Here is a 288358-nt window from a genome sequence, read left to right as displayed (position 1 = left end):
TTCACAGTCTCCCTATTTATAATCTCAGTATTAGCCTTGACTTCTCATTCCCCCTAACCCAGAAATCCAGTCAGTTGTGAAATTTTGCTGTTTCTCTGTCCATAATATCATTCTTCCAATCCCCTTTCCCTGCTCAGATAGTTCATCTTAGTTCAGGCTCTCCTTACCTCTCACGCACACTATTGAAATGGTCTCCTTGTTGGTGGTCCTATCTCAAGTCTTTAGCCATTTCAAACCATCCTCCACATATCCCCCCAAATGGTCATATCACTTCCCTACTCAAGTTTGAGAGGTTCCTTCTTATCTTTAGGAGAAAATATAAATTCCTCTGTTTACCTGAAAAGATATTTATAACTTGGCCCCAAGCCCTCTTTTCGACCTTATTATACTTTACTCCCTTCCCAGCACTCTGTGATCCAACCAAACTAGCTTTTCTGTTCCTGTCCTCATGCTTTTGCGTTAGTGGTGCCCCGTACTTGGAAGGTGCGTTCTTCTTACCTGCACCTCCTAGGAACCCTCTCTTCCTTCAAGAAGAAGTTCAAGCACCACTCTCTTTATGAAACCTTCTCTTGATCTCCCCAACTGCTAATGGTCTCTCTTCCAAACTACCTTGTATTGAACTACCGTTTGTATGGTGTTTGCGTGCTGCCCATGTAAGATATGTATGTTGACCTGAGTTATCTAAATGCTACTTTCTAGGAGGCATGGATGGATATCTCTGGAATTTTACTCAAATTTTACCTCATTCTACAAGGAAAACTTAAGTTCTTGCCTAGAGGGGAGCAAGAGAAAAGGCCACAAGGCTGGGTACTTTGTTTTCTGAGAAAATGAGATTTTTATTTGTTTTATATCTATCCAGGTGAGAATCATCTCTATTTGCTCACTGGTCCCCAAATATTGCTGGTCTAGGGGCATTTTTTTTTGTTTCCAAAGTTACAAAACCACCAGCTTCCCTGGTTCGTAGCTCACTAAATGTTTGTTATACAAAAAACCAAGACAAATAGTGAATAACATGTAAAGCCATTTGTCTAAGCAGATAGCAAAAACAAATCAGAATAATTCCACAGATTTGAATATATCAGACAATGCACAGGGGTGAATGGACTTTTTAGAGCAAGCTGAAATCCCAATGGAGAGAGGTAGGAGAATTCCCATAAGCCTCTAGGGAGAGAAGTTGGGAATCAAGGACTTATGGATGAGCTGGCTTCCCCTATACTTTTGTAAGAGATTCTTTCTCCTTCCAGGATTTGGTCTTAAAAAGAGATGGGAACTAAATGTATCTCTTTCTTAAAGTTAGAATGAAAGATTCCTTTCCTCTCCAAATCTCTTACATCATATCTGCCTCCTTCATCCAGGCTTGAGTCATTAATTCTCTCCACTGATCCAGAATCACACCTAACCAGTATCATGCAAGGTATCCTAGAGTTGAAACCTGGGTCTAACTTGCATTTATTCAGTTCTTAACATTTTATGTATACCTACTTGTCTTCCCTGTTAGAATGTAAGGTCTCTGAAAGTGGGGCTTGTTCCATTCCTTAGCACCTAACATGGTGCCTGATACAAGAGTAAACATGTAATAAATGATTGTTGATTTTTTTTGAAGCAAACAGGGTTAAGTGACTCGCCCAGGATCTAAGCAAGTGTTTGAAGCCAAATTTGAACTCAGGTCCTTCTGACTCCAGGGCTGGTACTCTATCTGCTGCACAACTTAGCTGCCCCATGATTATTGATTGTTGATAAGCTGGCTTTTTCTTTACTATTCTCCACTATCTCTGATGTGATTCATTACATATTAAAATAAGAAGAAATTATCTTCCAGTTTTCCTTTCTGAACTGTCTTTCTCTCTTAGCAGCACCCTTTTCCTCTTTTCTCTCCTGAAGATGAGAGGAAAAAAAACCCCAAGGCCATACTGCCAGCTCTTTTCTCTTTCCCCCCATTTCTGTCAGGGCCCCAGGAGAATGGGGCTGGCCTAGATATGCTTCAAATGTTCCTAAGAATACAGCTATTACTCCTGCCCCAGTCCTTTCGTTGGCCTCCTCCTTCCTGTGTTCATCCTTCTAATCGGTTTTCCTTCTTATGACTATTCTTTCTTGTTCTATTTCTTCTTTTATCCCTTTTTCTTCTTTCTTTCCTCTTTCTCCTATTTTCCTTTTCCTCCTCCTCCCTTCTCCTTTTTTCCATCATCCTCTCTTTTTCTCCCTTCCTGTTTTCTTTCCTCTCCTTTCACATAAGGGGATAGGCTAGATTTGCAGCATACCCTGGCTCTAGCATTAACACTGGTCCTTTCCCTGCCCTGTAGGACCCCAGGATCTACGCACATTTAATACCTTTAATATCTGGAGCAATTGGGGGCAGGGCATGGCCCAAGTCAGGTTTGTAAGAGGGATGGATACAGAAAGAAGTTTTAGTCTTGGATCCGACATTCCTATTAAGCCAGTTCCTCTCCCTGGACCTCAGTCTTCTCAGCTATAAAATCAAGAATGAACTAGATAAGGGGTTCTCAAACTTTTGGGAAGCAGGTAAATGGTGCAATCGATTGAGTACTGAGTTTGGAGTCAGGAAGACCTGAGTTCAAATCTGGCCTCAGATACTTCCTAGATATGTAACCCTGGGCAAGTCACTCAACCACCGTCTGCTGCAGTTTCCTCAACTGTAAAATGCGGATAATAGCACCTACCTTCCAGGGCTGTTGTGAGGTACAAATGAGATAATATTTATAATACACTCAACCCAGTACCTGGCACGTAATAGGCACTATATAAATGCTACCTATTATCATTATTTTAGGCTCAGGACTCCTTTATACCCTTAAAAATTATTGAGGACTCCCACAATTTTCTGTTTATAAAAGTTATGTCTATTAATATTTGTCATATGAGAAATTAAAGTGTTTTGGTATTCTTATGAAAATGGTTTTGACCTCAAAAACTTCCTGAAAGTATCTCAGGGATTCTCAGATGGCATTTTGAGAACCACTGAACTAGATAATCTCTAAAGTTTCTTCTAGCTCTGATATTCTCTGGTTATGACTTGTCATACCTCAGGTTCCACCTCCCCCCCAAAGGCCAGGTCACAGGACGGAGTACCTAGAGGCTCAGGCTTCTATTATTTATTCCCTGGAGAGTGGATAACTAAGGCAAATAGGGCAATTGCTTCCACCTTCCCACTCCTACTCTCCTGGCTTCCCTAAGTCAATTAATACTTCTAGGTCTCAGTTTCCTCATCTGTAAAATGGAACACCTATTTCACAGAGTTGTGAAAAACAAATAAAATCATGTATGTAAAACATTTTGCAACTCATAATGAAATATCAAAAAATGCCAGCTTCTTCTTCTTCTTCTTCTTCTTCTTCTTCTTCTTCTTGCTGTTATCATCATTACTATGGGTAAAGTCCATGACACTCATCAATGGAAGGGACCAGAAACCTGGAAGAGGAAGGGAGGAAGCGAGTATCTATTTAGCGCTAAGAGCCTTAATAAGCACTTTACAAATATGATTTCATTTGATCTTGATATTATTATTATCCCCATTTTACAGTTGAAGAAACTGAGGTGGACAGAGGTTAAGTGACTTGCCCAGGGTCTCACAGCTAGTAAGTGTCTGAGGCTAGGTTTGAATTAGGTCTTCCAGACTCCAGGTCCAGCACTCTATCCTCTGCACCACCTAGCTGCCCCATGATTAACTCCATTTGATTATTATTCTACTATATGGGATTCTGAGTGCAGGAAATTTTCTTCCCCTTAGAGTGTTTTGGCACTGAGAACTATAATCCCTTCTTTAGTTCCTCCTTCAGTACTAAACATCAACTGTATTTAATGGAACCCTCTCTTACCTTTCCAGTCTTCTTACATCTTACCTTTGCTACACACTCTTCTATCCAATGGCTGACTTCTTTGAGGTTCCCCAACAAGATGCTCCATCATTTGGCTCTGGATATTTTCTCTGGCTGTCCTCACGCTTCAAACGCTCTCCCTCCTCATCTCTGTGACCTGGCTTCCCTGGTTTCCTTTCCATCCCAGCTAATATCCCATTTTCTTCAGAAAGCCTCTTCCCCTCTCTTAATTACTTCCTATTTATCCTTTATATAACTCACTTGTATGTGTTTATTTGCTTATTGTCTCCCCATCAGATTGTGAACTCCTATAGGGCAGAGATAGTCTTTTGCCTCTTTTTGCCCTCGTACTTAGTGCAGTTATTGGCACATAGTAAGTGTTATTTAACTCTAGTTCTTCCTGGAGGGGTCCAGGTCTCCTATTGCATCCTGGGTCATCTCCAGTCATCCTGATGAATATCTGGTCACTGGATTCAGATGACTCTGGAGGAGAAGTGAGGTTGGTGACCTGCACAGCCCTCCCTCACTCAAAACAGTCAGGTGCAAGTCATGTCATCATTTCTCTGATAGTATAGTCTCCTTCGGCAATGAAGGACGACCACAACAACAGCATCCCTGGAAAGAATGAATGGTGCTCGTTACACAGATGGGAAAATTGATGCCAAAGAAGAGGAATTGACTCAGGGTTAATCCTTACTATGGAATGTATCATTCCTCACCTTCCTTGATTTATTTTTTTGTTAAATAAAAAAGAATTTTTCTTTTGCTTTTACATCAGTCCTGTCTTGCAAACAAATTTTTCCCCATTGCCTAACATGAATTGAATCTTCCCTTGTAATGAACAAAACCAGTAGACAAAAAAATATTCTATATTTTTGTGATGTTGCTTATGTTTGAATGTTGTGATCTATGCAGTCTAGTTCCTGGTAGTCCTTTACCTCAGTCAAGAGGGTCTTCCTCTATCTTCTTAGTAGAGAATATAAGGAATTTGTAATATTAGGATCAGAAAATAGTAGGAAGAAGGAAAACATAAAATGACTTGTTGACTTTGTACTCCAGTTTTGAAGCCTTGAGCACATATCTCTCCGACTTTTCCCTGGATCTACCTCCTAGGCTAATCTAGTCCAAGATGAGAATCTTTTAAAAAAAAAAAAAACATTTTTCTTTTTTATTATAAACTTAACAGCCAACAACCAAACACTCCCATTTCCATTTACAAAATGAAATGAAGATGGTTGAACCATGAACATATGTACAAGTTTTTAAAGTGTACAAAGACTTTAATGAAGTGGTACCAAAACTGCCTGCTTTTTGTTCCCTTTTGGCTTTTTTTCCTCTGTGTATTTTTTATTTTTTTATGATCTTTTCTTTTTTCTTTTTAAAATTTTTATCTTGACTCACTAACTTGCCTTTTCCCCCACCCACCCCAAGTATCTCCTTATAACAAATAAAGTCAAGTGACACAAATCAACACAGTGACCATGTCTGAAAATCTGTCTCATTCTACACTTCTAGCCCATCAAGTCTCCACCAAGAGAAGGGAGGCACATTTCAACTTCAGTCTTCTGGAGCCCTGATTGGTCATTGCATGAATCAGAGTTCTAAAACCTTTCAAAATTTTTTTCCTTTGCATAATTTTGGTCATCTTGTAAACAGTGGTAAGTTGCTTTTCTGGTTCTGAATAAGGATCATTTTAAAAGGTACCCAGAGAAAGGGAGAGACTCCCTAATCTATCCCCAGGAAGGGCAACTGAGACCAGAATGAAAAATGAAGGTAGAAATGAGGGAAAATATTGGGGATGGGGTAAGGGGACACATGCAGTAAAGTAGAAAGAGTGCTGGCCTGGTTTCTAGTCTTAGCTTTGTCTGACTTTTTAACTTTCCTTCTCTGGATTCCAGTTTTCTCATCTGGAAAGCTGAGGGAGTGATCTTAAACCTGTACTTCACCATTCCCTTCTCATGTACAAGAAGCAAACGCTAACACATTCCAAGACAGAGCTCTGATTTACCTCCCTTATATTGAATCGAACATTTGGGGTGGAGTTGGGGAGGGGAGAAATACTTATTTAGCAATCCCATCTGGGGAGCAGTACAGAGTGGGAGGCCTTTAACCTAACTCACTTCCCCAGCCCCCTAACCAATCCCTTTACCACTCCCCCCCTCTCCCCAACTAGTGAGCTTTAATTACTGGAATGAAAATGCTAATGAACCCACTAAGGACCTTGGAAGGGTCTCTAATGGTGTTGAAGGGTTTCCTAGAGGCAGCTTAAAAGTCCCTGATAGGCAATGAAGGCTCCATTAGCACCGGGATTAATTACCAAGCAGATTCCCTACTCTCCCCTCACCTCAGGTCTCTCAGCATGGGGTAGCTCTGACTCTCTGGCTAAACCAGCACGCACACAGAAATGAGGGAGCTGAGACAGAATGAGTAGTGTTAGAAGTAGGAATTTGGCTTCAAGGATGGCAAAGTCAGGGGACAGAAACTATGGGTCAGAGAAGGGCACTGATGAGACCTGTAGACAGGGCATCTTTTGCCCAGTAGATAAATAAGGGGTTGAGAGGTTCTGCTTATTTAAAGAAGAGATGGGGAAGGAAGAGCCCAACTCAGATTTTCCAGGCAGGTCTACAGCTGACCCTATCTGATACACTCAGGTTTTGGGGAAGGTCATAGGGACAAAGTAGAGGATTCTGGGGGCAAACTGGAGAGAGGAAGTTGTGAGACAGAGGGAGAGGAAGATCACTAGAAGAGGTTGTAGGGTAAGCATAAGGAGGAAGGATTGGGGAGAGAAGGGAGGAGTTTTGAATTGAGGTGGGGAGGAGGCTTAGGAAAGAGGACAGAGGCTAGAGGACACTAGAGGAGAGATTTGGAGTTTGGGGGAGCACTTGAGGAAGAAGAGAGGGTGCTAGAGAATACTGGGGAGAGGTAGGAAGAAATTGAGAGGGAGGAAAGGGGGTGGTGGATTCTGGGGGAGATGGATGGAGGCCAGGGAACACAAGGACAGGAACTGAGAAAAAGTGATGTGGGGAAGGAGCGACCACTGGGGAAAAAAGAAAGGAGCTGGGGGGATTATTGGGGGAGAAGAGGAGGGCCACTGGGGGGAGATTTCAGCAGACTGAACATAAAACGAGTAGCATACAAATGATATGCAAAATATACAAGTCATTAATCATTAGCTTTGGGTCAACAGCTTGGGTCATTTTGATAATAAGTCAATAATTCTGCTCCTACATTGCTGATTGGTCCTCTCAGGAATAGGAGAGTTACTTCCCTCTCCCTCTCCCTCCTTCTTTCTCCTGTACTTCCCCTCCTCCCTTTCCCCCTTTTTTCCTCTTCCCCTCCCGCCTGACCCAAGTCCGAGGGGAAGGTCAGACAGAAGTGCCATGGGAAGAAGAAGAACTAGGGTCCTCCCACCTCTATCAGCATCACATATATGGGCATGGCCAACTCTTCCACCCAAGGAGCCAGGTGGGCACACCCCAAACTGGTTGGGCATCTTCCTACATGCCAGGTCACTTGGCAGAATGTCTGGGGACTCATTTAGCTGAGGGATGAAAATAAATCCTCACTCTCATTTTAAAAGCATCCAGCCCCACCCTTGACCCTGTGCTTGAACTTTGCACAGGACTTGGCCACAGAGGGCACACCCACAAGACAACCTGGAAAATCAGATTTTCCTGAACTGGAATTTTCCTAAGATTCTCTGCTACTCCTCTATTCCCTTCTCTTCCTCTTCCCTCCCCTCCTCTTGCCCTATTCCTTCCCCTGACCATCCCCCTTCCTTCCCTCTCTTCTCTCTTCATTCCCTTCCCTCTCCTTATTTCTTTTTTCCATCCTTATCTCAGCCCAGCCTCCACCCCAGTTCCCCTTCCATTTAAAAGCTCCTGGCCTTCCTGATAACCTCCTGACAATCTCTGGCTGGGTGAGGGCTTCTGGTCACCATCACTCCTCTGCTTTGGCAAGACTGTATCCATGTCCTTATTCTCACAACTCCATAGCTCATAAATGGAGCTGATAATACTCCATGGACATTAAATATACAGCCATAGTTACACAAAAGCCCTAAACAGCTAAGGAAAAGTCAGTTTTTCCTGTTGTTATTCAAAAGGATATTATTTGGCCCCATATCCGATGAACACAAGTAGTCAGTTAGAGGTTTCTCCTTTCCATAATGCACAATCTCTGTAGAAGAAGGCTCTAGAACCTCCTGGAGATGTCCCAGACTAGCACCTCAAACCTGAAAAGTTCCTGTATCTTTCCTGCTACAAGTTAAGTCTTAGCTGGTTTGGTCTTTATACCCCAAGGAAGACAAAGACAGAAAAAGGTCTCAAATTCTTATAACAGTACTTTTTATGGTGAAGAAGAACTGGAAACAAGTAAATCCCCATCAATTGGGGAATGATTAAACGAATAGTAGTGGTGTTGTAAATGTGATAGATTACTACTACCCTATAAGGCATGATGAATATAATGGATGAACAAATGGAAAAAGCATCTATTAGTCCTTACTATGTTAAAAAAAAAAAAGCAATGGGGCTACAAATAGAAAGTGAGGGACAGTCCTTTCCCTCAAGAAACTCACCTAATGGAAGAGATAACACAGAAAGGAGTTTTCGCAAGTCAAATGGAAAAACTTCATGGGTGCTTGGGGTGTAGCAACACAGCAGATGATAATGTCTCTTCTTTTATATCATTTTCATTGAGAAAATCTCAAGAGTTTTTGATGATGAATCGTTTGAGACTGCCAAGGACTGTGGCATTGAGGACTTTCTTATTTTGGGTTTTTAAATAGCTGTGGTTATTGAGGAAGCTTCAGACTCTACAGAAGTCACCTGGGCAAATCTTTCTATTAGCCTGAGATGATGGCTATGGGGGCTGGGCTGGAAACAGGACCAGCAAGTGTATGGAGTAGGGCATTATCATTCTTAGGGTTTTGGGGCTTATCTGCCCTTCAGTGGCAATTGGTCAGTGGTGGGGGTTGAGGAAGGTAGGGGGTCCTTCTTTCTCAACAAGGATTGTTTCCTTCACTGATGACCAGAGGATCCATGCTAGAAGCCGGATTAGCGCTGTCCCCAAGGCCCTTGAGCTCAGGTCCTGAGCTATCTCTGGGATCTGAAGAGAGATAGTGGAGTTACTTTCTCTAGTCTGGGAGTTATGAGGATGTGAACTGGTGTGAAGTGAAATAAAGAAGGCCAGGAAGAAAATGCAAACTCATGGGCTTGGGCGCATGTGCGCGCACACACACACATGCACACACACACACACATACACTGATCATATCAATGTAAAGTGAAAGAACTGTAACAGTAACAACAATTGAAACAATTCTGTGTAAATAGAATGAACTAACTCGACTTAACAGAGATGAAAATGCACCTCTTTCCCTCTTTTGAACAGATGGGGGCCCAAGAATATGGAATACTGGATTCTTGGACTAGATAACGTGTATTAGTTAATTTTGTAGAACTATTTTTTCCCTCCTTCCTTCCTTTTATTGTCTTTTTAAAATAAAAGACGGTTTTCTGAATGAGTAAGAGGAGAGGGGAAATAAAGGTGATATAAACATAGAAGATACCAATAAATATTAAGAAGAAAAAGCAATAATGTTTGGGGTCTTAAAGTTTAACATGAGCTGAGGGTGAAAAGGAAAGCTAAGGACAATTTTTTTTAAAGGAAAAAATACGCATCTAGTAACTTAAAGCGACGTCTTGGAAAGGTAATCCTTATGAGGATGAATAATTCTAGACCAGAAATTGTAGGAGCCTAGACCCTCATTCTAGCTCTGATGTTAACAAGCTGTATGACCTTAGGCAAGTCACTTTTTTTCCTGAGATTTAGTTTCTTCCTCTAAAAAATGAGGAAAATATTCTCTGCCTTGCCTACCTCCCAGGGTAAGAATCAGATGAGAAAATGGATGTGAAAGTGCTTTGGGAACTGTAAAGCTCACTGTATAAATGTGAAGAACAAGTTAACTACTTTGGCTTAAAACAAAACCTTTAAACAAACAACTTGCTGTTTCAGGATGCTGTGGATAAATTGCTGGGCCTAGAATCAAGAATACAGAGTTCTAAATCTGAACTCAGACATTTATCAGCAATGTTACCCTTGGCAAGTCACTTAACCTCTGTCTGTCTCAGTTTTCCCAGTTGTGTCGTTGTCCATTCATTCAGTTGTGTCCAACTCTTCCTGACTTCATGGACCAAACCGTCAATGGGATTTTCTTGGCAAAGATTTGCCATTTCCTTCTTCAGTGGATTAAAGGCAAAGAGAGGTTAATTGACTTGCCCAAGGTCACACAGCTAGTCTGTGTCTGAGGCCAAATTTGAACTCAGATCCTCCCAACTCCAGACCCAGTATTCTATCCACTAAGCCATCTGGCTGTCCTCCTCAACTGCAAAATGGGGATTATAATAGCACCCACCTCCCTGGTTTTGAGAGGATCAAGTGAGATAATATTTGTCAAGTGTCTAGTCCAGTGTCTAGCACATAGTAGGTGCTACATAAATCTTAATTATTATTATTAGCCACTGCTGGTTTTCATGTTCTAGGACTTCCCAGATTTTCACCAAATACTTCTCAGACTCATGACTGTGATAAATAAAATAAAGGATAAAATGAGACAATATTTGTAAAGTGCTTTGTAAACCCTAAAGCATTATATCAATGCTAGCTATTATAACGATTTTTCTATCACTCTCCTGCCTTCTGACACACCTTAGGCAAAGAAACCTGCCTACCTGGAGTTACTGGGCTATGCTGCTGTCTCTTTTTCCACAAGAGCAGCTGAAGTGTCAGCAGGAAATCACACTTATTGGCTATGGGTTTTTGTAAATAGACTCAGATTATTGCCACTTTGAGCTAGTTGGTGCCATAGTGCACAGAGGGCTGGGCCTGAAGACTCATGTTCCTGAGTTCAAATCTGACCTCAGATGCTTATTAGCTGTATTACCCTGGGCAAGTCACTTTACCCTGTTTGCCTCAGTTTCCTCATCTGTAAAGTGAACTGGAGATGAAAATGGCAAATCACTCCAGTATCTTTGCCTAGAAAACTCCAAATGGGATCATGAAGAGTCAGACACTTGCTTGCTGCTTCATTCTCCATTCCTTGAGTCCCTCTCCCACCTCCATGGCTGACTTGGCTTCTTTTCTCCCACCATTCTACTCCACTCCACCCCTCCCCCAAACTTTCTCCTATTTGACATTGCTTTAATGGCTGGTAATCAGACTCCCACCCCAGACCAGCTCTGGGCCCTTCTCCAAGCATTGGAAAAGCATCTGCTTTCCCTATTGCCTTCTCAGGCCCAGACACTCACTTCAGATGACCTTCAGGCAGCAGTAGTATCCCCTTACAATACTCCCTTCCCCCTCAGGCCTTGTCACTTCTGGGGGGGTGGGGTAGGTGAGAGGAGATGGCTATTTCTGCTGCCCTGAGTGGGGATCGGGTGTATATGAGCTGAAGCCTCACCCCCCCCCCCCCCCGGGGCCTACGGAAAGGCAGAATTGAGTTTCCTGGAGCCTTTCTCCCCTCCCCTCCATCACACATTTAAGGGAGCCCCCACTCTTCAACAGGAGCCTTCTTGCATGGAAGTGGGGGCATTAAAGAGATGACCTCTCCAGGACCCCAGCAACCCAAGGCACTAGGACTCTGCCTGGTGAGGGAGGACACTGATCTTTATCATCAAGGCTAGTTTGTGTTCGGTCAAGAAGAGCCAGGTCCAGAAATGGTGGACTTGTGGAGGAAGGAGAGGTGGTGATATGGAGATGAAGGCCGTCCCTTTCTCTTCTGTGAGTTCGAGGTCATCCTCTATCAAGTGATCCAAGCCTTGCTGGGAATCTCTGCCACAGAGGGGTGATCAATGATGAGGGAGGAGATGGTAACGAACAAAGGGACAGAGGAGGGTGTGGAGAGCTGCAGTTGTCTTTGGGATTGATGACTTGTGAAAAAAAATTCCTGGGCCTGGGGGTGGGGAAAATAGGGAAAGAGTTTGGGAAAGATTAAGACAAATAGGTCCCTACTAATCCCTTCTTCAAAAAAATTAAAAAAACCTGAGGCTGGTTGAATTGGAGGGAATTGGGTATGGGACTACAGGCTAGGGAGATGGGGAATGGAGTTTTCATAGCATAGGTTAAACTCCTGGTTCTGAGGTTTATATAGTGAGATCATGAACAAACCTGGCAGCCAGACTAGAAGACCTACTTTGGTACAGTTATTATACAGGGTTCTCACCTTGCTACAATTAATTTTATTATTGTTGTTGTAGTATGCCATCATGATGGCACAGGTGACATTTACATGGCACTTTAAGATTCACAAAGTACTTTACAATCCTTACAAGAGTCCTTTAACGTAGGTGCTAGAGGTGTACCTATTTTAGAAATTAGAAAATTGAGGCTCTGGTTGGTTGAGACTTGTACATAGCTAGTAAGGGTGAGAGGCATGATTTAAATTCACCCTTCTCCTGACTCTGATGGAATCAGGCTCTTGCAAATGCACAATGCTGTCTCATGTTTCATGTATTTGCATCGTTCAGAAGGACATTCTATTATAGCTTTATTCGATTCATTTAAATTAATTTATTACTGAGTGTGCAAGAGCCTGAACACCGGAGACGGGCAGGAGGAGTGAGGGAAACAGAAACAGCTAAACCTCAAGAAGCTTACATTTTACTTTATTGTAACCAACGGGGCCCTGGTGAGGGAGGGCGATGATCTTTATCACCAAGGCTAGTTTGTCAATGGTCAAGGAGAAGAGCCAGGCCTAGAAAGGGTGGACTTGTGGAGGGAGGAGAGGTGGTGATAAAGGCCATCCCTTTCTCTTCTATGGGTTCAAGGTCTTCCTCTATCAAGTGATCCAAGCCTTGCTGGGAGTCTCTGCCACCGAGGGGTGATCAATGACGAGATCATGATAATGATCTACAGTATGTTCCAAAAGTCTCAGTGCAGTTTTAATAAAGCTGCACTGAGACTTTTGAGATACCCTATATTGTTGGGCAAAAGGAATGACTACTGAGTTGGGGTATCTAGGTGATGCAGTGGATAGAATGTCAGATCTGAAGTCAGGAAGATTCATCTTCCTGAGTTCAAATCAGGCCTCAGACACTTCCTAGCTATGTGATCTTGGGCAAGTCACTTTACCCTGTTCGCCTCAGTTTCCTCATCTGTAAAATGAGCTAGAAAAGGAAATGGCAAAGGAAATGGCACTCCAGTTTATTTGCCAAAAAAACCAAATCCATTGTGTCCAGTTGGACACAACTGAAAAATGACTGAACAACAAAAAAAGTGAGTTTGTGGAAGTTCCCAGACAAGAACCCAGATCTTAGGAGTTTTGGGTTATTTTTGGATCCTGGCATTAACCCACTATATGTCTTCCTAAGCCTGTTTCCTCATCTATAAAATTACAAGTTTGAACTAGATGTTTTCTAAGGTCTTGTTCTCATTTTCTATGGGACCATTGCTCATTCCTTGAGAATAGGAATTGTTTCATTCTTTGTTTTCATATCTGTAGTGGTGCCTGGTACTTAGTGGGCAATCATTCCAGTAAAATTTGGTAAACCGATTATTTACTCAAAAAGCAATGCTTCTAGATATCTGTCATATCTTTCAGAGCTATCTCAGAATCAGACAATCAACAAGCACCTACTATGTACTAAGTACCATGTGAGGCACAATATGAAGACAAAAGTGATGTAGACTCTGCCCTAAAGGAGCTTCATTCTTTCAGGGGGAAAATGGGTAGTTGAAGACCAAGTTTAAGAAATCTTCTTGGTAGTAATTTGAGGGTGATGGGTAATTCATATCTGGGATCTCTCTGCTCAGTGAAGGAGAGTGAGCTTCTTCCTGTCTAGAATTCACCTGGTGGCTATGCAGATGGAGCCATTCCATTCTTATCTCTTATTTTGGAAGTGATGGTGGTGCTTTTGGATCTTTCCCCATCTTTCATACTCACTCAGTTACCAACCACTGAAATACCTCTCAAATTTGTTTCTTATTGACACCCACTTGAACTATTCAATAGCCTCCTTAAAGATCTTTCTAACTTTTTTATTTCCCTCCCCAATACTGAAAGGGCTTATCTTCCTTGTCATTCACTCCAATTCAACAAAGACCTAATAAACACCTAAAGTAAGGCACGGGGATAGTAGGGAAGATGCACGTTTAGATTAAGACACAGTCTCTGCTCTTATGGACACTTCAGTTCAGGAGCAGAGTGTGACACAAATATAACCTAAGTATCATTTGGGCTTCCGCTCATGACAATTTTCCTAGTTATGATTTGAGGGGAAAAAGTCTCTCACAAATTCTCTTTTGCTCTTGTCCCCAACCAGATTTTCCTTTGGGAACATTGAAATCTGACTTATCTCTTTCACTTGAAAGGCTTTCTGATTCCCTGCAAGCACCCAAGTTTTTAAAGGATAAAATATATGATACATGTTATTTTACCCAACAGAAGATAGAGAATGAATTCTTACTCAAACATATCAAGAATCAGGAAAACTCTCTCCCTCTTTCTTTTTTTTTTTCCATTTATTTATTTATTTGACATTCATTTTAACAAAATTTTGGGTTCCAAATTTTCTCCCCTTTTATCCCTCCCCCCCCCAAACACCAAGCATTCTAATTGCCCCTATGACCAATCTGCTCTCTCTTCTATCATCCCTCTCTGCCCTTGTCTCCATCTTCTCTTTTGTCCTGTAGGGCCAGATAACTTTCTACACCCCTTTACCTGTATTTCTTATTTCCTAGTGGCAAGAACATTACTCGACAGTTGTTCCTAACACTTTGAGTTCCAACTTCTTTACCTCCCTCCCTCCTCACCCCTTCCCTTTGGAAGGTAAGCAATTCAATATAGGCTAAATCTGTGTAGTTTTGCAAATGACTTCCATAATAGTTGTGTTTTATAAGACTAACTATATTTCCCTCCATCTTATCCTGTCCCCCATTACTTCTATTCTCTTTTGATCCTGTCCCTCCCCATGAGTGTCGACCTCGAATTGCACTCTCCTCCCCATGCCCTCCCTTCCATCATCCCCCCCACCCTGCTTATCCTCTTATCCCCCACTTTCCTGTATTGTAAGATAGGTTTTCATACCAAAATGAGTGTGCATTTTATTCCTTCCTTTAGTGGAATGTGATGAGAGTAAACTTCATGTTTTTCTCTCACCTCCCCTCTTTATCCCTCCACTAATAAGTCTTTTGCTTGCCTCTTTTATGAGATAATTTGCCCCATTCCATTTCTCCCTTTCTCCTCACAATATATTTCTCTCTCACTGCTTGATTTCATTTTTTTAAGATATGATCCCATCCTCTTCAATTCACTCTGTGCACTCTATGTGTGTGTGTGTGTGTAATCCCACCCAGTACCCAGATACTGAAAAGTTTCAAGAGTTACAAATATTGTCTTTCCATGTAGGAATATAAACAGTTCAACTTTAGTAAGTCCTTTATGACTTCTCTTTGCTGTTCACCTTTTCATGCTTCTCTTCATTCTTGTGTTTGAAAGTCAAATTTTCTTTTCAGCTCTGGTCTTTTCATCAAGAATGCTTGAAAGTCCTCAATTTCATTGAAAGACCAATTTTTCCCCTGAAGTACTATACTCAGTTTTGCTGGGTAGGTGATTCTTGGTTTTAGTCCTAGTTCCTTTGACTTCTGGAATATCCTATTCCATGCCCTTCGATCCCTTAATGTAGAGGGTGCTAGATCTTGTGTTATCCTGATTGTATTTCCACAATACTTGAATTGTTTCTTTCTAGCTGCTTGCAATATTTTCTCCTTGACCTGGGAACTCTGGAATTTGTCCACAATGTTCCTAGGAGTTTCTCTTTTTGGATCTCTTTCAGGCGGTGTTCTGTGGATTCCTCTCTCCCTCTTTCTGAAAGGTATCAAGCAATACTCTGCTCTGCTGTACCACAGCTAGAATCCAAATGGCTTATTGGTGAAGGGAGAGGACTAAGATATTTCTTAGTGTATATGATTTCTTACTGTGTGGATCCTTCCTCTCCTTTGGCACCATGGTCTTGGTTCAGCCTACAGGTGACCCTCTAGGTCACAGTGAAACTGGATATTTCTGTCTCTTCCTCTACCTTTTTTCACTGAGGCTCAGTTTCCACACTAGCTCCTCTATGCATTTGGGTCCTTGTAGAAGCCACTCTTTGTTTTAAAAAATTAAAAACAAATTTATTTTAGACTCAAGGGCCAGAACACAAATATAGAACAGAGAAAAGAAACAAACACATATCATAAACTTAAATATTGGAACTTAAATACAAAGAAAGAAAAAAAAGCATGTTGTGTGCATAACAACAGGAGAGGATTCAAAATATGCCAAAGCCACTCTCTTGATCAATATTGTCAAACTCAAATAGGAGTGGGGCTGTTAACCCTACATAAGGATCCTTGCAGGCTACATATTGACTTAGAAAATTTCATGTTAACCTTATCTAGGTTTTATTATATTTTTATTTCTTTTGTTAAATATTTCCCAATTACATTTTAACTTAGTTTGGGCCTTGTGTTCAACACCTCTGCTCCGGATGCATATGGAGCTCATGTTCTCTTTATGTACCTGGATGTGTGTCTCTGGATGTATCACCATCTGTCTTTGAGTTTGTGTCAATGTCATCTTTTTTTAAAGGTCAGGTAGCTCAGGTATTTAAACTCTATTTTTCCTGAAGTAGCAGCTCAGTGATCTTTACTGAGGCTCTCACTGCTGTGAACTTGACTCAATAGGGACCTAAGACTCATACTGGGTCATTTTGGACCAGGACAAAGAGACTTTTGTCCAGGAGACTTTGGGGAGGGGGGAAGGAAGAAGCTTATTTGACTCTGCTTGACTCCTGCTATAACTTTATTAGTTTTTTCATATATATTATATTTATATATATATATTTTTCAACATTCCCTTTTATAAGATTTTGAGTTCCAAATTTTTCCTCCCTCTCTCTCCTCCCTCCTCCCCAAGACGACAAGCAATCTGATTTAGACTGTACATGTACAACCATATTAAAAATATTTCCACATTATTCATGTTATAAAAGAAGAATCAGAACAAAAGGAAAAAACTATGAGAAAGAAAAATTTTAAAAAAGTGAAAATAGTATGCTTCTATGTGCATTCAGACTTCATAGTTCTTTCTCTGGATGTGGATAACATTTTCCATCATGAGTCTTTTGAAATTGTCTTAGATCATTGTATTGCTGAGATGAGACAAGTTTCTCAAAGATGATCATTGCACAATGTTGCTGTTACTGTGCACAACGTTCTCCCGGTTCTGCTCATTTCACTCAGCATCAGTTTATGTAAGTCTTTCCAGGTTTTTCTGAAATCTACCTGCTCCTCATTTCTTATAGTACAATAGTGTTCCATTACATTCATATACCACAACTTGTTCAGCCATTCCCCAATTGATGGGCATCCCCACAGTTTCCAATTCTTTGTCACCACAAAAAAAACTGGTATAAATTTAGTACAAAATCAAGCAGCAATAAGGACAGGACTTATGATTTCATTGGTATAGGAGACTCCCAGAAGAGGAAACTCCCTCCACCAGTGCAGGTCAACACTTCATCTGCAGTTAGAGGATTGAGAAGTTGGATTACTTGCTCAGGATAATGCAGCCACAATGTCAGAGACAGCACTTGAACTCAGATCTTCCAGGATCTAACATTATATCCACTATAGATGTCTCTTAATAATATAAAGTAATATATGATAAGTGAATTAGAGAGGTTACAAAGCAGTGCTTTTGTGAGGTTCAAGGGCAATAAGGATACTAATGACTAGAGTATCAGATAGTAGGAATTCTTGAACCCAAAGTAAATTCACTTGGAGGCAGGAATGAAGAGACAGTCCATTCAGTGGGGAAGGTGGGCAAGTCCTGAAAAAGGGACAACATTGGGACAGGACTTTGACTGCGGTGGCCTGGGGCAGTTGAAGGAGTGGAAGTGGTTGTACTACATGGCCTGCAGGGAACCATTCAACTGGAGGATCACATGAGGAAAAGGTTTTGTTAGTTCTTTTGGTAATTGTACCATAGGCAAAGAGCTAGTGAACCATCCTCGTTTTAACTCTGGGATTAGGGAAGTCTTAATGGAGGAAGCAGAATTTGAATTAGGCTCTAAAATATGGTTAAGTCACTTTTTGCCTAAAAGAGTTAGGAGTCTGGTAATGACCTTTCCCTTCACAGACCTGATATAGAGATTGGGTTATACCTCTCTGATGCCATTAGCATCATTTTTTTTGGTATTATAGGTATTCATATATGAATCCTAGCCCCTTATTACATGGACTGTGAGTTCCAGTGTTTGGCACATACTAAGTGCTTCGTAAATGCTTTTCATTTAATAATAATAATAACATTAGCTCAACATTTCCACAATGCTTTAAGGTTGGTAAAGTGCTTTCTTTATTATAATCCCTAGAAATTGATAGTTTAATGATTAGTATTCTCTTTACAGACAAGGAAACTGAGGCCTTGAGATGGTGACTTGCCCCATGGTCCCACAGTTAAGAAGCAGGGGATTCAAAGTGTTCTCTACTTTGCCATGCTTTAAAGTTTGAACTGTGTCTTCCCTGTTGCCTGGCGCAGGGTTCTACATAGGCTGCACTCTTAATAGATGTATGTTAAATGGAATTTTATTCAGCAAACACTTATTAAGTTCTTTTTTTGTGCACATTACTGCACAGACAATGATTCCTCTCCTGGATGGAGAACTTGGTGAGGGTCCGTGACACAGAAGGAGCTCACACTGCTGGATCAGCTTATCTCTTTCTGACTAGGTCTCAGGGTGATGCTGAAGGGCTGATGAAAGATGAGAAATGAAAAAAGAACTTCAGCATTTCCAGATGAGGAACAGTTGCAGATTTGGATGAAGGCAGGACCTTCTCTCTCTCCCACTTTGCCAATGAACCACGTTCCTTTCCTCCTCTTTGTATCCCTGCCTTAAGACAGCATGACCTTCCCAGAGTACCTGAGCACATGTCTCCAACAACTCTTCCCTACAGGAGGCAAAGCCATGGGGTAGAATGGTCAGGAGTTTAGGTCATTGCTCCCTGCCTAACACTTAGGGAAGGTACAGGTGGAACAAATCCATCTACCCCTCCCCAAACCTATACAAATACATCCTGATTTCTCTGTCACATTTGGGCCCCATCTTCTATCCCACAAGGGGGCCCTTTCTATAGCAAAGGGATTTGAAAGGGAGCCTGAGTTTGACATATCTCTCCTGTCTATCCTTCCTTCTCTTCTCACCTCCTTATTCACCTCCTCTTTCCTGGTCTCACCCTCTCCTTGCCCTCTCCCTTATCCCTTCTGCCCTCCTCCTCCTCCCCATTGTTCCCTCCCTCTTCCTTTTCTTCCTGGCTCTCCCCCTCTACTCTCCCTGGTGCCCTCCCCTTTCTTTTACTGTCCCCCAGGAAGCAGTAGGCATAATCAGTGACTTCATTTTATTTTTTAAGAAAAAGGCACTTTAGGACTCTTATCAAAGAGGTCGAGTCCCATTAAGAAACAAATTAAGTCTTTGTGGGAGCAGCCTGAGTGCAGATTGCTTGTGTGCAGAAGCTTCCTCAGCAGCCCCCCTCTGCTTTATCCCCTCCACACTGGGTCACGGGGCTGCTCCTCTGTCACAATACCCCGTGCCTCCCCAGGATTAAAGTGATTCTTGGTTGCTGTAGGGAAAATTAATCAGTCTTTGCTCTTTTGCCTAAAATAGGTCAGAGGGAGAGGAGAGGAGGGAAGGGAAAGCAGAGAAGGGGAGAGATAAAGAAGAGAAAGAGGGAGAAGGGGGAGGAGGAAAAGGGGGAGAAGACAAGAGAGGGGAATGGAGAAAAGGGGGACAGGGGAAGGAAGGGGATGAAAAGATGAAATGGAAGAGGAGAATGTGGAGAGGAAGAAAAAATAGTGAGTAGAGAAGGTAGAGGGGAAAAGGTATAAGGGAAAGAAGAGAGAAAGAGGAAGTGGGAGAGAACACAAAGGGAGGAGAGACCAGTCCTATGTGTGGTTGGAGCAGGAATAAATAACTAGTATTTATTTAGGGATGCCCTTCACCTCTATAATCTCATGTGATTGTCACAACAACCCTGAGAGGCAGGTGCTATTATTATTCCCAATTTACTGATAAGAAAACTGAGGCCCAGAGAGATTGTGACTTGTCTAGACTCACTTAACTATTAAGTGTCTGAGGCAGGATTTGAACTCTAGTCTTCTTGAATCCAAGTGGAGCACTTTATTTAAATGCATAAGCAAAACACGTAGGAATAAAAAAGAAGTGACATTGAAATAGTTATTAAAGTATTAAAAAAGAAAAGTCTATGGACTCCATGTTCAGAACCCTTGGAACTGTCAAGGGAACCAGTTAATTGGGAGGGAAAGTACCGGGTTTGTTAGCTGACAAGTCAGCAGAGATTAGTTTATTTAATCCACTCATTAGCACCCAGAGTTACCTGCTCAGAGCAGGGCCTCAGGCCATAGAAATCTAGAAAGAAGAAAAACTTTGGAGTTCAATGACTCTCTAAAGTAGGAGACCTTGGATGCCCGAGGAGGAGAGAGAATCACTGACAGGAAAGGAGGAAGCAGGGCTCTCTAAGCAAACTGCAGCTTTAGAGTTCAAGTGACTATACCCAAGTTAGAAAGACGGGAATTCAAATCCAGCCTCAAACACTTACTAGGTGCATGATCCTGGGGCAGGTTACAACCTCTACCTGCCTCAGTTTCCTCACATGTAAAATAGAGATAATAAGAGTACCTATGTTCCAAGGTTGTTGTAAAGATAAAATGAGCTCATATTTGTAAATTTTAAGGTGTTATATCAATTCTAACTATTATTATTAATTATTATTGGGTCAGCTAGGTGACACAGTACGTAGAACACTAGGCCTGGAGTCAGGAAGGTCTGAGTTTAAATCTGGGCTCAGACACTTACTAGCTATGTGATCTTGGGTAACTCATTTAACCTTATTTGCCTCAGTTTCCTTATTTGTAAAATGAGTTGGAGAAGGAAATGATAAAACCACTCCAATATCTTTGCCAAGAATATCCCAAATAGTGCTATAAAGAGTTGGATACAGCTGAGCAATGACATTATTATTTTTGCTGGAGACTGACCTAATGAGATATGCACTTAAAGGCACTTAAATCTGGAAATACCCACACCCAGTGACCTGAGAAAACCTCTGTGCCCATGCTGATTATGTTTCTCTTCTAGTCAGCCTTATCCATCTTAGTCTCTTCCCACATATCCTCCATTCTCCCTAAGCAATGCAAGTCATAGAACTCTGTCATTCATTCCTATATCACGTCTCCTCATAACTGTGAGATGCTCTCCCCAGCACCATGGACAGAGACAGGAGAAGGCAAGGTGTTGAGGGTCTAATCCAGTCATTTAAAGAGAGAAGTGGTTAAGGATAGATATAGAGATGAAAAGAATCTGAGAGAGAAAGAGAAAAATTTAGTGCATGTGTCTATTGAAATAGAGAAAGAAGGGAGATAATAGAGTCTCTCAGTTACATATTGAGCAAATCAGCAAGCATTTATGGAGCATCACCTGTGTTCTAAGTGCTATGCTAGTCAACGAGGATACCAAAACAAAACAAACCCCTCCCCACAAAACCCCATTTCTTACCTTTGTGGAGTTTACATTACATAGAAGTGGAGGGAAGGAAGAACATGTACATTTAATAAGTAAACACAAAATGTTGCAAAGTAAATAAAAGAAACAAGTAGGAGAAGCATTAGCAGCTGAGGGAATCAGCCTGAGCTGAGCTTTGGAGTTAGAGTTGGAGGGGACCTTATGTACAAAGTCATAGATACAGGAGATAGAATGCTATGTAGGGAAATAATGGGCAAGCCAGTTTGGAATGCTAGAGCTACATTGTGAAGAACTTAAAATGACAAGAGAGTTTGTATCTTATCCTAGATGCAAGAGGAAGACACTGTTGATTCATGACCAGGAGAGTGGCAGACTCTCAAGAAAGAGGTCAGACCATAGGATTGTCACTCTGGTGGTTGTTTCAAGGATGGATAATTTGGAGGGAAGATATGAGATAGTGGATCAGTGAATTAAAGGTATCTCTCCATTCTCCCTATCACTGGGAGCTATACTTTAGAGTGGAAAACTGAATAATTCTCAGTCTGGCCTGAATTTTCTGAGCCCTTGGGTCCTTCTCCAACTATAAAGATCCTGAGGGCAGTATGTAAGCTCACCCTTGTTTGTGAGTTGTTTCAGTCACGTCTGACTCTTTGTGACCCTACTTGGGGTTTTCTTGGTAAAGACATTGGAGTGGTTTGCCATTTCCATCTCCAGCTGATTTGGCAGATGAGAAAACTGAGGCAAACAGAGTGAATTGACTTGCTTAGGATCACATAGTTAGTGAGCATCTGAGGCTTAATTTGAACTCAGATCTCCCTCACTCCAGGCCAGACTTTCCACTCTGTAAACTGAGAACAAACATGCCTGGATAACAGGGATTAGAGTGTTGTTTGTTGAGGTCATAGATGGTGATATGCTTAGAAAATCAAGATTCTCTTTGCAATATATCTGAACCCCTTTGCTGTCATTCTCTCTTTAATATCTTCTCTTTCTCAGTCACTGCCTGCCACCTTCCTTTTCCTGTCCTCTGTCCCTCTTCTGTTTTATCTCCTTCCCTGTCCCCTCTCCCTCTTTTTTCAAACTAGGAGAAATTATAGAGGTTGTTGAGGCATTGTTGAACTAGCAGTTTTCATGGATCATTTTCAACTCAAGTTTCTCTGATTCTTTCCCTTTTTTGGATGGAGGTAGCTATGTGGTACAGTAAATGGAGCTGGACCTGAAATCAGGACATTTGTTGTTATTGTTTTTGTTTAGTTACGTCTGACTTTTCATGACCCCTTTTGGAGTTTTCTTTGCAAAGATACTGGAGTGTTTTGCCATTTCCTTCTCCAGCTGATCTGAATGATGAGGAAACTGAGGCAAACAGGGTGAATTGACTTACCCAGGGTCACATAGTTAGTAAGTATCTGAGGTCAGATTTGAACTCACAAAGAGGAGTTTTCTAATTCCAGACTCAGTGCTCTATCCAGTATGAAACCTAACTCAGGAAGACCAGAGTTCAAAGTGTGACCTCAGACACTTACTGGCCATGTGACCGTTGGTGAGTCATTTTACCTCTGTCTACCTCAGTTTTCTCATTTAAAAAATAGAGAGAAAAATAGCACCTGCCTTCCAGGATTGTTGTGAAGATCAAATGAGATCATATTTGTAAAGCACTTTGCAAATCTTAAAGCACTCTAATTGTTAGTTATTATAATTATTGTCTCATGTCTTTCCTTGTCTCTTCTCTCTCTTCAAAATTTTATTTTTTATAATTCTGTACTTAAACACCAAAAAATATCATTTCCATACACATGGCAGAACATAAAGAAGATTCTTTATGAAACCATCAATCTCCATTTCACATTGCTTGTTTTTAAAATTTTTACAAATATAGGGCATCTAGGTGGTGCAGAGGATAGAGTACCAGCCCTGGAGTCAGCAGGGTCTGACTTCAAATTTGACCTCAGATACTTACTAGCTGTATAACCCTGGGCAAGCACTGAACCCTGATTGCCATATGTATACACAAATGAAAAAATAAATTCTGCCCGTTGTTGTCAATATTGTCTGTGCTTCTGTCTCAATTTTACTCTTGTTTGTGTACTTTAAAAAATGTTCCAATGGATAGTTTTTATTTTTTATTTTTTAGCGTCACTATTTCCAAACTTCCTTTTTTTTCCTGACATCTCCCCCAGTTAACCAAGAGTAAGAAAGGGGGGATACACCCTTATAAGGATAGTTAAGCAAAATGAATCTACATGGTGATCATGTATGTCTCTGTAACTGTGTCCATTACCTCTGTGTCAGGAGACGGCTAATGTTCTTCATCACAGGTCCTCCGGAACTTGTCACTTCTCTTTTGCTCCAGCCCTCCTCTCTTTCCCTGTCTTCTCTCTAGCCTCCGTTTCTTCCCCAAATCTATGTCTCCACTATGTGATTCTGGAATGAAGTCCTCACCTGCCAAACAGAGCTGGGCATCAAGCTTCTGGTCCTGCCAAGAGCCCCAAGCTGTCAAGCTTCACTGCCTTCTCCTCTGGCAGTGCTTGTTGTAATTAATTAATCACTCCATCCCAGGAGCTGGAGCAGTAGCAGTGTCTCATGGTGGAGCTAAATTGGGAAGCAGAGTTCCTTAAACAGAGTTAAACCTAAGAAGGTGGGAAGTTTCTGGGAATGGAGGTGTGGAGCTGGTGACTGGGGCAGCTGACTCCTCTGAAGGCAGGAGGATGGGCTGATGAATGGAGGGAGGGCAGTGTGGTATGTACAAGAAAGAACTTGCATCCTCAAGTTGTTGTACGTGTGCAAGCAGAGAGGTTTTCAGTCTATGGATCAAAGATTTAGAATGGACCTTAGAGGCCATTGAATCGAACTATTTCCTTTTTACAGATAAGGAAACTGAGGCACAGAGAAGTTAAGTGACTTGCCTCGGGTCATGTCTGGGGCAGGATTTGAGCCTAAATCTTGCTTACTGTAAGTCTCGTGTACTATGCTGCATCTCTGTAGCTAGTTAGAGTTCTTGATCAAATCAATCAGTAGAGTTCCCACTCATGTCACAGCCAGCTTTCTGTCATTGTAGACATCTCTCTTTTCATGACCCACAGGCCCCTTGGGAGAAGGAGTGACCTGAGCCCCTCTATACTTTGCCCTTTGATCTGGCTTCCTTGGAGGATGGGGAGGGGGATTTGCAATCTGAGAGGCAGTGATTTGAGTATTCTTGATTTGGCCTCCAGGGTAGGGGTGATGGGTGTATGTGGATATATATGTACAATCATCAGCCCTGGGCCTCCGAGGATCCATTAGTGACTGGATCCTGGCCCCAGGGCTTTCCTCATGCCCTGGCCTGGCAGCCTGCTCAGAGCCTCAGAGTTCTCAGTAATGAGTCTGCTGCGTAGCTGGACAGAGACTTATGGCTTATAGTTGCCCAACCACCTTCTTCAGCTTGTCCTCCATGGTTATTTATCACATTTGTCCCAGCTCAGCGGCAGAACCATCGCTTACACAGCTCGGAGCAGGGAAGGCAATAAAGCTGGCTGGACAGGCGGCCCTGAGCCCTGTCACCTTCTCTGAGGAGCCAGAAAGAAGTAGCGAGTCTTGTAGTGGGGGTGGGGGTGGTGAGGCTAGGACTGGGATCGGGCAGTAAAATTACCACCGGCAACCAGGAGGCAGCTCCTAGAAAGACTCATAGTGAACAGTGGTTGCTATCCACACCCTTCCCCAGGTCCCTTCCAGCTTTAACATCCTGTTCTTCTTCAACCACACAATGTCCTGCAAATGGAGAGAACGCTGGTCTTGGAGCCAGATGTGAGTTTGAGCCGGCACTTTGAAATGGATTCGCTGTACAATCTCTGGCAAATTGCTTAATTTTTCTGTGCCTCATCTGTAAAATGAGTGATAATACTTGCATGATCTATCTCATAGAATTGTTGTGAGAAAGAGCTTTATAAAACTTAAAGCGTTAAAGTTCTATGAGTTCTTTTATTAAATGTAGCCACCGTTACTTGTTTTGCTTTTGTTTTGGCCCTGTGGTTTCACTGAGGTAGGAAATTGTGTAGAAGCTTCCTCTTTCAATTTATAGTCCCAGTGAATAGCTTCAGGGCACCAAGAGGTTATGAGAGGTATTGATGAGGGTCACACAATCAGTATGTGTTAGAGTGGAATGGGACTTGAACGAAGCTTATCTATCCTCTACCCATACTGCCTGTCTTGGGCAGCCACTGTTAATGATTGATTAATGTCACATTTCTTTTTTTTTTTAATTAATTAATTTAACTTTTAACATTCATTTTCACAAAATTTTGGGTTCCAAATTTTCTCCCCATTTCTCCGCTCCCCCACCCCAAAACTCCAAGCATTCTAATTGCCCCTGTTACCAATCTGCCCTTTCTTCTATCATCCCTCCCTTCCCTTGTCCCCATCTTTTCTTTTGTCCTCTAGGGCCAGATAACTTTCTATACCCCATTACCTGTATTTATTTCCTAGTAGCAAGAACAGTATTCGACAGTTGGTCCTAAAACTTTGAGTTCCAACTTCTCTTCATCCCTCCCTCCCCACCCATTCCCTTTGGGAAGGCAAGCAATTCAATATAGGCCATATCTGTGTAGTTTTGCAAATGACTTCCATAATAGTAGTGTTGTGTAAGACTAACTATATTTCCCTCCATCCTATCCTGCCCCACAATTGCTTCTATTCTCTCTTTGGATCCTGTCCCTCCCCAAGAGTGTTGACTTCAAATTGCTCCCTCTTCCCAATGCCCTCCCTTCCATCATCCCCCCCACCCTGCTTATCCTCTTATCCCCCACTTTCCTGTATTGTAAGATAGGTTTTCATACCAAAATGAGTGTGCATTTTATTCCTTCCTTTAGTGGAATGTGATGAGAGTAAACTTCATGTTTTTCTCTCACCTTCCTTCTTTTTCCCTCCACTAAAAAGTCTTTTACTTGCCTCTTTTATGAGAGATAATTTGCCCCATTCCATTTCTCCCTTTCTCCTCCCAATATATTTCTCTCTCACTGCTCAATTTCATTTTTTTAGGATATGATCCCATCCTCTTCAATTCACTCTGTGCTGTGTGTGTGCGTGTGTGTGTGTGTGTGTGTGTGTGTGTGTGTGTAATCCCACCCAGTGCCCAGATACTGAAAAGTTCCAAGAGTTACAAATACTGTCTTTCCATGTAGGAATGTAAACAGTTCAACTTTAGTAAGTCCCTTATGACTTCTCTTGCTGTTTACCTTTTCATACTTCTCTTCATTCTTGTGTTTGAAAGTCAAATTTTCTTTTCAGCTCTGGTCTTTTCATCAAGAATGCTTGAAAGTCCTCTATTTCATTGAAAGACCAATTTTTCCCCTGAAGTATTATACTCAGTTTTGCTGGGTAGGTGATTCTTGGTTTTAGTCCTAGTTCCTTTGACTTCTGGAATATCTTATTCCTTGCCCTTCGATCCCTTAATGTAGAGGGTGCTAGATCTTGTGTTATCCTGATTGTATTTCCACAATACTTGAATTGTTTCTTTCTAGCTGCTTGCAATATTTTCTCCTTGACCTGGGAACTCTGAAATTTGGCCACAGTGTTCCTAGGAGTTTCTCTTTTCGGATGTCTTTCAGGTGGTGATCGGTGGATTCCTTGAATACTTATTTTGCCCTCTGGTTCTAGAATCTCAGAGCAGTTTTCCTTGATAATTTCATGAAAGATGATGTCTAGGCTCTTTTTTTGATTATGGCTTTCAGGTAGTCCCATAATTTTTAAATTGTCTCTCCTGGATCTATTTTCCAGGTCAGTTGTTTTTCCAATGAAATATTTCACATTATCTTCCATTTTTTCATTCTTTTGGTTTTGTTTTGTGATTTCTTGGTTTCTCATAAAGTCATTAGCCTCCATCTGTTCCATTCCAATTTTGAAAGAACTATTTTCTTCAGTGAGCTTTTGAACCTCCTTTTCCATTTGGTTAATTCTGCTTTTTAAAGCATTCTTCTCCTTATTGGCTTTTTGAACCTCTTTTGCCGATTGAGTTAGCCTATTTTTCAAGGTGTTATTTTCTTCAGCATTTTTTTGGGTCTCCTTTAGCAAGGTGTTGACCTGCTTTTCATGCTTTTCTTCCATCTCTCTCATTTCTCTTCCCAGTTTTTCCTCCACCTCTCTTACTTGATTTTCAAAATCCTTTTTGAGCTCTTCCATGGCCTGAGCCCATGGAATATTTATTTTGGATGTTTGAGATACAGAAGCCCTGATGTTTATGTCTTTCCCTGATGGTGAGCATTGTTCTTCCTCATCTGAAAGGATCTGAGGAGATATCTGTTCACCAAGAAAGTAACCTTCTATGGTCTTATTTTTTTTCCCTTTTCTGGGCATTTTCCCAGCCAGTTACTTGACTTCTGAGTATCCTCTCCACCCCCACCTTGCCTCCAGATCCTCCCAGCCAGTGCTTGGGGTCTGAGATTCAAATGCTGCTTCCCAGCCTCAGGGCTTTGGGCAGGGGCAGGGCTGCTATACAGTGTGACATTAAGTTCAGGCGCTCAGGTAGGGGCAGGGCTGCCACACAGGGGCTTAGTTCCCTCAGGGGGTTTATGCTGATACCTTCAACAATGGACCCGAGCTCCTGCCTGCCTGGAGACCCTGGTGCACTGCCTCATGAGGAACCCTGAGCCATGCAGACACCCAGCTCCCCTCTCGGCAAGCCAAAGAGACTCTCTCACTCACCCCCGGAGCCCGTGGGTGGAGGGACCTGCATGGCTGCTGGAGAGTCTGTCCCTGAAGCCTGCTCGGATCTGCTCCCCTCAGTGCTGCTCGGCCAAGGCAGGGCTGGGCTCTGCTCCTGGTCCGGGCGCGACGGACCTTTCACTTGGGTTTTTCAGGGCTCTCTGAAACAGAAATCTGGTGCGCTCCATCGTTCTGTGGCTTCTGCTGCTCCAGAATTTGTTGGGAGTTGTTTTTTACAGGTAATTTATGGGCTGTGGGTTCGGAGCTAGCATATGTGAATCTTCCTACTCCGCCATCTTGGCTCCCCCCTCACCCCCAATCCTCTCCTTTCACAGATGGGTAAAAAGGCCTGGAAAGGGTAAGTAACTTGTTTAAGTCATGCAAACAGTAAGCAGTGCTAGGATGCAAACCCAGAACTTCAATCTTCAAATCCAGCACAGTCCCCTACTTTCAACACCTGACATGTCAATGATTTATACTTGAAAACACTCCTCCCCATCTTATCTTATTCCACCATCAGGCATTGAAATTTAGGTATCATCTTTGAATACTCTCTCTTCACCACCGTCCAATCTGTTTCCAAGTCCTGCTGACTTTACCTTCACAATATTCCTCAGAGTAGCAGCCAGGTGGCACAGTGGATAGAACATCAGCTGTGGAGTCAAGAGGACGTTATTTAAAGCTGGGCCTCAGACACTTACTAGCTATGTGACCCTGGGCAAGTCACTTAACTTCTAATGAACTAACTAAATGAATAAAAAGCCCCAACAACCTCCTTCATGTATGCTCCTCATCTCTTTACTGACACTGCTACCACTCTGGTTCAGGCTGTCATCTCACCCCTGGACTGTTGGAAAAACCTGCTGATTGATCTCCCTACACCATCTCTCCTCATTGCAGTTCATCCTCTACGCAGCTGTCAACCTGAGCACAGGTCTGACCATGTCATCTCCCCTCTTCAATAAACTTCAGTGACTCTCTATCACTTCCCTAATCAAAGACAAACTCTCCTGTTTGGTGTTTCAAGCCCTTCATGACTTGACTCCCTTTTACCTTTCCAGTTTTTTTATACCTTACTCATTCCTAGGTACTTTGCAACTCAGTAACACTGGTCTCCTAGCTATTTCTCATATAAAACACCACGTCTCTTGGCTCTGGACATTTTCACTGTCTCCCATTTCTGGAATTCTCTCCCTCCTCATCTTTGCCTCCTGGCTTCCCTGGGTTCCTTCAAGTCCCAGCTAACCACTCCCCCTTCTACAAGAAGCCTTTTTTGGATCCCTTTTGATACTAGAGTTTTCTTTCTATTGATTATCTCCAGTTTATCCTGCGTATAGCTTGTTTGTACACAGTTTGAAAGTTGTCTCCCTGTTAGACTCCCTAAGATCAGAAACTGGGGTGTGTGCGTGTGCGTGTGCGTGTGTGTGTATGTGTATGCTTTTTCTCTGAATCCTTATCACTGAGAACACAGTGGGATATAATATAATATGATTTAATATAATGAATGCAAATTGACTGACCACCAGAATACCACATCTCTCCCAGCATAGGACACAATATGAATCAACTTGAAGTTTTCATAAAATCTGTGGGTTCAGGAGAAAAAGAAGAAAAGGGATTGTAAGAGCTGATAACACTAGCAAGGAGCTAACTCAGGGAACACTATACTTGAATGGTACAAATTGCTTAGGTATTATTGGCTTCTTGGCCCTAAAACATCTTTCTGCTACACTGCCTGAATTTCCACCAATTAGAGATTTATTTGGTGTTAAAATGTTTACTTTAAAATAAAATCCACCCTGTCCCACTCCCTAAAGTAAGGGGCACTGTTGTTCATTCAACAAATATTTGTTAAACACCTACTGTGTGCAAAGCATAGAGAAGACACAAAGCTAAGCAAGGCTTGGTTCCTATTTTCAAAGCCCTTATGATTTATAATGATTGATAGAACATAGTCCAATAACCCAGCTGGGAGAGAAATCACTACCAGCTGTAAGAATCAGGAAAGTGTTGACTCAGGAGGTGTCATAATGGAAAAAGCATTGGATCTGAAGTCAGAAGAACTGGGGTCTAATCTATGTGACTTTGGGCAAGTCACATCTGTAAAATGAATGAGTTAGACTAAATCTCTAAATTTCTAAGGTGCCTTCTACCTATGCTCCTATGAGGTTACATTTGAGCTGGGCCTTATATGTTAACAAGCAGAGATGGACATTCCAGGAGTAGGGCTCAGCATAAACAAAGGTAAGGAGGTAGGAAAATATGAGATGTTTTCAAGGGGGCTTATAATAGCATAAGAGCACTGGGGGCTAGGAAAAGGAGACAGTAGGAGATGTAGTAGGAGAGAGGTAAAAAAGAAAAGTGCAAGAAGAATGAAATCAGTCTTCCACCCGTTTTCAAATTTTGCCCAAGGCTGGCCCTACATCTTCCCCTGTCCACGCTTCCCCCCGAACCGTATGACCCTCCTGGGAGGGTCCTGGGATCCAGAATTGGGGTTGCTGCTGCTAGCATCCTAGTTTAGCTGCATTATAGATTTTTTTAGTGGATTCATTCATTTTTTTCATAAAATATTTACTAAGTGCTTACAATCCGCAGGTGCTAGGGGAAATACCAAGTTCAGAGAAGACATCTCCTCATTCCCCCTACAATGTTACTTTTATCCCTTCCATTAGGCAGAAACCTCTATTTCTTACGTCACTGCTGCTCGTGACCGTATTTACCTCCCAGAAAAAAAAAACATTAAAAAAGGAAAGATCCTTCTTCCTTGACCTCCACTGATTATTCTGTCTTCTGGTTCTCCTTTCTCTTTATTCTTTTTTCTGTTGCTTTTGGTGGTTCATTTACTCACTCATTCATTCATTCATTCATTCATTCATCCAACAAACTCACCAAGCAACGACTGCATGCAGAGAACTATACTAGGCACTGGGATAGAGAATAGTTTAGATAAGACAAGACCCCTGATCCTTCTGGAGAGAGCAAGAAAAGTGTTTTTTGATTTCTGGAGAGAGGGAGTGAGAAAGCTCATTACTAACTGGGGATCAAGAAAAACTTCATGGGGGACAGCAAAGGGGTGCAATGGATAGAATATCAGCCTGTGATTCAGGAGTACCTGAGTTCAAATATAGTCTCAGACACTTACTAGATGTGTAACCTTGGACAAGTCACAATGCCAAATGCCTCTAAAAGAAATGAAAAGCTTAATGGTGGAGGTAGCATTTTTTGTTCACTTTGAGGGTTGGACTTGCAGTTAGGAAGACCTGAGTTCAAATGTGACTTCAGATGCTTACTAGTTGTGTAGCCCTGGGCAAGTCATTTAACTTCCCTTTGCCTCAGTTTCCTAATCTGCAAAATGAATATGATAATAATAGCACCTCCAGCCTAGGGTTGTTGTGAGGATCAAATGAGATAATATTTGGAAAGAGTACTTAGCACAGTCTGGCAAATGGCAGGCACTATATAAATGTTGGCTATCATTACTATTATTATTTTTTAAGGGTAAGCAGAAGTTGAGCCAGCAGAGACTCAGTTAGGAGAAGGGCACATTGTGAGCAGAGGTGGGATAGCACAGGGCTTACTACAGGAGCTAGTTGTGCTTTCTCAACATGACTAACGTAGAAATATATTTAACATGACTATATAAGCTATATCGGATTGTTTGCTGTCTTGGGGGGAGGGGAAAATTTGGAGTTCAAAGTCTTACAAAAATAAATATTGAAAGCTATCTTTGCATGTAATTACAAAAAATAAAATACTATTAAGTGCAAAAAAAAAAAGAAGAAGAAGAAACTAGCCTTGTGTGTTTAGCACATGGTGGAGAGTAGTGTGAGAAACAGCTATAGAGGTAAAGGTGACTCTTGATTTTGGAGGGCCTTGAATGCCAAACAAAAAAGTCTGAAATTTTCTAAGTGTGCATTAGAGAAATACCAAAGATTTGTGGATGGTGACAGGCCCTGATCTATTCAGAAGGATGTAGGCTAGTCTTGGAACCTAATAACCACTTAAGATATTGCTTCTATGGAAAGACAAAATTTGAGGCACTCGATCTGTTGGTCTTGTGGGGGTTGCTTGAATTAGAAATGTAATTACAAGTTTAGTCTTGTTATTTTGTTGTTCTTTTATTGTTTATTTTTCTTATTATTTTACAGGTTCACATTGTATTCAGATTTTAAAATGGCTCTTAAGATTTTCTACTTTGTAGATCACTCTTATGTTCAACTATAATTCAAACATGAACTTTTCTTGCAAGTCCTACTTTTACAGCATGGCAGGTCTAGAAGGGATCCTAGAGGTCACCCAGTCCAGACCTCTCATTTTACAGATGAAGAAATTGAGGTATAGAGAGGTTGAATGACTTGCCCAAGGTCATATAGGTAGTAAGTGTCAAAAATGAGATTTGAACCCAGGCCCTCTGATTCTAGTGACAGTATATTCTTTCCACTGTACCTTTGCAACTTTGGTTCTATATCAACACTGCTTTAAGACCTGTAGAACTATAAGATCCTTAACTCAGAAACTTTTCTATCTTTCATCTACACAATTTCCCTTAACCGGCATTCACCTTTCATGGCCATGCTCATAACCTAGGACTCCCAAAGAAGCTTCTCATCCAACTCACTTCATGCTTTCTGACCCAGTTTGCCTAATAGCCACTCAAATTTCTCCCTACCTCTGATTTCCTCAGTCACTGTCCACCTGCATGAGAGAGACCAGGTCTTCATTAACAGGTCTTATTGTCTTCTCAGTACAATTATGAGTGTAAATATTGCCATATAAAAAACTCAATTACATTTTGATTACTCTTGCTCAGCCTAGATCAAGGTTTCTTTCAAACTACATTTTTTTTTCTTCTGCAGGATTTGGGGAGGAGTCCAACTTTCCTAAGGAGAGGCTACCTACCTCTACTGCCCTCAAAGATGCTCCCAGGGATAACTGAGCCTGAGGCAGAACCCACTCAATAGAATAGGGGAAAAGTAGAATTAGAAGGAACTTAAAAGTCATTTGGTTCTGCCTAGTTCTGGAATCTTCTCATTCACAGATCTGGAAGGGATCTCAGAAGTTACCTAATCCAACTCTTCCATTTTACAGATGAGAAAACTGAGGCTTAAGGACTTTAAATGACTTGACCAAATCATTTACAGGTGATAAACATCAAAGGCCAGATTCTTTGCCTCTAGAGAAGATTCCTTTTTCTGTTTTACCACATTCCCTTCATCTTTAGGCTCTTATTTTCCCAAGATAATTTTCTCTCATTCACAGACACTACTTAAATTATTTGCTCCCAGTTCTTCAGGAGACATAAGGCAATTGGCCAACCTGACATTTCTTCCAGCCCAGAGTTACTCATGAGGAATATGAGTATGGTATAAAAGATAAAATGCTAGACTTAGAATCAGGAAGACCTAGGTATTTGAATTTGAATTTTGAATTCTGCCTCTGACATTACTAATATGTTACCATGAGCAATCAGTTGGCAAACATTTATCGTAAGCATGATGATAATGATGATGGCTAGCATTTATGCAGTACTTTGAGGTCTGCAGAGTGTTTTACACATTTAATATCATTTTATCCTCACAACCATCCTGGGAGGTAGATGCTACTATTATGCCCATTTTATAGGTAAGGAAACTGAGGCAGAAAGAGGTTAAGCGGCATGTTCCAAGGTCATACAGCTAATAAATGTCTGAGGCTGGATTTGAACTTAGATCTTACTGACTCCAGGTCCAGCACCATATCCACTGTGCTGCCTAACTTCCTCTAACAAGCACTATTAATTAAATCTTGAAGTTGGCTTCAGTACCCTCCCCCCCAATCAGTCAACAAGTAACAATCAAGAATCTGTTATGTTCTAGGCTCTGCATTCAATGCCAAGACAAAGACAAGCAGTAAGGGAATTCTACAAGGAGGATAGAGTATAAGTAAACATCAGATCAATACATAATATATTATTGTTGAGTTGTTTCAGTCATGTCTAACTCTTCATGAACCCATTTGGGGTTTTCTTGGCAAGATACTAGAGTGGTTTGCTATTTCCTTTTCTTGCTTATTTTATAGTTGAGGAAACTGAGGCAAACAGGGGTAAGTGACTTACACAACTAGTAAGAGTCTGAGTCCAGATTCAAATTCAAATCCTGACACTCTACCCACTGAACCACCTAATTGCCCCCTACAAAGGGAGGTGGGAAGTAGAAGGGAATACTAGAAACTGGGGAAATCAGAAAAGAATCAGTGGAGCTGGAGCTGAATCTTGAATAGACTGAGAGAAGAAGGAAAGACTTCCAGGCATAGGGAACAGTTTGTGAAAAGACATGGAGGTGAGAGATGGAATGCGCTCTATGGAAAGCAACAAGTAGGCTGGTCCATTTTTTTTTTTAATTTCCCCCCAGAGAACTATAAAGCATTTATTTCCAAATGATATATAAATTTCTCTGCGGCTCTGAGGTCTCAACCCTTCCACATTCCCCCAGCTAGGAAATAACATATAGTTCACATTTTTCTACCTCAGCAATCTTTATTATCTCCTGAAATTTTGGAAAGTTTTGGTCTGAGGTCTAAGAAAAACAATCCAGGGTAACCAGCCTATGTTCTTTTCCACTTCTTGACTTTTTCAGGGCCTTGTCATGTAGCTATTTTATCCTGATGGTCCACAGCTGTCATTTAGTCCTAGGGCAATCTGGTAACAGTCATTTCATCCCAACTACCATTTTCTATACTGATGAATCTTGTGCCTTCTAAATCATAGACTGGGCATCATAGAATCCACTGCTGCTCATCTTCTAAGGCAGGCTCCTTGGATCTACCTACCAGCTCAGCTACCAAATGGTGTACAAGGAAGGAAACATGCATGCGAGACTGGGATGGCGTGATTCAGGCACTGCCAGCCTGGCAGAGCACCATTGCCCCTTGGTCACAATGTACTCTTCCTCCTTGTCCCTATCTTCCTTATCACCAGACACCCTGTTCTGTAGGAGTAACCTACTACAGGGCTGGAGACGCAACCACTTAGACCTTTGGAATTGAGGGCTTTAAGGGTGATGTGGAGGGATATCCCAGACAGACAGAGGGCAAATACCACCCAGCCCAGTAAGATGATCTGGTCTCCCAGCAGATGAACTGCCAGCAGCAAAGTACTGATGTCCTTAAAAATCCCAGAAATAGAGAGGCTCCAGTTGGAGGTTATATAGTAAAATAGGGGAACGCAGAGAGCCATAGACAAAGGCAAGAATCCCACAGAGAAAGATCATCCCAAGTATGCCCTGGAGGTGCCTTGTGGCTTGGAAACAGAAGGTTTTCTCAGATGTAGACAAATGTAAATCTTCAAAAACAGCAAAAAGAGTAAAGAAATTCAAAAACATGAGTGGTTGGAGATAGTACATACTATTAATGGGATTTTGGAGGCTTCAATACCTTTCAAGGAGAAACTAATCTAGGGGCAGCTAGGTGGTACAGTGGATAGAGCACCAGCCTTGGAGTTAGGAGTTCAAATCTGATCTTTGACCTTAGCAAGTCATTTAACACCAATTGTCTGGCCAAAAAAAAAAAATAAGAGAAACTAGCCTGAGTAGATATTGTTCTCAATAGAAATATAATTACAGAGAAGTAGATACAATACACGCACACACACACACACACACATATGTATACTTGAACTTGTGTCTCAATTTTCCCATCTATAAAGTGGGAATAATAATGATAGTATCTACTTCACAGAGTTGTTGTGATAATGAGACAATGTATGCAAATCATTTTGGGCAGCTAGGTGGCACAGTGGATAGAACACTGGCCCTGGAGTCAGGAAGATTCCTTTTCCTGAGTTCAAATCTGACCTTAGACTCTTACTAGCTGAGCAAGTCCCTTAACCCTGTTTGTCTCAGTTTCCTCATATATAAAAATGAGAAGAAAATGGCAAACCACTCCAGTATTTTTTGCCAAGAAAATCTCCAACTGAACAAAAACAACAAGTAAAGTATTATGTGTCAGTTATTACTGAGGCAGGGGATGCTGGGGAAACTTTAATTAAAGGTTAGTTTAACTTCCAAGTCAAGCCTGGAAAGCATCTTTCATCTTTTATAGGTAATCAAAATGATTACCTGCAATCAAAATATCTTATTATTTCTTTATATCACTCTTTTCTCATGTGGATAAACCTGGGAAAACACATGCTGATTTAGCAGCAGTGGGGGGAAAGGGAAAGAGGGAGCATGTGCTAGCACCATACAGGGAGATTTAGGGTGATGACCATAGGAGAAGGAAAGGTCCTTTGGTAGGGAGAAGCAACAGCAGCAATGGCTCTTAAACCCTGGGAATCAAGTGGACCCATAGACTAAGAAGGTCAAGATGCCTCCAGCTGAAGGTTAGAGATCAATGAATGTGGGAGGAAAAGTAGTAAAAGGAGAAATCCTTGGGCCAAGGTCAAGTTCCCTTGAATCTGCCCTAAGAAGTAGCTTCTGCCAGTTTCAAGTTTAGATATTGAGTAAGTTTCAAGGTCAAAAGCTGGGTCCTTCATAAAGCTTCCACCAGTACCATCATGGGGAGGGTAGATCTGTTGGTGTGTTGTTTCGAGCGTATGTGGCTGAGGTTAAAAAGACTAATCCAACATGAAGCAACATCTGAAGAAGAGGAAAAACCACTGGGATCTGGTATGAGTGAGTTTTGGCATGTCAAAGGATAGAAATGAATCAGAGATAACTCTGAAGGTTCAGGTACATGTGCGTGGATCTGATGAGTGGGTAGATGTGAGTCAGCTCACCAATGGTCAATGGTGATGATGATGATGATGATGATAGCTACCATTTACATAACACTTTAAATTACACAAAAAGTTTTGCCAATATTGCTTCATTTTTACCCTCACAAGTACCCTGGGAAGTAAGTGCAATTATTATCTTCATTTTACAGGAAACTGAGGCAGAGATTAGGAGACTTGCCTGGGGTCATTGTTTAGTTGTTTTTCAGTCATGCCTGACTCTTAATGATCCCATTTGAGATTTTCTTGGCAAAGATACTGGCGTGATTTGCCATTTCCTTCTCCAGCTCATTTTACAGTTGAGGAAATTAAGGCAGATAGGGTTAAATGACTTGCCCTGAGTCACATAGCAAGTAAGTGTCTGAGGCCAGATTTGAACTAGCCTGGCACTCTATGCACTGCGCCACCTAGCTGCCACACAGCTAGCAAATGTCTGAGATAGATTTGAACTCATGTCTTCCTGATTCCAAGTTTATTCCTATATCCATTGCACCACCTACCTGGTAGAAGTCTGGGACACAAAATGACTCCCTAAGACTTATCAGCTAAGTCATAAGGTTGAAACTTCTCTGTTAGACATTTAGAACTTTATACAACCCGGCCTCTTCCTAACTTTCCTGCCTTCTTGGATTTTACTCCCTTTCACACATGTTATGTATGGTCTGATCATACTGATTTTATTGTCATTCTTTACACGTAGTGCTCCTTCTCTTGTCTCTGGACCTTTGCACTGTCTGTCCCTTTTAGAATACACTCCTTCATCACTTCTGTTTCTTAGAATCATTGGTTTCCTTCAAGACTCAAACCAAATGCCCCCTTCTTTAGTTTCCTGAGTTGTTAGTACTCTGAGTATTATTTTGTATCTGCCTTTGTATACATTTGGTGTATGTGTATATATGTATATATATGCATCAGTATACATATACTGATGCATATACTTATATACATATACACACATGATATATATACATATATTATATATAAATATATATAGAGAGAGAGAGAGAGAAAGAGAGAGAGAGAGAGAGAGAGAGAGAGAGAGAGAGAGAGAGAGAGAGAGAGAGAGAGAGAGAATCTCTGTCACTAGAATGCAATGAATAAAGGTGGGAATTACCTAATTTCCCTCTTTATATCCCTAGCACCTAGCACAGTGCCTAGAGAATAGTAGGAGCTTTATAACTACTTGTTGCTTGGTAACTGATCAGTTGATGGGAAGGCTGGAGAAATCTGTGACAAGCAAGGGAGGTTCTCCTCCAGTTGAAGTAAATGAAGTTGGGGAATAGACGATGTGACTTCTCAGTGACCTGAGCTAGAATCTCTACACAATTCATCCTGTGCAGGACTCCAAGGGGAGTGAGGCACTTGAGTGAACAAGAGGGTTGGCTTCTTCTACCCTAACACCATTGAGATGCACCTTCCCAAACAAGTCATTGTGGGAATTACCCGTGGTAATGGAGAAATAGTGCATTTGTTCCAGGAGTAATTGGTAGTAACTGATGGTAATTTCTAGTAATTAAATACTAATTAATTCAATGAGTGAGTAATGTACTTATTTATGATTTTCTCGGTTGTTTCCTTATAAATACTGTATTACTTTTGTCAGGCAATTAAATCCTGGGAAAGCCTTAAAGACACGGGAAGGTGAGGGAACTTTTGCTTAGGTAGGGTTGGGTTGAGGTGGGGGCTTAGTGCAGGAACTGAATTAATGAACGTCTCCCAACCTTCATCTTTTCCAAACTTTCCTTTTTCTGCCAAAGCCATTACTACCATTCTTCCAGTCTCCCAGGTTCTTAATCCTTTTAATCTTGAATCCTCACTCTCCTTCACTCCATGTAGGCAATCAATTGCCAAACCTTGCCATTTCCTACTTCCCCTAGCATCTCTCACATCTGACTCCTCTCTCCTCACGCAGCTACCCTCTCAGGGCAGGCCCTTTTACCTTCTCACCTGGATGACTGCAGCAGCTTCCTAACTGGTCTGCCTGCTTTCAAGTCTTCAGTCAGAATTAGACACTGCTACCGAAGTGATTTTTCTTAAATGCAGATCAGACCACATCAAGCTCTTTAATCAAATCCACTGACTTCCTATTGCCTTGGGGTAGGGATGGGGAACCATAAACTCTCTTATTTAGCATTTAAAATCCTTCCCACCCAATTCCCAAGCTCTCTTTCTAGTCCTATTGGATATGACTCCCTCCTCTGCTATTTGTAGTTTGGCCAAAATGTCCATCTCTTTGTTTTTCCCACAGTGCACTCCATCTCTCATCCGTGTGACTTTGCACTGGTTTTTCTTTTTCTTTTAATTAACAAAATAGGTATTTATTTTTTCTTACTTTGTATTTACTTATCTCTGTACTTTTATACTCAGTAGAATATAAGCTTCTTGAGGACAAGAACTGTCGCATCTTTGCATTGTCAACAACTAGGTGGCCCAGGAGATAAAACATCGAGCCTGGATTTCAAATTTGAGTGATAGTTGCAATAGACTTACAAGTGTCCACAAAAAGAAAACACATAAAGCAGTTGAAATAATTTCCCTTGGGTAGAACTGAACTCAAGTTTACAAGCAGAATAACAGTCTGATATTTTTAGTGAATTTGTAGGTACTTCCATGGAATCCTGCACAGTCCATCCCACAGTCATAGTTCTCTCTGTATTTTGGACTTCTCCTAGAAGCATGCTTTTGGGGCAGCTATTAAGCAACATCTTGATAGCCTGGTGAGTTCTTTATAGATCCAGAGATGTATTCAACCTTATGATACCACTAAGAGAGCTTGAACTTCCCCAGAAGGGAAACACACTTTGGAGTTGTTAAACAGGCAGCTCCCTATATATGGGAACTTAACTCTCTGAATAACCCAGTATAATTGCAGGGGGTGAGAGGTCCCAACCTCTTTCCCCTTCATGGCTTCTTCTAGTAATAAGAGTCAGGTCTGGGATCCTTTTTGTTTAAAAGACATATGACTCCTTTCTCTAAAAGATCTGATCCCCAAAACTCTTTAAAAAAATTATTTTCAGTTCCAAATTCTTTCTCTTCCCCTTCCCCTTCCCATTGGGAAGGGAAGAAAAATAAACCCATCATAAATAAGTATAGACATGCTTCCCCCAAACTCTTGAACTTGGGGTTACTCTCAATCCTGTCAGATTTGTACTGCCCAAGAAATCCTCCTCTGTTTAGAAGTCTAGATTCTGGGATCATTCTGCTGAGGGAACCAAAGTTCCCCCTTCTTCTACACAGAAGGTTGGGGTTCAAGGAGATTATCCACGACAATTTGGAATTGATTTGTGATATGATATCCGTTATACATGTGAAGTCATGCAAAACATATTTCTTATTTGCCGTAGAATAAAAAAAGCAAGAAAAATAAAGAAAGTAAAATAAAACAAGCTTCAATCTGTTCTCAGAGTTCATCAGTTCCTACTCTGGTGGTAGATAGCATTTTTCATCATGAGCTCTTTAATCAGTCTGACAACTGATGATTGTCGCAATATTGTTGTTACTGTGTACAAGTTCTGTTCTAAGTTCTGTTCACTTCACTTTGCATCAGTTTATAAAAGTCTTTCGAGGTTTTTCTGAAGTCATCCTGCTCATCATTTCTTATAGCATGATAGTATTTCATCACAATCATATACAACTGCTCGTTCAGCTATTCTCTGATTGATGGGTATCTCTTCAATTTCTAATTCTTTGCCACAAAAAGAACTGCAATAAATATTTCATATATATATGTGTGTATATATCTATATCCTTTTTCATTAATCTCTTTGGGATACAGACCTAATAGTGCCATTGCTGGAATCCACATATTTCTGACTCCAAGGCTAGTACTTAATCTACTATTCCATATTCCTTGCAGTTGCTGGGGATTGGAGTTTTCACCATTTTCACCGCTCTCTAGTCTGTTCTCTAAAGAAGAAAAAAGGCAAAAGAAAAGAATGCAAAACATTCTGTTGCTCTCTTGCATAGGTTCCTGGGGGCCATTGCCAGTCTTCCTGACCTACGTCTTGCCATTGGACTTTGATGACTCTGGAGAAGAGAATGAGGTTGATGACTCCGCACAGCTCTGCCTCACTTAAATTCAATTCACTTGCAAGTCAAGACATCACCCTCCTGATGTCATCAGTCATCTTTGAAAACTCTGGGTTACTAAAAAATGGGTAGCTCCTCTGACTAAAGTCTATCCTCCTGAATCTCACACTGGTAATTATCTTAAAGCTTGCTTCAGTACTGAATACCCAATCAGGATCTTCCCTTGTCTTTCCAACAATGTACATTGTACACTGGGCATGGCCATGCAGACCATAGGGGGATACTTTCTTGACCCCAGACAAAATTGTTCACATCTTGTAAACTTATCTCATTAATCAAAGGTGCTCCTGATCAATTTCCCTTATACTTATTTAGATGTTGCTGTTAAGTCATTTCAGTCATGCCTGATTCTTCATGACCCCATTTGTAGTTTTCTTGGCAAAGATACTCACATATTTTCCTATTTCCTTCTGCAGCTCATTTTACAAATGAGGAAACTGAGGGAAACTGTTATGTGACTTGCACAGAGTCACACAGCTAGTAAGTGTTTGAGGCCAGATTTGAACTGGAGTCAGATCCCAGTGCTCTATCCACTGTATCAACTAGGCGGGCTTAGGCAAATCACTTTCCCTCTCTGGGTCTCTAGTTCCCTGTCCTCAAAATAAGTAAATTCATAGTTTCTAATTACTCTTTCAACGTTAAATTCTATAAGCTCATTTTGTCTGAGAAACATAGGAGAAAACTGACCTAGGCACGTTGGAAGGGGATTTTCTTCATAAAATTGGAGAGGACAGGGTAAAAAGGGAGGGGGACTGAAGAAGGACTCATTATTTTCAAAGCCTTTCATGACAAAGGTTTAAAAGGGGGCTTCTGATCTTGACTGTCAGCTTTTCGGCCATTTAAGATCTACTCCTGCTCTGGGCCTCTAGCTTTCCTTCGCTGCCTTGTGTGCTATTGTTATTTGTTCTTCGCTCTAGAGGAGGATAATGACATCGGAAGATGATGCCATGACATGCAAGTGAATTGGATTTAAGAGGGAGGGCTATGCATTTTCTTCTCTGGAGCCATCTGGGTCCAGTGACAAGATTATAGATCAGGGAGATAACCCCGGATGTAGTAGGAGACCTTGGCCTTTTTAAGCTAAGGTCTTTTTTAATTTTTTTTGACTAGGTAAAAAGAAACTATACTTTGCTTCATTCCTTACCTAGACTTAATCCCTGAATGAGTTTTGCCTCAGTCAAACTGAGACCAGCGAAAGACCTTAGCGTAAAAAGGCCAAGTTCTTCCACTGCTTCTGGGGCCATCTCCAGTTGTCTTGATCTACATCATGGTATCACCTCCTTGATGTCATGGTCTTCTTCAAGAACAAAGTACAAACAGCAACCTCTGTGAGTAGTAGTAGGAGCTGCCGCACTGGGGACCCAGTTGGAACTAGTCAGTTGGGCAACACAGCTCTCTCTCTCTTCCTTCCTTCCTTCCTTCCTTCCTTCCTTCCTTCCTTCCTTCCTTCCTTCCTTCCTTCCTTCCTTCCTTCCTTCTTTCCTTTCTCCCTCCCTCCCTCTCTCCCTCCCTCTCTTCATCCCTCCCTCCCTTCCTTCTTTCATTTCCTTCTGTCCACATAGGATATCATACCCTCATACAGTTACCTGAAGGTGCTCGGCCCAAAGGAATGTAAATTTTTATCACTGAAACCTCTTGGGGTTTATCGGCTAGATTTCCTTCTTAAGGACCATGCCTTAAACCCAAATCACTCTGGCTCTCACCGATTAGTTAACAATAGGTCCCAGGCCAAGCCCCACTTGGTCACTGCTTGGGTCCTGATTAGTTCAGAGTGAATGTAAATAGCAATTGTTTCTAAGGGTCTTTCTTTCCCCTGCCTTGCCTAGAATAGGGTCAGAAGAAGTAGTTGTCCCTCCATGGTCTCACGCCTTTCATGGTCCCCTCTGGCAGGTTGTTTCTCTCTTGTCTTCATCGGTCTGTTTTTCTGCTCTCTTGCTTTTATTTCTTTTCTCCACTCTGTTTATCTCCCTTAATTATCCATAATATAGAACTGATGTGTTTTTTATTATTTGTTTTACTTATTGAATAAAGTTTTATGTTTCCTGTCTTAATTTTAAAATAAGATTAGTGGAGTGTTTTACATTTTTTCCCCCTCTAAAACAAATTAAGAGGGAATAGTGGGAAATCATATGAGATTTGGAATTAAAGGAACTGGGTTGGAATATCAGTTTCACTGCTCATTAGCTGTGTGATTGTGGGCACATCACTTAACCTCTCAGAACCTCAGTTTCTTCTTCTGTAAAATTAGAATGGGGATTGAGCTATATGATATCTAAATTCTGAAGATTCTATGATCCCAACATGTCACCTTGGGACAGATAGGTGACATGTGTCAGGCAAGTCAGTCCTTTGCCAATTCCTCCCTTCAGACCTTGATATACTTACCCAGGAACTGAACCTTGCAAATAACAGGGCCTTCCAGACCCCCAGTTCTTGCTTCCAACCTGGGTCTCACAGCTATCAAAGAAGGGAGCACAATCACTGTGGGGAAAGGGGCCCACCTTTCTCCCCTCTCCCTCACCCAATTGCTGATCTGACCCTGGAGTGGTCTGTAGCCCAGGCTCCATAGCCATTGTCTGGGAATTGATCCCCATGAAGACATGGCCTGGTGTCTGTTTAGTCAGGTGCAGCACCCATAGCTACCAGAGACCCATAAAGGAAAATTCTTATCACCAAAGTCCTTGGCACTGCCAAAAGGTTCAACACCAGAAGCTGACATGTTTTCATCAGTGTGTGTGTATGTTTGTCCTTTGTTGCTGAAGACCATGCCATCGGAGAAATAATGACATGACTTGCACTTGACTTTTTTTTTTATCAGTGGAAGTGACATGAAAGAAGAAGCATTAACAACTCCTTTGCCAGACCCCCTAAGAATCATGGGAACTTTCCATGTGACTTGCAACTGAAACCTTCTATATGTGTCATTTCTTCCCTTAGAATGTAAGTTCCTTGAGGTCAGGGGCTACCTTACTTTCCATTTGTACTCCTCAGTGCACATAGTAAGTGCTTAATACATGCTTTTTAATTAATTCATTATTTCATGTTTTCTCTTAATCTTGATGCCCCTCTCTAAAATTATATAAATGACAGAGCAGCCACAGGCATGCATTGGTAGAATGAATTTCCTTACTGGAAGTGGCCTAATGCCAATTAAATCATAAGTCCAATCCCTCTCCAAAAAATTAGTGCTTAATCTTCTCCCTGTGAACCAAAGGACCCTTGATAGAGAAATGTTTTCTTGTTGTTGACCTACTAATGAGAATGTATGAAGATCCAGGAGATGTAAGTTGTCATCTTGACTTTACTCTTTTTCAGCTCTGTGACAGTGGGTACATGCCTCAGTTTCCTGATTGATAAAATGGGAGTAATAATACCTCATCTGCCTAACTCACAGGGCTGTTGAAGACAAAATCAGATAATGGTTATGAAAGTACTTTGAAAAATATACAAATGTTGGGGATTATTATGATGATGATCATTATTATTGGTTCCCAACCTAGACAATTTCCCATTTGAATGCAGAATTTTCATTATGCTCCCACCCCTTCATCATGTCAGGTCTCTCCCCCAGCCCCAGAGGCACTCAGCTCAAACAGCTATTTATGATGCATTGTCGATATCCGTCTTTACGGTGAAGGAGCGTGTAGGGGGACGAATGGAACCTTGGGTCCCATTCATCAGCCACTTTGCAGCAAACTCTAAACAGTTTTTAATTGGGAGCCCAGATTTACTCCCACCGTGGGCAGCAGCAGCCTGATTCCATCTAGGGGAGGGAAAGAAGTTAAAGCCTTGCTGCTGTTTGCCTAACGTTCGGATTGTATCAATGCTGAGAAAATATTAGTTGCCGCAGAACAATAAGGCCAGTCCCTGGAGCTGCTGCCGGCAAAAAGCAATTCCTATAAATCCCCTTTGACAGAGTGCCTGCTTTCTCCCGGGACTCTGCCGTTGCAATTCCCAGCTCTCCTGGAGCTGTTTCTGACTAACCCCAGCTGCTGGCTCAGAAGAGACAAGGATAGTGATCGCCTATGAACTGTGGGGGAAATGGAGGCACAGAGTAATGGAATGTCACATCCCTTTGGGGACAAGCCTAAGATTCCTAGGCAAAGTGTCCATGGATTCAGACCCTGCTCAGATAGGGATGATAGTACAGGGTCCCCCCTGATTATAGACCCTATTGACTTGTAGGTATATGTCAATCAACAAACATTTATTAATGTTTACCTACTGTGTGCTGTACATTGTGCTAGGTATTGGGAGTCGAGTTAAAAATATGGTTAAGAAGTAGAGGCAGAGAAGGAGAACATTCCATACTATACATACATGATAACCTGTACATAGATACAGAAAAGAGAAGTGGTGTACCCTGTGTAAGGAACAATGTGAAGATCAGTTTGGCTGGATCACAGAGTATAGAGGAAAATAATGTGTCATGATCTTGGAAAAGTAGACAGGATTCAGGTTATAAGGGTTTTAAATGCCACACTGAGGCATCTGTCGTTGGTCCCAGAGGTAATAGAAAGCTTTATTGAGTTTATTGAGCAGGAGAATGACATATTTAGACCTGGGTTATAGGAGAGTTACCTTTGTTTGGAGACTGTACTGGAACAGGGGGTGTGTGTGTGGGGGTGGGGGTGGGAGATTTCATAGACTCACTGAGTTTGAGGATTAGAAGGTAACTTAGTGAACATCTAATATATCCCCATATACAAAAGGAATACCCACTACAATATACCCAATAGATATCCAATCCAGTCTTTTCTTGGTGACCTCCAAGGAGAGAAAATCCTTGACTTTTTTGAGGCACGCTGTTTGAACCTCCAGAGTTGTTAGGAAGTTTTCCCCAATATTGGGTCTAAACTAGTCTCTTTTCAGCTTCCACACATCACTCCTGGTTCTGCCCTTTGGGGCCAAACAGAATGAATTAAATTGCTCCTTCACAAGACAGACCTAAGAATACCTGAAGGGAGTTATCATGGCTCCTCTCTCCACCCCCACCCCAGTATCTTTTTTTTTCTAGACTAAATATGAGACTAATTTCATTAATCAATCCTCATATGAAATAGGCTCAAGGCTTCTCATTATCCTGGTCGTCCTCCTTTGGACAGTTTCCAGCTTATCAATGTCCTCCTTTTAATTGTCATCTAGAAAGAGACAGTATTCCAGAGGAAGTCTGATGAGAGAGTACAGTGGGACTCTTGCTTCTCTATTCCTAGAAAATTTATCTCCTTCTAACACAGCTGAGATCATGACACTTTATTTAACTGCCATATCCTACTACTGATTTATAGGGAGCTGGTGGCTCACCAAAACCCCTAGATCTCTTTCCAGAACAAATGGTATCTATCCACACCTCTCCCATTTGATCCTTGAAAGGTTGATGCTTCTTGTACCCAAGTGTAAGATTTTACATTGATTCCTATAGAATTATGTTTTATTAGACCCAACCCAATGCTCTACCCTGTCAAAATTCTTTAGAATCCTGTCATCCAGTGTGTTAACTATTTCTCTTAGCTTGGTGTCAGTTGCAAATCTAATGAGCATACCATCTATGCTTTTGTCTAAGTCATTTATAAAAACATTAAACATCACAAGATTAAGAACAGATTCCCATCAGGTACTCCGGGGGTCTCCTGTCATGTTGAAATTGAACTATTAACACTTATTCTTTGAGTCTGGACATACAACTTATTCTGAATCTCTATGATTACATTACTGTCGAATCCATTTCTTTCTGTCTCTTTATTTGTATGTAAATGTATGCATATACATAAATATGCATAAATATAGATACGCACATATATACAGCTGGCAAATACATTTTTACTTTGTTAGACTTTGTCAGGTATATTCCATCACTGACCAGAATCCATCATCTCTTTATTTTAGATCATGATCCAGAATTCTCAGACTTCTAGCCAGTCACCTACTTCCCAATATTTTTTTTAAATTAATTTGTTTGTTTTCAGTTTTCTGTAATTACTTCTATGAGTCTTAGATTTTCTCCCCCTCCCTCCTCCCACCCTTCCCTCTCCTTCCCTGAGATGGCGTGCAGTCTTTTATGGGTTCTACAATACATTCCTATTACGTACATTTTCACACTGGTCATGTTGCATAGAAGAATTAAAATGAATGGAAGAAACCACATGAAAAACCAAAACGAAAGCAAACATAACACAAGAGAAAATAGTCTGCTTCATTCTGTGATTCCATAGTTCTTTCTCTGGATGTGGATGGCATTTTGCCTTGAGTCCATTGGGAGTTTTTTAGGTCCCTGAACTGCTGTGAAGGGTTAAGTCTACCAGAAAAATTCCTTGCACACTATGGTTGTTACTGTGTGCAAAGTTCTCCTGGTTCTGCTCCTTTCACTTGCATCATTTCATATAAGTCCTTCCAGGCCTCTCTGAAGTCTTCCTGTTCATTGTTTCTCATAGCACAATAGTATTCCATTACATTCATATACCACAACTTGTTCAGCCATTCCCCAATTGATGAGCATCCCCTCAGTTTCCAGTTCTGACCAACACAAAAAGAGCTGCTATAAATATTTTTGTACATGTGGGACCTTTTCCAATTTTTATGATCTCTTTGGGATACAGTCCTAGAAGTGATATTGCTGGGTCAAAGGTATGAGCATTTTTGTAACTTTTTGGGCATAGTTCCAAATTGCTCTCCAGAATGGTTGGATCAGCTCATAGCTCCACCAACAATGAATTAATGTTCCAGTTCTCCCACATCTTCTCCAACATTTATTATCTTCCTGTTTTGTCATGTTAGCCAATCTGATGGGTGTGATGTGGTACCTCAGAGTTGTTTTGATTTGCATCTCTCTAATCAATAGTGATTTAGAGCATTTTTTCATATGACTATAGATAGCTTTAATTTCTTCTTCCTGTTCATATCCTTTGACTTTATTAATTGGGGAATGACTTGTATTCTTGTAAATTTGACTCAGTTCTCTATATATTTTAGAAACGAAGCCTTTATCACAGACAGTAGTTGCAAAAATTCTTTCTCAGTTTTCTGCTTCCCTCCTAATCTTGGTTGCATTGGGTTTGTTTGTGCAAAAACTTTTCAATTTAATCCAATAATTTTTTTCTTTCTATTCTTTATCCCTTAAGGAATCAGGAAGACTAATTAAGAAGGATCTAGGTATCTATAGGACAACCACTTGGTGTTATGGGACTGGAGCTCAAGATAAAGACTAAGTAAGCCTAGATATATAAATTTGAGAGTTACCTTCATAGAGATGATCATTTAATCCATAGGAACTGATGAGGTTGTTGCAAGAGAGACAAGAGTGCTAAGAACAGAGTGAACAGAACCTGGAAATCAGGGTGGAACTTGTAAAGCCTTACCTACCCCAGCAGGTAGGGAGCAGTAGGATTTTGGATGCTGGATACTCTACCCAGTGTCCTGGCCCCCTAGACCTATGGGCTATACTCATAGTTAGAGGGCATGATATGGATGGTGAGACAGCAAAAGACTGAGCAAGAATAATCAAACAGGTAGGAACAGTGTCATGAAAATTTAGAAAGAAGAGAATATGCAGGAGGAGAGGGGCTCCATTCTTTGTGAAGAAAAGTCAAGAAGGTTGAGTTGGTAGGGGAGAATCTCCTTTTATGTCTCTTTGGTTGGGATCTCCTTCTACCCAGTCCATTAATGTATGGTCACTGATGGCAGAAGAATGAAAACACATCTTAGACCATGCGTAGTGTGTATGTTTGTGTGTATGTTGCCACATGGAGGGTATCTATATGTATGAGGAGACACACTATGTATGCATCCTCCCACCAAGGGATTATCAGTGCCCCTGATAAAAGAGAAGATCACTCCTGAGATAACCCAGAAGACATCCCCAGTCTGATCAGAGACATATGAATGCAGAAAGAGCTGAGAGGGAGGCTGGCCTTCTCTTCTTTTCAGCATATAGCAAAGAAAACTATGGATAATCTGACCAGCACTAAAAAGGTGAAAGGGGGTGGGGTGCCACTCTAAATTGATAAGACACAAACTACTATGGTACTGTTTTGGTGAAGTTTGTATTAGTCTCCCCTTTCTATGTGTGGTGGGGGGCACAGGGTGCTGGGGGTTGGGCAGAGAGATGGGGAGTGGGGAGGGGATCATCTATTGTCCATCATGCTCAGGGCTGACATTCATGGTTTCAGGTTACCACATGAAAACTGGGAGGGTGGGTACCCCCTGCAACATATACCTTTGTCTTTCCAGATGATATCCCCATCCAATGACCCTCCTCCTCATCAGATTTTCAGTGAAACAAAAGAAAATCAAAAAAAGCCCAACCCCACAACAAAAAACCCCGAACCAACCATCCAAGAAAAGTTCTGCTATCAATCATTTTACATATTAGTGGGAATTTAGCCTATTTCTGACTCCCAGGAGTATATGTATTTCAAGACATTTCTCACTGTAGAATGACACATTGGTAGAGTGTAAGGAAATCCAGACTAGGAGACCTAGTTTCTAGTATCTTACTGCCTGAGACACTAATGAGGTACTGTGACTTAAGGCAATCCACTGATCATTTATAGACTTCTCTTTTCCTCTTCAGTACAATGAGGGATTTGGACAAGGTGGTCTCTAAGCCATTTCTCCACCTACCAAAATAATTTTAGGCATCAGGGAGCAAAGTGGCAGGCATTTCATTTGGGTAGATAGTGTGTTGATGTGTTGGTAAATATTTAACAACCACCTCTCTGGGAAGAAAAAAGTATATGTACACATTTCAAAATTTAATCTGCAATATTGAAACTTTTTTTAAGTCTAGACAATTAGTGAGGCAATAAATCAAGCCCAATTTATAGTGACTGCTCATTTTTGAGGTGTAAATGGTGACACCAGAAATTTAACAATGGTCTCTTTAAAGAAGTTAGAGCCAGCTCCTGCACACTCCTGCCTGAAAAAAATTACAACAGTAATGTTTTTTAAAAAATTTATTTAATTGTTTTTAGTTTTCAACATTCATTTCCACAAGATTTCAAGTTCCAAATTTTCTCCCCATCTCTACCCTTCCCCCACCCTAAGACATCCTGCATTCTGATTACCTCTTTCCTCAATCTGACCTCCCTTCTATCACACCTCTCCCTTCCCTTACTCTCATCTCCTCTATTTTCTTGTAGGGCAAGATGGATTTCTATATACCCCATTACCTGTATTTCTTATTTCCCAGTTGCGTGTAAAAATAATTTTAAACACTCATTTTTAAAACTTTGAGTTCCAATTTAACTTAAGTAAGTCACAGGGGTGGAGTCAAGATGGCAGAGTAGAGGGACAGACCTGTAGAAGCTCCCCTCCATAGCCCATAAAATACCTGTAAAAAAATGACTCTAAAAAATTTCTAGAGCAGCAGAAGCCACAAAACTACAGAGTGAAAGAGATTTCCAGGCCAAGAGAGCCTGGAAGGCTGACAGGAAAGGTCTGTGGCACTGGGGGCAGAATGGAGCCTAACCCTGGGTGTGGCATGGTAGGTACAGGACTGGAACAGGTTTCAGGGGGCAGAATTTCCAACAGCAGCTGTGGCTCCCAGATTGCTCAACCCACAAATGCCAAAGACAGCTTCAAAGGTTAGTGAGAAAGTCCTTTCACTTGGGAGAGACAGGAATGCAGTCTGATCCCTCCTGCAGCAGCAACTGCAGTGGCAGTGTCCATTTTTGGAGTCCTTAGCCTAGAGCCCTTAGGGGAATTGAGTGACTGATCTGGATTTCAGCCCTGAGTGGCTCTCCTGGGTTGAGGAAGAGTGCTGACTTGGTGGAGCTGGAGGCAGTTGTGGAGAAGGAATCGTACTCGCAAATCCTGGGCAGAACAGAGTGCTTGTGTTTGCTTATAGACAAGAGTGTAGGCCAGGAGTGGAGTAAACTCCTCTCCCTTGATTATGCCACCTTGGAGGAACTGAGAACTTAGAGGTTCCCAGAGTATACCCTCCTCTTGACAAAGGACTCAAAAGTCAAATAATTGGCTGGGAAAATGCCCAAAAAAAGGGAAAAAATAAGACTACAGAAGGCTACTTTCTTGGTGAAAAGATACTTTCTCCCATCATTTGGGATGAGAAAGAACAATGCATACCATCAGAGGAAGACCTTAAAAGTCAAGGCTTCTGCATCCAAAACCTTCAAAATAAATATGCAATTGTCTTGGGCCATGGAAGAGCTCAAAAAGGATTTTGAAAATCAAGTAAGAGAGGTAGAAGAAAAATTGGGAAGAGAAATGACAGTGATACAAGAAAATCATGAAAAGCAAGTCAATAGTTTCCCAAAGGAGACCCGAAAAATGCTGAAGAAAATAACACCTTTAAAAATAGACTACCTCAACTGGCAAAAGAGGTCCAAAAAGCCAATGAGAAGAATACCCTAAAAAGCAGAATCGGCTAGATTGAAAAGGAGATTGAAAAACTCACTGAAGAGTATAATTCCTTAAAGATTAGAATGGAGCAGATGGAAGCTAATGACTTTACGAGAAACCAAGAAATTATAAAACAAAACCAAAAGAATGAAAAAATAGAAGATAATGTAAAATATCTCATTGGAAAAACAACTGAACTGGAAAATATATCCAAGAGAGACAATTTAAAAATTATGGGACTATTGGAAAGCCGTGATCAAAAAAAGAGCTTAGACATCATCTTTTATGAAATTAACAAGGAAATCTGCCCTGATATTCTAGAACCAGAGGGTAAAATAAATGTTGAAACAATCCACTGATCACCTCCTGAAGGAGATCTGAAAAGAGAAACTCCTAGGAATATTGGAGCCAAATTCCAGAGTTCCCAAGTCAAGGAGAAAATATTGCAAGCAGCAAGAAAGAAACAGCTCAAGTATTGTAGAAATACAATCAGGGTAACACAAGATCTAGCAGCTTCTACATTAAGGGATTGAAGGGCTTGGAATATGATATTCCAGAAGTCAAAGGGACTAGGATTAAAACCAAGACTCACCTACTCAGCAAAACTGAGTATAATACTTCAGGTGAAAAAAATGGTCATTCAATGAAATAGAGGATTTTCAAGCATTCTTGATGAAAAGACCAGAACTGAATAGAAAATTTCAGTTTCAAACACAAGAATCAAGAGAAGCATGAAAAGGTAAACAGGAAAGAGAAATCACAAGGGACTTACTAAAGTTGAACTGTTTACATTCCTACATGGAAAGACAATATTTGTAACTCTTGAAACTTTTCTCGGTATTTGTGTAGTTGGAGGGATTATACACACACACACACACACACACACACACACACACACACATATAGACAGAGAGCACAGGATGAGTTGAATAGGAAGGCATGATACCTAAAAAAAATAAAATCAAAGGGTGAGAGGAATATATTGGGAGGAGAAAGGGAGAAATGAATGGGGGCAAGTTATCTCTCATGAAAGAGGCAAAAAAAAGCTTTTTCAGTGGAGAAGAAAGGGAGGAGGTGAGAGGGAAAAAGTGAAGCTTACTCTCATCATATTAAGCTTAAGGAAGGAATAACATGCACACTGAATTTGGTATGAAAATCTGTCTTACACTACAGGAAAGTAGGGGAGAAGGGGATAAGTAGGGAGGGGGAATGATAGAAGGGAGGGCAAATTGGAAGAGGGAGTAATTAGCAGTAAACACTTGTGGGGAGGGACAAGATCAAAAGAGAGAATAGAATTAATGGGGGTCAGGATAGGATGGAAGGAAATACAGTTAGTCTTACACAACATGACGATTATGGAAGTCTTTTGCAAAGCTACACATATAGAGCCAATATTGAATTGCTTGCCTTCTCAGTGGGGATGAGTGGGGAGGGAGGAAGGGAGAGAAGTTGGAACTCAGAGTTTTAGGAATGAATATTGAGAATTGTTTTTGCATGCAACCTGGAAATAAGAAAGAGAGGTAATGGATAGAGAAATCTTTCTTGCCCTACAAGAAAAGAGAGAAGATGGGGATAAGGGAAAGGAGGGGTATGATAGAAGGGAGGGCAGTTTAGGGGAAGGGGTAATCAAGTATGCATGGCATACTTCAGCATTTTTTGGGGTCTCCTTTAGGAAGTTGTTGACTTGCTTTTCATGATTTTCTTGTGTCACTGTCATCTCTCTTCCCAATTTTGCTCTACTTCTCTTGATTTTCAAAATCCATTTTGAGCTCTTTCATGACCTGAGGCCAATTCATATTTGTCTTGGAGGCTTTATATGGAGGAACTTTGACTCTGTTTTTCTTCTGTTTGCAAGCTTTGGTCTTCCTTGTCACTAAAGTAACATTCTATAATCTGATTCTTTCCTGGTTTTTGTTCATTTCCCCAGCTGTTTACTTGACTTTTGAGCTCTTTGTCAAGGTAGTTCTCTGCTTCCAGTGGGGTGAGGAGGTGCACTGTCAGCTACTTGACCCCCCACAATCTGTGGGCCTAGAGCTCCAGAAGCAGTGTCTGCAGCTGCCCCTGCTGTGTCCCTTACTCCCTCTACTGGGCTGGTAGTGGCTGGGACCACTCCACTCTCCTGCACTGGTCCCAGAGCCTTTTCCTACTGACTTTCCAATTTATCCTCAGTGTTTTGGGGTCATGAAGTCTGGAAAACACTACAGGTATGAGAGATTCAGTCTCTCTAAGGCCTGCTCAGGTCCCCTCTGTGCACTGGCAGCCCACACTGGACTGTGCTCTGCTTCCAGCGTGGCACGATAGACATTTACTTCCTGGTGACCTACCATGTTGTCTCAGGCTGGAGATTTGCTTCACTCTGTTGTTCTGTGGGTTCTGCAGCTCTGGAATTTGTTCAGAGTCATTTTTTGCAGATATTTGTCTGAGTTTGAGGGGAGCACTCTAGAAAGTCTGTGCTGTTATTCTGCCATCTTCCATAACAGTAATTTTTTTAAAAATTAATTTGTTTAACTTTTAACATTCATTTTCACAAAATTTTGGGTTCCAAATTTTCTCCCCATTTCTCCCCTCCCCCCACCCCAAAACACTGAGCATTCTAATTGCCCCCATCACCAATCTGCCCTCTCTTCTATCCTCCCTCCCTTCCCTTGTCCCCATCTTCTCTTTTGTCCTGTAGGGCCAGATAACTTTCTATACCCCATTACCTGTATTTATTTCCTAGTAGCAAGAACAGTATTCGACAGTTGGTCCTAAAACTTTGAGTTCCAACTTCTCTTCATCCCTCTCTCCCCACCCATTCCCTTTGGAAGGCAAGCAATTCAATATAGGCCATATCTGTGTAGTTTGCAAATGACTTCCATAATAGTAGTGTTGTGTAAGACTAACTATATTTCCCTCCATCCTATCCTGCCCCCCATTGCTTCTATTCTCTCTTTTGATCCTGTCACTCCCTAAGAGTATTGACTTCAAATTGCTCCCTCCTCCCATTGCCCTCCCTTCCATCATCCCCCCCACCCTGCTTATCCCCTTCTCCCCCACTTTCCTGTATTGTAAGATAGGTTTTCATACCAAAATGAGTGTGCATTTTATTCCTTCCTTTAGTGGAATGTGATGAGAGTAAACTTCATGTTTTTCTTTCACCTCCCTTCTTTTCCCCTCCACTAACAAGTCTTTTGCTTGCCTCTTTTATGAGAGACAATTTGCCCCATTCCATTTCTCCCTTTCTCCTCCCAATATATTTCTCTCTCACTGCTTAATTTCATTTTTTTAAAGATATGATCCCATCCTATTCCATTCACTGTGCTCTGTGTGTGTGTGTGTGTGTGTGTGTGTGTGTGTGTGTAATCCCACCCACTACCCAGATACTGAAAAATTTCAAGAGTTACAAATATTGTCTTTCCATGTAGGAATGCAAATAGTTCAACTTTAGTAAGTCCCTTATGACTTGTCTTTGCTGTTTACCTTTTCATGCTTCTCTTCATTCTTGTGTTTGAAAGTCAAATTTTCTTTTCAGCTCTGGGCTTTTCATCAAGAATGCTTGAAAGTCCTCCATTTCATTGAAAGACCAATTTTCCCCCTGAAGTATTATACTCAGTTTTGCTGGGTAGGTGATTCTTGGTTTTAGTCCTAGTTCCTTTGACTTCTGGAATATCATGTTCCATGCCTTTCAATCCCTTAATGTAGAAGCTGCTAGATCTTGTGTTATCCTGATTGTATTTCCACAATACTTGAATTGATTCTTTCTAGCTGCTTGCAATATTTTCTCCTTGACCTGGGAACTCTGGAATTTGGCCACAATGTTCCTAGGAGTTTCTCTTTTTGGATGTCTTTCAGGCGATGTTCTGTGGATTTCTTAAAGACTTATTTTGCCCTCTGGTTCTAGAATCTCAGGGCAGTTTTCCTTGATAATTTCATGAAAGATGATGTCTAGGCTCTTTTTTTGATTATGGCTTTCAGGTAGTCCCATAATTTTTAAATTGTCTCTCCTGGATCTATTTTCCAGGTCAGTTGTTTTTCCAATGAAATATTTCACATTATCTTCCATTTTTTCATTCTTTTGGTTTTGTTTTGTGATTTCTTGGTTTCTCATAAAGTTATCAGCCTCCATCTGTTCCATTCTAATTTTGAAAGAACTATTTTCTTCAGTGAGCTTTTGAACCTCCTTTTCCATTTGGCTAATTCTGCTTTTTAAAGCATTCTTCTCCTTATTGGCTTTTTGAACCTCTTTTGCCGATTGAGTTAGCCTATTTTTCAAGGTGTTATTTTCTTCAGCATTTTTTTGGGTCTCCTTTAGCAAGGTGTTGACCTGCTTTTCATGCTTTTCTTCCATCTCTCTCATTTCTCTTCCCAGTTTTTCCTCCACCTCTCTTACTTGATTTTCAAAATCCTTTTTGAGCTCTTCCATGTCCTGAGCCCATGGTATATTTATTTTGGATGTGCGGGATACAGAAGCCCTGACGTTTATGTCTTTCCCTGATGGTAAGCATTGTTCACCTCATCTGAAAGGATCTGAGGAGATATCTGTTCACCAAGAAAGTAACCTTCCATGGTCTTATTTTTTTTCCCTTTTCTGGGCATTTTCCCAGACAGTACTTGACTTCTGAGGGTCCTCTCCACACCCACCACACCTCCAGATCTGCCCAGCTAGTGCTTGGAGTCTGAGATTCAAATGCTGCTTCCCAGCCTCAGGGCTTTGGGCGGGGGTGGAGCTGCTATTCAGTGTGAGATTAAGTTCAGCTGCTCAGGTGGGGGCAGGGCTACCTCGAGGGGCCACCTCAGTTCCCTCAGGGGGTTTATGCAGAGACCTTCAACAACGGATCTGAGCTCCTGCTTGGGGAGCCCCTGTCTGCTGCCACCCCCTCCCCCTCCTCCCCCCGCTGCCTCCCGAGGGGGCCTGAGTTATGAGGACACCCTACTCCCCTCTCGAACAGCCAAAGAGACCCTCTCACTGACCCTTGTCACCTGTGGGTGGAGGGACCTGCACGGCTGCTGGAGATTCTGTCCCTGAAGCCTGCTCGGATCTGCTCCTCTCGGTGCCCCAAGGCCAAGGCAGGGCTGGGCTCTGCTCTGGGTCTGGTGCACAAGGGACCTTTCGAGTCAGGTTTTCAGGGCTCTGTGGAACAGAAATCTCATCCACTCCATTGTTCTGTGGCTTCTGCTGCTCCAGAATTTGTTGGGAGTTCTTTACAGATATGTTATGGGCTGTGGGTTCAGAGCTAGCATATGTGTGTCTTTCTACTCTGCCATTTTGTCTCCTCCCCCCATAACAGTAAATTTTTAAGCTATTACTATGTATTGGTCCTTGGGGATACAAAAGAAAAACAAAAACAAAAACAGGCCCCAAAAAACCAATCTGTGCTTTCAAGAATCCCAAAGTCTAACGGGGGAGACAATATACAAACAGCTATGTACAAATAAGATACATACAGGATAAATTAGAGATACTTATAGAGGTAAGTCACTAGAATGAAGGGAAAGTACAAAGAGGGTGAGATTTTACCTGAAACTTGAAGGAATCTAGGAAAGCCAGGAGATGGAGATGAGGAGAGAGAATGTTCCAGGAATAGAGGACAGCCAATGAAAATGCTCAAAGTCTGGAAATAGAGTGACTTGTATGAGAAACAGGAGGGAGGTCAGTGTTACCAGACTGCAGAATATGTAGGCGGATTAAAGTATAAGAAGACTGGAAAGATAGGAAGGGGCCACAGGTGAGAGGTAAATCAGACATTAGGAGGGAGGTCATTCTAGGACTAGGGAAAAGAACATTCATTGCTTTGTAGGCTAGCAGACCTGGTTTCTAGTCTCAGATGTACTATCGTTGTAGAGTGGTCTAGTGAAAGACGCTTAAACTCTTTGGTCTTGTGACAACAGGATAGAGTTATTTGACCTATATCTTAGAAATACTTCATGAATCAGTTAGATTTATCTTTTTGCTTCCCAGAGGAGAGAAAGTAATATCCTCTCCTTGGAGTGAAAATTAAAGTTGACTCATGGGGTTCCAATAGTGTGGGTGTGGGTGACCAGAGGTAAAAGACAGAGCCCCAAGGCTGGAACTCAGAAAAAAACCCAGAGAGAGAGGATTAAGAAAGAGCAAGAAGCCTGCAGCATGTTAGTGTTGTCAGCAGTACTGGGCCTGGAGTCAGGAATGCTTATCTCCCTGAGTTCAAATCTGACCTCAGACATTGATTAGCTGTGTGACCCTGGGCAAGTCAGTCAACTCTGTTTACCTCAGTTTCTCATCTGTAAAATGAACTGGAGAAGAAAATGCCAGTATCTTTGCCAAGAAAACCCCAAATGGAGTCCTGAAGAGTTGGACACAACTGAACAACAACAACAAAGGAGGTCCAGAGGTTCAGAAGACTATGACTCTGGTCCCACCCCAGAAAGACACAACTCTCCTACAGGGAAGTCTCCCAGGATATAGATCCCATCATTCTTGGAGATGTCTTAATTTAAGAATAATGAAGCACTCATAACTGAAAGGGGCAAGTGTGGTAGGAGGGATGAGAGGATGGGTAGAGACAGAGAGACTGTAGAAAACACGAATATATGGGGGAGAGAGAAACAAACAAGTAGGAGGAGAGACAGGGAGAGATAGAGACAGATGGGAAGAGAGACAGAGGGGGCAACAGAGAGACAGAGGGGGAGAGAGATAGAAATAGGGTGGGAGAGACAAAGAGACAGAGGGTGAAAGAGACAGAGAGAGGAAGAGAGAGGAAGAGAGACAGATAAGGAGGAAAGACAAATGGGGAGCGAAATAGAATGGGACAGGCAGGCAGGGAGGGAGAAGGGAAGGACAGGCGCAGACAAATTAGGGAGAGACAGACAGAGGGGGAAAGAGAGAGGTGGGAAGAGAAATACACAGAGAAAGATAGAGAGGGAGAGAGAGACAGAGACACAGATACACAGGAGAGTCATAGATGAAGGAGAGGAATTAAAGCTGTTACATAGAGAGATTCATATTAGGAGAAAGGGAGTTATCCCAGGGGAAGGCAGGAATACAGAGGTGCTATGAGAGAGACAGAGAGACAGACACAGAAAAAGACAGAGAGAGGGAAGGAGTGAGAGAGGGGGAGAGAGGCAGAGAGAGGGAGAGGGAGAGGGAGAGAGAGAGAGAGAGGGAGAGAAGGAAAGAAAGGGAAAGGGGGAGAAGGGGAGAGGGGGGGAGGACAGGGAGAGAGAGAGGGACAGGGAGAGAGAGACGGACAGGGAGAGAGGGAGGGGGAGAGAGAGAGACACTTAACGTTCTTTGCTATTCTCTTGGGCCGCTTCTTATTGAGGGGAGGGATTTGGGCCACTAAAGCACTCTGTGCCTTGCAATTCCTTCTGGTTCCTCCCTGTCTCCTTCATCCCCTTCGCTTGTTCTGTGAAATTCAGCAACCCTCAAGGCCCCTTAAGATCTTAAAGGCACCTTAGAAGTCATCTTGTCTACTCTTCTAGAGAATCCAGCTGAGATCAAAATTCACACCCACTCTGCTCTCTATCAAATCCTATCTTATTTCCAATTCTTTCCATCCATTGTGGGGGAACTCGCACCTTTCGTTTCCTCAGTTTAGGGACATCCAGGTGTGAAGCCTCTCCTGTCAAGGTAATTTAGCATCTAATAGCCTTACAGAGCCACTTCTGGGGCACTGAGAGATACTCTTGTCCAGAGTTGTGTGGATAATATGTGTTCAAGGCAGGCCTTCCTGACTCCAAAGTTGGACCTTTTTCCACTATTGCACACTGTCCTTTGGGATTGATATTTTAGGACTGAGCCCCTTATGAGGTATCTGGGAGCCCATGAAGGGTAAAGAGTGTCTGCAAGGGAATGATGAAGAAAAAGACCCTCATAAAGATTGCTCTGCCTCCTTCCCTCCCCCACCTCATCTCTACCTGTTCACCTCAGAAGGTCACCAGCTGTATGTGTTGTTTTCCTCCTAGTCTCCAATTCTCTTTTTATTGATCAGAAGGGAAATTCTACCCTGAGGACCTGAAGTCACCTCTGTCTTGGAGGGGTTGGGAGGGGTAAAGAGGGGGAGGAAGGAATTTGGACCAGCAGAGCCAGATCTCTAGAAACCTACAGAGAACAATTCTCAGGAGAGGCACCCCATACCCCCCCCCCCCACCCTAATGTACTCTCCATCAATTCACAGTCTTCTCAGATTGAAGAACAGAGACCTCCTGAACTGTTTTCTAATTATTGCTTGGCAGCTGGTCCCTGATAACCTCTAGGTTCATTGACCATTAACATTATTTATTCTTTCTCTACTTTTACCTTGCATGGAGAGTACTTCAGGAAAAGAAGGCATAATCTGGACAGGTTTGCCTCTCTGGTGATATGAGAGTATTATTTCAGTACCCAGTGAGGCTATTGTTGAATAATATTTGAACCTGGCCAGCTCACAACCTCCTTTCCTCAACTACTCTGATCCTAGATACAAGGACAAATAGTGGGAGTAAGCTATTTCATCCCTCCTTCACTGAAATAGCTTTGATTATAACTCAACACATATTTATTAAGCCCCTACTATGGCATGCTTGGGCAGCTAAGTGATGTAATGGATAGAGTGCTAGGCCAGGAATCAGAAAGACTCATCTTCCTGAGTTCAAATCCAGCCTCAGATATTTATTAGCTGTGTGACTGTGGGCAAGTCACTTAACCCTATTTGCCTCAGTTTTCTCATCTGTAAAATGAACTAGAGAAGGAATTGGCAAATTGCTCCTACATCTTTGCCAAGAAAACCCCAAATGGGGTCACAAAGAGTCTGACATGAGTGAAAAAATAACTTCAACAAGAAAAAGCCATGATGGAAAGAAAGAGTTCTGTATTTGGAATCAGAGGACCAGGTTCAAATATGAATGTACCACTAGTGTGATACTAGTCCAGTCATAATTTCTTCAGACCTCAGTTTTCTCCCCAATAAAATAAGGAGGTTGCATTCCATTGACCATAAGGCCTCCGCCATATTTAAATCCATTACCCTAGGTACAGAGGTAGGTCCCACATAGATCCTGTGGTAAGGGATTACAATCTAATAGGGAGGAAAAGAATGAGGACTTCACTGCTATTGGAGTATTTGGGTTTTCTCTGGAACCTGTATGATTCACAGATGCCTAGAGTTCCCAGGCATGCTAGGTAATGAGCTGAGCAGAGAAGGCTAGAGTCCAGCTCTAGATTCCTGGAACAGCAACCACATAGTTCGTGACCTACCCTGGCCCTGTTCTTCAGGGACAATCTCCAGTCAATCTCTAAATAAATATAAGGCCTTTGAGAGCAGGGATTTGTGTCTTCATTTGTGTCTTCATATCCAGAGTGCCTTGCACCTAATAGATGCTTAATGAGTGTTTATTGAATTTAGGTCCCATGAGAGATCTTAGCATCATAGACTTAAGAGTGACCTTAGAGACCATTAAATCTCTTTCCTTTTGCAGATGAGAAAACTTAGGAAAGTTAGGTGACTTGCCTAGGATTACACAACTAGTATTTGAGAGAGGATTCAAACCCAGGTCTTCCTGACTCCAAGTCCTACACTCATATGCACTATGCCAAACTGCCCTAGAGGAGAGGGGTGACAAAAATGTCCCTCCTTCTCTTAAGTCCATGTTGTGTAGAAAATAACTACTCTACACTCTCCCAGTGTTCCTACAACTGTTGAAGAACAGTTCTTCAACATAAGATTTTATTCCCCTCTGTGTTGGATCAGAAGGTAACCCCAAAATGCCCCATTAGTTCCTTGCCTTTACCCTTAAACCCTCATGGCTAGCCACTACTGCTCCTACCCTAATCCCCAGGCCCTGTTCCTAAGAACAGTTGGCCCAGGAACTGCATCACTAACACCCTAAGATAACTCAATTATAGGTCTTCAGTTGCAAGGGACGTTAGAGACCTTGTGGTCCAACCTCCTCATTCTTTACATAAGGAAGTGAAGCTCAGAGAGGTCGTTCAATAATCAAAAAACATTTGTTAAATGTCTAATATGTTCTAGTCACTGTGCTAAGTTCTGGGGATGCAAAAAGAGGCAAAAGACAGTTCTTACCCAAGCTCCTGAAGGACAGGGACTCTGCCACTTAGATTGGAAGCTCCCTGAAGACAAGTCTCTCCCTCATCTGACCAAAAGCTCCCAAAAAGAAGATGCCTCTTTGGTCAGATGAGAAGCATAGAGTTCTGTCCACAGGGGGCACTAGAGTAGGGCAGGGATGTGAAAGGCTTAGGGATGTGGGGTCAAGGACCAGTGTCTCACACCCCTTCCTCCCCTGGCCTAGCCTCGCTCTCCTCCCCTTTCCAAATTGTTCCCTTCACCTTTCCATGTTGTATTTTACTTGGCCTGCCCCTCACGCCTGTGCTCAGAGCCGATCTGATTGCAGTAATTAGTTAATCAGTAACTGACATAATTTCCCCCTGATTAATGCAGGAATAATCACCCACCAGAGCTGCCAGCAATTTGCTTATCAGAGTCACTTTGAAACAGCTTTGAAAATAAGCGATTTGTACCTTGCTCCAGGTTAAAATTAGAGCTGTCAGAGAGGCTGCCCTCTGCTGTAAGAAATTGGGTATGTTGGCCTGGGGAGGGCCTGGGAGACTGACCTGCTAAGAAGGCTACCTTAACCCAGAGCACCCTCTCTCCTTCCTTGTCCCCTGGTCCCAGGAGAGATGGTGCTTGGAAGGCATTCTTTAGGTTATCGCACTGGATTAGGAGAAGCATTGAATCTGTCCTCTAAGCACTGAGTGTAAAGTGGGGCATTGACTAGGTCAGGGGCAGGGAACCTGCAGAAACAATAACAGAATGTCAAAGGGCTGCACTTGAGGACTTCGAGGGCCACCTGTGGCCTCAAGGCTGCAGGTTCCCCACCGTGGCCTGAGAGGTGTTGGATATGGGCTTCCTCAGTGTTTGGGGCAAAGAAAATCACAGGAAACTTTGAGCCTTATTACAACAAGGTCTTTTACATAGTAAGTGCTTAGTACATGTTTCACCAGGTGAATTTTCCTCTCTCCCGTTTATTGGATTATTACAGGGACTGTCTAACTTTTTTGTGCCTTGGACCCTTTTGGCAGTCTGGTGAAGCCTATGGACCCCCCAAAATAATGTTTTTAATGCATAAAATAAAATACATAGGATTACAAAGGAAATGAGGAATATTGAACAGAGATGTAATTTTTTCCCATCCAAGACCCCAGACTCCATGCAACCTAACTTAATCATGAACTCCTAATATGCACCTCAGCTTAAGAACTCCTGAATCAGGACATTTGCTCTGGCTTCTTGCTATGTAAGTGCTGTCAGTAGTTATGCACTTAATCCCAGTGTAATGTGAGTGTTAGGAACTACACAGAGCATTTATCCAGGGGTGTTTGTGTGTGTGTGTGTGTGTGTGTGTGTAATGGCAGGCAACATTCATGATTGCAATGCTAGTTTACAGAATGATGGAGAAAAATGATGAATGGATCAGGGTACGCTTTCTGGGAAAGGAACGTTGTACTGTAAAGGAGGGGAGGGTTTAGGGTTTGGGGACTGAGAAAATCTGTTTTAAGTCAAAGGAAACTTGGAACAGAGGCTTGGAGGTATTGTTGAGGAGTAGGTAGGGGCAGGGGTTATGAGTATATATGGCTTTACTTGGATAGATGGAAAGTGTTGTGGATGAACAGGTTGGGGGATGTTGCCTAGGAGCAGTCTGGTAAGCACATCACCTATCCTGGCTAGGCTTACATATGTATGCTTCTGTTATATAAAACTTCAAAGGGTCTTTGATTCCATTTGACAAAAATTTATTAAAGTACTTTCTATTTTGAAAGGCACTGTGCTAGGTGCCTAGTGATGCAAAGTTCCTACAGGTCCTCAAGGACCTTATAGTTTCTAGGAGGTATCTAGGGTCACTGTGTACTCTCATGGTGAGTCCTTCAGAGATGGTTGCTTCAGGTCCAAGGTATTCTGTGGGTCTGTATTCACTGATGAGCCCTCACCAATGGGTTTACCTTAAATAGTCAGCCAGTAGATACAATTAGTTTGGAACAAAGGTATTTAATAAAATGGCAGAGCATAGAAAAGCAGTAACAAAAACAATTTCACCCATAAACCCCGGGGGGTATTCTACCACAAAAACAGACATCAGTGGGGAGAGTGGATACATGTAAAGGGTGTTGCTAGGGTACATGTGTTATTTCTGAAGGCTAATTTCTGAAAGGCTTTGATTACTACTCACATAAAGTTTATAAATTAAATGGGTACCAAATGACCTGTAGATTCCCCAATTTTATCAACTCCAATCCTCCTTTTCTCTGCTAAGTAGATGAGGAAACACATAGAGTTCATGCTAAGGTTAAAGTCAAGATCACCATCCTTTCATATCTATGCATATTTCATTGGTTCAGTTGCTTTTCAGTCATGTCTGATCCTTCGTGCCCCATTTGGGGTTTTCTTTGCAAAGATACTGAAATGGTTTACTGTTTCCTTCTCCAGCTCATTTTACAGACAATGAAACTGAGGCATAGTGAAATAATTTGCTGTGTGATCAGAGTCACATGCATCTGAGGTCAGATTTGGAAGATGAGTCTTCCTGACTCCAGGTCTGGTACCCTATCCACTTCATCACCTAGCTGCATTTATGGCCAGTCAAAGTCTAAAGGGGCTTGCATTTCATCCTTAGAACCATGGTGTATTAACAAATGAATGAGAATTCTTTCTGGAGAAGTCTCTCTCTGTCTCTCTCTCTGTCTCTGTCTCTCTCTGTCTCTCTTTTTTTATTCCTAGTCTAGTGACCCCTAACCTCCTTAGCTAGTTGTTGAGAGTACAAGAGGATGTGTGTACAGGGGGAGAGCTGGAGGCAAGGGGGAGCACCTGGGATTATAGGTACTCATGGTACTTATGTTGTTCAGCCTTGTGTAGATCAGGAGCCTCAGTCTTAATATAGGAATTTTCTCAGTTCTTTATCCCCTATGTCAAATTCCCCAATCTTTTTTTTTTACTATAGTTTCTGAAGGAGTCTGGTTTCTCTTCCTAGTCCCCAGGTCCCCACACTCCCCCAATGCTATGCCATACCCAGCTAGAGCCTCATCCCTGCCACCCCTCTTTCCTTTCTCTCTGGTTTATTGGGAAAGCAAGATATGATTCTCTACCTGTTCAAGTATCAAGAAGTCCCATATGATAACGTTTCCTCTCCAGGTCCTTATTTATTCCCCAAACTAGCATTTCTCAGGCTTTGTACACCTCTGAATTTTCATGTCCTGCTTCTTTCTGGTCTTTGACTCCCTCTCCTCTCTCATCTCTCATTCCTCAGTCTTCTTTCTATTCCCCCCATCTGGTTTCTGGCTGTCTTTCTCAGATTGTTCTGCTTCCTTTCAGCTAGTCTCCTGACTGATAAATTAACATTCATAAATGTACACATTTCCATTGAACCTGGGTAAGATGGCTTCTTCTTTCTTCCAAAGGGTACACAGAACATTCCTCTCTAGGGAGAAGGGGTAGTCATCACAAGGGGCTCCAGGGAGGATCAGGGCATGTGGAAACCTTATGGTACAGGTGGGAGCTCAGTGAAGTCCCCAGGAGAGCAGACATGCAGGGGGAGGTGAGGTCTGGATTGCCTTTCATTAATATTTCTTCTTCGTGTGTCTCCTTTGCAGTCTCCATTCAGATACGGAAGGAATAATTATAGATGATGCAGCCCCTTGACTAAGCATTAAATATTGATCTGCTTTAATGTTTCATTCTGTTTATTTTAAATATACACCCTTGCCTCCTGCATCCTCCTTTAGTGGAGGTGAGGTGGAGAAGAAGAAACCAGTAACTATGGAGAGAAATGAAGAGGGACAGTTTTCTCGTATGGAGAGACCTTGTTCTGAATTTTGTCAAAGAGGACCCCAATGAATGAAATGGGGAGAAAAGTTTCTCTTTTCTCCTTATCTTTAGATGGGGTGGAGATAGATTTGGACCTGATTTCAATCTATTCTGTTCATTTCAACCAAGTCACCAAGCATTTAAGGGCTAAGCATTAGGGATACAAAGGACAAAACAGCTCCTGCTCTTAGGGAACTCACAATCTAACACTGCAAACATATCTGTACAAATAAGATACACACAGGATAAGTTGGAGATAAACCATGGAGGGAAGGTAATAAATAATGGCCCAGGGCCATGTCTGTTTTCAGAACCTTATCTGAGGCTGTGGGGGATACAGAAGTAGGAAATATAGTGACTGCCTTCAAGGAGCTTGTAGTTGGGATGAGTAGAGAGAAGGGGCTAGATACCCACATAGGAACATAAAAGAAAAATTTAATCAGCGACAGAGATAAACAGACAACATCAGAGAAGAATATGGGAAATGTTACAATGCACTATTTTTTCAATTGCAATATGAGTTCCTGTGCCTGACTTTTTAATGTCTTTGACTGTATGTGTGTATGTGTGAGAGAGACAGACAGACAGACAGTAACAGACACAGAGACACAGAGAGAGATAGAGACAGAGAGAAATAGACAGAGAGACAGAGAAAGATAAAGATATACAGAGACAAAGAGACAGAGGCAGAAACAGAGATAGAGACAGATACAGAGAGACAGAGGCATAGTAACAGATAAATAGTGAGAGTGAAACAGAGGCAGAGAATCAGAATATTATGGCTCAGTCTGCAAATGGGCTAGCCCACATGAAAATTGTCAAGTAACAAATGCAAAGAAAACGATGTCAGGATTGAATTCAACAAACATTTATTAAGTACTTGCTACGTGCAAGTCATTGTGCTTGAAACCATAACATTAATTTTTAAAGTTCCTATTGGATTTTTAAAAAGTGATACTATTTGCTAACTTTCCTTTTGAACTCCAGAAAGTCCCCCCACTTATGAATTTCATTGTATCCCGAGCCCCAAATCCTGCTTTTCTACTGGAAGCCTTTCCCAGCCCCTCCTGATGCTTGTGTCTTCCCTCTCACTTATTTCCTGTTTCTCCAGTCTGTATCTTGCTTCTGCATAGTTGTTTGCATGTTTTCTCCCTATTAGATGAGGGCAGCAAATTTTTGTTTTGTTTGTCTGATTTTCCTCTCATCCCCAATATTAAGCATTGGGCCTGGCACATGGTAGAAACCAGATAAATCCTTACTGATCAATTGACTATTCTCCGTGTTGGGGAAGTTCTTATTTGCTAGTTTGCAAATGGACCTTAACAAAAATGAATGCTTTTCATTCATGTACAGATGAATCTCTTGTCTCATTGTCACTGTCATAGCCAAGACTCTTTGAATAATGGAGGCCATGGGGAAGAAATAAAAAAGCAGTTAGGGTTAGGTTGGGTTATGGGGTATTGGGGTATTCTTGAATGAAAGGGTTAGACCAACTAGATTATCTCTAAAGCCTCTCTATCTACCTATATCTATAGGTCTTTTTTTTTAAAAAAAATTATTTTAAACTTAAATACACAAGATGAAAAGAAAAATAAGCATATTATAAACTTATATATTAGGTTGTCTCTGGAGCTGGAAGACTTGTGGTCAAATTCTGCCTTTGACAACTAATTTGGGCAAGTCACTTACAGGATTATAGAGAGCTGGAAGGGACTTTGCTCGTCCGTTTTCAATCAAGTCCAACTCTTTGTGACATCATTGGGGGTTTTCATGGCAAAGATACTGAGTGGTTTGCCATCCCCTTCTCCAGCTCATTTTACAAGATGAGGAAACTGAGGCAAAGAAGGTTAAAGGACTTGCCCAGGGTCATATAGTGAGTAAGTGTCAGAGGCTGGAGTAGAACTCAGGTCTTTCTGACTCCAGGTTCATTGCTTTATCTGGAATACCCCATGTGGCTTCCACTTAAGTTCTTTAGATCTCAGTTTTTTATCTGGGAAATAAATGAGTTTGATTAGGTGATCCCTGAAGCCCATTCTTGCATATATGATACAATGATAAGTTAGGGTTGAGCTATCCACACTCTGTGGCCTTGTGCCCCTTGTGACTGAGGATAGCACTGCTCAGTCTGGTTGGGGACCAGAGCTTTTGGTTAAAGCTTGATTGATCCAGATGTGCCTTCACCATGATCTCACTGACATGATAACCATAGGATTAAGTAGTAGCCAGGATGGTATAGGCAGATCAGAATCTATGGGAAGAGAAGACTGATGGGGGAAAGAACATGGCGTCAGGGGAAGAGGGAGAAGTCTTCATAAGAAAATACAGGCAAACGGGTATCATTGGTATTACTACACTGAATTAATATGTATAGTTATTCCTTTCACATGCCAACTTTCCCCATTGTGGTTTTGATATACTGCAGGTTGGCATAAGAAATTAAATGGGAATTTTTTGGGAGTTTTGTGGAAGTCACAGATGACATGTGAAGGCCAATAGACAACACAGAAAAAAAGATTAGAAACTCAGAAATGCACAGAATGTATGCATGGTATTGTATAATATCAACCCAAATTTTACAGTGAGGCAATATAAACACTCTATAGAAGAAAAAGAAAAAATTCAGACTTCTCTGGTGTGAAGGGAGGGTGAAAAATTTTTACTCAGATTTTTCAAATTGTAGGGGTGCCCTAACACCCTCAATGTGGAAGACCTCACTGTACCTTTACAAGTACAGAATATAGGTTTAGAGTTTCATATATGTCTCTTTTCATATTATCTGCATTTAGATATGTTCCTGTTGTCAAATTCATAATAAAAAAAAAAGGAGAAAAGTCATTTCCTCCCTCCCCTTAGGGCAGTGAGGGAATTACTGCAACAAACTGGGGATGAAGCCGGGGTCTGGAATTTATCCACTTGGGTGGCTCTGGAAGGAGGGAGTAATCTGGTTACGGAACAGAGGGCCAAGCACCTTATCAGGCTTGGGGAGGTGGAGAAGTTTCTCCCTCCAGGGTCCTAGGTTTGGTATAAATGTGGATGACACAGCTCTGGGACAAGCAAGACTTTGCTGTGCCCTTTCTAGATAGGGATTGGGAGATGGATAAGCTATGGGTAAAATGATCCAATATGTTTATAGAAGTGAAATTGGGTTACACCGTATACCAAGAACAGCCTTGAAGACAGTGTTGACAACAACAGTAATGAAAGCTAGGAGTTGTATCGTGCTTTAAGATTTGCACAATGATTTACATTTATCATTTTGTTTGATCCTCACAATAACCCCGGAAGGAAGGTGCTATTATTATTTTGCAGATGAGGCAATTGAAGTGAAGGGAGGCTAAATGATTTCCCTAGGTCCACACAACTAGCAAGTTTGAATCAGGATTCAAACTCTGGTCTTCCTGACTCCTTGTCCAACATTGTTCTGCTTAGCTGTCTAGGTAATAATAATAATTAATAATAATAATAAACAACAGCTCTAATGACAGTTAACCTTTATATAGCATTTTGAGGTTTGCAAAGTACTTCAATGATATTATCTTATTAGAGTCTCACAACAAGCCTGTGAAGTAGGTGCTTTTGTTATCCCTATTTTACAGATGAGAAAACTGAGTTACAAAAGTGCATCTTCAGGGGTGGGTATGAAATCTGGGAGTACCAGGGCCATCTCTGTAGCCTTTACACAGGTGGAGAGAGAAAGGATGAAGTGGATTGAATGTTTACCTCCCGGACTCAAATCCTCATTTGAGGATGCTTCATCTTAGTGGGGATGTGACTCTGGGTTTTCCAAAGTGATTCTGTGAGCTGGAGTAGGTCTTCCCAAGCTGGAAAACTTTAGGCACAAACTAGGTTGGTCGGTCATCTTCAGATGATCTATCTGTCAGAAAGATTCATCACAGGAAAGTATTTGTAGATCCTATATAGAATTGTATGCCATCTTGGGGAGAGAGGGAGGTGGTGGGGGGTTAAAATCTAAATTTTATGGTAGTGACTGTAGAACATTAAAAAAATAAATTAAATTAAATTTAAAAAATAAAAATAAAAACAAAATATAAGAGTAAAAAAAAAAATTCATCATGAAGAATGGCCAGGGGTAGCTAGGTCATGCATTAGATGGAATACTGGCCCCAGAGTCAGGAGGACCTGAGTTCAAATTCAACCTCAGACATTTGACCCTTATTAGCTGTGTGACCCTGGACAAGTCACTTAATCCAGCAAAAAATAAATAGAAGAATGGCCATCAGGTGATAATGATTTTTTTTTTGTCCTAGCCACTCACAAAGCCTGTCTATTAAAGCATGGAAGCATCACAATTCAAGTCCGTGGAGGTAGCATCCACTGAAGAAATCACAGATCCTCAAAGCATGGAAGTTGGGTATGTACCTCTAGGAGCTGGCAATGCCATGAAGTGGAAAGAGCATTAGATTGTAATCAAAGGATGTGGATCTGAATACTAACTCTGCCACTTACTACCCTAGTAACTTTGGGCAGATATTTGACTTTTGGGGGCCTCCTTTTCCTCATCTTTTCAATGGAGGGTTGGGTTAGATGATCTTTATGGTACTTTCCAGCTCTGTGTCACCCAGTGATCCTACCTATGGGACGTTGGGAAGCTCACTGAAGCTACTGAGCCTCAGTTTCTTCACTTCTAGAATGAAAGGGTTAGACTGACTAGATTATCTCTAAAGTCTCTCTAGCTGTATCTTTAGGTCTTTTCAAAAATATGTATTTTAAACTTAAATACACAACAAGAAAAGAAAAAGAAGCATATTATAAACATATATTAAAACTTAAGCACAAAAGAAAAAAGAAATAAAAGCATTGTCATGTGTACAGTAGAATGTAAGAGATTAAAAATATACAATACATTTCCATTTCAAGAAAGCCATATGATAAATACTATGCATTGTGTTGAGAGCTGTCCATCTTTTCTCTGCTTCCTTCTAAGTTTTCTTTTGTTCTCTGCTATGCACTTTTTACTTTGTTCTTTTTTCTCCCTTCTTCCTCTCCATCTTTGCCCCCAAGAAGGTACAATTAAGTGTGGATATGTTTATATATACATACACATATATATATGTATATATACACACACATATATGTATATATACACACATAAAAACATACATACATCTATACACAAAAATATATACATGCATAAATATGCATTTATATATACATATATATACCTAGATATCTCTATATAGACTGATACATACATCTATATATGACTCTACTATACTTATTTATCCTCTGTTTCTCTGAAGGAGGATAACCTCTTCCTTTATAAGTCTAAGTCTTTCCATGTTTTTCTAAGTCCAAGATTGTTTTTTTTAAAGCACCATGGTGGGGCTTCTACTTTTTTATTGTTATGTTTCCTTTGGAGACAATTTTGATGATGGGGAAGAGAGATAAAGACAGGGAGAACCTTTCCTGTGACAGGTGAGCGTGGGAGGGAGGAGAGAGAAACATCAATGTCCTGAAATCTTGGATGTTCTGTTATGTGGTTTGGTCTCCTGTGGGGATACCTGGATTATTTTAGCTCAGGTAAGGGAGATATTTCATTCCAGAGAAGGGGTAGGGAGTCATATCAGAGCAGGAGATGAAGCTGGGGTCCCAGGTGAAAGAAGGAAAGTGATCTTGAGGACATCTTTTTTTTTTTTAATGTTTGGTTGATTTTTTTTTATCCTAGGGATGGAATTCACCTCAATAGAAGCCTCTCTTGAAACACAAAAGTGTAGCTAGACAAATAAGTCAACACATCGACCATGTCCTAACAACATTTTCATCATTTCCCCACTACAGTCCAATACTTCTCTGGCAACAAGAGTGGAGCAAGTTTCACTGTTAGTACTTCAGAGTTAGTATCGACCTTGTTATTGATCAGAATTCTGTTGTTTTGCAATATTCCTAAAATTATTGTGGTCACTGTGTAGACTTGTTCTCCTGGTTTGTTTATTTTGCTCTGCATCTGTTCTTTCACACCTTCCCAATTTTTTCTGAATTCTTCATGCTCATGATTTCTTATGCCACAGTGGTAGTCCACTACATTCATAAATTGCAGCATGTTCAGTTATTCCCCAGTCTATGGGCATCCAGTTTTCCTTCAGTTCTTTGATGCTTCAAAAGTGCTGATATAAATATTTTTGTATGGATGGAACTATTTCCTCTGTCTTTGACCTCCTTGGATGAGTCGGGGAATGATAGTGCCTAATAGTATCATGGCATCAAAGGGCATATACAATTTAATGACTTTTATAGTTTCATTCCATACTGGTTTCCAGAGTTGTTGGGTCAATTAGCAGCTCCATCATCAGTACAGTAATATGTCTATCTTCTCACAAACCCTGTAATAATTACTATTTTTGTCTTTTGTCAACTTTGCTAATCTGATAGGTGCAAGGTAAAACCTCAGAGTTATTTTAATTTTAATTTATTTAATTTAAATGATTTGGGCATAATTTCATATGATTGTTGATAGATTGAATTTTGTCTTTTGAAAATTGCCTCAATATCTGTATAGAATGAATTGTAAAACATTACTTAAAAAATAAAGAACAACTTAACTAGAGAAATATCCGGTACTCATGGATGGACTGTGCCAATAAAAATGATGATCCTATCAAGGTTAATTTATAGAGCCAGGGCTACACTAATTAAACCATTCAAGTGATAATTTACAGAGCTGGATAAAATAATAACAAAATTAATTTGGAGGAACAAAAGATCTAGACTAACAAGAGAAAAATAATGATAATAAGTGGGAATGAAAGAAGAGTAATACTTTCACACCACAAACTACATTATAAAGCAGAAATCATTTAAACCCTTTGGCACACTTTAAAAAAATAGAAAAATAGATCAATGGAACAGATTAGTCAAGGGAGAATAAAATTGAACTCAACAACCCAGTCTTTAATCAATTTGAAAATATAAATTACCAAGGAAAGAACTTCTGATTTGATAAGAATAGCTGATAAAACTGAAAAGCAGTCTAGCAGAAATTGGGTTTGGACTAAAAACCTTACACACGTTTCGAAATAAATTTAAAATGGATAATTGACCTGAATATTAAAGATCATTCCATTAAAAAATCAGTAGAGAAACAAACCATATGCCTTTCACAGGTATGGGTAAGGGTGAATTCTTAACCAAACAAGAGAAGTAAGTACAAAAGGCAATACAGATAACTTTGATTACATGAGATTGAAAACCTTTTGCACAAATAAAATGGATGCTTCTAGAATCAGAGGGGAAGTAGTCAACTGGGGGAAAAAATCTTTGTGTTAAATATCTCTAATAAGGACTTGATGACCAAGATACATAGACAACTAACAGAACCATTTAGGACCAGAAACAATTACCCCAAAGAGAAATGGTCAAAGGATACAACCAGTTAATTCTCCAAAGAATTGCAATATGTTAAAAATCATCTGAAAGAACACCCCAAATGGCTGATAATAAATCAAAACAACCTGAGGCTTCACTTCACATCTGGAAATTGACAAAGATGTCAAAAGATGGAAAGAGTCAATATTGGAAGAGTTGTAGTAAGACTTAGTAATGTATTATTGGTGGAGCTATGACTTGGTACAACCATTCTGGAATGCAAATTATAATTATGCAAATTAAATGACTAAAATGTTTACATCCTTGGACATAGAGATTCCATTATTGGACTTGAATACCAAGGAGAGTCACTGACAAAAAGAAAAAACTTACACTTACACCAAAAAAATTTATTGCAGCACTTTTGGTACTAGTAAAGAACTAGAAATAAAGAGGATATCCATTGATTAGAGAACTGTTAAATGAATTGTGGTATATGAATGTAATGAAAGGATATATAGTGTATATAAGAAAGGATAAACATGAATGCAAAGACACATGAAAAGACTTTTATGAACTATAAGTGAAATAAACTTTTATGAATTATAAGGGAAATTTTCTGAAAAGATTCAGAAAATAACACACAAGGATTGTAACAATGTTAAAAGAAAGAACAACAAAAAAGCAATTGAATTTTCTTTTATATTGAGTATCCTTATCTCATCCAGGCTGGTAGTTCAGTGTCCAGTCACAGGCTCTACCCTACTTTTGATTATCAAGGAAGTTTTTAATTGCTCTGTTTTTGACCTGGGCTGGTTTACCCCTCTCTAGGCAGCGTGGGGGCCAGCCCCCTGATCCTGTGGGATTTCTATATTTTCTTGTGCAGACACTGGATCAGCATAGCCCATTGTGGCTTAAAATTCCTGAACTCAAGCAATCCACTAGTTTCAGCAACCCCAGGAGCAGGGATATAATAATAGGCATGAACCAACATGGCCAACTGAAACTGAATATTGTGAAGTTAAAATGACAAAGCTTGGTCCCAAAGAAGAGACATGAGAAGATATCTCCTCCCTCCTTTGCATAGATGGATCATTTTAATAATATCAAATTTTTTTACCCTGTTGATTGATTTTGTCAATTTTTTCCTCTTCTTCCTCTTTAAAAAAATTCTTTGCTATAGTGGATAGATCTCTGAGAAGGAGGAGAGGGAAGGATAAAAAGGAAATGTTAAGAGAAAACACATCAATAAAAATCTATTTAAATTAAAAAAAACTTGTCTATTCACACCCTTTGGTTCCTTATATCTTGGATCCCATTTTCCAAGAAGCGATCTGTTAATTTTTTTAGCTTAAAAATTACTTTAATCATATTTTATTGTTTCCAATTATATGTAAAGACAATTTTTAGCATTTTTAAAAATTATTTTATTTGTTTTCAGTGTTCTACAATCACTTCCATATATCTTAGATTTTTTTCTCCTCTCTCCCCTCTTCCCCTCTCTCTCTCCATAGCATTTGTTTTTACAAAATTTTGAGTTCCAAAATTTTCTCCTTCCTTCTCTTTCCTCTTCCTAAAACAGTAAGCAATTTGATGTAGATTATATATGTACAGTCAGGTAACACATTAATGTTCCCAGCTGTCAGAGAATAGTCCATGTCAGGATATGTGCGTGGGGCTTCTCCACCTCTGGAAGAAACAGTTCCCCTGCCTTTTCACAAATAAGTTTTTCAAATAAGTAAGAAGGAGATGTCATCATGAAAGTGAAGGAACAGATACCTCAAGACCTGAGAGCAGGAATAGAGGCTCCTGGGAAGGGCTTGTATAGTCCCTCAATTCTCACTGCAACTTCTGAAAACTCTGAGCCAGCTGATCATGCCCCAGGAGTATTCAAGGGCTAAGACTTCTTTTCCACTTTCCCCCTTCCCACCCTAAAAGAGAACAGGCAGGACAGGCTGGCCTGGTACACAGTAAAGTTGCCAAAACTTGTCTTTGCTACCCTCTTCCATACCTCCTAACTTCAGATCTTTCCCCATCACTACTGCACACTACTCTTCTCCTGAAATGTTCACTTCCTTCCATTTCTTCCAGTTCCAAAGTTATATGATTTTATGGTATTGTTTCCTCCACTAAGTCCTCCTCTGATGCCTCATCTTGGCATGGAGGTTGCCCCGGAATTTCAAATGCCATCAGAGTCTCAACTGCCAGCAAGCCTCAACTGCCTTCTCACTCTGTAGCTTCCTTCTCCCATTGCTGAATTCCTTTAGGAATCTATTTTTTTGAAAATTTAATAGTATTTTTTCCAAATTATATGTAAAGACAATTTTTAGTATTCATTTTTACAAGATTTTGAGTTTCAAATTTTTCTCCCTCCCTCTTCTCTCCTGTTCCTAAAATGGTAAACAATTTGACAGAGGCTATATAAGTTTAATTGTGTAAGATATATTTCCATTTCACAATTGTGAAAGAAGAAACAGACCAAAAGAAAAAAAAAAACTTGAAAAAAATAAAGTGAAAATGGTATGCTTTGATCTGCATTTAGAGTCTATAAATTCTTTATCTGAATGTAAATAACATTTTTCATCATGAATCCTTTGCAATTGTCTTGGATCATTGTATTACTAAGAAGAGCTAAATCATTCATAGTTGATCATCACACAATGTTGTTGTTACTATGTACGATGTTTTCCCGGTTCTGGTCATTTCACTTTGCATCAGCAGGAACCTCTATTTTGAAAAGTCTAAGCCAGGGGGTAGAACCTGCCTTGAGGCCACATGCAGTGCTCTAGGTCCTCAATTCTGGTATTTGAATCCAAACTTCACAGAACAAATCCCCTTAATAAAAGGATTTGTTCTGTAAGACTTGAACTCAATCAAAAGGCTGCACCCAAAGACCCAGGGGGCTACATGTGGCCTTAAGGCCACAGATTCTCCACTCCTGGTCTAGGCCATCCATCTTTCATTCCTCTCCTAGCTCTACTTACAACTCTCAGGCTTTCCACACCATGCCACTATTTGGGCACCTGACCCCACTCCACTTTTCATCCCTCTTTGAATTTTCTTCTTGCTTCTTTTTGTACTATAGATCAATGTCTGATATACAGTAAGCCCTGAATAAATGCTTGTTGACAAATTACTGAGAGCAATTCTGACAAGTTTTGTTCATAAAGTTTCAAGTATGGCTAGCTAACTATGAAGAGGTACATCACCAGTAGGCTGACCACCAACTGATGAATATTTTTAGCCATCCATGAAAGTCATGGCTTTCAGTACCATCTGGCCCTGCCTGTCTTTGCAATGATGTTGTCAGTAACAGAAAAGAGGGCAGAAGGTGTTAAGAATCATCCTGTTTTAGACTATTGAGAAATTTTCATTTGACTCCTGTTACCCTTTGTTCAGTGACCAGTGACTAGACTCATTGCTGGAGGTGCTGGCTTATCAGTGCTGACATTCATGCTAAGAATGCAAGAACAAGGAGGGAAACTGAAGCTAAAATAAAAGGATGGCTTACAGATACTTCTTGGAGAGATAAAGAAAGGAGTTGGCAGATTGGGCTTGGTCATTTACCCAGAGACAACAAGAAACATGGTTATTTCATGGCATTTGGTCATCATGTATTGCAGTCTTAATGATCAGTATTGGGACAAAAATAAAAGAAAGAGAGAAAGAAAGAAAATAGAAAAACCACCATGTGATTAATGTGTATGCAACAAACAGTGGTTGCTGAGAATGAAGTGGTAGAGAAATTCTATAGGAACTTGCTAAAACCCTTCAAACCAAATCAACATATATTCTGTTACTTCAGGACTCCAATACAAAGAAGGGAAAAGGTGAGTATGGGGAGAAATAGTTGAGAAAGTATAGATCAGGAAGAAGAAATGAGAAAACCCAAACATTTGTGGGTTTCACAGGTGCTTCACAACTCTATCATGAATACTTTCTTTGTGAAAATAATTGCTAAATTCTGAACTTGTTAAGCACCGCATAACATGATGAAATTGACTATATTTTGACGCAAAGGAAAAGACTTGTTATTGATTAGGAAATTCTATTTGAGTCAGATGTCAGTGCACAATCACACTGCAGTTTTGTTAGAGCTAAGATCCAAATTAGTTTATAAAAAAGGAAGAAGAATAATGAGAAAAAGGTATGGCATAGAAGTGAAACAAAAATTCAAAATGGACATAAAAATGACATAGACACTGAGTTTAATGATTTTATCTACTTTAACCACTATAAATTAATTGGCACAACAAAGGGACCAAAAGAACTTGTAGAGGAAGAAAATGTCTAATTTTCTCACTAAGTGGAGAGGGCAGTCAAAGACAACCCTGGATTAAAATATTAAATTACTTTGAAAGAACTTTTGAAGAAAGATGGTGAAGTGTGGACAGTATCATTCCATAAAGCAGAGAAGCAGGGGAGACTAAAATCACTTTGAAGAAATCTTGACAAGATAATCAACTAAGCAAACTCATTCCAAAAACATTCAAGGATGGTAACAAAAGCAAGACCATGAAGAGATGAAAGATGGAAATGATTTTTAAAAAATCATTATAACTTTTTAACAGATTTTTCTTCATCAAAGACAGTGGAACCACCACCCTTAGATGCTAACATTGTAGTTCCAGATGTGTTTCTAGAGGAGGTAGAAATGGCACTAAAGAGAACAAAGAAGAGAAAATCATTTGGGTTGAATCAAGTGTACGTAGAGAAGATCCATGCTGTAGGCAACACAGTCATAAGGGCATTGAAAGACTAATACACAAGCTATCTGAAAGAGGGGGAGATGCCAAAGACATGGAAGAATATCGGATCTCATTAATATCAGAAAAATGGCTTGGAGAAGATCAATAACTACTGACCTATATGCCCATCCTCTCATTAATACAAAATCTTTATGAGGGCCATCTATACACAGATTGAGGGCATCCTCCATGAGGGTATTAATAGGGAGCAAAAAAGCTTTCAAAATCAATTTTAACAAAGGACCACATCTTACCATTTCACAATTAACTGAAAGATGCAAAGAACATAAAACTCCATATTGCTTATTGCTTGTTGATTACAAAAGAACAAAACCCCAATAATGCCCAGAAAACCAACCACACACATTTGACTTGGTAGAACAGAATACTGCTTTACACGGTCTTTTTACAAGATCATTCAAGATTCTTTTTAAGTGATAGTAATAGAAACAACCTTGTTCAATGACCCTCTGATAATAAATATCAGGTGAGACATAGAATAGAGAGATGGATGTTCACTTATGTTACTGTGATGGAGATCCAGTGCAGAGTCCAGGTTGAAGAGGGATTCTGAGGTTCCCTTAGATGTTCCTGTTAGCCAATGCTATTATATTAATTACATCCCAAACTTTCCAGAGCCTCCTGGAGGAGATTTGTAAGCAACAAGACCATAGATTGAGAGCTAGAAGGGAACCTTTAGAGGCCATGATGTCCAAACTCCTTATTTTATAGATGAGAAAACTTAAGTCTGAGACAGGTTAGATTACTTGACCAGAGTCATTTGATGGAGTTTGGCCTGTCCATCCACGTAAAGAATTACTTAAAGAATGTCTATGAACCGGAATTCGAAGGTATTTGGATGAATACTTTATAGAGCTTGTCCATCAACATTATGTATCTGGGACAGATAATACAGATGGACAAGGCTCTGGATTCAGAGTGGAACAGGCAGAAGAGTGAACTTGACTGCTTTGCAGAAATGGAAGACTTCCTTTCTTGACCCCAAACCTCCCATAAAAGCAAATGCTTATCTTTCAAATATATTTTTTAATTAATTAATTAATTTGTTTTCAGTTTTCTATGATCACTTCTATACATCCAAGCCATCTTTTTAATATGAACCTTCTATAGAGGCTGCTATCTGTTAGTTAAATGGGAAACACTGGCACTCCTGAAGAAGTAAAAATGAGAATCATTCAGAAGCCATGGAAAGGTTCATGGTGGGTATGACCAATGACAAACTCTGAAGAGCAGAACTGGCAGATTGCATCAAAGATTTGTTGTTATTTGTCCTTCATTTTCAAAGAGGACCAATGACATCTTGAGGGTAATTAGGTGGCACAGTGGACACAGTGCCAGGCATGGGGTCAGGAAGCCTCATCTCCCTGAGTTCAAATCTGGCCTCAGATACTTACTATCTGTGTGAGCCTGGACAAGTCATTTAACCCTGTTTGCCTCTGTTTCCTCATCTGAAAAAAAAATGAGCTGGAGAAGGAAATAGGCAAACCACTCCAGCATCATAGCCGAGAAAACCCAAATGCAGTCACAAACTGGACATAACTGAAGAAGACTCACCAACAAACATATTTCAAAGATTTGTATTGTAGGAAGAGAAAATGGGCAAGAACTCATGGCAAAAACAAAGAAGACAGCTGAATAGCCTGAATGTTCCAATGGTGCCCTGGTATCACTAGGAGAAGTGAAAGGGAGAGGAGGAGGGCACTTATGCCCTCCTATCACCTGGGCTGAGGTTTTAGGCAGAGCTGTTTGCTTTTCATCCTAGGTTGGTTTAGGGGTTTTTATTTGGGATATTCTATGGTCACTTTTCTGAGAATCTTTAGCAAGCATACAGTAGCCTTTGTTACAATGAAAGGATCTCATGATTGGAGAGTAGAGTGCAAAGAGATCAGATATAGGATGACCTGGCTTCTAGACCTTTTATTCCCCTTCCCTTTTATTTTTTGTAAGATATATGAAATACTGTTGTTCTTACAGAGACACAGCTTGAAATGGTTCCTTTTGTAGAAATAAATTTGTAGACTCTCATGTAAAAAATATATGTATCAAAGAAGGCCTCCAGGACATTGTGTAGACCTCTTGTATTGATCTTACCGGAGCACACAGAGAACGGTAGCACAGGACAGGTAGGGATGGACAGTGGTGAGAGAAATAACCTAAGTCCCTCCCCAATACAAATTAGACTGGTTTTTTTCCTTAAAAGAAATTGAAACTAGCCATGAAATTTTAATTGGCTCAGGAGGTTCAGCCTCAGGCCATTTCCAAGGCTTCCTGGTTCCTGAGTACAAAAAACCACAAGAAATTCCAGCCAGTTCCAAATGCTTGACCAGCAGACCACTGTGGGGGATAAAGAAGCAAGGAAGCTGTGTGTAGCTAAATAACTGTGGTGTCTTCCATGAATATTCTTTTTGAATACTCTTCCCTTGCAATGGCTAAATGAATAGATTTTTGTTAATTGTCAGATCTACAAATATTTCAATTTATTACAATATTGAACCTAAATGATGAGAGGACTATCCTGAGTCAGACCTGGCTTTCAGAAGATGGGGCCTGATTGGCATCATTGAAAGAAACTTCTAAACTGACGAGAACATGGCTTCATTTGAGCATATATTTCCTCCTGGTTGCCTGAGGATCAAATCTAGCCTCAGATACTTCTCAACTGTGTGACTCTGAGCAAGTCACTTAATCTCTTATTGCCTGACCAAATGGATCCACTGCAGAAGGAAATGGCAAACCACTCCAGTATCTTTGCCAAGAAAACTCAAAATGGGGTCATGAAGGGTCAGACATGATTGAAATGACTGAACAACCACAAAAATTCCTCCTGTCTGCCTGCAGGTCCCATTGTGATGTTCCACCTTCCTTAGGCAAAATCTTGGGTTCTGGACCTATCTATCTCTTTCCCCTACTTGCTGAGATATCTTTTGTGTAACTCGTATTAGGGATCTGCTCTCAGCTCCTGATCTTTTTGGAAAGTGATATAATAAACTTATTCCTATTGTGCTGTCAATGACTTATAATGTGATTCCTCTCAGGGACCTTCTGGAGACAATGCTTCTTCTCAAAGGAGCACCTATAATAGAGAGCATTTTAGGCCTTAGGACAATGTTGGAAGAATGGATTGAGATATTTAGTTGTAGGTGGTCCACTTGCTACCAATGAACATGCTTTTCTGCTGCCCCATTGCCCTTCCTCTACAAGCCTTCTCTTAGGCACAAATAATGACAATGGCCTCTCTTTACATAGTACTCTACAACTCTCTTTACAAAAATCTTGTGAAATAAAAGCTACAAGTATTATCTTTCCCATTTTCTATTTAAGAAAGTATCTCCCTCCTAGTTTTCCAGTCTTTTCAGGCCTGATTCCCTGATTCATACTCTTCGATTCAGTGACATTGGTCTCCAGACTATTCTACAAACAATACATTCCATTTTTCAATACTGGGCATTCTCTCTAGCTGTCTGCATGCCTCTAATGCTTTCTCTCCTCTGCTTTGACTACTGATCTCCTTGGCTTCCTTTAAGTCCCAATTAAAATCCTTTCTTCTTCAGGAAGCCTTCCTCAATTCCCCACCTCAATTCAAACACCTCCTCTCTGCTGATTATCTCCTATTTATCATATATTTGTTTGTATGTTGTCTTCTCCATTAGATTTCAAGCTCCTTGAGTACAGGGACTGTCTTTTGCCTCTCTGTATCCCCAGTGCTTAGCACAATGCCTGGCATAGAGTATAAGCTTAGTAAATATCAATTGATTTTAAAAAAGGCTTATTATTATTATTAAAGTAAATCGAGACATCTGGCTGAAAAATCATGGAGTACATGTCACCATGAGTGACAGTACTAGAAATTCAGTCCTTCCAAGTTACCAATTGACTCCATTGTCCCACAACTAGTGTAAAAAGAGGAAAGTCAGAACTTGAACACAAGTCATTTTGACCCAAGTCAAGTGTTCTTTGCATTGTATCTTACTGCCTTTTATACATTCCATTGGTTCCTGTGGGAGCCTCTGCTTTTTCATCTGCTCCTCCTTACTCATTACATACACATATCTCAGAAACCTAACTGATATGTCTAGACTGTAGAGTAATAAACAGATTATTTACTTCCCTTCTTTGCCATGTGAACAGTTTCATAGGAAACCCATCCAGTTGGAGAATATAGAGAAGAGGTAATATATTAAACTCCCTCCACAACCCTTTTTTTTTTCCCACCATGCCACCATGAAGAGAAGTTCCAGCTCTGGACTCTAGAAAGATACTGATACTCAGAGCTCTGTAGAGAACTAACTAACTACACCTTAGGGGAACTTTATGAGGACTCCTTAAAAAGAGAAGAGGACTACCAGTGATGAGGAGTTAGGAGCTTACCTGTTAGACATATTTATGCCCTACAAATATATCTTACTACTATACTACTCAATTTTGAGCCCACTCTCCTTAGAAACTTTGGGTTTGCCAGGGGAGAGTAAGCCCTTGATTTGGGGTGATGGTTTTTTTGCTAACACCATTCTTGCTGTGCCTTTTCAGTAAATATCTTTCCTCTTTTTTTGTATATAATATTTTATTTTTTCCAACTAAAAGAAAAAGCAATTTTAACATTCTTTTTTCAAAATTTGAGTTCCAAATTCTCTCCCTCCAGCCCTCCCTCCTCTCCAGCCCTACCTCTTCTCCATCCCTCATTGAGAGGCAAGCAATTTGACTAATTACTTATACATGTGTAGTCATGCAAAACACATTTCCATATAAGTCATGCTGTGAAAGAAAACACAAAGCAAAAAAAAAAAAAAACCAAGAAAAATAAAGAAAGTGAAGAAAACGCATCTCTGATCTGTATGCAGACTCCACCAGTTCTTTCTCTGGAGATGGACAGCATCTTTCATTCTAAGTCCTTCAGAATTGTCTGTGATAATTGCTGAGAATAGCTAAGTTATTCACAAAAGATCATCATACAGTCTTGCTGTTACTATGTACAATGTTCTCCTGGATACCCTTTCCTTAAAAGCAAATAGGTAGTACAGTGGATAGAGCTCTTGGCCTTGAGTCAGGAAGACCTGAGTTCAGTTCCAGCTCAGACACTCACTAGCTGTATGAACCTGGGCAAGCCATTTAATCTGTTTGCCTCAGTTTCCTTATTTGTAAAATGGGGATAATGATAATACCTACCGTCCAGGCATATTGAAAGGATGGAATGAGATAATTATAAATTATATTAATTATTATATATAATCATATATTATGTTGTATATAATATATATTATATAAAATATTATACATTATAATTACACTTATCGCAGTGCCTGTCACATAGTAAGCATTATATGAATGTTAGCTATTGTTATTATTATTATTAAAGTTAATCGAGGCAGCTGGCTGATAAATCAGGGAGCACATGTCACCCTGAGTAACAGTACTAGAAATCCAGTCCTTCAAAGTTACTCCCACAACCCTGAAGTGGTATCACCTTCTGGTGGCCTGTTCCTGTCAATTCAAGTGGAAGTTGGGGAATTAGTCCTTCAAGAGGTGCTGCAAAATAAAGATTTCTGAGAAGAAGGAGAAGTAAACGAAAAAGCAAGAGATGATAATGATAGTGACTCACATTTATAAAGCATTTTAAAGTTTACCAAGCATTTAGAATCCTTCGTTTCCCTCAAGATTCACATCAAGCACCATCTTCTACATGAAGCCTTTCTTGATCCCCACCCCAACTGCTGATGTCCCTCAAGTACCTTGTATTCATTTTACATATGTTAGTGTTCCAATCCTATGAGTAGACGCAGCTGGCTGAATGGGGACCCAGCTAGCTGGGTAACTCAGCTCCTCCTCTCCAGTCTGCCTCCCCCTCCCCTTCCTCCTCCTCTCCAAAGGAAGGTAAATTTGCATGGTCAAAAGATGCCCAGTTGACTTGGGTTTTACTGACTTCTTCCCCTCCCCTCCCCTCCCCTCTCCTTTTCTTTCTTCTGTCCTGTCCGTTAAACCTAATGCACTATGAAGCGGGGACACCAATGGGCCCCTGCCTCAGGGCTCTTCTGAACCCTCCTAGCTTTACAGTGATTATCAGTACTAACTATGGCTGTTTCCCTCCCAGCTTGATGTCTTAAGGGGCCATGCCCTGCCTACTTCTTAAACAGGCCTATTCAATGAATGGGAGTTACCTCACCCTAAGTGAGTACCTGCAAAGACCTTGACCTAAAGGACCCAAGGTCTCCTATTGTATCCTGGACCATCTCCATTCAACCTGATGAATATCTGGTCACTGGATTCAGATGACTCTGGAGGAGAAGAGAGGCTGGTGACCTGCACAGCCCTCTCTCACTCAAAACAAAGTCAAGTGCAAGTCAGGTCATCACTTCTCTCATAGCATGGTCTTCTTCTTCGGCAATGAAGGACGAGCACAATTATTGTTGTTTAGTTGTTCAGTTATGTCTGAGTCTTCCTGACTCCATTTGGGGTTTTCTTGGCAAAGATACTGGAGTGGTTTGCTATTTCCTTCTCTAGATCATTTTATGGATGAGGAAACTGAGGAAAAATATGATTAAGTGACATGCCCAAGGTCACATAGTTAATAAATATCTAAGGCTAGATTTGAACTCAGGTCTTCCTGACTCCTGGTCAGATACTCTATCTACTGCATCACCTGCTGCCTTTTTACATATATTAGGTATATATTTATCTGTTTACATGCTGTCTCACTCATTAGAGTACAAGCTCCTTCAGGGCAAGGATTATTTAATTTTTGTCTTTATGTTCTTAGCACTTAGCACGGTGCCTGACATCATTTAGACATCTAATATAAATGTTTATTGATTGATTCTTCATAACAACACTGTAGGTAGGAAGAGAGGAAACAAACATTTAAGTTCCTACTACGTACCAGGCACTGTTTCAAGAACTTGATGACTATTTTCCCATTTAATCCTCACCACAACTCTGGGTTTTGTTGTTTACTTGTTTCAGCCAGGTCTGACTCTTTGTTTGTTTTTTTTGTTTTTTTTTTTTTAAATTAATTTTTTTATTTTTTTAATGTTTAACAATCACTGCCATACAATTGCGATTTTATCCCTCCCCACCCACCCCCCACTACCTCCCTCCCTCCCCACGACTGCATACAATTCTGTATAGATTCTACATATACTTTCCTATTGAGTATATTTTCACTATAGTCATGCTATGTAGTCAGACTAAGATAAATGAAAGAATCCGTATAACAAATCAGAACATGATACACAAACAGATACACATACACAAACATGATCTGCTACATTACGTGAGTGACTTCCATATTTCTCTCTCTGAGTGTGGAAGGCATTTTGCCTTGAGGTCCACCATTGGGATTTTTTTTTTTTTTTTCAGAAGTTCTTGTGTTATTACAAAAATCTAAGTCTACCAGAAAAAACTCTCACACACTGTGGTTGTTGCTGTGCATAAAGTTCTCCTGGTTCTGCTCCTTTCACTCAGCATCAGGTCATATAAGTCCTTCCAGGCCTCTCTGAAGTCTTCTTGTTCATCATTTCTTATGGCACAATAGTACTCCATTACATTCATATACCATAATTTATTCAGCCATTCCCCAATTGATGGACATCCCCTTGACTTCCAGTTTTTGGCAACTACACAGGTCTGACTCTTTGTGACCGCATTTGGGGTTTTCTTTTTTACAATTCGGTTTTTTTTTTTTTTGGAGGGGGGAAGGCAAGGCAATTGAAGTTAAATGACTTGCCTAAGGTCACATAGCTAGTAAATGTCAAGTGTCTGAGGCCAGAGTTGAACTCAGGAAGATGAGCCTTCCTGACTTGTATTGATAATGCAGTTTTGCTTATTGTTATTATAATTTTGCTTCTTAATGAGTTCTTTCCCACCCCTTGCCTATTAAGGGGAGTTTGAATAGGAAAGATTTGTAGGAAGGTGCGCACCTTTTGTCAATGAAGCACTGGTTCTCAAGGGTTGTGATGCCCTCTGGCTCTGAAAAATGTGTAAGTACTCTGAGGAGAGATTTTACTTTGGGTCTTACTCATTGAAAATGTTTGTTTGGCCAAATGAGACTCTGGGCAGCCACTAAGGAGCCCCTGGCTTTGAAAACCCAGATGTCTCTGGTAATTATGTATGTATGATCAGGCAGTTGGATCTGTCTGTTGATGTGTGATATATGTATTGCTTATGGTCAGATAGTTAGTTGGAAGCCATGTCTGTTGGTTTTTATTTCTCTGTATTTTCTCTGACTTTTCCCCCTGTACTAAGTGAATGATACATATGCTTGATTAAAGTGATTGTTGACCCCTCAAAAACTGCTTTCCTTTTAGAAAAGCAGATCTAAGAACCTGAGATCGCAGGCTGTCCTGTGTATGTCGGGGTGCTTACTGTTACATGACCCCAAGCCCAGCGTTCTATCCAACCCTATCCAATCCACCTAGTGTTATTATATATAGTACTCAAAATTTTTATTAATGATTTAAGTTCTGTAAAACACATTTCTTATAACAACTCTGTGTACAGGTACTATTACCTCTGTTTTACAGATAAGGAAACTGAGGCCCTGAGAGGTTAAATAATACACAGCTGATAAATGTCTGAAGCGGGCTCCGGATGCTGTTTCCTGACTATAGGTCCGCTGTTTTAGCCATGACACCACACTACCTGGGATGATATACAGTGTATGTTGGGGATTATGTGTATAAAGTCTAGCTAGGCAATCAGGCAGCACATGGATAATGAATGGGAAGGGAGTAGGTAACATGTAGATAGTATGTAGGTAGCATGTAGGAAGCATATTATGTAGAAGGAATGTGGCTAGCAAGTAAACAGTTGACTGGAAGCCTAGGGGATCCCGAATTAGAAGCTGGGTGCTTGTTGGGCTGCCTGGGGCTCTGTGGCGTGTAATGATTTATCTGATTTCCCATCCCCAATGCCTCCCCTCCTGGAGGCTGCTGACTGCATCTCATACATACCAAGACTCTCATCACATCAAGAATTCATAATCATCCCAAAATATTCAATGGGGATATGAAATATTTACACACGAGGCACCAACTGATGAAATGAAAAGAACCCATTGCTGGCCCTTGTTGGAGACAGCTCTCATTTGGGGGGGTGGGGTTAGGGCCACAGGGAATGGGGGTGGTCATGGGGTCAGGAATCTATCCTCCCTTCTGGGATCTGTGCTTGTCTTTCCCCAAAGCATTCTAGGGGAGATATTGATGTTCTCCCACTGATTAGGAAAGGCAGGATTCTCAGGATTATCCCCCCCAGTAAGCTACCCCAGGTGGACCATGTACCTGTGCCTCTGAAACAGATTTTGTAGTATCTGGTCATTTGAATTTCCCTGGTGTGTGTGTGTGAGTGTGTGTGTGTGTGTGTGTGTGTGTGTGTGTGTATACAAATGTGGTTTCCATGTGAAAAACAGGTTTTTAAGCTTGTGAGATCTTATCTATAATCTGTTGGATACATGAATATTCTGTGGTGTCTCCTGGGTCAAGGGAGGGAGCGATGACATAGTTATTACTGAGGTAGGGAACACATGGTTTGGAGTGGAGTGGGGATGGGGGAGTTGCCAGAGAACAACAAAGTGTCTGTATGTTTTACTGATAGGCTGAGATTGTGGCTTGGAATCCTAAACAAACTTGTAGGCTATGTAGGAGACTGTGAGGCGTTTTTTCAGCTGGTCAGTACCAGGGGGTTTGCTACTGACAGATATACATAATAAAGGCAAATATGTGTGCTGAGAGGGTGGAAGACTATGACCTTGCTTCCTTCCTTAGCTTTGCTTTTGTTGTAAGCAAATTCATCTGTATGCTAAACAGGAGAGGATCCTGGAAACAAAGTGGGCTTTTGTAGTCCAGATTCCATTCAGCTATTGTGAGGTATCTTTGGCAGAACCCAGGAGCGCAGAATTTCGGGAGGTTAAATAGGAGATGTGAGGAATTTCTAATCCTAAATTAGATAGTCTTCTGGTTCAATGGACTGCAACTCCATGCCAGAAACAGGGAGTTAAAAGGGCTTAGTCTTAGCCTTTTTTTTTTTTTTTTGGCAGGGGAGAAGCACCCTACCTGGCTTTTGTTCCATATGTCCATTGCTGCATGCTCATTGCCTCTCAAGAGCTATCAGTCTACCTTCATCAGGAAGAGGCTTTCTACTTACTGCTGACATGGCCAGCATATGACCTTGAAGTGACAAAGCCCAGAAGGCAGCAACAGAGAGAGCTTTGGCAACCAAAGGCTCAATGTGTCTATCCAACTGCAACCAATAAAGCAACACCCATTGGAGACAAGCAAGAATATGTTCCCTATGTATAGCTTCATTCCCAGTGCAGAATGATGTTCAAATCATTCCAGCTCTAAGTACAGATGGAAAATGGATACCTTGTGGACTGTGAGGGCCTCCAGATATTCCTATTTGAGGATGCTATTGTGCTAATTACTACACTTACTAACTGTGTGACCCTGGGCAAGGTACTTAACCTCTGTTTGCTTTAATCCACCAGAAAAGGAAATTTCAAACCACTTCAGCATCTTTGCTAAGAAAGCCTCATGGACAGTATTGGCATGCTATGGTCCACAAGGTCACAAAGAGTCAGACATGACTAAACAACTAAACAACAACAACTGTGCTAATTACTTTCACCAAACCCTGGAACACTGGAGAGTGACTCTTAAAGGAGATTTATAATTACTCAGAAGAGTTTGGTCTAACCAACAATATAGGAAAACTAAGTGGGTAAAGAGACATAAAAAGATATCTAGACAATGATATGCAGATGGGATGATAACATAGATTCTGATCCATCAGAAACATAAACCCAAGACAGATACTACTAACGGACAATGAGCCAGGACCAGAATGGAAAAGGAGAAAGAGAGTGGGATGGACTGCCACTGAAAAACTGTATAACATATTTAATAGCAGAAAGTTTCTTCCTGCAACAAAGACCTATCTTTTGAATGATGGTGGGGTTTTTTTTGTTTTTTTTTTTTGGTGATGCTCTATGGCATCATGGAATTACCACAATCCTTGAACAACTAAACGTTAGGTCATCCAAAGGACCACAATGGAGATGGTCATGGTGAACATGAGTAGGCTACACCATATTACTAAGGAACAATGCATAAAGCATACTATCAGAAAGATGTAGAACTGAAGAATGGGAGCTATTTATGTAGGGAGAGGCTGTTCATGAAACCAATCAACCAAAATACATTGATTAAGTGCTTGCTATGGGTCAGGTAGGGGCAGCTAGGTGGCATAGTGGACAGAGTGCTGGGCCTGGGAATCCCAAAGACTCAACTTCCTGAATTCAAATCCAGCCTCAGAATTTACTAGATCTGTGACCCTGGGCAAGTCACTTAACCCTGTTTGCCTTGGTTTCCTCACCTGTAAAATCAGCTGGAGGGTGATCTTAAAAAGAAAGTGTTAGCAGTGGGGGCCCAGGGAAAGATCTCTTGCAGAAATATTAGGACAACTAGAGGAAATCACTCAACATGTGGGATGAATTTATGGGAATACATGAACAAGGCCCACATGGGATAGGATGAGAAATGTGGATAGGCTATATTATTGGGGGTTGGGGAGGGAGCACCAGTGGCTGCTGTACATGTTTGCACGTGATTGGTTTTGGGCTGGGGTCCCATTCTAATGCTCCCAATTTAGTCCCTTCTACTTTCAAGCTTCAGCTATCCTAACATCCAACCCCTTGTCTCCTTTGATCTTCTACACTTGTCCTCCCCATCCCTACCACATATCTGGACAAATGGATGGGGCTCTTAGGCTTCTCTAATGTGTCCCTTTGTTTAATTAACATGCAATTGGCCTGATTAATATTTTAATATCATGCCTAGGTTTCTCATTTGTCATCTGGTGGTAGGGACATGGACAGACAGATAACCCTTTGGAGATCCTAAGATGGAATACAGTTTATCAGAACACATGCAACTCATAGATAATAATTTTAGCTGAGAAATGGGTCAGATGTCACCTTGAAAATTAGGAGGCTCATCTCCAAGCCCCAGACCACCTCTCCCTACTGTGTCAGTTTTAGAGGTTCAGTAAATGTATGTCTCCCTGAGTACAATAAAGGTTACTCCTCTATGTTTATTGGATCTGAAACTTAGAGTTGGAAGGATCTTAGAGGTCATCTAGTCCAATCCTTGCATTTTATAGATAAGGAAAATGAGTTCCACAGAAAGGAAGTGACTCATCTCAAGTTTAATAGCTAGTAAAAGGAAGAACAGGAGTTTGAACTCGGCCCCTGATTCCTGGTCTAGCATTTTTTTCCACCGTACCATGCTGCTTCTTTTCCAGGGTCATTCATTCATTCAGTAGCAAGTAGAGCACCGGAATGGTGGAATACAGGACTGTTCCTGGGGACAAGAAGACCTGAGTTCATATCCAGCTTCTGCCATTTAGTAGTAGTCTGATGCTGGGCAAACCACTTAGCCACTGTTTAGCTTTGTTTTCTCAATTGTAAAATGGAGATAATGATGCCCCTTACCTATCATGGTTGATTTAAGGATCAAATGAGATGATATTTGTAAAGCACCTGTAAAGATGATATTTGTAAAGATGATATTTGCCAGGCACATAGTAGGTACATGATAAATGCTTGTTCCTTTCCCCTTCCCCCTCAAAAGACTTAGATTAAAATTTTTGTTCTGAAACTTATTATTTGTGTGAGCTGAGATTGGTCACATGTTTCTGCAATTCAGTTTTCTCATATGTAAACTCTTCCATTTTGGTCTTTGCATCTAGCCCTTAGGACAATGCCTATCACACAGTAGGCACTTAATAAATTCTTGGTAATTGCTTGATTGAGAGGATTGAATGAGATTATCTCTAAAGCCCTTTCCAGATCTAACATAAAATTCAATTCAATGAGTACATATTGGACAACCACTGTGTTTGAGGCACTATGCTAGGCACTGGGGACCGAAATACAGAAATTAAAAACCTGTTCTCAAGGAGTTTAAATTCTACTGGGGAACACAAACAAATAAAGAGATAAGTAAAGACAAGATAATTTGAGGAGGGAGAGAACAGTGACAACTAAGTGGATCAGGAAACCTTCCCTTAGGAAGTGGTGCATGAGCTGAGTCCTGAAGGAAGCATGGAAATTGATGAGACAGAAATGAGGAGGGAGTGCTTTCTGTTTTAAAAATTCTGTTAAAAAATACACAAAAAAACAGTGAGGGAGTATTTATGATTCCCTTGAGCTTACTATAGTAGACTCTGAGGGGGGAAAAGGTGTATATAATAAGAGTGAAGAGAACAGAATATGAAATGATAGTGGCCTCCAAGGTACTGGCCATCATAAGGTCTTCTCTGAGTCTATCCTTGAATATCTCAGATCCCACAGCAAGGAATTATTGATTTAAGACACTTCCCCTACTTCTCTTCTCTCCCTTCTTGAGTCCCTCCTCTACACAGGTGCCAAAATTATCTTCCTGAGCCACAGCTCTGACCATTATGCTCCCCTGTTCAGGAGCTTTCCTGCCTATTCATTACCTATAGGCTAAAATACAGACAAATTTCATAGCTTACTATTGATATAAAAAAGGATGACATGATCTGGTTCTCCTCACCTACATTTCTAGTTTTATTTTATACCACCTCCCATAGTAAACTCTCATTCCAGACAAAATGACCTGTTAGTTGTTCTCTAGATTTAATACTCCAAATCTTTTACCTCTATGTATTTAAAAAAAGGCATTTCCTAGTATGCAACAGTAGAGTTGTTCCCATTCTTTTGCTCCTAGTATAGACCAGGCCCCAGAATGACAGTAACTAGAATGTACTGCCTCTTTATCTCTGCCTCTTGTAGACCTTGTCTTTCTTCAAGATTCAATTCAGGTGTCATCTCCTCTGTGAAGGCTTCCTTGATCCCCTTTCTCAGTTTTTCTGAGGTCCTTGGGTGGTACAGTAGTAGATGGAGGATTGGGCCTGGAGTCAGGAAGACCTGAATACAAATCTGACCTCAGACACTTGCTAGCTTTGAGACTTTGGGCAAGTCACTTAACCTTTGCTTCAGTTTCCTCAACTATAAAATGGTAATAGTAATAGCCCCTACATCCCAGAGTTGTTGTGAGAATCAAATAAGATAATATTTTTTAAAATGTTTAGTATGGTGCCTGGCACCATACTAAGGAACAGTATTTATTAAGCACCTGTCATGTGCTGGACTTGGAACATAGTAGGCACCTGTTCCTTTCCTTGTACTCTGTTGTTGTTGAGGCATTTCAGGCATGTCTGATTCTCTGTGACTCAAACACTTGAGATTTTCTTGGCAAAGATGCTTGAGTGGTTTTCCATTTTCTTCTCTAGTTCATTAAACAGATGAGGAACTGATGCAAATAGGATTAAGTGACTTGCCCAGGGTCACACAGCTAGTAAGTGTCTAAGGCTGAATTTGAACTCAGGTCTTCCTGACTCCAGGGTTTGTACTCTATCCATTGTGACACCTAGCTTCCCCTTGTATTATAGTTGAGTACATGTTATGAAGGGACTATTTTTTTTTTTAACTTTGTACACACTTAATTGAATTGAATCAGTTCTGGCCTCAACTAAAGTTGGAGCAGGATATCTGTTCTGTTTTCTCTGCTAACCAGTTTAAACATGGCTAGGCGCCAAGTCTCGACCATCAGAGAACTCTCTGAGGGCAGGGAAAAAGTATTTCTTTCTCTTTGGATCTCTTGGCACCCTTGTCTGACTCCTCCCTGAATCCGAGCCTTAGACTGTCCATGGTGCTGAAGGAAATGAAGTCAATTCCTTAGAGACAATAGACTAGATATATATCTATTGTTGAGAAGTCTGGAGCTGACTAGGAATAAAAGGAATTTGGGCTGAGAAGAGAGACCCTTGGACCTGAGTAAGTAAAGGGGATGGGGAACTGAAGTGGGGAGAGATGGAGTCCCTGAAAAACACATCTTCCATAGGGAAGAGATATAATATGAGACAATCATTGTCAGGCACTGAACTGCAGAACACGGAGAAGCCTAAATATTTCATGGTCAAATTCATCAATAATGGAGACAGAGACTAAATTACATAACTGTCACCTTTCTGTTAAATAATATTTTCTGCAGGGGGCTGGGATGGGAGGTGGTACAGAGGCTTTTATTACAAGTCATGAATGATTTAGGGCAGTGAATAAAAGGGGGTTAGGAAGGAGAAGGAAGAAGGCTTTCCCCTTCCAAGATCACCTACTGCTCCAGCCAGGGGACCCTGGAAAGCATTTTTGGTGGACTTCTCAAGGGAGGGGTTCCAGACAATAAAATCCTAGGATTCAGACCTGGGAAGGCTCCCAGAGATCATTTTGTATAACTCTGGCATTTGTAGATGAGATTACTGATACCCAGAGAAGTTAAGCAACCTGTCCAAGGTCACACAGGTAGTAAGCATCAGAGCTGGGATCTGAACTGAGATCGATTGCTCTTTTTATTACACCATAAGAAAGTGACAGATACAATGGAAATTGAGAGACAAATATCTCTGCCATTCCCTTCCAAATCATATTGATTAGCATATTCATTTGCATTTTATTTTCATGTTCATTTTGCATCTAGATGAGTAGAAATATGTCCAGGAACTCCCTCAGGAAGGGGCCAGCATTTCCTTCATCAGAATGGGAGGGAGGTCCTTGGGGACAGGGACAATGCCCCCCTCATCAGACTAAAGTTCTCTGAGGGCAAGGGACCATTTACTGGAAGCTTCCTACCGATGATGGCTATGCCTTTTTTTTTTTTCCCACCCCTTCTTCTTTTGCTTAGCACCGGGCTCCACACCCTGTGGATGCCCAGAACAACAGGGTGACAGATGGATTGGCCCATTGGCTCATCTCAGCACCACATTTCCTGCTGCCTCCTTCTCTCCTGCCACCCCCAGCTGTTGTGTTTTGAGAATGGGATTCTGTTCTTCCCTCCCTCCCTGGACTGGATGGTGTGGGCGCGTGTGCAAACTCACCCTGCCTTGCGTGCAGCACTGCGTGGGAAGGGCGAGGGCTGGGGAGCGCCGCGCCCGCTAAGTGTATAATTACACAGTACTTGGGGTAATTTTCCTCTTCCTTGAGAAGTACACGTTGGCCCTGATTTTCCTATCTGCAGATTGTAAGCTCGTAATTAGCAGCAAATTACCCACACAAGTGACAAATTTTTGTGCTTTCAAGTAAACAGACAAAATACCCACGGTTCCTAAATTGCCTCTTGGTGCAGCAGGCACCTGGTTCCTCCCGATGCCCAACCAACCCACATGCGGTGAGAAAGGGAGCCGAAGAGGGAGGGGCAATGGTCTTAAAATGCAGCCGGAGGGACTGAGGTTAAACTCAACCTGATGTAATGTGGTGAATGATGGACTGAGCATTAGACAGGTTCTAGTGCTCACTCTGTTGCTTAATGGTTGTGTGACTTTGGACAAGTCACTTAACTCTCCATGCTGCGGTTTTCTCCTTTGTAAAATAGACTAGGTTTATTCCAGTTATCCAGCTATGACCTGCAGAAACTCTAGGACTGACTTCTCAAAGTTCAATGAGTTTACTTCTGGATCTATAAAGTAGGACTTCCTCTTACTTGATCTAAAATTACTTTTTTGGAATTTCAAGGAGGTGAAGGGTGAGGGAAGGAAAAGACATTCTTGTATTTAGTAATGATGTTTTCCTATCCCCATTTTCTTTATGATATTATTACAAAATCATAGGACAAGATCTCTTCAGGTCTGACTATTTCAGTCTGGTGTTCAGTTATTTAAGTCATGTCCAACTCTTCATGGCCCCATTTGGAGTTTTCTTGGCAGAGATACTAGAGTGGTTGACCATTTCCTTTTCTAGCTCATTTTATAGATCAGGAACAGATACAAACAGGGTTAAGTGACTTGCTCAGGGTCAAACTGCCAGTAAGTATCTGAGGTCAGGTTTGAACTCAGGTTTGACTCCAGTCCTGGCCCTCTATGTACTGTGCTACCTAGCTGCCCCAGGTTCCCCTATCCCCATTGTTTGCATGGTTTTATCACAGAATCATAGAACAGGGTCCCTCTGGGTCTGATATTTTAGTTTGTTTCCCTTCTTTTACAGAGGAAACAGGGGTCTAGAAAAAAGGAAATGACTCATCCAAAGTCATTATTCAGTAGCTCAGCAACAAATCAAAACTTCATGGTGCCAAGTTCTGTAAGCACTCCTTGATCCTTACCCTCAAGGAGCTTACTGTCTAGTTGGGGGAGAGAAAACTAATTCCTACAGAACAGCTGAGTGACAATGCAAGATCAGAATATAATTAACCAGTAAAATGTAAGATAAGATTTAAATTTTTGTGGTATGGAGAGCTCTCTGGAATATGATTCCATGATCCATTCCTGGTCACCATCTCTCAGCCTAAATTCTACCCAACATTCAAATTGGTGACTTTGATTTCTCTTTAAGGGTTACCTTTGGTGTTCATCATAACATGATTTTGAAGGATCAGAACTGGAAGAGACTTTAAAGATGATCTAGTCCAGGAATGTCCTGGTAAATGTTTAACAATTGGCTCTCAAATAAAAAATGTATGCAGGATGCACTTTTAAGTTTAATTTTCATTATTAACATTTTCTCTGTCACATTCTTAAGTATAGACAGTCAACAAAACAATTAACCACATGTTGATTTGCAATGTTTTCTGATATCTGAAGTGTAAATACCCACACTGAAAATTTAACAATCAATTTTCAGCTCCATCATACCCCTGATCTGTTTCTCTCCTTTACCCTTTGTCAATGAAGACCCTGGGCTTCATGGAGAGTAAGGGACTTATTCAAGCTCACACTATGAGAAAGGGGTAGGTTCTCTAACTTAAAAAGCAGTTCTCTCCTCAATACAATATAACTGCTCCATTTTATTGGCTGAAAAGTAAGAGGTGGGCACATAATATATTTTCTCTTTCCAACCTTCTAATCTGTTGAACTCTCCTATGCCTAGGCCATCTGAATCATAAAACCATAGGATTTAGAGCTGTGAGGACTGTAGGTTAATAGAGTTGTGGATTTCTATTTCAACCTCTTCATTTTACAGATGAGGAAACTGAGGCCCAGAGAGATTAAGTGACTTTTTCCAAGGTCACACAGATTACACTAAGTGGCAAAACTGAGATTTGAACTGAGAACTTCTCACTTTAAATTCAGTAGTTTTGCTACTGCACCACACTGACATTATCACCTATAATAAGCGTCATTTTTATAGTTAAACCCCCTTTCATTTTACCGAGAGTTATAAAGGTCAAGTGATTTGTCCAAGGTCACACAGGAGCTGTGATTTGAATGTGGGTCCACATAGTGGAAAAGTGAGTTCATTTTTTTTTAAAGGCCCAGCTGAGTCCAAAATGAAATCTCTTAAACAAACAGACAGAAAATAAGGAGGGGGAGCATTTTTTTCTGGGAATGGTGGAAGATGGGTGGGTGAAGGAAGAAATGCCTCTCCTCCTTCCTCCCTGTTGACATTTGAAAAGGGTAAAATTAGGAGAAAGGTAAATGTTACTCTTCTATTACTGGGATCAGGAAACAAGGGGGTGGAAACAAATAGTTATTATTGTTTAACATTTGTGGACAGGGAGAGTCCCTGAAGGACACTGGACACAGACAAAAGCCTGCCTTTCATCAGGCCAAGCAGACAGTTTGGGTCTCTCTTTGCTTGCTGTGGTTAGAGTACCACTGAATCATGTTCCATTATGCCCTACTGGGGTTTTGGGTGCGGAGGGCTGAGGAAGATGGAGGAATGATGCCCCCTTAAATGGTGGGAGAGTGAACATTCCTCTTTCTAGGGGTACAAGCTGGTAGAAAATTGGCATATGGAGGAGCTATCCTTCCACCAGAGGCAATGAGGGTTGGGCTGTACCACTGTAAGGGTTGTAGGGGAAAGATGGAGCCTTAGGCATTCAGCCAGCTTGCCAGGTCCAATGTTAATGAAAGCCTCCCTCATATTTGACCCAGGACACACCTCTTAGCTCAGCAGCTTAGTACAACTCACTAGTGTCTGGTTCAGCTAAGCAGAGTCAGGTTGGAGAAAAGAGTGGCAATAGTCATGGCAAGGAGAAAGATTTGGAATTTTCAGAAAGTCTTCTTAGATTGACCAAAAATTTATCCCTTTAACTCTCAGCCAGCCCACCAATGAAGTTGCTTCCCTTTCTCCTCAAACATTATTCAAATATTTATAGACCTGCTGGAATACTTTTCACCCATATGCTTTTGTTTAGTGTATCCTATCCTGTTATCCTGATGTATGTGTGTGTATGTATGTATGCATGTATGTGTGTGTATCATGCAGGAGTCTGTTCCACCTGTTCCATCTGTCTCAGACTGTGAGCTCCCTAAGGACAAGAATTGGATCTGTTTAATTATGGAGTGCCCATATATAGAGAGATCACAAAGCAGTGATAATGAGGAGCAGAATGGTATAGTGAAAATGATATAAACAGTGATGGTGATGATTGTGATCAGGATGATGGCAATTATGAAAGAAATAGGGGTAATGGTGATGGTAAGGTCAATTACAAACAGGTGGAGATTACGACATTGACAAAGTTAATGATTGTGGTCATGAAGAGGAGGATGAATGAGTGTTTAATCAGTTGGGATATTGAGAGCAGTTGTGGGGTTGATGGAGAAAATGATGATAATGGTTATAATAGGAATGGTAGTGATGTTAGTATGGTGATGGGGATGATAGTGATGGAAATGAGAATGCTAAATCAGTGATAATGATTTTGATAATAACTATGACAATGGCAGTGAGGATGATGATGAAGGTGAGGCAGTGAGAATGATGATTATACCAGTGACAGTGCTCATAATTCGGACAGTGGCGAAGGTGACTGTTATGATGGCGTTAAGAACAATGGAGGTGTTAAGGGTAAATAGGAATCAGTTGGTGATAAGAGTGGTAATAAGAAATTATAGTGAAGATAGTGTTGAATCAGTGGTAGAGACAGTCCTATTCCTTTCTTGCTTCTTTCCTTCTTTCTTGCTCCATCATCTAGGAATATTTTCTAGATAAGACAGATGGTGAAAGTGAGAAAGAAGAAAAAGAGTGGGTAAAGATACAGGAAGAGTCCTCATCCTCAATATTTATTTAGGAACTTTAGCCAGGAACCCCAATCCAAATCTTCATCCTTAGGAGGGGCTTGGTGGTGCAGTGGATAGATTATTAGATTTGTAGTCAGGAAGACTGGAGTTTGAACTCTTAGATGCTTACTAGCTGTGTGACCCTGAGCAAGTCATTTAACCTCTCTCAGACTCAGTTTCCTTATCTGCAAAATAGGCAAAATAATAGCACCTATCTCATAGGGGGTGATGTAAGGATCAAACAAAGTACATATGTAAAACACTGTGCCAACCTTAAAATACTATGTAAATTCTAGTTATTGTTATTAGGGAACCCCCTTTCAAGAAAATAACATCCTGGGGAAGGAAGATCTAGGAGGATCCTGTTTGGTCTACTCTTTCCCTGACCATCAGCAGAGGCTTGAACCTTCAAAAGGACCATCATCGTCAGAGCCACTGCCATCACTGTCCCCACTATTGCCAGTGTCTTCATCACCATTAGAATTAGCAGCCTCCCCATCATCCCGTCAACGTAGCCATCATTATTATCATCATCATCCCTATCACCACCCAGATCACCATCACTACCATGTCTCCCATACTCATCATCATCACCATCATCACAATGGTCATTACATTCTAAACATCACAACCATTATTATTGCCATCAGCATGACTACCGCTGCCACTATTATAGCTATAGGCATCCTGACCACAACCATTATCATCCCAGTGCTGTCATCATCAATGTACTATCATCATCACCATTCCTTCCTCTCTAGTCACAGTTTTCACTATTGACATTATGATTATCATCAACACTGATTCCAAGTTGTCTAGGTCTCCCCTTGTTTCTGATTCACTAAATGTATGTGTATGTCTATCCCTTTTATGAGCCCACCATCATTATCTTGATCATTGATAACATTTACACAGTGCTTTAAGGTTTGAAAACCACTTTATGTATTATCGCATTACTATAGTTTCACTCCATAGCTCTCTGGGCAAGCCCCACTAGTGTCATAACAATTGGTGTGGTAAATGGTGGAGGCTGAGGTTGAGAACTCAACATTTTCCTCTAGGTTGCTTTTCCTGGGATTTTCACTGAAATGCTGAATCTAACACTGAGTGTGTGTTCGTCCTTCATTGCCGAAGAAGACCATGCCATCAGAGAAATAATGACATGGCTTGCCCTTGACTCTGTTTTGAGAGAGGAAGGGCTGCGCAGGTCACCAGCCTCACTTCTCCAGAGCCATCTGAATCCAGTGACCAGATATTCATCAGGATGACTGGAGATGACCCAGGATCCTCTTATAAACAACCCATAACGATAACTAATTTGTTTTCTCTGGTGAATTTGCCCTCTACCCCACCACCCGCCAATCATAACAAAACAGTCATTAATTAGTTATTGGAAAAAAAAGAACAACTGACTTTGGAGCCAAAGAAAGCAAAGTGTGTGGAAGAAAGGGAAATAGTTAGCTATGGATAAGCTATATGGATATAGACAGGAAGTTGCCCCTTCCAGGGGAGAAACACCTGAAAAGAATGATTGTTGGCACCATGTAGGCAGCAACTTCTACTCAAAGGACTGATCAATTTCTATCCCTACAACTAAACCCTTGTGGGAAGTTTCTGGGTGTGGAACTTCAGTGGGGAGGGCAGGGCTTCCAGGGACCAATGGTATATCTTCTGTAATGTCACTAGGGAAGGTTCCCCTAGTGGGCTAACTTCCTGCCACAGGACAAATAGTACACTGCCTTTACATGGAGGGACTTGTGAGACCTAAGGGTAGGGCAGTCATTGCCAAAAGAAGAATTTTGGACTTTTTAACGTTTATAGAAATTAGAGCCAGAAATATCATTTTTAGATCTTCTAGTCCAGCTTCCTCATTCATCTGGTGAAGATGATGGACCCCATTCTCAGAATGATATTTTAAATGCCTAAAGTAAAATGCATAGGATTACAAGGGAAACAGGATTTTCCAACCAACCTTTCTTCCCCCAATCTCTCCACTGAACCCTAATCCTGCATCTCCAGCCACTTTTCAGACATCTTGAACCAGATGTCCAGTAGACATCTTGAACTCCATGTGTCCAAAACAGAACCTGTTATCTTTCTCCCTAAACCATATCTCCCCCCACAACTTCATCCCTATTGGGATGACACCATCCCCCCTAGTTATTTAGATCTACAACCTAAGAATCATCCTGGATTCCTCACCATCTCTCACACCCCATAACCAATCCATTGCCAAAGCCTTTTGATTTCACCTTTGCAACAGTTCTTGAGTGCTCCCCCTTCTCTCCTCTGACTCTTTCTCCACCACTACAGAGAAGGTCCTCATCACCTCATGCCTGGACCACTGTTGGAGGGTCATGCCTGCCTTATTCCAACACATCCTCCATTCAGCCACTAAAGTGATTCTCCTAAAGTACAAATATGATCATGTTACTTGCCCCCCCCCCAATAAACTTCAGTGGTTTCCTATTGCCTCCAGAATCAAATACTGAATGTTTTGTTTGGCCTTCAAAGTCCTTCATAAACTCGCACCTTCCTACCTTTCCAATTTTCTTACACCTTACTCCCTGACATATATTCTTCAATTAAGTGACACTGGTCTTCTGTCTGTTCTACAAAGAAGACACTCCATCCCTCAGCTCTCAGCATTGTGTCTGGATGTTGTCATGCTTGAAACATTCTCCCTCCTCTGCTTCGACTGGTGACCTCCTTGGCTTCCGTTAGGTCCCGACTAAAATCCCACCTTCTATAGGAAGCTCTTCCCAACCCCTCTTAATCCCAGTGCCTTCACTCTCTTAATTATTTCCTATTTATCCTGTATACTATCTTGCTTTGTACATTTTTGTTTGCATACTGTCTCCCCCATTATAAGCAACTTGCAGGCAGAAAGGCACAGTGGTAAACTCTTTGCCTCTTTTGTATCATCATCTCTTAAAACAGTGCCTAACACATAGAATATGTTGAAAAAATGTTGATTGATTGAAATAAAGATGCTTTTTCCCATCCAAATTCATGATCTCTAGGTGTTTGTGGACTTCAAATTAAGAACAATTGTTCTAAAGGCAATTCAGTTATTTTACTGCTAATTCGCAAAAAGAATTATTCCCATATATACTCCCATACACACATATTCATCCATGCACACACATACCTTCATTCACAAACCTGCACATACATTCATGTGAGTGTAGGCGAATGTCTAGGCTTAGGAGGCTGGCTGATCCATTCCGATATTGGAGAGAAGGCAGTGTCCTGAGCTGGGCTGGCCCCACCTTCTTTTCTGAGCTGTCTTCATGACCCTTCTCCTCCTCCAGGGCAGAGAGGAAGGAGTACATTTCCCTAGAAGGAGAAGAGAGATTGGGCCTCATGGAAAGTGCCCAGAATTTCTGGGCTCTGACCCAACCAGGAGCAGTTCAGTCTTCTGTTAATGGAGTTAATCAAAAGGGCAGGAAGCTTTTCTCGTGTAAATAACCGAGAGTAGGAGAAGCTAGGGATACAGTTCAGGGAGTGATTCCCTGCCTCCTTCTCTTGGAAGCCTTCCTGACAGTACAGAAGTGTGCAATCCTTGTGCAGTCTCCTACCCCTCTCAATACTGGGAATCCACAGGGCTGCCAATCAGCTTGGGCAACTTCCCAGGGCAGAGTCCAAATTGTCATAGCTTACTCTGAGGAAGGTGTGAAAGGATTTAGGGGACACTGGAGAAGAGATGAAGGGCAAGAGACAAGATACCAGAGAGTGCAAGGAGTGAGGGCACATTGGAAAAGACATTGGGAAACCATAGGGGATAAATAAGGAGGGTGCTGGAAGACTTTAGAGGAAGAAGAAAGGAAACTAGTATTTATTAAGTACCTGCTACATGGCAGGTATGGTGCTTTACAAATATTATCTCATTAGATCCTCAAAATAACTCTGGTAGGTAGGGGCTATTATCACCTTCACTTTACAGTAGAGGAAATTGAGACAGAGGTTAAGTGACTTGTCCAAGGTCTAGTATCTGAATCCACATTTGAACTCAGGTCTTCCTGACTATCCACTGTGCCACCTAACTGTCTCTAGGGAGGGGATGGTACTGGTGATTTTTATGTATTTTGCATATGGAAATAAGATCTCATGCTCTCTCTCTTTTTTTTAAACTGTGACTAGAATGGTAGATTAGGGGAATGCTGTATGTATAGGATAAGGGCAGCTAGGTGGTGCGGGGGATAGAGCACTGGGTTTGGAATCAGGAATATTCATCTTCCTGAGTTCAAATCTGACCTCAGAAACTTCTGAGCTGGGCATCACTTAACCTTGTTTGCCTCAGTTTCCTCATCGGTAAAATGGACTGGAGAAGGAAATGACAAACCACTCCAATATCTTTGCTAAGAAAACCTCAAGAGGGGTCACAAAAGGTCAGAATCAACTGCACAACAACAAAAGAAATGCATAGTGCCATATACATTTTAGCCTTCCTCAGAACACACACAATATTGGGTATTTTTTTTTTTTGAGACTGGGTCTCTTAATCAGGGAGTGCAGACGCCATTCATAAGCCCTATCCCACTAGTGACTGGCAAGGAAGCTTTGACTTGCTCCATTTCTGACCTGGTTCATCCCTTCTTGTGCTTTCTGGTGGTTCTTCTGCCCTTAGAGGATCACCATATTGATGCTATATTTAATGCAGATGCCCAATTGGCTTAGCCCATTGCAACTCAGAACTCCAGAGTTCCAGGAATCTATCTACCTTGTGTCACCCCAGTAGAAGGGATGAGAGGCATAGGCCATCACATCCCACTTGTTTGATTTCGGGGACCACATTTAAGGAAGGATATAGACTAATTAGAATGTTTTTAAAAGAGATCAGCTTGGCATGGTCAGGGGCCTGGAGACCACTCAATATGTGGATGACTTGAAGGAACTGAACATGTTTATTCTAGAGAAAGGAAAACTTTGGCAGGATACATACATAAGAGTTTCAAATATCACAGGACTTAATTTTTTTCTGTTTGGCAGAACATGAGGACAGAACTAGGAATAATGGGTTAATATTAATAATGAGAGATGCAAAATTAGGCTATAGGATGGCCCTCTCAGCCATTAGGATTGTGTAAAAATGGAATGGACTTCTAAGGGAGGTGAAAGCATGAGGGTGGAGATCTTCAAAATCTTCATTCAGACTCTGCTGGAGGCTGACTTGCCAGGCATATATTGGAGGGAATTCTAATTTAGGTACAGATCGCATTAGATAGCCTGTGAGGTCCCTGCCAACTCTGAAAGTCTCGGATTCTATGATTCTGTAAAGAAGCCAGACAATATGAAATTGGCTAGTTCTGGGAATGGAATCAGCAGAGGGGGCAGTTGAGTATCATGCTTGGGAAATCAATCAATCAATCAATCAATCAACATTTAGATAATAATTTAGAAAATAAATTAAAGGCAGCTAGGTGGCACATTGGATAGAGTGTTGGACCTGGAGTCAAAAAGCTCCGAGTTCAAATTCAATCTCAGACACTTATTAGAGGAATGATCCAGGGCAAGTGACTTAATCTTTGTCTGCCTCAGTTTCTTCAACTGTAAAATGGGGATAATAAAAACACTTACCTCCCAGGGTTGTTGTGAGGATCAAATGTGATATGTGTAAAGTGCTTCAGAAATGTTGTCCTTTCCTCTTTACTTTCCTTCCTATAGGCTAACAGGTGAGAAGGTGGAGGGAATTTATAAAAAGGCAGAATTTTATTGGATGAATCCTAACAGAAAGAATGTGTTGGAAAACATAATACCACCTCCAAGACGTTTGAGTTCCTGCACCTTAGCTCTGCTCTCTAGACCCAGACTCCTTCTCTAGCCTTCTCATAGTTTAGATCTTTAAGATCCTCTTTCCTCTCCTTTCCTCTCCTCTTTACGCCCTGGCCCTGATCCCAGTTTTGCTGAGCTTTTAAACATTTGATCTGCTTTCTCCCTGAGCCAGAAGTGGTGGAGAGAGTAAAAAAGAGAAGACCTCAGCGAAACTCGATCTCACTCTATCAGTCCAGGGTGGGCAGGGAAAGATAGGGGATGAGGGGGGAGGGAGATGTCAAGAGAGGCAATAAATGAGGAGATACAGTGGGACTGAAGACACTGAACCTCCTTCAAAAGGATCCTTGGTCCAGGTGGTGTTCATTTCAAAATGATTTGGGGATTAAATTAATACATTTGTATTGATTGGTTGATCGATTAAATGCTCAGCCCCATCTTTCCCTTCAGACTCAGCTGAGTGTCCACTACACTTGCATTGTCTTTGCCCTTTGTCAAGGAGATAACTTCCCTCCTCTTACTTGTTTAAGGAAGAATTTTCCAGCACTCAGTCTCTGTCTGCACCCATTTCCCTTCCCCACTAAGGAATGGGCTTACCTGCCTAAACAAAGTGTAAACATTTACTACATCTTGCCTATTCATTATACCAGTCTGGTCTGCTCCAGGGATTTCATTGATGGGGGGAACTTTTGGTGAGGAAATTCCTTCTCCCAATGCAGGTCAACAACTGTTTTGTAACTTAGAATATTAGACAGGTGCCTGGGGCAATCAAGGAATTAAATGATTTGTCCAGGACCAGAACCCTAGTAGAAGTCAGAGGTGAGAACTGAACCTACCTCTTCTTGATTTCAAGGTAGGTTCTCTTCATTATTCCAGGCAAGTTCATTATACGATAATATGGCCAGTATTATTATCCCCATTTTACAGATAAGAAAACCAAGACTCAGAAAGAATGAAGCAACTTGTCTCAGGTCGTATAGCTCATAAGTGATAGAACAAGACCCAAACCTAGATCTTCTGAATCCTGGGGGCAATGGATTTTCCACTATACCACCATTTATTTATTCTGTGTCTATATGTACAAATAATCTAGACAATTTTGTCCCCCAATTTCTGGATAATTTGGCCTGTGCCAACTTCCAACTTAAATTTTTGAATAATTCAGTTATTTTGATGAACATTTAATATGCATGAAAGGAAGCCAACAGAAAGAGATCTGGATTTGAAGTCAGAGGACGTAGGCAGATATCTATTGGGTTTGTGTGACCTTGGGCAAAGTACTTAATCCCTCTAGGTCTCAGCTTTCTCTTCTGTAAAGGGAGGGGACTGGATTAGATCATTTTAGACTGGAGGGCCTCTTCCAGACTCCTGGTTGATCCCTGAACAAGACATTCCATGTCTCAGCTCTGGGTATGTTCTCTGGCTATCCCCCATGCCTAGAATTTTCTCCCTCCTCATCTCTGCTTCTTTTCATTTCCAACTAAAATCCTATCTTTGCCAGGAAGTCTTTCTCAACCCCTCTTAATTCTAATGTCTTCCTTCTCTTAATTATTTCCTATTCTTCCTATATTTAGCTTGTTTGTACGTATTTGTCTGCTTCTTCTCTCCCTCAATAGACTGTGAGCTTTTTGAGGGCAGAGACTATCTCTTCCTTTCTTATGTATGCCCAGTACTTCCTGGCATGTAATAGGTCCTTTGCAAATGTTTGTTGACTGACATGTTCTATGATTATGTGATTATAAATCTATGATACTTAATAAAGACAGACCTAGATAATTGGAGAAATATTAATTGCTCTTAGGTAGGCTGAGCCAAAATAATAAAATGACAATACAACATAAATCAATTTATTTAACTCAGTGTTATAACAATTAAACAACCAAAGGATTATGTTGTAAAGTCAGAAAAAAATAGCAACAAACTTCATCTGGAGGAACAAAGGGCCACAGATCTCAAGGGGAATAATTAAAACAGTGGTAAGGTAAGGTTCAGCACTAGCAGATTTCAAACTATAACACAAAGCAGTAGTCAAAACAATTTGGTACCAAGTAAAAAATAGAGAGGTCCATCAGTGGCACGTATTAGGTACACAACATGCAGAAAGAACAGAAACTGGTCTAGTGTCTAATTAAACCCTAAGACCCCAGTTACTGAGGTAGAACTCACTATTCAACTAAAACTGTTGGGAAAACCGGAAAGCAGTCTAGTAGAAACTAAATATAGACCAACATCTAACACTACGCAACAAGATGAGCTCAAAATAAGTGCATGACTTAGAAATAAAGGGTGACATCATAAACAAATTAGAAGAGCAAGAAAGAAATTACCTTTCAGCTATATGGAGAGGTATGGAGTTCATGACCAAACAAGGGATAGAAAGAATCACAGAACATAAATGGACACAATTTTCAAAAAAAGTTTGTGTACAAACAAAACTGATGGAGCTAAAATGAAAAGAGAAGCAGAAAACTTGGAAAAAGTTTTGCAACAAGTTTCTTTGATGAAATTTTCTTTTCAAGTTATATAAGGAACTGATTCAAATTTGGAAGAATAAATGCTATCCCCTAATAGATAGTCAAAGGGCATGAAAAGGCAGTTTGCAAAGGAAAGAACATAAGCTATCGACAGCCATATATAAAATATTGAAATCCCTAACAATTACAGAAATGAAAATTAAAGCTACTCTGAGGTTCAATTTTATATTCATCAAATTGACAAAGCTGACAAAAAAGGGAAAATAATAAATGTAAGAAGGGCTTTGGGGAAATAGTCAAATTGATGCACTACTGATAGAGTTGTGGACTGGTCCGGCAATTCTGGAAAGTAATTTGTAAATATATCCCCAAATTAAATAAACTGTGCAAATCTTTGCTCCAGTAACAACACTAAGCTTACTCCGCAAAGTTATCAAAAAAGAAGGAAGAATCTTTATGTATGAAAACATCTATAATAGCATGCCTTTTGAAGTGGCAAAGAACTGGATACTAAAGGGGTTTACACTGATTGGAGAGGAACTGGATAAATTGTGGTATATGAATGTAATGGAATACGGTTGTGTCATAAGCAATAATGAAAGGGAGAGTTTCAGGGGAACATGGGAAGGCTTGTATGAACTGATATAGAAGTAAGGAAAACAGAACAATTTACACAATAAACAATAACATTGTAAAGGCAATTTTGAAAGACTTAAGAACTATGACAAACAAGACGATCAATTGTAATTTTCAAAGACTTGTGATGAAGTGTGCTATTCATCTTCTGGCAAAAATGTGGTAGACTCGGTGTACAGGTGGAGACATATTTTTTGGACATGGCCAATGTGAGAATTTGTTTTGTTTGGCCCTGCACATTTGTTTACAAAGATTTTCTATTCTTGTTTTTCTTTTCCTCTCCTCTTCCCTCCTTTTCTTCTTTTCCTTTTCAACGAGAGGGCATGCATTTGAAAAGGAGAGGGAATAGATTTGTACGTTGAAAAAAAATTGATTTAAAAAAAATCTATGGTCCTTTTATCCTGTGATTAGTGCCAGATGCAAAGAAAGAAGATGTGGTTCTCTGCCCTTGAGTTTATGGGTTGGAAACATGAGAACTGCATGTGTGAAAGAATTAGAGGAAAGTCAAGTATTGAACTGGATAGGATCAGGGTAAGGCCATTATGTCTGTGTTGTGCCCTCTCAGAATCAGGACAATGAGATCAGTTTAATAGAACATAAGCTCCTTGAAGACAGGCATAGTTTTAATTTTTGTCCTTTTATACCTATCATCAAGAAACGAGTCTGGCACATAACAGACAGTTAAATGCTTGTTGAATTGAATTGCTTCCCCCGAGTTAGGTTGATCTATGCCCTGGGTGTTCCCAGCTTGATCTGCAACCTTGGTTTCTTGTTTGATTGTGATTATGTTGGTGGTGGTTGTTATTTGGAAAGAGGCAGGGTTACTATGCACTGGTAAGAGTTAACAGGGGCAGCTAGGTGGCACAGTGGATAGAGCATTGACTCTGGAGTTAAGGACCTGTGTTCAAATCCTGTCTCAGTGACCCTGGGCAAGGCACTTAACCCTGATTGCCTCCAAAAATTTTTCCAAGTTATCTGCTTTTCTTTTCATTTTAACTGGGGAAAGACTTTATGAAGAATATGGGACTGTAGAATCACTGATCATAGATTCAGAACTAGAAGAGATCTTAGAAATCATGTAATCCATCTCTCATGTTCCACAGATGAGGAAAATTGAGGCCCAAGTGATTGCCCAAGGTCAAAGGGGAATTTGAACCAAGATCCTTGGACTCCATGTCCAGTGATTTTCCCACTATCGTATCAGGCTATGAGCCTTGGAAATTAAAAGTTATTTTGTGACTCCAGGGATAATAGAGGTGTGAGGGCAAAAATTTTAGGCTTCCCAGAGACATTCTGATAGATCTCAGGATGAGGTTAATGGAAATGAGGTGGAAATTAGAATTCTTGTGGGGTAGTGGTTGGTATCAATAAGAGGCCCAAATCCTCTCTTTAGGAAGATTATGACCAGTCCTCTTGTAGGTTTTCCATTTCTCTCCAGACAAACACTCTTGGTTCCCAGAAGCACATGGAGACATTTGCATTAGTAGAAAATATCCAAATGAAAACAACAGTTTGCTCCCCCTGAGTCTAGCTGCAACTTGGCAGTCTAGAGTTAACCAGATTTGAAACAGTTGTATGAATAAGCACCCAAAAATGTGAACAGTACCAAACTCCGTGCTTGACTCCCAAGCCCTTCAGCACTTAGGAATCCAATGGGCAACCAATCAATCAATCAATGATTTTATTTAGAATTTGTCACATGCTAGGCATTGTGCAAGGTGTTAAGGAAAGACAAAAATGAAACAGTTCTTGCTGTCAAGGGGCTTATAGTCCAATGGAAGAGGGAACATATATACATACAAACATATACAGAAGAAATACAAACTTAATGCAAGGTAATTTGGACAGAGAGGGCACCAGCAGTTATGGGAATGAGGAAAGATTTCAGGTTGAAGGTGTTTTTAACTAAGTCTTGAAGAAAGTAAGGTATTTTATAAGGTAGAGATGAGGAAGGAATGCATTCCAGGTGTGGGGGAGAGACAGTCTGGATAATTGGAGGATGAGAGGAGTGCTATGTGAGAGGAACAAGAGAAGGCCAGTTTGACTAGACCATTGAGTGCAGAGAGGGGAGTGATGCATAATGAATGAAGCTGCAAAGGTAAGCTGGGTCCAGATTGTGAAGGGCTTTAAAAGCTCAGCAGAGAAGTTTATATTTTATCTTAGAGGCAGAACCACAGTAATTTATTGAGTAGAGGAGTGACGGGATCAGACTTATGCTTCTAGAAAATCACTTTGGCAGCTGTGTGAAGAATGGATTGGCATGGTGAGACATATGAGGCAAGGACAACAACCAGGAGGCCATTGCAATAGTCTAGGAGATGCCTACGTAAATAGTGAGAAGGGCGTGGATGGAAGAGATTTCGTGGAGGTAAAATGGCAAAGTTTGTCAACTGATTGGGTATATGGAAGAGCTGAGAATGACATTAAGATCGCAAACCTGTGAGCCTGGCAGAGTAGAAGTGCCTTTGACAGAAACAGGGGCATTTGGGAGAGAGGTAGACTTCCGGGAGGGAAGATGATGAGTTATTATTTTTGACAGGTTGAGGTTAAGATGTCTCTGTTTCAACCATTTCTGAAATGTTCAAAAAGTAGTTGGTAATTCAGGACTGGAATTTAGTAGAAAGGCAGGCTGAATATACAGATCTAGAAGTTTTCAGAATAGAGATCATTCTTAAAGCTACTGCAAGAGATGGGCTCACCAAATGAGACAATGTAGGGAGATAAGAATCAGTCTTGGGGTATATATATATCCAGTTAAGGAATGTGATGATGAGTTAGTAAAGGAGACTGAGGAGGAACTATCTTGAAACGTAGGAGAAAAACTAAGAGAGAGATGAGTGTCACAAAAATCCTGAAGAGAGTGAAGTTAGAAAAAGAGGGTGGTCAGCAAAGTCAAATGCTGTAGAAAGATCAAGATGGATGAGTACTGAGAAAAGACATCAGACTTGCCAATGAATGGATCACTGGTAACTTTGCAGAGAGAACTTTCACTTGGGAGACAAGGTCAAAAGCTTGTTTGGAAGGGATTGAGAAGTGAGAGGTAAGGAAGCAGAAGCAATGAACGTAGATGGCTTTTTATAGAAGGCTAGAGCAAGGGAGGAGAAATATAGGCAGAGCTGTGCCAGAGCCCTCTCTAACCAGAAACTTGAAGTGTGAGAATTTATACTTCAAAAATGAACAATTATTACAAATCAGGGCTTGCCTTATTGTTTTGTTGATTGTATAGATTTAACAAAGTTAATAAGGTAGGTTAAATTTAAAAGTATGTGTGTGCATATATACATATGTATATATACACATATACGTGTATGAGTGTATGTATATATATACATATACATACATACATATGAGAGTCCATTGTTAAATATTTATCATTGTATCCCTGTATTGCTCTCTGCTTGAACTCAGCAGAAGTGCTCAGAGAATGAAATTATCACCAAACTGGAGGCCTTGTGGTTATAGGATAATAATATTATTATATAGAATTAAAAGTACAATAAGGATAATAATAACTGGCATTTATGGACCACTTTAAGGTTTTAAAGTGCTTTAAATACATTATCTAGAGGGTAGCTAGGTAGAGCAGGGAATAGCACTCTGGTCCTGGAGTCAGGAGGACCTGATAATGGTTGTGTGACCCTGGGCAAGTCACTTAACCCTGATTGCTCCCCCCACCCCCCAAAAAATACATTATCTAATTTGAGCTTCACAGTATTCCTGTATATAGGACAACAGTTTGAGGGAATGGTAAGGACTAGTGAAGGTTTTTTTAAGAATCGGGGAAAATTTGGCCATGTATGTAGAAATAGGGAAGGAATCTGTAGAACGAGAGGGATTGAAGATTAGAGTTGAAAGAGGTGAGTGAGAAATTGATCTGTTGGAAATGGCGGGAGGGAAAGGGACCAATGGCATATTAGAAGGTAGATTTTGTTGAGGAGAAGGATCATGTGATCAGACTGGAGTAGAGGAGGAGAGAGTAGGAATGGTTAAGGAATTTTAAGATGAAGAGATGAAGAGGAAACTCATGGGGAACAGTCTCTGTTTTCTCAGCAAAGTGTAAGGTGGCATCCTCAGCTGAGAGGGTTGGAGGGAGGGAGAGGTTTGCTCAGAGAAGAGGTTTGGAATAACCACTGTGGAGAGGTAGGTGGGGATTTGTTTAAGGAAGAATATGCCATCACCATTGCTCCAGGCTTAAGTCGGAATCTTGCATCTGTGTCTTTTTTCTTTTTCTTTATCATGGGCTCCATAAGGGCAAGGACTGACTGTGTTTTCCTCCTCAGATCTGGAGTTTGGTGAAGGCAGGGACTGTTCCTATCTCATCAGATTTTCAGGTCAGGTGATAGTGAGGAGAGGGGCTGGTTCTCCCCAACAGACTAGGAGTTCCCTGGAGATATAGAGAATTTCTGCCTCTTCATCCTTTGTTTTGCACAGGGAGAAGGCACATTATGGTGCAGACAGGAAACTATCTGACTTTCTTAGCCTCTTCTCATTTCCTAGACACATAAATAGTAATAATAATGAGAACAATTGTGTGCCCCACACTTGTAGAGGGGTTTAAAGATTTCTATGTTCTTTTGGAGACATTGTCTCATTTGATCCTTACCCTGGGCAGTAGACAAGACAGACATTACTGGCTCCATGTTATAGATGAGAAAATTGAGTTTCAGAGAACACTAAAACCACAAAGCTAGATAGTAATAAGCTGATGAGTCAAGATGCAAACCTGGAGGTGCTGACTTCATTTTATGTGGTTTTTCTTCTTATTAACTGTGCTGTGCTGCCTCTAAGTAACAGTCGCAATGCAATAAGTAGAGCTCTGGGCCTGGAGTCAGGAGGACCTGAGTTCAAATGTGACCATTGACACTTACCAGCTGTGTGACCCTGGGCAAGTCATTCAACCTAGTTTGCTTCTGTTTCCTTGTCTGTAAAATGAGCTGGAGAAGGAAATGGCAAACTACTCCAATGTCTTTGCCAAGAAAACTCCAAATGGGGTCATGGAGAGTCGTTCCCAACTGAACCAACTGACTGAACAAGCTCTCCTTATGGCTGCCTTGTCAATTGATATATATCTGCTAAGTTGGTGTTAAAACTGTGTGGGATGGCTCAGGTCCCTACATAAATCAATTACTCAGAGGCCTCTCAAAGTGATGACAGAAAAGAGTTTTATTCGATTCTCGAGAATCTGGACAATCCCACAGCAGTTCACCTGGAGTAGGAAAGCCGAAGATAAAAATCAGGACAGTGATTTATAAACCCTAACGCAAGTCCCTCCTCCCCCCCACTGACCATTATCCTCATTAGCTGAGGATATGGTCTTACATTCTAGACACGAAATCTAACCAATCCCTTTGAAATGAAGACATCGAGGAATTACGCAAGTTTTGTCCAATCATTGAGACCCCAGTACACCACACAGTTTTATACCTTATATGGAACTATTCTATTCCAAAAACACTGCAGCCCCGAGCCTCCAGGCCCCACCTCACCCTTGGGAGAAAACCACAATCTGAGGAGTCTTCACCAAGTCTATCCCACTCAAAACCAAGTGACGTTTGAACCTCTGAACGATTAATTTTATTTAAAATTTTTTATTTTACTGATGTTTTTGTCTTAGATCATCTTCATTTCTGAGTATATCCCTCTTTCCTCTTCTATTTAGTGAACCATGCCTTGCAACGAAGATATAAAAAGAAAATACACACACACACACATACATATATATTTGGTAAAAATGGAAAAAGAAGTGGTTTGGCAAAATTAATCAACATATCAACTATATCAGAAAATGTCCACAATATTCCACACAATATTCCACCTCTTCAAAGAAGGGAGAGGGGCATATTTTCTTAATTCTTCTCCAAAGCCAAGTTTGTTCACTTTGGTCTTTTGTTCTTCCCATATATCACTGGAGTCAAGTGCACATTGTTTTCCTGGTTCTGCTTACCCCACTCTCTATCAGTTCATATAAGTTTTCCCATGTTTCTCTCAGTTCTGCATATTTATATATTTCTTGCTTCAGGAAGCTGTAGTATGCACAGTAGCCACAACCTGGTAAAACTTTCTTGGCAGACTGGTTAAATCAAGTAGAGGGTAACTGAGAGCCCTTAAACTTATTGGTGAATTAGGCGGATGTCTCTACCCAAAGCTAGTTAAGACTTTCCCTGACAGAATGGGTGGATGAAAACCATTTGTTCCAATGGCCATTAAGGTGGAGGAAACAGGTGCTAGGGAGCACTTAGAGCCTAGTCAGCCATTGAAGACACCAAGGACGTCTACTTCATCTTGAGCCATCTCCAGCCATCTTGACTTTTGTCTTGGCACTGGACTTTGATGACCTCGGAAGAAAGAATGAGGGTGGCAACCCTGCAACTCTGCTTCACTGAAATCCAGTTCACTTGCAAGTCAAGACCACCAGTGATGTCATTGGTCCTCTTTGAACATGAGTGGGTGAACAACAACAGTGACATTGCATAAATTGTTTGGCTATTCCCCAATCAAATGATATCCATTCCAGTTTTTTCCCATAAAAAGTTCATTCAGTTAACATCAAAACACCAAGATTTATATCCTCCAACGCCGAAGGGCACAAAAGACCAGTGAATATGGGACAGGTTCAGAAAATTTCAGAGACGAGAAAAAAATTATGGGATAATTAACCTTTAGAATCAAGTCAACAATCACTTATTAAGTGACTATTATGTGTCAGGCACTGAGTTAAGCACTGGGGTTACAAAGAAAGACAGAAGACAGTCGCTGCTTTCAAGGAGCTCACAATCTAATGTGGGGGGCAAAATGTAAACAAATGCAAACAAAATGTAAATGACCATGGGCAAACAAGATAATAATAGGGTAAACTGGAGATAATTACAGAGATTAGAGATGAAAGCGATCTTAGAGCACATCAAGACTCAGAAAAGTTGTCATTTGTCCAAGGTCAAGTGGAAGATTTGATGAGTAATGTGGTTTATCTGGAATTATGACAACTACCAGAAACAGAGGAGACCTCAGAACTATCCTTAAAGACAGGGACTACAAAACATAGATTCCTAGAATAGGAAGCTGGAACCATTTTGGATCTACTGGAGATTGGCAAATTTTCAGTGAAAACAATTACACCTTGGAAAATAGCAAACAACTACAAATCAGTGTTAAATTTATTATTTTGCTAATGGTTTAGACTTAAGAAAGTGATGGAGAAAATGTTAATAATGCATATTAAACTTAAAAGTGTGTCTTGCATACCTTCTCCTGGAGCTGATTGTTACCAACACACCCCTGGTGGAATGGAGCTTTACCGTTGTTTACTTGTGTCTGACTTTTCACAATCCTGTGGACTATACTATCTATGGGGTTTTCTTGGCAAAGATACTAGAGTGAATGATTTACCACTTTCTTATTCAGTGGATTAAGTCAGACAGAAGTTAAGTGATTTGACCAAGGTCACATAGCTAGTGAATGTCTGAGTCCAGATTTGAACTCAGGTCTACCTCACTCAGGCCTAGTGCTCTATCCACTGAGTCATCTAGATGCCTCTTGGAATAGAGTTTAAGCTTCATAAATGGAAGCAGGCTGAGGCATCATCTAGTTAATCTCCTTCTCTCCAAACTTGTTTTACAGAGACCAAGACCACAGCATATATCTATATCTATGTGTGTGTGTATGGGTATATACATGTATTTATGTGTGTACTTATACACACATACATATATACACATAATATATACACACACACACACATATGTATATGTGTATGTATATCCCAAGGTCACACAGTATTAACCCGCTACTGAATAGTTTTCTTCCTACCACACCTCACCTTGTGCTTCTGTTATGTCTACCCATAGCCTTGGGTTCTAGTTCTAACCCTGCCATGAAGTTACTGGATGAACTGGGTTACTGATGGGGTGATAATAACTGCCTTGCCTTCTCACCAGGTCATTATGAGGCTCAAATAAGACTGAAGAACTATACAGGAGTCTGGCAATATTATTAACAGCACCACAGTTTTCTCTAGCAGTAGACATTAGCTGCTTGCTGACTGGCAGGAGGGAAGGAGTAATCAGGAGAGAGGGAGGAGCCGAGGGTCATTTTCTCATGGTTTAGCTCTGTCATTATGGGCGTCAGGGCAGGACTGGAGGTACAGGGCAAGGAAAGGGGGGTGGATGGGTTCATAGCAGAGAAACAAGGCCTAAGGAATCCCTGGATACATCCCTCCTCCAGAGGAGATATCATGGGCTCACCTCATTGCTGCTCTCTGGCTGCCCGATTTATAACGGGAGTTAACTGCTTACTAATTAGCAGCTGGTGCCATTAATTGGCTATTTGTTAGAGCCTGAATTAATAAACCTGGTCTTTCTGTGGGGTCATAACTCTCTCTCTAACTCCCCCTATCAGCTCCACTCCCACCTGACTGGGAAGATGTCTTATTCTAGGCATGAATCGATATCTTGCCCCTGTATCATTTTCAAAGACAATTTCCCTCACCCAAGGCTGTTCGTCCCTGGAAAAGCCTCTCCTCTCTCCCTTTCTCTGTATATGGTTTGGAGGGCTCTGATTCTGGGAGGTGGGGGGGCAGGAAGGGATGGCAACCCTGAAGGCTGGAGTCTGCCTTTCAATTAATATTTTAATGGCAAACATATTGTTATCCACCACAGATGAAGAATCATAACTCTAGAGCTGGAAAGACAAACCTCTCATTTACAGATGAGGGAATTTAGGCTCAGCTATATTGCCTAATACCAGGCTCAGCTGGTAAATGGATAGAATCTGGTGTCATCTTTTCTTTTGCCCACAAGATCTAGAATTCAGGAGGGGTCCAGGGATAATGGGTACCTGTCCAAGGACAAAAAACAAACACTTAGTCTTCTTTCCTTCACCCTTCCTAGATAGAGATGAGGTGCTAAGACTGGGACTGGACCTAGGTATTTCTGAATTCAAAGTCAACGTTCTCTCCAATAGACTACACACTACACACCCACACCCACCCACACCCACCCACCCACACTCACACACTTTCTTCTCTTAGGGCTTTACACTCCTAGTCATTTCTAAAACATTCTTCCCAACTCTTGCATTACAGAAAGCAAAGAAAGAGCATTGCTCTGGAGCTAGAAGATCTGAGTTCAAAACCCAGAGCTCTATTATTTAGAACATAAATGATTTGGCAAATAATTTCACTTCCATGGGTCTCAATTTCCTCTGGGCTAAATGGCCTCTAAACTTCTTCCTAGCTCTAAATATTGTGAACTAGTATGTATTGGGCACATGCTAGGTTCGAGGCTGTAAGTTAAGAATATACTACTAATACCCCCTTCCTCGTCATCAATGTCCCGTGTGTGGCAAACACACACAAAACTCTTCCCACATTCTCACCTGACATAGTAGTAGGGATGGGTTGCCCTGATGAACTACAGTGTCAGCTGGCAGGTATGTAGGAATTGAACTGGTCCATGCAGGCTTGACATCATCACCTAGGTTTAGAGCTGGGACAAAATAATTTGTTTAGCTCTAGGCAAGGTTTGAAAATTTCATCTGTTGTTTTACTGGTTTTGTGCCTTTACTATAATATGTGAGGGTTAACTTATCACAGGAGCCCAGGAATTAGAGCTAGAAACCCTTGTATTACAGATGAGAAAATGGAAATCCACAGAAATGAAGTCATCTGTCCAAGGTCATGGAGATTACAAAGGCCTAGAGACAGTGTGAATAGAGAGCTTGACCTGAAGTCAGAAAGACCCTCCTTCAAATACTTACCAGTTGTGATCCTGGGCAAGTCACTTGCCTTTTTGGGGGGAGCCTCAGTTTCCTCAGCTGTAATATGGAGACAATAACAGCCCATACCTCCTGGGGTTATTGTGAAGATCAAACAAACCAATATTTATGAAGTATTTTGCAAACTTTAAAGTGCTATACAAATGTTAGCCATTGTTACTTTTATAAAATAAATATCTAGAGGACATGAAAAATAATTTTCTGGTATTGAAAATCACTGTATTTGTAAAAAGTATAAAAACGAAAAATGACTTCTGAGTGCATTTTCATCATCATGGAATATTTGGCTTTAGGCAGGTGCCTAACTCTGAAATCTGGCTCCTCTTTGGTTCTTTTAGCAGCTCTCACATGTAGGGTTAGCAGGAATGCTTTAATCGCTGAGCTAAACAAAGGCAGACAAACCTGGGCTGCTTCACAAACCTGTGGGTCTTCCTCAGGCAAGAGTCCTGCCAAGCTGAATGGCTTCCAGGTTAATCTCTATGCCACTCAATTTGGCAGATGGGGGTGGGAGGGAGGAGAATAGTTCTCTTTATATTAAGGAGATTACAGGAACTCTTTTTCATTTTCTATCCCTGACACATGGCAGGCATGGACTCTGCCCTCATTTCGAGGCAGATACATGAGTATAGATAGACATGGGAAGGAGATGGCAGGATTTAGAACAAAGAATTGTGGTTTTTTTTAAAGCTAAACACAAAAATAGGCTATAAAGGTGCTTACTCTGCGTACAACCACCTACCTCTCCAGGACTGAGGCATGTATTATTTGCAGTAAACATACAGGCCCAGGTTGGCTACTTTCTATCCCTCTTACTGTTCTCCCCGAAGACAATAACAAATCTTCCTCCAAACCATAGGTGGGCATGTGTTCAGAGCAGACAAACCCAATTTAACAGCCACCTCAGACAAATGGATTAATAAAAGGACTCTGTTTCTCCCCCCACCCAATGAAAAAGAAGCCACAGTGTGGTAAAGTCAAATATAAATGATTTTTAAAAATTCCCACCTGGGCTTTTTTTTTGTATTTGTGATACCCTGATGACTGAGAAGTGACTTCACAAGACAAGAAGTAACGTTTTTCTGAGGTGAAGAAAAGGGAAGATTGCATGGGGAGCAGGGAGGAAAAGTAGATAGGGGTTCTATACTTAGATCAGACAGAGGAAAATCAGAAGCACTCCTTGGCTTACCCTAGAAGGCATCTTGGAGGAGGCTGGATTTCCAAAGATGTTTATATAATGAGAAATAAATGGGGAGGGGGAATAGTAGTTTCCTGACATCTTTCACAGGTGTGGTACCTTCCCCCTCTCCCAACCAAAAGATGCCATTTCTGTGAGGAAACTCTTTACCAATGTAATTTGTAGTCTTACAGAGTTACCTAGAACACAGAGAGGACAAATGATTTGCCAGGGTCACACAGTTTTTGTTAGAAGCAAGACTCCATTTTAGTTCTTTTTGGTCCCCAGGCCTGCTTTCTATCAACTACATCTTAAAATATACTAGATACAACTTTTTCCTTTGGGTGGAAGAATAACAATCTTTTTGGCTGTTAGAACAATAACTTGAGAAATGATCCTGGACTCTAGATTTCTCTGGGTTGAGATAAATGATGGTCCTTTGGGAAGTCCCAATTCTGGGTTTGAAGGCTGTGTGTGAGAGGTGGGGTGTGAGAGAGGGGTGGGGTATATGGTGTTGGACCTGAGAAGGGTATCAATCCTGACACTGTCTAATCCAAGAGGCAAAGCTGGTGAGGGAAGGGGTGTTGGAGACAGTGGAAGAGGGGTGTGGGAAAGGACCTAAATGGAGAGAAAGGTCTGGATGATTACCTTTCTCCTTAGGGCACCCACCCATGATTCCAGGTCGGAGGGCCAAAGGTCAAGGAGTTCAGGCCACTGCTGCTCGATTTAGAATGGGGAAATTCAGACAGGTGCCCCAAGTTTTAGGGGGAGAGTGTCACCCTACATTTAGAAGGAGACAGAGTCAGGTAGTCGAGTGGAGATGTGTGCAAAGACTGTTCTTAATCCTCCCTCTTATTATCGACTCCCCGAGTCAGAGCTCCCACTAGCCTCCCTAATAAAAACCCCGAGAGTACGCAGAGATAAATAACAGCGACTGGAAAAGCAGGTGAGATTAGACAGGCTGCCTGCGTGCATGTGTGTAAGGGCAGGGACAGACCCAAAATGGGGTTGGGAAAAATAGAAACCAGTTTAGAATAGTGCCAGGCAACTGGAAGAGGGTGGCCCAGCTGTCCTCTCAGTAATCGTCTGTGCCGTCCCTCCCGCTCCCTTGCCCCAGGAGAAGCAGGGACACCAGCCCCAAGTGCAGCTCTCTATCTCCGCCCTCCTCCAGGCCCCAGAGCCCTGGTTATGCTCTCTCGGCCTTCAGGACGTAGATGTGGGCTAAGGAGCGGGAAGGGGGGCGCTAGACTGGGAGGGTCAGGAGTCCCTTAGGTGTCTGCAGGGAGGTGGAGGGAAGGCTAGTCTCAGCGAAGGTACCCTCCCTAAACCAACTGCTAGAAGTCCATGGAGAGCCTAGAAGACACAAGAATGAGAGAGGAAGGACGTGGCAGGAGTATGAGATGGCCGGGTGGAGGCGGGAGCCGGGCCGCGGGCAAACCTGTTGGCATCTTTGGGGCAGCAAGGGCGAGTGCCGCGCTCTGTCTCCGCCTTCAGGCTTCGTCCCTTACTCGGGTGACCTCAGAGGCTGGATGCCAGTTGCCAGAGCCAGAGGAAAGAGGCTGCCGGAGCTGGCTGGAGAAGGGGCAGGGACCCGGACCTAAGTCAAGGCCCTGTGGAGGACAGCGCGCAGACAGGCGAGAGCTAACAGCGCCAAATTCCCGGCCGCAGAGAGAGCGCATAGAAGTCTCCAGGAGCATTTCGCTCCTCTGGTCACCATCTCTCCACCCCTACCCCATAGCCGCCCTCAGCCCCCAGCCTCCGGTCAGAGAAACGTTCAACCTTTTCTATTCCCCACTCCTCTCTTCCGTAGCGAAGAAAGTGGAGAAAAAAAGGAAGGAAAAAATAGCTTTCAGCACCCGGCGGGCTCCGGTTGCTTGTCTATGCATTCACACTGAGTGTGCTACGGTTCCGTGCGACCATGTAATGCAGCCTGCGTGTGCAGCAGCAGCTCAGTCCTTGTGTGTGTGTGTGTGTGTGTGTGTGTGTGTGTGTGTGTGTGTGTGTGTGTGTGTGTGTCCGCGCGCGTGCGAGTGCGGCTTCCTAAACCTGTTCTTCAGCTTGCTAAAGCCCACGTCCCTCTCTCTCCCAGTGTCCTCAGGATAGATGGATCCATTTCTGCTTTCTGACATTTCCTTGCCCGGGGGGGCGGGGGGGACGAGGGGCAGCGAGGAAATGCAAAAGCAAAGGAGGGAGGGGGAAGGGGGAGAGAAGGAAGCAGGGGTGGGAAGGGAGGAAGAAGGGGAGAGGGGGAGAAACGGATAGAGAGGGAGGAGTGTGTGTGTGTGTGTGTGTGTGTGAGAGAGAGAGAGAGAGAGAGAGAGAGAGAGAGAGAGAGAGAGAGAGAGAGAGAGAGAGAGAGAGAGAGAGAGAGTAAGAAGCCGGCTGCTAGGCTGCTACCCCATCCCTGTTTTGTTTTCTCTAATTGGTCCTGGGGGAGGCGAGGAAATTGGACAGAGGCAGGGCTCCGCGAGAGCTCCGCTCATTTTAATTGGCTCCTTTTTTTAACTGGAGGGGAATCAAACAGGAGAACGAGCGACAAAGGGAGGGAGAGCGAGAGACCGAAGGAAGGAGAGAGAGAGGGAGAAGGGGGGAGGCTGTTGAAATAAAAAGCCCGAGGGGAGGGGGGACGGATGAAAAGAACCACACGGAAGGTGAAGTTATTGAGAAGGAAGGTCTAGTACGAGTGGGGCTCGCGAACCTACTGGACTGTTCTGCTCCGCCCCAGGGGGAGCCCCCAGCCAGCGCCCCACCCCGCCCGAGAGGGCCCCCAGCAGCTGGCCTGGGAGGGAGGCAGGCGGGGGCGGGGGCGGGGGGAGCTGGCCAACTTCGGGGAAGGCTAAGCCCTGTTCTCCTGAGAGCTACGGAGCCAGCTAGCGCCAGTCACGGACAGACAGCGGCAGAGGAGGAGAGCCGAGCGGGTAGAGAGCGAGCTCGCGGGGCTCACCATCGCCCCGGCCAGGGTCGAGCCAGAGGCTGCAGAAGGAAGAAGCTGGTCTTTTTCATGTATTTTAAAACAACCCAAACTTTTCTTTCCTTTTTTTCTTTTTGGGGGCGGTCTTCTGAATTTCCCCCTGTCTTTCGCGCGGGTCCCTGGAGGCGACGAGACCTCGGATTTCTTCGGAGCCGAAGCCTCCTCTAACTTTGCTCTCTGAACCTCCAGGACCCGGGGAGAAGAGTAGGGAAGCTCCGAGGACAGTCGAGGTAAAGAGCTGTCCCTCCCTAGGGGAATCCTCGGCTTTAGTTCCAGGGAGACTGAACCGCCTCTCCATTCCCGCCACTCCAGGAGTGGAAAAACTGCGGGGTTTGGAGGCTTCTCTGTTTGAGGGGCGGGGGGGACCTGACTGTGTCCGGCCGTCTTCTACTTTGCCAGGGCTCAGATACCTTAGCTCAGCTGGGCTGGGACTAAAGCTGTCAGAATAATTTATTTGGCGCCGGAGACACCTCTTGTTCTGTCCTCTTTCCCACCCCCCCTCCACGGGGAGGGGTATCCCCTCTGGGAGTGGGGGAAGACTGCCAAGTTTGACTCTCCAATTTATCAGACACTCCGCAGAAGAAGGGGCCCCACTGATTAGCCCCCTCCCACAGAAGGGGGAGGAGTCCTCCGCCTCCCCTGAACTCCCACTTCTTTTGCACCCAGAGTGGCGGGGGGCAAGCTTTCTATTCTCCCTCCTCACCTCGTCCCTCCCCACTAGCCCCCAGAGAACTGCAACCGAGGCTCCCTGTCCTTAGATCACCGCTGCCCCTGAGCCAGACTCTTCCCGGCGAAGGGGCCGGGGCGCTGGCTGGATTGTCGGGGTGGACCAAGCCGCCCTGCTCCCGGCCAGCGCCCCCTGGATCTCGGCTTTGACAGCGGCGTTTCTGGAGGAGCAGCCTTAGCTGTTGTCGCTGCCGCCGCCGCAGCTGTCGCGGCCTCAGTCTCTTGCTCCTGGTCGCAGCAGCCACTGTCTCCAGCGCAGCTTCGGGGGACAAACCGAAGGCAAGGAGGCGCCCTGGTGGATGCGCTCCTCGCCACCTCTCCGGCTGCGCTGCCCCGCGGGGATGAGGCACCGGCGGTGAAGATGGAGGTGACTTGCCTTCTGTTACTCATCCTGGTCCCTATGTACTGCAAGGGACAAGGTGTCTACGGTAAGATTTCCCTCCTGACTGGCGTCCCTCGCCAACAGGGTTGCAGAGAGCGTAAAGTTTGCCGGGGGCGCAAAGTGCGCGTGGTCGTGAGGGCGGGCGGGGAATTGCTGTTCTGATCCTGGCTTCCTCCAAGGCGCCTAAGAAAAGGAAAGCTTGGGAACTGGCAGCCCTGAACTCTGCCGCCAATTGGGGATCGTAGTGAAGGCTGTGGGCCGAGAGGTGGCTGTAGGTGAGAGGTCCTTAATGTCCATCTCTCCCTGGCACTGCCTGGCGAGGAGCAGGGAGTGGGGCTCAGAAAAGCAGTCTTAGCTCAAAGTTGGCCGGCGCGCCTAGGTCGATTATACGGCAACCTCTCCCTCCCCAGGCCTGGCTCCCACAAGGTTTGGTCTCATAAATGAAAACTGAGGGGAGTCTGTAGCGACAGGATTGTGTGTGGCGGGGAACATACAAGGAGGCTGCTAGGAGAGCCAGTTTCCAGTTCCCCAGGCCTCTCTAGAGTTACCTCTGCACCCCGATTTCCCCTCTACTACCTGCTAGGGCACCTTTGTCTTTTCCAGCTTTTCCTAGGCTCGGGAGGGCAAAGGGCGCCTGTGCCTGAGTCTCCGCTTCCCCTAGCATCGCCGGAATATCTGTCGAGACACTCCTTTCCCAGACACCCCTGCTACTGATAGAGCACACACCCCGATATATCTTCTCCCTGTACTCCCTGTAGCCCAGGAACACACACACACACACACACACACACACACACACAAATACACACTTTCCCTCAGAAAACAAGCACAACATGTACCCCACAAGGTACCTATTTGTGCAGACCGTAGTACACACTACTCCACACCACACACACACATATGCACACACCAGGGTCCTTCTTGAAAATGTTTTCAGAGATCTTGTCAGGGAGAAAACCAGCAATGCCTGCCCTTTCTTCTTCCTTCTCCCGCTCCCTCCCACCCCCAGCTCCCCACTTAAGTGTTCCTTTAGATTTGCTGAGAAGCAGGGAGCTAGCTGGTGCAGCCGTTTTCTTTGCCTTTCTGGCTCTTGTCTTCTCATTCTTCCGCCCCGTAGATCCAGCGATAAAGTCTTCCAAGCAGGCCTTCTCCGAGACACGCAGAGCTCCCTCGTTGGGGTGGGGGTGGTGTTACTTGGTGGTTGTGGTGGTGCGACTGTTGGACAGTTAGCAAGACGGGAGGGCGTATTGTCCCCCCGAGTCCCAGGAGCATAGGCAGGCAGCCACCCCAATGGCTCTTGCTTTGCTTCCCCTGACGCTGTGGTGTCTTTGTAGGACACTTTTTAATGATGTGTTGCTTTGATGGGAGGAACGAAGCTCTTGCTTGGACTTTCTTTTTCTCTCTCACTCTGACTCTAGGGCTAGGGGGACTTATAATGTGAGTTTCAGATCTGATGGTGGTCATCAGTACAGTTTCGGGTGTGTGTGTGTGTGTGTGTGTGTGTGTGTGTGTGTGTGTGTGTGTGTGTGTGTGTGTGTGTGTGTGTGTGTGTGTAGGGTGATGTTGATAAGTTGCTCTCTTCCCAGAAATGCCAGACGAGGTGGAAACGAAGTCCTATTTCCCGGTGTGTATGTGGGTTCATTCAGCCTTCTTGGTGGGGACACCGTGCAAGGAGGAGAAGGCCAGCGTGTCTGGAGGTGCCTTGGGGATGTAATATGTTCCCAGGGACTAGAACGGCCAGAGCAGGTTTAATTCCCCCCGGGGCGGGGCTGGCTGAGGCTTCCAGCCAAACTCTCAGCTTCTTAATTAGTTTGCGTTTCTACTGCTGCCTGGTCCTCGGAGTGGCCAGTGTAGGCAAAGAAGGAGGAAGAAAGAAGCTGGAGGCGGAAAAGCCAGCAGGAGACCTCCACCCACCCAGTATCCTAGAGCGCTGAGATAGAAGGAAGAGATAATTTCAGGACAGCTCTTTCCTTCCTTCTTTTCTTCGTTCTTTCGTTCTTTTCTTTGTTCCTCCGTTCTTTTCTTTCTGCTTTCCTTCATTCTCCTTTCCTCTTTTCCTTCTCTCCTTTTGTCTCCTCATTTCTTTCTTACTTTCTCCCTCTCTTTTCTTCCCTCTCCGACTCCCTTTGTCCCTTCTCTCTTCTCTTTCTCCCTTCTTCCCTTTTCCCCTTTTCTTTCTTCTTCCTTCCTTTCTTTTCCAATCTCCTTCCCCTGTCTTGCTTTATCCTTTCTTTTCCCTTTCATTTCTCCATCATTCCCTCTTATCTTTCCTTCTTCCTTTTCTTTTCTTCCTTCCTCTTCCTTTCTATCTTTTCTCCCTTCCATTTCTCTTTTCTTTTTTGCCTTTATTTTTTCCTTCCATTCTGCCTTTCTTCTCCCCCACTCTTTCCTTCCTTTCCTTCTTCCCTTTCTTTCCCCTCTTCCAGTACCATCCTTCCATCCTTCCTCTAATGGTTAAACCTTTTCTTTACTCTCCCTCATTTGTTTCCTGAGGAGGAAATTATAGATTTTCTTGAGCCAGTCTGCTTGCAAAGAGGGCCTGGATGGGTAGGAGGAATGGGAAAAGCCTTTTTTTTTTTTTTTGCTATGTTATCATACCGTTCCCAAAGTCTCCCTCTTAGTACTCACTGGCATTATTCTGTGACAAGTCCATCATCTCCATCTACTAACTCTTCCCTACCTCTTTGCTACATTAACTAGTCTTTCCTCCAGAGACCTCAAAGCTTCTTAATTTGGAGAACCTTTGTCATGACAGCTTGCTAGACAGTTCTGAGAACATGGAGAATTTGCAAGGTGTATAGTCTCAGGGACTATCACTTTGGAGGGCAATGGAGTGGGGTTCAGGCATAACTTTATAAACCTTGTATCTATGTTTCCTCCCCTCCTGGTGTCCCCTAGGGTCTCAACTTGAGTAAATCAGGGGAAAAACAATTGAATGAAGTTAGCCCCAGCTTCACTGATGATGGGAGCCTATATCTCCTTTGAGAATTTCCATCCCTGTAAGCTTCCAGCAGGACAGAACCTTAAAAGGACAGGTTGGGCTGTAAGGTTTTATTAAGATGGATGGGGCAAGGGGGAGCTTGTATACAGGGGGTGGGGATGGCAGGTGACAGCACATTTAATAGAGATATAGGAAACTCCAGACAGATGCAGGGGGAAGGGAGATTCTCTTACTGAAATTTGGTTTGATTTTAAGAATTGCAGGTCAGAGACCAGAATTTCTGCTCTACTCATTTCCAGGTGGTCTATTCTCAAAGCAGAAAGAGCTACTGGGGAAAAAGGAAGGTGTGTTTGAAGGAAGCCCTAGGCTTGGGTTAGGGTTCTGGGGTAAAATAGAAGGGCCAAAAGATTCTTAGATTTCTGGATGTAGGTGGATTGGAAGGATTGGACTGGGGAACTCACACTGCGGCAGCTTTTTCTAAAACCAGACGAGATGGGTGAGGTTAGTGGGAATGACCCTGGCAAGTCGGGGGGGAGAGGGATGGGGTGACAGGTCATTCCTGGGACAGTTTGGAGAGGAAAGTTATAGGAAGCTCAATCTTATACTGCAGGGCCTATAGGGCAGTAGAACTGGGATTAAGTCTCAGAAAATCTAGACAAGAGGAGAAATAAGGAGCTGTCCAGAGCTACCCACTAGTTGACTTTGTATCTGAGGATGTGGACCTTGGAGAAATAGATGAGGGATAGCAGATGTCCATAGAAGTCCAATAAAGAAAACATTCCTTCTCCAAATATTCACTCACCCAGTGTGAGGAAGAAACAATGCTCTGCTCCTCTGTTTTGTTGGGGAAGAGAATAACAATAGTATAAACATTTGTATACCAAGCTGAGGTTTATAGAGCACTTACCTCAGAAAAACCTTGTGGCTCAGGAGGTACAAATATTATTATTCCCTTTGCTAGATGAGATTTGGCAAAGGCATATAATTTGTCCCGGGTCATACAGCTAGAAAATGTAAAGGCTAGGACTCCAATCCAGATCTCCTGACTTTTGTCCCACTGCTTTTCATTACCCTGTTTGTCAAGGGGTGTGTGTACTGAGTCTGTGACATTAGTGAGACAAACAGGTCACTCTCTTAGTCTTGGGGTAGGGAACCAGTTTAGAACACTTAGAGGTTTCTATTTAAAGGAGAATTAGGAAAAATGGATCTGGTCCAGTCTCTGATGCATAGAAAGAGAGATGAATTTAAAGTCAGAGGACTAGGTTCAAATCTTGCCTATAACTCTTATTACCCATTTGACCATAGGCAAGTCTCTTTACTCTTCCAGATTTCAGTTTTCTCATATATAAAATGGAGAAGATTGAAACAGATGCTTCTAAAGTCCCTTCCATTTCTAAATTGCTGACCCTAAGAGCCATTGTAATCAGAACTGCTTTCAAGTGGGGGTACAGTTTGTATGTTCAGAATCTAGGAACTCAAGAATTGGTACTTCCTTAGTATCAATTAGTACCCTGAAATGGGATACTCAGCCTGCTTTCTCCAACCCCTCAATCCACTTCTTGACTCTATCATAAATTCTGTTGCCATTTCATTTAATAGCAGATCCTTTGGACTTCAGCAATTATCATTTGAGATCCTTCTTCTCTTTCCCCTCCTTCCTCCTGGGGATAATCCTGAGTAGGGAGATGGAGGAGAATGGGGAGAAGGGAAAGAGAATCTGCTTCACCAGAGACTCTGTTTTCTCCACCCTTAGTCCATTCTCTTGTTGGACCCTGTTCCTCCCACCTCATGCAAATGCTATAGCAGCTGAGTTCTAGGGCCAGAGGGTCCTTTGGTGACTGGACCCCTACCAGTCTCCTTTCTCATTCCCTCCCAATCTCTCTGTCTGCATTTGTCATTCTCTAGGGTCAGCCTGTATATTTGACTTCTTGGTAGACTGAGGGGGAAAGGCAGTGTTTCGGATGGGGCTCCAGTCTTGAGGACAATAGGCTTGTTAGGTGGGGTGGGATGGAGTAAGGTGAGAATTAGCTTCTGTTCAGAAAGCTTCCTTTCTTAGTCCCCTCCTCCTTCCTTTATATTCACCCCCATAAGCCTTTCAGCCATTTAGAGGGCAAGGATTACTCTCCCCCACAAAAGCACAACAAACCTCTGGATTATTTAATATGCGAGAGTGGAAATTGACATTATCCTTACGACAGGTTGTTTGCAACTTACTGGTAGAAGTCAAAATATTTCACCAAAGGTGTCATCAGAAACTACTCTCCTATGCTAATTTTTGTGGGAACATGAAGACAGATGTTGAATAATTTGACAAGAGCAACATAGCTTATAAAATTATCACCATGTCAGGTTTTTTTAAGGGGGATTGGGGGAGAAAAAATTTCAAGAAATGTGTCTCCCAGGGAGTTGGGAGGATAGAATGTGATTCCCATCGCTACCCTCCCCACCCCCAACTCCATTCCCATTTCCCAGTCTCAGTGTATATATTTAGGAAAACATACTGAAGATTTTCAGTGGTGTTTCTGTACCTTGTAGTTGTCAAGGTAGTCTTGGAAACTTGATCCATCAGTGAGCACTGCCCTCTAAAATGGGCACAAGGAAGTGCTTTGCCACAGGGAGGAATGAAGACAGTGGAGATCTAGAGAGCCCTGATTCTGGAGAACTGGGGTGCTACAGGCCTATTTCATTGACAAGGGAGAGTTTTCCTCAAGGGTCCAAAGGCCTTCAACTGAAAAAAAAGCTCTGTACTTTTTGCCCTGGCCCTCCAGCTGTGACAATTGTACTGCTCTCTCTCTCTCTCTCTCTCTCTCTCTCTGTGTGTGTGTTTCAAGGAGAAGGGATCTATCTTAGCACAAATATATAGAGTTTGGGGATCTGGGTAGGAGAAGCAGTATTCTGTGCCATTTTGGGATTATAGTTGTCCAACACTCCTGGAAGAAGGCTGTGACCAATGTCCTCTAGCCCAGCCTTTTTGTGTTAGGGAGTAAAACCTGAGAGATGGGAAGAGAAGTCTAGGGCTGTGTTGGTGAAACCCCATGCCTACACCTGTACTCCACTGTCTTTGGCAGTCTTTTCTCCCAGAAAAGGTGGTGGAGTTGGTCTTTAGGGGCTCTGCTGCTGTAAGGAAGAAGAGAGGGAATTTAATTAGAGGAAGGCACTCTAGGGTAGGGGAGATGAGGCATCAGGGACAGGCTCTGTCTAAGGACCTGGCTTAATTGTTCAGCCCTGGCTGTAATCCTAGTCTCACTGGGGATGGGTTTCCTGATTGAGAGTCCTGTATTAGCTCTGATTTTCTGAAACAAGGGGACCGTCCTCAGACTTTACCAGGAGATGGGAGGGAGCTAATCATACCCGTCACTCCCAGTAAATGAATGATGTAGGAAATCGATAGCTGGAGCTGGGCGAGGAAACCCAGGGCCATGACTGAGGCTCAGTCAGAGATTTCTTCCTGCTCCAAAAACCATTGACAGGGGAATAGGAGGACACACGACTTGGTTGAGTCATTTTGGAATGGAGTGATGGAGAGGGTATGAGGCACACAGTCCTGTGCTTGATGCCTGGAATCAGGGACTTGCATCCTTTTATCTCTTGATCTGGGAAGGATGCAGGTGGGGAACTGGAATAACTCCATCTAGTGGACCCATTACAGGAGGAGCTGGTCTCTGAGTCTCAGGTTTCCCCACTCCCTGGTTCTTCCTTCCCACTCTCCTAGGTTTTTTCTTTATTTAAATTTTTTTTTTTTAAATACACCTGGCCAGGTGTGTCTTCCAGGGTCACAAGTGCAATCGGTTGTGCAGCTGGCTGGGCGGTTGCCACTGCTGGCATGGCTCCAGATGTGGCCAGCAGGGGGAGCACTTGGCCACCATATTTCCCCCATTGTCTTTCCTGTTCCCTCCTTCTCCTGCCTCAATCTTCCCTGGACCAGGACCAAACCAGTGCATGGCATCATTGCTGAGCCTAAGTCAAGGCCAAATGTCCTAGGCCCCCCTGAAGCCCTCATCATAGCCCCATTTATCTCTATTACACCCAAGGAACCCAGAATGTGGCCACATCTACATTGGCGATACCTTTAACATGGCCCTAGCTTCAAATTGGAGAAATGTGTGTCATCTTCTAAGTCAGCTTGGTTTAGACTGACTCATATCCTGTACTATGTTTTCACGCCTCCCTTAGAGACTTATAGACTGTATTCCTAATACAAAAATCAGAATACAAGGAGCAATAAAGGGCTAAACCCTTGATATCAATTGTATCATCTCCCATTGAAAATCAGGATTCATTGAGAAATCAGTTATATGGTCTGGGGACTCATATATACATTATCCTAGTCCTCTCTCCCATATTCTCCATCAGAACACCTGAAGATTTCATTGTTGTTTTCTTGTATTCAGTGCTGATCCTTGGCAAAATTGTGAATTCAATGAAGGCCAAGAAACCTTAGGCCTCTAGCTTTCCTCTTCTACATTCTCCCTCTTCCTTCCTCCTCTCCCCACCTTTCCAGGAATGCATTGATCTAGCATTTCTCTTGCTACTTCAGTCCAGTTCAATAAACAGAAATGTTTAGGTATTTTAAATGACACACTGAGGTGTTAAGGAATTATTACTTATAAGAACATATACATTTAATAGAGAATAGGCAGGGCTTGTCCAAAGGAGTGAATCTCTAATACTGAAGTTTCAAGTAAGAGAAAGGAAGAGATTTGGTGGGGGGAAGAGAGGAGGAGGAAGCAATCTTGGTACACCTTAAATTAGACAATGCAGACCATAATTTCAGGCTGTTGAATACTTGGGGCAGGGCAGAAAAAAGGCAAGCCCAAGGTGCTAGGAAAGTCTTCCTGTTCCCACAGTCCTCTTATCTCCTTTCTGGATCAAAATGGTAGACAGCTTTTCTGATGGGTAAGAGATTATGTAAGCAACCCATAAAAATGACAGCAAATAAGAGTAATTGTTCAGGCTAGGCTTTATAGACATTCATAGAAATTACCTTATTCAGTCCTCACAAATGACCTATAAGGTAACTAATACAAGTACCATTATTCCTATTTCATATTCCTGTGTAGCGCCATCATCTGGATATTGCTCCCTACTACCAGCTTCTCAGCTTCATTTCTTCAGGACCATGTGGTGCTATTCTCAATTTCAATCTGCTAGAGAACAGTGGTTAGAATTCTTTCAAAGGAGAGGCTGACAACCCTTTAGTCATCACCACCCTAGGTAACTAACATAAACCAGATAGAGTTCATCCAAGCTAATATTATATCTTTGTTATCTCTATTTCTGGGTAAAGAGCAGAACCCTCTGTTCTAGACTATTGTCTTTCTTAGGATTAGACATTCCCCAAATCTTCCCTGGCTTAGTGCACAAATGAAATTGAGAAAGGACAAAAACAAACTAAGGAAACTCAGTCATTGTTTTTACGTATCTACTTCTCATTTTTGCCTTTTAAAAAATTATTGTTAACCACCTTTCTATCCTGTTTTGGTATTTTTAACATTGAAAAGCCTACTGTTTCACTACAGATGTGAAAACTAAGTTCTCTGAAACTTGCCTAGAGTCATCTAAGTATAGTCAGGGGGATTCCAACCTAGGACTCCCTGTACCTCATGTTTCTTGAGCTTAAGCTTGGAACTTTCTTCACTATATGAAACTATATTATGAAACTATATGAAACTGGATTCTTTTGGAATCCAGAACCATAGATATTCTCAGAATCTAAGAAGTGAAAAGGATCTCAGAGGCCATATTGTCCAACCCAGACTTGTCAGAGAATCTACTCAACAATAATTTGAAAAAGTAGATAGATCCAATCTTCACTTGAGGACCTCAAGGGAAAGGAATACTACTGTCTTTCCAGATAGCACATTTCACTGTTGCATAGCTCTGATTGAAATGAAGTTTTCCTTACATGGAATCTAAATCTGTCTTTGATTTCCATTGTACCAGATTCTGTCCTTGGGAGGACAAGCAGAAAAAGTCTGGCCTCCATTCCATGTAATAGTCCTTCAAATTCTTGAAAGAAACAAGTATTAAAAGCCTACTATGGTTCCAGGTGCTTTACAAAGATCTCATTTAATTCTCATAATAACTCTGGTAGATGTTATTATCATCCTCATTTTACATTTAAGGACACTGAGGCAGACAGAGGTTAAATGACTTGCCTGAGGTCACACAGCCAAGAAGTGTCTGAGACTAGACTTAAACTCAGATCTTCATGTCTTCAAACCCAGAACATTATACACTGCACCACCTCACTGCCTTCCTGAATATGGACATCATGTTCTCTCTAGATCATCTTTTCTTCAGATTAACATTCCTATTTCCTTCATCTGATTTTTTTTTGCCATGTTTTTGAGATCCGTCACCATCTCAGTTACCTTCATCAAATGCTTCAGATGAAGGTTCATCAGTGCAGAAAAGAGTGATACTACCATCTCCTGGTTGCTAGATGTCATGTTGGTCTTAATGGAGCTTGAGTTCGCACTAGTTGTTTTGGCTGCCATAGTCTTCTATTGACTCCTATTAAATTTGCATTCTATTAAAACCTCCTATCTTTTTCATATAGTGCATGAGGAGGGTGGGTATGAGTAAGCAACTGATCTTTGTGCTACCAGACAAACCATCCTATTTTGTTGGTATCCATCCATACCATTTAACCTTCCATACTCAATCCTTGGAATTCTCTTTCCCTTCAGTTCTCCCTATTGGACCCCTTCACTCCCTTTAGAACTCAGTTTAAGAGCTACTTCCTTTAAGAAGTCTTTGCTTATTTCCCACTAGTTCTCTCTCCCAATTACTTTGTATTTATTTTTGTATATATTTTGCATTTATTTATCTGTGTACATGTTCCCCCACCACACCCTCAATAAAATATAAGCTCCTTGAGGATAGGGGATGTTTCAGATTTTTTACCTTTGTATCCTCAGTACCCAGTATGGTGTCTGCCATATAGAATCCTCTTAAATTCTTGCTGAACTGAATAGACTTGTCCCTTTTGTTCCCCTTCTCCCATCTTGAGTTCTTAAAACTGACCATCCCTATTGGGATGGTTCAGACTTGTGATATGAGACTCAAGTCTTTGTTTCCATCGGGCAGACTCAGACTCTAGAACTTTTTTTTCAAAGCTACCATATCCCTTTTCTTATGGAGGTAGAATTTCCATTGTAATAGGGTTAATGTTGGAGAAGGAAATGGCAAACCACTTCAGCATCTTTGCCAAGGAAACCCCAAATGGGGTCATGAAGAATCGGACATGACTGAACAAGAAGAAGAGTTAATACGGTGTCAATTAATTACTAATTGTGTGACCTTGGGCAAGTCACTTAATCTCGCTGATCTTCAGTTTCCCTTATATAAAATGGGGAAGATAAAACTTGTAATACCAATGCCACAGGATTATATTAAGGCTCAGAAAGGGATAGCTCTTTTTTCCTCCCAACATTTTCAGGGAATTTCTACTCGAATCCCAGGTTTGGATGACCAGCCATTCAATTGTTAATGGCTTTTGATGGAAACTTGTAACTTTTTTTTTGAAGTGTGATTATTTGTTCTTTGTTTCATTTGCATTTAGAATAGATCAGTTAGAGTTAGATAGGGCCTAAGTAGAAGTACCAACCCCTTCATTTAACAGGACAGGAAACTGAAGCCCAGAGAAGTAGAGGTGGTACCCTGTCCATCGAGTTCACTAACTAACTAATATCCTGGGCTTTCTCATCTCTAGACCACCTGCTCTCTTACTGAGTCATTTATCCTTTTCTTTGTAGGTGACTCCCCCCTCTCTGCCTCCTTTTCCCTCTACCCTCATACCTGGATCATATGTTACACACACATAAGTTTATGCTTCAGAACAGTTGCATAGGGAAACCCAGGTAAGTTCTACATCTGTTCTTTCATAGGAATTACAGAATCATTTTAGAGTTGGGAGGGATCTTGGCAACTAAGTCCAATTAATGTCTCCCAAAAGAATTCCCCATCCTCTGTAACATACCGACTTGAAGACCTCTAAGGAGTCACCTCCCAAGGCAGATCATCCAACTTTCAGAGCTCTCAAATCCTTCATACAAACCTAAAATTGCCCCTTTGCAATATCCACCCATTGATCTTGGCTCTGCCTTCTTGGAGTCAGCATAGTACAGAGAAAAAATAACACCTCTGGAGTCTGAGGGTCTGAGTTCAAGTCTCACCTCTGAGGCTTACCTTGTATGCCCTTGGGTGAGTCACTTAAACTTCCTGAACCTTGTTTTCTTCATTTATAAAATGAGGGAGTTAATGTCAGTGACCTCTGAGGTATCTTACAGCTCTAGATCTACATCTAATCACTCTTTCACATGGTTTTTAGTACTTGGAGACACTGATTATGTCCCTCTAAGTCTTCTCCAGGGTAAATATGCCCTGCTTCTTGAACCAGTCCTCATAGGACATAGTCTTCAGGCTATTCACCAGCCTTGTTGTCCTCCTCCAGTCAATATTCACCTTTTCAATGTCCTTCTTAAATTAAAGTATCCCAAGCTGAACAGAATCATTCTGTTGTGGTCCAAACAGAAAGAACAGATTGCAGAACACTATCCCAGATATTATGCCTTTCAATACAGCCCAAGATTTTATTAGCTCTTTTTTTTAACTCATTGATCTAGCAGCCTCCAGATCTTCTCCAGGAAAAAAATCTGTCTACCCATGGGTATTTATTCCCTACCCCATCCCCATTCCATTCCTGGGAAGTTGGTTTCTTGAACTCATATATGACTTTGTATTTATCTCTATTGAATTTCATCATGTTAGAGTTGGCCCACTGCTCTAACCTGTCAAGAAATTGTCTAGCCTTTGTGAAGGTATCTTGTGTTGGAAGATTGCCAATGACAACTCCGATGAGAGGGAATTCACCAACTGCAAAGGCAATTCTCTACAAATTTAGATGACTAGTTATTTGGGAAGCTTTTCTTGGCATTAATTCTAAATTTGCCTCTTTGGAATTCCCATGCATTTTTCCTGCTCTTTCCCCCTGGGACAGAATAGCATGAAGCTCCCTTCCATAGGATGGCCCATCAGATACTCAAAGATGGCTCTCCATGAGATGTGGTGGATCAATTCCTGGACTTGGAATCAGGAGGACGTGGGTTTGAATTTCAGCTCAGACACTAGCTGTGTGACCTTAGGCAATTCCATTAACTTCTCTCAAACTCAGTTTCCTTGTCTGTAAAATGAGGATAACATTTATATATGTATATATATTTATATAGCATTTATATCAACAGGAAAATTATGTGCATCAAATGAGATCATCTATATAATGTTTTGCAAATCTTAAATGAATACATATGAATGCCAGCTGTTATTACTATGACTAAAGGCAAGTTGTTCAACTTCTCTGAGACCTTGTTTCTTCATCTGTAAAATGGGTATATAATCCTTAGACTAGCCTACTTAGTCCATAGATGTATTATAAAGTTCAAATGAGATAATGTACACAAAGCATTGTAGGGAGTAAACTGCTATTATGACTTATTCTCATCTGATAGGATACTCTAGGAACTGTTTTTCAGTATGAATCCAAGCCAGGCAATCTTCTCCCCCTTCATCTTTCCCTCTTCACTTCCTTCTGCAGTAAATATTCACGGAAATCAATCTCCTAGTATCTGTTGGGTAGAGTCATCCATTCTGTACTGGGATTATAAAAAGACTCCATAAAGGGAATAGAGTGGAAAAAACTTTGAATTGGAATCAGGAGATCTGCTTTTAATATCAGTTCTGTCCCTTTGGGGCATTGCTATGTGACCTTGAGTCATAGTTTGCCAATCTATAAAAATGAGATAATAATTCCTGTTCTGTTTAATTCATTGGATTCATCTGTGAGCTCTGCGGAATCAAGAATAGGATGCTCCAAAGGAAGAGTGACTCCTCAATTGGAGTAAGAGGGTATGAGTTCAAATCCCTATTACCTGTGTGGTCTTTATTATCACTTCTTTCTTTTGGGCTTAAGTTGTCTTATATGTAAAACAAGAAGATTGGACCAGGACTAAAATCTCTTCTATGATTTTGTTAATCTATGTTTTTGTGACATCTAGGTTCAAATCCTGGTTCTGCCATTTATCAGCAGAGTAAACTTGGATAAGTTTTTCCAGTGGATCTTGGATAAGTCACTTACCTTATCTAGACCTTTCTTTACAAAATGAAGCTGTTGGGTGAGACCTTTGTTTAACCTTCATTTAAAATTTTTATTTATTTGATTTTTCAGTTTCAAATTTTCTTTCTCCTTCCACCCCCTCTCCCACTCACTGAGAAGACAAGAATAAAGTCAAGTAAAACATGTTTCCACATTAGCCATGTCGCAAAAAAAAAAGCAAGAAAATTAAAAAGAAAAGATGTGCTTCGATCAGTTCTTAATCTTAATTCAGAGGTGGATAACATCTTCCATCATGAATCTTTTGGAACTGTTTTGAACCATTGTATTCACCAGTGTTTATAAGTCTTTCCCAGTTGGTTATCATTACAATATTGCTTTCCTGTGTAAAATACTCTCCTAGTTCTACTTACTCCACTTTGTATCAGTGCACGTAAGTCCTCCTAGGTTTTTCTGAAACCATTCCCTTTATCAAGATGATTTTTAAGGCCCTTTTCATCTCAGCATTCTGGGATTCCAGAATTCTGGAGGATGGCTCTTGAAAAGTAATGTCACACAAGGATGGCACATAAATTGTCTCAGGTGAGAAGAACCCCTTCTGTCTCTAAAGTCATCTTGAGAAGGAGGAGGATGATCCCTGTACCCCTTCTGTGTGGCTCTTCAGTTTTTAGTATCTAGTATTCAGTAGTGAGCATCCCCTCATTGTGGGGGAAGTCTCTCCTAATGGATAACTGCTTTCCTTCCTGCTGTAGTCTATGCCCATTTCCTTCATTTCTACTCTCAGGGGAGTTGAAGAAATGACTTGTTACCATTTTCTGACAACTCTTTAGGAAAAATAGAGATTTATCAGTTTTTCTTTCAGTTAAAATCCCTCCACTTAACTTTATCTCAGAAGCTTTAGTTTTTGTGCTGAATCTCCAAAGTTACTTTATGCTCTGAGAAGTTTCCTACCTGGTGTGTTGCCCTGGGGTGATCAAATGAGCTAATAGATACAAAAATACTTTTAAAAGTATGAAGTGCTATGCAAATGTGACTACCACTGTCAAAGACCTTTTACTGCCTTCTCAGCCTGGCACTTACCTTCTGACACTCTCATTTCACTCCAGATTTACTCCCTCCATGCACTAAATTGTCCTTGCTATTCCTAAACCTAGGTCATCTCCTGCATTTTGTCTTGCCACTGGACTTCAATGACTCTGGAAGAGAGTGAGGTTGATGACTTTGTGCCACTCGACCTCACTTAAATCCCATTCACACACAAATCAAGACATTACTCCATGATGTCATCGGTCCTCTTCAAAACAACAGAGAAACAACACTATTTGCAAAAGCTGCCTAGAATGCCCTCATAGGATCATAGATTTAGGTCTGGAAGATCTCATTCTACAGATGAGGAAACTGAGACCCAGAGAAATTAAGTAAGTAATTACAACTAGTAAGTAGCAGATCCTGAATTTATACTCAGGTCCTCTGATCCCAAGGGACCGAGCTCCCTCCTCACCTCCATCATACATAATCTCTATATTCTCTCAAATGTTTACTCAGGCGTCACATCCTTAGGGAAGCTTTGTCTGATCCCCCTAATAGCTAGTGTTCTTTTGCCTTCTTAAATTACATTGTGTTTCCTTATCTTGATACATGTTGCATCTTCCCTGTAGAATGTAAGTACTTTAAAAGCAAGGTTATAGCTTTTCATTTTGTCTTTGCAATTCTATATGCACATTGCCTCGCACATAGTGGCCAATTAGTGTTTGCTGAGTTGAATTGACTGAAGTGTTTCCCTGTTCAGGATGCTGCCTTAAGGAGAGACTCAGGACAGATTGTATAAAAAAGAGTCTCTGTATTGAGAGCAAGCAGAAGAGGTCAATATATCGAATTAGAGAATTACAGAATGTTAGAGCAGGAAGACACATTTAATGTCACCTAGGCAATGAGGTAACTCAAATCCACAGGTGCCATTAAGTGCCTAGGATGTGTACAGGGCTGGGCATACCAAGACAAAATGAAAAAGACCTGTCTCCTAGCAACTTAGACTCTATTGAGGGATCTTACATTCTACTGAAGGAGATACAGAATCTATACAGGTAGAAATGTACAAAGTAATTTAAGGAGAGAGAAAGCATTAGAAATGGGAGAGAGGCTTCATGAATGAAGTAGCCTTTGAGATAAAGTCTGAAGGATGAGAGGGATGCTGAGAGGCAGAGGTGAGGAGGGAATGCACTCCAGGCATTGAGGATGGCCTGTGCAAAGGCACAGAGGCGGAAGCGGGTTCAATGTTGAGTTTGGGGAAGGTATTAGGTGCATAGATATAGAGCCGAAAGAGACTCCTGAGACCATCTAGTTCATCCATCACCCTCATTTTACATATAAGGAAACTGAGGTCCAAGGACTTTAAGTGATTTGCCAAAGTCACACAGATAGTAGGTGGCAGAGTCAAAATGAGAATCCAGGTACAATTATTTCCATTCTAGAACCTTTTCCACTCCTGGGTGGGATAAGCACTCCAGAAGGGGAAGAAAGTAAAATAAGATCAGAAAGGGAGGATGGAGGCAGATGGGGAAGGTTAAGGAATTTGTATTTTATCTTTTAATCAATAGAGGTCTCTGAAAGCTTTGGGGCAGGGAAGCAAGATGGTCAGGTTCATGACTCGGGAAGGTCATTTTGGTGGATTGAAGAGAGGAGAAGACTGCATTCAAGAGATGAGTGCAACTGTACAACCAAGAGGTGATGAGGACCTGAGCATAGAAAAGAGGTCAAATGTAAGAGATGCAGTGTTGGAACAATCGACAAGCCATGAAACCTGTATATAGATAAGGTTCATAAGAGTGAAGCATAGAGGGTGAGTCTAAGGTTTTGAGGGAGATGATGGTGGCATCCTTAATATAAATTACTTAGTAGGTGACAAAGTGGCACTGGTCCTTGGGTCAGGAAGATCTGAGTTAGAATCCAGCCTCTTATTAGCTGTGTGACCTTGGACAAGTCACAACCACTGGCTTCCTCAGTTTCCTCAACTGTAAAATGGAGGCATTGCTTCTACTTCACAGGATTGTTGTGAGGACAAAATAAGAGTTTTCAAGTAGGTGGCAAAGTAGATAGAGTGCCAGGCCTGGAGGCAGTTCAAGTCTGACCTCAAACACTTACCAGTTGTATGACCCTGGAACAAGTCACTTAAACCTGTTTGCCTCAGTTTCCTCATCTGTAAAATGAGCTGGAGAAGAAAATGGCAAATCACTCCAGTCTCTTTGCCAAAAAAACCCCAAGTGGGGTCACTAAGAGTCAGATAAGAGTCAGAAGACAACTGAACAGCAACAAAAATGGTGTTTGCAAACCTTGAAGTACTATATAGATGGCTGTTATTATGGGCAATTGTATGTTTTGTAAAGCCTCATAACTAGATTGTGAAGTATCTGGTATATTGTATCAGATGAGGATATAGTTTCTGAGAATGTCGGTTTCCTTGCTTGTGGTTGTATAGCTAGTCTGAAGCAGATTCAGGCAATCAGTAGATCAATAAGCTCTATACCACAGATTCCCCTTCCGCTCCCCCAATAGAATATAAGCTCCCTGATGGCAAGGGCCATTTAATTATTTTTGTCTTGGTGTCCCTAATACCTAGAATAGTGCCTGTCACATAGTAGGTTCTTTCTACTATGCTTATTCAATGAAGCAATGCCTCTATTACTTTCCCTAGGTTTCTGTGCTCAAGCCCACCTCCTACTTAACCCCTGCCAAAGGCTAAGGTCTTTATTCTCCCTAGCTTTGACTAATTTTCACAGTCCTTTGTGACACTTCTGATCACCATCTTCCAAACTAGGTTATCTTTCTTATCAAGTCCTTCACTAACAGTCCTGCCTTTGAACCATAGAGTCACAGAAATCAGGGAATGTCAGAGATGGAAAGAGACCTTTGAGATTATCTAATCCAATTCTCTTATTTTATTTATTTTTAATTATTTAAGACAATCATTTATTATCTCTTTCTTCTGCTCCTCCTCCTCCAAATTGGATAATAAAAAACTCCAAATAAAACCCTCATAACAAATACACATAGTTCAGCAAAACAAATCCCCACCTTGGCCAAGGCCAGAAATGTATGACTCATTCTGCAACTTGTCCATCATCTCTCTCTACCAGAAGGCAGGTGTCATGTTTCATTTTCTATTCTCTGGATTCCTGGTTTATCATTGCGTTGATCAGAGTTCTAAAGTCTTTCAAAGTTATTTTCCTCTACAATGTTGCTATCATCTATAAAAAAATTGGTCTTCTAGCTCTGCTTACTTTACTCGCATCAGTTCATAGAGGTCTGTCCAATTTCCTCTGAAACCATCCATTTCATCATTTCTTATGATCCAGTAATATTCTATTACATGTATATAGCATAATTTGTTTAGCTATTCTCTAGTAGGTAAGAACTCTCTTTGTTTCCAGGTTTTAGATAACATGAAAAGAACTTCTATAAATATCTTTGTGCGTAGATCTTTTTTGGGGGGTTATAGGCCTAGAAATGGCAGAGTTGGGTGAAAGGGTATTCACAATTTACTAACTTTGGGGGCATAGTTCCGAATTGCTATCCAGAATGGCTGGACCACCAGTGGTGGACTTGGGTAACTCATTTTTCCCTAGTCCCTCTAACATTTGGTGAAAGGATATAAACAAAAGACCCACATGTACAAAATATTTATAGCAGCTCTTTTTGTTGTGGCAGAGTTGGAAACTGAGGGGATGCCCATCAATTGGGGAATGGCTGGACAAGTTGTGGTATATGAATGTAATGGAATACTATTGTGTCATAAGAAATGATGAGAAGGCAGACTTCAGAAAAACCTGGAAAGACCTGTATGGACTGATGCTGAGTGGTGAGCACAACCAGGAGAACATTGTGCACTGTAATAGTAGAATGGTGCGATGACTAACTTTGATAGACTTAGTCTTTCTCATCAATGCAAGTATCTAAGACAACTCCAAAAGGCTCATGATAGAAAATGCTATCCACATCTAGAGAAAGAACTTGGGAGTCTGAATGCAGATGGAAACAGACTATTTGTTCTTCTTTTCTTTTGTTGTTTTGTTTCTTCTTTCTTATGGTTCCTTTGATTAGTTCTAACTGTTCTTTACATCATGACTAATGTGAAAATATGTTTAATATGAATGTATAAGTAGAACCTATATCAGATTGCATGCTGTCTTGAGGAGAGGGAGGAGAGGGTAGGGGAGAAAATTTAAGACTCAAAATCTCATGGAAGCGAATGTTAAAAACTAAAAATTAATTAATTATTTTTTAAAAAAGAAAGGATATGAACAGGTTAATTTTTGAAGAAATAAATCCAAATGACCAACAGTCATATGAAAAAATATTTTAAATAACTAATTAGAGAAATACAAACCAAAGCAACTCTGAGGTTTCACTTTACATCCACTGGAGTGGTTTAGTTCATATTTCTTTAATTAGTGACTTAGAGCCTTTTTTCATATAGCTGTTGGTAATTTGGATTTATTTCTTCAAAAAATGACCTGTTCATATCCTCTAACCACTTATTTATTGAAGAATGTCTCTTAGTCATTTTCCAGAGGAAGAAGAGGAGGTACAGAGAGGAGAAAGCAATTTTCCTGAGGTCATCTTTCCAAATGACCTCATTCCCATTCATTCCCTTCTCAGGCTCTTTCCATACTTTTTCATCTTCTTGGCCTTCAGTTCTCTTGGTGTCAACCTATCTCATGACTGTTTCTCCCACGCCTCATACTCATCCTGTCTGCTACTTGTCTGATCTTGCTAAGGATCTCTGAAATAAAGATTCATGTGTCCTGTGCCGTATCACATTCATAAACCAACTTTGCTTTCAACCAGAGAGAAAATAACACTTCGATGACTAAAATGATAGAAAGAGAATTGTTCAATATATTTTATAGTTGGGGTTCTTAACCCATTTTTTGTGTGTGTCACAGACTCCTTTGACAGTCTGGTGAAAGTGATGGACCTCTTCTCAGAATAATGTTTTTTAACTCCCAAAATGAAATATGGATTATAAAGGAAAGCAATTCTATTGGAATCCTTCAAAATATGTTGAAAATATATTGAAATATATTGAATTAAAACATATTGAAAAAGAAGTCCACAGACCTCTGGTTAAGGACCCCATTCTCTGTGAGCAAGAACCCTACTTCTGCCTTTGGGATGAGGTACTTGCCAGTTGTTCACATGATTTCTGGGATTGGTGAAACTAGCAGAGAATCCTAAGGAATAGGAACTTGCACATTGGAGTGATCTCCCTGGGCCCCTCTTTTTACCCCCACCTCCACTTCCTTGCTCAGTGCTGAGATAAGACAGTTGAGACAATAAGCAGGATCTTTCCATAGCCCACCTCAGGTTACCCCTTTGTAACCATAGACTCATGTTCTGTGGAACATGGAATGTAAGAACTGGAAAGATAATTTAGTCATGATATGTCAGGATTATACAATTTAGGGCTGGAAAGAACTGCAAAAATCTTTAATCCAATTCCCTTCTTTTTTTCTCCCTCAGTTCAGTCATTTTTTTCAGCCATGTCCGATTCTTTGTAACCCCATTTGGGGTTTTCTTAGCAGAAGATACTGGAGGAGTTTGCCCTTTCCTTCTCCAGTTCATTTCTACAAATGAGGAAACGGAGGCAAACAGGGTGACGTGCCCAGAGTAATACAGCTAGTAAGTCTTTGAGATAGGATTTGAACTCAGGTCTTTCTGACTCTAGGCCCAGGCTCTATTCACTGTGTTACTTAGCTGCCCCTGAAGTATTATATATATTAAAATAATCTACACATTTAAAAAATAGATTCAAAACAGTTTACAGTCATATACAATTGTTTTAAAACTTTTTGTGTGTGCATTTGGTTGTCTGTTCTTGTTGGTGGTTATTAAGTTCAGAATTTTTTAAATATTGTGATTGGAGAAGATGGAGCCTCCACTATATTTTCCAGGGCCCAAGATCTCCAAGGGTGTGTATGATGGTTTTGGCTGGCATTGAACCCTGAGAGGACTGTGAAAATTCTTAGTGTATTTGTCCATAGACCCCATGAGGAGGGGAGAGCTCATCAGTTAGATCAGGGCAGTACCTGGCAGTACCACAGCAAGTGTCACAGAACCTAGCACATGGTAGATACTTAATAAGTATGTTGATTAACTAGAAAACCAAACCAGTTACAGACAGCAGAAAGCACCTTGTCCTTTCCTGACTGGCCTATGTCCTTGGTCCTGAACTGAATGATTCTTGTAGCCAGCTTATTGATTCACTTTTGACCCTGACTCAGTCTGAGGGAGCAGGGAGGAAGTTAATTTTTTCTTTCTTTCTTAGTAGTATGGATTCCTTTAGCAGTCTGGTGAAGCCAAAATGGGGGTGGGTGGGAGGGGAAATTTAGGAAACTTAATCACATAAAAGAGACAGTGTGATAGAATGGAAAGAGTCCTAGTTCTGGAGTCAAAGAACCTTGGTTCAAATCCTGCCTCTGACACTTACTATTTATGTGACCATGGACAAGACATTTAGTCTCTCTTAAACCTTAGTCCATCATCTGCAAACTGGAGAGGTCAGTCTAGATGACCTCTAATATTCCTTCCAGTTCTGAATCTATGATCCTGTGTTGCCAAAGTATGATATTATATGCAATGTTCCACACCCGTTGTCTCCCACCTCTGCAAAGAAAGGGAGTGAGATGTTTTGTCATAGCTCTTCTTTGGTGCTAATCTTGACCATTGTAGCTCATGATGGGGCTTGCTTCATTCTTCATATTTGGGTCCCCAGTGCCTACCACAGTATCTGGCACATACTAGGTGCTTAATAAATACTTATTGATTATAATTAGTGGCATTCGGTTTCATTGTTAGTGTTTCACTGTTGTTGCTCTTTCCATTTTTATCTTTTCCATGCATATTGATTCAGCACCAGTACTAGCCAACTGAGGGAAAGGGAAAATGAAGCTTAATTAACACAGGGTCCTTGCCCTTATGGAGATTATTTAGGGGGCTATGACATTTGAACAGATAGCTATGATACAAAATAATTCATTACGAGAAATGACCCAATATGTTGTCTTTGCTTAATTGTGCTTCTTTCTTACAGGAAAAGGCTCTATTACAGAGTAGGGTGGGGAGAATCATTGGAGGGTGACAGTGATTTAAGAAATTAAAAAGCATCACTGGAAGATTTCTAAACCTTCAAGTAATACATGATAAATGCATCAGAGTTGTGAACAAAGCACTCTGTTAGAACTGAATGGGGAAAGGACATTACTGATGAGGGGAAGCATATTTGAGTTGCATTTTAAAGAATGGATAAGAATTCAACAGACAGAAGTGGGAGAGTGCATTTGCGGGGTGCGTTTCAAGCTTAGGAAGTGGTATGAACCTAGAATACATGAAAGGGATGCAAGGTGGCACAGTGGAAAGAAGACTGGTTCTGAAGTCAGAGTACATGATGGCTACTTGCGTGACCTTGGTCATTTACCCTCTTTGGGCTTCAGTTTCCTCGTCTGTGAAATGAGATGACCTCTGAGAACCTTTGTAGTTACAGATCTACGTGAGGTAAGGATGGGAAAGACATTGCCTGATTGTGGCAGTCCTTGAATAAAAAGCTAAGGATTTTGAACTTTGATTGGTAGGAAATAGGGAGCTATTGAAGGATCTTGAGTAAAAGAATGACATGGCCAGTTTTATGTATAAGGAGTGTGTGTGGCAGTTATGTGAAGAAAAGAGAATGGATAGTAAAAGTGGAAACAACTGTCGGGGGCTATTGTAATAGCACAGGTGGGTGTCACTCAAGAGATGCTCAAGGGTGGTAATAACTAAAATTGTTGTTTTTCCCTTGTTCTTGAAGAGGACCACAACATTGGGGAGGTGATTCCATGACTTGCAAGTGAATTGTATTTAAGTGAAGGAGGACTGTGCAAGATCACCAGCCTCACTCTCTCATCCAGAGCCACCTGGGTCCAGTGGCAAGATATAGATCAGGACAACTGGAGATGGTTCTGGGAGCAGTGGGAGACTAGAACAGAGGAAAGGGGAATAGTGTGAGGGACATCAGAGAGGTGGAATGGATGGAACTTTGTATCTAGATATAAGAAATGGAAGAGTGGGAAGTGACAACAAGACTTCAAATGTGGGAGTCTGGATGAATGGTGGTGAGACAACAGAATAAAAGGTAGATGTGAATTTGGGGGGCAAAATAAGAAATCTAGTTTTGGACATGTTGACTTGGAGGTGTCAGTGGGATATGCAGGTGAAGTTCCCCTATAGACGAGTGGAGTTGTTAGTCATCTTCTTCATAGAAACTGGAGTTGAAGGTGTGGGAATGGGTAAGATTTCCAGGGGGACACAGTGTAGAGAGAGAAACAATGACCAAGGCTATATCCCTGGGGAATGTCCACCTCAAGTCTTTGGAAAGAGGATGAAGAACCAACTATAGAGACAAGAGTGATAAAAAAAAAATCAGGAATATAGTGTCTTAGGAACTAAGGGAAAAGAAATTATGTAGAAGGGTGGAGGCGATCAGTAGTTTCAAATATTGAAGAAAAGGTCAAGGAGAAGGAAACCCTGGAGCCAAAAGGGAAGTCATGGGGTTTGGTGATTTCTGAGGTCATTAGTGACCTTTGAAAGAGCAATTTCAATAGATTATTGGGACAGAAGCCAGATTACAAGGAGTCAGAGGAGAAAGTAGGTAGTGGGGAAGTGGAGGCATGGGTAATAGACAACCTTTTCAAGAAGTTTGGCTCTGGAAAGGAGGAAGAAAAAGGGAAAATAAGTATAGCAGGATCAGGATTTTTTTTTCTTTTTAGGATTGTAGAAACTGGTTTGTAGGCAAATGGGAAGGAAGCCAGTAGGAGGGAGAGATGGAAGATCCATGACAGATAGAGGTTCACTGCTACAGCAAGGTCCTGGAGGATGGGGAGGGGATAAGGAAGGTACACCATTACTTGTCCTGGTTCTCCTTGTGCTGAAACAAAAGATTGGTTAGAGAATTTTGTAGGAAAACAAGGAGAATGTGGTATCTCTGAGGGAGGAGGAGAGAGTAATGAGAAAGGTGTGATTAACACTGTTAAAAGCTTCAGAGAAGTGAAAAAGAATGAGGACTCTCTCTCTCCCTTTCTTTCTCTCTCTTCATACATATATACATAGACATAGGTGTGCATATATGTATATATACATATATAAAGTGCTGTTACATAATGCTTAAGGTGGCTAAGAAATACTTGTTTAATGAATGAACTATAAGAAGAGAATGAAAAGGAACCATAAGAGAAGTGATCTGTCTTCTCTCTCTCTCTCATACATATCTACACACATACCTACGTGTGTATATGTATATGTGCATATATTTATAAAATGCTCTAGGTGCTTAAAAAATGCTTGTTGAACAAATGAATGAACTATAAGAAGAGAATGAAAAGGAACCATAAGGGAAGTGACCTCACTCTCCTCTTCTCTCTCTCTCTCTCCTCTTCTATCTCTCCTCTTCTCTCTCTCCTCTTCTCTCTCTCTTTCTCTCTCTCCATATCTATACACATACATATATAGATACACTAACATATTTTAGGTGCTTAAAAATGCTTATTGAACTAATGAATGAACTATAAGAAGAGAATGAAAAGGAATTCTAAGAGAAGTGGAAATAAAACTAAGAGAGAGCCATAGGATAAATTGGCCAGGAGGAGAGGGTGGTCCACAGCGTTGCATGAAGAAGACAGATCAAGGCCCTCTTAGATGAAATAACAGGACTTGGTCATTAGAAGGTCTCTAGGTGATCTTGTAAAGAGATATTTAAGTAGTATGTACTGTAGTGGAAAGAAGAATTACCCCCTGTGTGCCTTGTTCATTCTATTAATTTAGCCTCTCTGGGCCTCCATTTCCTCATCTGTAAAATGAAGCTATTTAATAAGATGTCCAGTGACTTAATTAATGTGTGCCATTTGCTATGTGCCAACCACTATGCTAAGTTCTAGGGATACAAAGAAAAACAGACTGCTTCTGTCCTCAAGGAACTTACATTCTGATGGCTAAGGTCTATGTGTGGGTAGTGGGGATGCAGGAATGATAAGGATAGACTTCTCTTTCTAAAAGTTTGGTGGTGTAGGGGAGGAGGGGGTGAAAGGGAAGAGGGGGTGAAAGGGGCAAAGGAAAATTTTGTTTTTAGGAAAAGGGGACTGTATTTGTGTGCAGAGGAGGAGGCTCCAATAGTGGCAGAAATTGAGATTGAAAGAGATAGAGAGGGTGGAGATGATTGAAAATTTGGAGAGTGTCCAGAGGAATAATCAGGTGGTGAAAGGCCTTGAGTCTATAACATGGGAGAAATGGCTGAAGGAAATGGTCATATTTACTCTGAAGAGAAGACTTAGAAGAGAGGAGGGAGACAAGATAGCTGTGTTCAGGTATTTACCTGAAAAGTTGCCCTATGGAAGGCAGATTATACTTATTCAGTTTGGCCTTAGTGGACAAAGCAAGAACAAGGAGAGGGAATTGGAAAAAGGTAAATTTAGGTTTTATGGCAGGAAAATGTCTTCTCAACAATTAGGTAATGCTAAGCTGGAATGGGCTGACTTGGGAAGTGGCGGGTTTCCCTTCAGGGCAGGTTTTCAAAAAGAGGTTGGATGATCACTAGTCTATGGATTGGATTGGATGACCATTGAGGTTCCCTGCAACTCTTAAATGTGGTGATTCTGTGACTGATGGAGCAAAGCCATGAGGGGAGAAAGGAAGGGATGAGAACAAGGTGAAGAAGGTAGAGGAGTTAGCCTTGGTAAGGACATTCAGTTCATCCTCTGAAATAGGGGAGAAGGAGTCTGGCACAGCTCATGTGGGGGTGGTCTTAATCTTGTTGGTTAAGGAAAAAGTGAGATCATCTGTTAGAAGGCAACTAGCTAGGTGGCACAGGAAGTAGAATGTTGAACTTGGAATTGGTAAAACCTGAGTTCAAATCCAGCCCTAGGTAGTTGCTAGCCATATGACCCTGGGGCAACTTAACCTCTTAGCTCTGCATCTGTAAAATATGGATAATGATAGCACCTTCCTCCCAGAGTTATGGTGAGCCTCAAGTGAGATAATATTTGTAAAGTACTTTGCAAACCTTAAAGCATTGTATAGATGCTAGCTAGGAGCGGTAGTGGTGGAAGTAGATTTGGAGACTTAAGGATGGAGGGGAAGGTTTTGAACAACCGTTTTGGGACATATGTTAGGGAATTTATCAGAAATGAATAAAAAAATTGCCTTCCAGCAGTAAGCACCTAAGTGAGGTCAGATAACATGAATTTGTAGCAAATGCAGCCAACAGTCCTTTGTGATTTCTGGAGTAGGAGCAGAGACAATTGGTGGAATTTAACCAGGGTTAGTGATTAGCTGGGCCAGAACACTAGAAGAACAAGGGTTTTGTAGGATTTATGGACCTAGGAGAATACAGTATAGATTTAGCTAACTGGAAGTTTTCAGCTCCAAAAGGAGGCGAGTGAAGCCAGAATAAGGGTGAAGGACTGGCAGAACAGGGAGGGATTGTGGGAGAAAAGACCATAAATACGGGAGTGAGGCTACAAGAGAGGAGAGAGGACAGATGGTAATTTATTGTCTGAGGGGAATTTCAGCCATGACATTCTAAGTTCTATTATTCTATACTATGAAGGGTCTGGGAATAAGACCCTTAGCCCAGCTCCCTTTTAGCAAGAGTCCCAGAAGGCCCTTTTCAGGTTGATGCCTGGAGATTCAGAGGCAGTGCTTCTGACTCTGGGGAGCCTCAAATTTACTGCCCTTAGGCCCAGCCCTTCTCCTGCTCAGGCATCTGAAGATTAGGTGACCAAGGCATAAGACATAAGGTAAATAAAAGGAGCTATAATAATGAATAAAATATTTAAATAAATATTATAATAATAAAAATAAAAGGAGAGGTTGGAGGGACTGACAAGACTGACAAGGAAGCACTCTCATTCTAGAACTTAGGGTCTTGGAAGGTCTTGTGGACTCTGTTTTGATGTTGTGTGTACCTGGTTCTCTTCCCCCACCCCCTTCCCACAAGTGTGTTCTCCCAGTTCAGGAACCATGATCAAAGCCATGTAAAAGATTCTGATCCATAGCCTGGGCTAGAAAGAAATCAGTTAGTGTTCCAAAGGACATTTTTCTAACCATCTCCTCCTCCTTCTCAATGGAATTCTCTCTTACAGAGTTTGTGTCAGATGGTCCAGGCTCTACTGAGAGAAGCCTGTAGGATGTGGATGGAATTCTGTCTGTTCTTTGAGTAAGAGGCCTGAGTCTGAACTCTTCATTCACTAACTTTGGATCTCAAGCAGATCATTTCTTCTTTGTGAACTTCAGTTTCCTTGTTCTAGCTTCCTTACAGGACTGCTGGGAAGAAAAGAGGGAAGGAAGGAAAAGAGGGAGGGAAGAAGGAAGAAAAGGAGGGATGAAGGGAGAAGGGAAGAAGGAAGGAATGAAAGGATGGAGAAAGAGAAAAGGGAAGGAAGGAAGGAAGAAAAGAAGAGAGAGAGAAAGGGAGAAGGGAAGGGGGAACAGAAGGAAGAAAGAAAAAGAGGGAGGGAAGAAGGAAGGAAGGAAGGAAGCAAACCCTTTGTTCTTTGCCTTTTAAAACTCTTCACAACTTGGACTCTTCCTACTTTTCAAGACTTTTTTATCCTTTCCTGGAATGCCCTCCCTCCTTACTCCTACCTCCTGGAATCCATGGCATCCTTCAAGATGCAGTTCTTAAGACCAAAAAGTTGTTAATGCTTTCTTTTCTAAGGTCACCTGCCATCTACTCTGTGTATATCTTGTACATACCTTTTAAGTATATGTTTTCTTCCCCATCGGAATGTTATCTCCTTGAGGGCAGGCACATTTGTGTTTATATTTTTTCTCCTTTGCATGCCTACCCCTTAGCACAGTGTCTGGCAAATAGTAAATGCTTATTAACTGAGAAATCTTAAAATTGTTTACAGACATGAGCCACATTATGATCCCACTCCTGCTTTCCATACAGACTTGCCTGTTATGCCCTTGGAAAAACCACCCAACTTCCTTATTTCTCTTACTGAGACAATGAGTATGGCACTGTGGGGTAGATTTATCTCAGACACTTCAACCCAAACCTGTGGAGGTAGAGGTGACTCTAAACTTAGGTCAGAGTGGTAGCTAAAGGTAAGGGCTACAGCCTCATAAAGGGAAGGATCGAGGAAAGGGCACAGACTGGTTTATTTGGAGCTTTGCCCTTTTCTATTGTTTCTGAAGGATGGCATGAGAACTGTTTGGACAGAGATTATCACAATAGGGTAGTCCTGTCCCCCTGCCATGGCCTTTGGCATCACTTGGTAGGCGCTCAGGACATACTAAGAAGCCTTGAGAAAAATGATCAGGCCAATTTCCACCTTGTCTTCAGTTTTCATGTTCCTTTCCTAATCTCTCTGTCTTTGGAAAAAGAGGAAGGAAAGGTAGGAGCAGGTAAGGAGTAAATAGCATCTTGAGAAATCAAAGGCAGAGTGGAGAGGGCTGGGAAGGACTGGGATTGAATTCCACCATCATAGTTCACCCCCTTGAATCAGTTCTTGTGATGGTGGTAGTTGTGGGCAGCCGGGGTACCTGTCCAGGAAGCTGGTTTTGATCCCTTTAGAAGAGGGGAGGAGTGGATGAGAAAGGAACAAGCATTTATTAAGTTACATTTACCATGTGTTAGGCATTCTACTAAGCACAATAACAATAACAACCAACATAGGCAGTGTGCTAAAAACTGTACAATTATTATGCAACCCAGGGAGGTAGGTGCTATTATTATCCCCATTTTACAGATGAAACTGAGGCAAATACAGGTTAAATGATTTGCCCAAGGTCACACAGCTGTTGTTGTTCAGTAGTGTCCAACTCTTCCGGACCCCATTTGGGGTTTTCTTTGCAAAGATACTGAAGTGGTTTGCCATTTCCTTCTCCAGCTCATTTTACAGATGGAGAAACTGAGGCAAACAAAGGCAAGTGATTTGCCCAGGATCACACATCTAGTAAGTGTCTGAGGCTGGATTTGAGCTCAGGTCTTCCTGACTCCAGGAGTAGACACTCTATCCACTGTGCCACCTGTCTGAAGACAAATTTGAATTTTGGCTTTTCTGACTCTGGGCCCACTGTATCTCCTAGCTGCTTCCATTGTCACATGTGATGACTTGCCTTTGTGTTGGGTGAGAAGACTGGGGAAACAATTCTGGAGATGAAATGGTGTCAATCCAGGATGCCCTGAAAGGCTTTGAAATGCATTCTTTAGCACTCTTCTCTCCTTAGTGTGTGTGTACGTGTGTGTGTTTGTGTGTGCAGTATTTACATGTGTGAATCTACATTTACAGGGTGAACGCATGTGCATGTGGGTAAATGAAGGTGGATGTTTATGTGTTCTACATGAGTGGATATATTGAAATGCATTCCTCACCACTCTTCTCTCCTTAGGGTGTTTATATGTGTGTGTGCGCAATATCTACATGTGTGAACATGCATTTACAATGCGAAGGCATGTGTATGTGGGTGAATGAAAGTGAATGTTCATGTGTTCTAGATGAATGGATGAATGAATGAATAAGGCACATATTAAGTACTCAGCATGTGCAAAGCACCATGATAAGGGTTGGAGATACAGATAGAAAAAATCCCTGCTCTCAAGAAGTTCACATTCTAGCTCAACGTCTATTCGTGCATGTAAACCCTTTCGGAACGTATTCGTTTTCTCCCTTATTCTAGACTTTCTCCCATCAAAACCCTTTTGCTTCTCAAATGATGATCTTCCAAAATAGGGTGGGTCGAGCAGTGCCAAAAAAAAAACTGTTTTTCTGTCTTTTTCCTCCTTTCTCTGTCCTTAGACTCTGCCCTCTTGAGCCCCCAGGATTGTCTCCCCTCTGCTCTCTAAGGATTAGTTTCTACCCTTCTGAGCCCCACCCCCTTCTCCTTAACTGCTCCTTCCTCTCCCCCCATCCCCGAACCCTCAACTGGGTAGTTGGTAGATTCTCTCCAGTTCAGTCCGGCACACACACAGCTCTCCAGTGCTGGATAGCCATCCATCCAGCCCTGGTTGGAGTGAGGGGTAAAGTGAGGGGAAGATGGGAGGAGCTGGGGAACCAGAGTGGGAGCTGGCCTGAAGCCAGCGTTTGAGTTCCTTGCTAATCTTCGTATTGGCCCATCGATCCGGCAGCTTCTCTCGAGTCTATTAGCAGTCAGCGAGTGAAAATATTCCCCATCGGGAGCCCTGACCTGAGACAGGGGGGAATCCATAGCAATTTGTTCAAACAGGGGAAAGCTTTTGCTTTTGATTTGTATTCCAATTTATGCCAAGCAGGAAGGGGGCAAAGGGATGGGGTGGTCGTTGCTGGTCAAGCGCTTTGGGGGGAGGGTGATCTTGGCCCCCGTAGGGCTCCTACTCTTGGCCCTGCTCTGGCCCAGAGGAGCAGCTGGTGCTCTCCGTGGGCTCTGGGGAAGTTGGGGGAAGGGGCTGCTTGGAGGGTAGGTAGTGGAACAGCCCAACGGGGGAAGAAAGGAAGGCAGACTTGCCAAAACTTCCTATCAGGCTCTGCTTGGTTGGAGAACACATTATTGGATTTGGTTTTCACAAAATACACAGCAGCCCCTGGAGTTTTCCTCCCCAGCATCAGCTCCCATGCTAGTCCTGTGCTAATCCATTATCCTGGTGCCAGCAAGGGAAGTGGGGCTGGGCCAGGATCAAGAGGACCTCCTCCCAAGACCTCTGGTTAGCCAACACCAGAGATTATTGTGGCTCAGTGAGGGAGAATAGGCATCTCTGAAATGTAGCTTCATGGGAGTCAAATGTCCCTGACCTGAATTAACCATCTGATGCTGGCAGTCACATTTTTATAGCACTTCAATGTTCAGGAAGCATTTTCCTCATAACTATTCCAGGAGTTAGATAGAGGCAGCTAGGTAGTACAGTAGATAGAGTGCAGGGCCTGGAGTCAGGAAGCCTCATCTTTCTGAGTTCAAATCTGACCTTAGAAACTTACTACCTGTGTGAACCCAGACAAGTCACTTTACCTTGTTTGCCTTAGTTCCTCTATCTGTAGAAGGAGCTGGAGAAGGAAATGGCAAACCACTCCAGTATCTCTGCCAAGAAAACCTCAAATAGAGTCACAAACAGTTGGACATGACTGATAAATGACTAAACAATTTTAGGAGATGTATGTCACTATTATTCTTCACCTTCTTTGACAAGTGAGGGAGGGACTGAGCCCCTGAGAAGGAAAGAGACCTATAAGTTTTGGAAGTGGGATATGAATCCACTTCTCCTGACTCTAAATCCAGTGTCCTTTCCACCCATGTTATCCTGAAATCCCTCACTGGTGTCTCATCAAAAGCAACATTACTCTTCCTGTCCCTCTATCAGTCAATCAACATGGCAGCAATGTTCCAATCAATATTGAGTAGCTTCTGTGTGTTTAGCCCTGGAATAGGAGTGATAGGATATAGAACAGAAGTCAGAGGCATAGACGGATCTGACTGTCTTTGACCCTAGGATTTTTATACTGACCTGAGGTCACCTTGGTCATATAAGGAACTTCTTCCAAACTCAGTTTTCTTATCAGCCCCCTTCCTTTCTCTTCCCATACCCAATGCAGGCCCTACACTGATTTCACTGTTCTATCCCTTCTTCTCCCATGTTCTTTTTTTGTTTTCCTCCATTTTTCTCTCCTATAGTAAGAAAAAAAAGTACACTGGAATTAAAATCAGAATTGAGTTCCAGTCCTAGTTTTGCCAGCTGTATAACCTTGGGCAAATCACCACAGCTCTGAAGCTCATATTCTATTTTATACTAAATTTTATTTTATTTTCAGATCTGCCTTCTCATCCTTCCAACTTTCACTCCACCACTGAGAAAACAAGAAAACAAAATTCTTTTTACAAACATTTGTAATCAAGTAAAATAAATCCCCACGCTGACCATGTTTTTAAAAAAACACCATCTGCACTCATCTCTCTATCATGAGATAGGAAGTATATTTCATCTTGTCTTCTGGAATTGTTTTTGGTCATTGTGTTGATGTTGTTTTCATTCCTAACTGTTTTCCTTAACATTGTTGCTAGCCATTGTATAAATTGTTCTTCTGGTTCTGCTTACCTCACTCTGTGTCAGCTCATCCAAGACTTTCCATGTTTCTCTGAAATCTTCCCCTTCATCAATTTCTTACAGCACCAAAATATTCACATTCATATACTATAACTTGTTCAACCATTCCCCAGTTGATGGGCATCTTCTCAGTTTCCAATTCTTTGCCACTACAAAAAGATAAACATTTTTGTACATGTGGTCATTTTCCTCTTTCTTTGATCTCTTTGGGGGTATAGACCTAGCGGTCTATACTGGATCTATACTTCGATCACTGGATCAAAGTATTCATAGTTTAGTAGATTTTTGATGCCTAGTTCCAAATTACTCTCCAGCATGGCTGGACCATGAGCTCCAGGCTCTGAGTCTGTAAGATAGAAATGTAATATGCGTCCAACCTACCTCACAGTATTGTTGTGAGGATCAAATAAGATAATGGAAGCAAAGTAGTTGGAAGTTTTATAACCGTAATTTTCATTGCTTGTCATATCTTCTTTACTTCCCAGGCTTTAGCCTTCCCTGTAGTAGGATGGTAACTGAACATTCCCTCATAGACCTTAGGTGCTAGAGTGAGAGGAAGGTCAGGCAAGCCCTCCTTCCCTCCCTTTGCTTGGGCTCAGTCCTTCTTAACCCCATGAGTGACTCCTTCTTTCTTTCCCTGCTTGGACTCTATCTTTCAGGCTTAGATAGTATATAAAGGTTCCTATATGTGAGAGTTATGCTACAGATTCAGTTGGAATCCTCTCCCCTAACATTTCCAGATTGATCCCTAGTCTTTTCTTCTCTAGCTTTCTTTGTAAGTCTGGGAAGCTCCTAGTCTCTCCTATACCCCACTCTCTGAAGAAGACTAGGACCAACTCTGGCAGCTAGGTGGAGCAGTGAATAGAGTGCCAGCCTGGAGTTGGGAGGATCTGAATTTAAATCCAGCCTCAGACACTTACTAGCTATGTGACCCTGCAAGTCACTTCATTTTGCCTCAGTTTCCTCATCTATAAAATGAACTGGACAAGGAAATGGCAAACCACTATAGTATCTTTGCCAAAAAAAAAAAACCCCAAATCAAGTCCCAAAGAGTTGGATATGACTGAAACTACTGAACAATAACAGGACCTCCTCAGAAACTCAGAGATTCTTAGAGGCATAAAAGTTGGTAACAAGGCACTGAGAGGGGGAAGATTCTGGGAAGCCACCTGGCCATAAAGAGGCCTCCTTCACATTAAGGTGTGAAACTCCCGGGGTGTTTGCATCTTAAAAGAGAAAGGGCAATACTTAACTCAATGAATGCATCTCTAATGGCAGAGTTCCAGGCATCAGCAGTATGCACTCACTGGAAAGTTTGGAATTTGTTTGGTAGAGACTGTTTTGGAAGTAGGAATGGGGGAGGCTACCTATAGGCAAGGCTGACCTTCTATCTATGAAGGAATGATAGACGCTTGGGAATTCTGAGAAGCAGCTGGCTGTTGCAGGAGATAAACTTCTGGACTTGTAGTCAGGAACACCTTAGTTGGAATCCTTCTCAGACATGTAATTGTGGTGTGATCCTGGGCAAATCACTTAACTACTTTCAGCCTCAGTTTCCTCCTCTATAAAATGGACATGATAATTGTACCTACTTCATAGGTTGTTGTGAAGATCACATGAGATGACATGTAAAAAGCTTTGCAAACCTTTTAAAGCACTATTTAATTCTAGCTATCATCATCATCACCACCATCATCGTCATCAATGTAACACAACTGAAGGGGACAGGAGTGGGACAGTGGATGGAGAGGTGGGAGGGGGGATTGAGGACTGGGGTGGGGGTAGGGAGCAGGTGCAGCTGCCAGTGATTTAGGGCTAGAGATGAGGGGGATGAGTGCGTGAGGGAATAAAGGTAAGGAGGACATTAAATCTCAGTGCTGCTCGGTTTTAAACCTCAGAGTTTATCCTTCTCTTTGCCTTGGCAGCCTGGGCCAAGGCCTGGGGCCCTGGGAGAGCTGTAACTCCCCACCCACGGCTTTATGAGGTTTTAAAACAGCCTGGCTAAGGGGCCCCGGAGCTGGGTTGTGGATATGAGGAAGTAGGGAAGATGGGGAGGATTTAACGGCGTCAGGAATTGAAAGTAGGTATTGGGGGTGGTTATAGGCCACTGAGGGCTCGTTGGATTGACTGGGGGATGGGAACAATATGACAAGAGAGTTGTGTGTAATCACTCCCATCTCTCTCCCCTTTTCCCCTCACCCCCAGTACCTGGGCTTGATTTGCTAAATAATTGGAGCTTCCAATCTCCACCTCTTGAACCCAGATTTAGAACTCTCCGTACATCTAGAGCCATTGCTAAACCCTGTTCTTCTCCAAAGGTCCATATTCCAGTCTGACCTCCCATTTTTAATACTGGACTCTCTAGCAACTGATATCCAACTCCTAGTGTCCAGAACTACTCTCCCCTGGGACCTGCCATGGTGGAGATCTGGGCTCTGAAAAACTGCTCCTGGAGAGGCATGGGAGGAGTCCAAGGTTATATCTCTGCCCATCTGGGCTGAGAAGTGCAGGAGCTCTTGAGGACCTTGTCTCCTCCTCTGACTGGCAGCTTCTCAAGACTAGAGACTATATCTCCCCATTAGACTGGAGGTTCTCTGAGGGCAGGAACTGTCTCCCTATCAGAATGGGGGTTCCAAAAGAGCAGAGATTACATATTGCTATCAGACTAGGGGCTCCCTGAGGGCAGATGCTGTGCCTCCCCATTGGCCTTCAAGGCTCTCTAAGGTCAGGGACTATGTCTCTCTGATTAGACTGGAGGTTCCCTGAGGACAATGTAGCATAATCGATAGGAGGCGTTGGACTTGGAGTCAGGAAGACTTGAATTCAAATCTTGCCTCAGACTTTTATAGACTGTATGCCCTGGTCAAGTCCTTTTGCTTCTTGGTACCTCAATTTCCTCATCTGTAAACCAAGAGAGTTGAACTAAAAAAGATCCTTAAGATTTCTTTCAGCTCTAAACCGTATTCCTATAATTCTATTTCCTATCAGCTTGGGTAGGGAAAGAAAGATCGCTGAAGGCAAGGACCTTGTTACTCACAAATATCTGAGTTCACTCCAGGACAGAGACCTGATCTGTCTGTCAAACGGGGAGGTGGGGGTAGGGGTAGGAGGGGTGCTCTCAGGTCTCCCTATGAAAGAACTGGTGGGACCTTGAAGAATTTCACAGCTCTCAGTGGTTACAGATAGTTCCACTGAATGTCCCCACACACTTTCTTGTACTTCTACTGACTGGAGACACCCTGGGGCTTGGCTCTCACAGTGATGAGAGACATTTAATTCAATAGGGACAGAGTTGAACAGAGAAGAGCGGTAAGGAGTTAGGCAGGAAGGGAGCCTAAAGACTGTCAAGTTTTTCATGTATTTCTTCTACAACTTTGGAGCAATTTATGTGGAGAGGAGGTGGGAGGAGGGATAGTAATACCTGTCTGTCTCCCAGGATTGTTGTGAGAATCAAGTGAGATATTTGTAAAATGCTTAGCATGGTGTCTGGTGCATAATAAGTACTTAATAAATGTTTGTTGAGGGGCTAGGTGGTGCAGTGGATAGAGCACTGAGCTTGGAATGGGGAAGACTCATCTCCCTGAGTTCAAATTTGGCCTCAGACACTTCCTAGCCTTGTGACTCCTGGCAAGTCACTTAACTCTGTTTGCCTCAGTTTCCTCATCTGTAAAATGAACTGGAGAAGGAAATGTCAAACCACTCCAGTATCTCTGCCAAGAAAACCCCAAATGGGATCACGAAGGGTCAGGCAAGACTGAAACAACTCAACAACAAAAGCAACATTCTACATTATCGAGAATGTAGAATTATTTACTTTTCCAGAAGTGACTAGGATATGACTGCTCCCAGAGCCTCTCCCCCAAGCTAAGGCTACTATAGCAAGTGTCAGACCAGACATTATCCTGTAAACTAAGGCAGGACTGGAGAGGCACAGGGTTCTTGGGTAGGATCTCCAAAGGAGGGGTTAAGTAGGGGTCAAATTATTAAGAAGTCATAATACATCTGCTGGAGAAAGCAGGAGCTCACTGAGTAGTATCATAAGCTGTGAAACTCCTGGGTGCCTATGATTAAGTACTCTGGGAAACTGGGTTAAGAAAACAGGAAGCCTCCCAGATTCCCCTCTGGACACACATCAAGACTAAATCTGTCTCAAAGGTGATAAGGACGATGGATTATTATTTAGTCCTACTAGCTCAATAGTCATCTGAGTCTCCATAGCAAGTTACATTCTAGCCTTTAAGCTTCTGTCTCCCTTTAATATCAGTACGCCACCATTTCCAAGGAACCTTCCACCTTCTTGTGAGTTTCTATGATGTGCCCAAACTGTCTCCAGCTATAGTTAAAACTAGAGTTTTATCCATGCCACTGATCCTGGGGTAAGGAGAAAGAGGGAGGGTATGTTAATTTATAGCAATTGCCCGACTCTCAGAAGGATAGTTCACTCACCAGGAAATTCACAGATACCAAGCATTTCAAGTGTCATCTCTATGCAAATGACTCCCTAAAAGATAAATAAAGGAGTGTTGGAAGCCCTGGACCTAATCAAAGAAAAGAGGCAGACCAGGAAGTGTTAAATTAACAGTAAAAGTGATCCCTTTATGTGATGTGAGTTGGTCCCTTGAATGAATCAAAAAGGAATCAACAGGACAGAGTGAGTAATGATAAGCCACACCTCAGGGTGACCTTTAAAAGTCAGCTCCTAGTGGGATGCATGGAGCTGGAAAAAAGGAAATTGTAAGAAGGCATGTGGAGAGGGAGAGAAGAAACGCAGTCAGAGGCAGAGACCTCAAAGAAAAGGGCCAGGGCTACCCGAACAAGGCTACTTGGGCAGGGGAGTGTTGGAACAGATGTTTATTGGGGTTTTTTCTGAAGCCTCTGGAATACAAACCCCAAAGCAATACTCCTCTATTTTCTTTTTCCCTTTAGGCTCTCTCAACAGAAGTCTGAAACCTTTCCCTCTAGGCACAGGAAAGTCTGTTTACCTTTCTTTGTTTTAGACCTTTACTTTGTCTTTATAAATAGTCATCAACCAAGGGCCTTTGTTAGTCTGGGTATACTTATTGGAAATGCAGTTGGGAGGACAAAACATCCCCCAGAGGAGAGATAGAGATAGGTGGTTTTTTCCCCCTAGAAGTTTTTAGCTGGGGGCTTTGAGCTAACAAAATAGTAAAAAGAATTAGAGAGCTTTAATACTATTTCCCAGAATGGAGAAGGAATGTTTATTTGCATAAATCTAGGCAATGAGTCGGTGGTAGGGTGAGGAACAAATAGGAAAGGATGAGGGACTCTGATTATCCCTCCACTCCACTTCACCACTGCTACATATATTTCTATTATCCCAATCTGTCTCTCTGTCTGTCTTGCTCTCATCTCTCCTGATTTCTAACCCTGCATACATGACTGGTAGATAGTGGATATTTTCTGGATGTGGACATCCAGACTCAATGTGTCTAAAACATAAACAAATCTCCCCTAATTCTACACCTTCGCAGGTTTCCCAAGTTTCTTTTTGGAGTACTAATATCCTTCCAGTCACCTACGTTTGTATCTTTAGAGGCATACTTGACACCTCCCATATCCACACAGTTGCCAAGTCTTGTTGATTTAGACTCAGAAAACTCTTCTCTCACTTAGCCACCACTCTTAATGTTCTCCTCACTTTTGTCCTGGACTTCTGCAATATAGGTAACTTCCTAATTTTTGCTTTCAATCTCTCTCCCTTCCCCAATTCATCTTTGGCGCAGTGCTTAGCATAGTGATTAAGAAATGCTAGCTGACTGATGGACACATGTACATACCACCTACTAGGAGCCAGGCATTGTGCTAGACAATTAACAATTATTATCTCATTTGATCCTCTCAACAATCCTGGGAGTTAAGTGCTATGATTACCCTCATTTTATAGTTAAGGAAATAGGCAAATAGAGATAGTCAGATAGGCAAATACTGGATTTGAACTCAGGTCTTCCTGACTCCAGACAAGGAACTCTTATCCACTGCTTCACCTAGCTGCCCTCTTTCTTTATGATAAGGGATGGTTTCTGAGTAGGAAATGAAAATGTAAAAACAGAAGATATAAATAATTTTTAAAAATAATATAAGCTCTTTGAGGGGAAGGACGGTTTAATTTTTGTCTTGGTATCCCCAGTGCCCTCATAATAGGTGATCAATAATGTTTAGTAAATTAGATTTTTGTTTAATTGAACTGACTGGCCCCTGTTGGTGCTTCTATCCCCAAATTTCCAACACTGGGCTAGTCACTAGGTCTTTGGGGTAAACGGTGGAGAGCTAAGATACAATTCAAAACTGCTAGAAGGTTAATCTTTTTCTGTAGGCTGTTAGCTCCTTCTTTCCTATACTTCTGTTCCTTTTTTTCCCCCTCTCCCCCCATCATCTCCTGACTGCACTGTTGAAAAGCCTGCCGGTTGTTCTCCCTCCCTGCCTCCAGTCTTTCCCAATCCAATCTATTCTCCATTTGGCTGCCAGAATGACTTTCTTAAAGGTCAGAACTGACCAAGTCACCTCTGCCCCCACACACATACACAATGAGCTAACCTGCATACTCCCTATTACATCCAGGACTGAATATAAAATCCTCTGTTTGATAATGAAAGCTCTTCACAACCTGTCTCTATCCTACCTTTCCAGTCATCATATACTTTACTTATCCTTGCATGTACTCTACAATCCAGCAACAGTCTTGATGTTCCTCACACAGGACACTTTACCAACATACCTTGCACTGGATGCCCCCCCTCACTCTTTCCCTCCACCTCTCACCCAGAATGCTTTTTCTCTTCCATTTTTGCTCAAATCGCGACTTCTTCAAGGTCTTTCCCATAACTTCCACCCTCCTCCACCACTGTTAGTACTAGTCCTAAACCATCAGTCTTGTTTCCAGCCATCATCCAGGGAAATAACTCCTGTGGAGAAGGGGCTAGCAATCACCATCAACTGCCAACCCACTGCTATGCATAAAGCAGGAAAGTCAGTCTGGCTGAAGCAGCACCTCATGACTGCACTGTTAAATAGCCTTCTGGTTAGTCTCCCTGCCTCCAGTCTTTCTCTACTCCAGTCCATTCTCCCTTTGGCTGCCAGAATGATTTTATTAAAGGTCAGAGCTGACCAAGTCACCCCATCCTGCCCCCACATATACAATGAACTCTCTTCAAGGTATCCTGAGATAAACAGGAGGTGTCATGTGTCAGACAAGTCAGACCACCACCACCTTAAACACTATTTCCCCTCAGACTTTGACAGAGACATCCCAGGACCCTGAACCCTGAATCTAAGAGCCTTGTGCCTTGTGCCCTTGGCCATCATCCTGGGAGGCAATCTTTAAGTGCCTGCAATGTTACAGCCGCACCTACTGATGATCTAGACAAGAAAGTCCTTGGTGCTGTCAAATATTTCAGTATCAGAAACGGATGTCATTTTGTCTATGGAAATGGCATTCAAGAGAAGAGATGATGATTTGTTTTTGCCACTGCTCCCTAAGGACCATGGGAGCTTTCCATCTAACTTGGAGTTGAAAATGTCTATTTGTGTTGTCTCCCTCATTAGGCTGTGAGCTCCTTGAGTGCAGGGATTATCTTGCTGTAACTCTAGTGCTTAGAACTATGCTTTATGGATAGTAAATGCTTAAGGAGCAGCTAGGTGGATAGAACACCAGCCCTCGAGTCAGGAGGACCTGAGTTCAAATCCAGCCTCACACTCTCATTCACTGTGTGACCCTAGGTAAGTCACTTAACCCCGACTGCCTCAAAAACAAAAAAGAATGGTAAGTGCTTAATAAATACATTTCTTTTTTCATCCATTTATTGGAGCTTCTCTCTCAGATTATTTTCCACTTTCACTGTATCTATCTTGTTTGTGCATAGTTGTTTTCATGTTGTTTCCTCCATTCCACTGTGGGGTCTTGAGGGCAAGAACTGGGCTGTTGCCCTTCTTTGTATCCTGAGTACTCCATACAGTGCCTGGCACATAGTAAATAATTTTTACTGACTTTTTAAAGCTTCACCTCCAGTGAAGTTGGGACCTGTTTTAAACAGCATTGCATCCAAACCTCATTAGCTGCTAGGGCCCTCCAGCAGGTGTCTGGTTCATCCCCTTGCCTCCAGGCAGGCCTGTAATTTTCTGCAACTTACCTTGTGTGGGGCCTCTATGCCAGTATGTCCTGGCAGCAGTGAAAAGCACAGCTGGACTTAGACATTTGGACCAGGGAAGGGCTTATCATCAGTCTTGCTGTGGGAAGGGTGTTTTGATGGGGGCAGGAGGGTCTAGTCCTCTGATGAGGTCCCACAAGGCCCCCCTTTCAGCCTGGGTTCCTAGGCTTCTTCCAACCATAAGTCTAGAAAGGTATTGGCCGGGTGCCCTTCGGCCAAGCAGCCTCCCAGGCTCGTGACTGGGGCTCACTCTGCTGCTAATTAAAAGAGAAAAGCCCGTTAATATTTCAGCACCGTTAACTCAGTTAAATTATTAAGTGTCCATTTGCATTACATGCATAAAAGGATCAATAAACATTCTCGCACAGAGGAGCTGGGCAGAGGTGGGGGGGGGTAATGGGAGGGGTAGCTTCTGAGAAAGGCCAATGAACATGGCTCAGTGGATCCATCCAGCAAAGTCTAAAGAGAGTGAGCTTGATGTTGTGCCCAGCACCATGTTAAATACTTGGGGTCAGGGAAGGAGGGAGAAAACTAAGAAATATGACAAGAGGGTCTGAACATATGGTCTCTAGCCCACAGTGATTCTCCTTCCTCTGAACTCCTAAAGCCCTCACTTCTCTCACCGCTCACCATATGCTGCCTCATAATGTTGTTTCATCTTTTTATGTACCTGTTCATGTCCTGTCTCCCCAGCTAGACTTCTAGAGGACAGGGACCTGTCTTACACTTCTCTGCGTCTTCTTAGCACATAGGTTAGCAGCCCTGCTGCATTGCAGGTGCTTAATAAAACTGAATGTGAGGTCAATGACCCCTGCCTTCAAGGATATTATAGTCTAGTAGTCACTCAAACATCCCCTAGCCTCTTTCAGTTTGCTTGACCTGAGATTTCAATCAACGATGCAAATGCAGCCAACTCTCCTTTATCCAGCTGGTCATCATCCTGGCTGCAGATTGTCCCCAACTCTCACATCTTACACAATCATAGAATTAGAGTTCCCCCTAGAACACCAAGTTTCTTTCCAAGCTCAGCTCAAATGCTTCCTCCTACATAAGGCCTTTCCCAAGTCCATCCCCCCAGCTACTAGTGCCTCCCCTCTTAATTGCCTTCTGCTTATTTTATGTACACTTATTTTGCATATAAACCAGCTGGTTACCATTTATTAAGGTCCTACTATGTGCCAGGCACTGTGCTAAGCACTGGGGACACAGAGAAAAGCAAAAAATAAGAACTGTCTTTGCTCAGGAACTCACAGTCTAAGGGATAAGACAATGAAATGCAAATGCAAACAATTATATACAAACATAAAATATACAGAATAAATTGGGGCTAGTTTCAGAGGGAAGGCACTAAGATTAAGGCAGACTGAGAAAGGCTTCTTGAAGAAGGTTAGACTTTAGTTGAGACTTGAATAAGCCAGGAGCAGAGGTGAGGAAGGAGAACATTCCAGGAATGGTCACAGCCTGCCCTGAATGGAGTTGAGAGCTGGAATGTTACATGCTGTGTATGTCTGCCTCCCCAAATAATGTAAGTTCCTTAAGGGAAGAGAATGTTTCACTTTTGTATTTTGTATCCTCAGATCCCAGTGCAATGCTGGCACATAATAGCAGCTTAATAAATATTTTTTGATTGATTCAAGGGACCTCAGGGGTCAACTCAGTCTTTACCAGACATCAAGAATTCCATCTACAACATCCTCAATAAATGGTCATCCAGTCACTACTCAAATACCTCAACTGATAGGGAACTCATTTTTCCTTAATCTAAAGGCAGGCCTTTTTTATTTCTGGAGTATAGAAGGGTGGGGCTGGTGGACCAATATACGTCTTGATGAACTCTATGAGGTCAGAGGCAGAGTTGTATCTTAACACATCTCCTTAAACTTCTAGCACAGTGCTCTACATAGATTAAGTACCTAGTAAATGCTGATTAATTTAAAAAACCAGGAACAATGGGATTTTATCTCCCAAGCTAAAGAGATTTCCATTTGAAGACCTTCCAGTCTGCTGTGGTGGCTTCCAAGAAAAGATGAGGAGAAAAGAATCCGAAATCAAGTCTGGAGTTCCTCCTCTCCTTACCCCACCATGTCTCCTGTTACTTGCTGTCAAATTACCTTAAAAGTTACATTAGCAGTCACTGTCTGTAGGGGAATATTCAGACAGGAGCAAGTGCTTATGGGAAATTGAGATGCTCCTTGAGAGCTACTAGGTACCATGGACAGCTCAGTCCTCTTTATAGCCTTTCTGAATGCTCTGTCAGGAGAAGGCCCAAATTTATGCCAGTCAAGTGCTAAAATCTTCCAACAATCCAGTCATACCTACATACAGTATATAGCAGCATCCCTTTGGCAGACAGCATAACCTTGATGGAATTTGACCCACTAATTTTGGGACTGGATTTGGTGACCCCCTAATAAGGTCCCTTCAACTCTAAAATTCTATGGGCCTTGTGATTCTCACATTCCATGACTGTAAGATTCTGTGAATTCAGGTTCAGTTTGGAGGATCCTAGCAGACAGTGTAGAATACTGTATGGCAAAAAACCTTGAAGCTGGGGCTACTGGGTAGGATTTCTAGGAAGGAAGAGAAGGCCCTGATAAACCAGACATGTTCTCCCTGCTGAGAGGGGCAGTTTCCTGCCTCAACATTCTGGCATTAACTCTTTTACTAAACTTCTGATCCTTTAGGGGTTGGCCAGAGTGGAGCAAGAAGAGGGAGATAAGAATGGGTTTACTGTCTGGATCCTGGAAAACACAGATCTGGTACTCATCTCCAAAACTTGTCTATCCATGATAAGCCTTTTGCTTTTCTGATCAGCCTGGTACAGCGGGAAGAGTTCTGGGCTGGGAGTCAAGAGACTTGGGTTCCTTTGGTTCACATCACTATTAACTCTGTGTGACCTAGAACTTGTCACTGCCTTTCCAGGTCTCAATCTCCTCATCTGTAAAGTAGGCAAGAGGGGATACATGCCCTTGCTTACCTCAAGGAATTTTTATGAGGCAAGGAAACGCTTGTGGAAATAAAAGTTTTGGAAAACATGAAATCCTTTATAAATGTAAGGGACTATTATATTTATCTGTGGATTGTGGCTACCTAGAATGGAATGAACATGCCCTTTATCCCCAGAGTCTCCAAGAGAATAAAGAGAGGAGAGACAGAGAGCACACATGTGTCCCTGGTGGCAAAGTGGATATTGTTGAGGCAGCTTGTGGTACAGTGGATAGAGCACAGGAAGACCTGAGTTCAAAACAGTTCTCAGACACTTACTAGCTGTGTGATGCTGGACAAATCACTTAATCTCTGTTTATCTCAGTTTCCTCAATTGTAAAAGATAATCAAATGTGATTATTGGAGGAAGAGGGGGAGGAGAAGAAGAACAAGAAGAAGGAGGAGGAAAAGGAGGAGCAGGAGGAAAAGGAAGAGAAGGAGAAGAAGAAACAAAAGCAAAAGAGGAGAAGAAGCAGAGGTGGAGGGAGAGAAGGAGAACAACAACTTAGTACAGGGCCTGGCACATTGTAGGTCCTATACAAATGTTTCTTCTCTTTCTTTCTCTTAACCCTCTGTGCATTAATCCTTGGGTCAATGTAGGGGACTCCTAGGTGTGGAAACTCCTTCCATGTATGCAGAGCATCAATTTCTCTGGTATTTAAATGTCTTAAAGAGTGCCTGGGGGGTAGTAAGGTTAAATGTCTTGCATATGGTCACATAGCTATTATGTGACAGAATGAAGTCTGGTCTTTGAATTCTAAGGTCAATGCTCTATTGACTATGTTAGACTCCCATTCACCGACATTTCTATAACGTATTGGTGATGTTTATTTAATGTCTATCCTAAATGTTCCTGTAAACTCTATCCCAGGGTTTGAGGCAAGCAAGCCCCTTTGGGTGGGGTTCATATCCATACTGATTTATCTGTTCATCTCAGTACCATATGTAGCTCAACAATTATTTGTACAAGGCTCTGGGGACACAGAACACAGAAAAAGAGACACACTCTGTCCTCTAGTAGCTCACACTCCACTGAGGACGCAACACACAGAAAAGGATCCTGTTATCATGGAAGGGTCCTTACTTTACAGATTAATCAATTAATAAGCATTTATTAAGCACCTACTCTGTGCTAAACATCATACTAAGTGCAGATAAGGAGAATGAGACTCAGAGAGATTAAGTTATTTGTCTCAGTAAGTTAGTGGCAGAGCCAGGATTAGAATTCAGGTCTGATGCTGTTTCCAAGGTACTACTTTACCCTAGGAAACAAGACTTTTGGATAATCTTTATGCCCACCCCAATTCTCTCATATACAGTTATGAATAGTAGGCAGAGTTATCATTTCAGAGTTCATCCCAGCTTGTAGGTCCTGGGTCCACTGGTGACTGCCTTTCTATCTGCTTCCAAGTGAGCCTAAAGTCTTTGCTCACCCAGATTCCCCCTTCCTCTACCCCTGTTCATTCCTCTTGGCTGTCTTCCTTTCAGGCTGATGCTGCTGGCGCTGCTGATGCTGTGTCTGCCCTCCAGACTCCCTTAGCAATGACCCGTTGTTTGATACTGGACTTCAGGGCATCCTGACAGCGTTTCTTTGACCCTCCCTGACAGGCATGACAGGCACTTAAAAGCTTTTTGCTGAAGGCTAAGATCATGACCCACAGCACTGTAGAGCACTTGTACTTGACAAAGCATTTTCCATCTAGTCTTTGATTTCACTGTCACTGTGATCCCCTTAGGTGTTCAGATCAGGCAGAGATCAGTCTCTCTTTTTTACAGATGGGGAAACCAAGGCCTACAGTGAGTCAGAAGTTAGTACTGGACACGAGTCTGGAACACAAATCTATGACTCCCAGACAAGGACAAAACACACACATTCCCAAATGCATGATTTGTCCCTGAGATTTTAGACCCAGAGGAGATTTTAGAGGTCATCTAGTCCAATGCTTCCATTTTACAGATGAGGAAACTGAGGCCCAGAAATGTTATGTGACTATCGTAGGGTCACACAGGTATTCAGTGAGGTAGAAATTAAACCTAGTTCCTCTGACTCCAAATCCTGGGCTTTTTTCACTGTCCTTCAGTGCCTCTGTTATGGGAAATAATGATAATAACATGTTATAAGTAAAAAGAAATAAAGGGCCAAGAAATAAAAAGCATTTATATAGAATTTGAAGGTTTTGCGAAGCAGATCATACACATCATCTCATCTGATCCTCACAACAATACTGTGATGTAGGTGCTATTATTATGCTTATTTTCAGATGAGGAAACCAAGGCTGAGAGCAACTGAGTAACTTGGTCAGACTCTCAAAACTAGTAAGTATCTGAGGCAGGATTAGAACACTGGTCTTCTTGACTCATGTCCAGCTGTCTATGCACTACGGCACCAAGCCAAATCAAATGACAGGATGCATATGCACGTATCTATATAAATTTAAGTTGATGTTGTTATTTTATTATCATTATTATAGCTTGCATTGCTGCATTCACTTGGTGGTAAAAAGTGTTTGTTTTCAAGCTTGGAGGAGAGGCATCTTCCTAGAGTACATTAAGGGTTAGGAGGGCAACCAAGGGAAAGGTGAGAAATACAATAGGCTTCTGAAGTTGGGAAAACCACTTTAAAAATAAAAGCTTTGAGAAAAAGTAAAAGCTTTGAGATAGGGGAAGGAAAAATGTTGCTGGGATTCTAAAAACTGTTTTGAGCACAGTAGGGAAACTTTCATAATTCTCTTAGAACTATTATTCTTGCTTGGGGTTGGTCTTGGATTGGCTATCCTGACAGCATCCCACACCCAGGGGCCATGAACTCAGGGACTATGTTCTTGTATCATCCTCCTCTCTGGGGTGAGGAGGGAATGGAAGAAAGTTCGTTCTTATCTCTGTGGATTCCCTGGGCTGATGGAAAAGGAACACAGTTCCTTCTTTTCCATGTTGCTCCCAATCTGACAGAGAGACACAGTCTCTGTCATCAAAAAGCCCTTAGTTTAATTGGAAAGATATATTCCCTGCCCTCAAGACAGCACTTAGTCTGTTTGGGAGACATAGTCCCTGCTCCCAGAAAGCCTCCAGTGTGAAGAGAGAGACAAATCCCTTGACCTCAAGAAGACAAAAGGAGTATAAGATGTGCCATAATCCATGCCTTCAAAGACTTTACAGTCTATGGAGTATTATGGTGCCACAAAAATGATAAATATGAAGCATACAATCACAATGAAATGACATAGAGTGAAACTGGTAGAATCAGAACTATATGTTTACTTGCCCAGTTATATTTTTTAAAAGTAGAAAGGAAGGAAGGAAAAGAAAAAGGGAGAGAGAGAGGGAGGAATATAGAAGGGGATATAGAAAAAAAAGTATCTTTTTTGATTTTTTGTTTACTTATTTGAAGAACCTAAACTAGGACAGGGTGAATGGGGCTTTGCCTTGGGGGTACTTAATTTAGAGTGTGCTGACAGCACTTTCAAGATTTCAAAACCTTTGTTAGCAAAATTAATTAGTTGAAATAGGAAAATACCAGATGGTAGGTTGGAAAAAGTTGCTTTCCCACTTTGCATGTCTTCCTCCGTCTCCATTTCTCTCATGATGACAGCCACCTTAATAGTAACAGGTGTCCCGAGGTCATACTGGAGTCAAGAACGAGGCTGACTTGAACAGGGAGCTGAATGACTCCCTCACATCAGGACTACTCATTGTAAGGGCAAATTAATATTTTCTTTGAGGTGATTCCATAGAAATCAGAGATAACATTTAAATTTAAATGAGGGATCATAAGTGCTTAAGGAAGGTAGTGTGGTACAGGGGAAAAAACACTGACTCAATGACTTTGTTTTGGTTCGAAGCCACTTCTGTCTTACTACCTGTGTGACCTTGGACAAATCTCAACTCAAGTCTCAACAATTTCCTTAACTATAAAATAAGGAAGTTGTACTAGGTGGCCCCTGAGATTGCTTCCAATTCTAGAACTATGATGCTCTAAGGTTTAGATGAAAGAACTGGGTATATTTATCCTGCAAAAGAAAAGATTTAGGAGAGGGAAAAGAGAGGTGTCTTTAAGCATTAGCCTAGTTTTCATGTAGAAGGGGATTATACTTGTTTTGCTTTGACCCCAAAGGTTGAACTAGGAGCAATGAGTAGAAGATTCTGGGAAGCAGATGTTGATTCAATAGAAGAATCTTCCTAACTATTAGAGCTATTTCAATACGAAATCAGCTACTTCAGGATACTGTAACTTCTAAGACAGCTAGCTGGATTCGGAGGACTGGAGACAAGTTGTTTGAAGATGGGAACTTGCTGTCTGCCCCATCAGATTGAGAGCTCCAGCATCACAGAACCAGCCTTGAAATAGGAAGGGACCTCAGAGTCATCTGCTCCAATACAAAGCTGAATAGAAGTGCCCTCTATATCATTCTCAAGTGATCATTCATCCTCCAAATGAAGACTCACCACACACACGCACACACACGCACACGCTGCTGCCACCACCACCACCACCACCACCAGGAGGAGGAAAATATTAATAATAATAGCTGACGTATATATAGTGATTTAAGGTTTACAAAATGCTTTGCATATGTTATCTCATTTGGTTTTTACAACAATCCTTATGGAGATGCTATTTTTATCCTTATTTGACAAATGAGGAAACTGAGGCAAAGACAAAGAGACTTGACCAGTCATAGAGTCTGAGGTTGGATTTGAACTTACCAGCTATGTGACTCATTTATGACTCATACTAGCTATGTTTCTTCATTTGTCAAATAAGGATAAAAATAACACCTTCACAAGGATTGTTCTAAAGACCAAATAACATATATACAGCATTTCGTGAATTTTAAAGCACTTTACAAATGCTAGCTATTATCATTAGCATGTTCCCCTTATGAGGTAGGGTGGAGAGGGAGCAGGGAGGCAGTGAGAGTCTTCATTTGGAGGCTGGATGATCATCTGTGAATGATATAGAAGAGATTTCTATTCATCTTTGTGTTGGAGTAGATGACCATTGAGGTCTATTTCAACTCTGAGACTGATTCTGTGATCTTGTAACTCTCAAATAGACAGTTAAGTCCCTGTTCTCAAAGAGTTCCCCTTATATGACCTCCTTTGAGGAACCATTCTATCTTAAGCCCACTATTCTCCCTCCACTACTTCTCAAATCTTCTCAACTGTGAAATGAGTGACCAATGAATTAAGAACTCATAGGCTAGAGACTGAGTAGTTTCTAGCAAAGAATCTGAGATCTTTCCCTTTTCTCCAGTTCATACAGCTGAAGTGGGATACAGGTACAGAGAATGGTTTCCTTCTAGGACACTAGGGTCAGAAAGTGAGGAGCTTTGTCCTGGAAGATGGTGGACACCTGAGGGCTCACTGAAGGTATAATAAGGGTTAACGGGTAGATCATTGAATTTGAAGTTAGGAAGACATGGGTTCAAATCTCACCTTAAACACTAGCAGTGTGATCCTTGGCAAGCCATTTGACCTCTCCTTTTATTTTCCTCAGTTATAAAATATAATTGTTGGACTTGGTGATTTCTAAGTTTGCTTCTAGCTCTAAATCTATGATTCTATTATCCTATGACACTGCAAAATGATACCCATCCAGTCTTTTCCAAGTCGGGACCAACTCAAAAGTACGTTGCTCAAAGTCAACTTTGAATTGAACATCATCCTTTCAAAGAACCCCGTGTATACTGGAGATTGTGTGTGTGTATGCATAGCATGGAGAGGGTTAAGGATTAAGGAAGAAAACAGCCTTCAATCTGATGAGAGGGGACATAGTCCCTACTCTTAGGGATCTCTCACTCTGATGAGAGGAGGCATAGTCCCGACTCTTAGGGATCTCTCACTCTGATGAGAGGAGACATGGTTCCTACCATCCTAGGCTAATGAAAAGACATTATCATATCACTCCTCTAATTGTGGATGTTCCTAAAGTTCTGTCCTAGCCTGTCTTCTCTTCTCCCTCTACACTCTCTTTTTTGATAACCTCTTAAGCTCCAGTGGGTTTAACTATCTTCTTTATGCAGATGACTTTTCAGTCCCAGATCACAATTTGACTACTGGACATCTCAAACTGGATGCCCTTGAGACGTTTCAGAGTCAACATGTACAAAACTGTACTCATTATCCTTACCTTGATCTAACTCTCCACTCTTTCAAATTCCCATTTCTATTGAAGACCTCACCATCCTTCAAATCTCTTAGGTTCATAATGTTGGCATTATTCTCATCTCCTCACTTTCTCTCATTTCACATATCCAACCAGTTGCCAAATTTTGCCATTTCTACCTTTACAGCATCTCTAGTATCCAACTGCTGTCCTCCATTCATACAACTACCTCTTTAGTTCAGACCTTCATCTCTTCTCACTTAATTGGCCTCCCAGCCTCAAATCTCTTCTCCATTCCAGTTCATCCCCACACTTCTGCCACCTCAACTCAATCAATCCCAGTGGCTTCCTATTGCTTCTGAGTTGAAATAAGAAATCCTATTTATTGTTTTAAACCCTTTGTAATCTGGAGCCTACATATCTGCCCAGCCTCTTAGACATTACTCCCCTCCCACACTCTTCTTCAAAAAAGCCATCCATTCCTGATCCCCAAAGTCAGTCATCAGTCAACAAACATTTATTAAGCACTTGTTATTAGCCAGTTTCTGTGCTAACCACTAAGGAAACAAAGAGAAAAAAAAAACAGTTCCTGATCTCAAAGATTTATACATAATGGAAAGAAGGCAATCTGAGAGGGTAAGACATTAGCAGCTCGGGGAGTATTGGAGAAGGACTTTGGGCTTTGATCTGAGTATAGAAAAAGGCCAAGGAAACTGAGAAGTAGAGAACTAAGAGGGCAGATCATCCCAGGCATGGGAGACAGTCATTGCAAAAGCACTGAGATATTGTGTATGAGGAATGAAAGTGGATCAGTAAATTTGGATGGCAAGGTATTGTAAAGTGTAAGAATACTGAAAATACAGGAAGGGAGAAGTGTATGAAGAGTTTCAAATGTTAAGTAGAGGAATTTATATTTGATCCTGGAGGGAAGAGAGAGCTATTGGAGTTCTTTGACCAGGGGGTTACATAGACAGATCAATGCTTTAAAATAATCACTTTGTCAGTGACATGGAGGATGGATTGGAATAGAGAGAGACTTGAGGCAGAGATAAGTCCGGGTGAGAGGTAGTGAGGGCTTGTACCAGAGTTGTGGCAATGTGAATGGAGAAAAGGGGATGCCAGTGAAGGGAGAAATGCTAAGATTTGACAATGGATTGGATATGATTGAAGAACCAACAAAGGAGGCTTAGAAGAATCAGTCAGACAGATAGGACCAGAAGATGTCATGAAGATCTTGAGAAGAGAGAATATCTAGAAGATGATAAATAGAGTCAAATGCAACAGAGAAGTCAAGAAGGATATGGATTGAGGAATGCCTACAAGATTCTGCAATTAAGAGATCATTGGTAACTTTGAAAAAAGTAGCTTCAGTTGAATGGTGAGGTCAATTCAGACTATGGAGAGTTAGGAGTGAGGGGAGAGGAAGTGGAGGCATTTAGTGTTGATTGCTTTCTCAAGTAATTTATTCAGAAAAGGAAAAAGAGATAAAGGATGATAGGCATCTAATCAGGATGATAGGATCAAGTGTGGATTTTATTAAATGACAGGCCTGTTTTGTAGATATTGGTTAGGGAGTTAGGGAGAGCATAAAGATAAAAGAGTGGGGAAGATGGGGGAACAATCTGTTAGAGAGATTGGAAGAGGATGGAATCAAGGATGCATGAAGAGGGGTTGGCTTTGGCAAGGAGACCAGCAGGAAAGAGATACTGGGGAAGATGTCTCAATGATGGGAGATAAGGAAGGGGAGGAAAGAAGAAATTCTTGGGGAATGGAACCATCTTTTTTTAGTGTTCTCCATCCCAAACTACCTTGTACTTAATATTTTTGTATTTATTCATTTTATATTTATGCTGTGTATATAGAACATATATTCTGTATATGTTTTCTACATGTCTATATTCAAATATATAGTATCCCCCATTTAAAAGTAAGCTCTTTGTGTGTAGGTATTATTTCATTCTTTGTAATTGCAGTTCCAACATATAGCACAGTGCCTAACACATGCTTAATAAAGTTTTGTTGATTGATTTGTGATTCCTGCCTTTAGGGGACTCCCAGTCTGGTAGAAGAACTACAGCTCCTGTCTTCAGATGCTCTTTGTTGGGTGGAAGAGACATAGACCCTGCCTTCTTTGGTAGTATAGAATATCCACTGTCCCATCCTTCCTTCCCTGCTCCCACACCCACAAAGAATAGGGGGGGTCTATGGTAGTATGAATCCAAATGCAAATGGGTATACCTCAGACTGAGTCTATAGGGGTTACAGAGATGTAGGATAAAAGAGAGATTTCAAAACCTCCATTTTGAGGAAGGGTCCAAACTAGTCATCCTCCATTCTCAGACTTTGACATAGTGACTCAGCTGCCTTCTCCTCTCACTCCTGCGTCCCGCTTCTCTCATTGGTAAGTTTCTCCTAGAACTGCTACTTTTGAGGGAGTACCCAGATCAACTATTTTTTTTTCATTATCTGGACTTTGCCATCATACCACTAACAGGGTACTTTCTTTCTACTCTTTCCATTGCACCTCCCTTTTATGTATCTTCCCCCACTGGAATGGGGGAATTGAAGACCAGAACTATTTTTTTTGCCTTTCTTTATATCCCCAGTGCTTAGCATAGTACCTGACCAATAGTGAGTCTTAATAAAGTTTTGTTGATGAGATTTGGCTTGATTCGTTGTAGGGAAAGGGGACAGTCTAATCCTAACCTCATTTTCCACACCTTCTCTAGATTGGTGGCTGGGGCATGTAGAAGAATTTTTAAAAACATCCTTTTTTTTTCTTGGGATCCTAGAACGTGGAAGAGTTTGAGATAGGAGAGTCCCATGATTCAGGTCATATCTCTATTGTCTACCTGTCATCCTGGGACTTGGATTTATCCTTAGACATCTCCTTCTTCCCTGACTTACTCACTTTTCTCCCTTTCCCCTTCTTTTCTCTAATATTCCCTTCCTTCTTTTTCCTCAGCTCCAGCTCAGGCTCAGATTGTCCATGCAGGCCAGGCATGTGTAGTGAAAGAGGACAACATCAGTGAACGTGTCTACACTATTCGTGAGGGGGATACCCTTGTTTTGCAGTGCCTTGTCACTGGGCACCCACGACCTCAGGTAATGCTTCCTTCCTTACCGTGGGTTGGATCAGAAGCCTCTGCTCACTCATGCTCCTGTTTTTCACCCTCATTCCAATTAGTCCTTTGATCAGAGCTGTTATAAGGTTTAAAGGAGAAAATGTATGTAATGTGTTTTGTAAACTGTAAAGTCTCCTGTTAATGTTAGGTATTATGAATGATATCACCCACACCTTTAATACTTCTAGCCTTTTCTCACAGACTTAATTGTCCAATTATTTCCCCATCTCTGTGTCTTATAGATTCATAGACTGAAAAAGAACTTAGTGGTCTCATCCAGTTCACTGCCCACATTTTACAGAAGAGAAAACTGAGGCTCACAAAAATTGGGTGATGCTTAGGTATTCATTAGGGTATTCATGGCAGAGCCAGGATTTGAATACATATCTTCTAACTCCTAGTTCCATATTGTTGTACTAAACAGGCCTCCCTCCTCTCCTCTCCTCTCCTCTCCTCTCCTCTCCTCTCCTCTCCTCTCTTCTCCACTCCTCCTAATGCCTCAAAGGTAAGAGTGAGCCCAAAGCTGGGTTACTTTAACACCAGATCAGGACCTTGGGCTCAGGACACAAACTGGGGCTCAGGTCTATAGCTAAGTAGCCAGAACATGGGGCTGGAACCAAGAGCAAGACTGAATTGAAGTTCTTTTTTTAATGAATCAGTTAGTTGATAGAGGCTGACAGTTGTCTGGGACCAGTAACTGTCCACAGGAGTTCCAACCAGGGATAAGCCTTTAGTTGTATTGATCAGACCCAAACTGTTGGTGAGGATGGTTCAAAGCTCAAACCAGGAGGGCAGTAATCAAACTATATCCTAGATCAGACTGATTAGGGCACGTTGGAATCTTAAATTGAAAAATGCCTGTGAGAATAATACCCATAAAATCCACCAAGCAGGCTTGATGTGAGGATAAAATGAGATACTTGAAAAACTTTAAAGTGTTATGTAAAGAAAGGGCAGCCCGTTACTATGAATAATGAGGTGGGAAAAGGTCATTGTCAGATGTTGCTTCACAGAGAGGTTGGAGAAGTATGGGAAGAATTTGGTACTCAGCTGCTCTTCTTCTTCCCACTGAGAAAATGGTCTTAAGCTGTAATAGAAGTTATTATAGTTGGACACTAGGAAGGAATTCCTGACATGGGGTTAGAAGATATTAAAATAGAAAACTGTGGATTCCCTTTATTTTTTCCTTTTACATATATTTATTGATACTCTTTTAAAAAATATTACTGTCACTTCCCAAAAATTCCCTGTGACCTCAATAAATCTGTCTCTCATTTGTAATAAATTAGTTACTCAAAACATAAAGACAATCATTATTCTCATAGCAGATCAACAATAAACATTTATTGAGTTCCTATTTGGAAATGGAATGGAAAAAAATTTTAAGTACTTTCTAAGTCAATTAGTCAATAAGGATTTATTAAGTGCCTGTTATGTGCCAGGAGTTGTGCTGAGCACTGGGGATACAAAAAAGAGGCAAAAGGCAGTCCTTGCCCTCAGGGAGCTCACTGTTTAATCAGAGAGACGACAAGCCAACACATATGTATGAACAAGTTATATATGGGATAATCAGGAAACAATTAAGAGAAGGAAGGCACTACAATTAAGAGAGGTTGGGAAAAGCTTCCTGTAGAAGAAGGGATTTTAATTCAGACCTAAAAGAAGCCAGAGAATCCAGGAGGTGAAGATGAGGAGGGAAATCATTCTGGGTATGGAGGACTTAGGAAAATCTCCAGAGCAGAGAGATGGAGTGTATCATTTACGGAACGTCCAGGAGGCCAGTGTCATTGGATTGAAGAGTATGTTGTGGGGACCAAGGTGTAAAAAGACTGGCAAAGAGGGTAGCCAGGTGGGGCAATAGATAGAGAATTGGTCCTGGAGTTAGGAGGCCCTGTGTTCAAATCCAACCTTAGCCCAGACATTTGACACTAGCTGAGTGACTCTGGGCAAGTCACTTAACCCCAACTGCCTCAAAAGAAAAAAAAAAAGACTGGAAAAGTAGGAGGGGGCTAGGTTACAAAAGTCTTTGAATGCCAAGCACTGATATATACATAGAAAATCTAGAGTCTGAATCCAAACTTCACAGAACAAATCCTCTTGATAAAAGGATTTGCTCTATAAATTTTGGACTCAGTCAAAAGCAGCACCCAAGGACCTAGAAGGCCACTCCTGATCTTAGACAGTCCCCACTCCAAGAAACTCACATTCTGCACAGTTGATAGAGTGCTTGACTTGGAATCAGGAAGACCAGAGTTCAGACTCTGCCTTTGATACTTACTAGCTCTATGACTGGGTAAAAATCACTTAAACCATCTTAGCCTCCATTTCCTTATCTGTAAATCTAGAAATTATTGAATAGGTATGGACCTACACTAGTCTAGGGAGTTCTCCATACTAATGAAATCACATGCTCAATCCTTTTCTCTAGCTAGGTGCCAAACACACATTGGCTTTGTCTGGAAATATCTGCCATTCTCAGGAGATTTTTGGAAATAGAACAGAAACTTTAACAGTTTGACCTTGAGGCAGGGAATTGAATAAAATGGTGTGTGAAGGGCCTTACTAATGTGTTCTCTTTCCCTTGAGTTTGTTTAGAAACAGTGTTGCTAGTCAAAAAAGTCTCTTTTGGATCAAACCTTGCTTGTAAAAGAGGAGAGAGCCCTCACTAGTGCCAGGGAGGAAGCGTTGGGTCAGGATCCACAGCAGTTCTGTGTCCAGACTGATCTGAACCCACAGCTGTGTGCCCATGGCTGTATACACATCTACATCTGTGTTAGTCTGTGTTTGTATACTGACTTGCAGTGGTATCATCATTCTGTCCATTACTCCCTTTTTACAGTTCCATCTCCCCACCTCTAGCATAATCATTTTTTTCCTAATGTTTCTAGCTTGCCCACTATTCACTTTTATGATCAGATATAGAAAGGTGATCATAGTATTGAACATACTACATTTTCTGCATGCCTTATTTGTGAAGATTTCTTTCTTTTTTTCTTCACTTGGCTCATTTCTAGTCCCAATGGCCCTCATCCCCTATGGCCTGGACTGTGAAGTAGTCTCCTAGCCTCAAAGCTAATCCCTCTAATTCAGTCTAATTCCCTCTAATCTTTCCTCCAAATACCTTAATCTCCCATTTTAATCTTTCCAAAATACCACTTTGATCATATCGTTCCTCTTTTCAAAAATCTTCAATGGCTCCTCATTGCCAACTGCAGTGGTCTCCAAAATGAGAGCTCCTACCGCAGGGCTTAAGAGATGTCATTAAGACTGTAACAAGTCAGAGGGTCAAAAGCTGAGTCACATCCTACTCTTGCTGTGATAGTCATCTGAAGGGCTTATCTCCAACACAGCCCTCCATTTCCTTCACTTGTTATCGTCCAACATTCCATCTCTTCCCAAAGTTGTCTTCTGAGGCTGTGTAAACTTCCAACTTTTCCCTCTCTGAAGTAGGCACAGACCCCCTCAGGGCAGTTTTCACTTAGCTTTGACCCACATCTATAGTTGCAGAGATACTGTTGAGAAAATTCTCCACTACCTGGGTACCAACATCTATAACTTGCCCCCCAGATCACCCTGTGACTGCTGCATGTATCCCTTAGGTCCAGCTCTGTGTCGTGAGACAGTAGATATGAGTGAAAATCCTTTTATTTGGTGGGACAGCCATATATATCTTTATAGATTATAATCTTACTCACAGAGTTCATTATATTATCTTGTTCCACTAAGCTCCTCTTTCTTCTGAACTTTCCTGTTTTGGTCTGTGGCATAATATTCTGGTCTTCCAGGTTAGCAAGTCTGTGTCATCTGCAACATCTCACTTCCATCTCACATGGGCAGTCAGTTGTCAAATCTGATCATTTTTCCCAACGCATTTTGCCATCTGTCCTTTCTCTCTATTCATTCAATTCATGTCCTTTTCTCCTCTGGACTAAATTCTCCCATCATTTTCTTCATTGATTTCCTTGCCTTAAGTCTTTTCTCAAGCTATTCCTAAAGCTCAATACAACCGAAGATATGTGTGTGTATTTGTGTGTGTGTCTTTCTGTCTGATTTCCCCATTTAAAATGTAATTTCTATGAAGGCAGAAACTGACTTAGACACCTCTGCATAGCCCACAACACTAGTACTGTGCCTTGAACAGTTAATACCCCATGAATCTTTTTAAATGATTTGATTGGATATGAATCTATATGTATCTATCAATCCTGAAGTATTGCTTAAGTGTATATATGTATATATACATATAAACACACATATATGTATATACATACATACATATATGTGTGTGTGCATATAGATATGTATCTATCTATATACATATACATACATACATATATATATGTATAAATATATATATAGCTCAGGCTCCATTCTAGGTGCTAGGAATACAGAAATTTTAAAAAGTCAGAACTCTGTTCTGACAAGGAACTTACATTCTAATGGGGAAATATGTATAATGATAAGTATATGAGGAACAAATACGAATAAATACAAGGTAGTTGGTGGAAACTAAGGGTAGGATGATTGGGAAAGACTATATATCTTTTTATATTTGTATCTCTTTTTATGTCTAAGATGTCAACTCAGGGGATCAGAATCTAGGCAGGGCAGCTTTGCTGGTTGTGGTGGGGAGTTAATCTCAGATCTCTTGGGGCACAGTTAAGCACCACTTCCTTGACATTGAGGCTGGCTTAACCTAGCACATAGTAAGCTTGTTGACTTATACATTTTTTCATGGGTCTGTATACCTAATGCCACATATGAGTCCTTGGACAATTCTGAACTTCAGTTTAAAATTGGGTAAAATTTAGGGGGTTGGGTTAGATCACCTCTGAGGTTTCTTCCAACTCAAAATTTAAGATCCTATGAATAGGTGTTTATATCCGTGTCGCTGTTCATGTGTGTAAACAGTGTGAAAGGCATAGTTAGGAGGGGTAGTGGAGGTGGTAGGGGAAGGTGCTACTGCTGGATGACCGATGTATGAACTTCCCACAGCCTGATTTTGACCCTGAATCTGATCCTATCCCTTTCCCTCTCCTTTAGGTTCGGTGGACAAAGACAGCAGGGAGTGCCTCGGACAAGTTCCAAGAGACATCAGTTTTCAACGAGACCCTTCGAATAGAGCGCATTGCTCGAACACAGGGTGGCCGCTACTACTGTAAAGCTGAGAATGGGGTGGGGGTCCCTGCGATCAAGTCCATCCGAGTAGATGTGCAGTGTAAGTCGGGGAGGCAGGCACCTGCCCCAACTTGCCCAATCCCAGCTCTATCAGCCACCATCAGACCAGGTCCTCTGCAGTAACCTGCATCCTAACCCCCTTCCACCTCCTCTGCTAAGGGGACAAGATATGTAGCACCATTGGGGGCCCTAAGTGGTCATCAGTGCTTTGGAGGTGACCATCATACAGAAGAGGAAGTATAGGAGAGAGTGAGTAGGAAGGGGAAGGAAAGAAAGGGAAAAGAAAATGAAAGATACCTTTGGTTGGGAAGGACTTAGAAGTCTCCTGCTCCCCATCCCACCCCACCTACCATGTCCTGGGCTTGCTCCTACTGCCAGACATCAGTCCTCCATATCCACAGAGACCTGCTTGCCTACTCTCACTTGTCAGTGCCTGTATTCAGTGTCTGTTTACACCTACCTAGTACAGGGCTTTAGAGAAGAAGCCAGCTCAGGCTGAAACAGATGAGTTGAAGAGTTTTCTTCTCTGAGGTTTAGGGCCCTTACAGAAAAAAATAAGAGTAAAAGCCCATCTTAGCTGGTACAAGTTACAGGATGGAGCCTGCCTACTCAAAGCTAACCAACACCTATCTCCATTGCTCCTCTCCATGCCAGCTCCTAGGCTAGGGAATGTGGCATGCAAAAGAACCCTGTAGTCTCTGGTCTCTGCCAAGTCCCTGAGGTTGAGGGGGCCCCATTTCATGCTGGTGGAACTGGATTGGGGCCTGGCCAGAGAACTGGGTACTCACTGTGACCCTCATCTACTCTGCTTATGGACTTGGTAACTGCCCCTCCTCAAGATGGGGTAGGTTGTGAGGGGCTGTGGCATCGAACATGGTCTTATTGGGGTCGAGATTTTTAAAATAGGGTGTTCAGGTCCTTGAGCAGGGACAGCTAAATGATAAATGGAAGAAGAGTAGGAAAGGCATGGGATGGCAAGACTGTCCAGCATCCCAAGGGAATTTTAAGAATTCATCAAATCCAAACCTTTACCTTCAATTTATTTAAATTCAACATTGTTTCAGCATCTACCATGTGCCAAAAGCTATGGTAGGCACTAGGAATGGGATACAAAAATGAAAAATGATTTTCTCCTGCCTTCAGGGAGGTTACAGACTAATTGGGTGGATACAACATATGCAATAAATGGCTCAGGATAGAGTGAAATAGGGACAAAAGAAGATTTCAGCTCAGGGAATCAGAATTCAGGCAAGAAAGCTTGGAGGGGTTGGGAAGTTGGTCTCAATTCCCCTGAGGTACATTAAATGCCACTTCCCTGACAAAAGTGACCAGAGGGTTGGCTCAGCCCTCCTACTTAAGGAGGGCAGTAGCTGGGGCTTAAGCTCACCTCAGAGCCTCCTGGAATGATAGCCCCTTGGGGGTCCTGCTCTTCCAGACCTGGATGAACCAGTCTTAACAGTGCACCAGACAGTGAGTGATGTTCGGGGTAGCTTCTACCAGGAGAAGACAGTGTTTCTTCGATGCACCGTCAACTCCAACCCACCAGCTCGATTCATCTGGAAGCGGGGCTCCAGCACCTTGTCCCACAGCCAGGATGATGGGGTTGACATCTATGAACCCCTCTACACTCAGGTCAGCAGAGATTGTTCCCCATTTCCATCCTTCTACCACTTATATGCAGCTATCTCTAGGATGGAGTGTTGTAGAGAAAGGCATAGAAGACAGATGTTCCTAATAGTGTGCCAAAGAAAAACAATGGGAGAGAGGGAAAGCCTTACCTCATTTTCTCTTTGGAAGGGGGCCCAGGATTGGATGGAGAAGTAGCAGTGACCTGAGGTTTTGGACCTCTCTGAAATGTGGCGATTCTTAATAAATTCTGAGTGTGATCTGGCCTTTAGATTGTTTAGAGATGTATGTTGGAGGGGGGAAGTTGGAGGCGGATGCTAGGGAAGGTAGAGTGTGGTAAGGGACAGGGAAGGAGAAATACAGACCTCTCTTTAACTTCTGATGTTGCTTATAGAATTGATGAAGAGGCAGGGGATTGGGGTCCACCTATTCATTCCACAGAGGGAAGGTGTGCTACAGGGCAACCTCAGAGCCAGGGAATGGCTCCAGGGAAAGAGGGTTGGTACAGTGAGAAAGGAGGAAATCCTATAGAAGGTATGGTGAGTATAGCATTTCCCACTGGATTGGGGCCCCTTGAGGATGACTGGTGGCTGGGAAGGTGCGGAAGGTAGGGATTAGGATTTGAGACCAGGAAAATCCTTTAGATTGTATGCCCAGTCCAGTCTGCCCCAGATCCCTTGGTGGATATCAATGGATAACTACCACTACATTCTATCCATGATCCCTTCCTAGGGGGAGACCAAGGTTCTAAAGCTGAAGAATCTGAGGCCCCAGGACTATGCCAGCTACACCTGCCAGGTGTCTGTGCGGAATGTGTGTGGCATTCCTGACAAGGCCATTACCTTCCGTCTCACCAACACCACAGGTAGGACATCAAGGTGTGGCACAATCCGCTAGTCCAAAAGCATGTCTTCAATCCCCAGAGGAGTCGCCCTGACTGAACTTTCACCAGTATACTACCATTGCATGTGCTTTCTCATTCTCTGTGTTCTCCTAGTGCCTCTCCTCTACTGCCCACCTTTCCACTATCCTTTGGTATTCCTCCAGACCCTTCTCTTCCCCCCAGGTATCTTCCAATCCCCTCCCCTCTTGCCTAGTTTTCCCCAGATCTATTCCTGTCTCTTCAAGGTGTTTCTTAATTCCTAGCCCTCTTCTCTCCTCGCAGGTATTCTTGAATCCCCCCCTCTCTCTTTTAGTGTCTCTCAATCCCCTCTCCTCTTCCTTAATCCCTGCTTCCCAAATTCCCATAACCATTCTACTACCTTCTTCCTACTGCCTTATCCAGCACCTCCCGCTTTGAAGCTGTCAGTGAATGAGACATTGGTGGTGAACCCAGGAGAGAATGTGACAGTGCACTGTTTCCTGACTGGAGGTGACCCCCAGCCCCAGGTGCTATGGTCCCATGGTCCAGGTCCCCTGCCTCTAGGCAGCAGGGCCCAGGGTGGCACCCTCACCATCCCATCGGTTCGAGCCCAGGACTCTGGCTACTACAATTGCACAGCCATTAATAATGTGGGCAATCCAGCCAAGAAGACAGTCAACCTGTTGGTTCGATGTAAGTGACTATTTCATTGGGGGTGGGGATAAGGGAGCCCATGTAGGATCTAGGGAGGAAAACCGGAGGAAAAATATGATAGGAGGATATACAGTCCTTGCCCTCAGAGTGGGAGGAGGAGGGTCCCAATCTGATGGGGACATATAGCCCATACACTCAGGGATCTCCCAGTCTGATGGATATACACACACACATACATACACACACACACACACATACACACACACATATATGTCGCATGCTCTCAGGAAGCTCCCAGTCTGATGGATACACACACACACACACACACACACACACACACACACACACACACACACACACATGACCCATGCCCTCAGGGAGCTCCCAGTCTGATGGAGGACATACAGTCTTTACATTCAGAGAGTTCCCAGGCTAATGAGGAACATACAGACTCTGGGCCCAAGGAGCTCCCAGTATGATTAGAATCTCAATCTCTGATCACAAGCATCTTTCAGCAAGTCAGGGGAGTAAATAAAAGAATCCGAGGCTGGAAGGAAACCTGCCCTTACAGCCATGTTGTTGGCCTAGCCCCACTTTCTAAAGTTCCTCTTCCCTTTTTTCTCTGCTTAGTCCAACCTTTGCTAGAAAATTATCTTATTTGGGGTGGAGGCAGAGCCTTCAAAAGAATTCCTTTTAGTATCTGTAATACAGAGGCTAGCCTTCTCAAAAAGGATATCCCTAGTAGAGAAGCCTTGTGGTACAGTGGAAAAAGAACTTTTTCTGGAGTTAGAGGACCTGAGTTCAAATTTGACTTCTGATACTATCTCTGTGACCTTGGGTGAGTTACTTAACCCCTATGGGCCTCAGTTTCCTCAACTGTAAAATGATCAAGTTGGTCTAGATGACCTTTGAGGTGCCTTTGAGCTCTGGTGATCCTATGAATTGAGGGATAGAAGATATAAAAGTAGCGATAGGAGGCAGTGTAGGGTAGTGGAAAGAGCATTGGTTTGAGTGTCAAAGGACATGGGCTTGAACCCTAAATCTGCTCCCTGCCCCTTATATCCTCTCCCCAACTTGCCTCCACCCTCTCACTTCCTTGCTTTTTTTAAAATTGGCTTCCTTCCCCTTCTCCTTGCCCTCCCCTCCCATCAATAGTAATTAAAGATATATCTACTCAATATTAACAAATTCCCCCCTCCTTTCCCCCTCCTTGCTGCAATCTACCTGCAGTTTGGGTAGTTATCAGTTGTATTGATTGCTACGACCACCAGCAGCACAAGTTGCTTGAGCTTCTATCTCCTCAATTGGCATATACGGAAACCTCTAACTTTTCAGGTCAACACTTTTTTTTTTCAGCTGGATTCAAATGAGTCAGGATTGCAGCCTCAAAGCTCTGAGTGCTGTTGAAATCTGACTAAAATATAATGGGGAAATTTCTAATAAAATTAAAATACAACGTGTTGATCAGTCTTGTCTGACTCTTTGTGACCCATGGACCATAGTACACCAATATTATCCATGGGGTTTTCTGGGCAAAGATATTGAAGTGATTTGTTATTTCCTTCTCCAGTGGATTAAAACAAACAGAAGTTAAGTGACTTGCTCAAGGTCACACAATTAATAAGTGTCTGAGACTGGATTCTGAATTCAAGTCTTCCTCACTCCAGGTCTAGTGCTCTATTCACTGAACCACCTAGCTGTCCCACAATAACGCATAGATAATGTTCATTTGTGACTTTTCTAAGTCAATATGCAGTCACAGGGGTCTGTTTCTATTTGAATTGGATATCACTGGACTAGAGGTTGTGTTCTACAGACAAAAGTAGCATTTGAACTCAGGTCTCAAAGGCCAACTCTCTAACCATTACTATTAGGCTGCTTCTCATGAGAGTATATAACTCTATAACAAAGCATTAGAATGAACTAATGTGAGGAAAGTACTTTGTAAACTTAAATCATCATATAAATGGGTAATTATTATGACTGTAGAGAGAGAACAAGATCTAATGAAATACAAATACCAAGATGCTATTAAGCATTCATGGATGTTCTTCAATAAAATTTAATTTTATCAACAAATTGAATCATCTAATCCTAATTTTTCCTACTCTGCTTAAAAGATAAATGCTTTACTTTTCTTCTCACTTGCAATACCTTGGGTTTGGGGCTTGAGGATAGCTTCTTGGCTCTTTCAAGTAAATCACCGCCACAATCTATCTAATGCAGTCAGTTTTAACTAAGAGGATCCTGATGGCAAAGGCTTTCTCCTTTTACTAGATGGGGATCAGCTCTGATCAGCTACACAGTCCCTCTCTGTCTCTAAAGAAACTAGCCCTTTCAGGATCAGAAACAGATAGGGTGATCACAGTTAGGGACATGCCACATTTCCCCATGACTTCCTTGTGATTCTATATTTCCAATGGGAAGAGTTCTTTTTTTCTTCCACGTGGCTCATTTCTCTTTCTCTTTGAGGCCTGGGTTGGTTTAAAATCTTAATTTACATCAAATACTTAAGGTCATCCATTAACAACTCTAAGCAGACTCCCAGCATCCTTCAAACATGCTTTTAATGTTTTAAAGAGGCAGACTCTTTTGTTTCAGAGATAAAAAATTTTTTTAAAAGCAGAACAGTTTTCAAAAGGAGTTATGTAGTGGTTTCTGTACAAGGAAATAGTCATAGCACCATATAGATAGACTTGGAAGAGATCTCAGAGATTATGTAGTCCATCCCTCTCATTTTAACAGATGAGGACACTGAGGTCCAGGATAGATCACAAAGACAGCCTTAGAAATGGGATTTGAACGCAGGTCCCTGAACCCTTGGAGCTTGCAGTCTCTCCAGAGGGCAACATTGCTTCCAGGGGCTAGATTCTTTGTCTAATAGAACATTTACAATCCCTTTTGTCAGTGAGTTAACAGTCTGATAAAAGTCTGCACTTGGATAACTTTTGGTCTGTTAAGAGACCCACTTCCTGCACTCCAGGGAGAATGCATACATAGTATGATGGGTAAGTTCCTGCTTACTGGATTTCTGCCCTCTGAGGAAATACAATTTCTTTAGTAGTTTTCCCATGCACACCTCTGTTGTCTTCACAGCAATGAGAAATGCCACCTTCCAAATCACGCCAGATGTGATCAAAGAGAGTGAGAGTATTCAGCTGGGTCAGGACCTGAAACTCTCGTGCCACGTGGATGCAGTGCCTCAGGAGAAGGTATCCTACCAGTGGTACAAGAATGGCAAGCTTGCCCGGATATCTGACCGACTGCTGGTGACTCGAAATGACCCTGAATTACCCGCTGTCACCAGCAGCCTGGAGCTTATTGACTTGCGCTTCAGTGACTATGGAACCTACCTCTGCGTCGCCTCCTTTCAGGGTGCACCTGTACCAGATCTTAGTGTCGAGGTGAACATCTCTTCAGAGACAGGTTAGCATCCTGCAGGTGAAATAGGAGGCACCCAGAGGAAGGGAGAATGAGGAAAGAGCTTACCCAAGGGAAGGAAGGATGAGAGGGTGATTGGGGAAATGAAGGGATTACTCAAGGGAAAGGAGGATGGGACTTAACCTTGAGGAAAGAAAATTGGGTTACATCTTAGCCAAAGGAAGGAAGAAGAATCACATGATGGAAGAGAGGAAGGTCACCCTAGAGAAAGAACAATGAGAGGTCACTCAAGGGAAGGGCTTGAGGGAGGGGGAATCATTTAAGTCCCCAGTCTTGGCCAGATCTGCCTATCCTGAGCCTGGGTAAAGACATTTCTCTATTAGTCTCTCCATAGGCATTATTTGATTTCTCTCAAATTCAAGGGACGTGTGTGTTGGGGTGGGGGGGAAGAGGGGGAAGAGAGGAAGAGGATAATGGAAACTCCTATTTCCCACTCTAACCTGAATCAATTTTCTCAAGGAAAAGATTTGGGGTAGTGTTTTGATCCATATTCTACTATTTCCTATCTTTGTGTGACCTTGGACAAGTCCTTTTGCATCATAGATTTAGGGCTGGAAGGAGCCTTACAGGTCATTTAGTCCAACTTCTTGTTTACAAATGGAGAAACTGATTTTTATAAGATCACATAGGTATCGATATAGAAAACTCTCTGTTTGGGAAACTTCCTTTAACCATGCCTTCTTTGCAATTTATTGTCTTAGAGAGTTATCTTGAGGAGAGAGTTAGGTGACTTGCTCAGGGTCCTACAGTGATAGGTATGGGTCAGAAATAACACTTGAAGCCAGGTCTTCCTGGCTCAAAGGCCAATTCTGTAACCACTACCAGAATCAGAACCCAGGTATTTTGACTGCAAATCCAATGTTCTTTCCACTGCAACACAATTATTTCCCTCTGAGTCTCAATTTTCTGTTCTGAAGGGTTGGACTACAACATCTCAAAGGTGTCTTTTATCTCTAAATTCTTTGATCCAATGAATGAGCATTTCAGCCTATGGAAATGATAGGAATAAGAACTGGACCTGTAATTTCACTGATACAGGGAACTCTTGGGGGTGGGGGGCGGGGAAGGGCCTTCCTACAAATGGCACCTTCTCTGCAATTTAGTCTCAAAGAGTTATCTAGAGAACTGAGATGTTAAGTGACTTGCCCAGGGTCACACCGACAATATGTCTGGGGCAGGACTTAAACCCCTGTCTTCCTGACTTCAAGGTTAACTCTCTATTGCTTATTGGTAGGGATGAACACAACACAAACCTACACCTAAGAACATATGCTTATGTACTGCTATAGTTAAGTTTGACTTTTTGAATGAGGAAGGTCAGATCTGAATTCAGGGGCAGGGAACATGGTCCTCAAATTTGACTCTTTCACTGAATCCAAACTTCATTGAACAAATCCTCTTAATAAACGAATTTGTTCTGTAAAACTTGGACCCAATCAAAGGACCTCACCCAAGGACCTAGAAGGCCACATGTGGCCTTGAGGCTGCAGGTTCCCCAGCCCTGGTGATGGAGTACAGGGCAAAGCATATATTCCAGGAAGTGTCCAGGCAGGACATTATTGCATGAATCCTCCACCATTATGGGTAAAATGAGAAAATCAGCTTGGTGGAATGACTAGCGCACTGGATTTGGAGTCAGGAAGACCTAAATTTGAGTCTTGCCTTGGGCACTAATTATCTAGAAAGGGCAAGTGATGGAATCTCTCAGCTTCAGTTTCTGCTTCTGTAAAATAGAAAGGATAACCACGATGACAATAAGAACATCTCCTTCTCAGGGTTATTGTGAAAATCAAGTGAGATAAGTTACGTAAAGCACTTTGAAAATCTTAAAGCACTATGGAAATGTTAGCTATAGGGCAGAAAATGAGTCTTAGGAAATAATGGAAGGTGGGAAGCTCTCCCTCTGATCCTCCTCATTCACCTTTGCAGTGCCCCCCACGATCAGCGTCCCCAAGGGCAGGTCAGTGGTGATGGTTCGTGAGGGGTCCTCTGTGGAGCTACAGTGTGAAGTTCGGGGGAAGCCCAGGCCTCCCGTGCTGTGGTCCCGAGTGGACAAGGAAGCTGGCCTGCTGCCCTCTGGAGCTACCATGGAGGAGACGCCAGACGGGAAGCTACGGGTGGAACGAGTGAGCCGAGAGATGAGTGGGACCTACCGATGTCAGACTGCTCGGTACAATGGCTTCAACGTTAGGTCCCGGGAAGCTCAGGTGCAGCTCAATGTGCAGTGTGAGTGTCTCCTGGAAGCATCTTCAAGACTCCCATTGAACATACCCCCATCATTCCCTACCCCAAATTCTCCTACCCAAGAACATGACTCAACTGTCTTGCCAGGAGAGTGCTTCTGTCAACATTCCCAGCTCTTGGAACTTCACTCCCAATACCTCTCCCTCAATAACTTTTCCATGACCTCCCCTCCACTTTTCAGCCAACCCAGTTGGATAAAGAATAGATGTCCCCAGTACCTGCAGCCCAATTCCAACTCTCTGAAACCTCCCAGCCCTGATACCCCAAGTCCATATACATCTCTCCTCAATCAATCAATCAAACTTAACACAGTGCCTGGCACACAGTAATGGCTTAATAAAAGTCTGTTAACTGGCTGCTAACCATCTGCTATGTGCCAAGCACTACATACAAAGATAAAGGTCAGTGAATCCTTGGCATCAAGGACCTCACAACCCAAGATGTCTTGAAAACATCATCTCCTCAATCTAAATTCCTCATGCACACCTGGCATTCTTAGGAAACTCAGTGTGGATCCTGGGGCAGAGCTATGGAAAGAGGTCCCCTAAGCAGTGGGAATCGTTGGAAAGTAACGTGTCTGTCCCTGGAGATTTGTTAGTCAGTCAAGAGCACCAATTAAGGGATGGGAAGTCTTATCCTGAATCCTAGGAAAGTGTTGGTGAATGTGAATAGGGAGAGTGTAAGGGGGTGTGTATTTAAGCCTATGAGTGCGTGTGAGTATCTGTGTGCGTACCATATGTGTGTGTGTACAGATGCATAGCAGGGTGTTTTTGTAAGTGGGTCAAATCATTTAAGAAAATCTTAACAGGAATAAACGTAAACTCTTATGTTTGGGCTCAAAAAATCAACTTCACAATTACAAAACTGAGGAGATTTGATGAAACAATTCATTTGAAAAAAGCTGGGTTTTTGACAAAGGTCAATAAAAGTGAACAGCATCACACGGCTTCCCCCCAAAATAAAACTTGTAATTTTATACTGTGTTAAGAGGAACAGTATTCAGAACAAGGGAGGCAACAAGTCCCAATGTACTCTACCCAGGTCAACCCATATCTGAAGTATTCCATTCATTTTTGGGTACCCCTTAGGACAGACATTAATAGACTAGAGAGAATCCAAAATAGGCTTGAGTAAGAGAGAACTTGTGGGGTAGCAGTTGCATTTTCTGTATATGAAAGACTTTTTTTGGTGAGGATAACACTTATTTCTGCTTGATCTGAGGGCAGAATTAGACAAAATGAGCGAAAGTTTCAGAAAGGCAGTTTTAGGCTCCGTGTAGGGAAAAACTTCCATAAAATTGGAGCTATCCAACCCAAGAAATAGCAGATTCGTTCTTAATAGCGATCTTTTTGTTGATGTTGTCTCATCTTTATTTCCATTTCATTTTATTTTTATTCTGAATTCAACAAACACCAGCTAAAATGAGCACTTCCATATGCATAGTGGGACAAGAGGAGAGGGTTGTACAGGAAACTGAGACTCTCCATTTGAGTACAGATACTTTTTCTTTGAGTACTGTATGTAATAAAGTCACCATCTAACCAACCCTTGATCTTCAAGAGAAGGCTCCATGACTACTTACTAGGGATGCCATAGATATTGGATTAGATGAATTTCAAGTCCCCCTCCTCCAGCCCCAAGGTTCCATAATTCTGAGGGTATTCTGCAGCGGGTATGTTTATTGAAAGTTTTTCTATTTATGTCTATTTACCCCTGCATCTGTATCTCTTCTTGCTGATGGAGTGTGTGTGTGTGTGTGTGTGTGTGTGTGTGTATACCTGTATTTGTGTATATGAGTGCTGAGTGTCCATTACTATGCTATAGACACATAGGCGGTCGCTTCCCCTCAGAGAGCCCGATTCTACTCTGAAGCCGGCACATGTCCTCCTAGAGGAAACCCCAACCCCTATCCTATGCCAATCCCCTCCAGTCTACTGGCTTGGGGAGAGGGAGGAGCAGAGGACGATTCCTGCTGACCCTGTGGTGTGTCCCCTCCTATTCGGTCTCTCCCAGTCCCTCCAGTGGTGGAACCAACCAGCCAGGACGTGCGCCAGGCCCTGGGCCGACCTGTACTGTTGCGCTGCACCTTGCTTCGAGGTAGCCCCCTGCGCATCGCCTCCGCTGTGTGGCGCTTCAATGGGCACCTCCTGCCCACGCCGCCAGCTCCCCCCAGCGAAGCCCCAGACCACGCCGAGCTGCGGCTTGACCCCCTCGCCCGTGAGAGCAGCGGCAGCTACGAATGCACCATCTCCAACGATGTGGGCGCCGCCTCCTGCCTCTTCCAGGTTTCCGGTGAGTGGCCCTCACCTGTCCTCCCCAAAAGCTGCCCTCTTCTCTGGTTCGCCCTTCCCTCAGACTGGGTTGTCTCTTCCAGGCAAAGGGCTGCCACTAGGCCTGGTCGCGAAAAGCCCAATCGTTATCCCTCAGCCAAGGTCTTCACCTCTCGGCCCAGTCCCTGTGTCTTATCTCCCAGCCACGATCCCTATTTCTCAACCTTATCTCTTCCTGTCACTCACTACAAGTGGCCCTTTCCAATTTAATCTCAGTCCCGCTCCACTAAGTGGTCCTTTGCTCATCTCAGCCTGTCCCCCTCCATCCGCCCCTTCCTCCGGGTGGCTAGGACCTGTTGTTGGCCAGAGGAGAGGAGTTTTGTGCTCATCTCCGATCATCCCTTCCTGTTTTACTTCTCTATATGGAAGCTTCAGGGTTTGAGCTGCAGACTTGAGCAGCAAAAGTAGCTTCTAGCTGGTTATTCTCCACAATAAAAGGCGGACGCTTCAATGGTCCGTCAGTCAACAGATGCTTTAGCTTGTACTTCCGTATTACTTCGTAATAAAGGACACTTTATTCACGAAATCTCTCTAGTCCCCTCCGGTGTCCCCTATCTCCCTCTCTTCTCCGCGCAATGTGCCCCAGCCCCTTCCCTAGTGTCCCCAGTCTCCTACCTTCTCCCCTACATGCCCGAGCCCATTCCCAGTACACCCAACCCTTTCCCTCTTCTGTCCTTTCCCCTTCCCTTCAGTGTCCTCCAGTTCCCTGCCCTATCCCATAGCTGTCTTCCCTCTCCCTTCTTCTCTGGTGTCTCCCGGGTTTCTCCCCTCTCTCCACAGTGGACCCAGCCTCCTTCTTTTCCCCAGCTCCCCACCCCGTGTTCTCCCTAGTGTTCTTCCGTCCCCCTCCCTCAGTGTTCCCTCGTAGCCCTTTCCCTTCTCTCCAGTGTTCCTTCATCTCTATCCCGCTCCTCGGTGCAGGGTAACCCTATCCTTTCAAGTGTTACCTCATCCCTATTCCTCTATCCTCGTGTCCCTCCAGCCTCTTCCTGTCTCTCCTACATTATCTCCACAGTCCCTTTCCCTTTCCCCCTTTGTTCCCACAGTTCCCTTCCTTTCTCACCTAGTCTTCCCTTTTCTCCCTCCCCTCTCTTCCTGCAGCCCTGATCCCTATTTCTTTTTGTCTTCTCAACCTCCTGACCCAATCCCTGCCAAGCCAGGTTGGAATGGTTGGGAGCTGTCTCTGAACTGCTCGCCTGGGCTTCAATAGAACTGGGGACCTATGGGTTGGTGGGTTGGGGGAAGCATAGAGGGACTGGGGAGGGAGGGAAGTGATATCCTTGGGGTTGTAATAATTGAGAATTACAGGGTTTGGGGGGGCATCCTAGACTCCTCCGTTATATGTTCCATTCAAGGACGTTCAATGCATTATAATGACATTATGCTCAAATGGCATTAAACTCTGTGGAAAAGCACCTGCCTAGTGTGCTCACTCCCACACTTCCAACGTCCAGCCTCTCTCTATCCCCACCCCATTGTCTGGGCACCACCTCCAGAAGTTGTGGGAATATTCTCCTTCACCCTTACCCACACGTGCACCTTCCAGGGTGTCCAACACCTTGAGTTGTTGAGGGACTGGGGCCTCAGATCACTGGTCACCTTCCTCATCCCCTCCCCTCCCTACCCTTCACCAGCCAGAGGGCCCCTGTGACATTTCCCACCTCCCTCCCCTCTCCCCTCTTCTCCCTATACTCTTCCCTATCTCCCTTACTCCTTTTCTGTCTCTCCCTCCCTCTCTCCATTCCCTGTTTCTACCTAATGTCCCATCTCTGTTTCCTCACAATTCTTCCCCTTCATTTCTGCCTCCCCAATTCTTCCTCCTTCTCTTGATTCCACTTAACCATTTCCCCTTCTACCCTCTTGATTCTCCTTACTATGTCCTTTCCTTCCTTCCTTTCTCCTCGCTCCCCTGGATCCCTCTGCAACTATTCCCTCTTTCTTCTTTGTCTCCCCAACTGTCTCCTTTTCATTCTTTATCCTCCAACTATGCCCTCTCTTCCCTCTCTGTCTCACCCCAAACTCCTCCCTCTCCTCTGTCTCTACCTTGTCCTTCCCCATCCCCCATTGCCCCAAACCCCCTTCCACACACCCACCCTCTCAGCCAAAGCCTACAGCCCGGAGTTTTACTACGACACCCCCAACCCCACCCGCAGCCACAAGCTGTCCAAGAACTACTCCTACGTGCTTCAGTGGACTCAGAAGGAGCCGGACGCCGTGGATCCTGTCCTCAGCTACCGGCTGGACGTCCGCCAGGTGGGCTGCAGACATAGAGGCTAGCACAGGAGGAGGCAGGGGCTATAATGAGGATGGGAAAGAATGTCCTTATCCCTACAAGGATATGAGACTGGAGAGTGGAACTAGCGCTCTCCAGAATTCTCATTAAGAACTTGGGAGAGTCCCACCTCTGACACATGCTGGATTGTGTCACCCTGGGCAAGTCATTTAATCTTGCAATGTTCCCAGAAAACTCTTTAAGGCTTATGATCACAAGACCACAGATTCAGAGTGGGCCTAACACTTACAGGTAAAGAAACTGAGGCTTCGAGGGAAGTTACTTGCTCAAGGTCATAGATACATTAACAGAGGTAGGATGTGACCCTGGGTCTTCCTGGATGCTATACACTATATAACAATACACTGCCTCTCCAGTTACAGATGGAGTGTTGATCTCCATTAGTATGGGGAGTTTTCTCTTTGGAAGGTCTCTATATCAACAAAATCACAGGTCCCATCTTAATTTTTTAAAAAAGAGCTTGAGTGAGGAAGGTGACTGTGTTCCATGATTCTTGGGATGTTGAAGGATGCCTGAGTTCATGGGTTTGGGGGTGTGGGGAGGGATAGGAAAGACTGACTAAAAAGCAGTGAGATAAACCAGTATTTCTTGTCGTTAGCATCTGCCCTTTCAAAGTCCAGAAGACTGCAAAAGCTCTGGGGACCCTGGTATACGTCTCATCCCACCCCATACTCCCTAAACTGTGACTAGTAGAAATGATACATCCTGGCCTGGGCTGGTCATTAATCTAAGAATTTGGAAAGATCAGTGATATGTGTATGTGACAGTATGCCAGCTTTTCTCACAGGGCAAACAGTTTATGTCTATACAATTATTTTTTCCCCCTGTTCTACTATGTTATGGAAATACTTGTTTTATTTCTTAAGTTCAGAATAAAATAAATAATTTTAAAAAGAGAATTAAAAAAGAGAGAATGAAGGGAGAGCCTATCTTTAAACTTTGAGATTTTGGTGACAGGGCTCAGACACATTAAACTCTTTCTTGCCTATCATGGCATAGTGGATGGGACACTGGACTTAAGAGTCAGAAAGAACGGGCTCAAGTCTTGACCCAGACATTTATTAGCTTCGTGACCCTAGGAAAGTCACTTAATTTCTCCATGCCCCAGTTTCCTCATTTATAAAATCAGGAGTAGTCTCTAAGGTCCCTTCCAGTTTTTACCTCTTGGGTTTTAGATTTACAAGAAAATCAAAATCAGGTAAGAAGGTGAATATTTTATATTTGTATAGAACTGGGTGTATCCACTGCCTCATTAATTCTTATAACAATCCAGTAAAGTGGTCTGAGTTGGGGCTTATTATCCCCTTTGGACAGAAGGGGAAATAGAATTCCAAAGATGAGAAGTGTTTTGATCAATGTCACACAGCTTGTTCATGGTAGAGCTTGGATTCAAATTCAGCTCTCAAGATTTCCAATTTAGGACTCCTTTTTTCCCCATAGTTAATGACAGCCATGCTCAGTAGGTTCTGCAGTTTTAATTTTAATTTAATTTTATTTCATTTCCTTTTCTGTGAGAGCTAATTTCTTCATGCCTTGTTCATTTTAAAATGTTTATATTTGTGTTATGAATTCATCATAAACATTTCAATATACAAAGAAAAATAAAGGTAGTATATGAAACCATGGGCTCTCTCCATTATGCTATGCCACTGAGGGCGTCCTTGGAGAGTAGGGGCCAATGTGGGTGGCGGGAAGGAAGGGCAGAAGGGACTCAAGAGTCCATAATTGATGGGGACCCTAATGCCTATGTCCCCAGCTAAGCCTTCGGACGTCTGTAACGAAGCCAATCCCAGTTCGCCGAGTGGAGAAGGGGCAGTTGCTTGAATACATACTGACTGACCTGAAGGTGCCCCATAGCTATGAGGTCCGCCTCACACCCATCACCACCTATGGGTCTGGAGACATGGCTGCCCGCATTATCCGATACATGGAGCGTAGGTGGCTGGGGGACTGAGCATGGGGGAAAGGGGGTAGGAGGAGATCCCCTTCTTTTGGCCCAAAGTATTGCTTCCCCTCAGCTTTATGTAGGACTGGAGACCATTGCCCTTCCTCTGCTCTATTTGGAGACACAGCTTCCCTTGGAGAGAGCTACTCCCTCCAGAGTAGCATCTCGCCCAGGGCAGACCCCTCCCAAACCTTTTTCCAGGTTACCTGACTCTGGGAACAGGAACAGAATCAGACTGGCTAGGTCTTTTTGATTAGCTTTGCAGTTCAGATACATATGTTTGAGCCTTGGACTTATTTGCTCACACATGCAGGCAAGCATGTGGATTTACATAATATTTCGAATATCATTTGATTTGCATGCTATTTATTTCTTGTCAAAATGTACTGAAACCTTTCCAGTCCTGCCCTCTCTCCTCTCAGGCACCAGTTCTAGCCCAACCTTGTGGTTAGCTTCTAAGTGCCCCAGTTATCCCCACCCCCACGCCTCATCTTTACAATGGCTACACTAACACAAGGCTCTAACTTTATTTTTCTGCTTTGTTTTCTCAGCAACCAACTCTCCGAACCTATCAGGTAAGAGTCCTTTCATTTTCTTTCACAAGAGAACATTTCTGACATCTCCCAGGTAGTATGGTGGTGGTGGTAGTGGTGAGAGTTTCCCAGATCAGGATGGCGTTGGATTCAGGTTCTCATTAGAAGAAAGAGAGAATGAATTTTCCCTCTGTCTCCAAGAGATTGAAGAAGGGGTTAGGGTTGGGTGAAGAGAAGAGGAGATATCCAGAAGGCAATTAAGAAGAGGAGACCCAGGGCACTAAGGTTAGAGCTGAGCATTACTTAATTAATGGGAGAGTCTCATTACTTCCTACATTGGCATTGGGCCCTATAATCTAAATCATGTTTGCCCTCCCTTTCCCTGCCATTGACTTGGGCTCTCTTTTTGTCCCTGCCTCTGAGTGTCCCTTTCCTTGTCTTCCTGAGCTGGTGAGGTGAACAGCTGTCTCAATTTCCTTTAGATATGTCCCATTTCCTTTAGATGTTATTGCCTGGTTTTCTTTAGCTCTAAAACAGTAAAAACATGTTCATTTGTATGTTTGCTTAAGCTATGGATCTAATAGGACTTGAGAGTGGGTGACTGAATTGGGAACTGAAAAGGGACGATGGTAGTGGCTGACCTTCTTCTCCAGCCTCCCTTCTCCTCTTCTATGTACATCTTCCCTCTCTTCTTTCTTGATTCTTCCCCCTAGATAATACCTGCCACTTTGAGGATGAGAAGATCTGTGGCTACACCCAAGACCGGGCAGACAACTTTGATTGGACTCGACAGAATGCCCTCACCCAGAATCCCAAACGCTCCCCCAACACTGGTCCCCCCACTGATATAAGTGGGACTCCAGAGGGTGAGTGAGGGAAGAAAGGGGGAACAGGGAATTCGGAGAATATAGGATCATAGAGCTGGAAGGGATCTCAGAGACCGTCTACTTTAGCCTCCATATTTTACAGTTAAGGAAATTGAGTCACAACAAAGTTAAATGACTTGCCAAGGTTACACAGGTAAGAAGTCTCAGAGGTAGATCTGAATCCAGGTTCTCTGACTCCATAGAATGTTCTCTCTCCACTGTACCATGCTGTCTTGGTGCTGCTAGGAAGAAGGGGGAACAGGCATGGAGAGGGGAGGTACTGTTCAGCCTTCAGGGAGCTCTCTAGCTGAGGATGAGAGACAGGGTCTTTGGGTGGATACAATCTGAGAAGGCTTCTTGGAGGAGGGGAGCTTTAAGTAGATTTTGGTGTAAGGGGAAGAGATGGAAAGAAAGTAGGAAGTGAATCTTAAATGGATGGATGATCTTTGGGAAAATTCTGAAGGAGGACTTTGAGGTGGTGATGAGCAATCTCTTCCCTCTTTCCTCTCAAGGTTATTACATGTTTATTGAAACATCCAGGCCCCGGGAGTTGGGGGACCGGGCAAGGCTTGTGAGCCCACTGTATAACATCAGTGCTAAGCTCTACTGTGTCTCTTTCTTCTACCACATGTATGGGAAGCACATTGGTGAGTCTGGGGCAGGAGCGGGAGGAGGGAGGGATGGTCTCAGCTCCACCTGTAGTGATTTCAGGACTGTGAGGAGAAAGTAGCCACATGGCCTTTCCTCAGAGGACTAGAAGTGGCTGTCTTGAGTGGTGGGGGCTTGCGTTCAACTCTGGTTAAGTAGCAAAGACAGGAATTGGGAGAGAAAATACTGATCCAAAGATTGCTGAAGCCTCTTCAGGTTAGCAGGATGAAGGTAGAGATGGCATCAATGTCCATGCAGTGACAGGAGATGAAAGAATTAGAATGAAGATTAGAAATCTGTGAGGGCAAAGAAAATAATAGAAAGATAGAGCAGAGGAAGACAAGGTCAAAGTCGTAATATCATAGATAAGATGATAAATCAAGAGCTGGAGGGAACTTCGGGGGTCTGCTAAAAATAGGATCATAGGGCTAGAGATGGAAGGTATCTGAGAAGCCACCTAGTCCAATCTTCTCATTTTACAGTTGAGGAAACCAAAGCTGGGATGGGAGGAAGAGGTTAAGTGACTTGCTCAAGGTTACACCAGTAGTAACAGAGTCAGGATTTGTCTAGAGCAGTATTTGCCAGTCACCATTTAAAAAATCCACAAAGTTTTATGAAATCCACAAAGCTTTACCTATCAAAGACCTTTTTTTTTTTTTTTAGAATTTATGATAATAGCTAGCATTTATATAACAGTTAAAGGTCTGAAAAAGCACTTTAAAAATATATCATTTTGATCCTCACAACAGCACTGGGAAATAGGGTCTAGTATTATTCCCATTTTACAGATGAGGAAACTGAGGCAGACAGTTTAAATTACTTTCCCAGAGTCACACAGGTATTAAATTTATGAAACTGGATTTGAACTCAGGTCTTCTTGACTCCAGGTCCAGTTCTCTACCCACTGAGCATCTTTAGTTGTCTCTTAATCTTTAAAAACTTGTTCTTTGTTTCTTTGTTTCTTTGTTTCTTTCTTTCCTTCCTCCCTTCCTTCCTTTTTCCTTCCTTCTTTCCTTTCTCTCTTCCTGTTCCTTCTGCCCTGGGCTCCAGGAACTAGAAGAATAATTAATGCAGAACATTTTTATAGTTTATTTATCTGCTGAATTTATAGCTTCACAGAATAATAATAACTAAAATATGGATAGCGCTTTACATATGCTATTTCATTTGAGCACAGCTAATGTCAGAGAAGGGATTTTTCCCAGGATGCCAAATCCAGTTCCAGCATCCACTATGTCATAGTCCTCCTTGGGATCATAAACTTGAGCATTTTGGAGCTTCAAGGGATCTTTGACATTATCTAGTACAAAACTCATATTTATAAAAAGAAAGTGAGGGATGGATTAGGGGAAATTACTTGGCCAATGTCACACAGGTTGTAAGTAGCAAAGCCAGGAGCTGGGTGAGAAAATACTGATCCAAAGATTGTTGAAGCCTGTTCACAGGTTAGCAGGATGAAGGTTGAGATAGCATCAATGGCCATATAGTGAAAGATGAATGAATGAATAAAAAAGCATTTGTTCAGTGCTCACTATATGCTAATCCCAGTGCAAAATTCTGGGGATACAGCTAGAAAATAGAAGACATTCCCTGCTTTTATGAAGCTTGTACTCTAATCAGAGAAGACAATGCAGTTAATATACAGGGTGGATAAAATCTCTGAGATTCTAAGGGTGCAGCTACAGGGCAGGTGGAAAGTCCCTGGAGTCATTAGGATGTATCAGTTCCACAGGGCAGCCTACCATCATTGGGAAGTGAGAAGGATATCTAAGGATCAGGTAGGGCTGGAGATAAGGGCAGAGTCTCTAGAAGAAGAAAAGGGAAGGAGATATTAGTAGGGAAATTGAGGTAGACTCTGGGGCAGGAGAAGGGGAAAGTGATGTCCCACTGGGCAACAGCTGTATCTGGGTTTCTCTGGGTGCTCCTGTTGGGGTCTGAGATGGATGAAGAAACACCATAGCCCTCAAATCCAGAAATGAGAAGCCTAGGAGGCAAATATTAAAAGGTGATTATTTCAGGGCAAATGAAAAACCACCCTACTTCACACATTGGGGAAAAATTTATGCTCCCTAATGGCATAGTTCTTTAACTCCGGGAACCAAGAATAACAGAAGATTTGGGTCTGGCTGTAATAAATTTCTGGGTAACAAATCTAAAATTAGTTATTCAGAGGAGCTAGGGGTATTGATAAGTCCAAGGAAGATACCCACAGTCTCCAACATCTAAACCCTGGGGGCATGGGTCAGAGACAAAACTATAGGGTCAATAACCCAGGGTGGAAATTCCATCATTATCTAAGGGAACAGAGACTAATTTTCCAACCTGGAACTAAGGAAGTGAGGACTGAGGCTAGGTCATAGGGAAAGTAATGAAGGGGATAAGTGTGTGTGTGTGCATATCTACATGCACACATATATTACTGCATTCAAGAGGGGAAACTATAATTCGAGGTTGTCTCTCATGGGCATGAGGGATCTTCTATAGGGGCTGGAACAACAACTCCCTAAAGTTATTAGTATTAGGAGGGTGCTCCTCTTCCCCTGGCTCCCAAATATGAATGATAAGATTTAGAGCTGGAAGAAAGGGATCCCAAAGGCTTATCATCCAAACTTCTCATTTTTACAGATGAGGAAACTGAGGCACAAAGAAGTTAAGAGTTTTGCCCAAGATTACCCAGTTAGGTAGCGTAGTCAGGATTTCAACAAGTAACAGAGATGAGATTTGAACTTAGGATCTGATTCCAAAACCCATGTTCTTTTTCATCACACTATGGTACTCCCACTCCTTGCAATGTTATCTTTTGTGGCTAACATTCTGGAGCGAGGGGAAGTATCTTTTCCCTCCCTAAAGTCTCTGGTCTGCAGAGTTCTTACTCTGCCTTGAATCTCTGTGGAGTTCCTCATTTTCCAAGTCCCTAGCTATTTCTCTTGTCCCCCTAAGCCTGATATCCGCTCATGCCCTATCTGGCCTGGCAGCTTCAGGGCTCCAGCTGTCTTTGGTCTTTGTGTGTCTTTCCACAGCTAACATTCCTCCCTCCCCACCCCAGCCAGATTAAAGCCAACTGCTTTCATCCCCAGGCAGGTAACATTTGGCGGTCTCCTCCTTCCTGAGGGGGCCTATCTGGCATCCCAGCTGGTGCGGCTTTGTCTGTGGGCAGCGCCATGTAAATGCCAGCCCCAGTGCTCAGGCACCAGAGCCAGCCCCTCTCTGATAGATGATTGATTTCCCGTCCCTCAGCGCCAGCTCTTTCTTTTTCAGTCTTAGATGATGGGAGGGGGAGCTGGGAATAATAAAAAGGAGGGTTGATGCTAAAAAGGCTAGGGAGAGACACCAGTTGGACAGTGGTTCTGCTTCAAACCTCTTGTGCCATTAGACAGAGCCAGATTGGGGTTCGAGCCCACTGTCCCTACCACTCAGGTCCCAGGGTTCAGGTGGCTGAGCTGCCCCAAGAAAGAGGAAGCAGGGAAGCATCTTTCCCTCTCAGGTCCTGGGATCTGTTGCCCCCAGGCATGTCTACCCTGACAACTGGTAGTGGACAGTGGACAGAATCCTGGACTTGAGGGTTCAAAGAAACAGTGACCTGAATTCCTGCCTCCACTATGAACTTGATGTGTGATTTTAGACAAGTTGCTTCCTCCTCTCTGAGCCTCAGTTTTCCCATCAGTTTAATGTGAGGTTGGACCACCTATTTCTGAGGTCCCTTACAGTTTTTTATAATACACTGTATTATATAGGGAAAGGGGACAGAAAATGGAGCTAAGGATTGGACTCTGCAATCAGGAAGGACATGACAAAGGACAGCCTATTCTAGATCATCAGGGGCCATTCTCTTTTCTGACACCAAGGAGCACAGTCCTTCAAAGCTGGACTGGGCGCTTTCTACCCCAAAATCCAGGTGTCCTGACTCCCAATACAGTGTTTTCTTTTCACCAAAAACAGCAATCCATGTTTCTATAGCATTTCACAAAGCAATTTCCTCCCACAACCCTGTGAGGTAGATAGGGCAAGCAGTATTATTCTGAGACTCAGACTAAGTGACTTACCTATGGTTTCCTAGTCTAGAGGGAATGAGGCATCCTCAGATGGTTTGGGCTGGAATTCCAGCATTTGCCTGTGTGACCTCAGGCAAATCACTCATGTATTAAACGAGGGGATTGACCTAGATTTCTGAGGTCACTCCCCACTCTAAGCTGTACAGGATCTCCAAGTCAGTGCTTTTTCGGTTGCCCCCACAACTTTCCTTTGTAGACAATGTAGGAATTTTCTCAGAGGAACTTTTGCTAAACTATTAAAGGCTAGATTGGCAAAGCAGATAGAGATGGCAGCAGAGCCAGCAAGCTGGCTTCAGGTACATACTACCTGTGTGACCCTGGGCAAGTCACTTAACTCCTAAGTGTCCTAGGCTACTCTCTCTAAGACTATAAATTAGAAAATGTCTACATTAGTAGTGGGAGTTTGCTATTACAATGAAATCTCCAGGTCCGATTTAACTGTGCTATCTAGCTGATCTGTTTCCTCATCTGTAAAATAGACCAGATGGCTTCTGGGCTCTGTTCCTAGTACTGAGGTAGCTAGGTGGCAGAGTGGATAGAGCCTGGAGTTAAGCACTCCTCAGTTTAACTATGGTCTTGGACAAAAAACAAATAAAAAAATGGTCTCAGACACTTTTTGTATGACCCTGGGTAAGTCATTGAGCTGCCTCAGTTTCCTCAACTGTAAAAGAGGGATAATAACAACGCTTAACTCAAAGAGTTGTTGTAAGGATCAAATGGGACAGTATTTGTAAAAAAGAGCTTAGCTAACATCATTCCTGACATGTAGTAGGTACTTAATAAATGCTTGTTTCCTTCCTAAAGGAGAAAAATAAAATACATATAATTTCAAATAGTGTAAATTTGAATACATACAGTGCTTTCAAGGGAGCCATTAATCTCATTAATTGGGATCTAGCTGTATAGAAGCAAGCAGGTTTAGAGCACAAACTCCTTTACATTAAGCCACATACTGATTGTAACTGCACTTAAGTTGAGGGGAGGGGGCATATTTTTTTCCTTAACTAAATTTTGTTTGGAAAACTTCACTTCATACCCCACACCCTTTTCATGTATGAATCATTTTCCTAGGCTTCTCTTTCCTTTGGTCTCTTCCTATCTAAGGTTGAAATAAAATTCATATTCTAATTTATTGAATTAGATGGAGAAGAACTGGATTTGATTCCTTCTGTCAGAAATTTACTGTTAATAATTATAAGAGCTAGCATGTGTATAGCACCTTTGCAAAGCCCTTTACAAACATTATCTCATCCTGAGAGGTAGGTGCTTTTATTATTCCCACTCTACAGATGAGGAAACTGAGGCAGAGAGAAGGTAAGTGACTTGCCTAGTGTCACACAGCTAGTGTCTGAGGTTGGATTTAAATTCAAGTGTTTCTGACTCTACCTCCAGCATCTTAGCTACTTTACCACCTAGTTATGTGATCCTAACTTCTCTAGATCCTAATTTACTTATTTGTAAAATAACAGGGTTCAACTCAATGAGCTCTGAGGTCCTTTCCAGCTCAGTCTATTATCTAGGAACCCTGGTGGAGGGTAAACATCTGGGTGTCAACCAAATTTTCAAACACTAACAAGTCTGTTTCCTTCCATCAAGGATAAAGAGGTTCTTCCCCACATCCTCTCTGCCTGTCAGTACCTTCTTTTCTGGGTCACTATGAGAACATAGGGTATCCCCACTCCTTCCATCTACCAGGTGTGCCCGTGGAGTGGGATTAGGTGGAAAAGGGGTGTGAATTTGGACCTACTACCCTTTTCCCCAAAGAGAGTCCCTCAGTGGCCATACCTCCTTCCCCTCCCATCTCTCAACTAGGGTCCCTCAATCTTCTGGTGCGATCCCGGAACAAGGGGGTCCTGGAGACCCATGCATGGTCCCTGAGTGGTAATAGAGGCAACTCTTGGCAGCAGGCTCATGTGCCAATTAACCCTAGTGGGCCTTTCCAGGTGAGTAAGGGATGGTTTTTCTGCATGACTTTTGGGGGCTTGACAATATGTCATTGCTTTGCTTGCATAGTATATATTAGGATCCTGTTCCAGAATGATACCATCCTGCTTCATCCTCCCTCCTCACATCCAGCCAAGGGCATTCTCCTCAGACTACCGGGCATACTAGTTATCAGAACAAAGATAGAGGGAGGAGCAGTGTCCTAGGGCAGGGGACTGGCTAAAATGACCCAAAGTATTTCCATATGGGAGGAGTCCCTCCTCTCTGTGACTGTTTATTATTTTATTGAGTTTCTTCTGAATACAACGGGAGAAGGAGCTGCTGCTGAAAAGGGCACAGGGGAAGTGAAAGGGCTTTGATGGGAAACTAGTCTCTGCTCTGGCAGCACCTTCCTCAACCTCCCCTTCTCTTTTTTCTCTGATCCCATTTCCCACCAGATTATCTTTGAAGGGGTTCGAGGCTCAGGTTATTTGGGGGACATTGCCATTGATGACGTCAGCCTGAAGAAGGGAGAGTGTCCTAGGAAGCAAGTGGACCCCAACAAAGGTTTGGGGTTTGGAGGTGGAGGAGAATTAAGGGGAAGTTATGAAAGTCTGATGAGTTGGTACTTAGATTTGTGTGACTCAGTCAACTGTTGTTATTAGATGAAAAGAAAAAAGAGAAAGAAAGGAAGAAAGAAAGAAGAGAAAAGAGAGAAAAAAGAAAAGAAAGAAAGGGAAAGAAAATTTATTAAGTGCTTACTATGGGCCAGTTACTGCACTAAGCTTTGGAGATACACAAACAAGTAAACAAGTTAGTCCCTTCCCTCAAGAAGTTTTTATTCAAATTGAAGAAAATTCAAAGGGAAGCTGGAAAAAGGGGAGGGGGACACATTCTTGGGTTGTTGCTGTTTGTCCTTTGTTCTGGCAAAGGACATGATATTAGGAAGATGATGTCATGATTTGCAAGTGAAGTGGATTTAAGTGAGGCAGGATTGTGCAAGTCACCAGCCTCACTTTTTCCTCCAGAACCATCTGAGACCAGTGACAAGATGTAGATCAGGACAACTGGAGATGGCCCGGGATGCAGACCTTTTTAAATTGAGGTCTTTCCCAGGTCTCAGTTTGTCTGATTGGTTATTGAGAAGTCTAGAGAGTGAACTCAGCCATGAGGGCAGTGAGTAATGGTGGGGATCCTTCTTAAAATGGTGATCCTGGAGAGAGTCACAAAACATGAGAGTAGAGCCTAAGAATAGAAGTTTCTCTAGGATAGCTATTAAACAGCTACTGTGTGCAAGGTCCTAATCTGGACATAGTGCCAGAGAAAGAGGAATGAATCATTCCATTCTTGCCCCTATGTGTACCTTCTAGCCTTATGAATGTGTGTGTGTGTGTGTGTGTGTGTGTGTGTTTATGTTTATCTGAGTAAAGGCTAGCAGTGGGTCTGTTCAGAGTCACTAGAGAGAAGGGTCAGGAATTGGGGGAGAGGGGCTGGAGGCCAGGGCCTTAGGAGGCTGCTTAGGCCACCTAATCCCTTGGCATCATGCTCTCTAGGCTAGACAGACACATTATTCATCATACACAAATTCTCTTCCCAATGCTCATCATGTGTCTCCTTTCTCTCTCCCTCCTAGTGGTGGTGATGCCTGGCAGCAGTGCCTCCTGCCCACCTGGCCCCTTGCTGTTTGGGCCCCTCACCGTCTTCCTCTTGGCAATGCTGAGATGATGAGCGCTGTCCAACCTTCTCCTATGCCCCTCCCCAGCCCCCTGGCACACCAAAGTGTCTACATCGTACCAAAGACTGACCCCTCCCCACAGCCGGGGTGCCCAGGGGGCAGGGCCATAGTGCCATTGAGGGGGGCTTGTGGTGGCCGAACAAAGGAGGAGAGTGTGGGTGAGACCCATCTCCTGAGATCCTGGAGACACTGGTTTGACGCACACGTGCGTACACACATACATACATACACACACACTTACACACACATTATATATATACATATATATATATATATTAAAGCACAAGTTTCTATCTGAGCTACCAGAACTTTCTTTAACATGGAAACACAGGGGACTTGCCCTATTGTTGTTGGTTGGCACAGCACTGACCCCTGCCTGCCCACACAGCCACCCCCAGGGACTTTGGTGGCAGGACAGCTGGGCCGTGTTCCCCAGCGGCCTTTCACAGTATCCTCTTGTTCCTTCTTTTTTTTCAGCCATTGCCCTGCTCTCCTCCTGTTACCTACTGCTCTCCCTAATGGTTAAACAGCAGCTGGGCAGTACCGGCTATGGCACAGAGGCAACTGCCTAACCTGGATAGAAGCAAGTGCTTGGGCCCTGCCTGGGTGTGCCTGAATTCCTCTGCCCGCATTTGCTCTATCTAATGGACCAGTTCCAACAACTCTCAATTTTCAAGGGTTATGAGAGTATTCTGGGAGGGAGGGATGGAGTGTAGAAATCTACAAATAACCCCAAATCCCTCCTCTCACCCGGGGGCTCTCTGGCTTCTTCCCTGGAGTTGTCCAACAAAGGTTGGAGTTTCCCCTTTCTCTCCCTGTCCCAGACCTGAGTAGTCCACAGAATGCCTTGGTAGTCACCCAGATAATTGAGTTAGCTGTATAGCACCTCCATCCTGACATCAACCAGAAGCCCTCCTCCTTAAACACATCTATACATAGTACCCTGGACTGGCCTCCATTTGGACTTTGCTGGAATCTGAGAGGGGGCCAAACAGGATGGAAGTGGGGAGGAGGGAGGGAATAAATTGGGTAACAAGTAACTGAACCAATCTTCTCTGGGCTGGACACTAAGGGATGGGGGAATGGAGTTATGTTTAAGACTTAATCGCATGAAATATGACATGGGAAGAGTATGTGTAGGAGGGATCCTGCTGTCTCCTTCCCCCCTCCAGTTCCCATAATTCCCTGCTCCACTAATGGAAAGTAATATCCATTGTGATTCCAATAGCCTGCCCCCATCTCCCCCAGTCTCTGCCCTATTCACCCAAAACAGACCTCTCACCACTGCCAACCCCCAAACACCCCCCTCAGATTTGTACTGATCCAAGGATTGGCTCACTGACTTCCCTTCATAGTCAGTGACAGGAGTTGGGGTGGGGTAGGGGGACAGACTTTCAACTTTTGGCTTGTGCCCAGGTTTGTGGGGATCTTTCCCTCAGAGTCCTTTCCTTGGTGTTGGGGAAACGAGAAGTGGGGCCTGCAGGTCAGGAACCAAATGCTTTCCACCCTAATCCTGCTTTTCCTCTCCAACACCCTCTGGCGACAGAGAGAGAGAGGAAGTTTTAATCGCATACCATCTTTGTGGGCCTCTGAGTAAGTGGGACTGGGTGTGTGTCTTTGTGCACACAGGTGAACATATGTGTTTACCTATCTCTGTGTGTGACTCAGTATGCATCTGTCTCTCTGTATGTTTGTGGCTATCCTACATATATGTATCCCTAGCTGAGTAGGCATCTGGTATGACTTCAGGGGTGCTGGGCGGGCCCCAGTACCCCAATGTATTTACCCTCACTGATCTGAAATCCTACCATGAGTGATTCATTCCCTAGGGTGCTGAAGGATTCTCTTCCAGTTTGACAGGGTACAATAGAAAGCACAGTGGCTTTTAAGTCAGAGGACTGGGGTTCAGAAAATTATTTAGTCTTCCAGGGTCTCAATTTCCTCATCTGGAAAGTGAGGCAGTTGGACTTCATGACTTCTGAGGTCTTTCCCTGTTGTAGATCTATGATTCTATTAAAAGTAAAATACTTGGGAGAAGGGGTCACACCCCCATACCACTGAACACTTAGTTATGAATCAACATAATGCTATCAACTCACCTTAGTTATCAGCTAAATTCCTTGTTTATCAGCTAATGGATTACCTACTCTAAAGTTCCTCAGATATGCCCCTGTCACCTAACTTTAGTTTATCAGCTAACTACTTATCAGCAAATCTCAGTTATCAGCTAATTGGTTAGTAGATAATCACCTTACTCATCAACTAGCCACCAGAGCCATCAGCTGATGCCTTACTTATCAGCTAACACCTGGTTAATCACCTAACAACTTGGTTATCAGTGAAACTCCCTTCAGTTTTTTTTCTCACACCTCCTCTCCTACAAAAACCATGGGAAAAGATGCTCAAGATGGGTGGTCCCCTTAGAAGGCAGAGAGGGCCGGAAGGGCCAGAGTGACTGAAATGGGAAGCAGGAACAAACTTGATCTAGGCTTGGTCCTTACCATATTGTGGGCCAACTTCTTTAGCTGCTCATTTGTGACGAACCCTTTCTTCTCAGAACTTTACCCAATCCCTTTGTTTTAAATGAGCTCTTTTCTTTGCTTTCTGCTGCCCTGGCTATGTTTTTACAAACCTCACCACCCTTTTCTGTCCTGTACTGCTGTCTAAGTGTTCTGTCAAACCATCTGCATCTTGGGGGCATGGTCTGGGTCTTCTATTTCTCTTTCTGTCTGTCTCTGTCTCTCTGTCTGTCTCTGTCTCTCTCTTTTCCCCTCCACCATCACTGGGCTTAGGCACATGGCAGATTGAGAATCTGGACTCAGTAAATCTCTATTGACACCCTTATATATGCCCCCCAAACTGTGCTAGGCCCTTGGGGAAAATAGAAGCAGGCATTGCTGCCCTCCAGGAACTTAGAATGTAACTGAAAGGAATACACACATATGCAAAAAGATGAGCTCCACAGGGTATTATAAAGGGTGCTTTGGAGTTCATGGAAGACAGAGATTCCTGGGAGTTGATGAGGTTAATGAAGGTATTGGGGAGGAGATGAATATAACAGAACAGACTTCAAAATCTGTGTGAGTTCATACATGTGGCATCTCTGTGTGTACATGTGTATTCATGTGCCTGTATGTTATATGAGTGTGCACCCAAGTCAATGTTGCCATGGCTGGACCCAAGGCAGCTCCTTCCTCCAGGCTGGCAGGACCTGGGGCATTTTGTGGCCTTAAAATGGGGATTATTCCAGGTGAGATTCCAGGGGGATATCACCCCAACTCCCTTCCCCTCTCCACTGGTTGGGCAGCTGGGAAAAGCTTGACAGGGGGAGAGTGTCCCGGGACTTAGGAGTTACTACTATCCCACTAGGAAGAAGGAGGCTAAAGCTTGGGTCTGAAAACCTATGCCCTCTGCTTGGATCTCAGCATTGACTCAGTGGAGGAGATGACTCATGCCTCTTCTCCAGCCCTATTGCACTGTGGGGACCTTAGGACACATACATCCCTAGAAAGTAAAAACTGGAAAGGACCTTAGAGTTCATCTAATCCAACCTTTGATTTTACAGATGAGGAAACTGAGGCCCTAAAGGGGGAAATGATTTGCTCAGGTTACACAATGAATTAATGACACTACCAGGATTAAAATTCATTTTCTTTAGCTCAGGGTGAAGGCCCTGGGAGCCCCGGAGGCTGTTGGGGCCAGTGATCTCTGTTCAGCTATTTCCTCCTGGTGCTGGTGGACTCTGGTGGTAGTGACTGTCAGGGAGCTGCTGCTTTCCTCTCTCCCCACTGCCATCCAATTTAGCCCTTCTTACTCCTCTCCTGCCTTTTCCTAGGCCATCTCCCAGCTATTAGGGCTTGCTGCAACAGGTATAAAGTGAGAGACTTCTTCTGAGATGCTCAATACTATATGGATATGACCTGGATTTGGTGGCTGTCCAGTCTCCACCTATATCTGTCAGACTCCTCTAGCCCAGGACCCTGATCCTCCCTCCCAGTGGTCCCCAGATAGCAGAGATAGTGCTATCCCCTCTCCCTCCTTTCTTCTCTCCTATTGTCACTGGAATTTAAGTTAGACTATGGGTTGCAGGTCAGCCCTTCCTCATCCTATATCCTACCTTCTTTCCTTTTTGAACCAGGGTTTCTAGTGGGGAGCCATGTCTGTGTTGCCATGGGATGGAGCATGCCTAGGTAAATCTCCCCTCTTGGATTATAGCTGATATGTATGTTAGACGTAGGTTGTTAGGGAGGGGCACTGTGGTCAGTTGAGAGGTAAATCCTGTTGGGGGTCCTAGAGGGAACTAAATAGGAATGCTGAGGTCGACTTGAAGTTGAGAATGTGGGAGGAAGGATAGGAAGCTCTGAGTCTGGAGGACTTGGCAGGGCTGCCCCCTCCCCAGCTCTCAGGGTTAGGAGGGATTGGTCTGGGGTATGGGGAAGGGGGTCAGGCAGGGGAGCTACTTACTGGGATCCCCTTTTAAGAGATCCTCTCCCTTTACCCCTCCTGCACTAAGAGCTGTTGGGAGCTCTGGGAGAAATAAAAATTTTTACTATTCTTCCTGCCAGCCAATCCACAAACACCCCTTCCCCCCCATACCTTGTCCAATTTTTTTTTACATTCCTCCTCCTCCACCTAGGAATCTCTAAACATCCATCTCTTCAGCGGCCTTTATCCTTAGCTTCCCCAAAATAATCCAGTGAAATGGGGTTGGAGGGAAGGGGACATGGATAAGAAGCAAAGAATGAAGGCTGACAGAGAGCTACTACTTCAGCTAAGACCAGGAGACCTAGGAGAAAAGCCAACAACTCCCATCACAAGCTCCAGTGTCTCTTTGTCTGCCCTACTTTCCCCTCTCAATAGGTAAAAGCACAACAAAATGCGAGCCCCCTTATTAACAGGGTGAAATATGTTGGTGTTTTTTAAAATAAACCACCCATTTCCCCCTCCGCCTCTGCCCCTCTCCCAGTCTCCCATCTCTTTTTACCCCTTCACTCTTTACCCCATCCCTATCTCCCCAGTGTAACCTCTAGTTGAAAATAAAGTTTGTTTCACTCAATAAAGCTGCAGTATTCTAATCTGTCAGGTGTCTGTTTGTCTGTGTTGAGAAGGATGGGTGGACTCAGTCCATCATTTGAGGGCATGGGTGTGGGTCTACATGGACAGAGATTGGTGCTCTCTTTCCCTTTATTTCTCCCTGTCCATGATCCTCCAAATCAGTCATATAGAGCCTGAGGCTTGGCTATCCAGAAAGCTGGGCTCCTCCCATATCTGTCTTTAGAGAAGTTGATGCCTCTCTGTGGACATTTTTTTTTTGGTCAAGTGAACAATGGGGATAATTCATCCTTCTTTCTGTCTAGCCAGTGAGGGTCTGAATGAAGGGAAATCAGAGCTAAAGTGACTTTAGAGATCAAGGAAAGAAGTGCCCAAGCAGCTTGAATTTGGACTATGACATATGTGACCTTGGGAAAGTCATTCAACTCTTTATGTCTCAGTCTTTTCATCTATAAAGCTGGTTAGACTAGAAATGATCATATCTGATGTGTCTTCCAGCTCTACATCCTATGAACCTATGAGTGTTGTTGGTATTTTTAAGACCAGAGAAGAGTCTGGACAAATAAACTCTTTAACTCACAGGATGGGCTTCATTTTTGGACTATCACACATCCTAGGATCTTAGAAGGCAAGAGCTGGAAGAGACCTTAGAGACAATCGAGAGAAATGATTATTTTTCTCTTATATTAATAGCCAATTATTGAATTAGGACTAAGGTTTTCCCCCTTTTCTCATTTAGAAATCAATCTCCGTAGGCTATTCAGTCAGCCTTTGAAGGGCAGGACTGATAAAGAGATGTAATTTTGTTCAGACCCTGCACCTCGGGGGAAAACCAGTTTAGGTGAATTGATGACTTCTGGTCCATTGTGTTTTACTCAGACAGTTCTGGGTAAAAGTGGATTCCCTTCTTTTGTTCAGATTACCCTAGACAGAGTAATATGGGTATAGATAAGTCTCTTTGACCAAGACCAAGTGATCAGTCATGTCCCTCAGACCCTCATTATAATATTCATCCTTTTCATTGATTGGTAACCAATCAGAGTTGACTGTCACCCTCAGGAACAACCACTCTTCCAAGAGCATATTAGCATTGGGTGGGTTCCATGAGGGGTCTTATCATTGATCCCTTTTATTAATTATTGCTATCATGATTATTAAAAGTTTTAATTACCCAGAAACTATATCTCTCAAACTTTTTATGTATCACATAATCAAATCCTTTCATCTTACTGAAGAGAAAACCCAAGAAAGGGGAAACTACTTATCTAAGGTCACTCAAGCCCCAACCAAGAACCTCCTTCCCCCCATTCCCCAAACAGCTCATAGTACATTTCCTTATAAACTTTCCCTTCCCAACCCAGCCTCTCTGCATGTCCACCTTAATCTATGCCTCAATAGTCATTCATTCTCTCCACTGTTCTTTACGTCTGCCTCTTTCCTCCTCCCTTGGGTAACAATGTTACAGGGTCATTGATATAGAGCTGGAAGGGATCTCAGAGATTATAAAGTACAACCTGCTCATTTTATGAAAGAAAAAGCTGAAGGACAAACAGATTAAATGATTTGTCCATTGTCATGCAGATAGTAAGCCTCAGACCCAACATTTGAACTCATGGCCTTTGATTCCCTTTTTAATTCAAGAAACACTCCTTACTGCTTAGAATATATTGTAGCAGATGCTAGGAATACAAAGATGAGAAAAGATCCAGCAGCCAGGCATTAGGTCCAGCACCTGTAATACTGGGTTGCCTAAGGAGGGGTCAATCCACCTAGGTGGGGCAGAGCAGATCAAAGCTCTGTACCAATTAGTAAGTGTTGGACCCATGAGTAGCCACCATACTTCTATTTTTATCAGTCTTAAACTTAGACTCAACCTTAAACAAAAAGGCATACTCCAACATCTGCCCTTGAGAACCATTTAGCAAGAAGAATATGACATTGGGCAAGGCAATGTGGCATAATGCAAAGAGCACTGAACTTGAAGTAAGGAAAAGTTGGGTTCAAATGTGTCCTCAGACATGACCCTGGGCTGTTCAGCCCTGTTTGCCTCAGTTTCCTCATTTTTTTTGGAGGGGGAAACAAGGCAATTGGAGTGAAATGACTTGCCCAAGGTCACACAGGTAGTAAATGTCAAATGTCTGAGGCTGGATTTGAACTTAGGTCCTGCTGATTCCAGGGCTGGTGCTGTATTCACTTTGCCACCTAACTGCCACTATTTTCTTATTTCTAAAATGAACTGGAGAAAGAAACGGCAAACCACTCCAGTATCTTTGCCAAGAAAACCTCAAATGGCACCACAAAGAGTTGGACACGAACTCTCGACATGAAGAGCTGGATGTGAACTTGAAAAAATGGCTGAACAATAACAAAAGTGAGGGAAGCTTGGATTTGCACACCCTGCATTTAATTCATATTTCCATGGCCCCGGGATCTCATTCAGGCTGGTTACAGAGCTTAATTGGCCAATCCCTTCTCATCTTATACTGTTCTCATCTTTGTTTTTCACAAAACCTCTTCATCTCTTTAGTACCTAGTGCCTTCCCCTTGAAATTTCCTTCTAAAAGAAAACTGAGCATTATTTTACATATACCTATATGTGTATATACTGTCAAGATATTAGGAGACCCGTTGCTTTTCAGAGCTAAGACCCAGCAAGCAAGCTGTGCCCTGAGCTTGGCATAACAACAATCCTTTGCATTGGCTCACCTTCTGGAACTGATGATCCCTGAGCTTGGGCAAGCACCAACAGACCCAGGCATGAAGCCCTGCTATAAACAGACTTTCTGTCACTAGATGACCTTGCCTCACTGTTGCTGGTGTATCTCACTACTGTTGCTACACTACACTGTTTGACTCTTTGTCTAGCCACAAGTATATAAATCAAGGTTCAGCTTCACTGCGTTTGGTCCCTAGGTCACTAGGGGTGGGGCCCCTGCATACATGTCATTGCTTTCCCTCACTTTGAAATTAAATTTCTGTTTGATTCCTGACTGCTGTCTCTAGCCTGCTATGTCCAGTCCTGGCCATCCACAGATTAGAGACTGGTTGGAGCTAGTTCCTCCAATATAACAGAAGCTCCTCCAGAGCAAAGACTGCTTTATTCTTTCCTCTGAGTCTACAGCACCTTGGACAGTACCCAGATTCTTTTGGGATTTTGTTGCTGTTCTGTCATTTCAGTTACCTGTCTGACTCTTTGTGACTCCATTTGGGGTTTTCTTGGCAAAAATACCGGGTTGGTTTGCCATTTCCTTCTCCAACTCATTTTACTGATGAGGAAACTGAGGCAAATGGGGTAAAGTGACTTGACATGGGTAACACAGCTAGTAAGCGTCTGAGACTGGATTTCAACTCAGGAAGATGAGTTTTCCTGACTCCAGGCACAGTACTTTACTGCACCACCTGGCTGCCCCACATAGGGAGAGAAATATCCATCATTTCATTGGTATAAGGGACTCCTGGATGAGAAAACTTCCTCCAGTAGTGTAGATCAGTACCTTCTCTGTAACTGAGAATGATCATAGTATCATCAGTTTAGAGCTGGAAGAGACCATTGAGTCCATTCCCTTCATTTGTAGATGAGGACATTGAGGCACAAAGAGAGATTAAGTTAATCTAGAGATGAACACAGAATTTAGCACATAGTGGGTGCTTAATTAATGCTTGTTGATTGATTGATTATCCCTTGCTCTTGCTACATTGGCCAGTCTTCCAAAACATGACCATCCTAAATGATGTCTTTTCCACCAGTCGGCAGATTGTGCACCCTATTTAAGCCTGCCATGTATCTTTCTATTGTTTTGTGGGTCCCCTGAGATTCTGAATCTTTTGAGATCATGGTGTTCCATATGCAGATCAGACAAATTAACGTTATTTCATAAGGCAGATTTGGCTTTGAACACTGATCAGGGTTGCCTCCTGGCACTCTTGGTTTCATCTCCTTCAATACACCCAATTCCTTCTATAGTTCCAATCAGGTCCCCTTGTCCCTTCCCTGACAGTTCTCCTCTGTTCTCACCCCTAATACAAAGCTTAACTGTTTCTTTCCAATCCTTTGGCCCATCAAGAAGTTGGGCCCTTCTCTGACTGGACCCCAGGTCCACCTCTCAGTTTCAGTCCAGATCTGCTGTCTTCAAACTCCTCTGAATCCTGACCAGCAATACAATACCTGTACCCTTTTCACAGAATTTCTCTGCAACAAACAGCTCCTTTCCAGAATCCCCAGACCTTGGAGTTAGCTCTCTTGAGTAGTGTCTACTTTAAAGCCTTCTCAATAGGATCATGCAGATCCAGTATCTTCCTTTGTCTCCAAAATTTTCTTAAGGCAGCATGGTGCAAGGAAAAGAACCCTAGATTTGAAGTCAGAGGACTTCATCCATCCATCCATTCCAGAAGCATTTATTAAGTGTTATTACATGTCAGGCACTGTGCTAGATCGTTAAGACACAAAGACAAAAATATAACCCTCTAGGAGTTTGAGAGAGGCTAAGATTGGGCAGGGGAGGGATTAAAAACTGATTCTACCATATACTACCTACATGAGCTTGGACAAGCAACTTAACTTCCCCAGAACCTAAATTTTCTCCTCAGTAAGATAAGAGAGTCAGACTAGGTGACCTGGAAGGTCCTTTCCAGATCTTAATCTATATTTCTTTGTGCTGAACTAAAAACCCTTAAATTTTCTCTGTATTTCCATTCCCACCTTTACTTCTCTCCTGGGAGGCAGAGAAGGAGCTTGCCTAAGTACACATTGACCTTTTAGAAGTCCTCGTTCAACCCCACAAATCATTCTTAGTGTGATTTCCTCTCTAGCAGATCAGCATTCTCAGAATCCCACACAGATGTTAAAGCTATTTCTCTCCCAGAATCCTGGCAACCATCTTCCTGTCCCTTCTCTTCTCCCCGCTCCCCAACTTTGATGCATATCCATTCAGAGGGCAAAGGAAGGTCTGATATTTGGTAAAGATGAATGAGCTATAATACAATACCAGCAACAATGTATCTGCATCTATTATCCTAAAAATACAGCCATGTATGACTAGAAAAGGATGTGGGCCAGTCAGTCACACAGCCATTTGGAGGGATAACAGATGAGCAGGCCATGTGCTACATTGCTATTCACAAAATGATAAAAAGAGGTCCCTTTACATGTTGGATAGAACCTCTGTGGTAGGTTAACAGAAAAACTTAAACCAAATCACACAGAGGAAGAATGATGGTTTTCATTCTGAACCAGGGGAGTGGGTACCCACATCAATAAGGTCAAGGGTCAATGAAATAAGTATTGGAGAAAGTGTTGTCAAAACAACATTCACAGACCCTGCCTTTAGAGGATTCCCAGTGAGGAGTTAAACATGTATTAGTATTCACACAAAGACACAGGCTAAGATAGCTAACTGATAAGTACTAAGTGTTACAGCCAACACTTGTTTATCCAAGGCAAATCTTGTCTTCAAGCCCTCTTGACATATAAGAATCTATGCTTGAATACATAAAAATGTATGTATGTAAAATGCAAACAATTTGTTGACATATTAACTCCCTCGTTAATTGAGTAAGCAGAGAAATCTGTGAGAATCTTCTGCCCCAAGGGAAGGTGTGAGAGACAGCAAACCTTGTGTTTTCTAAGAGGTGAGGCTTTCTATTCCCAGCAGGACATGATTTTCTAGAAGGGTTGGAGCAGGGGCCAGAAGGTGGAAATTGGACTGGCTCCCAGTCTCTCCTGAGTCAGGGTTTCACTGGTCAGCTTTAATATTTGCAGTGAAGAGAATCCCCACATACCAAACAAATCTATACCTAAATACATGTGCAAGACCCATTCTGCTACTTCATGGACATGTTTTTTGGATTATTCACCATTTGGGACTCTCTTTTGGGTTTAACCCTCTCCATTAGGAAGGTGTGGTGGGGAACATATCCTAACCCTCTTCCCTAAGTAAGGTAGGTTAATTTTTCATTAAAAGGTATTGAAATTGTCCTAGAGATTAGCTCAGGGGACTAAGTCAGAACATTGACGTTGCTTCTTGGTCATTTGAGTACACAGCAACAGCCAGGACACAAAGGTTGCTGGAGCTTCTCTCTAAGGGGTCATACCATAGTCATATAGTCACAGTCATACCTTTTTCCAGTCTTGTCTGACTCTTTGGGATGCCATTTGAGGATTTCTTGGCAAAGATACTGGAGTGGTGTGCCATTTCCTTCTCCAGTTGATTTTTCAGATGAGGAAACTGATGCAAACAAGGTCAAGTAACTTGTCAAGATCACATCACCAGTAAGTGTCTGAGGCCAGATATGAACTCAGGTCTTCCTGACTCCAGGCTCAGTACCCTATTCACTGTGCCACCTAGCTACCCATTATACCATAGAGCAACAACAAGAACAAGATTGGAAAGCTGTACTCTACTGAATCAATGCTCTGCTCTAAATGAGCATCACATTCCTTCTCTGAAAATCCTTTCTCTGATATGGCTAAGTAAATCTCTTCTTATCAACTGTTGGAAGTACTCTGAGATTCTAATTTCACCTTAATTTCATACCTAAAACATCAGAGGAATCAGATCCAGCCTATTACCAGATACTATTAGAAACTGAAGAGAAGTTGAATCCCAATGATGCTGGGGTATAGGGAAGGGAAGGGGAAGGAAGGAGTTGGGTGAGTGGGTGTGGGTAACCAGTCAATTGAGAAAAATGGACTCAAGTTTTAAAAGAAGGAAAGGGTCTTGGAACATCCTCAGGAAGGTGGAAGTCCTAATATGTGTTGGGGGGCAGGGTGTTGTGAAGGATGAGGCAAGGTAGGTTGAGAGAGGAAGAAAGGAGAGGAGGGTGAGATAGAATCCTAAATAGAGAACTAAGAGAATAGAAAATGGGGAGTTGTCCTGAGATGAGTTCTCTCTGAAAGTCATGACACCTGAGTTTTATTCCTGGCTCTGCCGCTAACCAGGTTTGAGACTGAGATTAAATAATTTACTTTTTCTGGGCCTCAGTTTCCACACCTGCCAAATGAAAGGATTGAATTTGGTAATCTCCTATGTTTCTCCTAGCTCATATATTTCAATGACTTTGAATAATGATGATATTTAATGACTAATCAGCACCACTAACATAAAGCCCAGAAGAACCAAGTTATCTGTTTCAACTCTCTTGATTTTGCAGATAAGAAAACTGAGGTCCAGAGAGGAAAAATAACTTGCCCAACGTTACACAAAAGCAAAATTCAGAGCTGGAACTCAAAACCAGATCCTCTGACTAAAAATACAGAGATCTTTGCATTCTATCATAACAGAATATGGAAACTAAGTCACATTTGCAATTCCAAAGCTCTCCTATTTCCCAGTTGGTATAGATACTGCCCCTTAAATTTCTCCTCATTATAGATAACCCAACCCACTATGGATGCCTTGAGGTGTGGACAATGTGAGAGTGGAATGGGGCACTCACTATCTTGGATGGGAGGTTGGAGGGGACCCTGGTGTGTTGGTGATGTCACAGATCGTTGTGTGGTTGGTTCCTGGCAGCCCTGGTCTTGTTTCCCACCAGCCACGTGCATACCAGGCTTTGGGGCTTGGGGTTAATCCCAGAAATTGAGTTACCGGATGGATGGAGGAGGTTGTGTCAGCACTAAGCCAGGATTTATTGCTGAAGAAGCTGAGGGAAGGAAGGGCCCAACCATGGAGGGAAGTGAATGAGTAGGAGGGAAAGTAAATGGATAAGAGGAAGACTGGAGGGAAGGAGGAAATATAGTGTATCAACCTCCATTAGAAAGGCAGGAGATCTTCCCTTCTCCTAATAGGTGATTAGATTCCAGGCCTGCCTTCCCCAATGGTCATTCTGTCTCAGGGTCATCTATAAACAGTGCTAATGGTTTTCCTCTGCCCTCCTCCCTCTTCTCCCACCAGTAGGGATGAGGAAATTTCTCTCTGGGATGATGAAGGGGATGGAGGATTATGAAAACACTGACATGTGGAGCAGTATTTGTGTTCCTATGGAAAGAGGAGGATTTTCTTTTCTTCAGACTTCAGGGGTGACTTTTGTACTTAGTCAAATTATTCTGATTTTTGAGATGATGGAAACACTCTCTACAATGCTCATCTTGCCCTCCAATTAACTAGGGCTCTAATTAACAGCATGATTGGTAACAGAATAGTGTAGTAGATAAAACTGAACATTTGAGCCCTGAAGTTACACTCACTCGCTGTGTGACCTTGGGCAAGTCACTTTATCCATAAAGCAATAGAAACAATTGCCCTTAAGTGCCTAGATCTATGACCATGACATAAGAGGAGCCAGGCAGAGTAACATGATGCAATATTTGGGTGTATCAGAATTGAACACCAGACTTGGATGAGACCTGGGTTCAAATCCAGGCTCCAACATTTACCAGATGTTTGGATTGGGGGAATTCAGTTTCCAAATCTGTAAAGTGGAGAATAACAATTTCTACTCTATGTGCCTCAGAATTTGTGAGCAAAGTGACAAGAACACTGTATCTATATCTGTGTCAATGTCTCCAGTGATGGGACTTAGGTTTGAAATCCCGTGCTGCTACATGTAAACTCCACCATCTTGGTGTACCACTCTTCTGACCTCAATCTCCCTTGTAAAACGATACTATTTTGTCTCACATGTATAGAATGCACTCCTTCCTAGACTCTGACTCATGAAATTTCCTTCAAGGCTCAGCTCCAATGCTCTTTCCAAAAGGAAGCCCTTCCTGATCTCTGCAGTGGTTAGTGTCCTCCCCAATATTATTTTGTATATATTTTTATTAACTCATCTGTGTTCATGTTTCTCCCTCTTCCCCAGTAAATTGTAAGTGTAATGTTTCACTTTTATCATTATATCCTAAACACTCAGCATAGTACCTGCTATAGGGTAGGTGCTTAATCAATGTTGTTGAATGAATGAATGAATGAAAATGTAAGATCTAAACCTCCAGAAAAATGTTTAACATGATTGAACATGTATAGCCTATATCAGATTGCTTATGGTCTTGTGGAGAGGGAGGAGAGAGGAAGGGAGATTGGAACTCAAAATCTTATAAAAATGTATGTAAAAAAATATCTTTACACATATTTGGAAAAAATAAAATAGTATTTACAAAAAAAAAAAAGAACTGAGGCCCCACCATGAGAACAGGAAGCTTCCTGATTGGCTGAGGATGCATCTGGGTTTGTGGAACAGATAATGAACTTGATCTAGTATCCACCCATGTGGGAAAATCCCTAAATCTCCCAGGGATTTGGGTTGGGAGGCATCATTTTAAAGCCTTTAAGTTTCTGGACACTATGTTACAGAACTCTCAGCCCAGAGAGAGAACATAAGCTTCCTAAATTGAAGTTTAAAAGTCATCTCACTGGAGACTGGTTTTCTTTTACATACATTTAAAATAACCTTACCCTAGTGTGTTTTTTAATTTGTATGTTCTCTTTCCCCTTGTAAATAAATTCTAGAAAATACACTCCTGTGATTTGAAGTGTGTGGAGTCAGGAGTAAGAGAGGAAAGAAGAAACAGATGCCAAATTAGGACAACCAGATGGGGTGGCAGCAGGGAGAGTGCAGTTGATTTCTGAGGCTAAGGAGGCAATTGGGTTCAGAGGCCAGGATGGCCCAAAAGACTCGAGCCTCTAGTTGGGGCTTCAGTGGTCCAGGACAGTAGGACAATATCCTACATGTCACATGATCTTTCCTCCCCAAATCCACCCTCTTCTGAACTTTCCTGTTGGAGTTAAGGATCACAAAGGTCCACATCCTTGACCCTTCACTCTCATTCATTTCATACATTCAACCAGTTGCCAAAACTTGCCATTTCTAACTCTACAATGATTCTCCTAGAAATACTCCTTTCTCTACTCACACATACCTGGACAATTTTTTAAAAATGTAAATAGTATTTTATTTTTTTCCAATTATGTGAACAGACCATTTTCAACATTCATTTTATATAAGATTTTGAGTTCCAAATTTTTCTCCCTTGTTCCCTCTGCTCCCCCCTCCTCAAGATGGCAAGCAATCTGATATATTGCCTGAAATATTGCAGTAGCCTCCTAACTGGTTTCCTTGACTCATGTCTCCCCACTCTGGATCCATCCTCCATACTAATTTTCCTAAAACAAAAGTGGAACAGGGCACCTACAGTGTTCTCCCTCAATAAACTCCAGAGGCTCCCTGTTATTTCTAGGGCCAAATATAAACCCTTGGACTATTAAAGCTTTTTTAAAACCTCACCCTTTCCTAGCTTTCCAACTTTATATATTATTCTTCTCTATGCATTCTATGGTCCAACTATTCTGACTTACTGTCTGTTCTTCACCGTACATCACACATAATTCTCTATCTCCAGTCTCCAGGCCTTTGCATTGGCTGTCTTTCATGCTTGAATCCTTTCTTGCCTCACCTTCTCCCTTAGAATCTCTTTTTAAGAATCAGTTCAAACTCCAACTTCTGCAGGAGGCTTTTCCTGGCCTTCCCATCTGCCGATGCCTTCCCTTCTAAGGTTACATTTCATCTACTCTATATCCCATACCTGCCTATGTATTTACATGTTGTCTTGCCTATTAGAATGAAACTTATTGAAAGTAGAGACTGTTTTTGCTTTTTTAATTGTCTCTAATGTTTAGAATAGTGCCTGGCATATAGTAAATGCTAAAGAAACGAATGTTGAAACAAATTCAGTGCAACCAAGATTAGAAGGGAAGCAGAAAACTGGGAAATAATTTTTACAACTAGTGTCTGTAATAAAGGCCTCACTTCTAAAATATATAGAGAACTGAGTCAAATTTACAAGTATACAAGTCATTCCCCAATTGATAAATGATCAAAGGACATGAACAGGATGTTTTCATAGGTAGAAATTAAAGCTATCTGTAGTCATATGAAAAAATGCTCTAAATCACTATTGATTAGAGAGATCCAAATCAAAACAACACTGAGGTACCACATCACACCTATCAGGTTGGCTAACATGACAAAACAGGAAAATGATAAATGTTGGAGAAGATGTGGCAGAGTTGGAACACTAATTCATTGTTGGTGGAGCTGTGAGCTGATCCAACCATTCTAGAGAGCAATTTGAAACTATGCCCAAAGGGCTACAAAAATGTGCATACCCTTTGACCCAACAATATCACTTCTAGGTCTGTATCCCAAAGAGATCATAAAAATGGAAAAAGGCCCTACATGTACAAAAAAGCTCTTTTTTTGTGGTGGCTAAGAACCCGAAATAAAGGGAATGCCCATCAATTGTGGAATGACTGAACAAGCTGTGGTATATGAATGTAATGGAATACTAGTGTGCTATAAGAAATGACAAACAGGAGGACTTCAGAAAAACCTGGAAAGACTTATATGAGCTGATACTGAGTGAAATAAGCAGAACCAGAACATTATACATAGTAAGAGCCACAGTGTGAGGACTGTTTCTGATAGACTTAGCCCTTCACAGCAATGTAAGGACCTAAAACATTCCCAAAGGACTCAAGGCAAAATGCCATCCATATCCAGAGAAAGAACTATGGAGTCAGAATGCAGAATGAAGCAGACTATTTTCTCTTGCGTTATGTTTTGTTTTGTTTTTTCTCATGGTTTCTCCATTTCTTTTTAATTCTTTTATGCAACATGACTAATGTGAAAATGTGTTTAATAAGAATGTATGTGTAGAACCCATATAAGATTGCATGCCATCTTGGGGAGAAAGGGAGAGAAAATTTAATACTTGTAGAAGTGATTGTTAAAAACTGAAAACAAATAAATTAATTACATTTTAAAAAGAAATGATTGTTGATCAATTCATTGAGGGTTGGGTTCCAAGAAAAGAAGATGGAATTCCTATAATTTCAGTGAAACTTAAAGCAAAGGGTTTGATTCTTTACACATGGCAGCTGGCAATGTCAGGAGCCCAACTACTCACCATACTGGGGAGACCAGAAGGCCAGAGAGCTGGAAAAGTATAAAGGTATCCTTATAACCCACATTATAAAATTTTGGAACCACAAAATAGGAGATCAGAGGGACCTTTAATATAATTCCTTTAATTGACAGAGGGGTCAAGATGGTCCAAGTCATCTCTCTCCTCTCTCTGTGTTTTAATCTCTTCTTATGTAAAATAAAGAGGTGGAACTCAATAACCTCAAACATCTCTTTCAGCTTTTATATAATACAATGTGGGAACACATGCACGCAAGCACACACACACACACACACACACACACACACACACACACACTGATGATACTTACGTGCCAATATTACCCACTGCACTCCCTGACTATTGGGGCAGAAATTCCTCTTAGGGAGAGCTATCTCTCTCCTCTTTGGTGGTGGAGAAGAATACATGTGCAGGTATTTGTAGACGACCTTCTTAACTAGAATGAGAGTGCAGATGTATGTGTCCATGAGAGTACATGTTCACGAACCCTTTAGTGACTCACTGCTTCATTGACTCATTAAGAAATTGGTTAATTGAGGCATAGTGGATTCTTCATTGATGCTGGTCTGTCTCTAGGAGGAGCTGAGGAGCTGAAGAAAAGAAGGCCAATTAGACTGTGAAGGACTCGGATTCCTTCTTCCTTTCCCCTATCCCTAATCTAACACATTTCTTCCTGGTCACCTCTTAATCTCTCTTCAAGCTTGGGACCCAGTAAGAAACCAAGGTATATAGTACCCCTTTGACTTTGAATCACTCTACACCTGAGTCCCAGGATCTCCCTTCCCTAAAGTAAACCCCACAGATCACTGAACTTTTCCATCCTCCCTGTAGCTGGACTTTCCTATCTGGGCAGGGGGCAGGTTAGGGTCAGTCCAAAATAGAGATTGAGTTCTTTGAAAACTGGGATTGCTTTCTTTTGAAATTTCTATTGGTATACCTAGCACTTGGGATAGTTCTCAAAGGCTTTGTGTAAGGAGCAAAGACCAGACCTTTGATTTCATGGATATAGGGAATTCTTAGGAAACTCCCTCAATCAACTCATGTTGGCACCTTTTCTAGTTCCCTAGAGTACTGAAAATTAAAGCGTCTTATCACTTTAACTTGCCATCAGAGGCAGAACTTGAATCTAGGTCTTCCTGGTTTTAAGGCCAGTTCTCTATATACTATGACATACCTCTTTTCTTATATACTTGGCATATAGTAAGCACTTAATAATTGTCTTTTTCCATATGGTTTCTTTTTTTTACTCAACAAGCATTTTTCATCTTTCTGCCTCCACTCTCCAATTTATTTTGTTAAACGTATTTCCACATTAGTCATGCTGTGAAAAAAGAAACAGAACAAAAGGAAAAAATAAGGAAAGTTAAAATAGTATGCTTCAACCTGCATTCAGACTCCATCAGTTCTTTCTTTGAATGCGGGTAACATTTTCCATCATGAGACTTTTGGAATTGTCTTGGATCATTGTATTGCTAAGAAGGACTAAATCAATCATAGTTGATCACTGCACAATGTTGCTGTTACTGTGTACAGTGTTCTGGTTCTGCTTCCTCTCTCCAACTTAAAAGAAAACAGAATCCTTGTAACAAATATTCATGGCCAAACAAAATGGATCCCCACAGTGGTCTTGTCCAAAAATGTGTCTCATTCTTTTTCTTGAGTGTTTCAGCTATTGTCAAGAAGTGAGTAGCTAGTTAATTCTTAGTTCTCGGAAATCTTGACTGATCATTGCATTGATCAGAATTCTTAAGTCTTTCAAAGCTGTTTGCCTTTACAAAATGGTTACTGCATAAATTGTTCTCGGAGTTCTACTCACTTCACTTTCCCTTGGTTCATGCAGGTCTTCTCAGGCTTCTCTGAATCCATCCATTCTATTATTTCTTATAGCACAATTGTGTTCTATTACAGCATAATTTGATACTTCCTTAGTTTCTAGTTCTTTGCCCCTATAAAAACAGGTGCTCTATACACTTTTGTACATGTGGGTCCTTTTCCTCTTTCTTTGATCTCTGGGGATATAGGCCTAGTAGAGTTATTGCTGGGTTAAAGGGAAGGCACAGTGTAGTGACATTTTGGGTCTAGTTCCAAATTGCTTTTCCTAATGGCTGGACCATTTTAGAGCTCTACCAACAATGCATTACTGTGCCTCTTTCCCCAGGTTCCCCCCATTTTTGTTGTTATTTTTCCTTTTTTTGTTGATGTATATGAAGTGGAACAACAGAGCTACTTTCATTTGCATTTTTCTAATTATTTAGAGATTTAGATTTAGAGATTTAAATTATTTAGAGATTTAAAAATTTAAAATTAAAAATTTAGAGCATTTTAAAAAATATGACTGTTGGTGACATAGATTTCTTTCTTTGAAAACTTCCCATTCATATCCTTTGATTATCAATTGGGGAATGACTATTTTTCTTATAAATTTGAACCAATTCCTTATATATATTGGAAAATAGATCTTTATCAGAGAAACATGTATAGAGCTTTCCAAGTTAATTGTTTTCCTTCTAATTTTAGCTGCATTATTTTTGTCTGTGCAAAAATTTTTCAGTTTTTATGTGATAAATGTTTTCTATTCCAATCCATGAATAGAAGAAGAAAAAGAAAAGGACCTTGGCACCAGCTGGAGGCCTGACTAGTCAAACTCATGAGTTCTTCTGATGATGTGATTGCAATAAATAATAACAACAATAAAAATAGAGACTGAATACTGTATAATTATAATGATCAATATCTCAAGGAAAAGAAAATACCTTCTTTTCTTCTTGGCAAAAGTGGAGGACTATGGGTGTGGAACACTGCATTTACTATCAGATTGTTGATATGTTGATTCGTTTTGCAGAACTATTTTTTGTTCTGTTAAAAATTTCCTGTTACAATGTTTCACATCCAAAAATGAAAGTTATATAAAACCAAAATGTATCCATAATGTTAAAAAAAGAAACCTTGAGTTCCCTTCACAGACTTTCCTCTCCTCATTCCAACTTTGAATTAAGGATGCTTTAGGATCATTAGATCTGGAATTGGAAAGACCTTAGTGATCATCTGTCCTAACTCCCTCATGTTACAGATGAGGAATCTGAGAACCATAGAGGTTAAGTGATTTCACCAAGGTCACATGGGTAGTAAGTGACAAAGCTGGGATTTGAACCCTGGTCACCTGACATTAAGTTTAGTTCTCTTGTTGCTATAACAGGGCTCTCTCTTCTTCTTCTCTCTTCCCTTTAGCTCATCAAAAGGTCCAGCCCTAAAGAAGACCAGGTTATCCCAAAGCCATCCATAGTACTGGCTTCTACTGTCACAGAACAGCTATATTTACTTGTCTTAGGCATAATGGGGTAGAACTGTAGAGGAGAATGTCATAAGTTGTAAGAAAGGTTCTGGGATACCTTGGTAGAATTTAGGGGGAAATTTTCCCAGGCTAGGCTGGGTCTTCCTGACATAGGACAGTATAATGGTGGGAGAAAAGAAAGAGATAATGTCTCAAAGAAGACAATGGCACATTTTGAGACTAATGGAGTACTGTGGAAAAGACTTAAAAGTATTTACTAAGCATTTTACAAGTGCAGAGAAATAGGCAAATAATATTCTCCAAATAATGTTGGCTGGATCCAAGTAATTTTGTGGTGTATCATATATGCATCGTGTATTTTGGAGGTATCCAAGCTATTCTCCACGGGAAAATTTCTAGTCCTTGCCTAGCTGTTCTAACATCAAGTTGTTCATTCTGGATGCTAGTCAGGTGTCTGCTTTCTCAAAAGACCCCTGTGAAGCAAAGATCTTTTAATAGCCTGGAAACAGAGAGGTTTCTTTCCATTTGGAATCTGGGGCTTCTATTTTAATGATAGACTGACTGTGAGTTCCTTAAGGGCAGGAAACTGTCCATTTTGTCTTTGTACCCCCAACACCTAGTACAGTGCCTGGAACTTAGTGAATGCTTAGAAGAAATGCATATGTACCCCAAGGTGGGACAATGTCAACTGCTTTTGCAGCTGTTCCTGTTCAGTTGTGTCTGACTCTTTGTGACCCTATATGGGGTTTCCTTGGGAAAGATACTGGAGTGGTTTGCCATTTCCTTCTCCCGCTCATTTTACAGATGAGGAAACTGAGGCAAACAGAGTTAAGTGACTTGCCCAGCATCACACAACTACTAAGTATCTGAGGCCAGATATGAAACCAAGAAGACAAGTTTTCCTGATTCCAGGTCCAGTATTCTATCCACTGCCCTACCTAACTGCCCATGTCAATAGTACTCCCTAATTATATGAATTGTTCCATCAAATAGCTCTTATGCTCCAGCCCTTGTTACCCCATGGAAGAAACAGCTGCCCATATGTCACCCCTAATTCATTTTTAGGAGGGCTATAAACTCTTAAGGAGCCTATATTTTATATTTGACATACAAAGAATCTTCAGGATTATATTGATGCCCACATATGTATATAGAGCTGACTGTAAGATGTTTTATTGATTCTTTTTTCCTTTTAACATGTTTATGAGAAAAAAAATCCAAGCCCTTTATGTATTATCTGGAAGCTGTTTGCTCTGGTCATGTATTCCTTCATTTATATGTCATCAAAGAAAAAAAAGGACTGAGTGTGCAAAATGTTTACAATTCTTTGCGAAATTGTAGTCTATCATGATAAAATCTTATCTGTATTTTCAAGTTACATAAAATTTATACTTCCAAAGCTTGTAGATAGGAATTTGTGATTGAAAATAAATTTTTTCCTGCAGACAGGGTGTTGCACATTGATAATCTTAGTTACTGGGGATGACTGAGGCTGGTGCTTTGCCTAGGTTCAAGAGTTCTGAGCTACAACAGGGTTAAAAATCCATTAAGTATCCATGTGAAATATAACACCAGTATACTGCCCCCCTGGGATGTGGGGCTAGGGTAGAGGAGTGCCTAAGGGGGGAAGCGACCTGGCAGTACTGTAATCTATCCACAAGAGGCCAATGCACTTCTAGCAGATGGGGAGATAGGGACCATCAGTCTCCAAAACAAAATAAAAACAAAATATACTAAAAATATAATTTATTTCCTGATTGGCAAAAACACACCTGGACAAGTCACAACCTCTCAGAGCTCTAGGCTAGAGCAACACTCTCCAGCACTGAGGAATCAGATTAAAATGTAATTGTAACACAATAAATGAAAATATATTGTTGTTCAATCAAGTCCAACTCTTCGTGACCCCATTTAGAGTTTTTGTGGGATTTTTTGCAAAGATTCTAGAGTGGTTTGCCACTTCCTTCTCCAAATTATTTTACAAATGAGGACCCTGAGGTAAACAGGGCTGAGTAACTTGCTCAAGGTCACATAGCTAGTAAATGTATGAGGCTGATTTGATCTCAGCAAAACGGGTCTTTCTGTCTATAGACCTTGTGATCTATGCACCATGGCACACCTCGTTGCCCCCCAAATAGAATAATAGACTACGGGTGATTTTAATATGTGGTTTTCTAAGTTACTGGGATCCTTACACACCATTTGGTGGTTCATTTCTTTTTGAGTTTGATACCACTGCTCTCGGCAACTTCCAAGACAGGGTTGACCTTTGTTGATTGGTGAAGAGTTCCCTATATCAGTGAAATTATTGGTCCAATCTCTATCCCAACCCAATAAATGTTTCTTGATTGATGGATCATCTGGATGCATCCTTGATATGCCTATTGTATATAGCTTCTAGGTACCACCAGCACCACTAGGTGAAGACTTTCTTTTGACCACAGCAATTCACGAAGACCACATAAAGAAAACATGGAAGATTTCATAGGATGGCAGAATCTCAGTCAGAGGGAACTAAAAACCATCTAGATCAACTCATCCTTGACACCCCTCATGGGTTTACAAAATCAATTGGTACCTTCCTGCCAAACCAAATTGGGAACCTATAAAACAAAAACTTCCCGCCTTCCCAATGTAACTGATTCTTCCTTTCCATTTTCCTTTCTTTTTAAAGAAGTTTTATTGTTGTATTTTGTTTTTCTTTTACCCTTACATATGACTCCCACTATGTGAGTGTTTGTAACAAAGTCAAACAGTTTAGTAAAACTGATAATATGTTGACCTCACCTGAAAGTGCCTTCCTCATCTGTAGCAACCTCCCGACCTATTTTAAAGTTTCTTTATTTAAAAAAATTAACAGAAATATATTTTCTACCCCTCCCACCTACCGCCTCCTTGGAAAAGAAAAGAAAAATAATTTTCTTCTGACAAATAGGCAAAGTCAAGTAAAACAAATTTCCTCAATGACTGTATACCTATATGTATATATTTAATTTTATATACATATTATATACACATGTATATATGTATCTATGTGTGTGCACACATATAAGGTACAGAACAGATATGTGTATATATGTGTGTATACATAATGTGTATATGTGTGCATGTGTGTGTATGTGTGTGTGTGAGTGTGTTCTCCACCTAAATCCCTCACCTCTGGGTCATGGCTAGATTGTTTCATCATTCACATGTACTTTTCACTTTGATCATAGGTCATATGTCTTTCAAAGTGGTTTGTTTTGTTGTTGTTGAGTTGTTCTCAGTTGTGTCTAGCTCTTTGTGATGCCATTTGGGGTTTTGTTGGCACAGATACTAGAGTGGCTTGCCATTTCCTTCTCTAGCTCATGTTACATATGAGGAAACTGAGGCATATAGGGTAAAGTGACTTACCCAGAGTCACCCTGATAGTAAGTGTCTGAGGCCAGAGTTGAACTCAGGAAGGTGAATCTTCCAGACTCCAGGCTTGGCACTCTATCTACCTAGCTGCCGCACATTATAACTTATTCCTTTCCATGTTCATGGGTCTGACTCCTCACAGGTGGTAGAAGCAGACACAGCACCTGTCACCTTCCTGAGGTCCAAGGGGGCCTTCCAGTTTTGCTCTCATTGCTCTGGCTGTTCAGCCCCAGATTTTTCATGTCATTTCTCTAAACGGCTGTATTTTAAACTTTCATAGACTGAATTTTGACAACCCAGGGAAGTATCTCTCATTTAAAACATTTCTAGGAGTGTAGTGTTTCAGATCTGGAGAGGACCTTAGAGGTCATCTAGTCCAACCCTGTCACTTTACAGATGAGGAAACTGAGCCCTGAGAAGTTAGAGTTGCCCAGGTACCACATAGCAGGGCCAAGATTCAAACCCAGTTCCTCTGACTCCAGATCCCATGCTATTCCCATTGTCTGTCAATGTCCCTATTGGATTAACTACCCCCTATAACATTGCTTCATCTAGTATCATAGTGTTGCATGGAGACACTCAACTATGGTGAGCAAGATATGACTATATACAGATGTAAGGGAGTCCAAGGGGTCCAAGGCTTCTCCCTTCACCTCATCCCCTCAGCCCTCAACAGCTTCTCTTCAAGGATGTGCTGACCTGTCTTTAAGTGTCCCAGCCAATTGGAATAGGCTTCCTGTCTGCAGTCACTTCACTTCATCCAATGGAAGGAAGGAAGGAAGCAAGCATTTATTAAGCACCTATTATATGCCAGGTGCTTTACAAATAGTATCTTAGCTGATCCTCACAGCTATCTTGAGAGGTAGGTGCTATTACTATCTTTATTTTAAAGTTGAGGAGAAGCAGGCAGATAGAGGTTAGGTAATTCACCGAGGGTCACATAGCTAGTAAGGATCTGAGGCCAAATTGGAACTCGGGTCTACCTGACTTCAGGCTCAGAGCTCTATGCACCACACTACATAGCTGCCTGTGGCTTTCAAAGACCTTTCATATTTAGTCTAAGGCCTTTTGATTGCTTGATTAAGACTTATTATCAATCACTTAAGGTATGGGATAAAATGAGATGGGGTGCTTCAGATTCCCCACCTTATATAATCCATTAAGGAAATAGAGATAAGGGTTATCAGAATAGACCACGGCTTCCCCAAGGAGGTTATTTGCGAACCTTATTATGGATAGAAAATGTAATAAAAAAAAGATAGAAGGAATATGAATTACTAAAGCCAGTCAGTCAGTCAGTCAACAAGCATTTATTAAGTGATACTCTTTGCTAGGCATTGTGCTAAGTACTAGAGATACAAAGAAGAGTAAATACATTGTTCCTGCCATCAAGAAACTTACATTATAATGGGCAAGACAACATATAAACATCTATGTATGTGTAGGATATATACAGTGTAAATGAAAGGTACAATCTCAGAAGGAAGGCGTTAGCAGTGAGAGTACAGAGGCGGAGGGGAGGATTCGAGTGAGCAAGGGGGAGAAAGTGAGTCTTGGATTTCAGAAAAGGGACACAAGCGTGATAAGAACAGCTTAGAGACCCTGCTTCTTCAACCTTGTTAGCTAGGCTCACCTCATTAGCTACAGCCCCTCAATCCCCATTCAAGCACTCCCAGCTCTTTGCCTCTCTCATTAAGGAAAAGGCACTTTTAATTAGGCGTTGCATTTAATAAACTCCAAGTATGTGAAACAAACATCTTCCCCATCTCAGGACAGGGGGAGGGAGTGGAAGAAGAAAGCTGGGGAGGATTCGGGGTCTGTTGATTCAACAGCTCTCGGGCAAATCTCCTAACGCAGCTATTATTTTCTCCCCTCTATTACCAGTCATAAAAGATGCTGTCCCTCACTGGGCCCAGGTGAGAGGAAGAAATTTTGGGGAACCTTGTCCTTTGGGTCCTCAGATTCCATGACATACACACACACACACACACACACACACACACACACACACACACATACTTCTGGGATTCAGACAGCCCTATTCCATCAACAATGATCTTAAAGAAATACTTTCTTAATAGCCCCTCCAGAATTCACTGAGCCTAATTCCGTACATCTGGCTCAAAGCATCCTTGGGGGAAAAGTGATAGAGAACTTGGAATTCTTCTCATTCTTAAAGTTCTTCTGGGAAAGATGGGAGGAGACTTTCAAAGTCACTCTTATTTCCCCAAACCAGTGCCTCAATTGCCTCTTTCCTTGGCAGGGAATCCTTTAGGTCTAACCTAGGTCCCTCTTGCTACAGCTTGGTTTATTTCCCATATGTTTGGAAGAAAGGGGAAAAATGAGCATTACAAGCATTTATGAAGCACCTACCATGTGCCAGGTACTGTTAAGCACTTAACAAATATCAGTGCTGTTATCCCTATTTTGTCGTTGAGGAAACTGAAGGTAAGTGACTTGTACATAATAAATGTCTGAGGATGGATTTGAATTCAGGACTCAGATACTCCTGACTCTTGGTTTAGCACACCTAGCTCCCTCCCACCAATCAATCAATCAACAAACATTTGTCAAGTGCCTATATTGTGTCAGGCTTTGTACTAGGCATGGGAGATTCTATCGGGAGAGAACACATACGATAAATCATAGATCTAGATACAAAATAGATAGAAGTTGTCTTGGGAAGACTAGTTGGGGAGATTGGGAAAGGCTTCTTGTAGGAGGTAATGCTTCACTTGAGTTTTGAAAGAAATTAGGTAGTCTAAGAGTTGGAGGATGGTCTGAGGAGGGGGATTTGATTTTGCTAGAGGGAAGAGACAAAGAAATCTGATCAAACAATGGTGCTCACCCACCTAGTGAAGTGTTGGTGGACTTTATCACAGGTTTCAGGGAGAGGCAGCTCTTTTCCTCTGACTAGGAATCAGGGGCAAGTGACTCCCTGAGCCTCTTTCCTCATTTGTAAAATAAGGATCTATACTTGCACCAGCTCCTTCAAGTAGGAAAATACATGTAAAATAATGTGAGCTACTCCTACCAAGAGAATGAGAGAAACAGATAGCTAGTTAGACAGCCAAACAGATGGGTAGGCAAGGCAGACAACCCAGGGCTGGGAGTTTCTTGGAGGTGGAAAGGCAGAAATGGGGCACAGATTTGACCTAAACTGATGGGAGGATGGTAGACTGGGTCAGATGGCAGGGAGAGGGGTCTCTATCTGCCCCTAGTCAGACAGGGGGAGCACTAAGGTGTGCAGTCAAGGCGAGGAGGAGAAATATTTGGTAATGAACCTTGGGAGTAGGGTGGGAGGGCAGACAGACAGAGGCCAGCGCACAGGCTCTAGCTCTCTTGCTCAGGGTGTCAGATGTGGGAATGAAACCCGTGCCTGCCAGTGCATTGAGTTGCGGAGTGTGCATGGCAGGCAGTGTGCCAGGGAGGGGCAGGGCCAAGCTCAGCGCCTGGCTCCTGGCCCAGCCAGCAGCAGGGAGGGAAGTGGGAGGTTTGACTGGTTCCGGCAGCATCAAGGAGAAGAAATCTCTGGGAAAAGTGCCTCCCAATCTTCAGCTCCTTCTCCCCTATTCCCTGGGAGGTGAGGAATGAGGCCAGACAGATTGTAAGGATGGGATAGGGACAAAGAGAAGAAATAGAATGAAAGATTTATAGAAAATTAGGAGACAAAAGAGAGAGACAATAAGAGACAGACAGACATTGGCAGACAGACATAGTGAGAGAAAAGAATCGAAGACATCGTAACCAGTAGAAAGAGGAAGAGATTCAGATAAAGAAAAACTGAGAAAGAGACATGGAACAGAGAGAGAAGCAGAAGCTGTAGCAGAGCCAACCAGAAAGACAGAATGAAAGGAAAGACACGAGAAGACACAGACAGTAAAACAAAGGAAAAGGGACAGCTACAGGAGCAGAAAGAGACAAAAAGAGGAAAAGAGATGGAGAAGAGACAGAGCAAGGGAGCTATATTGGGAAATGAAGCTGATAGAAAAACAAAAGATCTCACCAGAAATATGAATTTTCTAAAAGAATCTGAGACTCAGAAAAAGAAAATAGAGGGTATGAGAGGGGGGCAGCACAGCCAGGAAGAAACACAGAGATGGACACAAAAATCAGGCAGAATCACACACCAATGAGCCCTTTGTGCCTGTCTCCTGGAGGGCCTTAGAATGGAGGAGGGGGTGGGAAGAAAAAGAGAGAGAGGGAGAGAGAGGGAGAGAAAGGGAGAGAGAGAGAGGAGGTAGGAGGGAGAGATAGAGAGAGAGAGGAAGACAGAGAGAGAGAGACAGAGAGGAAGAGAGAGAAAGAGAGAGAGGAAGAGGAAGAGACATAAAGAGACACAGAGACAAAGATATAGACACACAGAGAGACAGAGAAAGAGAGAGACAGAGAAACTGAGACAGAGAAACCGAGACAGTGTCAGAGAGAGAATAAGAGAGAAGACAGCTAAGTGGTGCAGTGGATACTCAGGTCCTGGAACCATGAGTTTGATTCCTATCTCAGACTTTTACTACTTGTGTAACTCTTAGGCAAACCTCCCAATTTCATTTTCCCCATCTGTAAAATGGGTATAATAATAGCACTTAACTGCTGAGAGCTGTGAAGACCAAATGAGTTCACATATGGAAAGTTCTATATAAATGCTAGCTACTACTACTATTATTATTGTAAAAGGAGAGAGAAACAAAAAAATAAGGGTGACAGAGATATCGTGTGAAACCGGGAATCAAATAGGACTTCTGTATTGGTTGGGGTGAGGGAGATTTTATCATATCTCTTAGCTAGGAGACACAGGACTTGGAAAATGAATGACAGGCAATGGGGAGGACAAGAGGAAGGGACTGTAGCCAAGAACATTACTCATACTACTAGAGTTTCAGAGATTTTAACACATCCCACTCTTTACCTAGCAGATCCCCTTTAGGGAGGAAAGGACTTTAGAAAGGGCCTAGAGGGATCATTTGGACCATTCTCTCACTCTTGGATCATGTACCTGCTGGAGAGCCTGGGTTGGGGAGGTGAAAAACAAGTACTCTTTTTTTTGGTTGTTGTTGATTAGTCGTGTCCAGTTCTCCATGGAATTTTATTAGCAGAGATATTGGAATGATTTGCCATTTCCTTCTCCAAATCATTTTACAGATGAGGAAACTGAGGCTAGCAGGGTGAAGTGACTTGCCCAGGGTCAAACAGCTAGAAAGTGTCTGAGACCACATTTGAACTCAGGAAGATGAGTCTTCCTTACTCCAGGACTGATGGAGATGGTCATCTATCCATTGCACAACTGAGCAGACCCACAACTTAATTTTCTCCCTCAGACATTCGTATGGACCATAGAGGTTGGCAGGGGACAGTGATAGGAGAGAAGGGATGGGGGTACAGAGATGGGACACTTAGCAATCAGGAGGATAATTACAAACAACAGCTGATATGGTGAAACAGATAAGGCTTGCACCAAGGAGTAGGGCAGTAGTACCCACTTATTCTCATCCTCCCAGGTCCCCTTCTTATTGGTCATAATGAGAAAAACCATCTTCCTCTCCTGGCCGAGCTGGGATTATTGCTGTCTCCTACTTAACTTCAGGTAGCTGTGTGGCGCAGTGGATAGAGTGCTGGGCCTGGAATCAGGAAGGCTCATCTTCCTGAGTTTAAATCGGGCCTCAGATACTTACTAGCTGTGTGACCCTTGGCGAGTCACTTTTCCGTTTCCTCATCTTTTTACAGATGGAGCTAGAGAAAGAAATAACAAACCATTCCAGTATCTTTGCCAAGAAAACCCCTGATGGGAATGTAAAGAGTCATCTGAACAGCATTCAACCCTAGGATGGAACTTGTTCTCCCAAAACAAGAAACTGTTTATGAGCCTCTAGATGCTAAAACTCTGCGGCCTGGCCTGGAATAGTGGGATAGTCGTCCCTGTTTTGGTGAGGTTTTGTTTTCATTCCCCTTCTTCCTTGAAGACCCAATTCCCAGTAAATTAGCCTGAGTTCAGGGCCAGAAGTTGCTGAGAGTTTCCCCTTTCACATGAATCCAGTCATCTATACCTCCAACTCCCCAGAGTTCAGCACAGGATGCTGACAGTGGGAGGCTTTGCCACAGCTGAGACAAACCTCCAGCTCAGCTTGCATCCCAGCCCAACTTAGCAAGCCATAGACACATAGAACACAATGTCAGAGCTGGAAGGAATCCTTTTTTTTTTTTTTTTTTTTTTTTTTACAGATGGGGAGCCTCTCTCTCTGTCTTGCACTGTCTTGCACTTTTCTCTCTGTTTATCTTCATGTTTCTCTCTGTCTCTCTCTGTCTTCCTCTCTCCTTCTTTTCCCCCACCCCTTGCTCTGTCTCTCTCTCTCTCTCTCTCTCTCTCTCTTTCTCTCTCTCTCTCTCCCCTCCTGTCTCTCTGTCTCTCCTCTCTTTTCGTCTCTCTTCTCTCCCTCTGTCTCTGTGTGTCTCTGTGTCTCTGTTTCTCCTCTCTCTGTGTGTCTGTCTTCCTCTGTGCCTCCCTGTCTCTGTTTCTCCTCTCTCTGTGTGTCTCTCTTCCTCTGTATCTCTCTGTCTCTTTGGGTCTCTGTGTCTGTGTCTGTCCTTCTGTCTTTCTGTATCTCTGTGTCTGTCTGTCCTCTTTCTGTCTTTGTTTCTGTATCAGTCCTCTCGCCATTCTGGCTCTAACCTTCTTGGCCTCAGGCTCCACACTCTTTCCTCCAATGGCCTGGGATAACAGTAACAATAACGATTCCTGCTGATGTTGTATTTGATTTTACAAAGCACCTGCTTTATGACAGTCTCCTCAGGTATCATCATCTCCCTTTTATAGATGAGGAAAAAGACTGACCAAGGTGATGGGAAATGAACCTAGTTGGATCTCTGGAGTCTGTATCTGGTAGTTTCTCCACAAATGACCATAATATGTGAGGAATGCTTTATTCTTTATTTTATTAAGAACAATAGGCTATGTGAGAAAGAGGCAGATTCCAGTTTTGAACCCAACCCCCTCACCTGACCCTGTTCCTGTCTCCCGTCCTTCCAAGTCATCCTGGAACATCCCTCAGCATCTCTCTTGATCCTTCTTTGCCTGGAACATCCTTCTGTAAAGCCTCGCCTTATCTCCCCTTGGAGGCTCCATTTTTGTGGATGGACCCAGTCCAGGCTATATTCCCCACCTGGCTCTGTTCTGGTTTCTGAACTTCAAACTTTGACCCTTCTACCCCTCTTTTAGCTCCCTTTTGTGTGTTATAAAAGTTAAAATGTAAATTCCTTGAGGCTAGGGACTGTCTTTCTCTTTTGCTTGTATTTTTTTTAAGAGTTTTTATTTTTTCTCAATTATACTACAATTTTAAGATTTTATAATATATAAAATAATATTTTATTATTATATATTTTAGTAAATATTATTACTATAGTAACATATATACTATATTATATAAAATATATAATATAATATATAGCATATAATACTATTGTGTAATATATTAAATACTTAATATTGATTATCATATATAAATATTATAATAAATTATAATTTTGAAATAATTTTTGAGTTCCAAATTTCCTCCCTCTCTCCCTGCACCCCTCCTTGAGAAGGCGAGCACTTTGACAGATTATATACATACAGTCAGGCAAAATTCCATATTAGGAGTATTCAAGGAGATTTAGTATCTGTGGTGTGAGAGCTTACTGAGCCCTTTTTCAGAACTGCTCGTCTGCCTTTGGTGTCCCCCTGGCACCCAACACTCACCTGTGGTTCCAAGAAACTGTAGCATCTGCAGTGGCCACACCCTGGTCAACCCATCTTGGTAGATGGGCTAAACTACTCTGAGGGTAACTGATGGGTCTCAAACCCACTGGTGAGTTAGGAGGGATGTCTATCCCAAGCATATGAAGACTTCCCTTGGCAAAATGGGCAGAAGAGAACAATTTATTCCAACGACTGAAGCAGGTAAAGTGGAGCAAGTGCTTGGTCAGATGTGGAAGACCACAGGGTTATCCATTGTATCCTGAGCCATTGCCAGTCAGCCTGACTTTTGTCCTGCCACCGAACTGAGATGACTCTGGATGAGAGAGTGAGGCTGACACTTTGTGCAGCTCTGCCTCACTTAAATCCAATTCACACACGAATCAAGACAGCACCCCATGATGTCATTGATTCTCTTTGAAAACAACAATTTCCATATTAGACCACTTTTTTTTACTTATATTTGTATCCCTAGTGCTTAGTGCAGAGCCTGCTCCATAGAAAACAATGTTCATTTCCTTCCTCCATCCTTTCTTTCTGACTCCAAGTCCATTACTCTCTACTAGTTTGAATTTGCGAAGGATGAAAAGGTCAGGTGAGAGCCAGCTGGGCATAAACAGCAGCCACATCTGCACCATATGCGGGGGTTCCACACCTGTGGCTCCCCATCTCTGACAAGAAGGGAATGCAGGTGCGGTTTTCTCATCTTTTCTCCCAGGTTAGCCATGGTCATCATACTAAGTATATAACATACAAAGCCATGTCAACCCTCTGTGGCTCAGCTTGTGATGTTTCTGTAAACTCATCCCTAAGGATGAGATGATTTCTCCATGATTTTCTCACTTTCAGTAGATGACTCTGTAACTGAGGAATTTTGCCTGGGAGCAGGCTTTGACTTTTAATATGGTGAAACCAAATAATCGTTCAACAGCTATTTCCTAATGGCCTAGAGGCTGAGGAAGGTGGTAATGGTGATGATAATGATAGGGATTGGACCTACACCATCACTTTTAAAGTTTACAACATTAGCTTAATTAAGCTTCACAACAACCCTGCAAAACAGGAAATACAGCTATTATTATTCCCATTTTATAGATAAGGAAACCAAGGCACTTTACAATGAAATGACTTAACTATAGTTACATGATTAGTAAATATCAGGTCCTTCTTGACTCCAAAACTAGCACTCTATTACACTAGTTGTTTGTATGCAAAAAGGTATAATGTTCCCTATGCCCTCTAAGAGCATATAGTTCACTTTGATACCAAAGTAATTTTCCTACCCCTTAAACTCCAGTGGCTCCCTATTACCCACAAGGCATTTAAAAAGGCCTTTACAACCTGACCCCTTTCTACATTTCCAGTCTTCTTTACTCCCTTTCAGATACTCCATAAGCAACAATGGTCTTCTTTTGCAAACTCAATACCCTATTTCCCCAGCTCCATAGCTTTACCCTTTTATTGTTGTCATATATGACTCTCAGTGACCCCATCTGGGGTCTACTTGGCATAGAGAAAGGAATGGTTTGCCATTTTCTTCTTCAGTTCATCTTACAGATGAGGAAACTGAGGCAAACAGAGTTAAATGACTTGCCTAAGGTCACATAGCTAGTAAGTGTCTGAGGCCAAATCTGAACTCAGGTCTTCCTGACTTCAGGCTCTGTAGTCTCTCCACTGATACCAGCTATCTCCCATACCTTCACCCTAGCTCCCTCCTTACTCTCCGTGGCTTGGCTTTTTTTCGAAACTGAGATCAAATCCCATATTCTGCAGAAGTCCTTTCTAAGTTCTCCCCATTGTTAGTACCTTGTCTCTGCAATTACTTTCCATTTACTCTGCATGTGTTCTACATGCATATGGTAATTTATATGTCCTTTCCCCAGGGCGGGACTTGAGGGTAGGTCCGTTTTTTGTCTTTGTTGTATTGCTAGCACAGCTCACACAGCCTCTTATGCAGTAAGTGCTTTATAAATGCTTATTGGTGACTGACAGGACCCTTATACTGTGATTACAATAAGAAAATTTGCTATTTAATATGGGCAAACTATTTACAACCCTATATGGGCATTACCTCCCTCTAAATGAGTACCTGAAAAGGCTAGCCTAAAAAGACCAAGGTCTCCCATTGCATCCTGGGCCATCTCTAGTCATCCTGATACATTGATGAATATCTGGTCACTGGATCCAGATGGCTCATGAGGAGAAAGTGAGGCTGGTGACCTTGCACAGCCCTCCCTCACTCAAAACAAAGTCAAGTACAAGTCATGTCATCATTTCTCTGATGTCATGGTTTTCTTCAAAAACTAAGGATGAACACAGACAAACAAGACAGACAGGAAGTGCTGTGTGATAATTTTCAAATGAATTATACAGATAGTTTATACGAGAGGTGGGGGGAGGAGAATTGAGAGTCCACTTAGGTCTGTGCTTGACCTTTTTCCAGGCACATTCCAAGCACCTGTTTCGCCTCATCTTCTTGTTCTCTGCTTGGCCAAAATAGAAAGGTCAAGGTTGGGAGGTGGGATGGGGTATAGTGGTAAGGGGAAACTGTTTCAGAAAAGAACATGAGGGTACTTAATAGCTTATGTATACTTCTTTTAAGTTTTCAAAGTGCTTTTCATGTAGGATTTCATTTTATTCTCACAACATCTTATGAACTAAGTGCTATTATTATCCCCATTTTACAGATGAGGAAACTGAGGCTGAAGTGACTTGTCCTGGGTCAACTGTCTGAGTCATAAATCTAATTGGGGTCTTCCTGATTCCAAGTCCAGCTTTCTATTTATGATTCCTCTACAATTACGTCTCCAGAACATAGGATTGGGGATCATAGAAATAGAGAAAGAATGGAGGAGGTGAGAGTCTATCAAATCTATTTTCTCTCATCTTACAGATGAGGAAATGACTTACCCAAAGTCACACAGCTGGTAAGTGGCTGAACCAGGATTCGAATACAGACCTCCCTAATTTCTAAGGCTTTTTAAATTTCCCTTATCCATTAAGGCACACTGTTGAGAAGCCTGGTGTGCTTTTCACATTGCAACAGGAAGAGGGAGAGAGGCTCTTTACCTCTCTTCTGTGCCTCAGTTTCCTCAACTATAAAATTACAGGAATGAACTTAATGTCCTCAAGTCCCTTCCAGCATAACATCTAAGATTCTCTGAACCCATGATTCTGTCATCACAGTTCATGTAGAAAGACTGGTGTTCAAAACCAGCCTCAGACTCTTATTAGCTGTGTGACCCCAGGAAAGTCATTTAATGTCTCTTTGCCTCAGTTTCCTTAACTGTAAAATGGTGATAATAATAGCACCCACCTCCCAGGGTTGTTGTGAGGATCAAATGAGATAATATTTGTAAAGCGCTTAGCACAATTCCTGGCACATAGTAGGCATTTAATAAAGGGCCATTTCTAACCTCTCTTGCTATGACCTTCCTCCTTGCTATGTTGGAATGCCTGGGCCCTTGGTTTCCACACTAAGGAAACTCTCAACCCTCTCTATGGGATATGGCTTTTTATAGAGATAGGAAATCAATTCAACTTCCCTTCTTGCCTCAGGCATCACAAGTGGGAGAACTAGCCGGGTGTCAATATGTGTCTTGTCCCTGACTCTGACTTCATAAACTAGAGAACAGTTTCTATTAGGTAAATGTAGTAGCTAGTAGCCATGATAAATGAATGTGGCTTGCAAGATTTACCCAAGGGCACAAGGTCTTGAGAGTGAGCCTGAGAAAGGGGAAACATGCAGGAGACTTAATTGTGTTGCAACATTCTGTCACCACACAATTTGGGACCATCTTAGTCATCTGGTCCAGTCCTTTCTCTGATTCCAGAATCTCTTCCACATTATCTCAGTCAGGCTATCATTCAGCTTCTGCTTGTATACTTTTATTTATGGGGTACTCACTACCTTATTTTTGGACTGTTGTGATTCCATCCATTTCTTTGAAGCCCCACAGCCTGGAGTTGGGCAGTGAGACAAAGGGAGCAGGGATACTGTTCTGGACCATCCAGACCCCTCTGGATAACCTTCAGATTCATTAAATCAAGTTATCACCTTAAGGTATCCACTTGGGCTCTGGCTCCCAACTCTGTTCCCCTTTATCTTAGCTTCATAGTAGCAAAGATTTAGATATGGAAGGAACCTTCACACTGAGAAATCTGAGGCACAGATTTCTCAAAGGTTGTCACTTTGCTAAATGTCACACAGTAAATGGTAAAGCCAGGATTTGAACCTAGGGACCCTGACTCTAACTCTAGTGCTCTCTTCATAGTCCCATGTTCTCCAGGCATCAAACATAGATGGCTACAGTGTTTTTCTCATTTTGTGGCCAGATTTAATAGAAAGCACCTTGGACTGAGTCTCTTTGGTTTTCTGATCATGCTATCATGCTACTAACCCTGAAATCTGTCCTTACTCCCAGCTTTATGGTGACTACCACCACCACCTTATGAAATCTGACCTCCTTCCTTTCTAGTATGGGTCCGCTCTTGATTCCACACTTCCTACCCCCTTCCCAACCTGTCTTTCACAAATCATACATAGATTTAGAGCTGGTTGGCAATGTCAAGATCTAACCTCCTTATTTTACAGAGCAGGAAACTGAGGCTCAGAGAGGGGAAATTACCTGTTCATGGTCACATAGTGATTAGTAAGTAGCATGGTCAGGATTTGCATACAGGTCCTCAGAGGCCAGATCCTGCCTTCTTTCCACTACAGCATGCTTTCTTCTTCCTGGCATCTCACACTTGGTGGGGTGATGATCATTTGCTCAGACTCAGAAATAGCTTTGTGACTTCATCTGCCAGCCACAAGCAGGACATTGTCTTGGAAGAACAGTTCCCAAAGTATTTGTCTTGAATGGCTCATATGCAGATGTAGGTGTTAGGCTGTTGGGGATGGAGGGTAGAAGGGAGATACAGAATTTTAATATTGTTCCTATAGTCATGGACCTTATAGTCTAGCAATAGTTCTACAATTAAGAAATCCATTCCATTTAATCTGACACTTATTGAATGTATATTGGGATTTCCTTATCCTTCCTCAGGCCTAGAGATATGATTGCCACACTGGGGGATCTCTGCAGACAGGCACTGTGCTCTTTCCATCAGGATGCTGTCTCCTTCAGGGATAAGTTTCCCTCATAAAACAGGAGCTGCTTGAAGGCAAGGAATGAGACTCTACTAGCATCAGACTTTTTGCTAAGGGCAGGGACTATGTCTCCACCACCATACAAGGATCTCCCTGAGGACAGGGGCTAAAGCTCACCCATCAGATCGGGAGCTCTCTGAGGGAAAGGGCTATGTCTCCTGGTCCACATCTATTTCCTAGTGCCCACCCCAGAGCTTAACCCCCAAGAGGTTCTCAGGATGAGACAGACTCAAAAACAATTTGTTGCCCCAACTCTAGGGCCCAAGCAGGCCCATAGCAGGCACCCATGCGCACCTGCAACGTGGGGGTAGAACGTTGACAAGGCTGCAGATGGTCTCTGATGCTGCTTCGGTGGCTAAGCACCCTCGGGATGCAGCTCGGCCTCATTACAGCTCGTTAGAGAGAAGAGCCAATTAAGGAAGCAATTTTCCCTCAGCCTTCTGGAGAATGGAGCTGAACAACAGACAATCAGACAGGAAACCAGCATCTCGCCCACCCACTGCTGAGCAGGCCCTTCAGCCCACCCTGTTTCCCTGCTGGGCCCTGTCATGCAGAGGGACAGAGGCCTGGAGAGAGGAGAGCTGATGTTCCCTACCAGACACATTGAGTCAGCAGGTGTTTGTCTCTCTGCTACAGAATTGTCACCTGGAGGGCTCAGAATCACAGGATCTCAGAGCTGGAAAAGTGCTCAGAAGCTTGGCTAGTTGAACATGTACATAGTCAAGATGTGCACCCCAAACCTCAGCAAGGGACCTTCCAGTTTCTGCTTGGAGACTACCAGTGATGGGGAAACCAAGGGCTTCCAGGGGCACCCATTCCATGTTTGGACAGCTGCAAATGTCATCAAACTTTTCCATGCATCAAGCTGAAATCTACCATTCTTCAACTACATCCAGTTATGTTGTTCCTAGTTCTGTCCTTGGCCTTTGGGGCCAAGTAGAACCGATTTAATCCCCGTTTTGCAAGATAGAGAGACAGACAGACAGACAGACAGACAGACAGACAGACAGATAGATAGATAGATAGATAGATAGATAGACAGACAGACAGATAATAGAAGGATAGATGGATAGATAGATAGACACAAATAGATGGAGATAGATACAAAGATATAGATGATAGATTTAGGTAAATGGATAGGTGGGTGGATAGAAAAATAGATTTAGATAGAGAGTGAATAGGTGGATAAAGAGATAGGAAGATAGATAGACAGGTGGATAGAACACTTATTAAGTGCTTACTATGTGCCAAGTAAGGGCAGCTTGCTAGTGCAGTAGATAGAGCTCCTGGCCTGGAGTCAGGAAGACTCATCTTCCCAAGTTCAACTCTGGCCTCAAACACTTTCTAGCTATGTGACTAATTCAACATCAGAGACCCTGATTGCCTCAATTTTCTTATCCGTAAAATGAACTGGAAGAAGAAATATTGAACCATTCTAGTATCTCTACCGAGAAAACCCCAAGTGGGATCATGAGGAGTCAGACATGACTGAAAATGACTGAACTATAACAATGTGCCAAGCACTGTGTTAAGTTTTGGAGATAAAAATGCAAGCAAGACAGATTTGATTCTCTGAGAGCTTACATTCTAATGGAGGAAGACGACACATAAAAGGAAACCCTGGTTCTGGGCAAGAGCTCATCTACTATCACTTGGATGTCTGGGAAGGAGGAGCGTTCCAAGTTCCCACAGAACAGAATGTCCTGAGTGGAGGCCACTGCATGGGATGGAGATGGCTGAAAAGTGATAGATCTTCAAGTAATGAAGACAATTATCACGTCCCCTCTAAGATTTCTCTTCTTTAGGCTAAATATCTCCAAATCCTTCAGTCAGTCCTTAAGTAGCATGTTCTCTGATCTTCCCATCTTAATCACCTCGTGTGTGGACACACTCCAGCTTGCCATTGTCTCTTTGAAGCAAGTCTATGATAGCTACCGATGAGTCAAAGGGAATGCATAGTTTTGGAACTTTGGGGGCACAGTACCAAACTGCTTTTCAGAATGGCTGGACCAGTTCACAATTTAATGTGACTATTTTCCACAGCACCTTCAATATTTGTTGGCTTTCCTTTTTTCTCATCTTGGCCAGTGTGATATGCAGGAGGTGGAATTTCAGAATCACTTTAATTTGCACTTCTCTAATTATTAGTGATTTAGAACATTTTTATATGGATTCATATTGAATTTTTTCCTTTGAAAATTACCTGTTCATATCCTTTGTTGGGCGTTATGATTTCATAGCATTCTGTTTTGATTGTTTTGCTGGTGTCATTATTTCCATTTGTATTTTTAAGGTCATTGTGGATGTTGTTTTCTTGGTTCTGCTTACTTAACTCTTCATCACTTCATATGTCTTCCCAGTCCTCCTTACTTACAGAATAGTAATATTCCATTACATTCAAGTATTACAATTTGTGTAGTCATTCCCTAATCCATGGGTAATCTACTTTGTTTCCAATTCTTTGCTACTCAAAAAAAAAGTGTTTCTATGAACATTTTGGTGTAAATGGAACTTTTCATTTCATCAATGACCTCCTTGGGATACGTCTAGGAGTCAGAATTCTGGGGCCAAGAATATGGATGTTATTCTTAGCATGATGCCAAATTGCTTTCTAGAGCAGTTGGACTGATTTACAACTCGACCATCCATACATTAATATCCTGTCTGTCTGCAAAGCAAAGCAAAAAAACAAACAAACAAACAAAACCCCAAACCCTTATTGAACATGTATTAAGTGCTTCTCACAAGCAAGGCTGCATTCTAGGGATTAAAGAGGCAAAGGTAGCTATTAAACAGGCGTTGCCTTCAGGTAACTTTCAGTTAAGTGGAAGAATGGGGATAAAGATGGGACAGGACCTGAGATTTCATTAGCAATAAGGAACTACCAAAGGAGAAATTTCTTTCACCAATAAACCTAGAGTCCAAGATCAGACAGACAGCATGTGTCAGAGGAGAGGTTTGAACCCAGGTCTTCCTTCCTCAGGTCTTTCTTCTTCTACCTGCTACCTCTCAGTGAGGAGTAATTACTCAGAAATAACTACAGCACAAAAGAGAGATAAATCTAAAGACGAGGAGAGAGAAATAAGCCTTTATGTGGCATCTCCTGTTTGTCAGGCACTGGGCTAAATGCTTCCTTATTTCACTTGATCCTCACAATGGCCCTGTGAAGTAGGTGGCATTATTGGCCTCTCATTTTACTGTTGGAGAAATTGAGTCAGAGGTTGAGACTTGCCCAGGGTCACACAGCTAGGAAGTGTCTGAGACTGGATTTGAATTCAAGTGTGCCTGCCTGTAGATTCAGAGCTCTATCCATTGTGCCACCAGCTGCTTCTAAGGTGAGGGTCAGTCAAATGCTTTGAGAATTCTAAGGAGATAGCCCTATCTATCTGTCTATCTATCTATCTATCTATCTATCTATCTATCTATCTATCTGTCTGTGTGTCTGTGTCTGTCTCTCTCTGTCTCTCTCTATAATGTGTTTAATGTGTACTATAATAGAAATACATAATATAATATAACTATAATGTACAATTGACATATATTTATATATTATATCATATATAATATATTACACATATATATAAACACCCATCCATGTATGCATAGATAGCTATAGATGTAGACACATACGTGGATATGGACACATAGCTCACATTTCTAGAGATCATTTTCACCTAACAGGGAATTTAGGAAGTTTTCATGGAGGAGGTGGGATTTGAGCTGACCAGAATAGAGTTTGAGGGAACTCTTTTCCAGACGTGGAGATCAGTCAAGGGAAGACGTGTAGACAAGAGAGGGCAAACACATAGGAAGAGCTTAATAAATATTTGTTGGATTGAATTGAACTGAGCCTGAAACTCTTCTGGAAGTTGGGACTCTGAATCCTAAAGGTAGAAGAGATCTGCTATTTATCATCTCATGGAAAGACCAGGCATCTTTTAGCGGGATAAAAGGCACCTCCTGATGCTGAGCCCATTGGTGGAGGGAGTTGTTGCCTGTGGGAGTTCCCTAAGCCAATGAAATGATAGGTTTGGTCCCTATCCCTATCCTCTATTTGACTGAAGACCCCCTGAGAACAGGCTTGTGTAACATATAGCTTTGCGTCCCCAGTCCCTAGCACAGTGCCTTACTCATAGTAGACACTAAACTCATCTCCCTCCTTCAGTTCATTCTGCCATGCTAACCATGGGCTAAGTGTGTACTGGGTTATGAGGTCACAAGGACGGATAAGACACTGAGCTGATGCAGCTGATTCTGTGGTGGGAGGATAGAATTAACACATATGAATCAATAGGGGAAAACGAAACACTAAATGGTATGTTGCTGTTTGAGGCTCCTAGGGTTGCTCCGGGGTAGGAGGGACACAATCTACAAAGGGCAATGGGGATGACACTAAGCTACATATGGAACAGAGAGGGCTCCATATCCCCCTGTCTAAAGGGACCCACATGCACTAAGAAGCGAATTGCAAATAAACAGAGAGACAGAGCCTTGAAGGGGGACCACATAGCCTGAGACAGGAGACAGGGAACTTTGGTGAGAGAAAGAAGAAGTAACGATGGCTGTGGTGATACTGTAATAAGAATAATAAATTGTAATAGTATGTATATAGTGCTTTTAGATTTATAAAGCTATAAATTATTAAATTATCTCATTTGAGCCTAACAACCACCCTGGGAGGTAGGTGCTATTATTATCCTCATTTTACAGATGAGGAAACTGAGGCTGACAGAAATTAAATGGTTTGCCCAGGGTGACTGGGTTAGGAAATAACTGAGGCTGGATTTATGAGCTCACATCATCCTGACTCCAGGTCCAGCACTCTTACCCAATGTACCATCCAACTGCAAGGGATTTTGTTGTTCACTGGTTTCTGTCCAATTCTTCATCACCTCAACTGGGGTTTGCTTGGCAAAAGCACTGGAGTGGTTTGCCATTTCCTTCTCTAGCTCATTTTATAGATGAGAAACTGAGGCAAACAGGGTTAAGTGATTTGCCCAGGATCACACAGCTAGTAAGTGTCTGAAGTCAGATTGGAACTCACAAAGATGAATCCTCCTGACTCTCCAGGGGTGGGAAACTTGTGGCCTTGAGATCACATGTGATCCTCTAGGTCTTTAAGTTTGGCCCTATGACTGAATCCAAACTTCACAGAAAATCTCCTTAATTTGTTGATTTGTTCTGTGAAACTTGGAGTCAGTCAAAAGGCTGCACGTGAGGACCTAGAAGGCCACATGTGGCCTTGAAGCTGCAGGTTCCCCAACCCTGCATCTAGATCCAACACTCTATCCACCGCACCACCTAGCAGCAAGGGATATAGGAAGTCCCATGGAGAGGCAGAGGGATTTGGAACCTCAATGACAGAAGGTAGGAGAGGATATAGAAACACTCAACCTCAGTTAGACTCAAGAAATTCTTAAAGGTTGCATAGCCCAGTGGGGAAGAAAGTTTTGAATAATAGGAAACAACATCCACAGAAAAATAACATGGAGTTATTTTCTCTTTATTAATAATGTGAGTTATGTAGACCGTATAGGTCCCAAGGAAAGGTGGGACCTACCAGAGTGGAGACTTACTTGCTACTCTCTGGAAAGGAGAGAAAATTCTAATGACTGTCCACAGGCTTTGGGTTGAGTTAAATAAACCTTGTGCTATTTTTAAAAAATGCCTAATAAAGGAGATACAGCATGCACACATAAAACATACGTCAAAAACACAAATTAGAGTAAGTGCCAAAGGAGAAGTCAGCAAAGTGCCATGAGAGGTTATTTTTACCTAGGAGTTTGGGAAGGGTAGTTCGGTGGTATAGTGAATAGAGTGCAGAGTCTGGAGTCAGGAAGCCTCATCTTGGTGAGTTCAAATCTGGCTTCAGACACTTACTAGCTATGTGACCTTGGCCAAGTCCCTTAATCCTGTTTGCCTCAATTTCCTCATCTGCCAAATAAGTTGAAGGAAATAGCAAACTAGTATCTTTGCCAAGAAAACCTCAGATGGAGTCACAAAGAGTCCAACACAACTGAAATGGTTCAACCACAACAGCAGGTTGGGGGAAGATTGAGGGGAGAACAGGGAAGGCTTCAAGGCAGAGGTGGGCCTGGAAGAAGGGAAGATGCTATCAAATAGACATGGGAAGAAATGCAGGGTGGCAGAATGTCCATCCAAAACCAGGAGGATAGCATGAACCCTGGCTATTATAGAGATATGCAGGAGGAGATTGGGAGGTGGCGAGTAGCCCAGATTGACCACACTGCAGGGTATATTGGAAGGAAGCTTTGGATAAAGCAAGAAAGGCAAGATGATAGAATTTGAGCTGGAAGGGATCATGTTATCTAAGCTCTTAATTTTACCAAAGAGGGGAACTGACTTTGACCCAAGTTATAGAAGCTGGAAATAACAGTGCCAGGAATTCTAACCCAGGCCTCTCAGACTCCAAATCTGAGGTCCACCCACCCATCAATCAGTATTTAGCACAGTGCCTAGTACATAGTAGGTGCTTAATAAATGTTTATTGATAGATTGATTAATCAACAGGCATTTTTTAAGCACCTATATTCTAGGCATAGTGCTCAGTGCTAGAGATATAGAGGCAGTCTCTGTTTGCACAAAGTTAATATTTTAACTGGGGAGACAACACATGCTTTACTTTTTTATGGAAATTGTATTTTATTTTTTCCAATTACATGCAAAGATAGTTTTCTACATTCATTTTTAATAAGATTTTGAGCTTCAAATTTTCTCCATCCCTCCTTCCCCTCCCTCTCCTTAGGACAGCAGTCAATCTGATATAAGTTATATATGTGTAATCATGTTAAACATATTTCCACATTAGTCACACAACACTTACTTTTAAAAGCATATACTAAATAAATACGGGGCAAATTTGAAGGACTGGAAGCTCTATTTGTTGATTCCCCCAGATCAGAAAAGGCTGAATGTGGAAGGTGTCACTTGCTCAGAGACTTGAAGGAAACAAAAGATTCTAGGAGACAGAGGTGAGTGAGGGAGAGCTTTCCAGGCATCTGGGACAAGCAAGGCGAAAGTATGGAGATGGGAAATGTAGCATATCTGTAAGAAAGCCAGTTTGATCGAATTGTAGAGTCCAGGGAGAAGAGTAATATGGAATAATACTGGAAAGGTCAGTCTAGGACCAGGTTGTGAAGGGCTTTAAAAGCTAAACAGAGGAGATTTTATTTTATTCTAGAGGCAAGAGGGAGCCATAGAAGTTTACTGAGAAAGGGAATGACATGGTCAGGCCTGTTCCAAAAAAAATCATTGTGCAGCCATGTGGAGGATTGATGAGAGAGGGAAAAGACTTGAAACAGAGTGATCAGTTAGGAGGCTATTGCAACAGTCCAAGGGAGATGTGATTAGAACCTGAACTAGCATGTGAGTAGGGAGAAGTGAATGGATGCAAGAGATATCGTAGTGCTAAAAATAATTGGCTAGGCAGCCTGTGTGATCTTAGCAACAAACTAGATATGTGAGGTGAGGGAAAGGGAGGTTATTGAATGCCTCTAAGGTACTTCCTTCTGCTCCCCACTGCCCAGTACCACCAAGTCACCTCAGATCATGTTGCCTTTAGAACCAGAAAGAGAAAGCCAAAGGCTGTGTGTCTGTATAGGTGTGTCAGTGTGTTAGAGTAGGGGGGAGGATAAGAAAAAGGCTGTATCCCCAAGCTCAACACCTGGAGTTCCTACCTCAGGGACCCTAGTTGCTGCAGCCATAGCCGCCCAGTCCTGCATAATTATCACAGGCTAGCAGGCGGTGGCTGGCCTGCTAATTAGGACACATTCTTTATGACTCACTATTCTTGGATGTCGTTTGACAGACTTGGGGTTGGGGGAGTGGGAGGGATGGGGGACAAGCGTGGAGAAGGCACACACAGAGTTGTTTTTAATTACATTTGGTTTGCTAATTTCTGATAGAAAATAAATATTTACCAGGAGCCATATTTCTTCATTTCACGCCCAATGCACTCCTGAGTTTATCAGGAACCCAAACAGACACCAAGTGATAACCGGGTGCCCCCCCTCAATACATTCCATCTTCAGTCCATGTGCCCTCCCCACCTTAAATCCTCTGAGTGGCAAGCAGATCTGACAGACCCCATGGCTGAGAGGGGAGCTGGGGGTGCGTGTCAGCTAATCAGTATAGAGAACTCCAGTTGGGAAAGTTATCAGATTTCTCTCTCCTCCCCCAAGAGGGGTGACAAGGCTGCCTGTTCTGTCAGTTTTGTGGAGGATAGTGTACAGCAGGATCCTTATTTACAGGATGCATTATCATGGCACAATGGAAAGAGTCTTGACTTTTGGAGTCAAAAATCACGGATTCAAATCCTCTTTCCCATGACTATTACCCATGTGGCTGGGCAAGTCACCTAACTCATCTTTGTCTTATCTGTAAACTGAGGACATTTGGACCAAAACGGTTTTGTGTTCCCTTTCAGCTCTTGATTTATGAGCCCAGTCTTTGCTGTGGTTAGCCCTCCAGGGCTGACAATGTCTGGAAGCAGAGGTAATGCCAGGTTTCCACTCCAGAAGGATATTCCCAAGGACAGGGAGTTGGTTAGATTATAGGGAGTCCAAAAGAGACCTGTCTTCCCTCACGTCCACCCTAACCATCTTAAGAGTGGGAAGGTGGGTACGAGTAGTCCAGAAGGACATCACAGGCTTCAGAAACCTTTCAGAAAATAGCATCTTTTTTTCAGTGGTTTTAGGGAAGTATTAAGGGAACTGGAGGAACATTTGGGGGGAAAAGGGGAGCTCAAGAACACGGAAAAAGATAATGCTGGGCTTAGGGGACACAAAGATACAGATCAGAAAGAGGGGAACCTGCAGGGGAGAGGGAAGACATGAATGGATCACAAGGGAGAAGGTCCCTGACACCACACTGGTTTCCAAATCCCTGTTAAGCTAGGATTGTGTTTTTTTCCAATTACATTTCAATTTAGCTCAATTACTTTTCCATTATTGTTCAAGCGGCTCCGTTTTAATTGAAGCTGCTGGTTTTTATCTCTCCCGCTTCCCTGAATCAGTCGAGGAGGGGGTGAGGAATTAAGACTGAGAGATAGAAGGACGGAAGGATGCTCCGGGCTGGACCCTTCAGGTGAAATCTTGAAAAGATGACCAAAGCAGCAAAGAACTGGAAGAGGTGGAAATGTTTCCTCACTGATGGGGATGGACACCAGGGCACCAGGGTATTCCCTCCCCCCCTGCTTAGCTATTAGTGAAAGATGAGAGGGAAGAGGAGAGAGAAAATGTCTCTCCTGCATTTCCACTACTCAATACTTGGATGAACCTATGATCTCACTGATCTACCAGGACAAGACCTGAAGCTGAATCCTGGCTCTGCCAATTAGTACCTGAATACCCTTGGGCAGGTCACCTTATATCTATAGACTTTACTTGCCTCATCTATGAGGTGAGGAGGTTGGGCTACATGACCACTAAAGTCTCTTCCAGCTCTAAGTTTATGATCTTATGGTTCTAAGAACCTGTGATCCTTCTGCATGGAGTATGTTGAAGTCTTTCCATAAGACTCGCACAACCCCTGCAGGAGCTGTCCAAAGTTCTGGGAACCTTTCTGTTAACAACTCTTAAAAGTATTGCAATACTTCAACAGATCACTGCAAGTTTCCTCCTTTCAACAGTACTGATTGCAACCCAGCCACACTTTCCCGTCTGGTTAGACTCTTGTTCATATTATTTCATTTAACCACAACAGAATATATACAAAAACAGCACTTGGGGATGCCCAAATATCTCTGAGGCAATTCCTTTTCATTGAAGATACTTTTATGCTACTTCTATCAACAAAGGCATTATTGGGAATATGCTCTAACCTTACTATTACTTACTACCTTATCCTCTGCTGGTGGATGCCTAGAATACAGTAGATGCTTAATAAATGTTGTGCCTAGCATATAGTAGGTGCTTAATAAATGAATGGTGATGGGGGGGTGTCTTATTAACTCATCAGAGATGACCCACAGGGTCAAAATATCACAGATTTAGATCAAGAGCACCTAAGATTTCACTGAGTCCAACCTCATTTTATGAATGAGGAAACCAAGGAACAGAGAGAATAAATGACTTGCCCAGGGTACACAGCTAGTAAGTGCTTGAAGTGATATTTGAACCTACATCTTCCTGACTCTAAGTCCAGAATCATATCATCTTGCATCTCCCCATTGCCTTTCAGATCGCTAACAATTTTAATTCTTCAGAATAACTCCAGGGCTATTAATAATAATTGTGTCTGACTGAACAAACACTGAGAAAAAGATGAGGCTGGGTGATACCACAGCGTTTATCTACAGTGCTGAGCGCATAATATATATTCATTAAGTAGACTTAGATTGATCCTGGAAAACCTCATCAGTAACCATAGAGGCACATGAACTTCTATTATTTTTTTTAAAAAAGATTCATTTTGAAGTATACATTAGTTTTACTTTTGTTGTTTTCAAAGTGTTACCAATATCTGTTCTTTCTGCATCACAGTCATTTCCGAACACACTCTTCTCCCTATTGAATGCTCTCTTGTAACAAAGAAAACCAGTTAAGTAAAACCAACCAATAAAAGGTCAGCATCTGACAGAGTAGACCAAATCACATACCAGCCATCCACCACTTCTCTAGCATATCTTTCAGGAATGCAAGCCAATCTACAATTTCTGCCAGGACAGGCAAAGGGAAAATTATACTCATCAGACTTGTTAGATGTAGCTGTTGTGAGAATCAAAAGAGATTACATGTGTCTTCATACATGTCATCATGTACTTTGCTAATTTTTATGAACTTATGTAGATTGTGGCTAGATTATTAGCTGTTAATTTCCTAAAAAAATTTTCTCTCTCTTATTCTTTGTAGTATGGGATAAATTTATGGATAGAAGAGGAGAGGGATATAATTGGAAATGAAGGTGATGTAAAAACAAAATATATCAATACAAAAAAATTTTAAAAGAAAGTGAATGGCTCCTGAATCTGTCATAAGGGATCAAGCATATTGCCCAAGAGATCATTTCTTCCCCTGGCATAGTCTCAGATTTCCAAGCTTCTCTTCTAGTTGGACAGGAAAGAGGTATGATTATAACTACTTAAAGGTTCAAGAGTAGTTTCCCATTTGACTTTTCAGAAAGCAAAAGAGGTCAGCATACAAACTTATGAGTCACAAAACTGGTGTCACCCTTGGGATGAACATTCTTTGTTTTTATTTCTCTGGTGGTGACTGTTGCTAGATGAAACCACACAATTATTTTGCCTGGGTCCACTACAAATTCACATGAACTAATATCAAGTATTATATGGCAATCATTTTATTCTTCCCTGATTGACTCTAATTCATACCCCTCGCAGAGGCTGTTCCAAACTTTCTACCCTTCTTCAAGCCCCTAAGGACTAACCTCACTGTATCTCAGCAAATACTCTTGCCTCCTACTTAACTAAGAAAATTAAGGCCATCCATTGTATGTCTCCCTTCTCCACACCCCAGAGCCTGTCCACATCTTTATGAGTTTATTCCATTGCTCTGTTCTCTAAGAAAGAATTGGCCCTTAGCCCCTCTCCTTCTATCTCATCTTGGTTCATGTCCCACTTGTCCCATAAATCCTTCTATCTCTGTCTATCAATCTGTCTTTCCTTCCTCCATCCCTCTTCTTCTCTCTTTTGCTCCTCCTCCTCTCTTCTTCTTTTCTTTCTTCTCCTCACTTCTCTTCTTTCCTTCAGTCTCTCCCTATCTATCTTATTCCTATCATCTACAAATGCACCAAGGTCTAACCCATCCTTCAAAAAATAAAAACAACTTCACTGCATTCTATCTTCCTCTTGAGCTACATATTGTCCTATATCTTGACTGCTATTTATTGCCAAAACTTCTAGAGAGAGTTGGCTATACATCCTGCCTCCACATCCTCACCACCCACATTCTGTTCTCAACCCCTTAAAACCTGGCTTCCATTCCAACCACTTGACTGAAACTACTCTCTCAAAGATTACCAACAATCTCTTAACTGCTAAGTTCAATGGCCTTTTCTCTGTCTTCATCCCTCCTGATCTCTCTGCAGTTTCCAGCCCTGTGGAACACTTTCTTCTCTAAAATAATGTGATTTCTGTAAGTCTACTCCCTCATGGATTTCTTTCTACCTGACTTCTCCTTTTTATTCTCCTTTATTGGATCATCATTCATATTCCAACTTGTAACTATAGGTGTCCCCCAGACTCTTTTCTGGACCCTCTTTTCTCTTTCTTCTTTCTCCTACCATAATGCTGAAACATATAGGTACTTAATAAATGTTGTTTGTGATTAGAACATTGAAGGTGCCTAATAAATGCTTGTTTATTTATTGGTGATCTTATCAGCTTCCATAGATTCATATATCTCTGCAGAGATAAATCACAGAGTCACATGATCATAGATTTGGCGCTTGAAGGAATCTTATCAGTCACTGAGTCCAATTCTCTTATTTTACAAATAAGGAAACTGAGGTTAGGTTAAGGTCAAGGTCAAAGGGGTAGTAAAATGGGATTTGAACTAATCATTCCAAGAAATATCAACTATAGATACCCAATGCAAATTGTTTTTCTTTTAAAAGGAAGGAAATGAAGAACAAAGAAGCAATGAAAAATATAAGAATGAAAGGAAGCATTATCAAATCTCAAACTATGTTACAAAACAGTAGTCATCAAACTTATTTGTGTTACTGGTTTAAAAAAATATAGAAATTGATGAATGGGCAGACTACATTGACAAAATCAAGAAGCAATAGAACATGGTAGCCTAGCATATGAGAATTCCCCAAATGATAAGAACTGCTGAGAAAACTGAAAAGCAGTTTGGTAGGAATTAGGTTTAGATTAAAATCTTTTGCCATACACCAAATAGAAGAACAAATGTAAAAAATCAGTTTTTTTAAAGAAGGAAAATGGAAGGATACCCTTGCAGATTTTAGTTAGAACAGGGTTTCTTAACCTGGGTTTCATGAATTTGACTTTTAAAAATATTTTGATAACTATACTTCAATACATGAGACTTACTTTGTAGCCCTACAAATTTATTTTATTGCACTTAAAAAATACCTTATTCTGAAAAAATAGTCTGGCTTCACCAGACTTCCAGAGGGGTCTAGTACGCATAAAAAAGTTTAAAATGTCTGAATTGGAAAGAATGGTCATAAGCAATACAAGGCAAGAAGAGAATACAAAAGATAAAATATAACTTTTATTATATAAAATTTGAAAAGCTATTGCATGAATGAAATCAACATAACTAGACAGAAAAAAACTGCTAATTGGGGGGGAAACTTTGCATTGAATATCTTTGGTAAAAGTCTTATATCCAGGTTATAAAGGGAATTGACACAATTATTTAATACAAAATTCCATTTGTCAAAGGATATTAACAGATGGTTTTCAAAAGATGAAGTCAAAGTTATCTATAGTCACAGAGGAAAAAATGCTCTAAATCACTATTGGTTAGAGAAATGCAAATTAAAGCAACTTTGAGGTACCACTTCATAACTATCAGATTGGCTAACATGATAGAAAAGGAGAATGACAAATGTAGGAGGGAATGTGAAAAAATAGGGACACTAATGCTATACTGGTAGAGTTCTGGACTGATCAAACCACCCTGGAGAGCAATTTGGAACTATGCCCAAAGGGCTATAAAACTTTGCATACCTTTTGACCTAGCAATACTACAAGTATATCTGCACTCAAGGAGATCAAAGAAAAGAGAAAAGGACCTCCTTACACAAAAATATTTACATCAGCTCTTTTTGTGGTGGTTAAAAATTGGAAATTGAGAGGATGCCCATCAACTGGAGAATGTCTGAACAAGTTCTGGTATATGTTTACAATGGATACTATTGTGCTATAAGAAATGACAAGTAGGATGCTTTCAGAAAAGTCTGGGAAGAATTACACAAACTGATTCAAAGTAAAGTGAACAGAACCAGGAGAACATTGTACACAGCAACAGTAATACTGTTTGATAATCAACTATGAACAACTCAGCTCTTTTCAGCAATACAGTTATCTAAGACAATTCCAAAAGACTTATGATGAAAAATGCTATCCACTTCCAGAGAAAGAACTGATGTAGCCTGAATTCAGGCTATTTTTTTTAACTTTATTATTTTTCTTGGTCTGGTTTTCCTTTTACAACATGGCTAATATGGAAATGTTTAACATGACTGCATATGTACAATCTATATCAAACTGCTTACCTTCTCAAGGAGAGGGAAGAAGAGGGAAGGAGGGAAAGAAGGTGGAACTCAAAATTTTTTCAAAAGAATGTTAAAAATTTTCTATTATACTTGATAAAAAGGTAATTAAAATTAAATGTTAAAAATAGATAAGTGGTCAAAGGATAAGAATGGTTTTTTAAAAAGAAATGCAAACTATTAATAGACATATAAAATGTTTAAAACACTTACAAAAGAAGGCAAATTAAAACAATTATAAAATTTTGCCACACACCCATCAAATTGGCAAAAATGATAAAAAAAAATTATCAGTCAGTGAAAAGACTATGGAAAGACTATTGTCAGTTATGGAAAGACCCAAGGGCTACGTATTACTCTGTTGGTTCAGCTGTGAACTTATCTAACTCCTCTGGAAAAAACAACTTGCAACTATTTTAGAAAAGTAATTAGAGTCCTTATATGCTTTGACTTAGCATTATCCCTACTGAGTAAAATCCCCAAGGTCATAAACAGAGGAAAAGGTACAATATATACCAAAATATTTATAGCAACATTTTTTGTGGTATCAAAGATCTAGAAACAAAGTAAATATTTATTGATTGAAGACTACTTGAACAAATTGTCATATATGAATGTAATGGACTCCAAAATCAACCCTTTGATTAACAATACTATTCACTAAACATAAATTCTTGACCAAGGAGGTCAAAGACACAAGGAAAGGTCTCATATATACCAAAATATTTGTGACAGTACTTTTTTTTGTAGTAGCAAAGAACTGGAAGAAAATGGATCCATTGTATCCATTGACTGGGGAATGGTTGAACAAATTGTGGTTATAAATGTAATAGGATATTTTTGAACTGTAGGAAATTACATATGTGACAAATTCGAAGAAACTTGGGAAGAATTGTATGAACTGATACAGAACAAAGTAAATAAAACCAGGAGAACAGCTAACACAAAGATCATAGTAATGTAAAGGAAAACACCACTAAAAGACAGTAGAACTCTGATTCATACAACGACCAATTATGACTTCAAAGAAATGATGGTGAAACCTATCTCCTTTTTCTCTTCAGAAGGATGATGAATCTAGGTATGGAATAAGGCATTCATTTTGAGACATATCCATTGTGCTGATTTGTTTTGTCTGACTATTTTTTACAAGGGAGGGTTCTAGTGAAGGAGGGGAATCATTGGGAAATGATATAAATATTTTTAAAAAGGAGAAAAGAACATCATAAAAACATTTAAATAGAAGAAAAATCACACACACACACACACACACACACACAAAAGAATATAACTCATTATCCTTCAAGATCATACCAGCCTTGGTGCTCATACCTTATCATCATCCTCTGCTCCTGGGACCTCTGAATGGAGAGTAGATAGAAAGGTCCTCCCAAAACTTTCATATAAGCTATCTCTTCATTTCCCACCAGGTTGTACTCCTCTGGACTTATTCATACCTTCCCTTTTTTTCTAATCTTTTCAATTTCCTTTTGTGTATTGTCTTGTCTCCATTGGATTAATAAGTTCCATGAGTTTTTTTTGTTTTGTATATGTATCCACAGTGCTTAACACAGCGCAAAGGACATATTAGGTGCTTAATAAATGATAAATGACTGTGCGTATGCATATATATGTTTTTATACACACATATGTATATGCATGTTGCATACATGTATATATAATAACATGCTTTCATGCCAAGGTTAAATCTGTTCATAGGACAGACATAGAATCTTAGAGGTCACCTAGTACAGTACCTTCATTTATAGAAGAGAAAACTGAGACTTAAAGACACTTGTCCAAGACCACATGGGTACTAAGTGGCAGAATTTCAATTTGAATCCAGGATCTCTCACTTTAAATTTAATATTCTTTCTGTTGTATTGTGGTATTCTTTTTGGCTGCTTTTCTGATGCTCCCACTCAAGGTCCCTAGTCTCAGCCAACTATCTAACTTGGAGTTAGAAGATTGCTTTCAACTCCTGACAAATCCCTAGCTATTAGTCTACTGTATCAAATCATTTTATTTGCTGGACTCCATCCACCAAATCCACCAAGGAGCTGTGTGAGGTTGGGGAGATAAGTCTTCCCTCAGTCCCCTATAACATTCCTGGTTGGCATGCAAATAAATCTGGGACTGGAAATAAAAAGGGCTGTCAATCAGTGCTTAGATTCTTTGTTCCCAGTTTCTGCATTCATTATGCATAACTGCCAACAACAAAATTATTCCTCTTTGTTTTTCATTCTTCTTAGGTCTGTCTACACACATATACAAGCACATATAAATTTACGTGTGGATGTGCACATGTGTATGTACCTATATAATACATATATATGCATATAATAGTATTGGTGGTTTAAACTTTGAACTCTACACCCTTAGCAAGGATGGTTCTGAAATGACACACACACAAACACATTTAATCCAGGCTGACTTCGAGACCTTCCTAAATATATGTATATATGTATGTAAATGTATATATGTACACATAAAGCACACATATATAAAAGCACATGGACATCCATATACACATAGGTGTATACACTCACCTATGCAAATATGTGTATATATTTATAGGCCATATTTTACCTAGACTTCTCATCTTTCCCATAGCCTATCATGGTGCTCTACACACAGAAGGCATTTAATAAATGTTTGTTCAATGAATAAACATGAGTATGTTCACACAACCAAACATACACACTACAGATTTATCCAAGGTCTTAATGTGTCATGGAAGTGACCTGCTTTCTCAAAGCACATACCACCTGACTGGCAAATTCTACCAACTTGGAAGGACCTCAAGATCAGACCTAGGCCAACTGTGTGTCTGTCACCTGAAAACAGCCTACCTAAGTGTGGAGAGGCTCAACACCACAGAGTTGGCCACTAGATGACACATGATTTTGGCCACCACTGACTAAAGCATGCCAAGGGTTGAGATATGTGTTGGTGGAGGTAGTGACCATGTATGTGATATCATGGCTCTCTTAAAGGATTTCAGAAGAGGTTATAAGGGCAATAGGTAGGAACAGTAAACATTGGAGGGACTGCAGAAAGACAATGACCATAATACACAGCTAGTAGAGATGTGAATTATTCCAACCATTCTAGAAGGCAATTGGGGATTATGCTTAGATGACTAAAATGTCCATATTCCTTAAACTGGAGATTTCTGTGCTAGGTAGATGGCTCAAAAAGGTCATAAATTAAAATAAAAGCCCCATATACATCAAAATTTCCATGGCAACACTTTTGGTAGCAGTAAAAAAACTAGAAAGTATTATAGACGTCCATTGATTAGAGAAGGGTTAAAGAAATAGAGGTTTGTGAATATAATGAAATATTGCTTTGTTATGAATATGAATAATACAGAGAAACATGGAGAAGTTTTATATAAACTGATGCAGAGTGAAGTAAGCAGAATTAATAAAACAAATAAACAATGACAAATAGAAAGAACACCCCATCCAAAAAAAACTAATTAAATTTAGGATGCTTCTATGATACAAGGATTCTGGTTTGCTTGTTTGTTTTTTCATTTCCAATGGGTAGAGGAAAATGAAAGGAAAAACAAATAAATGCTTGATCACTAAAAAAAAAATTATTTTTAAAAGTGGTGGAGCCTTAAAGTAAAAAGTAACCTCATGAGTTATCTACTAAGTTGTAAGGTAGGGACTGCTTCTTATCTGAACTTTGCAACTTTTGTAGTATATAGGAGAGCACACTACGCTGCACACAATAATTACTTGGCAAATTTTTTAATTTAATAAATTTAATTTAATTCAAGTCCTATTAAGAATTCTCCTCTTCAACATCTCTAACTAGTAGCCCTTTGGCCTTTGTTTAAACATTTCTCCATCTTGGCTGCAAGTATATCAGGAGATATTTTGCCGAAATGTCTTGCTGAAGTCCAGATATGCCATATAGGAGTCCCCAAGATTAACACCTGGAAGAGACAATAGAAGATTCCCCAAGACAATGTCCCCTCCTCCTTCAGGGCAAGGGACTATTTCCTTTTGGTTTTGTATCCCCAGCATCTTACACGAAACCTGGTACTTGTTTTGGTTGTTTACTTATTTTTCAGTCACTGATGGCTCTTTGTGACCCCTTTGGGGATTTTCTTGGCAAAGATATTGAAATGGTTTGACATTTCCTTCTCCAGCTCATTTTACAAATAAGAAAACAGAGGCAAATAGGGTTAAGTGACTTGTCCAGGGTCACACAACTAGGAAGCATATGAGGCCAAGTTTGAATCCAGGAAGAAGAGCCTTTCTGACTCCAGATCCAGCACTCTGTCCACTTGCATAATAAACCCTGGTGGAATGATTGAACTCAAAGATCATCTAAGCCAAACTATTCATTTGGCAGATCAGAAAACTTAGTCCCAGAAAGGGGAAGGAATGAGCTCAAGGTCACACAGGTAATCAGTAGCATATCCTGTATTTGATCCCTGGTGTTCTGATTTCACAGCCAATCTTTCCACAATGTCATGCAACCTCTCATCTCTGGCATTATTCTTATCTACAGCCTAATAACCCTATCCAGACAGGAAAAGAGGTTAGCATGGTGTGTGACTTGTGATCAATTTCTCTTCTCAGTACTGATGAGGCATCTCTTTGATAATCTATTCAAGAGTTTTGCTGTGGGGTAGACAAGAACTGTAGCTCTGTAGTCATGCCAAGACCTGCCTTTTTTCCCCTTTGTGAAAATGCAGGCAGCATTTGCTCCTCTGCAGCCCTTTGTGACTCCTTGTTTTCCATGAATTCTCCAAGATTATGGACAGTGGTTCAGCAATCACATCTGTAAGTGCTTTCCCCACCCCCCAGAACCCTTTGATATAATTCAGCTGAGCTTAGGAGATGCGTTAATTTCAAGTGTTTAGAAGTTCTCTCTACTACCTCCTCACCTATTTTTGGTCTCTAGTTTCCCCTTGACCACGTTTGTTCTGCCATTGGCACTCTGAAAAATCTATTCTCTTTGATGGAGAAGATGGAAGCGAAATAGCAGTTGAGTAGTTCTGGGATAGTCATCACCTCCCCCAAGCTGTAAAACTGTCACAACCATACCAATCATCTTCCCCTGAAGGAATATACTGTAGTTAAAAGATGCCCCCTTTCACAAACTCCTATCTGTGACATTCAAAGTTCTTCATACTCTGGTTCCAGTTACCTTTCTAGGATTCTTGTATTGTTTCCCCTCATATACTTTCCAGTCCAGCCAAACTATGCTTATGTGACATTCCATAGCCCTCCTTCACCCCTCTCACCACCTTCCTCGATGCTTATCATTCTTGCCAATGGCTAGACAATTAGACGGAGAATTGTATAGAATGTTGGACCTGGAATTAGGAAGTCGTTATTGTTGTTCAGTTGTTTCAAGTCTTCATGACCCCATTTGGGTTTTCCTTGGCAAGGGTACTAGAGTGGTTTCCCATTTCCTTCTCCAGCTCATTTGCTAGATGAGAAACTGAGGAAAACAGAGTTAAGTGACTTGCCCACGGTCACACAGATAGTAAGTGTTTGGGGTCATATTTGAACTCAAGTCTTCCTACTCCAGGCCCATTGCTCTATCTAGCCACCTAACTTCCTTGGGAATTAGGAAGACTCAGGATTAACATTTACTAGCTGTATAATCTTGAGGAGATCATCTCACATCTATCTTCCTCAGTTTCCTCATCTAAAAAAAAGGGGGATAATAATAGCACCTACATCTTAGGATTGTTGTAAGGATCTTACAGAGATATGTGCTATATAGAAACTAGCTATTATTCTGATGCCAGTAACGCTCTTACCCCACAACTCTGTGTCTTGGAATCCCTAGTTTCCTTCAAGATGGAGCTCTAATGTCACTTTCTTCAAGAAGCCTTTCCCAATGTCCTTTTCTCACAGTGGTTAGTGCTCCAACCAAAAACTAAACCAAAACAAGATGACAACAATGAAAAACAACTTTATAAGTACTTTATAAATATATCTTGTTGTTACAAATCTGTGTATATGCTCATTTTTCAGAGGAGAGGTGCTATAATAGATAGAGTGCCAGGGCTGGAATCAGAAAGACTCATCTTCCTGAGTTCAAACCCAGCTTCAGACATACTAGTTGCGTGACCCTAGGCAAGCCACTTAACCCTGTTTCCTCATCTGTAAAATGAACTGGAGAAGGAAATGGCAAACCCAGTATCCTTACCAAGAAGACCCTAGATGGGGTCATGAAAGTTTGGACATGACTCAACAACAACAACAAGAATGCCGATTGGTTAGTCAATAAACATTTATTGAGTATTAACTATATGTTGGGTATTGTGCTAAGTGCTGGGGATACAAAGAACAGTAAAAAAGATTCCTGCCCTCAAGGAACTTATATTTTATTGAGGAAACAACATATAAATAATTAGATATATACAAGATATATACAGAGAAGATGGAAGATAATTTGAATGGGGAAAGCTTTAACATCTGGGGACACTGAGAGAGGCTTTCTGCAAAAGGTACTATTTGAGCTGAGTTTTAAAGGAAACTAGAGAAACTAATAGGTAGAGGTGAGGGAATGGAGCATGCCAGGTATAAGGGATATGAGTGTAAAGGCACCAGAGATGGGACACAACATATTTTCTGTGAGAAATGGCAAGTAAGTCAATAAAGTTGATTTGTGGAGTGCCTGCAGGGGAGTAAAGCGTAAGAAGCTTGGAAAGGGAGGAAGTAGGCAAGTTATAAATAACAGTAAATGTTAAATGGAAAAGTTTATATTTGATACCAAAAGTAATAGGGAGCCATAAAATGTTATTGAGTGTGTGTGTGTGTGGCCAATCACTTTTTTTAATCCCTTTACCTACTGAGTAGAGAATGGACTGGAAAGAAGGCAAGGAGACCAGTTAGAAGGCTATTTTGATAGTCCAGGTGAAAAGTGATAGGGGCTTAAACTAGGGTTGGTTGTGTGAACTTATAGAAAGGGATGTAGATGAGAGATATCAAGAAGGTAGAAAAACCAAAATTTGACAACAGATTTGATATGTTAGGTGAATGCAGGTGAATCACCAAGAGTGACACTGTGGTTCCCTGGGTGATTAGGAGGATGGTGGTACCCCTGAGTGCATTAGAAAATTTGGAATAGGGGATGATTTGAAGAAAAAGCTAAACTCTATTTTGAGTAGGTTGAATTTGAGACGCTTACAGGACATCTAGGACATCCAAAAGGTAGCTGAAGATATTTGACTATAGCTCAAGAGAAAGTCTAGGGATAGATTTATAAATCTGGGAATCAGATGACAAACATATTCACATCTTCCTCATCACTCAAAAACCTTTGATTAGCCCAATTATCTCTTCTAGCTATCATCTTGTTTCTCCTGTCCTTCATAGCTAAATTTGAGAAAATTGTGTACTCTTGCTGCCTCACTTAATCTCTCACCTTCTAATCTCACTGAACACTGATTAGCTCAGGGTCACATAGCAAGTGTCTGAGACTGGACTTAAACTCAGATCTTCCTGACTACAGGCCCAGTACTCTATCTACTACTCTGTAGAGGCCATAGAAAGAACACCGAATTTAGAGTCAGTAGAACAGATGCTTCTAAACCTGGTTCTGTCATGTCTTATGTGGATGATTCCAAACCATATCTCCTTATACTTTCTTAGATTCCAAATCTATAAAATGAGTGGGGTTACTCTTGACAATCTTCCTTGGGATCACTGCTTTAAATCTGGAAAGCACCTCAGAGGTAATTTTGTCCAGCCCCCTCTAGGAACACTGGCATTGGAGTCAGAAAGACCTGGTTTCAAATCCAACCTCAGGCACTTCCTAGTTGTGTCATCCTGGGCAGATCACCTAGTCTTTGTCAATTACAGTTTCCTCATTCCCTACTTCCTAGGGTTGTTGTAAGGATCAAATGACATAATAATTGTAAAACTCTTGGAAAACCTGAAAGCACTATATAAAGACTGTTGTTATTCATTTTTATTTTTATGGATGAAGCTCAAGGTTTTTAATACATTTGTCTTAAAATATAATTTTTTCTATAATTTCCCAATTGCATGTGAACAATTTTTAACATTGATTTTTTAAAATTTTGAGTTCCAAATTCTCTCCCTCCCACCTTCCCCTCCCAACCCTTTGAGAAGGCAATCAATATGATGCAGATTATACATGTGAAGTCATGAAAAACATGTCCATGTTAGCCATGTTGCGAAAGAAAACACAAACAAAAACCTGAGAAAAATAAAGTTTAAAAAATATGCTTCAGTCTGCATTCAGAGTTCATTAGAAACTGAAGTCTTTAAGTGAAAGTTAAGTGACTCACCCAGGGTCACAAGGTAACACATAGCAGGTCCAGGATTCATCTTTATCTTTCTGATAGCAAATCTAGCGCAATTTTCTCTCAGCCACCTTGAATTTCTTCTTCTCGATACTGTGACCCTATGGAAACTTAGATGCACTCACACTAGTCTCTTTTTAACTTTCCCCTTTTTTTCGTCATTGATATTATCTCCAGCTGTGTCATCAAAATATTTTTTTTGAGAAGCCCTCATCTTTTTTTAGCCATCTTTTCTTTTCATGACCCAGGCCTTACTTATCTTTTCTCTGAACTGTTAAAAAAACCTGCTCTTTTAAAAATTTGGGTTCATAGGCAACCATGTCCTGCATTTGCATCATTTCCTGTCAGAAACTCACAGACCACTATCATTTTCTTCCAAGGATCCCATCACTGTCTTGCTGGTTAGTTTTGGTACAGAGTAGCATCTTCCTTCCCTGTATCTTCTGGAAGATGAAATTGTCAGCATGGCCACCCAGAGTTTATCAGATGCGCTGTTTGTAGCAAGAGACATCCAATAGATACCTGGATAGTACAAACCCCCACTGAAGCTACAGCTCTCCTCTGTGGCAGTGTTTTGATCTGTATCAGCGAGGACTTGTTCATATCCCCTCTCTGCAGCAATCCCCTCTCTTAATGCTGTTTCCGTTTGCCTTCCTTTTTATCTTCATCCAAAGGCTTTCCACTCTACTTCTCCCTGCAAATTCAAGAGGCAGTGAATGAATCACAGTGGAGAGGATTGAATTTGTGGTGAGAGAAATGAAGCTTGAAACCTCACTCTGTCACTTACTACATGAGTGACCTTGGGCCATTCCCCTTTCTGGACTTCAGGAGAATGGATGAAATGGCTTCTGAGTTTTCTTCCAATTCTAAGTCTAGGATCCTATGCTTTCCATGAAAAAATTTATCTTCAGCTAAATTGCACAGTGGATAGAACACTGGACTTGGAATCAAGAAGACTCATCTTCTTGAGTTCAAAACCAGCCTCAGACTCTCATTAGCTGTGTGACCTTGGGCAAGTCACTTAATGCTCATTTCTTTGTTTGACTAAAACAACTGAATAACAATAACATACATTGTTAATCTTTATGTTTTTCTGCAAGATTTCTTTCCTTGGATATATAGCATGGGTGATTCCCTAATATATAAAATGAGCTGGAGAAGGAAATGGTAAACCACTCCAGTATCTGTTCCAAGAAGACCCCAAAATGGGATCATGAAAAAGTTGGACAACAACAAACTGAAAGTGAATGCTATTTGTCACTTCAGGGCAGTTAGGTGGCACAGTGTGGATAGACTGCAGAGCCTGGAATCAGGAAGACCTGAGTTCAAATTCAGTCCCAAACACTAGCTGTGTGACCCTGGGCAAGTCACTTACCTCATTTTGTTACCTCATTTCTTCTTCTAACTGAAGCACCTAAACAACAATAACATACATTTTTAGCCCTTGTCCTCTTCTGCAAGATTTCTTTCTTTGGGTGTATAGCATATGTGATTTCCCCGAGCAGCAGGTCAGGTCTGGTCACTTCCCATGGAGCTGGGCTAGTTGCTTTGGCTTCTCTCTTGAGCATGTGAGACACATGCTCAAAGCCATTGCTACTGGGAGGAAGAGAGAAAAATTCCCCTCCTCTTCCCAACTTTCTGAGAGTTAGGGGGAAAGAAGCAAGTTTACAAGTTCTGTGCTCAATAGAGAAGAGGGCAGAGACTTTGTATAGCTCTTCAAGCCTGCTGAGGGGGCAACTTTTCCAATCCTCTTTGATACCCTCTGCCCTCCAGGCATGGGGAACAGCCAACCCACCAGGAGCTGCTAGGTTTTGCATATCCTATAGCAAAGTGCCAGAGCCCATGACCCACTGAAAGGGGCTGGTTCCAGGAGCAGTGCTCCAGATCACTCCCAATTATAGGCATAACTCATCCAACTCCACCAAGCCTTGGTGATACCATTACCCATCTTATAGAATTCATCATTTTATGGGTGAGGATCCTCCATCAACCAAAGAAAATGACTTCTGTCTGACTTATTGGACTGGCTTTGAGAGTGCTATGTGGCCAATAACCTTTCTGAATTGAGTAAGGTTGACCTTGTATGACAGACATACAGTTTGTTCTTGGGCATATTCTGGGAGCTTTTCGAACTCCATAGGACCTAAGAGAGTTCATGTTCCTTTGGTAGAATCTTGTAGAACACAGGTTTGCCTTCATGAGATAACATATGTAAAGTACTTTGCAAACCTACAAGCTTTATATAAATGCTAATGATGATGATGATGCCTTAAAGAAGCATCCATGGGAGGACCTTAGTGGAGGATGAGCCTAATGAAGTCTTGCAAATCTCTTTGTTTTAGAATAAATTTCAAGCTCCATCGGGTCATAACCTTCTAGACTCTGGGCATTGGGCTAGGTGATGAGTGCCACAGGGGTCAGATAGGAGTAGGGATGAGGATACCTCCCTTTAGCCATCACTTTTTTTGTCCTGTCTCAAATCTTCACCTTGAAAAGTTTGACATCCAGAGATATCTGTGTGTTATGCTCCAGTTTCTGGGAAACCTCCTGGACTCATGTAGATAAGGAAGGGAAATCTGGTAGGGAGTTGTTGTTCAGTCATTTCAGTTGTGTCTAATTCTTTGTGACCCCATTGGGAATTTTCTTGGCAGAGATGCTGGAAGTGTTTGCCATTTCCTTCTCCAATTCATTTTATAGATGAAGAATTGAGGTAAACAGGGTGAAGTGACTTGCCCAGGGTCACACAGCTGTGTGTATGTGTCTGAGGCTGGATTTGAACTCACAAAGATGAATCTTTCTTCCTGCAGACTAGGTTCTCTCTCCACTGCACCGCCTAACTGACCCCCTGGAGGTGGAGGGTGGTAGAAATAATCTAATAAGGGAAGATCAAAGAGAAAGTCAAGGTAGCCTTGACTCCCAGCTTGGTAGGCATGTGAGTGTGTGAGTCTCTCTTCTAGTTGCTCTTCTTGGCCTCCTCTTAGTTGCACAAGGCCTTCCAATGTTTCTTGCCATGACCATATCAAGCTCTGCCATTAATGTCAATCTTTGTGGTCTCATGTTCTGTTCCCTAGTTCTCAGGAGGGATTGAAAAGAGAGGCAAATAAGTCTTATAGGATTTATTTGTAAATGGGAAGGAATGGGAAAGGTGCAGGAAAGAGCCCTGGCAAAAGGGATACACACACACACACACGCACACATGCACACATGCATACACAGACACATACACAGATGGAAAAGAAATCACATAGATGGAGGTGCAACCTCTCCCTTAGAACTTTTAAGCAATTTTGTACCTTTGATCTCTTCAAGGACTATATTGTGTTGTTTCTTGTATGGTTATTCAAATTTTCACATGCATGAAACAATCCTGTTTTTCCAACTAGACTATAAGCTCCTTGAGGGCAGCAATTACTTTGGGCCACTCTGGTATCCTCCTAGCATCTCATACTTTGTTGGCACAGAGAAGATACTTCATAATGCTGAGAATCCTAACGTCATAAACTATCAGAGCTAGAAGGGGCTCTGGAGATAATTTCATAATAAAATCACTTCATTTACTAGAGAGAGAGAACTGGATCCCAGGGATAGGAAGTTACTTGTACAATATCTTACTCTGAGGCAAGGGCAGTTTCGAATTCTGACTAGACTCTAGGTGACTTCGTCCCTAGTCTAGAGTTCTTTTCACCACCTCACACTACCTTGGCAAGGGACTGAGGCGTGAGTGGGCAGTAAGGTGGTTGAGGCAATAACTCTATTCTAAAACTTAAAATATTAGTAGTGAAGGGGAAAAGAGAGTGCATGAGAGCTTGAGGGACTGGCAAAAAGGGACTTCGTTTTAAGGGAAGGGTTTATTATCATTGTTGTTTCTCCAGAAATGTGCTGGTAAATGTGTAACAATCAGTTCTCTAGAGAGGAGAAAGTACATGCGCAAGGTACTTTTAGAATTAGCCTGAATCATTACTGTTTTCTCCTTCATTTTCTGATGTCTAAACAATCAACAAAATAATAATTCAAGCCCCAATTTGTACCATTTGCTGATTTCTGAAGTGTAAATTCTCACACTAAAAATTTAACAATCAACTCTTATGACCTGGTAAGAGCTTACTCAGCACACTCCAAGTAGTTTTAAGTTGAAATGAAAGAGAGAGGGAGAGATTGGTAATGCATGGAGGGAAGGAAATAATTTGACTAGGCATCATGATTCAATGAAAGAAGTGCTGGATTTGCAGTCAAAGGACCCAAGTTCAAATCCTGAGTCTCCCACTTCCTATCCCTGTAACTTTGGCAAGTTATTTAATTTCTCTAGGTCTCGTGAGCAAAATAAGGGGGTTGAACTGGACGGTCTCTGAAGTCCCTTCTAACTCTGAATCTATGCTCTTAACAAGTCACAAAGGAGATGGAAAGGGACAGAATGAAGAGGTTAGGTGTAGCAAGGAGGAAAGCCATCTCTTCCTTAGAGATACAGGAGAAAGGAAGAGAGGACAGGTAAGGACACTGAGCAATTGAAAGTAATGAGGGAGTTCAAGTCAGATGACCTCCATTTTCTCGGTCATGTTGGAGGTTGTTTGCTAAGAATGAAGGTCAGGAGGAAAATGAAGGACTAGCAGGGTGGAGTTGGGAACTGGAGACGAGAGAAATTTTAGATAGCCGCCATGATGACTATGCTACAGAGTTAACGAGGCAAGTGAAAGGATTGCTGCGTGGTGGTGAGGGCCCAGTGGAGGGTAGACAGTCTAAGTTGGCAGTGCACCAAGCACAACTGTACAATTTTTTCCAAAGCTATTTGACACCTCAGATACAGGAGCAGAAGAGGCAAACAGTAGGAGTTGTCGTGGGTTACAGATTAATAGGGTGGGAAGGTAAAGAGGGAGCAATGGTTTTAAGAATGGCAAAGGGGTACTATTGATGTAGCTGATAAGACTGCAGGGAGGAAAATAAAGTCATGACGGAATTAAAAGATGGTGAGATGCAGATGTTGTAGGCTGAGGCGAAAGAGAGGAGAGATTGAAAACACATGAGAGAGAAGAGATGAATGATGTGACATGGGCACACAGGAGATAGTTGGGGATGAATTGGTGATGGGTAATAGCATTAGTGAAGAGAAAAGCCCTGTCTTCAAGGACCAAAGGACTGAATTGAATCAGATTAAACAAACCTTTATTAAGCATCTACTAAGGGCCAAATACTGTGCTAATCTCTGAAGGCACAGTGTCAAAAATGAAAGAGGAACTTGAATTCTACCATGAAAAATAAGGTTACTGATGAGGATGAAGGGCAAGAGTGGGAGAAATAAGGGAGCAAGAGAATGGAAAAAGTCAGCAGATTGTGGCAGAGAATTCAGAAATTTGAAAGCAAACCAGCTTCAAGTGACGTGAGGGGGTCTAGGTTAGGAATCCCTTTGTGTCCAAGCAGAGCAAAATAGAAGTAGTATGCAAGAAGCCATGACGAGGGAGTTCTTTCTACCCCTACTGAGTCCTTAGTATGTTGATTGTTTTGAATCTCTAAGGATGAAAGTAAGGGAAGAAGTAGAGAGGAAAAGTGATCCAGGTGCCAAAATCATGGCCGAAGGTGGGACGCTGACCAAGACTTGGGTAGAGGATGATAAGAAGATGATCAGGAGAGAGGGATCTAGCCAGATGGCATGACATTCAAAGGAGGAGAGGCTGTTGAGTGGGGGATTGAGTAGGGCCCTAGAGAATATGGGACATGTTGATTCTACCTCTAGGTCCTGTGAAACTGAGAGAAGAAGAGAGCAGTGACCAGCACCAGAGAAGGCAGTAACAGATGGAGCCCTCTAGGGAAAACTAGTTTTCAGTTATTACAAGGATTCAGAAAAAAAAAATTAAAGGAAGTCCAAGACAGGAGAATTTTACAACTATGGAACCAGTGTTCCAAAAGGTATGTTAGAAAGGGTAAGCTGAGGAAGACAGAGTCTAGGGGTAAAAAGTCCTGGGGTAAGTAGGGAGGTAGCTAGGTGGTGCAGGGGATAGAGCTCCAGGCCTGGAGTCAGGAAGACTCATCTTCCTGAGTTCAGATCTGGCCCCAGACACTATGTGACCCTGGGCAAGTCACTTCATCCTGTTTGCCTCAGTTACCTTATCTGCAAAGTAAGCTGAAGAAGGAAATGGGAAACCATTCTAGTATCTTTGCCAAGAGAACCCCAAATGGGGTCATGAAGAGCTGAACATGACTAAAATCAACTGAACAACAAAAAGAAAAAGTAGGGAGGAATATATGAACAGAACAGGAAGAACATTGCAATGAAAAGAATGGTGGATTTGGCACATTGGGTTTGGAGTCACAGGAACACTGTTCAAATCCTGACTTTCCACTTTGCTGCCTGTGTGACTGCAGGTAAGTGACTTGACCTCTTGGGTCTCAGCTCTTTATCAGTAAAATGAGGAAACCGAGGCTGGCAGAAGTTTCGTGACTTGCCCAGGGTCACACAGCTAGAAAGTGTCTGAGGAAGGATTTGAACTCAGCTCTTCCTGTTAATACTCTATCCCCTTGACCATCATGATGCCACTGACATCAGCTTCCCTGATGCTATGACCTCTGAGGTTCTAGAAAAGCTCTAAATCTAGGGACCTCTGATGAAGATGTCTGGTGCTTAAGGCTGTAATGACTGAGGCATTTTCTGATAAAATGTAAGCTCCTTCAGAGCAGGACCTGTTTAATATTTTTCTTTGTATCCCTAGTGCCCAGCACAGTGTCTAATATTCAGTAGGCATTTAATAAATGCTTGCTGATGTGAGTTATTAGCCTGGAATTATAAAAAAAATAGGTGAATGGGAGCCTACCTGGACCTTCCAGGTAGACAAAACTGAGGTGGCCATGGAGTTGTTCTGGTATGGAAATGCCATTCTCCTTCTGTGTGTGTGTGTGTGTGTGTGTGTGTGTGTGTGTGTGTGTGTGTGTGAGAGAGAGAGAGAGAGAGAGAGAGAGAGAGAGAGAGAGAGAGAGAGAGGGAGAGAGAGAGAGAGAAATCTTGAAGACAGAGGGGCAAAGTTCCCTCTACAGTTCTCACTACCAATGGCTTGTAGTTCTGTGGGAGAGTGGAGCATGGAGTTGGCAGAAAATAAGCAGATTGCTGGATGTGGTGAAAATGATGAATGCATGAGTCTTTGGTGTGAAGAAAGCAGAGATTGTTAGAGAACTATAGGGAGTCAGTGGGCATGTAAAGGAATAGGGCACAAGAGAAATAAGACAAGTGTTTGGCAGGAGAAATTAAGAAAGAAGGAATCAAGGAAGGTATTATGGTGCTGTCTTGGCCTTGGTTCTTCTTACTCAACACATTTAGGAATTATTCTATATAGGACACTCTTTGTGTTGATATAGATCCGGGTTATGCCTTATAAAATGATGCTTATCCATTGGATCAGGACTGCTAGGTGGTGCAGTGAATATTGCACCAGGCCTGGAGTCAGGAAGACCTGAATCAAATCCAGCCTCAGAAATTTACTAGCTGTGTGACTCTGGGCAAGTCATTTAACCCTGTTTGCCTCAGTTTCCTCATCTGTAAAATGAGCTGGAGAAAGAAATGGCAAACCACGCCTGTATCTGAGAAGAAAACCCCAAGTGGGATCATAAAGAGCCAGACATGACTGAAAACAACCAAATACATACTTATCAGATTCTAACAAGTGTTGATGAGGCATTGTGGTTCAGTGGATGAAGTCATGACTTTGGACACAGGGGTTGCCTCTGTCACTTAGCTAGCTGTATGCTGTTGGGGAAGTCACTCAACTTGTCCAGGCCTCAGGTTTCTCTTTTGTCAAATGAAGTGGTTGGAGCAGATAACTTCTAAGATATCTTTCCAACTCAAATGTTATGACTTTGTTATATTATATTTAGTCTGGTTCTGCTTCTCTGAATACCATCAGTTGAGTTCATTTCTAGCTTCTAGCTCCTTGAGTGTAGTGCTTGAGAGGAGGAGATGGTAATTAGACAACCTTGTACTCCTTTCTATTATTTCTGAATGTATGTGCTCTTATTTTTTATGAATAAACCCTAGAAACCACACTTGTATCTTATGACATACATTGAGACAGGCATTAAGTGTCAAAGTAGAGCATGCAGTCATGATGGGAATGGTAGAAGAAGGGAATGAATGATAAAGGAATGGAGGAGGGACAGATATCTGTACCCAAAAAGTCAACCACATGACCAAGAAAGACTTGGACTTTAGAAATCAACGAAGGGTAGAGGCCAGTGGCATCATGGGTAGAGTATTAGCAGGAAGACCTGAGTTCAAATCTGCCTCAGACATTTTTCTAGCTCTGTGACCCTTGGCAAGTCGCTAAACCTCTGCCAGCCTCAGTTTCCTCCTCTGTAAAATGGGAGTAATAATAGTGTCTTCCCTACAGAGTTATTGCGAAGATAAAATGAGATAAAATACGTAAAGTGCTTTGTAAATCCTGAAACACTATATACATGCTAGCTTTTATTGTTGTTATTAGAGAAAAGAGAAAGTCCTGGGGTGAAGGACAACATCCTCTGCACCAATTATAAGATTGGACTGAGGGAAGTATTTTGTAAACTAGACTGATGCATGTGTATTTGTGCATAGGCATTTTAATTATAGTCATAATCAATTTCAAAGCTAGAAGGGAATCTCAGAGCCTGGAGAGAGCTCTCCCTCTGGCTGCCATTCCTCTGTGTCTCTGCCTCCGATCTTCACTCCGTTAAGCCTTCATTTTCCAGATGAACAAACTGAGTCCAGAGAGGTTTTAGTTGCTTCTCTAAGGTCACATGGTTCTTATTTGTAGTTGTTTATATGTTAAAGGCCTTAGAGAAAATTAAGCACATTCCTGGCCTTGGGTCATTTCTATCATCCCCAGGGTCCTTGAAAATTAGATGTTTAAATACTTGTGAACATGACACAGTTACATGGAAAGAAAGACAGAGAGACAGAGACAGATGGAGAGAAAGACAGAGACAAAGAGATGAAGACAGAGATAGCAAGACAGAGACGAAACAGAGACAAAGAAAGGCAAAGAGACAGACAGAGACAGAGAGGTGGACAGAGAGACTGAGATGGAGACTGAGAGACAGACAGACAGACAGACAATCTGGCATAGACAAAAGCTGTGACTCAGCAACCTAGAGTCTGGTCTCAATTTGCTACAGAATTATTATCTTTGTCTTATCATTTACAATACAATTTATATGGTGTGTGTGATACATAGTACCAATATTAGAATTCCATACAAAGATAAATGCATGCAGTTACATACTACATAGCACACCATGACTGATGAGAACTATCTAATGTAGCCAGACCCAGACATGTGAATTTGCTGCTTTCCTGACATGCTACCACATCTGTACCCCTAACGAAAACATATAATGCAGTGAATGGCACATGCTGTGGGTAGTATGTAGACAAATGCATGCCGCGTGCAGAAACAATACTTGCCTAAATAGTAATAACGTGGAGGCTGCTTGCACGTGAACATATGTAGCTAATATGCTATGTATTAGCTCTATATTCTCCATTTAGAAACCTATAAAAACATCCTATTGGAGATCAAACAACCAGGCCATAGACAACACATTAAATTACTGTACAAGATCATGGGCTCATAGATGTGGTGCTGGAAGAGAACATAGAGGTCCGCCCCCTTAGATTTCACTGATGGGAAACTGGAGGTTAAGTGACTTGCCCATCATCGCCCGGCTAGTAAGAGGCAGAAGCAAGGATTGAGCTCTCTTTGTCCTCCCAGTGCTCAGCACAGTGTCTGCCACAGAGTAAATGCTGTTGATTGACTAACAAAGAGGAGCGTAATGGGTTGGGAGATGATAGAATAGCGAGAAGATGAAAACACATGACAGCTAATGCTCTTTTACAGATGAGGAGACTGAGGCAAACAGGGTTAAGTGATTTGCCCAGGGTCATCCATCTAGTAAGTGTCTGAGACCAGACTTGAACTCAGATCTTCCTGATTCCAGGCTCGCATTCTATCCCCTGTGCTACCCAGCTGCCCCTAATGCTCCAGCCTTCCCCACAAGGAAAATGACAGAACCATACAGAAGAAGGTGGAAGCTTGAGTAAAGAACAGGACTGAGCCAACTGGAAAGGAAGTAGAGGTTATGACATGAGGAACCCTATTCCCCAGGGAGGGCAAAGCAAGCATGATATATTGGGAAAGGGACAGGATTTTGGCATTGAAGGACCTGTATACAAATCCTGGCTTGACTGCTTACTAGCCTTGCGATGTTGGGCAAGTCATTAAACCTCTCAGAGGTTCGTCTGTAAAATGAGAAGCTTGGATGAAATGATTTCCCCTCCAACACTAAATTATGTAATCCAATAATCCAATAGGGTATGTGCTTCTAAAAGCATGGATGCAGAGGAGGAAAGAGGATGGGGGTTGGTGCTGCGTGTGGGGAGATCTGCCCTGTCTATCTTTTTTCATTGAGGAGGGAGAATAGTTAGTTGGGGAGGAGGCACTTTTCTAAAAGCAAGGGATAAACTTCTGAAAACGCTCTTACATTTGCTGAGAAGGGGACAACGTAGAGATGAAGAGTATTCTTATTCAGGCAGTGAGAGTCTCCTCTCTCTTTGTCATGCCCAAAACTTTGGACTGGCATCCCCAGCCTGAAGGGACAGATGGTAGTGTCTCCCCCATTCCCATGGGAAGCTGGGGTCAGAAGCTAGAATGGGGCAGGGCATGCTCTCCTGACACCTGTGCCAAGGGCAGGGGGAACACGATGCAATGGCATTGGCATAGGCTCTGTCCATCAGCCTGGCACTGAGCAGGTGATGAGCTTTTGGGATGTGAATTGGTGCTGGGCCAGAAGAAAAACTGGCAGGAAAGATGGGCAGATGGAGAGACTGCTGGGAGGTGGGGCTGAAGATGGGGAGAGTGTGCAGTATCTCTCAGAAGTAGCCACCCCAAAGGGGGCTGTCCTCCATTTGGAACCTGTTTGTTAGGACCTGGTCTCTTTGAGAGGTAGATTTCCTCTCACCTAACTCCCCACAAGGCTGGGATCCCCTCTATCCTAAGAAGGCCAGGCTAAGTGATTTGAGAAACTTAAGCCCCTACCCCCTTGCCCCATAATACAATAATGGAGGGACACTTCAGGTCAAGGGGTCACCTGGGCTTTGTGGGAGAAACCCACACTCCCTCAATCCTTCCAGTTTTGAGTTTTTAGTTCTTTAGCATCATGGAACCATGGAATACTGGCACTGAAAAGCATCTTATAGAGAATCTCTTTCCACCCCCTCATTTTACCAAAGAGAAAACTGAGTAACAGAAAGATAAAAATGAAGCAAGGACAGTAATTCTTTAGCAAGTTGAGACTGGACTCATAGCTTTTGTTTATGCCAGGCTATCTGTCTCTCCCCCTATCAGATGCCCATTGTTTTCCCCTCTCTCTAGAAAGCCAAGAAATAGTTAGGTAAGAGCAGCAAGGGGATAGACTGAGGTTACCACGCAGGATGAATTTCCTATCACTTTGCGGTAATTCCCTATAGTCAGTGCTTGAGGTGGGCTCAGGAGTCCCACTTCTCTGGGGATTGGGCAAAAAAGAAGTACATCACCCATTTGTCTGAGACAGAGGATCTTAACCCTTTTTTGTGTCATATCCTTGGGAGTCTGGCAAAACCTATGGAGTCTTTTTCAGAATAAAGTTTGTTGCTTACATTCATAATTGAGGGTATATAAATTCCATTTAGGGATTAGTGAAAATAAGATGTCATTTTCCCCCATCCAAGTTCATATAATCTCTGACATCTATCCCGAAGGGATCAAAGGAAACCTGGGGGTAGTCTTTCCTCGAAAGGTGGGGATGAAGCATTAAATTATTTGGTCCGGAGACAGTCTTTATTCAAAAATCTCCCTTCCCTCTCCTTTCCAGACCTTCCTTTCTTCCTTCCTTCTTTCTTTCCTTCCTTCTTTCCTTCCTTCCTTCCTTCCTTCCTTCCTTCCTTCCTTCCTTCCTTCCTTCCTTCCTTCCTTCCTTCCTTCCTTCCTTCCTTCCTTCCTTCCTTCCTCCCTTCCTCCCTTCCTTCTTTCCCTCCATTTGAGGACACAAGAAGATTACCCCAAAGCAATACTTCTTTTCTGTTGGAGGCTATAGGGTAGATTGCAGGGAGGAAGGAGAGAAGAGGAGGGCAGAATCTTTGAGCCCCCTAGGGGGCAGCTAGGTGGTACAGAAGACAGAGCTCCAGGCATGGCCTCAGGAAGAGGTAAGTTCAAACCTGGCCTCAGGCACTTACTAAATATGTGACCCCGGCAAGTCACTTAACCTCTCTCTGCCTGAGTCCCTCATCAGTAAAAATGGGGCACATTGGAGAAGGAGATGGCAAACCACTCCAGCATCTTTGGCAAGAAAACCCCCTGGACAAAGTCCAAGGGCTCACATAGAGAAGGACACAAGTGAATGACTGAACTGGTACTGTTTAAGGGGAATCATAATACAAGTCTGTTCTATTCCAGAACCCACTCATCCCCTTCACCCAGGGTCTACGGTATGCACACAATATCCAGGGGCAGGGATCTGTACCTAGTTCATAAGGACACATGAATACAGCTGTAGAAATACACAGAGACACATAAAGGTTGGCATACAGATATAAAGACAAACCCTCTGTTGCGAAGAGACAGATGATTGCAGCTATACAGAGACACACAGATATAGAGACACAAATAGACACACAGAGAACCAAGAATTATGCACAGACAGGCAGCTTTACAGACACACAAGGTGCTCACAGGCACACAGACACAAGCCCCCTCCCCCCAAACACATCCAGAGCTCCTTATTAAAAGACCCTTCCTGGTGCCTCATTATCCCTGCCTTGTCTCCACAGTCACAGGGAGGAAATGATTGTTTGGCCAATTGGTTAGAAGCAATTTCCCCACCACTCATTTCCCCAGCTCAGCCGCCCCCAGAGAAATCTAATCTCGCTGAACAGAGAGAAAAATCAGAGATTTACAAACTAGCCCAGACTGGTTCATAAGACATCAACCCCCCAAGGTGGGACAAGGACAGTAGGTGACTGTGGATGACAGTTTTCAAGCCTGTTTAAATGCATTCAGAGTGTATTTAGCCTGTGGGTATGTGTAGTCCTCTGCTGTTTTTTGGTGCAGGGGCTTTCAGAAGTCCCCAGTCTGATGAGATTCAGTCCTTGCTCTCAGGGAGCTCTGATCATCCTCCAGGATCCCAATATTAATGCTGGCCAGTCTTAGCAAATCAACCACATCATTCCAGTGTTTCATCTCTACTCACGTAGAGATGGTCACACCAAATTCCACTCTGCCACCTCTGTCTTTGCCACTGTCTCACTCACTAAACCTCTTTCCTCCCATAGGAAAGTCTCTTAACCCAACCATATTCTTCCCTCCTCAATTTTGTTTTCACTTCTTTCCATATTTGGCCCTAACCCCAAGAGTGGTCACATTATAATAATAATCATATAATAATAAGCTATGGAAAATTTGGGCAGCATACTAAAAAGCAGAGACATCACCTTGTTGATAGAAGTCCAAATAGCCAAAGATATGCTTTTCCAGTAGCAATGTATGGCTGTGAGAATTGGACTATAAGGAAAACTGAGTGCCATAGAATCAATGTTTTCAAATTATAGTGCTGTAGAAGACTTCTGAGAGTCCCTTGGATGGCAAAAAGATCAAATCCGCCAATACTTAAAGAAATTAACTCAGACTATTCTTTGGAAGGACAAATACTGAAGTTGAAGCTTAAATACTTTGACCACATAATGAGAAGACAAGGACCCATTGGAAAAGATCCTGATGTTGGGAAAGATTGAAGGTAAATGGAAAAGGGGATGGCAAAAGAGGAGAGGGATAGATAGAGTCATGGAAACAATGAAAATGAACTTGGACAGACTTCAAGAGATGGTGAAAGACAGAAGAGTCTGGCACACACTTCCATGGGGTCATAAAGAGTCAAACACAACTGAATGACTGAACAACATATAGAACTTTAAGGTTTACAAAGCACTTTAAATGTTGTCTCATTTGACTTTCACAAAAACCCTGTGAGATGGATCCTATTATTACCTCTATTTTATAGACAAGAAAATTGAGGCTGGGAAAGGTCAAGAGATTTGCTCAGGGTGATAGAGCTAGTAAGTGTTGGGGGAAGGATTTGAACTCAAGTCTTTCTGACTCCTACTTCAGTGTTCTCAGTCACTGTGCCTCCTTGGTTACCTACATAGTCTTTTCTTGACCTTCCACTGTTCCCAAACATTTGGATCCTTATTCCTGGGTAGTCCCTACCATCCAATTCCTCTGCTCCTGCTCCAGGATGAGAGAAAGTCACACCATCAGATTAATTTCACTCACTACAAATATATCACCTCAGCTAGGCCACCCATGATGGTCCATATTCCCATAGTCTATTGTTCAGTCATTTTAATTTTGTCTGATTCTTCATGATCTCATTTGGGGTTTCCTTGGCAAAGATAATGGAGTGGTTTGCCATTTCTTTCTCCAGCTCATTTTACAGATGAGGAAACTGCGGCAAACAGGGGTTAAGTGACTTGCCCAGGTTCACACATCTAGCAAGTGCCTAAGGTCAGATTTGAACTCAGGTCTTCCTGACCCCAGGCCTGGTGCTCTATCAACTGTGCACCACCTAGTTGCACTTTCTCTATCTATTCCATATATTCATTGTTCTAAGGCTTTTCTTTTCACCTTTCATTAACAACCACTTGCTTTCAGTAGAAAGAATATCAGATTTCAATTTGGAAAACCCAGGTTTGAATCCTAACTTTGTCACTTAAATTCCTGAGACCTCAGTTTCTTCACCTGTAAAATGAATGAGTTGGTCTAAATTGCCTCTGGCTCATTGCTTTTGCTCAATCTGTGCTGTGTAGCTAGAAAGTTCTGCCTTTCCCATCCTTTAAGGCCAATTCACATGTGACCTCCTTCACAAAACCTTTCCTTATCTATCTGCCCAACTGGTAAGTCCTCACCCAGAACATTATTTGCATCACTGTAACAGCAGCCATCCAATGGAGCTCATGTGCAGGGCAGGGACCTGACCATTTCCAGTGACATGTATGTTCAGGGGTACGTTGGAAAATGTTTAACAACTAGATCTTTAGAAGGAAAAGAAAGGTATGCATGACATACTTTTAAGTGCAATCTACGTTAACAGTTTATTCACCACTTTCTTAAATTAACAGTCAACAAAATAATAAAGTCCTGATTTGTGTAGCATTTGCCTATTTCCAAGGCATTCATGCTTATGCTGAAAATTTAATAATTGGCTTTTGTGAACTCTTTAAAAGAAATCATATTCTCATTCTCTCTCTTTCTCTCTCTCTCTCTCTCTCTCTCTCTCTCTCTCTCTCTCTCTCTCTCTCTCTCTCTCTCTCTCTCTCCCTTTCTCTCTCTCTCTCTCTCTCTCTCTCCCTCCCTCCCGAACCTGTGGTAGTTTCCATGAATGAAGATCACCTTCTCTATCCCTCACCCTTCAGAAGAAATGGACCATTGCTTGACTGTGACAGCAGGGACTTACGTAGGCAAACTTGAGGCTGATGCCTTTGGCTTTCTTTTTCCTGAGCATAGGTGACTGAACATCGATCCTCAGATGGATGTTTCCACCCTTGGAGGTACCCTTGTGAGTTTAAGATGTCAGGAACTCCTGGCTCCTTCAGTCTGTGCTGGCTAAAATCTTATTACTACAGCACTTCTTAGAGGAGAAGAAAATCACTGGCGGGGAGAGGAACCCAACCCCAGTATAGTTTAACGAAAGACATGAACCTTAAAAGAGACAGAGCAGAAACAAGTGAAATACTTTATTGAACCTTTCAAGGGGTAGAGGGGTGAGCTAGGTGGCAAAGTAGATAAAGTGCAAGGCCTACAATCATGGAAGACCTGAGTTCAAATCCAACTTTTGATATTTACTAGCTGTGTGACCCTGGACAAGTCACTTAACCTCTCTTTGCCTCAGTTTCCTTGTCGGCAAAATGGGGATAATAATAGTAACCCCCTCCTAGGGTTGTTGTGCAAATCACATGACATAATATTTATAAAGTGTTTAGCACAGTGTCTGGAACATAGTAGATGCTACAGAAACGTGAGTTAACAGTTTAAATGCTTATTTGTCTCAGATTATTTGATGCATTAAAAATTAACCTCCTTCATCAATAAGAAGAAAGGCTCATATGCATCGAAATATTTATAATGCCACTTATTGTGGTAACAAAGAACTGGAAATAAAGGAGATACCCACCGATTAAAGAATGGTTAAATGAATTGTGGTAGGTGAATACAATGCAATATTACTGCTCTATAAAAAAATGATGGATGTGATGAATTCAAAGAAGCGTGGAAAGATCTACATGAAGAGATGCAGAGTGAAGGAAGCAGAGCCAAGAAAACAATATACACCAAGACTATAGCAATATAAAGCGGGAAGAGCAACCACCATGACACAAACAAAACCGAATGTGGCAAGATTACAAAGAACAAACATGACAGTGAACACAAGCCAGGAAACACTCTTGGCCCACTCCTTTGCAGCTGTGAGACGTCCATAGGTGGAGATTATTGCATATATTTTCAGGCTCTTTTGAGGAACTGATCAGTTTTTCTGATTTCCCCTTCTTTTTCTTTAAAAATTATTCTGTTATGTGGGATGGCTCTTTGGAAGAGATAGGAAGGAACATTTTTCAATGTAAAAACAAACTATTAATAAAAATTTATTTTAAAAATCAATTCTCTCCCGGGAGAGAATGACAACAGCTCTAAGTTCCTGCTTCACGTTGACATTTTTGTCAGTGTGTGCTTGTGAAACTATTCTCTTTTTATTGTTGCTTTTGTGCAAGGAAAATAATAGCTGTTCTCTACCTTATCTGCGATGTATAAACAAGTGCCTCTCTACTCTCTTTTGGGGGACTCTGGACAAGAAACAAATCTAAGCTTAAAGTAATTCTTCCTGGGGCTCTACATTAGGCTTGTAAAGAGCCAGAGACTATGGGAAAATGCCTGACCTTGCTCTTTAAAAATCAAGGTTACTTCAGAACTGAACCATATCTGCACACATAGGTTCAGATTTAGGGGTTCCCTTAGAGAAAGAATGCTAGTGACTCAGCCCCACTAACCCCAGGGCCTATTAGTGGTTGAATATTATACACATATACTATTGTGTCTTATAGCTCTACATGTAAGAAGGAAGGAAGGGAAGAAAGAAAGTTAGGAGAGAGGAAAGAGGGACGGAAGGAAGGGAAGAAGAGAGAAAGGAAGGAAGAAAGGAAGGAAGGAAGGAAGGAAGGAAAAAATGAAAGAAGGAAGAGATAGATAGAGAGAGGAAGTAAAAAGAAAGAAAGAAGGAAGGAAGAAGAAATTCAGTCAATAAATGTTTTTTAAGCACCTACTGTGTACCAGGTACTGTGCTAAGTGTTGGGGATACAAGTAAGAAAAGGAGGAATAGACGCTGCCTTCAAGAAGTTCACAAGAAGGAGAAAACAAGTAAACAAATATATACCAACAAGCTATATAGAGTATTTTTAAAAAGAAGAAGAGAGGGAAGGCATGAGGAAAGGCTTCCTGTGGAAGGTGGTATTTTAATTAAGTTAGTTAGGAAGGAAGAATTTATTAGGTACTTACTACATTCCAGGTACTGGGCTAAGGATGAAAGTTAGGCATTAGTAAGGATTTGCTCATCATGAGAAGTGAATGACACTGGGGTGGGGACAGGGAGGACTGCTCATGTGATAGAGGTTGATTGGGTTTTGGTTTTTTGTTTTGTTTTGTTTTTTTTAAGAAATTGATGGCAAGCTATCACTTTAGAACTGTCCAAGTTTCATTCTGCCTGGAGGCAGAGGCATGGACCAGGTGACCTTTTGAAGGTGACTTGATAAACTGATCAGTCCCAGAGGGAGAGCCAACCCCAGCCAGGGGTGGCTGGGCAGCATCATTAACATCAGGAACATCAGGTCAGTGGCATGACCCTCGTTACTGTTTGTTGAATTGGATTGTCATCATCATGTCATCACCATCCTTACCATCCTCATCCCTGTTACTGTCATCCTCATTGTCATTCCCCTGTCCACATCCAAACCCTCATCATGCACCTGTCAGCAACTAGCTAACATTGAAAGAGCATTAGACTTAGAGGCAGGGGACCTGGTTTAACACTTACTAGTTGTGAGGCTTTGAGAAAGTCATTTCACCTCTGTTTCTTCAGTTATAAAATAAGGGTTCTAATATTTGCATTGTCAACCTCACAGAATTGCTGTGACAAAAAGTGTTCTGTAAAACTTAATGCCTTATATGTGTGCATTGTTATTGTTATTAATAATTATAATTGTGGCTGACTTAGAACTCAGTTTATACAGAGGAACACTGACAGGGCACCTCAAAGTTTGCGGGACACTTCCCCAACAAAATAGAGCTGAGCAACCACAGAATTAGATTATCCTAGAGCTAGAGCTAAAAAACATTTTAGAGGTCCTTTAGTTTCACACACACACACACACACACACACACACACACACACACACACCCCATTTTATACTTAGACTCTGTTAGGTGACTGTGTGTGCCAAACCCTGGGCTGTAGCTAGCCTGGGCCATTCAGGCACATGAATACTGTCCCACATGGGCAAAGCAAGACAAGGCAAGAAACATTCATTGAGCACTATGTGCTAGGCACTGTTTGAGGTGCTGTGGTAACAAGTATAAAGAAAAAGACTTACTTTCTAAGCAGAAACAGAAGCTGAAAAGCAGGGGAGAGTAGTCAGAAAGGGGAGAAAGTACTCATATGAGAGAGTGACAGTGAAGTCCAATGAGTCAGAAGCAAAGCTAGGAGGGGAATATAGGCACATCTAGGATCCAGGAGAAAGTCCTTCCTCCCCTATGCAAATATTTTTGTACATACAGTCCTTTTCTTTTTATCTCATTGAGATATGTATCTAGCAGTGGTACTGCTGGGTCAAAGGGTCTGAATTAGTTAGGAAGGAAGGAAAGGACTTATTAAATACTTACTACATATCAGACAACGTGCTAAGGATGAAAGTTATAGTCCTTTGGATCTAGTTCCAAATTGTTCTCCAGAATGGTTGGACAAGTTTACTACTCCACTAACAATTCATTGGTGTAGTTATTTTTTTTCATCCCCTACAGCATTTGTCATTTCTGATAGGTGTGAGATGACACCTCAGAGTTATTTTAATTTGCCTCTCTCTAATCAATAGCAACTTAGAGTATTTTTTCATATGACTACAAATAGCTTTTGTTTCTTCTGAAAACTGCTTATTCAAACCCTTTGACCTTTTATCAACTGGGAAATGGCTTTTATTTTCATAAATTTGACTCAGCTCTATACTCAGTGTGTATTTGAGAAATGAGGCCTTCATCAGAGAAATTTGCTGTAAAAATTTTGTATATCACTTCATTGTCAATGGTACTTTTTAACAAAAGGTAATTTCCATGATTATCCCTTTTACTTAGTTCTATTTTTGCTTTTGTTTTATCTAAGATCATGATTGCTGCCCTACCTTTTTTTTTAGTTCAACTGAAACACATTAGATTCTGCTCTAGTCCTTTATTTTAACTCTGTGTGTGTCTTTCTATTTCAAATGTGTCTCTTGTAAACAACATATTGTTGGATTCTGGTTTCTAATCAGTTCTACTATCCATTTCTGTTTTATGGGCGAGCTCATCCCATTCACATTCACAGTTATGATTACTGTGTTTTTCACCCTATCCAATCTTCTCCTGTGTCTTCTCATTTTATCTTTCCCTCCGCAAGTCTATTTGGCTTTTAAACACTCCCTCCTTTAATCTGTCCTCCCTTTTATAATTCCCCCTCTCCCTTTCTTTTATGCTCTTCCTCTCCCATTTCTCTACTGGATAAGTTACATTTCTATACACAACTAAATGCGTGCATGTGTGTGTGTGTGTATGTGTGTGTGCGCGCATGCGTGTGTGTGTATTCTTTCCTATTTGGACCAATCTAATGAGAGTGAGGTTTAAACATTGCATACTACCCCACCCCCATTTTCTTCTCCCCTATAAAAGCTCTTTCTTGTGTGCCTTTTTTGTGGGAGAAAATTTTCTCCATTCTATTCCTCCCTTCCTCCTTCTCCCAGTGCATCACTCTTTCTTACCTCTTAATTTATTTCTTTGGTGATCATTCCAACATAATCAACTCATACTCATGCCCCCTGTCTATGTAAACTCTTTTTTACTGCATTAATAATGAAAAAGTTTTTGGGAGTTACATGTACCATTTTTCCATATAGGAATTTAAACAATTTAAGTTTATTGAAACTATAAAATCTTGTGTGATCTTGACAGTGGTTCCATAATATTTGAATTGTTTCTTTCTGGTGGCTTGCAATATTATCTCCATGACCTGGGAGCTCAAGCATTTGGCTATAATATTCCTGGGAATTTTCCCTTTGGGATCTCTTTTGGGGGGATGATCAAGGGACTCATATTTACCTTTCTATGCTTCTCTTGAGTCTTCTGTTTGAATGTCAAATTTTCGATTCAGCTCTGCTCTTTTTATCAGAAATGTTTGAAAGGCCTCTATTTTACTATGTATTCACTTTTTTTCCTCCTGAAAGATTATATTCAGTTTTTCTGGGTAAATTATTCTTGGCTGTAATCTCAGCTCCTTTGCCTTAGGAATATCATATTCCAGAGCCTCCTCTCCTTTAATGTGGAAGCCACTAAATTTTTTGTGATCCTGACTGTGGCTCCACGATATTTGAACTATTTCTTTTTGGCTGCTCACAATATTTTCTCCATGATTTGAAAGCTCTGAAATTTGGCTATAATATTTTTGTGTGTTTTCTTTTTGGGTTCTTCAGGAGGCAAATGGTGGTTTCTTTCAATTTCTCTTTTACCTTCTTGATCTAAGATGTCAGGGCAGTTTTTTTCCTTGATAATTTCTTGAAATATGGTGTTTAGGCTTGTTCTTTGATCATGACTTTCAGGTAGTCCAATAATCTTTAAATTATATCTCCTTGATCTATTTTCCAGGTTAGTTGTTTTTCCTACGAGATATTTCACATTTTCATCTTTTTTATTCTTTTGACTTTGTTTTATTATTTCTTGATACATGAAGTCATTAGCTTCCACTTGCCCAATTCTAATTTTTAAGGAATTATTTTCTTCAGGGAGATTTTTGTACTTCTTTTTCCATTTGGCCAATTCCATTTTTTAAGGAGCTCTTTTCTTCAGTGAATTTTTGTCCCTCTTAGTATTAAGCCAATTCTGTTTTTTAAGGTGTGATTTTCTTTACTTTTTTGTCTCTTTTACCAATTCTCTTTTAATAATTTTGTCACATCATTTTCATTTCTTTCCCCAAGTTTTCCTCTACCACTCTTTTCTTTTTCTTTAACTTTTCCTTATTGTGCTTGGATCCAATTAACCTTTTTCTTTGAGGTATTGTTTGTAGCTGCCATATTGTTATCTTCTTCTGAGTTTATGTCTTGGATCCTCCCTGCCACTGTAGTAACTCTTTATGGTCAAATTCTTCTTTTGCCATTTGCTTATTTTCCAACCTATTTCTTCACTTTGAACTTTATGTTAAAGTTGGGTTCTGCTCACCTGGGAGTGGGGAGACACTATCCTGAGCCTCAGCATTTTTTGTGCTGCTGTTTTCAGAGTTAGTTCTGGGGGTCTGCAAGTTACTCATGCTTCCAAGGGGGCATGATCTTGGGAGAAGTAAGGTCCCTCTTTTCTTGGTCTGTACTCTGGTCTTTACCCAGCAAGACCATAGGTCCCCTGCAGCCACAAGTGCTAGTGTTCTCTTTGCCTTGAAACTGAGACCAGGAACTGTTCCTGTGACTGATCCTCCACTCCCAGCACTACTTTCTTCCCTGAAACTGCAATCCAGAACTTTGTAAGAGCAATAGATTTGCCAATCAATGCCAGTTATACCCAGTGCCAGCAAAGAGTGACCTTTATGACCAGTTGTCTGACTCTCTTACTGTCTCTAGGCTGAGAGTTCCTGAAATTGCTACTGCTGCTGTGGCCCCTGTTGCCACTGCTGCAAGCGTGGGCTGCAGGCATGCCTGGCGACACAGACTTCTCCTGCTGACCTTCTAAGTTTTCTTAGACCAAAAAAATATCTCTCCCCCCCCATCCTTTTGTTGGCTCTTCCCCTCCAAAATTTGATTTGAGGCATTATTTTAAAGTTTGGAGGGGAGTGTTGAGAGAGTTCAACTGGGTTACATCTAAATCACCATCTTGGCTCTGTCCAGTCTCAGTGTATTGACTATGCGCTACAGTCAAAATTGCTTACATTGTAGTTTCCAGAATGACCACAAGTATTAGAATCATAATATCTGGCATCCACTCTTACTTTCCACTCACATTAGCTATGTGAGTCTGAGTAAATCATTTTCCTTCTCCGAACCTTAGTTTCCTCATCTGTAAAATGGAAAAAATAATATATGTCCTCATCTCATATGGTTAGAGGGAGAAATGCGCGTTATAAACATTAAAGCTCTACAGAAATATGAGTTATTGTTGTTTTTCTATTTACTTCAGTCTAGCATTTATTAAGTATTTCTGAATGATACTACTGAAGTATAATGGCTAAGACTTGGCATTTGATTGGATGGGGTAGGATAAGGGAAAGAGATGAGTCAAAGATGACTCCAAGTCTTTTAATCTGGTGTAAGAATATTAATTCTCTTCTCAGAAAGAGGAATATTTTAGAGAAGAGAAGAATTTGGAAGGGGAAATATGATGATTTCCATTTTGAACACAAGTTTGAGATGACTTTAGGAACATTCTACTAGGTACTGGGGATATGAAGATGAAACCAAAATAGTTCTTGTCCTTGAAGAATTTACATTCAATTGTAATGTATAGGGGAATGTAACATATATACAGATCAGTAAGTACAAAGTAATTTTAAAAGGATTCTGGAGGACTAATAATTGGTGCCAATCAGGAAAAGCTTCATGTAAGAGGTGTCACCTGAGCTTCAAGAAAGCTAGTGACCCTAAGAGGCATAGATAAGGAGGGAGTGCAGTCCAGACATGTGATGCAGCCTCAGCAAGGGCATGGAGATGAGAAATGACATGCCAAATTTGGAGAACAGACAGTAAGCCAATATATTAGGACTAAAGGGTAATATTAATGAAGTATGCTTCGAAAAAGAGACAGTATTCAGATTTTATAGGCCTTTAAGTATCAAGCTAAGGAGTTTGTACTTTTTCTTAAAAGCAATAGAGAGTCACCAGAGCATCTTTAGCATGAGAATGACGTGGTCAGACCAGAGATTTATTGTTTATTAATGGATATTAATACATTTATAATTAGTAACATTAATTAGGAAGCTATGTAGAGGGTGGATTAAAGAGGAGAGAAACTAGAAACAAGGATTCCATTTAGGAGGCAATTGCAAGTATGTGATTAGTCTATCAATTAATCAACATTAATTAAGCAACTGCTTTGTGCCTGACACTGTGCTGAATGCTAGTGATAGAGAGAAAAAGGGCATGGTGGCTGTCCTTTAGGCACATGAATTCTAATAGGGGAAGGAGTTTGAATATATATGTGTGTGTGTGTGTGTGTGTGTGTGTGTGTGTGTACATATTTTACTTAACATATATTATTTATAACACATATACATTATATATAACACATCAGCTTTATGGTTGAATCATTTCTTCAGTCATTTCCAGTTCTTCATGACTCCACTGGGGTTTTCTAGACAAAATACTAGAGTGGCTTACCATTTTCTTCTCCAGCTCATTTTAAAGATGAAGAAACTGAGGCCAACAGGATTAAGTGACTTTCCCAGGGTCACACAGCTAGTAAGTGTCTGAGGACAAATTTGAACTCAGGAGTCCTCCTCACTTCAAGCCCAGCAGTCTATCCACTGTACCACCTAGCTACATATACAAACATGTGTGTGTACGTATGTGTATAGACATATGTATGTATGTATGTATATATATATATATACTCATATGTATTTCAAACAAAATAAAATTATACAAAACAAATCCCAGTTACTTCTTTTCTGTCTTTGGTACTTTCTTTTTTAAATATTTCAATTTATAATTTATTAACTTTTTAAATTATTTTCTTTTTAAATTTTGAATTACCAATTTTCTCCCTCCATCCCACAAAGCAAACATTATAATATCATTTATACCTGTGAAACCATGCAAAACATATTTCAACATAGGCCATATTTCTAAAAAACAATAAGCAAGAAAAGCAAAGTAAAAAAATATACTTCAACCCAGTTGCCTTTTGAAGGGGAAGGATGGAGCACAAAAAACTTGGAGAATTAGGAAATGCCTCATGGGATAGTGCTTGAACTGAGAAAACTAGGAATTCTAAAAGGCAGAAGTGAGATGGATGTGTGTTCCAGATATGGGCCAAAGCCTGTGCAAAGGAATGGAGGTGGGAGATGCAGTGATAGACAGTAAGATGGTCGGTTTGGCTGCACTATAGTGTATAGATTGTGTGAAGGAGATTAATAAATACATAATTAACCTGGAAAGGGAAGGTTGGAGCCAAGTTGTGAAAGGCATTAAATGCCAAATAAAGGAGTCTGCATTTGATCCTAGAGATACCAGAGAGCCACTGGAGTTTATTGAGCAGGGTGTTGACTTACATAGTATAGATGAAAGGTGTTGAAGACCTCTGGTAGAATCCATGTGATCAGAGAGAAGTGAGTTGATGCAAGAGATGCTATAGAGGTATAATGGCTAAGACTGGCAATTGATTGCATGGAGTGTGATAAGGGAAAGAGATGAGTCAAAGATGACTAAGTTTTTTAATCTGGCAAAAGGTTATTGATTCTCTCAGCAGAAACAGGGAAGTTTAGAGGAAGGAAGAATTTGGAGGGGGAACTATGATGATTTCCATTTTTTTACACAAAATCAAGATGCTGGCAATGCAGAACTGGAGTTCAGGAGAGAAAAGAAGGCTAGAAATATAAACTTGGAAGTCATCTGCATAAAGATAATTATCAAACCCTTTGGAGCTAATGAGATCACAAAACAAGAGTGTAGAGAGAGAAAGAAGAGAGCCCAGAACAGAACATTGGGGACACCCATTCTCCTGGTGATGGATGGTGGTCTAGGAAATGAGACTGAGAAGGATCAATCAGATGGGAAGGAGAGAAAACAGGACAGAGCAGTGTGTCACAGAAGCCAAAGCAGGAAAGAACATCCAGGAGGAGAGATGGTCTACAAGTGACAAAAGCTTCACAGAGATCAAGCAGCACAAGGGCTGAGAAAAGGCCTGTGGATTTAGAGATCATGAGTAACATTAGAGTGGCAGTTTCCGTGAAGTGATAAGGTCAGAAAGCCAGATTGCTCGAGGTTGAGAAGTGAGTGGGAGGTGAGAAAATGGAAGTACCAAGTGTAGACAACCCATTCTAGGAGTTTGAAATAACAACATGAATTAATTAACTACTTTCTAAAAGAAACATTTAAATATAGAAATAGTCCGTTCTGCATACCACTGCCAGATTGGTCTTCCTGCAGCATTGCTTTGCACATGTCAACCCCCTTCTTGAAAGCTTCCAATAGCTCTCTTTTGCTAACAATAATAAAATTTCACATTTTATAGCTTATTTTTGTTCTACAAAGTACTTCTCTCACCAACCTAAGAAGAATATAACATTAAATGACTAGAATACAATTCATGTGAAAAGAACCTGGAGGTTTTAGTGCACTGCAAGTTTGATATTCCAGTTTTACAGATGGCAAAACTGAGACTCAGAGTGGGGAAGTGACTTGTTCATGGTGACACAACTAGTCAGTCTCAGAGAAGAGATTTGAACACATCTCTCCTATTCTAGATTCTAGATCCCTTGCTTTTCTACTACACTACAGATAAAGCAATAGCTCCTCAGTCTAGTGTCCAGGGTCTACCAGGATCTAGCCAGAACCAACCTCTTCTTACTTCTCACTTGTCCTCTACCCACAATCTTTAGCCAAATAAGCATATTCATTATTCTGAATATGATCATTTTTGCCTTCTTGTCTTTGATAATTATGTTCATCCTTCCTAGAATACCCTCCATGACTCCTCCCCACCAACTGAAATCCAACTCACCTGCTAATCTTAATACCACCTCCTTGGTAAAGTCTTCCCTACCTACTCCAACCCTGGTGAACAACTCCTCCTTCAAGTTTTCATAGCATTTATTGTCTGTCACTTACTTATATAACCCTTGATATTTGCTGCCTGGGACAGTTAGTTATCTTTCTCAGTGCATATATCTCCCCTGATCATTGAGTCTTAGAGTTAGAGATGACATTAGATATCATGTACCACAACATCTTAAGACCTGA

At 41.8% G+C, this 288358-nt stretch overlaps 1 protein-coding gene and 1 long non-coding RNA gene across 4 annotated transcripts; one reads left to right on the top strand and one right to left on the bottom strand.

Annotated features, from left to right (window-relative positions):
* Positions 1-111266: 111266 nt before the first annotated feature.
* Positions 111267-119017, bottom strand: LOC140526057 (uncharacterized). The gene is made up of 3 exons (XR_011974225.1): positions 118505-119017; positions 115494-115603; positions 111267-114953 (listed from the first exon to the last, which is right to left on the bottom strand). It is a non-coding gene; the product is annotated as an uncharacterized lncRNA (long non-coding RNA).
* Positions 119018-119679: 662 nt separating this feature from the next.
* MDGA1 (MAM domain containing glycosylphosphatidylinositol anchor 1) lies at positions 119680-203312 on the top strand. Of its 3 annotated transcripts, XM_072641975.1 has the most exons (17): positions 119680-121191; positions 172525-172664; positions 177728-177902; positions 179298-179494; positions 180221-180353; positions 180774-181043; positions 184101-184430; positions 186375-186671; positions 188703-188981; positions 191121-191272; positions 193069-193246; positions 193809-193832; positions 194504-194656; positions 195169-195303; positions 201169-201299; positions 201738-201846; positions 202913-203312. In XM_072641975.1, exons 1-17 carry the CDS (start codon positions 121125-121127, stop codon positions 203002-203004), a joined length of 2862 nt encoding a protein of 953 aa, XP_072498076.1. In that variant the 5' UTR covers positions 119680-121124; the 3' UTR covers positions 203005-203312. The 3 variants fall into 3 exon arrangements, with proteins under 3 accessions (XP_072498076.1, XP_072498077.1, XP_072498078.1); XM_072641976.1 differs by lacking the exon at positions 195169-195303 and having other exon boundaries at positions 202913-203130; XM_072641977.1 differs by lacking the exons at positions 191121-191272; positions 193069-193246 and having other exon boundaries at positions 202913-203130.
* Positions 203313-288358: the final 85046 nt, after the last annotated feature.

Source organism: Notamacropus eugenii, chromosome 2 (genome assembly GCF_028372415.1).
Source record: "Notamacropus eugenii isolate mMacEug1 chromosome 2, mMacEug1.pri_v2, whole genome shotgun sequence".
NCBI lineage: Eukaryota > Metazoa > Chordata > Mammalia > Diprotodontia > Macropodidae > Notamacropus > Notamacropus eugenii.
This window is presented reverse-complemented; position numbering and strand designations above follow the sequence as displayed.

Bases quoted from the DNA above. Each gene is read 5' to 3' on its own strand.
- MDGA1 (XM_072641975.1), top strand. From the start codon at position 121,125: ATGGAGGTGACTTGCCTTCTGTTACTCATCCTGGTCCCTATGTACTGC. The intron at 201,300-201,737 runs GTGAGTAAGGGA...ATTTCCCACCAG, and splicing joins ACCCTAGTGGGCCTTTCCAG to ATTATCTTTGAAGGGGTTCG. The intron at 201,847-202,912 runs GTTTGGGGTTTG...TCTCCCTCCTAG, and splicing joins GCAAGTGGACCCCAACAAAG to TGGTGGTGATGCCTGGCAGC.